The sequence below is a fragment of the Phaenicophaeus curvirostris genome, chromosome W, assembly GCF_032191515.1.
Source record: "Phaenicophaeus curvirostris isolate KB17595 chromosome W, BPBGC_Pcur_1.0, whole genome shotgun sequence".
Taxonomy (NCBI): domain Eukaryota; kingdom Metazoa; phylum Chordata; class Aves; order Cuculiformes; family Cuculidae; genus Phaenicophaeus; species Phaenicophaeus curvirostris.
The window spans coordinates 3,667,460-3,955,817 of NC_091430.1; the positions used below are offsets into that span (position 1 = coordinate 3,667,460).

The following is a 288,358-nucleotide window of genomic DNA, read 5'->3' on the forward strand; positions in this document are numbered from 1 at the left end:
GAAATGCCTGGCAATGCCAAAACTGTGGAGCCTGTGAAGGCAAAATTGAAGCCAGGGGCCACCCCTGTGGGGTCAGGCAATACCCTCTGTGATTAGAAGATCGTAAGGGGATAAAAGAGATTATTGACAAATTTTTGCAATACAGGTTATTAAAAGAATGTGAATCAGAATATAATACTCCAATATTGCCTGTAAAGAAACCAGGTGGGAAAAGCTATCGATTAGTGCAAGATTTAAGGGCCATCAATAAAACTGTAGATGATGTACCCGTAGTGGCAGATCCCTATACCTCGCTGACCAAATTGAAAAATGATCAAATGTGGTTCACTGTGCTGGATTTAAAGGATGCCTTCTTTGGCTTGATATTGGCTGAAGAATGCCAAAAATTATTTACCTTTGAATGGGGAAACCCTGAAACTGGTTGAAAACCACTATTAACCCGGACCAACTATTTTTGGGAACCAGCTGGCTCAAGACCTGGAAACCTGGGACCCTCCATCTCAAACCGGAACCCTGCTGCAATATGCGAATGACCTTCTGATAGCTATGCAAACTAAGGAGGACTGTGTCCAATGGACCGTAAGCCTATTGAACTTTCTGGGACTGAGTGGGTCTCTCAGCGGAAGGCCCAACTTATACAACAAGTTATTTACCTCTGATTCGAGATCTCAATAGGACAGAAGGAGCTCAGAACCTTTCTGGGAATAACAGATTGGTGTCATTTATGGAGATATAACTATGAACCCTCAGTAAAACCATTGTATGAACTATTGAAAGAATAACCAATGGGATCATTAAAATTGGCATGGATCAGGGAGGCAAGAAGGGCAATTGAACAATTAAAGAAGGAATTGATGAAGGCCCTAGCTTTAGGTCTCCCTGATGTTTCAAAGCCATTCCAGTTATTTTCACCATGAACATTGTGAATCCAGCATCTTTCCTTAGTGGAGTCGCTTCGGAACCGGTGGTACATGGCTGCCTGAAGGTGATGGGGACAGTATATTCTAGCCGTCCAGATCTAAAAGAAGAACCGCTCATGGATGCAGAAGATTCCTGGTACACCAATGGAAGCAGCTTGGTGAATCAAGGACATTGCAAGAGCGGGTACACTGTGACCACCATCAGAGAAGTGATTGAGGCCAAACCATTACCCTCAGGAACATCAGCCCAGAAAGCTGAAATAATCGCCTTAACTCAAGCATTGGAATGGACGTCTTACCACCCAAAGAAAACACATTAAACATGCAGCAGAAATCTTAAAATTACTGGAAGCTGTAAATCTTCCAGAAGAAGTCATAGACTCATAGAATCACCAAGTTGGAAAAGACACATTGGATCATTGAGTCCAACCATTCCAATCTACCACTAAACCATGTTCCTGAGAACCTTGTCTATCCGTCTTTTAAATACCTCCAGGGAAGGTGACTCAACCACATCCCTGGGCAGCCTCTGCCAGTGCTCGATGACCCTTTCCGTGAAATGTTTTTTTCTGATGTCCAGCCTGAACCTCCCCTGGCGGAGCTGGATGTACACACACCCACCCCCCCACCCCCCCCAGAATGGAGCACATATAGATACAGAGAAACAGGGTGGTGTGCACACAGATGCAGAGGAAGAGAGACATGAGCACATGCACACAGATGCAGAGAGATGTGCACATGATCAGTTGCAGAGACAGACAGTGAGGCATGCACAGGTGTAGCAGAAGAGAGACAGACACCTGCATATTGAATAGTTAGGGTTGGAAGGGACCTTAAAGATGGGCAGGGGCATCCCACTGGAACAGGCTGCCCAATGCTCCGTCCAACCAGGCCTTGAACACCTCCAGGGATGGGGTATTCACAACTTCCCAGGGCAACCTGTTCCAGTGTCTCACCACTCTCATGGTGAAGAAATTCTTCCTAATGTCTAGTCTAAATCTGCCCTTCTCCAGTTTATACTCGTTCCCCCTCCCTATCACCACAAGCCTTTATGAATAGTCCATCCCCAGCTTTCTTGCAGGCTCCTTTCAGGTACTGGAAGGTCGCTATAAGATCTCCTCGGAGCCTTCTCTTCTCCAGGCTGAACAAGCCCAACTCTCTCAGCCTGTCCTCATAGGGAAGGTGCGCCAGCCCTCGCATCATCTTTGTAGCCCTCCTCTGGACCCGTTCCAACAGCTGCATATCCTTCTTATGGTGAGTATTCCAGAACTGGACACAGTACTCCAGGTGAGGTCTCACAAGAGAGGAATAGAGGGGCAGAATCCCCTCCCTTGAACCTGCTGGCCACGCTTCTTTTGATGCAGCCCAGGATGCGGTTGGCCTTCTTTGATGCGAGTGAATGCTGCCGCCTCATGTCGAGCTTCTCATTGACCAGCACCCCCAAGTCTTTCTCTGCAGGGCTGCTGTCAATCACGTCATCCCCCATCGTGTACTGATATTGGGGATTGCCCCGACCCAGGTGTAGGACCTTGTACTTGTCCTTGTTGAACCTCATGAGGTTCTCAGAGGCCCCCTTCTCCAACCTGTCCAGGTCCCTCTGGATGACATCCCGTCCTTCCGATGTGGCAACTGCATCACTCAGCTTGGTGTCATCTGCAGACTTGCTTGACTGAGACACAATCTTGCTGTCTGTATTATTGATGAAGATATTAAACAGCACCTGTCCCAGTACGGACCCCTGAGGGACACCACTTGTCACGGATCTCCATCTGAACTTTGAGCCATTGACCACTACTCTCTGAATACGACCCTCCAACCAGTTTCTTATGCACCGAATGGTCCACCCATCGAATCCATATCTCTTCAGTTTAGAGAGAAGGATGTTGTGGGGGACCGTGTCAAAGGCTTTACAGAAGCCCAGATAGATCACGTCCATCAGTTTACCCGTGTCCAGTGCTGTGGTTACCCCATCAAAGAAAGCTACTAAGTTGGTCAGACAGGATTTGCCCCTGGTGAGGCCATGCTGGCTGCCATTAATCACCTCCATGTCCTCCATGTGCTTTAGCAGAGCTTCTAGGAGGATCTGTTCCATGATCTCCACAGGCACAGAGGTGAGGCTGACAGGTCGGTCATTCTCAGGGTCATCTTGTATGCCCTTTTTAAAAATGGGAAATATGCTAACCTTCTTCCAGTCACAGAATCACAGAATAACCAGGTTGGAAGAGACCCACCGGATCATCGAGTCCAACCGTTCCCATCAAACACTAAACCATATCCCTCAGCACCTCGTCCACCCGTGCCTTAAACACCTCCAGGGAAGGTGACTCAACCACCTCCCTGGGCAGCCTGTTCCAGTGCCCAATGACCCTTTCTGTAAAGAATTTTTTCCTAACGTCCAGTCTAAACCTCCCCTGGTGGAGCTTGAGGCCATTCCCTCTTGTCCTGTCCCCTGTCACTTGGGAGAAGAGGCCAGCACCCTCCTCTCTACAACCTCCTTTCAGGTAGTTGTAGAGAGCAATGAGGTCTCCCCTCAGCCTCCTCTTCTCCAGGCTAAACAACCCCAGCTCTCTCAGCCGCTCCTCGTAAGACTTGTTCTCCAGCCCCTTCACCAGCTTTGTTGCTCTTCTCTGGACTCTCTCCAGAGCCTCAACATCCTTCTTGTGGTGATGGGCCCAGAAATGAACACAGTATTCGAGGAGCAGTCTCACCAGTGCCGAGTACAGAGGGAGAATAACCTCCCTGGACCTGCTGGTCACGCCGTTTCTGATACAAGCCAAGATGCCATTGGCCTTCTTGGCCACCTGGGCACACTGCTGGCTCATGTTCAGTCGCTGTCAACCAACACACTCAGGTCACTCTCCTCCAGGCATCTTTCTAGACAGACTTCTCCTAGTCTGTAGCACTGCATAGGGTTGTTGTGCCCCAAGTGCAGGACCCGGCATTTGGCCTTGTTAAACCTCATGCCGTTGGACTCAGCCCAGCGGTCCAGCCTGTCCAGATCCCTTTGCAGATCTTCTCTATCCTCCAGCAGATCGACACTTCCACCCAGCTTAGTGTCATCCGCAAACTTGCTAAGGGTGCACTTGATGCCTTCATCCAGGTCATTGATGAAGACATTGAACAGGGCTGGACCCAGCACTGAGCCCTGGGGAACTCCACTTGTCACTGGCCTCCAGCTGGATTTCACACCATTTACCACCACTCTCTGAGCCCGGCCATCCAACCAGTTTTCCACCCAGGAGAGTGTGCGCCTGTCCAGGCCAGAGGCTGACAGTTTCTCAAGCAGAATGCTGTGAGAAACTGTGTCAAAGGCTTTACTGAAGTCCAGGAAGACCACATCCACAGCCTTTCCCTCATCCAGCAGACGAGTCACTTTGTCATAGAAGGCGATCAGGTTAGTCTGGCAAGACCTGCCTTTTGTGAACCCCTGTTGACTGGGCCTGATCACCCGGTTCTCTTGCATGTGCTAAGTCACCAGGGACTTCTCCTGATTGTCATGACTTTTCAGATATCATGGAGAGTGGCTTGGGAACCACATCTGCCAATTCCCTGAGGACTCTGGGATGCATCTCATCAGGTCCCATAAACTTATATATGTTCAGGTTCCTCAGGTGGTCGCAAACCTGATCCCCCTCTACTATGGGAGGTGGTTTACCCCCCGGTCCCCATGTTGCTGTCCCATGACCCAGGAAGGGTGAGGAGAGCGGTTATCAGTGAAGACTGAGGCAAGAAAGTTTTTGAGTACCTCAGCCTTCTCCTCGTCTGTTGATACGAGGTCACCATTCCCAACCATGAGTGGGGTTACGTTCTCTTTGACCTTCCTCTTTTGATTGACATACCGGTAGAAGCGCTTCTTGTTAGTCTTTACTTCCCTTGCCAGGGGAATCAGCTCCAGCTGCGCTTTGGCCTTCCTGACTCCCTCCCTACACAACCAGGCAGCGTCCCTATACATGTCCCAGGTTACCCGTTCCTGCCTGCACTGCCTGTGTAGTTCCTTCTTCTTCTTTAGTTTAACCAGCAGGTCTCGACTCAGCTCTCTCAGCTGCTCCTCGTAAGACTTGTTCTCCAGCCCCTTCACCAGCTTTGTTGCTCTTCTCTGGACTCGTTCCAGAGCCTCAACATCCTTCTTGTGGTGAGGGGCCCAGAAATGAACACAGTATTCGAGGAGCAGTCTCACCAGTGCTGAGTATAGAGGGAGAATCACAGAATCACAGAATAACCAGGTTGGAAGAGACCCACCGGATCACCGAGTCCAACCGTTCCTACTAAACACTAAACCATATCCCTCAGCACCTCGTCCACCCGTGCCTTAAACACCTCCAGGGAAGGTGACTCAACCACCTCCCTGGGCAGCCTGTTCCAGTGCCCAATGACCCTTTCTGTAAAGAATTTTTTCCTAACGTCTAGCCTAAACCTCCCCTGGCGGAGCTTGAGGCCATTCCCTCTTGTCCTGTCCCCTGTCACTTGGGAGAAGAGGCCAGCACCCTCCTCTCTACAACGTCCTTTCAGGTAGTTGTAGAGAGCAATGAGGTCTCCCCTCAGCCTCCTCTTCTCCAGGCTAAACAACTCCAGCTCTCTCAGCCGCTCCTCATAAGGCCTGTTCTCCAGCCCTTTCACCAGCTTTGTTGCTCTTCTCTGGACTCTCTCCAGAGCCTCAACATCCTTCTTGTGGTGAGGGGCCCAGAACTGAACACAGTACTCGAGGAGCGGTCTCACCAGTGCCGAGTACAGAGGGAGGATAACCTCCCTGGACCTGCTGGTCACGCCGTTTCTGATACAAGCCAAGATGCCATTGGCCTTCTTGGCCACCTGGGCACACTGCTGGCTCATATTCAGTCAGCTGTCAACCAACACCCCCAGGTCCCTCTCCTCCAGGCATCTTTCTAGACAGACTTCTCCCAGTCTGTAGCACTGCATAGGGTTGTTGTGCCCCAAGTGCAGGACCCGGCATTTGGCCTTGTTAAACCTCATGCCGTTGGACTCAGCCAATCGGTCCAGCCTGTTCAGATCCCTTTGGAGAGCCTCCCTACCCTCCAGCAGATCCAGAAGCTCCTTGAATCTAATTATAATAGGAAGCTTGAAGGTCATGAATATTTAGTAGGCATTTATGAATATGCATGTCTTTACACTTTAAGTAGCTGTTGTTAAACAAAATGGTGTGCGAGTTAGGTGGGTTAACCCCCTTGAACCCGCCAGCAAATAAACACATACCTACTTTATAACCCTTAATTAAGTTATAGAGTTTGATTCCGCAAAACAGAATTGTTTTCATATTCATATTTTTCCTCAAAATGATAAGCACACTTCATTCCTGGAATGTCATTGCATATCCAGGGAGGGGGTGAAATCAATCCCACCTAGAGCCCTTAAGGTGTAGCCGTATCTTAGTGGTCAATCTCAACGACTCTGAGTGACAAGAAGATAAGGGTCATTATCGCTATCTTAGTCGTTAATCTTGTTTTTTAACAAATTGCAGTTGACGTTCCATCTCACCATTTACAAATCACCATTTCAATCTCCCCTTTTTCAAGGCCTTTGAAAATTCTTTTGCAAAAAGGGTCACAACAGGTCCTCTTGTTTAATGTTTTCTTAAAATATTTTTCTGATTCTACTGCATGTCTGATCTGATTTCTTTTCCATGTCTCATAATCTCCTATTGTTCACTGACACCACCAAAATGCACATTGTAATACTCTACAGGTTAACAAAATTAATAGTCCCAACAACACAAAGAAATTTTTTTTTTTTTAACCAGGATATGTTTAGGAGCCAAGAAGTTAACCAAGAAAAATGTTTATCTTGTCTTGTATGGAGCTAAGAAGGCCATACAAAATTTTATAGAGGTTCCTGCAGTCTGGGATTGATCCATCAAATTGAAACAATCCATGCCCTCAAAATCAGGGCATCCTTTATGGTGTCTTGATAACAGATAATCAATTGCAGTTTTATTTTCTAAAACTGCTGCATGAATTTGTCTAGTATCAAGATTTAAGTCCTCCAAGGCTCGAGAGGTATGATTGAGGCTCCTTGGATAGCTACAAATAAATCTCTTTAAAGTATTATAGCTAGTCATGGTGTTCAAAGGAAGCCAGCATAATTTCAGCTTTATATAACAAAGTTTTGACAACCACGTATAGTTACACAAGGTTTGAGTGCTTGCGGGGATTCCCAAAGTACATGGAGTAAATACATCTTGTACTGAAGAACCAGCATTTAAACAGAAGGCCGTACTATTGTACATTGTATGAGCCAGTTCTTCCCAAATGTTTGTAGAGGCAGCTCACTTATGGGAAAACAAAGTTTCTCCTAATGGATACATTAACAATAATATTAACAGTTTTCCATCTTTACAGTTTACTTTACTTGAGTTAGCCTTAATTTTTTTAAAGGTGTTAAGCATTCTGTTGTCCACTGGCTGGTAGGTGATTTCTTCACTCAGTTCAAGTTCTTTAATCTTGATTGCTGTGAAGGCTGTTAACAATAATTGATACAGTCCATTCCACTTTTCTCCCAGTGGTTTTCCTGTAAAATCTTTAACATAAACCTCATCCCCAGGTGTAAAAGGATATACAGGTTGATCTAAACCTATAGCCCATGCAGCTAATACAGGGTGGGGTTTTTTAGTTTTATTTTTTTGTTTTTTTTTTTTATTTTGTTTCTCAAGCAAGTTCAGCTGTTTTTGCTAGCCGATTAAACACTGCTGTAAATAATTCTCACCTAGTTCTGTGATATCTTGCCCTGTACACTGCAATTGACACACATGGCTTATGCCTTCCTTGGACCTTGGGTTGGTTCGAATCCTAAGCAAGGCCAAAGGAAGTGCTTGATACCAATAGAAATTGGCTTCTTGAGAAATTTTAGCTAATTGCTGTTTTATCAGCTACGATCTGATGATTCATTTTCTCCACCTGGCCACTAGCCTGTGGTCAGTACAGAGTATGTAACTACCAATGCATTCCTAAAATTTCACTAACCTTTTTACCACCTTAACATAAATGTGTACCTCTACCTGACGATATTACTGCAGGCACTCCAAAACAAGGTATAATTTCAATGAACAATGCTCTTGTGACTTCTCCTGCTTTATTTGTCCTGCAAAGAAAAGCTTCTGGCCAACTTGAGAAAGTATCTGTTAATACCCCTCCTTTTCTAGGGAGTTCAGAGAAATCTATTTGCATTCCTATTCACCAATTTCTTATTCAATTGTTTATACATAACATCTGTGCCCCAATGGGTTTGTTTTGTTTGTTTTAGGGATTTTTTGTAACTCATCTAAGACAAATTTCCACAGCACTCCTGATGGCATTATTATTTGTCCATCTGGAACGTAAAACCACTCATTATCTACTTCCCTTCCTGCCATATTGTTAATCAGGTTTCTATCTTCCTTTGAATATTTTTCCAATTTTGAATCAGAATCAGGGATTTGTAGCTGGAATCAAGGCAGATATTACTTCTGCCTTTTTCTGCGGCCTTTCTGGCCTCAAAATTTCCTGCCAATTCGTTACCAATTTCCTGATCAGTATTACCTCTCTGGTGCCCTTTACAGTGTATGATAGCCACTTCTTCTGGAAGATTTACAGCTTCCAGCAATCTTAAGATTTCTGCTGCATGTCCACCCTGACATCTGCTGGAAAAGTAGCACGGAGAGCTGTAGGCAATTGAGGATAACTTCTTAAGCCAGGTAACAGACACCCCTACCAGAGTAGACACTACACAGGACTGATAATGAGAAATCAGATTCAGTAGAAATTTACTAACAGACTGCCCTGTATATCTAGCTTGCAACAATTAACCACAACCCTGACATGTATTATGGAAGTCTTTGTATATAGGAACTGAAGCAGGAAGGAGTGCTGGTTTCGATGATTGTTCAGGTTCAAGAAACAGATGAAACCAAATAGACTGAGGAACATTTCCCCATTTGTGAGCCAAGATGAAGTGAGCATGCGCAAGTAGGAAGAGGTCAACTAGTGGACACCATGAGGAAGATGAGGGACAACTGCTGGAAGACCACCAGAGTGACAGCAGCACTAATTTTAAGATGCTAGATGTTGACAGAGACAGAGACAGAGACATCATGGAATGATACGTAGGCAGAACTATTATAATGACTGGGACTGGAAGGGGTTGAACGTTTCGGGAAATCAAATTAATATGTATAATTTTATAGCATAAAAGCTTGTAATTTTTGGACAACAGTTACAAACCATTATGGTGGGAAATCCCCAGGGTGACCCTAGCACTGAATAAAGGATACTTGCTTAACAGTAATGATTGTCGTGGTGCTGAGTTAACCTCCATTTCAGGACCTGATGGTCACCAATGCAAGTGAGCTAATGATAAACATCAAGATTGGAGGCAGCCTGGGCTGCAGTGATCAGGCCCTGGTGCAGTTCAAGGTCCTGAGGGATATGGGACAGGCAAAGAGTAAAATCAGGATCCTGAATTTCAGGAAAGCAATCTTCCAGCTCTTCCAGGAGTCAGTCAGTAGGACCCCCTGGGATACAGTCCTCAGGGATGAGGGAACAGAATAGAGCTGGCAGATAGTTAAGGATGCTTTCCATAGAGTGCAAGAGCTCTTGATCCTCATGATTCAAAGAACGGAGTTTCCAAGCCCCCTTGCTTTCTGACACTCCTCACTGAAGTGGGAGGCTAGGTGTGGCTGGGCAAGGATTCTGAGATAATAACTAACAACTGGATAGTCGTTATTAAACAGGTATTCCTTTATTAGCAGCACTGGGTGCGTGAGGGATTGCTTCTCCAAAAACATGCACACCAAGCAAGAAAACCGCACGTCTTTTATATTACAGATCTATGCATATTCATTACATCTCCTGAAAATTAAGATTACATATTCATTTTTTCCAAGACATCATTAACACATCTCCACGCCTCGTTCACATGCGCAGTTGATCCTTTGAGTGGTCATGAGGACTCCTCCTGGGGTCCAAAGATGAAGGCTCAAAGTCTTCCTCATTGAAAAAAATTCAACCTTAAGGGGGGTGCAGCCCAAACTTTGAAAAAAACGGTGCTTTTCTACTGGTGCAACAATGCGGATTCCATGCTTCCTTATCTTATCTTGTGGGATGCCTGTTCCTTGAACAATGGTTCCCCCTTTAGAAAAACATTTCTCAAGGTACACTATAAGATACACAAGCTTAGACAATCGCTATAGATCAATCCACAAGCTTCAACGTTTGCCATTTATCGCTCAGATGTAAGAAATCAGAAAAGAGAGGCAAGAGACTGGCATGGATGAGTCAAGACTTGGTGGTCAAACTAAAGCAGGGTCAGGTATACTGGGAAGAGGATAGGGATGCTGCCCGATTGTGTAAGAGTGAGGGTCAGGAAGACCAATGCACGGCTGGAGTTGAACTTGGCAAGGGATGCAAAGAACAACAAGAAGGGCTTCTATAGGTATGTCAGTAAGAAAGGGAAGGTCAAAGAAAGTGTATCCCAACTGATGAGCATGACTGGCAAACTGGCAACAATGGACGAGGAGAAGGCTGAGAGACTCAACAAATTTTTGCCTCAGTCTTCTCTGACAGTCTCTCTTCCTACACCTCTTGAGTGAATGGACATCAAGGCAGGAACTAGGGCCACCCACTGTAAGAGAAGATCAGGTTCGTGACCATCTGAAGAACTTGAACATGCATAAGTCTATGGGACCTGACAAGATGCATCCCAGAGTCCTGAGGGAAATGGCTGATGTGGTGGCCAAGCCATTCTCCATGATGTTTGAAAGGTCATAGCAGTCAGGGAGAGGTCCCTGATTACTGGAAGAAGGGCAACATTGTCCCCATTTTTAAAAAGGGTGGAAAGGAGGACCCTGGGAACTACCGACCTGTCAGCCTCACCTCTGTGCCTGGGAAGATCATGGAACAGATCCTCCTAGAAGCTATGCTAAAGCACCTGGAGGACAGGAAGGTGATTAGTGGCAGCCAACATGGCTTCACCAAGGGCAAGTCCAGCCTGACCAACCTAGTGGTCTTCTATGATGGGGTGACCACATCAGTGGAAGCAGCAAAAACAATGGATGTGATCTATCTGGACTTCTGTAAAGACTTAGTCCCCCACAATATATTTGTCTCTAAATTGGAGAGAGATGTATTTGATGTGTGGACTGTTTGGTGCATAAGGAATTGGTTGGATGGTTGCATTCAGAGAGTAATGGCCCATGGCAGGGGGATTGGAACTGAATGATCTTTTAGGTCCCTTCCAAACCATTCTATGATGATTTTATGAAGGGTCTGGAGCACACGTCTTATGAGATGTGGTTGAGGGAACTGGGGTTGTTCAGTCTGGAGAAAAGGAGACTGTGGGGAGACCTCTTTTGCTCTCTAGAACTACCTGAAAGGAGGTTGTAGGGAGGTGTGTGTTGATCTCTTCTCTCAGGTAATAAGTGATAGACAAGAGGAAATGGCCTCCATTTGCACCAGGGGAGGTTCAGATTGTACATTAGGAAATATTACTTCACTGAAAGGCCTCTCAAGCACTGGAAGAGGCTACCCAGCGAAAGCGATTGAGTCCCCATCCCTAGAGGTATTTAAAGGACGTGTAGATGTGGCATTTAGGGACTTGATTTAGCGGTGGACATGGCAGTGTTAGGTTAATGGTTGGACTCAATGATCTTACAGGTCTTTCCCAACCTAAATTATCCTGTGAAGCATCACAGTTTACAATGACAAAAACAGCAATTATTTTCACACCAACCTAATACCATGGGGGTGGTCAAACATTGCAACAGATTGTCCAGAGCGATGGAGATTTTCAAAACCCAACTGGACACAGTCCTAAGCAACCTGCTCTAGCTGCTCCCGCTTGAGTTGGGGTGCTGGACAAGATGATCTCAAGCCCAACCTCTTCCAACCTCTGTGATTCTGTGTTAGTGGTTGGAATAACACCGAGTGGTTGCTCATCCATGTGGGTATCAATGAAACACCTATGGGAGACCTTGAGCATACCAACTGTGACTACAGGGCTCAGGAAAAGTGGATGAAAGGCAATGCAGTTCAGGTAGAAGTCTCCTCAAATATGCCAGCTCAGGTAGAAGCAAACTCACCCTGCACTTGAGCCTCACTTTGGTCCCTGGAAAATCATGGATAAAGTCCTCTTGGAGTACATTTCCAGGCACATGAAAGAAAAGGTGACTGGAAAGCGTCAGCATGAATTTACAAAGCATAAATCATTCTTAACCTACCTCATTGCCTTGTATGATGAAATTACTAGATTTGTGGATGAGGGAAGAGCATTTCATGTCATTTATCTTGACTTTAGCAAAACTTGGGCTTGATCTCCCACAACATTCCTGTATCCATGTTGGAGCACTAGTCTGACTTCTTGGACTTATAGATGTTTAAAATAAAACAGGTCAGCTGGTCATGCTCAAAGGATAGCTGTCAATAGGTCATATTCTACCTGGGAGTCAGTAACAAGTGGAATTGTTGCCATCATGGAAACGTGGTGGGATGACTCGTACAACTGGAGCGCAGCTATGGTGGGGTATAAACTCTTCAGGCGGGTTCTATAAACAACTGGGGATAGTCTCTAGATCGATGCCTCTTATTCTCGTGGGAGACTTCAATCTTCCAGATATCTGCTGGAAGTACAATACAGCAGAAAGGAAGCAGTCCAGGAGGTTCCTGGAGTGCGTGGAAGACAACTTCCTCACACAACTGGTGAGCGAACTGACAAGGGAAGGTGCCCTCCTGAACCTGCTCTTCATCAACAGAGAAGGCCTTGTGGGGGATGTGGTGGTAGGTGGACGCCTGGGACAAAGTGATCACAAGACGATAGGGTTTTCAGTTCTAGGTGAGGAGAAGAGGGTGGTTAGCAGGACAGTAGCACTAAACTTCCAGAGGGCAGACTTTGGACTGTTCAGAAGGCTGGTTGGCAAAGTCCCTTGGGAGACAGTCCTTAAGGGCAAGGGAGCCCACGAGGGCTGGGTGCTCTTCAAAAAGTAAATCCTACCAGCTCAGGAGAAAGCCATCCCCATGTTCCGGATAAAGAGCCAGCAGGGGAAAAAACCAGCTTGGTTGAATAGGGAGATCTTGAGAGATATAAAAAAGAAGAGAAATGTCTATGAGCTTTGGAAGAAGGGACAGGCGTCTTGGGTGGACTACAGGAGGGAAGTGAGATCGTGCAGGGAAAAAATCAGGAGGGCTAAGGCCCAACTAGAAATCAGATTGGCTAAGTCTGTGAAAGATAATAAAAAAATTTTCTATAAACATATTAGCAATAAAAGAAGGACTAGGGAAAATATACAGTCCCTATTGGATGCAGAAGGAACAACAGTGACAGGGGGTGAGGACAAGGCTGAGGTACTCAATGCCTTCTTTGCCTCAGTCTTTAATTGTAAAGAAAGTTGTTCTCTATGTGTACACACACAGGAGTTAGAGGAGCAGAATGAGGCTCCCATGATCCAAGAGGAGGTGGTTAGAGACTTGTTTGCCCAGCTAGACACCCACAAGTCCATGGGGCCAGATGGGATCCACCCAAGGGTATTAAAGGAGCTGGCGGATGTACTTGCCAAACCCCTTTCCATCATCTTCTAGCAGTCCTGGCTGCCTGGGGAAGTTCCACTGGACTGGAGGCTGGCTGATGTTGTGCCCATCTACAAGAAGGGTCGCAGGGAGGATCCAGGGAACTCCAGGCCTGTCAGTCTGACCTCAGTGCCAGGGAAAGTCATGGAACAGGTGATCTTGAGTGCTATCATGAAGCACATGCAAGAGAACCAGCTGATCAGGCCCAGTCAACAGGGGTTCACAAGAGGCAGGTCTCGCCAAACAAATCTGATCGCCTTCTATGACCAAGTGACTCGCCTACTGGATGAGGGAAAGGCTGTGGATGTGGTCTTCCTGGACTTCAGTAAAGCCTATGACACAGTTTCTCACAGCATTCTGCTTGGGAAACTGTCAGCCTCTGGCCTGGACAGGCGCACACTCTCCTGGGTGGAAAACTGGTTGGATGGTCGGGCCCAGAGAGTGGTGGGAAATGGCATTAACTCCACCTGGAGGCCAGTGACAAGTGGGGTTCCCCAGGGCCCAGTGCTGGGTCCAGCCCTGTTCAATGTCTTTATCAATGACCTGGATGAAGGCATTGAGTGCACCCTTGGCAAGTTTGCAGATGATACTAAGCTGGGTGGAAGCGTGGATCTGCTGGAGGGCAGGCAGGCTCTGCAAAGGTATCTGAACAGGTTGGACCACTGGGCAGAGTCCAATGGCATGAGGTTTAACAAAGCCAAATGCCAGGTTCTGCACTTGGGGCACAACAACCCTGTGCAGTGCTACAGACTAGAAGTCTGGCTGGAAAGCTGCCTGGAGGAGAAAGACCTGGGGATGTTGGTTGACAGCAGACTGAACATGAGCCAGCAGTGTGCCCAGGTGGCCAAGAAGGCCAATGGCATCTTGGCTTGTATCAGAAACTACGTGACCAGCAGGTCCAGGGAGGTTATTGTCTCTCTGTACTCGACACAGGTGAGATCTCTCCTTGAATCCTGTGTTGAGTTCTGGGCCCCTCACCACAAGAAGAATGTTGAGGCTCTGGAGTGTGTCCAGAGAAGAGCAACGAAGCTGGTGAAGGTGCTTAACAAACCAAGCAAATAGCAAAGTGATGTAACAATGTACCAAAGGAAAGGACCCCCTCCCTCAAATCAACATAGCTCATTTATAGGAGTCCAAATATAATTCAGTTAAAATGTTTTTTCAAAAGTAAACCAAAAAAGGTTTACTTTGCACTGTAAGAGTTTTTGAAAGAAAATGATAAAATGAGACCTTGGAGATGTCTGTAAGCCTTTAAGCCTCTCTCTCTCAGGTCACTTATGTTGAGAGCTCTTGCTAAAAGAGAAAAACCCCATACCACTAAAATAACCCAAACCCTCAACAGGTGTGCCAATATGATAAGCCATTACCACCTCCCCCGCTTGTGTTGAGTAAGTATGGCAGGAAGGCAATGAACATTTATTTAAGTGTATTCCTGGATTCTGGTACCATCAGGCACCACAAGAAACTGTGAAATTAGACACAAATGTGTACTTGGCAGAGGGGCATGGTTTAGTGATTGATAGGAATGGTTGGACTCGATGATCCAGTGGGTCTTTTCCAACCTGGTTATTCTATGATTCTATGAAATGTGCACAGCACGTGGCAGTTAATAGCTGAGCATAAATCCCCTTCCTCTTTTCTTTGATAACCACAATAGAGAAGACTTTGTTGTAGCTGGTCTGATCTGATTGAGAACACATGCAAATATGCTGTTTATACACACTAACCACAGGAAGCAAGTCTGCACACATGTTCAAGAGTCCCATGCAAACAGAAGTAACATTCTAGAAGAGATCAGTCACAGGAGTGCAACAATAATTCTGTATTTTACTAAATTAGATATTCCATCTCCTAAGTCTTCAGCTGCTTCACAGTGTTTTACTAGCAAAACCCAGGACATTATACACCAATTACACATTTACTAACCTGATTGCCGTCTATGATAAAGTGACCCGCCTACTGGATGAGGGAAAGACTGTGGATGTGGTCTTCTTGGACTTCAGTAAAGCCTTTGACACAGTTTCTCACAGCATTCTGCTTAGGAAACTGTCAGCCTCTGGCCTGGACAGGCGCACACTCTCCTGGGTGGAAAACTGGTTGGATGGTCAGGCCCAGAGAGTGGTGTTAAATGGAGTTAACTCCAGCTGGAGGCCAGTTACAAGCGGTGTCCCCCAGGGCTCAGTGCTGGGTCCAGCCCTGTTCAATGTCTTTTATCAATGACCTGGATGAAGGCATTGAGTGCACCCTTAGCAAGTTTGCAGACGACAATAAGCTGGGTGGAAGCGTGTATCTGCTGGAGGGTAGGGAGGCTCCAAAGGGATCCGAACAGGCTGGACCCCTGGGCTGAGTCCAATGCCATGAGGTTTAACAAGGCCAAATGCCGGGTCCTGCACTTGGGGCACAACAACCCTATGCAGTGCTACAGACTAGGAGAAGTCTGGCTGGAAAGCTGCCTGGAGGAGAGGGACCTGGGGGTGTTGGTTGACAGCGACTGAACATGAGCCAGCAGTGTGCCCAGGTGGCCAAGAAGGCCAATGGCATCTTGGCTTGTATCAGAAACGGCGTGACCAGCAGGTCCAGGGAGGTTATTCTGCCCCTGTACTTAGAATCATAGAATCACCAGGTTGGAAGAGACCCACCGGATCATCGAGTCCAACCATTCCTATCAAACACTAAACCATGCCCCTTAGCACCTCGTCCACCCGTGCCTTAAACACCTCCGGGGAAGGTGAATCAACCACCTCCCTGGGCAGCCTGTTCCAGTGCCCAATGACCCTTTCTGTGAAAATTTTTTTCCTAATGTACAGCCTAAACTCGCACCTCGAATACTGTGTTCAGTTCTGGGCCCCTCACCACAAGAAGGATGTTGAGGCTCTGGAGCGTATCCAGAGAAGAGCAACAAGGCTGCTGAGGGGGCTGGAGAACAAGTCTTATGAGGAGCGGCTGAGGGCCCTGGGGTTGTTTAGCCTGGAGAAGAGGAGCCTGAGGGGAGACCTTATTGCTCTCTACAACTCCCTGAAAGGAGGTTGTGGAGAGGAGGGTGCTGGCCTCTTCTCCCAAGTGACAGGGGACAGGACAAGAGGGATTGGCCTCAAGCTCCACCAGGGGAGGTTCAAGCTGAACACCAGAAAAATTTTTTCACAGAAAGTGTCATTGAGTCACCATCCCTGGAGGTATTTGAAAGACAGGTGGATGAGGTGCTGAGGGGCATGGTTTAGTGGTTGATAGGAATGGTTGGACTTGATGATCCTGTGGATCTTTTCCAACCTAGTGTTTCTGTGATTCTGTAAGATTTCTCCATTTACAGAATGAAGAATACTTTTCCATTGGCTAGCTTAGAACAAGTATCTTCTTTCCACACTTCAAATAAAGTGAATACTGAGTGTAGTAGCGTTTGTTATGGTTAAATCTGTACACCTAGAGTTGGATTTTTTCCTGATATATTAGAGACTTTAGGTATTATAAGACATGTAGAGCACATGCTTTTTAAAATAACCACATGATTTCATTTGCTAAAAAATTTAAGTTTGCTGTAAATGATTTAACTTTTTCGATGTTATTGTGAAGAGTCCATTCTTTAGGGCCTGGGGGTGAGGAGAATTTTTAATTTTTTGTAGCTGATATAATTATATTTTTATTTAGCATTCTTAATGAATGACAAGTATGGACAGACTAAAGTTTTGAATACTATTTGTGTAGCTAAAAGACAAGGACATCTGAAACATGTAAAAAATAGATGTAACTTTTTTGTAGGTTTGTAGAACCTTCAAAGAAGGGCCAGCACCATAAAGAACGTAACATTGTCTGAAAATATAACTGATACTCAAGCATAGCAGCATACAAAAATATTAGAAATGACAAAGAGCAAACAAAGCTCAGACTGGCATCAAGTAATAACATTATTGTTAGTTGTATCACTTGTACTATTATAACCAAGGTATTGACACTAAATTTAGGAGAAAACATTTTGATGCCAAAACTACACAATTAAAAATATTATTTGAAATAAAAATATTATTTGAAAGGCAGTCAAATGAAAGTTGCCTCCCATTTCACAGCACTATTTGTTCTGTATAGTGTGGAACATTCTGGAGACCTGATAGAAAAAGAAATAGCATATTTTTTTTCAGCCTGTCAGAAAATACAGAAGGCTAAGAAGCAGCACCTTAGTAAGACCATATTCTAGCAGTGAATGACCAACAACAACCATTTTTTGAAGCACAAAAATTGAAAGTTCTACTTCTCTGAAAAAACGTTAAAAATTTTATTTTGTTCACTTAGTCATGGGAATAAAATCATATCCTCTTGCAAGCTATTTTAATTGTATGCAAACTCTCTTGTAAACAAAGAACATAAGTGATTAAAGTCAATGTTTATATACAAAAGGAGTGCATACTTAGCAAGTATAATGGTCAAAGAGAAGAAACTTTGCACAAGACTTGGCACCTTTTCAGCTTCTTTTCGGAGGTGGAACACAAAGTACAGTATCTCAAAACCTCAAGTCTAATCTGAAATCAACTGAACATAAATGAAACCCGGATAAAAGAACTGTGAAGGAGAACAGAAAAGCTTCAACATTCAATTCACCAATTGGAAGTGTTAATATTGTTAACTGAATAACACAGTATTGCAACTTTATATTGATAAAATAAGCAGTAAACCTGTCGTACTGAAATTTGGATTTCCTATCATCTGTAAAAACCCAAGGTTGCTCACATACTGAGTAATGAACACACATTTTAGAGGTACACTTAAAAGACTCCAATAAAGGGGAAGCATAGCATCTGTTTAAATAGCAAGTAAAAAAAGTCTTTTTATACCATTAAGTATATTGGGGAGGAAATAGATATCTGTCGTTGCAGCAGCCTCTGCATTCAGTGTGTGACTCCAAACACAAGGAAAGAAACCAGTATACAGTACTAGTACTGTTTAAATAACATGAGATTATACATTGCAGCATAATTAATACTACATACATACATTTTTATTACATGCTGGTATACAAGGTCTGACACACACAAAAAAAATGAGACCAACCCTATAGCTCGGGAACCAAGAGTGGGAGGGGAGAGACAAAGAACTGGTTCTAGAAGGTGTTCTAACCTGTCACAGTGAGACAAGGCTCAACTCAATCACTTCAATCGGTACAAACAGATGAGTGTTCAAGTAGAAACGTTTTCTTACCCTTGGTTGGAAAATGTTGGTGTGCAAGAGTGGACATCAAGTTTATTGAGAAACTGAAGAATTCTGTGATGGAAATTTTTCAGTTATTGACTGAAGCTTATGGTGAAGAGATCCCAAAGATCAAGTTGGTGCTCAAAGGAACCCATTTGTTTATCAGTAGAAGATGTGAAAGCAAAAACAACGGAGCTCCTCAACAACCTTTCAGAAAATGATCTGTGGAATTGCTTTGGGTGTTGGCAGCATCATATGCTGTGTGGGTCAACTCAAGGAACTATTTTGAAGGTGACAGTAGTTGATTTTCTTAATTTGTTGAATAAAAAGAATTACAGGCACAGTCTTGGGTTTTTTTTATGTTGGACCTCATATATGTTCTTAAACAAATGTACACACCCAGTCACAAGTGCACTTCACATACTTTCAACCCTTCCCCCATTCATGTCCACTGACAGTATCTGAAGGCAGATTGCTATGTTGTTTGGAGCTACTACTTTTTATAAAAGCACATGCTAAAAGATCATGTCCAGTGTAATCTCGCAGCAACGCTCGGAATGATCACACAAAACCCAGGAAAAGTTAGTACACACACAAAATTAAGCTAAAAAACATCGTTGGAATTCCAATCACACAGTTTGTATAGCAATCCCACAATTGTGAAGACTAATTATAAGCTTTATAATTGATTAAGTCGCATAGTGCAAAGAAATGTCCATTGACCCTTTTTTTTAAAGGTAATGCTGGAAGCCATGTGGGTAAGTTCAACGGATAGTTCATATATACATGTGACCAGGACAACCCAAACCAGATTTGTGCTCTTATATTAGTCATTCTGAATCACGATGCACTTCTGAAGCATCAGCTCTGCAAATCGGGCAGGTACGATTTGCCTGTAAAACCAGAAATAAAAGAAATTTTAATGCACAGACAAATACAGTCATTAAGGTAACAGTGTCTGCAACTCAGAAACAAAGTGAAATTACCACTTATAGTATTCAAGAGAACCCAAAAGGAACAAGAGAAAAAAAAGATAAATCCAGCTTGCACCCATTTTCTGCTACTTTAGAATATGCAAAAAAGACAAAAAGTTTTGTAAACTCAAAAAAACCCAAACACAACGGGCAGAGAAACCCACCATCACTAGAGAAGTGACAGAGGTCATAGAATCACGAAATCATTTAAGTTGGAAAAGACCTTTAAGACCATCAAGTCCAACTGTAAACCTAACACTGCCAAGTCTGCCACTAAACTATGTCCCTAAGCACCACATCTACCCATCTTTGAAATACCTCCAGGGATGGTGACTCAATCACTTCCCTGGGCAGCCTCTTCCAATGCTTGAAAAGCCTTTTGGTGAAGTAATTTTTTTCTAATATACAATCTAAACCTCCCCATGCGCAACTTGAGGCCATTTCCTTTCGTCCTATCACTTGTTACTTGGGAGAAGAGACTGACATCTGCCTCACTACGACCTCCTTTCAGGTAGTTGAAAAGAGCAATAGGGTCTTCCCTGAACCTCCTTTTCTCCAGGCTAAACCATCACAGTTCCCTCAGCTACTCCTCATAACACTTGTTCTCCAGCCCCTTCACCAGCTTCATTGGTTGACAGCCGACTGAACATGAGCCAGCAGTGTGCCCAGGTGGCCAAGAAGGCCAATGGCGTCTTGGCTTGTATCAGAAACGGTGTGACCAGCAGGTCCAGGGAGGTTATTCACCCTCTATACTCGGCACTGGTGAGACCGCTCCTCGAATCCTGTGTTCATTTCTGGGCCCCTCACCACAAGAAGGATGTTGAGGCTCTGGAACGAGTCCAGAGAAGAGCAACAAAGCCTGTGAAGGGGCTGGAGAACAAGTCTTACGAGGAGCGGCTGAGAGAGCTGGGGTTGTTTAGCCTGGAGAAGAGGAGGCTGAGGGGAGACCTCATTGCTCTCTACAACTCCCTGAAAGGAGGTTGTGTAGAGGAGGGTGCTGGCCTCTTCTCCCAAGTGACAGGGGACAGGACAAGAGGGAATGGCCTCAAGCTCTGCCAGGGGAGGTTTAGGCTGGACGTTAGGAAAAAATTCTTCACAGAAAGGGTCATTGGGCACTAGAACAGTCTGCCCAGGTTGGTGGTTGAGTCACCTTCCCTGGAGGTGTTTAAGGCACGGGTAGACGAGGTGCTAAGGGACATGGTTTAGTGTTTGATAGGAATGGTTGGTCTCGATGATCCAATGGGTCTCTTCCAGCCTGGTTAGTCTATGATTCTATGATTCTATGACTGTCCTTCTCTGTACACGCTCCAGCCCCTAAACGTCTTTCTTGTAGTGAGGGGCCCAAAACTGAACATAGGATTCAAGGTGTGGCCTCATAAGCACTGAGTACAGGTGGAAAATAGTGTCCTATATTAGTCTTACTAGCTCTTTGTCATGAATTAAAGCTTTTTAAGCTCTTACTACCCCATTATCCCAACAGAAGTCTATCGTGGCCAAAGCTTGAAAGATGAGTAGGAGCAGGACAGGGGGAAGAGAAGGTGTTTTAGTAACAGACACAACACACTCTGACTAAAAAACTCTAAAGCTGTACATGCATAAAATTTTTAACTTTAGCCTTGCAATGGAAAACTTGTTGAGAATACGCTGATTCACAAAATAATTCATGTTAGAATGATCCTCAGGAGGTCTCTAGGCCATCTTCCTGCATGGTCAGCTGTAAGGTCAGACCAGGCTCCTCAGAGCTTTCTCCCATTAGGTCCTGAAAATATCCAGGACAAAGGCTGCAAATCATCTCTGAACCCCTGTTCGACTATTTGTTCTTATGTATTTCATGAAATTAATTCCCCTTTGCATCTTCACATAACTGCTGTAAACATGAACTAGGTGCCCATAATGCATCATAGGTTGCAATGTGTATCCTCTCCTAACTTGGTATTCCTTCAGACAAGTTAACTTTCTGTAATGTAAGAGCTGCACAATGAACTGAGATTACCATAAGGAACATTACTTTGATTTTTTTCTATCTGAAGTGAACCGTATTTAGAAGAAAAGGATCGTGGAATGATAGAATAGTTTGGGTTGCAAGGGACCTTAAAGTTCATCCAGTTCCAACCCCCCTGCCATGGGCAGGGACACCTCCCACTAGATCAAGTTCCTCAAAGCCCCATCCAACCTAGTCTTTAACACCATCAGGTATGGAGCATCCATGACTTCTCTGGGTAACCTGGGCCAGTGCCTCACCACCCTCACAGGAAAACATATCCTCCTAAAATCTAATCTCAATCTCCTCCCTTTCAGCTTAAAACCATTACCCCTTGTCCTATCCCTGTACTCCCTGATCAAGAGCCCCTCCCCAGCTTTCCTGGAGCCCCCTTTAAGTATTGGAAGGCTGCTCTAAGGTCTCCCCAGAACCTTCTCTTCTCCAGGCTGAACAACCCCAACTATCTCAGCCTGTCCTCATATGGGAGGTGCTCCAGCCCTTGAATCATTTCCATGGCCTCCTCTGGACTCACTCTAACAGAGTCCTTCCTGTGCTGAGGACTCCAGAACTGGACACAGGGCTCCAGTTGAGGCCTCATGAGAGCAGAGTAGAGGGACAGAATCACCTCCATCACCCTGCTGCTCACACTTCTGATGCAGCCCAGGATACGGTTGCCTTTCTGGGTTGCAAGCACACATTGCTGGTTCATGTTGAGCTTCTCATCCACCAGCACCCCTAAGTCCTTCTCTTCAGCGCTACTCTCAATCCATTCTCCACCCAGCCTGTAGTTGTGCTTGGGATTGCCCTGACCTGGGTGCAGGACCTTGCACTTGGCCTTGTTGAACTTCCTGAGGTTCACACAGGCTCATCTCTCAAGCCTGTCCAGGTCCCTCTGGGTGGCATCCCTTCCCTCCAGCGTGTTGATCATGCCACACAGTATGTTTTAGCTGGCAAAATTGCTGAGGATGCCATCAATCCCACTGTCCATGTCTCCAACAATGATGTTAAACAAGACCAGTCCCAATACTGGCCCCCTTGTCACCAGTCTACCCTTGGACGTTGAGCCGTTGACCACAAATCTTTGAGTGCGACCACCCAGCCAACTCCTTATCCATCAAGTGGTCCATCCATCAAATCCACGTCTCTCCAATTTAGAGACCAGAATGTTGTGCAGGACAGTGTCGAATGCTTTGCACAAGTCCAGGTAGATGATGTCAGTTACTCTTTCCTTACCAACCAACACTGTAGCCCCATCACAGAACGCCACCAAATTTGTTCAGGCAAGATTTGCCCTTAGTGAAGCCATGTTGGCTGACCCAAATCACCTCCTTGTTTTCCATGAGCCTCAGCAGAGTTTCCAGAGGATCTTCTCCATGATCTTGCTGGGCACAGAGGTGAGACTGACCAACCTGGAGTTCCCGGGGTCTTATTTTTTTTCCCATTTTAAAAACGGGTGTTTCCCTTTTTCCAGTCAGAGGGGACTTCACCAGACTGCCATGTCTTCTCAAATACGATGGATAGGGGATTAGAAACGTCATCCACCATTTACCTCAGGACCCATAGATGCATTTCATCAGGTCCCATGGACTTGTGCACCTTCAGGTTTGTTAGATGGTCTCGCACCTGATCTTAGAATAATAGAATCATAGAATAGTTTGGGTTGCAAGGGACCTTAAAGTTCATCTAGTTCCAATTCCCCTGCCATGGGCAAGGACACCTCCCACTAGAACAGGCTGCCCAAGGTCCCATCCAACCTGGCCTTGAAAACCTCCAGGGATGGGACATCCACAACTCCCCTGGGCAACCTGTTCCAGTGCCTCAGCACTCTCATAGTGAAGAAATTGCTCCTTACGTCTAGTCTAAATCTGCCCTTCTCCAGCTTATACTCATTGCCTTTGTGAACAGTCCCTCCCCAGCTTTCTGGAAAGTTGCTATAAGGTCTCCTTGGAGCTTCCTCTTCTCCAGGCTGAACAAGCCCAACTCTCTCAGCCTGTCCTCATAGGGAAGGTGCTCCAGTCCTCGCATCATCTTTGTAGCCCTCCTCTGGACCCGTTCCAACACTTCCATATCCTTCTTACATTGAGGATTCCAGAACTGGACACAGTACTCCAGGTGAGGTCTCACAAGAGAGGAATAGAGGGGCAGAATCCCCTCCCTTGACCTGCTGGCCACGCTTCTTTTGATGCAGCCCAGGATGCGGTTGGCCTTCTGGGCGGTGAGCACACATTGCCAGCTCATGTCGAGCTTCTGACTGACCAGCACCCCAAAGTATTCTCTGCAGGGCAGCTCTCAATCACGTCATCCCCCATCGTGTACTGATATTGGGGATTGCCCCGACCCAGGTGTAGGACCTTGTACTTGTCCTTGTTGAACCTCATGAGGTTCTCAGAGGCCCCCTTCTCCAACCTGTCCAGGTCCCTCTGGATGACATCCCGTCCTTCCGATGTGGCAACTGCACCACTCAGCTTGGTGTCATCTGCAGACTTGCTTGACTGAGACTCAATCTTGCTGTCTGTATTATTGATGAAGATATTAAACAGCACCTGTCCCAGTACGGACCCCTGAGGGACACCACTTGTCACGGATCTCCATCTGAACTTTGAGCCATTGACCACTACTCTCTGAATACGACCCTCCAACCAGTTTCTTAGGCACTGAATGGTCCACCCATCGAATCCATATCTCTTCAGTTTAGAGAGAAGGATGTTGTGGGGGACCGTGTCAAAGGCTTTACAGAAGTCTAGGTAGATCATGTCCATCAGTTTACCCGTGTCCAGTGCTGTGGTTACCCCATCAAAGAAAGCTACTAAGTCGGTCAGACAGGATTTGCCCCTGGTGAGGCCATGCTGGCTGCCATTAATCACCTCCATGTCCTCCATGTGCTTTAGCATAGCTTCTAGGAGGATCTGTTCCATGATCTCCACAGGCACAGAGGTGAGGCTGACAGGTCGGTCGTTCTCAGGGTCATCTTGTATGCCCTTTTTAAAAATGGGAAATATGTTAACCTTCTTCCAGTCACCAGGGACTTCTCCTGATTGTCATGACTTTTCAGATATCATGGAGAGTGGCTTGGGAACCACATCTGCCAATTCCCTGAGGACTCTGGGATGCATCTCATCAGGTCCCATAAACTTATATATGTTCAGGTTCCTCAGGTGGTCGCAAACCTGATCCCCCTCTACTATGGGAGGTGGTTTACCCCCCGGTCCCCATGTTGCTGTCCCATGACCCAGGAAGGGTGAGGAGAGCGGTTATCAGTGAAGACTGAGGCAAGAAAGTTTTTGAGTACCTCAGCCTTCTCCTCGTCTGTTGATACGAGGTCACCATTCCCAACCATGAGTGGGGGTACGTTCTCTTTGACCTTCCTCTTTTGATTGACATACCGGTAGAAGCGCTTCTTGTTAGTCTTTACTTCCCTTGCCAGGGGAATCAGCTCCAGCTGCGCTTTGGCCTTCCTGACTTCTTCCCTACACAACTGGGCAGCGTCCCTATACATGCCCCAGGTTACCCGTTCCTGCCTGCACTGCCTGTGTAGTTCCCTTTTCTTCCTTAGTTTAACCAGCAGGTCTCAACTCAACCACACTGGTCTCCTCCCTTTCCTGCCTGATTTTCTACATCCGGAGACTAAGTGCTCTTACGCTTTACAGAAAGCATCCTTAAATATTTGCCAACTCTGTTATGCTCCCTTGTCCCAGAGGACCATGTCCCAGGGGTCCTACTGAGTAACTCCTGGAAGAGCTGGAAGTCTGCTTTCCTGAAATTTAGGGTCCTGATTATACTCCTCACCTGTCCCATATCCCTCTGGATCTTGAACTCCACCAGTGCATGATTACTGCAGCCCAGGCTGCTTCCAATCCTGATGTCACTGTTGAGTTTACTTGTATTGGTGACCATAACGTCCAGTATTGCATCTCCTTGGGTGTGGGTCTCTATCAGCTGGACTAAGAAGTTATCCTCAATGCACTCCAGGAGTCTCCTGGATTGCCTACAGCTCTCCGTGCTACTTTTCCAGCCTATGTCTGGGTGGTTGAAGTCCCTGCATAGGATGAGAGCTTGCGAGCGTGAAGGCTCCTGTAGCCGGAGGAAGAAGACTTCATTGGTTGGCTCTCCTTGATCGGGTGGCCTGTAGTAGACACCAACCACAAGGTTCCCATTGGTTCTTTTGTCTTTAATTTTGACCCACAAGCTTTCAGCCTGTTAATCTTCTGTTAATCACTAAAAAAGGATATTTCTACAGTGTAAGGAGACAACAAGAAAAAGATAAAGGTAGCTTGTGGCCTTTTTTGTTACCTCAGAGCCTAAATATTAAAAATTAGAATCAAGAGATGAAATGCAGTAGAAAACTAAAGAAAAAAATAAAACTTCAAACTAGGACATTAGAAATTGCATCCAACACAGATATTATTTACCTTAAGCCATTTATCAACACACTTGGCATGAAACTTGTGGTTACAGGGTAAGACTCTAAGTAGCTGTCTTGCCTCAAAGTCACACATACACACTACACACCTAAAAAAAAGATAGTAAATATCTATAAATATTCCCATTTAATAACAAGAATTTATATTCTATAGACAAGTTATAAGGTGTGTCTGCAAAAGGGGTTTTGGTTTTTTCTTTTGAACCACTGCAGACCAGTGTAAGATGAGAATTGCTTTTGTTTTGTTCACCATGATTTCAAATACCAAAGCAGACAAGGGCTCAAACTCATACCCATGGGAGTTCACTGGCCCAAGCAGTAAATTGATTGTATTAACATAATTCAAAATACTGGAGTTCATGCCTGCTGGTATAAACAGGTAGTGCAAAACCTATAGTATATTTCTTTCAGTTTTAATTTCAATTTTAGCTATATTAAAATAAAACTCAGAAAACTTGCTTTGAGTATTTCTCAGAGCCATAACTGATTAAAGATCACACACATTTTTATTATGAAAAATTTAATCTTAAATTACATCTATATTCTGTTGCATGTTTTATAAACTCATTTTTTCCCTAGGGTCATCATAAACTTAGGTTCTCTGGTACTTTTTTCTTTCTTATTCCCTACTACATTAAAAATAACACTGATGATTACTCTTAGTGGTAGATCAGAGAAAAATACTCTTCTGATCAATTTCAAACATTTGACAGCACTGTATATCACTTTCAGTGTCTCCCACCTATAGCTCATTTCTCTAAGTGAATCTTGCAAACAGAATTAGTCTTAAAAATAAGAACATATAACTTTAAACCTCAAAGACTGTCAAAAGCTCTTCCAGGAGCACTTGAAATTTGAGTAACTGGAAAATTTTTCAATATAGGCTGAAATCCAAGTTGATGATGGTCATTTAATATCTAGTACGACAAACAAAAATTTGGAAAACTTTTTAAAAATACTAAATAACTACATTTGAACGTCTAATTGAAGTGAGGCTATGCAGCAATTTAAAGCCAAGATGAATGGTATCTGATTTGAAAAAAGGTTTAAGAAAATTTATCTTTTTCATTTGAGTGCTTTTAGAGCACTTGTGTTACAGTGTTTGCCTAGCTGAGGCTGCAGCCTGAAGGAATGGAAATGCAGTCATGTAAAGCATGTAAATTTGAAACAGATGTACTTACGATGTCTGTTCTGACTGATGATTGCTTGGATTGAACTTGTAAGATGGAAGCTGTTCAATGTCTGCCTTTGTCAGTCCTCGAGGTTTCGCTTCTCCTAGACGTTCTGCCAAATTCAGCAGTGCCTACAAAACAGGGAATTTGGACTTTTTAAAATTCATTGCTCAAACAAGCTCCAGTTCTACCAGAAGTGATGTCTTTTGCCATGTCACTATCCCACCAGGTAGCACAACCCATATCTCCATCAAAACATGTTTAGTTTTGCTTCTTTCTCTCTACAACTGCAGGTGCTATGGAAAGATGTCTTTCAAAGTCTGATCATTGATGAATCCTTCAGAACTGCATAAGAGAGTATTTTGGGGATTTCCAAATATCCATGACCTAACTGTTAATCACTCCTGCAGCTGTATTCACAGCTTGATATATATTTTGCTTTGGAAGTGAACCCCCTTCCCCCATCCCCCACACAGTAGTGTGAGTAACCAAAAGAAAATGTTGACGAACTTACTTTCTAGGAATATGCAATGAGCCTAGCTCTATGTATCCAAGAGTATAAAGGGACAACTTTTGACTCCCATTCCACTTCTTGGGCTAGCTGAATTGAGACATGGAGATTTTATGCTGAACCTTTGGAAACAAAGGCATGATATCAAACTGAAGAGACACACTTTCTGATTAAAATTTGTACTCATTCATACAGGTAGAACACTGTACCTAAGTGATCTTCATGTAAATAATTTCTGCTCCCTCATGAGAGCCTTCAGAAAAGCATCAATATCAACTTGGCAGAGAACTGAAGCACAGAAGTTAAGAGATTTGATGAAATATGCAGAAACTTATTAGTCAAACAGCCCAAAACCTGGAGCCCAACGTCAGCTACAATATGTTTCTTTTAAGTAGCACAAGAAGCATTGTAGGAGAGCTTATCATTACACTGTAAATGCTATGCAACTGCATAAATACACAGCTCTGAGCAGAAGCAAGGAGAAATAAATACATGACGGGGGTTAGGCGGCAGCTGAGGTTTTCTGAACAGTATCTGATGGGAATCCAACAGCCTGAGAAGCAGCAAGGACAAGAGTTGGGATCAGCCCTCAGATATCTAAGACACCACTGACATTTTATTTCAAAATATGAGACTTGCTGCACTCTTCTTATTGTCAAGAGAAAATATACATTAAGAGATTCTTGCCAACATCACATTTACCTGAATTCATCCTATAATGTAAACACTATAAAGTTGGCAAGGCACATAAAAAACACTAAGTTATCGCATATTCAATAGAATAGGATATTTATGCTTGATATTTACAAATCAAGTAAAATGCAAAAAGAAGAGTCACATCTAGAATGGAAAGTTGAAGAATTTAACCATCGCTAAATTGAAAGGATAGATTCTGGAGAAAGGCAATAGAAACAAAATAAGAATGTTTCTGACATCCAGTGTTAGAAACTAGTATGAAAAAAATGTTTCTAGATTCTGTCTTCATAAACATTGCAATTATTTAATCCTGGTTTTGTCTTTGAAAAGCAAAACAATTTAAGCTCATGTATTGAGTTAACCTCTTCTCATGAATTTGTACTTCAAACACCAACCTCATAGTTTTCCACCTCTCCATCTTCCACGTCCAACTCAAAGCTGAAAGCTGGTCCAACTGCAGGTGGCACTGGAAGCACTGATCTGACAGAAGAACAAAAAACAGTAAGACTCAACATCTTCCTGTAGGAAAGCATGCAAGCATATGACAGAAGTAGAGTTGTTATTGATCCTTCTCAAATCAACAAGAACCAGTAAAAAGATTAAATTTGAAATTAAAAATTAAAATACAAACTAAAAGAGTTAATGGAAAGCCAATTGTGCCACTTCTTAATACTCGCTGTATCACATTTTTAAATTTCATGTATATTGCTATGACAACTCATTCTTACATTAAGGCTTAGTGTTATTGCAGAAATTATTGTCTTGATAGCCTGCATCAATTATACTGGTGCTATTTTAGAATCTCAGAATCGCCAGGTTGGAAAAGACCTTTGAGATCATCAAGTCCAACCGTACCCATCCACTACTAAATCATGTCCCCAAGCACTTCATCTACCTGTTTTTTAAATATTTCCAGGGATGGGGACTCAACCACCTCCCTGGGTAGTCTCTGCCAGTGCTTGATAACCCTTTTGGTGAAGAAATTTTTCCTAATATGTAGTTCAAACCTCCTCTGGTGCAACTTGAAGCCATTCCCTCTCATCCTATAACTTGTTACTTGGGAGAAGAGGCCAGCACTCATCAATCTACAAACTCCTTTCAGGCAGTTATAGACAGTGATAAGGTCTCCCCTCAGCCTCCTCCTCTGTAGTCTAAATAAACCCAGTTCCCTCAGCCACTCCTCATAAGACTTTTGTTCCAGACCCTTCACACCTTCATTGCTCTTCTCTGGGGACGCTCCAGGACCTCAATGCCCTTCTTGTAGTGAGGGGCCCAAAAGTGAACACAGGATTCGAGGTGCGGCCTCACCAATGATGAGTATAGGGGCACAATCACTTCCCTGGTCCTGCTGGCCATGCTGTTTCTGATACAAGCCAAGAGGCCATTTCCCTTCTTGGCCACCTGGGCCACTGCTGGCTCATATTCAGCTGCTGACAATCAACACCCCCAGGTCTTTCTCTGCCAGGCAGCTTTCCAACCACTCTTCCCCAAGCCTGTAGCGCTGCACGGGATTGTTGTGTCCCAAGTGCAGGACTCCGCACTTGGCCTTGGTGAACCTCATCCCGTTGACCCTCAGCCCACTGATCAAGACTGTCCAGATCTCTCTGTAGAGCCTCCCTACTCTCCAGCAGATTGAGACTTCCTCCCAGCTTAGTGTCATCTGCAAACTTACTGAGGGTTCATTCAATCCCCTCATCCAGGTCATTAATAAAGATATTGAACATGACTGGACCCAGCACTGAGCCCTGGGGGACAAATTTTGATGCAAGTCAAACTGCGGAGTCAAAAACTATAGATATTGTAGCAAAACCACAAATGAAAAAGTTTATCTCGCTGCCAATAACGCCTTTAAAACACAGCCTCATTTTCTAAGTTTTTTGTATTCATTTAAAAAACAGAACCTACAATGAACAATAAATTCCATGTCACACATCTAAACTATAGCAGATGGAATCTACTTTAAATGGTTATTGATAATCCCTTAAAGTTACTTCTCCAATCCATTCTCTTCCAGAAATGGTTAATCACGTGCAGAGCTGTAACAGATTATCAGTTCAGAAGAAAGAACCCCCCCTCACCAAAAAAACACACCCATGCTCAGAAGGCTCCCCTCATTATGTTTCAGTCAATAATTAAGAGTAAATTTATTTGCCTGGGTTTGGTGTTATTTTGTAAGGACTGTTAGATCTTTATCCTACATAAGTAGACTTTAGGATGTCACCGTGGGTATAACTCATAACTATTATCCAAGAATCAAGTGTAACCCTTCTTCATTGAGCATCATTAAAGAGATTTCAAAAGAAAGAAGAGATACAGCAGATACCAAAACAACATTCTCATCAAATTCTTCACTTGTATTTGTTTTCTCCTTGCTCAGGTATGTATGCAGTTCAAATAGACTGGAAACTTTAAATATAACTACAAGTTTTCTTCTTCCTTGGGATTGTCTGAACTGTCTTTACCCTGCAGTAAAGCCCAAACAACAACAAAAAACAAAACAAAACAAAAAAACACTGAGGGCATCAACTAGTTTACGGAGTGATTTAGAAGTCTATGACTACGATGTGCTTTGGACTTACAGCACATATGGCAATAGGCTGGAATGGTACGAGTGTGGTGGCATTGGTTGCTGTGATCTGTATCTACTGCGCCCTGTGAGTCTTCGAGGCATAAAAGGTGGGTAAGGCTGAAAAAAGGAAGAAAAACTTTAATATTTTCTTGTCTTATTTAAGAATGAAAATAAATGAAAAGTGAATGTTGAAATATGTTTTAAATAAGGCATTATCCAAAAACAACTAGCCCTGTCCAAGCCAAAAAATACCACCCTTTCCAAACAATTGTTATGATCAACAAATCTCATCAGTAATATATAAATATACTATGCTGAAAGATAGTATACTAGCCTTGCAGGCTAGCTAATAAGCATTTTGAAAGGCTTAGCCTATATATGGTCTAGTTTGCACAGGCAGGACTTGAACTGGTGAACATGCTGCAAACCAAAAGCACTGCCAGGTTGATCCACGGGTTTAAATAAAGAGCAAGATTTAAAATTAATAAATAAAGAAGTCACATTCAGAGTTGGGCTCAATTCCATACACTTTTGGGAGGAGGGGCTGTAGCCTTTCAACTGCATACGGGTATAGTGCCTAAAGAGACATTCAGGTTTACAGCTTCAACACATTCTTTCCATAGACTGTTTTCCTGTCTTGATCTGCATGCAAAGCTCTTTAGTTTACTTACATAGTCCTCAGTATGACTGTTTATATTGTCTTGCTCTGTCTACTAAAATGGGAGCAGGTAAAGAATTGTAACTTAGACATAAATTGTAGTTTTCTAAAAGTACTCAATAGCGAAAGAAATATTAGCAGATTTTTAGAACCAAAATTCACACGCTACTACTGAAATGATATTCAGAGACCTTGAGACATTTACTTTTATGGAAAACGATTGCTCAAAGATTTTGTTAGCATGCATTCATTCTTCCAAGTTTGAACCTCCAGACCATATGAAGTAAGTCTAACTGTAAAAGCAACCACCCTGACTTTCCACAGCTGCAGCCAGTAATGAAATTCAGTGGCAAAATTGCCATTTTTCAATAAAATGGTTGTAGCTTAAAGTAAGATCAAGAACTTGAACTCAGCATGCATGAGGATGTAGTACAAACATCAATACTTACAACTCCAAATGAAACCTCTTGATGTAAAGGATCATGGGTTAAGAACTGGATAGGAGCTGAGGAAGTCAATGTTGGTGGATGAGTTGATGGAGAGTAGGTAAAACTTCCTATAGGAAGATGTTCTCCGAGCAGTTCTACTTCATTCTCTATCCTTTGAAGTGGCTAAAAGAAATACAGGGTTTGTTGTATTAATAGAAAACATTTTTTTTTAAATTTTTTTTAATACCAAACCACACAGCTCCAATTATATGTTCTGAGGAGTTGTGGAAATTTTATGGAGTTGTACGGAGTATCTGTGGCAAGGTTTTGAGGAGGAGGGGCCTGCAAGGGTGGCCTATGTAGGAAGAGGTAAGGGCCTGCTTTGTGCCAGACACAGCTGGTTCCAGCTGGCTCGGCAATGGACCCACTGCTGGCCACAGCTGAGCCAATCAGCAGTGTTGGTGGTGTCTCTGTGATAACATATTTAAGAAAGGGAAAAAAAAAAGCTGGGCAGCAAGAGGAGGAGGGAACAAAAAGAGTGAGAAACAGCAGAGAGAACACCAAGGTCAGAGGAAGGAGGAGGAGGAGCTCCATGGCACCAGAGTACATATTCCCTGCAGCCCATGGAGGACCCACTCTGGAACAGCTTGATATTTCCCAAAGGAACTGTGGCCCATTGAGAACCCATGCCAGAGCTGATTTTCCTCATAGGACCACAGCCCACGGAGAACCCATGCTGGAGCAGAAGAAAGGTGTGAAAAGGAAGGTACAGCAGAGAATGACTGCTATATACTGACCATAACCCTTCCACTCCTCCCCCCTCTAGTGCCACTTGGGCAGGAAGAGAAATCTGGAGGAGAAGAACTACAAGCAGTGGATGAGGACTGTGTCAGGGATTTGATTACTTGAGAGAACTTGACCCAATCAAGTCCGTGGGACCAGATGAACTACATCCAAGGGTTCTGAGGGAACTGGCTGATGTCCTTGCAAGGCTGCTCTCTGTCATCTTTAAAAGGTTGTAGAGATCAGGGGGAGATCCCTGACAACTGGAGAAAGACAAGCATTGCATTCGTCAAGAAAAAAAAAGACCAAAAGGACAATGTGGGAAACAACAGGCCAGTCAACCTTACTTTGGTCCCTGAGAAAATCATGAAGCGAGTCCTCTTGGAACGTATTTCTGGGCACATCGAAGAAGGAACAGCCAACATGTCTATACCAAGGGAAAATCATACCAGATCAACCAGCTTGTCTAGTATGATAAAGTGACTGGATTTGTGGATGAGGGGAGAGCAGTGGATGTCATTTACCTCAACTTTAGCAAGGCTTTTGACACTATCATCTCCCACAGTATTCTTATAACCAAGTTTGGATGTTACAGTCTGGGTGGATGGACAACCAGATGGATAAAAAAAAATGTTTGGATGATCAGGCTTAGATCATAATGGTTAATGGGTCATACTCTACCGAGATGCTGGTAACAAGTGGTATGCCACAGGGACCTATCCTATTTAACAACATTATCAATCACCTGGAAGAGACAGTCTTCGTCCTTGGAAGTTTTCAAGTCCCAACTGGAAAAAGCCTTGAGCACCCTCACCTGACCTTATAGCTGATCGTGTTTTCAACAGAAGGTTAAACTAGAGACCTCCTGAGGCATCTTTCAACCTGAATTATTCTCTGATCCTGTGATCCTATGATCCCTTTCATCAGACTGTATATATGAGGCAGCAACTGACTTCCTTAATAGAGACATGTTCTCAAACTGAAGAAAATAGTTATATTTCACTACCATAAAGACTAATTGAAGGCACACTGATGTATGAAGAATTAAGAAATTTCTTACAAAAACAACTCAGCATTTCCCTGTGAAGCAAAAATTTTCATTATGAACACCATGATTTTTACTTGTATATAACCAACTGCCATTTTATAGGCTAGATGCATTATCTTGAAGTTATACTTTTGCTATTAGGAAAGATCAATTAAAATCTCAGCTCATTTTGGTCTAACTTTTGAGGAAAACCTTAACTCTACTATTTCACTAATTGACCCTTCTTTTCCCAGTACTGAATCCCACATGTTTCAAAACAGTCAGATATGAAAGTCATCTTGTGGAATAAAAGGAAAAGGAAAATTGTTTACCCATTCTGCTGAACAAACTTTAAATTGCCAGCATTTTTAAAGCAATAATTCTTCCAGTAAGACTTGACAGCAAAAAATCAAGCTATCAAACAGAGCTAAAAGTTAACAAGGGAGCCTATTCCTGAGGCTTAATTAGCAATCTAAGTTAAGAAAGAAGCCCCGACATTTTCTTATGGAAGACATCCTGATTACCGGAGAAAACTGTGCAGAACTGTTCCCCCATGACTATAATGAAATTAATGCAATAGTGCCAATATCTGACATTTAGCACAGCAGTATTTCATAGAATCATAGAACCATAGAATCGTTTGGTTGGAAAAGACCTTTGAGATCATCGAGTTCAACCATGCCTGTCTACTACTACCCCACGTCCCTGAGCACCACATCTACCTGTCTTTTAAATACCTCCAGGGATGGGGACTCATCCACCTCCCTGGGCAGTGGTTCCAGTGCCTGAGAACCCTTTTGGTGAGGAATTTTTTCCTAATATCTAATCTGAACCTCCCCTGGTGCAACTTGAGGCCATCTGTTACTGCTCAAAACAGTCTGAGCAGTATTTGTTAGTAATAAATTCTATTTCTGTATTAATGAAATATTGGTAGAGCCCCAAAGAAACAGGCACAAAGGTGCCTGGCAGGAGACTAGTAACTGGAAATTACAAAACGTGATTTTTTCCTTCTTTTCCAAAAAAGCATCTTCTCTCATGTTTGCATAAGCCCTATTATGAAGGCATTAACTTTTCAGAAAAGTTTGTTTAAGTGAAAAGAGTCAATGATTTCCATAAGCAGGGGAGAAAAGAGGTTCCACTAGTCTGCAAAAGGTTTAAGTAATACTTTTCGCACTACTATTTAAGGGGGATACAGTGGTCACTTTAAATAAACTGTGAATTAATGTGGTAGAAACATGCAATAGGAATAATGCTTTGTGCTTTCTGATCTCTCTACAAAGTCTGTTCTCTGATACCACTGCTGCACTGCGCTTAGATCTTTATACTCCCTTTTACTTTCTGGAAGAACATCACCTACAGAAACAGTACATCAAGCAAACTTATGTCAGACTGACAGCAGTACAGGCCTCCAGGGAAACAGTGGGCAACAGCTGAGGAAATCTTAAGAGAATCAAAATGAATTTCAAAACAATACTTTTTTTTTTTAAATTTTTTTTTTCTTCAGACTAAGTCTTGCTCAGGTAGCACTACTATAAAAACCCTATTGCTTACTCTAAGTCAGATGCATTTGCTCTCTCAATCAGAAAGTTATTAGAAAGACAAGAGCATTATTTGCTGATAAACCCCCAAATGTTTTGGGAGAGGAGATAAGAAGCATTACTTACTGAACGTGACTGCTGTGCTTGGAAGGGAACAAATTGCCCTGGAGGTGGCAGGTGAGACGGGTGATGTGGAGGGAGGTGAGGAGGATGCAAAAGGAATGAGTCGTTAGAAACCAGCGGTGGGAATGCTGCATATGGTACTGGTAGATGTTGGACTGAGCACGCCCGAAGCATCTGAAAGAAAAATGAACATTTTTTACATCTAGAGTGAAAGGAGAATATTAAAAGGAAGCAGTCCACTTACCCTTAGCTTACAAACACAACCCACAAAATAATTCATTCAGAAACTCAATGAACAGTGATTCTAGTACAGAACAAGGTCTAAAAGTGTGAGGCTGCCAGCTACACTTACAAGGTACAAAGGGCGTTTTATTTCAGATGAAGTCAATAGGAGTCAGGAGTGTTCATTCCGAATTATGAGACACGTATTCCCAAGGGGAGGGAGCAGGTGTACTTACCGTAATAGCTTCTATCCTTCCCATATATTACATTTACAGACACATGCCAAGAAAACAAGCACTAGTCAGAGCTGAGGGACACCTAAATGTCAGATTGTGCCCTGAACAACTTTGCTGCCTGAAGTTGGGCCCCTTCTCTTCCTTCTCCTCTTGCTGGTACCTGTTGTCCCTTTTTCCTCTGTCCTGGGACTTTGAGGTGATCTACTGAAAGAAAATGGCATCCATCTGCTGCAACTGCAAGACTGTGGTTGTAACCCAAACAAACACTACAGCCTACCTATGCTGACTTCTCCACCCAAACAGAACTCCCAAGGATCGATATAGCTGTCTAGACCTCAGGCTTCATGGAGTTCCAGTATCTGGAAGTCCATCTAACACCTAAAGGCAGCAGTGGATGTCATAGCTGCACAAGTGTGCCCAGCTGGAAGAGCTCTTCAGACAAGTAGCTATGTGACAAGAGGAGCTCAATAAGCAGTGCAGTATCTGGGAATGCGAGTAGGAGATTGATGCATGGTATTGGGCACTGTCCCAGGCTGAGCGACAGCCCTACCTTAAGGCTGTGCAAGGGGAAGGTAAGTGGAATGACTACAACAGTGGACAAAGGAAGAGCTATGGATGTCATCTATATCTGGACTTCTGTAAGGCCTCTGACACGGTCCCCCACAATGTCCTTCTCTCTAAAGTGGAGATATGGATTTGATGGATGAACTGTTCGGTGGATCAGGAGTTGGTTGGATGGCCACATCCAGAGGGGAGGGTAGTGGTCAAAGGCTCAATGTCCAAATGGAGACAAGTGGTGTCCCTCAGGGGTCCATATTGAGACCAGTGCTGTTTAATATCTTCATTAATGAAATAGACAGCAGGATTGAGTGTACCTTCAGCAAGTTTGCAGATGACACCAAGCAGAGTGGTGCAGTTGATTCACTTTAGGAAAGGGATGCCATCTAGGGAACCCGGACAAGGACAAGAAGTAGGACCTCATGAAGTGTAACAAGGCCAAGTGCAAGGTCCTGCACCTGGGTCAGGGCAATCCCCAATATCAGTACAGACTGGGGAGTGAATGTATTGAGAGCAGCCTTGTGGAGAAGAACTTGGACATACTGGTGGATGAAAAACAGGACGTGAGCCAGCAATGTGTCCTTGCAGCCCAGAAAGCCAATCATATCCTGGACTGCATAAAAAGAAATGTGACCAGCAGGTCGAGGGTGGTGATTCTTCCCCTATACCCCTCCCTAATGGGACCCCACCTGGAGTCCTGCATCCAGCTCTGGGTCTCCCAATACAAGACAGACATGGATCTGTTGGAAGGGGTCCAGAGGAGGGCCATGAAAATGATCAGAGGGCTGGAACACCTCCCCTATGAAGAAAGGCTGATGGAGTTGGGGTTGTTCAGCCTGGAGAAGGGAAGGCTCCAGGGAGACCTTATTGCAGCCTTTCAATATATGAAGGGGGCTTATAAGAAAGACAGAGAAAGACTTTTTACCAGGGCCTATAGTGACAAGACAAGAGGCAAGGGTTTTAAACTGAAAGAAGGGAGATTTCAATTGTATAAAAGGAAGAAATTATTTATGATGAGGGTGGTGAGACACTGGAACAGATTGTCCAAAGAATTTGTGGATGCCCCATCACTGGGAAGTGCTTTGAGCAACCTATCCAGTGAAAGATGTCCCTGCCCATGGCAGGGAGGTTGGACTAGATGATCTTTGAATGCCCTTTCCAATTGAAACCATTCTGTGACTCACGACAACGTTCAAAAATCAAGCTCTGATCCATTAGTGCTTATCAGATGTGGTTTAGCATTAGTGTTATAAAACTTAATCGGATTTAAACCAAAGAGTGGAGAATTTAAATGGCCCCTTAGGAGTGCAGCAACTGGAGCGCTGCAAACAGGAGCAGGGAAACAGAGGCAGGCCTCAGCAGAAGGACAGGCTCAGGACAAGAGCAGGCTTGTCAGTTTACGAGTTGTGCATGCCCCATCATTGGGAAGCGTTCAAGGTCAGGTTGGACAGAGGTTTGAGCAACATGATCTAGTGAATGATGTCCCTGCCCATGGTAGGTAGGTTGGACCTTTGAAGGTCCTTTCCAACCCAAACCATTCTATGAGTCTATGATTCTAAGTTATAAGTAGCCTTAAAAGTTCTGCTCATTTCCATGTTTTGAGTGGAGCCTTATGCTCTGGAGTGAAAACTCTTCCTCTGATCTATGAAGGCATCACCCAGAGACAGTTTCTAATAAAAGCAGACCTCTCCTCTATTTAAAAAAAAAATAGAGCAATAACAGAAAATGTATTTTTTAAGCTCAAATTCTGTGCCTCATTTCTACACATTTTAATACTGCAAATTGAGTAGATGAGTACGTAGAATGCAGATTCAGCCTTAGCTAGAACATCCAAACAGAGTATCTTACAGTTGTGGGTTTTTTTTTCTTTTTATTTTTAAAAAAGAACAACTTAGAAATGTCCCTGCAAAATGCCGTAGCTCCTACTAACTATGTAGGATATTTATTTTCCTTGCTACTGTATCTAAACTGATTTTTCATGGAACTGCATGGATGAGAATGTGGTGATTGAGGAATAGCATTTACCAATGTTTAAAGAACCTTGAGGGAAGAAGACATGACTAGCTTGAAAGAAATATGGAAGATTTGTAGGCTCTGTCTGTAATAGTGAAGACATAAGGTGCCACGAGTTAAAAAACAATGTAATTGACACATGGATATAAGATCTTTAAGCTTTCCTCTGTGGAGCAAAAGCAACTTAATAGTTGCAAGCTTGCAAATGTTCTTGAAGCTACTCTGTGTTGTATCCATGTAAACGTCGCACCTCTAATTTGTAAAGTCTTGGATTCATGTCCAAGTATTTGAAGCCTAATGTCACATTCTACAAAAGGTTAATTTGATAGTTATGAGCATCTGATTGGCTTTTTCTTTAGTTCTAGTATGTCTTATCTTGCAGTATCTGCTTTAGCAAGAGGTAAGAACCCCAAGTATTTTAGATATTCCTAGTGCGCAAATCATAGAATCATAGAAACATTAAGGTTAGAAAAGACCTCTAGGATCATCAAGTCCAACCATCAGCACACCACCACCATGCCCAAAAAACCATGTCCCAAAGTGCCACATCTACACGTTTTTTGAACACCTCCAGGGATGGAGACTCTGGGCAACCTGTTCCAATGCTTCACCACTCTTTCAGAAAAGAAAATTTTCCTAATATCCAGTCTAAACCTCTCCTGGCGCAGCTTGAGGCCATTCCCTCTCGTCCCATCACCTATCACTTGGACAAAGAGACCAACCCCCACCTCTCTACAGCCTTCTTTCAGGTAGTTGTAGAGAGCAATGTGGTCTCCCCTCAGCCTCCTCTTCTCCAGACTAAACAATTCCAGTTCCCTCAGCCACTCCTTGGAAGACTTGTGCTCCAAACCCTTCACCAGTTTCGTTGCCCTTCTCTGAGTACACTCCAGCAGCTCAATGTCTTTCTTGTACTGAGAAGTCCAAAATTGAACACAGAATTCAAGGCGCAGCCTCAACAGCATTGAATATAGCACGATCACTTCCCTACTCCTGCTGGCCACACAATTTTTAGAATCATAGAATCATAGAATCACCAGGTTGGAAGAGACCCACCGGATCATCGAGTCCAACCATTCCGATCAAACACTAAACCACGACCCTTAGCACCTCGTCCACCCGTGCCTTAAACACCTCCAGGGAAGGTGACTCAACCACCTCCCTGGGCAGCCTGTTCCAGTGCCCAATGACCCTTTCTGTGAAGAATTTTTTCCTGATGTCCAGCCTAAATCTCTCCTGGCGGAGCTTGAGGCCATTCCCTCTTGTCCTGTCCCCCGTCACTTGGGAGAAGAGGCCAGCACCCTCCTCTCTACAACCTCCTTTCAGATAGTTATAGAGAGCAATGAGGTCTCCCCTCAGCCTCCTCTTCTCCAGGCTAAACAACACCAGCTCTCTCAGCCGCTCCTCGTAAGACCTGTTCTCCAGCCCCCTCACCAGCTTTGTTGCTCTTCTCTGGACTCGCTCCAGAGCCTCAACATCCTTCTTGTGGTGAGGGGCCCAGAAATGAACACAGTACTCGAGGAGCGGTCTCACCAGTGACGAGTACAGAGGGAGAATAACCTCCCTGGACCTGCTGGTCACACCGTTTCTGATACAAGCCAAGATGCCATTGGCCTTCTTGGCCACCTGGGCACACTGCTGGCTCATGTTGAGTCGGCTGTCAACCAACACCCCCAGGTCCCTCTCCTCCAGGCAGCTTTCTAGACAGACTTCTAGTCTGTAGCACTGCACAGGGTTGTTGTGCCCGAAGTGCAGGACCCGGCATTTGGCCTTGTTAAACCTCATGGCATTGGACTCTGCCCAGCGGTCCAGCCTGTTCAGATCCCTTTGGAGCCTCCCTACCCTCCAGCAGATCAACACTTCCACCCAGCTTAGTGTCGCCCGCAAACTTGCTAAGGGTGCACTTGATGCCTTCATCCAGGTCATTGATAAAGACATTGAACAGGGCTGGACCCAGCACTGAGCCCTGGGGAACCCCACTTGTCACTGGCCTCCAGGTGGAGTTAATGCCATTTCCCACCACTCTCTGAGCCCGGCCATCCAACCAGTTTTCCACCCAGGAGAGTGTGCGCCTGTCCAGGCCAGAGGCTGACAGTTTCTCAAGCAGAATGCTGTGAGAAACTGTGTCATAGGCTTTACTGAAGTCCAGGAAGACCACATCCACAGCCTTTCCCTCATCCAGCAGCCATGTCACTTTGTCATAGAAGGTGATCAAGTTAGTTTGGCAAGACCTGCCTTTTGTGAACCCCTGTTGACTGGGCCTGATCACCCGGTTCTCTTGCATGTGCTTCATGACAGCACTCAAGATCACCTGTTCCATGACTTTCCCTGGCACTGAGGTCAGACTGACAGGCCTGTAGTTTCCTGGGTCCTCCCTGCGACCCTTCTTGTAGATGGGCACAACATCAGCCTCCAGTCCAGTGGGACTTCCCCAGTCTTCCAGGACTGTTGGAAGATGATGAAAAGGGGTTTGGCAATTATATCCGCCAGCTCCTTCAATACCCTTGGATGAATCCCATCCGGGGCTAGCAAGGCTCTGACCACCTCCTCTTGGATCATGGGAGCCTCATTTTGCTCCTCTAACTCCTGGGTTTGTACACAGAGGGAACAACTTTCTTTACAATTAAAGACTGAGGCAAAGAAGGCATTAAGTACCTCAGCCTTTTCCTCATCCCCTGTCACTGTTGTTCCTTCTGCGTCCAATAGGGACTGTATGGTCTCCCTAGTCCTCCTTTTATTATTTATATATTTATAGAAGGATTTTTTTGTTATCTTTCACAGACTTGGCCAATCTGATTTCTAGCTGAGCCTTAGCCCTTCTGATTTTTTCTCTACGCAATCTCACTTCCCTCCTGTAGTCCACCCAAGAGGCCTGTCCCGTCTTCCAGAGCCCATAAACATTGCTCTTCTTCTTGATATCACTCAAGATCTCTCTGTTCAACCAAGCTGGTTTTCTCCCCTGCCGGCTTTTTTTCCCGGAACATGGGGATGGCTTTCTCCTGAGCTGCTAGGATTTCCTTTTTGAAGAGCTCCCAGCCCTCGTGGGCTCCCTTGCCCTTAAGTACTGTCTCCCATGAGACTTTGCCAACCAGCCTTCTGAAGAGTTCAAAGTCTGCCCTCTGGAAATTCAATGCTACTGTCCTACTAACCACCCTCTTCACTTCACCTAGGACAGAAAACCCTATCATCTCATGATCACTTTGTCCTAGGCGTCCACCTACTGCCACATCCCCCACAAGGCCTTCTCTGTTCACGAACAGCAGGTCCAGGACGGCACCCTCCCTTGTAGGTTCATTCACCAGCTGTGCAAGGAAGTTGTCTTCCACGCACTCCAGGAACCTCCTAGACTGCTTCCTTTCTGCTCTATTGTACATCCAACAGATATCAGGAAGATTGAAGTCTCCCACAAGAACAAGAGGCATTCATCTAGAGATTAACCCCAGCTGTTTATAGAAGAGCTCATCAGCTGCTTCTCCTTGGCTGGGTGGTCTGTAACAGACTCCCATCACAAAATCTACCTTCTGGTGGGCTCCTCTGATTTTAACCCACAGGCACTCAATCTCCTCATCGCCACAATCCATCTCAACAGTGTCCAGGTCCTCCTTTACAAAGAGGGCTACCCCACCTCCTCTCCTGCCCTTCCTATCCCGCCTGAAGAGTTTGTACCCCACCATAGCTGCACTCCAGTTATATGAGTCGTCCCACCACGTTTCCGTGATGGCAACGACATCATACGCTCCTTGCCCTACGACAGCTTCCAGCTCTTCCTTCTTATTCCCCATGCTGCGTGCATTGGTGTAAATGCACTTCAGCTGAGCTGCCGAGCCTTCAGCCCTCTTAGAGGGAACAGAGTTCGTTCCCAATTGCCTGGTCACTGGAGTAGCTAGCTCCAGAGTGCCTGTATCTCCCTTAGCACCCCGAGGTGTGTTCTCCCCCACTTTCTGTGTGGTGAGGTACTGGTGGTCCACACCAGCACACCCTCTCCGAATCACTATTGCCCCACGTCCAGGCTCGTTCCTGTCTAGCCTGGGCTCAACCCCCTCCCCCTTCACATCTAGTTTGAAGCTTGATTTATGAGCTTAGCTTGGTACAAGCCAGGATGCCATTGGGCATCAGGGACATCACTAAGAGAGTGCCAAGCCCGGTGCAGCCAAGGGCAGGGACACCTTCCACTGGATCAGGTTGCTCATAGCCTCATCCAACCTGGTCTTGAACACCTCCGGGGATGGGGCAGCCATGACTTCTCTGGGCAACCTGTGCCAGTGCCTTACCACCCTCACAGTAAAAAATTACTTCCTAATAACTGTTGAGGGGATTGAGACACGGACTTCAATCTGATGGATCGAAGACCCTTTATTCTGTTAGTTTTCTCTTTATATACCTTTTTGGGTTACACATCTGGTTATGCATAAGCTGTTCATGCGCTTATCTACAGTTTATTATTGGTTAAAAGTGCTTGTTCACGCGCCTATTACTAACATATTATTGGCTAAACAACCGTGCATGCTTTTAAACAATTTACACTAAAATTAGCCATGTTGACATTTTCCTTCTTTCTTTTTCTCTCAGTTACTTCTTCTTTCCACCGAGCTAGCTCCTTGTTTTAAGGTTGTGTTAAGGTTGCTCACCGTCGACAAGGTTTATAGCATCAAGTCCTTCTTCTTTATAAAATGTCTCTACAAATAACTAATCTAAATCTCCCCTCTTTCAGATTAAAATCGTTACCCCTTGTCCTATCCCTGCACTCCCTGATCAAGAGCCCCTCCCCATCTTTCCTGTAACTCCCTTTAAGTACTGGAAGGCTGCTCAAAGGTCTCCCTGCAGCCTTCTCTTCTCTAGGCTAAACAACCCTAACTCTCTCAGCCTGTCCTCATATGGGAGGTGCTCCAGCCCTCTGATCATCTTCATGGCCTCCTCTGGACTCACTCTAACAGATCCATGCCCAAATCACTATTGCCCCACATCCAGGCTCATTCCTGTCTAGCCTGGGCTCAACCCCCTCCCCCTTCACATCTAGTTTAAAGCTCGTTTTATGAGCTTAGCTAGATTTTTAGCAAGGGCTTTATCCCCCCTAGGAGACACACGTGTCCCATCCTTAGCAAGAAAGCCTGGGGGTGCGTGAGCCACCCCATGATCAAAGAAGCCAAAGCCCCTCTCCTCGCACCAGGCTCGGAGCCAGGTATTAATCGAATTCTTCTTCCTGACTTCCTGCTCCTCTGTATTTAGCCTTGGGATGGAGCAGAATACTACTTGTGCCCCAGAGCCCTCCATCATTTTCCCAATGGCCCTGAAGTCTTTCTTGATGGTTTTGGTCTTTTTGTTTACTAGATCATCGTTACCAGTTTGGACTACTATCAGAGGATAGTAGTCTGTCTCGTAGACCAGGGAAGGAAGTTTTCTAGCTACCTCCTTCACTGATGCCCCCGGTAAGCAGCAGACCTCTCTGTGGAGCGGGTCCGGTCTGCAGATGTGTCCCTCCATTCCTTTTAGGAGGGAGTCCCCTACAACAATCACCCTCCTCTTCTTCTTAATGGAGGATGTTTTTATCTTTTTCTGAGGATGGTGCAGCCTAGGGAAGGATTCTAGGCTGTGGGAGCCATCATCCTCATCCTCAGGATTGGATTCCACCTGCAGCACATGGTCACATCTAAATCTGGATCCCGACCCTGTATCTATTTTAACACAGCCCTGAGTTGTTCCTCAGCATACTTCTTGTTTCTTTAAACTTGATTTTAAGATATCAAGTGTACTCCGCTCCTCCACGGAAAGCGAAGACCTGATTAGTCCCGAGTCACCGGTTGCTCACCTTATTTAAGGCGTTACTTGTCCAGACTGCTTCAGTGCTCAATACTGTCCAAAATTCGTGCAACCGTGCATCTCTATGGTCTATATCAGGGTTTGCCCCGAGAGGTGTGGGGCCCTCTCAAGTTGGGCGCCATTTGTAGCGATTAAGGCACAGATCCCGTCCATGAGGTGGCAAACGAGATCGCTTTATTGAGTGGACACAAAACCTTATATAGTGTTTCTGTACCCAGTTAGCAGCTACCCCAGTGAATTCCCACCTATAAGAATCCTGCAGTTACAGTGACTGTGCAACAGACCACCTACCACAGATGTGCCCCCCATCCTCATGCCGTCTGTCCAATGCATTCTTCTCCCACTAACTCACAGGCCCCGCCAAAGACCCCAAGGTCTCAACAAGCCGGCAAGTATGAGAACACTGGCCACCCGCTCCATGCCTGCTGCTAACATCATGGGCACGCTGAGGCACCGGCCACCTTCTCAGGGGCCCTTTGTGCCACGGCACATACAGGTGAAAAAGCGTGCGATGTATGTCATCATCTTTTGCATGCTTTTGAAACTTTGGGAGTACCACAAAAAAATTAAATGGACAATGGTCCCAGGTATAGTGCACAATGCACTAGTGCCTTTCTACAACTATGGGGAGTCTGGCATGTTACCGGCATTCCTCACTCTCCCATGGGCCAAGCTATTGTTGTGTGCACTCATCATACCTTAAAGACTATGTTACTAAAACAAAAAAGGGGGGGCAGGAATAGATAGCATGAATCCCCATGACCAACTAACTAAGGCATTATACATGCTTAATTTTTTACATTAATGGAACGATTCAGGACCTCCTTTTGTCAAGCACTTTGTGCCTATAGGAGGGAGCCAAAGGAAGGTAGAGGGCAAAGAAAGAATCTAGAAATATGACACTGGGAAGGTCCATTTCCTTTAATAACTTGGGGAAGAGGGTATGCTTGTGTTTCCACAGATAACGGACCACGATGGATACTGGCAAGATGTGTGTGACCATTTATGTCATCATCGGAGGGATCCAGGTAGCCATGGGCAGTACTGTCTGTACCCCATCACAACCAAAAACCAACGTCTGGATCACACTGGCAAACAAGATAGGCCTGGATTCCTTTTGTCTCGCAACTGCATCACCGAAGAACCCATTTTCAACCTGCCTGGTCAGCCTCCCGTTGGAAGATTATGCATCTGTTTATAATATTGTCAGCAAAACACGAGTGTCCAGACTCCACAAAATAAATGGCTCACAGACAATGGTCCCTTGGGTCAATGCATTGCCAGAGATGAAGCTGGAACCTCAAGAGTTGGACTTATTGCGATCAGTATCTATGGACTGTTGTATATATTTTGTAAACGCAAACCCAAAATGTAGTTGGATTAGAGTACAGACATTAAACACAAGCTTAGATGCATATAGAACTGGCACAGCATGGTGTAATGAATCTAGAGAAGCACCAATAGGAGTTGTAAATAATAAAGGTGTTAGATGATGAAAATTGCCTTGTGGCATCTTTTAAATATGTAGAGACAGGGCTTGACCAGGGTTCCCCTCTAATGCGATAGGCGGTCCCTGCAGTTTGGGTCGATTAACCCTACTGACTCCAAACACATCTATGATTTTAGAACTGCAACATTCACGGTGAAGGACACAAAGCATGCAGACATACGCACCACAGTGTGATGATAAGGTAGAGTTTTGGAACAGAGGTCAAATATTTGCCGCCACTTTCTTTTTACCTGGTGCATGTGTGGCCAAAGACCTGGCAGTGCTAAATAGGTTAGGATGTTGGTTAGCAAAACAAAGCAATGCTACTTCACTGGCTTTAAGTGGATTATTATTAGATGTTAATACTATTAGACAAGAAATGCTTCAAAAAAGAGCAGCAATAGATTTTTTTGTTATTAGCCCAAGGCCACGGATGTGAGGACTTCAAAGGAATGTGTTGTATAAATTTGTCAGATCACTCAGAATCGATTCACAAGAGTATTCAGGATTTGAAAGCTGGGGTGAAAAAATTAAAAGATGATGGATGGGACTGCTTTGAAGAATTGTTAAATACTTGGGGGTTTACCGGATAGATCAAATCATTAGATAAGACAGGATTGGCCTGTATTGGGACATTTTTGTGTGAGACAGATATGTGTGTGCTCACAGATGCAGAGAGATGTGCCTGCACACAGACAAGGAGGAAGAAAGATTGTGGGGCCAGGTGGTGATTTGTTAACCAAAACCAATAAAGATATTATTGCCTTGGTAGGCAGGAGACTGTGGAATACAGAAGGGAGGAGACCGCAGGCCCCTGGTTGTTGCTAAGAGCTGTAGATAATTGTGCTAAAACCAAACTTTGCAAGGTTGGAAAACAAGAAAGAATAACTGAGCTATTTGGGCAAGTGGAAAAGCACTGCCTCAACGAGGCAGGGGTAGAAAAGGGACTGCTTGTGCTTAATAAAGGTCTTTGATCAACACTCAGAGTCCATGCCTCAATATGCCACAAAAGATATGCACAGAAACAAACGCGTGCACAGAGGCAAAAGAGGAGAGACAGAGAAGCCCATGCACTGAGACACACGGGGTGGTGAGGAGGGGAGAGAGAGATGCACGTGCGCGCAGATGCAGAGGAAATCAACAGATGCTTGCACAGGCAAGCGCAGAAGACAGATAAAGAAAGACAGAGAAGCCCATGCACAGACACAGAGGAAGAGACAGAGAAATCCATGTGCACACTGATTCAGAGAGACAGAGAAACAGGGACAGATAGAATTATGTATGCACAGATGCAGAGGAAGAGTGACTGAGAGATGCTCACACAGACAAATGTGGAGGAAGATAGATGCAGGCATGCACACAGAGAGAGATGGAGACAGGCAGAGAAACAGGCGTGCACGTGCACAGATGTAAAGGAAGAAAGAGAGGCATGAGCAAAGATGCAGGGGAAGAAAGACGGAAAAAGAGACAGAGGCACATATGCACACAGAGAGGGGTGTGCACATAGATGCAGAGAATGAGAGAGAGATGGAAAGGGCCAACTCTCTGTGGCCAACTCTCTACGGTGGATAACCCTCTGTAGGACAGCTCTCTGTGGGACAACTCTACACGGCCAACTCTGCGAGGACAACTCTACACAAGGAGGGTAAGGGTTAGGGTTAGGGTTAGGGTTAGGGTTAGGGTTAGGGTTAGGGTTAGGGTTAGGGTTAGGGCCTCCCCACATGGAGTTGTTCCTGTGGAGAGTTGTCCTAGACTCAAGACAAAGAGAAATAGGGAGGCGCACTTGCAGAGGAATAGAGACAGACAGATGCACATGCACACAAATGTGAAGAGACATGCACTCATTCAAATGCAAAGAGAGAGAGACACACACATAGGTGCTGAGGAAGAGATGTGGGCATGCACAGACACAGAGAAGCAGAGAGAGACAGGCATGCATAGACATAGGCACGCACAGATGCAGAAACTAAGACAAGCAGATACAGGGGAAAATAGACAGGTGTGCATGCACAAAGATGTGGAGAGATGTGTGCACATTCAGACGTAAAGAGAGATACTCGTGCACACACAGATGCTGAGGAAGAGATGTGTGTGCACAGAGGTGCGTACACAAATGCAAAGGAGGAGAGACAAATACACACACGCACACCCCCACACCCCCCCCCACACCCCTTCCCCACACACACCCCTGCCACTGGAGCACACATAGACACAGAGAAACAGGGTGGTGTGCACACAGAGGCAGAGGAAGAGAGACACGAGCACATACACACAGATGCAGAGAGACGTGCACATGTTCAGATGCAGAGACAGACAGTGAGAGAAATAGAGAGGTGTGCACAGGTGTAGCAGAAGAGAGACAGACACCTGCATATAGAACACTCGGAGTCCGTGCCTCAATACGCCACAGTTACCTATAGATAAAGATCTTGTTCCTGTAATAGGATCTACTGGCCAAATCCAAAAAGCATTCTTTATGCAGCCCATTAAATATGAATTGGGAAAACAAGTGGGTACACATGAATTTTATATATGCCGGGAGCCCCTAGATTGTTATTGGAAAGAGATTTACTAGAGCAGTCAGAGACAGGAATAATATTTGGATCAGAAGGAATAAAATTTAAAGTGAAAGACCACTAAAGTATCGAGCTTGTCTTCAATACACGTGGGAAACGAAACATTGGTACCAGCAGAGATTTTGCAACAGGTTTATCCAGACGTGGGGGCTTCTGAAATGCCTGGCAATGCCAAAACTGTGGAGCCTGTGAAGGCAAAATTGAAGCCAGGGGCCACCCCTGTGGGGTCAGGCAATACCCTCTGTGATTAGAAGATCGTAAGGGGATAAAAGAGATTATTGACAAATTTTTGCAATACAGGTTATTAAAAGAATGTGAATCAGAATATAATACTCCAATATTGCCTGTAAAGAAACCAGGTGGGAAAAGCTATCGATTAGTGCAAGATTTAAGGGCCATCAATAAAACTGTAGATGATGTACCCGTAGTGGCAGATCCCTATACCTCGCTGACCAAATTGAAAAATGATCAAATGTGGTTCACTGTGCTGGATTTAAAGGATGCCTTCTTCGGCTTGATATTGGCTGAAGAATGCCAAAAATTATTTACCTTTGAATGGGGAAACCCTGAAACTGGTTGAAAACCACTATTAACCCGGACCAACTATTTTTGGGAACCAGCTGGCTCAAGACCTGGAAACCTGGGACCCTCCATCTCAAACCGGAACCCTGCTGCAATATGCGAATGACCTTCTGATAGCTATGCAAACTAAGGAGGACTGTGTCCAATGGACCGTAAGCCTATTGAACTTTCTGGGACTGAGTGGGTCTCTCAGCGGAAGGCCCAACTTATACAACAAGTTATTTACCTCTGATTCGAGATCTCAATAGGACAGAAGGAGCTCAGAACCTTTCTGGGAATAACAGATTGGTGTCATTTATGGAGATATAACTATGAACCCTCAGTAAAACCATTGTATGAACTATTGAAAGAATAACCAATGGGATCATTAAAATTGGCATGGATCAGGGAGGCAAGAAGGGCAATTGAACAATTAAAGAAGGAATTGATGAAGGCCCTAGCTTTAGGTCTCCCTGATGTTTCAAAGCCATTCCAGTTATTTTCACCATGAACATTGTGAATCCAGCATCTTTCCTTAGTGGAGTCGCTTCGGAACCGGTGGTACATGGCTGCCTGAAGGTGATGGGGACAGTATATTCTAGCCGTCCAGATCTAAAAGAAGAACCGCTCATGGATGCAGAAGATTCCTGGTACACCAATGGAAGCAGCTTGGTGAATCAAGGACATTGCAAGAGCGGGTACACTGTGACCACCATCAGAGAAGTGATTGAGGCCAAACCATTACCCTCAGGAACATCAGCCCAGAAAGCTGAAATAATCGCCTTAACTCAAGCATTGGAATGGACGTCTTACCACCCAAAGAAAACACATTAAACATGCAGCAGAAATCTTAAAATTACTGGAAGCTGTAAATCTTCCAGAAGAAGTCATAGACTCATAGAATCACCAAGTTGGAAAAGACACATTGGATCATTGAGTCCAACCATTCCAATCTACCACTAAACCATGTTCCTGAGAACCTTGTCTATCCGTCTTTTAAATACCTCCAGGGAAGGTGACTCAACCACATCCCTGGGCAGCCTCTGCCAGTGCTCGATGACCCTTTCCGTGAAATGTTTTTTTCTGATGTCCAGCCTGAACCTCCCCTGGCGGAGCTGGATGTACACACACCCACCCCCCCACCCCCCCCAGAATGGAGCACATATAGATACAGAGAAACAGGGTGGTGTGCACACAGATGCAGAGGAAGAGAGACATGAGCACATGCACACAGATGCAGAGAGATGTGCACATGATCAGTTGCAGAGACAGACAGTGAGGCATGCACAGGTGTAGCAGAAGAGAGACAGACACCTGCATATTGAATAGTTAGGGTTGGAAGGGACCTTAAAGATGGGCAGGGGCATCCCACTGGAACAGGCTGCCCAATGCTCCGTCCAACCAGGCCTTGAACACCTCCAGGGATGGGGTATTCACAACTTCCCAGGGCAACCTGTTCCAGTGTCTCACCACTCTCATGGTGAAGAAATTCTTCCTAATGTCTAGTCTAAATCTGCCCTTCTCCAGTTTATACTCGTTCCCCCTCCCTATCACCACAAGCCTTTATGAATAGTCCATCCCCAGCTTTCTTGCAGGCTCCTTTCAGGTACTGGAAGGTCGCTATAAGATCTCCTCGGAGCCTTCTCTTCTCCAGGCTGAACAAGCCCAACTCTCTCAGCCTGTCCTCATAGGGAAGGTGCGCCAGCCCTCGCATCATCTTTGTAGCCCTCCTCTGGACCCGTTCCAACAGCTGCATATCCTTCTTATGGTGAGTATTCCAGAACTGGACACAGTACTCCAGGTGAGGTCTCACAAGAGAGGAATAGAGGGGCAGAATCCCCTCCCTTGAACCTGCTGGCCACGCTTCTTTTGATGCAGCCCAGGATGCGGTTGGCCTTCTTTGATGCGAGTGAATGCTGCCGCCTCATGTCGAGCTTCTCATTGACCAGCACCCCCAAGTCTTTCTCTGCAGGGCTGCTGTCAATCACGTCATCCCCCATCGTGTACTGATATTGGGGATTGCCCCGACCCAGGTGTAGGACCTTGTACTTGTCCTTGTTGAACCTCATGAGGTTCTCAGAGGCCCCCTTCTCCAACCTGTCCAGGTCCCTCTGGATGACATCCCGTCCTTCCGATGTGGCAACTGCATCACTCAGCTTGGTGTCATCTGCAGACTTGCTTGACTGAGACACAATCTTGCTGTCTGTATTATTGATGAAGATATTAAACAGCACCTGTCCCAGTACGGACCCCTGAGGGACACCACTTGTCACGGATCTCCATCTGAACTTTGAGCCATTGACCACTACTCTCTGAATACGACCCTCCAACCAGTTTCTTATGCACCGAATGGTCCACCCATCGAATCCATATCTCTTCAGTTTAGAGAGAAGGATGTTGTGGGGGACCGTGTCAAAGGCTTTACAGAAGTCTAGGTAGATCACGTCCATCAGTTTACCCGTGTCCAGTGCTGTGGTTACCCCATCAAAGAAAGCTACTAAGTTGGTCAGACAGGATTTGCCCCTGGTGAGGCCATGCTGGCTGCCATTAATCACCTCCATGTCCTCCATGTGCTTTAGCAGAGCTTCTAGGAGGATCTGTTCCATGATCTCCACAGGCACAGAGGTGAGGCTGACAGGTCGGTCATTCTCAGGGTCATCTTGTATGCCCTTTTTAAAAATGGGAAATATGCTAACCTTCTTCCAGTCACAGAATCACAGAATAACCAGGTTGGAAGAGACCCACCGGATCATCGAGTCCAACCGTTCCCATCAAACACTAAACCATATCCCTCAGCACCTCGTCCACCCGTGCCTTAAACACCTCCAGGGAAGGTGACTCAACCACCTCCCTGGGCAGCCTGTTCCAGTGCCCAATGACCCTTTCTGTAAAGAATTTTTTCCTAACGTCCAGTCTAAACCTCCCCTGGTGGAGCTTGAGGCCATTCCCTCTTGTCCTGTCCCCTGTCACTTGGGAGAAGAGGCCAGCACCCTCCTCTCTACAACCTCCTTTCAGGTAGTTGTAGAGAGCAATGAGGTCTCCCCTCAGCCTCCTCTTCTCCAGGCTAAACAACCCCAGCTCTCTCAGCCGCTCCTCGTAAGACTTGTTCTCCAGCCCCTTCACCAGCTTTGTTGCTCTTCTCTGGACTCTCTCCAGAGCCTCAACATCCTTCTTGTGGTGATGGGCCCAGAAATGAACACAGTATTCGAGGAGCAGTCTCACCAGTGCCGAGTACAGAGGGAGAATAACCTCCCTGGACCTGCTGGTCACGCCGTTTCTGATACAAGCCAAGATGCCATTGGCCTTCTTGGCCACCTGGGCACACTGCTGGCTCATGTTCAGTCGCTGTCAACCAACACACTCAGGTCACTCTCCTCCAGGCATCTTTCTAGACAGACTTCTCCTAGTCTGTAGCACTGCATAGGGTTGTTGTGCCCCAAGTGCAGGACCCGGCATTTGGCCTTGTTAAACCTCATGCCGTTGGACTCAGCCCAGCGGTCCAGCCTGTCCAGATCCCTTTGCAGATCTTCTCTATCCTCCAGCAGATCGACACTTCCACCCAGCTTAGTGTCATCCGCAAACTTGCTAAGGGTGCACTTGATGCCTTCATCCAGGTCATTGATGAAGACATTGAACAGGGCTGGACCCAGCACTGAGCCCTGGGGAACTCCACTTGTCACTGGCCTCCAGCTGGATTTCACACCATTTACCACCACTCTCTGAGCCCGGCCATCCAACCAGTTTTCCACCCAGGAGAGTGTGCGCCTGTCCAGGCCAGAGGCTGACAGTTTCTCAAGCAGAATGCTGTGAGAAACTGTGTCAAAGGCTTTACTGAAGTCCAGGAAGACCACATCCACAGCCTTTCCCTCATCCAGCAGATGAGTCACTTTGTCATAGAAGGCGATCAGGTTAGTCTGGCAAGACCTGCCTTTTGTGAACCCCTGTTGACTGGGCCTGATCACCCGGTTCTCTTGCATGTGCTAAGTCACCAGGGACTTCTCCTGATTGTCATGACTTTTCAGATATCATGGAGAGTGGCTTGGGAACCACATCTGCCAATTCCCTGAGGACTCTGGGATGCATCTCATCAGGTCCCATAAACTTATATATGTTCAGGTTCCTCAGGTGGTCGCAAACCTGATCCCCCTCTACTATGGGAGGTGGTTTACCCCCCGGTCCCCATGTTGCTGTCCCATGACCCAGGAAGGGTGAGGAGAGCGGTTATCAGTGAAGACTGAGGCAAGAAAGTTTTTGAGTACCTCAGCCTTCTCCTCGTCTGTTGATACGAGGTCACCATTCCCAACCATGAGTGGGGTTACGTTCTCTTTGACCTTCCTCTTTTGATTGACATACCGGTAGAAGCGCTTCTTGTTAGTCTTTACTTCCCTTGCCAGGGGAATCAGCTCCAGCTGCGCTTTGGCCTTCCTGACTCCCTCCCTACACAACCAGGCAGCGTCCCTATACATGTCCCAGGTTACCCGTTCCTGCCTGCACTGCCTGTGTAGTTCCTTCTTCTTCTTTAGTTTAACCAGCAGGTCTCGACTCAGCTCTCTCAGCTGCTCCTCGTAAGACTTGTTCTCCAGCCCCTTCACCAGCTTTGTTGCTCTTCTCTGGACTCGTTCCAGAGCCTCAACATCCTTCTTGTGGTGAGGGGCCCAGAAATGAACACAGTATTCGAGGAGCAGTCTCACCAGTGCTGAGTATAGAGGGAGAATCACAGAATCACAGAATAACCAGGTTGGAAGAGACCCACCGGATCACCGAGTCCAACCATTCCTACTAAACACTAAACCATATCCCTCAGCACCTCGTCCACCCGTGCCTTAAACACCTCCAGGGAAGGTGACTCAACCACCTCCCTGGGCAGCCTGTTCCAGTGCCCAATGACCCTTTCTGTAAAGAATTTTTTCCTAACGTCTAGCCTAAACCTCCCCTGGCGGAGCTTGAGGCCATTCCCTCTTGTCCTGTCCCCTGTCACTTGGGAGAAGAGGCCAGCACCCTCCTCTCTACAACGTCCTTTCAGGTAGTTGTAGAGAGCAATGAGGTCACCCCTCAGCCTCCTCTTCTCCAGGCTAAACAACTCCAGCTCTCTCAGCCGCTCCTCATAAGGCCTGTTCTCCAGCCCTTTCACCAGCTTTGTTGCTCTTCTCTGGACTCTCTCCAGAGCCTCAACATCCTTCTTGTGGTGAGGGGCCCAGAACTGAACACAGTACTCGAGGAGCGGTCTCACCAGTGCCGAGTACAGAGGGAGGATAACCTCCCTGGACCTGCTGATCACGCCGTTTCTGATACAAGCCAAGATGCCATTGGCCTTCTTGGCCACCTGGGCACACTGCTGGCTCATATTCAGTCGGCTGTCAACCAACACCCCCAGGTCCCTCTCCTCCAGGCAGCTTTCTAGACAGACTTCTCCTAGTCTGTAGTACTGCATAGGGTTGTTGTGCCCCAAGTGCAGGACCCGGCATTTGGCCTTATTAAACCTCATGGCATTGGTCTCAGCCCAGCAGTCCAGCCTGTTCAGATCCCTTTGGAGCCTACCTACCCTCCAGCAGATCCACGCTTCCACCCAGATTAGTATCATCTGCTAACTTGCTAATGGTGCACTCAATGCCTTCATCCAGATCTGTGGGAACATTTTACAGAGAAGAAGGCCTGGATGCTGTGGGACGGATTGATACTGAGCAATTCTAACAAGGCCTTGAAACAGAGAACTGAAAGATAAACAAAGGCCAACTGAAAGGAATACAAGAGCTACTTCAGTGGGAACAAGTACCAACTGAAAGAAAAACAATTAGAGAGAACTATCAACATAGTTATTTTTAGTGTAACTTGGTTTCTTAGCATGCGTGGTAGTTTAGCCAATAATATGTTAGTAATAGCTTTATGGACATTTACCTTTAGCCAATAATACACTATAGATACCCTCGTGGGCACCCAGTTACGTAACTAAAAAGGGTTTATAAAGAAACAGCTAAGCTCAATAAAATGTCTTCGATCCATCTGATTGAAGTCCATGTGATCAATCCCCTCAAATGGTGACCCCGGAGATACTGAAGACGACGGAGATACTGCAGTACACTGGGCGCTAGAGCACAACCCATCGTGGTGTGTCCGGGGGGGAACACTCGGCTGACCAGTCGCCCAAGTAGGCGCAGAATTTGAGAAGAAGAAGAAGAAGGAGAAGAAGAAGAGGAAGAGGAAGAAGAGGAAGAAGAAGAAGAAGAGGAAGAAGAAGAAGAAGAGGAAGAAGAAGAAAAAAAAGTCCCGAGACAGGTAGGCAGCCGAGATAGTACCCATAGAGAAATGGGCGTGAATATGTGAGCAGAAGAAAAGTCAGTGTTGCAGATGTTTAAGCATATTTTAAAGAAACAGTGAGCAGAAGTAAAGTTAGTGTTTAAGATGTTTAAGCATATTTTAAAGAAAGGGGGAGTGCGCATAGAAAGAAAGGCCTTAAAACTTTTATTGACATGGTTAAAAAGTAAAAAAAATGTCCCCAGAAAGCTCTCAAACATTTGATTTTAAAAAACATGGAAGGACGCAGGAGAACAGTGATATTCCATATTCGGAGTCGAGTGCAGGGCCATCAGCAACTGCCGATAATCCCTTTGATCCGGGGCCAGCAGCCCCTGAGAGAACTTTGATTTATATTTGTCCGCGGAGGTGTGGTGACCTTAAACAGCTACAAACTTTTCCTGGGATTTGTTCGTGGGAGGCCAGAGACTTGAAAACCTATAGAGAAAGTACTAACTGCTCCGCTATTGCCGCGGGGGGGGCCGCTGCCCTGGGCTGAGGGGGGGCCGCTTGCCACCGCTGCCACCACAAAACCCAGACAGTTTTGGCATTACAGAAGGGACTGTTAACAGATATGATAAGAAATTACTCAATTAAACGACGTTGGTAGCAGTTCAAGAATCAAGACAGCTTAAATAATGCGATCTTACAACAGGTGCGGCTTTTTGGTTTATCAAACACTTTTGAAGATACTGGATGTTGAAAGTTGAAACAGGCATGACCCATATATGGTGTTTATAGATAGATCGAAGGATGTGCTCGACAAGCAGGTAGACAACTGAGCAGTTAAAGAAGCCTTAATTTTGCAATCAGTGACAAAAAATCCTAATGACGAATATGGAAAGATATGGTGTGGTCTGAAAACTCCTACAACAAAAGCTGGGATCATTTACCTATCAAGCACAGCTGATGGCTGCTGCCCTGACTGTACACGGGACAGAAAGACTTTTTGTTATAAATGCAGGCTTTACTGGAATAATTATATACGGGGAGATGGAGGTTTGAGTTCAAGTGACCAGTCCGTGATTCTATGAATGCAGAAACTATAAAAATCATGAACCTGCAAAGTATGGCACTCACAGAGAAAAGAAGAACAATATATTACCATAAGTGAAATATTTGTTAGACAATCCATATAAGCCTTATTAGATAATGCATGTACATATTTTAAGTGTTGTATGTTCCAGGTACCATTTGTAGTTTAAATATCCATAGCATCGAAAAATTGTGGATCCAATAGTGATAACCAACATTGTTTGAATGTATTCAGCTAGCTGAGAAATGAGTGGTCGTGTGTGTGTGTGTTTGAAGCGCTTCAAACGTTTGTAAGACTTACAACTTGGTTTTGATTAATCTTGAAAATATATCTCTGGGACCTTTCAGTCTCAAATGTCCACTAAGCCGGCAAACAGGTAGATTTACCTGGGGATCTTTGGAATGAAAGGCTTCAGAAGGAAAAATTTTAAAATACCTAGCAAAACATAAAAAAAGGAAAGAGAGAGAGAGAAAAAAAATGGATAAAGCCTAGCCTTGCAGATGTATGTGTGTGAGTGCCCCCCCCCTTCTCCTTCCTTTCTAAGTTTTTTTCTTTCAGCTTTGCAGAAGTCCAGAGGAGTTAACTGTGTTATCTCTCTAGGGGAATGCCAATTTGCGAGAACACTCTGCATTCCAGTGTCCCTGTCAGCAACTGCTGGACCCTAGCGCAGACAACCTTTAGGGATAATTAAGCCAATGATTCATTACGAATTATTGACTGGATATTTTGCCACACCAACCCCCAAAAAAACATAGTCACTAGATTTGAAATGATTACAATGATAATCACCGAGGGAAGAAAAAGAAGTGTTCAGTTATTAGGCCAAGACTCGACAATCATTTATATCCCAATGACAAAAGAATATACTAAGTGGTGCATGGCAAATATTTTGAATTTACAAGTAGCTCTAACAGATTATCCAGGAAGTATTGATCTCCATTTACCAAGTCATGCCATTATTGAACGTACCCATCAAGTAGTAAAAACATTGTTAGCAAAACAATCTGCAAAACAGATTGATGAAGGTGCAATATGTAATGAATTTTTTGCAATTAACAGGAGATGATCAAATTGTGCTGATGTTGAAGCATATGCAAACCATGTTGTCAAAATTAGAGCAAGTACAAGACAATGTGAAAGTGCTATTGAAAAACAGTTACTATGGGCAATGGACAGGTCTGTATAAGCTACTAACATGGGGACGAGGTTATGCTTGTGTTTTAACAGATACAGGACCACTTTGGGCACCTGCGAGGTGGATCAAGCTCACGTTGCTGTATGACAACTGTTAAGCCCCAACCACGAAAGCAGTTGACAAGAATGAGGAGGACGTTAACATTATGGATGCTCTTAATCCTATGAGTGGTAGTTAAAGGAGGTCCCTGGGTGATCGATTCTCGAAAGAATGTGTGGATAACAGGATGGGTATGAGAACTGTTGGTCAAAGGAGGAATGTTATTTTTAATGGTGTTAATTGCTTTAACAATTATCCTGTGTGTTACAGTGCATACAACATCAAGTCAATCATATGTTTCACCTGAACGATTTAGTAAAAAATAAAAAAGGGGGAATTGTGGGAACATTTTACAGAGAAGAAGGCCTGGATGCTGTGGGACAGATTGATACTGAGCAATTCTAAGAAGGCCTTGAAATAGAGAACTGAAAGATAAACAAAGGCCAACTGAAAGGAATACAAGAGCTACTTCAGTGGGAACAAGTACCAACTGAAAGAAAAACAATTAAAGGGAACTATCAACATAGGTAATTTTAGTGTAGCTTGGTTTCTTAGCATGCGTGGTAGTTTAGCCAATAATATGTTAGTAATAGCTTTATGGACAGTTACCTTTAGCCAATAATACACTATAGATACCCTCGTGGGAACCCAGTTATGTAACTAAAAAGGGTTTATAAAGAAACAGCTAAGCTCAATAAAATGTCTTCGATCCATCTGATTGAAGTCCGTGTGATTAATCCCCTCACAGGTCATTGATAAAGACATTGAACAGGGCTGGACCCAGCACTGAGACCTGGGGAACCCCACTTGTCACTGGCCTCCAGCTGGATTTAACACCATTTCCCACCACTCTCTGGGCCCGGCCATCCAACCAGCTTTCCACCCAGGAGAGTGTGCGCCTGTCCAGGCCAGAGGCTGACAGTTTCTCAAGCAGAATGCTGTGAGAAAATGTGTCAAAGGCTTGACTGAAGTCCAGGAAGACCACATCCACAGCCTTTCCCTCATCCAGCAGCCGAGTCACTTTGTCATAGAAGGCGATCAGGTTAGTTTGGCAAGACCTGCCTTTTGTGAACCCCTGTTGACTGGGCCTGATCACCCGGTTCTCTTGCATGTGCTTCATGATAGCACTCAAGATCACCTGTTCCATGACTTTCCCTGGCACTGAGGTCAGACTGACAGGCCTGGAGTTCCCTGGATCCTCCCTGTGACCCTTCATGTAGATGGGCACAACATCAGCCTCCAGTCCAGTGGGACTTCCCCAGTCTTCCAGGACTGTTGGAAGATGATGGAAAGGGGTTTGGCAAGCACATCCGCCAGATCATGGGAGCCTCATTCTGCTCCTCTAACTCCTGGGTGTGTACACACAGGGAACGACTTTCTTTACAATTAAAGACTGAGGCAAAGAAGGCATTAAGTACCTCAGCCTTTTCCTCATCCCCTGTCACTGTTGTTCCTTCTGCATCCAATAGGGACTGTATATTCTCCCTAGTCCTCCTTTTATTGCTAATATATTTATAGAAAGATATTTATTATCTTTCACAGACTTAGCCAATCTGATTTCTAGTTGGGCCTTAGCCCTTCTGATTTTTCCCCTGCATAATCTCACTTCCCTCCTGTAGTCCACCCAAGACACCTGTCCCTTCTTCCAAAGCTCATAGACATTCCTCTTCTTTTTTATGTCTCTCAAGATCTCCCTACTCAGCCAAGCTCTTTTTTTCCCCGCCGGCTCTATTTCCGGAACATGGGGATGGCTTTCTCCTGAGCTGCTAGGATTTCCTTTTTGAAGAGCTCCCAGCCCTCATGGGCTCCCTTGCCCTTAAGGACTGTCTCCCAAGGGACTTTGCCAACCAGCCTTCTGAACAGTCCGAAGTCTACCCTCTGGAAGTTTAATGTCACTGTTCTGCTAATTCCCCTCTTCACCTCACCTAGAACTGAGAAACCTATCATCTCATGATTGCTTTGCCCCTGGTGTCCTCCGACTGCCACATCCCCCACAAGGCCTTCTCTGTTGACGAACAGCAGGTCCAGGAGAGCGCCTTCCCTTGTCAGCTCACTCACCAGTTGTGCGAGGAAGTTGTCTTCCACGCACTCCAGGAACCTCCTGGACTGCTTCCTTTCTGCTGTATTGTACTTCCAGCAGATATCCGGAAGATTCAACTCTCCCACGAGGACAAGAGGTAGCGATCTTGAGACTATCCCCAGTTGTTTATAGAAGAGCTCATCAGCTTCTTCTTCTTGGCTGGGTGGTCTGTAACAGACTCCCATCACAAAATCTGCCTTCTTTTGGGCTTCTCCCATTTTAACCCACAGGCACTCGATCTCCTCATCACTATAATCAAGCTCAACGGTATCCAAGTCCTCTCTTACATAGAGGGCTACCCCGCCTCCTCTCCTACCCTTCCTGTCCCACCTGAAGAGTTTATACCCCACCATAGCTGCACTCCAGTTATACGAGTCATCCCACCACGTTTCCGTGATGGCAACAACATCATAGCCTCCTTGCCCTACAACAGCTTCCAACTCATCCTTCTTATTCCCCATGCTGTGTGCATTGGTGTAAATGCACTTCAGCTGGGCTGGCAAATATTCATTCCTCATAGAGGGAATAGAGTTTATTTCCAATTGCCTGGTCGTTGGAGTAGCTAATGCCAGAGTGCCCGTATCTTCCTTAACATCATCAGGTGTAATCGCCCCCACTTGCTCTGTGGTGATGTACTGGTGGTCCTCACCAGCACACCATCTCCGAGTCACTGGTGTCCCACTTCCAGGCTCTCTCCCATCTAGCCTGGTCTCAACCCCCTCCCCCTTCACATCTAGTTTAAAGCTTGGTTAATGAGCCTAGCTAGATTTTTAGCAAGGGCTTTAGCCCTCGTGGGAGACACGCATGTCCCATCCCTAGTAAGAAAAGCCTTATATATACCATTACAGTTTATACCAGGAAATAATATTTTTTATTTTACATCAGGGAAAGCTGTATGGGCAGTAAAACTCCAGGATTTCCACCTCCTAAGTCTAAGTCCAGAATCAATTTAACTGAAGAACCATACTTACTGGAGGAGGCACACTACAGATGGGAAGGTGCTGTCCACTGAATACCACAGAACAACCTGGGACTTGCTGTGTGCTGCAGGGTGGTATGTGCTGGGCTGTACAAAGTGGAATTCCGTGTGGTGCCACTGTTGTCACTGTGTATGAGACGGGGACTGTGCCCTGATGGATCTGCAGTAAAAAACAATTGTATGAATTAAGTCATTACAAGGGCTTTGGACAGTTACGGCATGGCATAGAAAACAAGCTTTCACCTAACATAACAAAAAAGTGTTTTTTACTCTGAAGGTGTTAAAGGCAAATGCCTGTAATCCCCGTCCTTTAAAAAAAAAAAAAAAGTTGTTCTCATTGGAGTATCACTCTTCAGTCAGTGCTTTTAGGACAAGGCCAGGAGGGAGCTCTCAACATGTTAAGCCCTCCAAGGCACTGTTAGAGGCACTCAAAAGCATCTAAAATTCAGCAAAGCTGTCCCTCCCACACACTAAGCTTAGTTCTTAAAGAAATAGGCAGCAGTAACTCCCATGTAAAAGCAGGTTAAAAAAAGTGGGGGGAACCCCTACAAGTAGCTAAAGAATCTTTTCAACTCGTCCTTGCAGAGTGATTAAATGTTAACCCAGAGACAGATCTTTAAAGAGAAAAAAAAGTCAGATAGATTTTCTTTCCTGTAAAGAAGTCAATCTCTGAATGCCTACTCAGGGCAACACGCCAGGGATGCTTCTTGACATGACTAACAGCAGTAGTTGAAACTAAATATTAATTTAAAAGCTGAAAAAGACAAGGTTACGTATTCATAAACATGCCTCTGAGACAACATCAACTAAATATCCACAAACATTGTAGAGAACATGAAGGCTTACAGGATTTTTTAGTTAGCAATATTCACTTACAACTCAATCATCAGTCTAAGGGTATAAGGTACTCTGGACCCAGACACTGCTCAATTCCTTGTATTACATCAGGAATCTAGCAAAAACTGCAAAGAATCGTAGGCAGAGAACACAGATCCACAGAAAGCAATTATTTTGAAGAACCATCCTTCACAATCTAGTAAAATGGAATCCACCCTTGGGAAATGAACAAGCAAGAACACCTTGTTACAAAGGTGAGAATAAGTATTATAGACTGAAAAGAGTGAACTGTGGGCATAAAGATTCCAGTATTGCATGTATGCTGGGGGAAGTGACCAATGCCTTGGTGTACCCGCAATATTAGCAGCAAGCACAGAACAAATGGCCGATGTTCTCATGCTTGCTAGCTTGTTGAGACCTTGGAATCTTTATTAAGACCCCTGGGTTAATAGGAAAGGAATGCACTAGGCGGAAAACATGAAGATAAGGGGCACATCTGCAGAAAACAGGGGGTTGCACTCTGTTGCTGCACTGCGGGATTCTCACGGGTGGAAATCCCCTGGGATAGCTGTTACTGGACACAGAGGCACTATATAAGGTTTGCATCCTCTCAATAAAGTTGATCTCGATTGTCGCCCCCATCGACGAGGTCCGTGCCTTAATCGCTACAAACAGCTAACCTACTGAACAGGCCATGACATGCAGTGGCCAAAACAGGAACACTGACTTTGGACCTAGTTCAGGTATATTTTGTATGCAAGCTATCATAGTCAGAGAGTTTTTAACGCCATAAGTGTTGGATGTTTGAGGACAGTGCCAGATGTGATTCAGGAGATGTTACCATTGTTCTCAGTGCAGAAAGAAAGAAAGTGGTCCCCTCTCTAGAGTAGTCTGTGCAAAGTGCCATCATGGAAGATTCATAGTAACTCTGAAAACACTTGCACCTGGTTGTGGATGGTGCTTGGAAGGTAGTGACAACATCATAGAACAATTGTTTCTCAAGATGACACTGTAAGTCTGATCACCCAAAGACAAACACAAATTGTATTTTTATTCTTAAACACTTCAGTAACTCAACTGTTCAGATACAAGTGAAGGGTGTGACATGGCCAGAAAGATTATTAGTTTTAACCCATGTGCTCTACACCAGGTGCAGATATTTCCTTATTGAGCACAGAAAATATTGCTCTGCATGGAAAATACATCAGTGGTCTGCTGCTGTACTGAATGCAAGTCAGATTATAAGCTGTACAGTGAGAACTGCATTTTAAGCCTGGCAGTTTGTGGCCTGGATATAGAATCATAGAGTCATTTAGGTTGGAAAATACCTTTAAGACCATCGAGTCCAACTGTAAACCTAACACTGCCAAGTTCACCACTGAACCATGTTCTTAAGCACCACATCTACACATCTTTGAAATACCTCCAGGGATGGTGACTCAATGACTTCCCTGGGAAGTCTGATCTGATGCTTGATGACTCCTTCAGTGAAAAAGTTTTTACTAATATGCAATCTAAACCTTCCCTGGTGCAACTTGAGGCCGTTTTCTCTTGTCCTATCAATTTTTACTTGGGAAAAGACAACTACACACATCTCACCACAACATTCTTCCAGGTATTTGTAGAGTGCAATAAAGTCTCCCCTCAGCCTCCTTTTTTTTCAGACTAAACAACCCCAGGTCCCTCAGCCGCTCCGCATAAGATTTGTGCTCCAGACCCTTCACCACCTTTGTTGGTCTTCTCTGGATACGCTCCAGGACCTCAATGTCTTTCTTGTAGTGAGGAGCCCAAAACTGAACACAGGATTCGAGGTGTGGCATCAGAAACACTGATTACAGGGGAACAATCACTCCCCTAGTCCTGCTTGACATGCTGTTTCTGATACAAGCCAGGATACTATTTCATAGAATCATAGAATAGTTAAGGTTGGAAGGTGCAGGCATAAAAGATTCCACTGTCGCGCATATGTTGGTGCGGGTGGCCGGTGCCTCAGCGTGCCCATGATGTTAGCAGCAGGCATGGAGCGGGTGGCCAGTGTTCTCATACTTGCCGGCTTGTTGAGACCTTGGGGTCTTTGGCGGGGCCTGTGAGTTAGTGGGAGAAGAATGCATTGGACAGACGGCATGAGGATGGGGGGCACATCTGTGGTAGGTGGTCTGTTGCACAGTCACTGTAACTGCAGGATTCTTATAGGTGGGAATTCACTGGGGTAGCTGCTAACTGGGTACAGAAACACTATATAAGGTTTTGTGTCCACTCAATAAAGCGATCTCGTTTGCCACCTCATGGACGGGATCTGTGCCTTAATCGCTACAAATGGCGCCCAACTTGAGAGGGCCCCACACCTCTCGGGGCAAACCCTGATATAGACCATAGAGATGCACGGTTGCACGAATTTTGGACAGTATTGAGCACTGAAGCAGTCTGGACAAGTAACGCCTTAAATAAGGTGAGCAACCGGTGACTCGGGACTAATCAGGTCTTCGCTTTCCGTGGAGGAGCGGAGTACACTTGATATCTTAAAATCAAGTTTAAAGAAACAAGAAGTATGCTGAGGAACAACTCAGGGCTGTGTTAAAATAGATACAGGGTCGGGATCCAGATTTAGATGTGACCATGTGCTGCAGGTGGAATCCAATCCTGAGGATGAGGATGATGGCTCCCACAGCCTAGAATCCTTCCCTAGGCTGCACCATCCTCAGAAAAAGATAAAAACATCCTCCATTAAGAAGAAGAGGAGGGTGATTGTTGTAGGGGACTCCCTCCTAAAAGGAATGGAGGGACACATCTGCAGACCGGACCCGCTCCACAGAGAGGTCTGCTGCTTGCCGGGGGCATCAGTGAAGGAGGTAGCTAGAAAACTTCCTTCCCTGGTCTACGAGACAGACTACTATCCTCTGATAGTAGTCCAAACTGGTAACGATGATCTAGTAAACAAAAAGACCAAAACCATCAAGAAAGACTTCAGGGCCATTGGGAAAATGATGGAGGGCTCTGGGGCACAAGTAGTATTCTGCTCCATCCCAAGGCTAAATACAGAGGAGCAGGAAGTCAGGAAGAAGAATTCGATTAATGCCTGGCTCCGAGCCTGGTGCGAGGAGAGGGGCTTTGGCTTCTTTGATCATGGGGTGGCTCACGCACCCCCAGGCTTTCTTGCTAAGGATGGGACACGTGTGTCTCCTAGGGGGGATAAAGCCCTTGCTAAAAATCTAGCTAAGCTCATAAAACGAGCTTTAAACTAGATGTGAAGGGGGAGGGGGTTGAGCCCAGGCTAGACAGGAATGAGCCTGGATGTGGGGCAATAGTGATTTGGGCATGGATCTGTTAGAGTGAGTCCAGAGGAGGCCATGAAGATGATCAGAGGGCTGGAGCACCTCCCATATGAGGACAGGCTGAGAGAGTTAGGGTTGTTTAGCCTAGAGAAGAGAAGGCTGCAGGGAGACCTTTGAGCAGCCTTCCAGTACTTAAAGGGAGTTACAGGAAAGATGGGGAGGGGCTCTTGATCAGGGAGTGCAGGGATAGGACAAGGGGTAACGATTTTAATCTGAAAGAGGGGAGATTTAGATTAGTTATTTGTAGAGACATTTTATAAAGAAGAAGGACTTGATGCTATAAACCTTGTCGACGGTGAGCAACCTTAACACAACCTTAAAACAAGGAGCTAGCTCGGTGGAAAGAAGAAGTAACTGAGAGAAAAAGAAAGAAGGAAAATGTCAACATGGCTAATTTTAGTGTAAATTGTTTAAAAGCATGCACGGTTGTTTAGCCAATAATATGTTAGTAATAGGCGCGTGAACAAGCACTTTTAACCAATAATAAACTGTAGATAAGCGCATGAACAGCTTATGCATAACCAGATGTGTAACCCAAAAAGGTATATAAAGAGAAAACTAACAGAATAAAGGGTCTTCGATCCATCAGATTGAAGTCCGTGTCTCAATCCCCTCAACAGTTATTAGGAAGTAATTTTTTACTGTGAGGGTGGTAAGGCACTGGCACAGGTTGCCCAGAGAAGTCATGGCTGCCCCATCCCCGGAGGTGTTCAAGACCAGGTTGGATGAGGCTATGAGCAACCTGATCCAGTGGAAGGTGTCCCTGCCCTTGGCTGCATCGGGCTTGGCACTCTCTTAGTGATGTCCCTGATGCCCAATGGCATCCTGGCTTGTACCAAGCTAAGCTCATAAATCAAGCTTCAAACTAGATGTGAAGGGGGAGGGGGTTGAGCCCAGGCTAGACAGGAACGAGCCTGGACGTGGGGCAATAGTGATTTGGAGAGGGTGTGCTGGTGTGGACCACCAGTACCTCACCACACAGAAAGTGGGGGAGAACACACCTCGGGGTGCTAAGGGAGATACAGGCACTCTGGAGCTAGCTACTCCAGTTACCAGGCAATTGGGAACGAACTCTGTTCCCTCTAAGAGGGCTGAAGGCTCGGCAGCTCAGCTGAAGTGCATTTACACCAATGCACGCAGCATGGGGAATAAGAAGGAAGAGCTGGAAGCTGTCATAGGGTAAGGAGCGTATGATGTCGTTGCCATCACGGAAACGTGGTGGGACGACTCATATAACTGGAGTGCAGCTATGGTGGGGTATAAACTCTTCAGGCGGGATAGGAAGGGCAGGAGAGGAGGCGGGGTAGCCCTCTATGTAAGGGAGGACTTGGACTCGGTTGAAATGTATTGTGGCGATGAGGAGATTGAGTGCCTGTGGGTTAAAATCAGAGGAGCCCAAAAGAAGGTAGATTTTGTGATGGGAGTCTGTTACAGACCACACAGCCAAGGAGAAGCAGCTGATTGTAAGGGACTGTTACTATCGAACTGCTTTGGTTCAACATTGCTGCCAACCCCCCCACGATCTCATAAGGGATCTTTATTGCAATGAAGAGCTGATCTCGTAAGCGCTGCCAAACTGTCCCCAACGGAAAAAACATGACATCCACCTGAAGCGTGCTTATCAAGTTGCACCTGGGCATGACAATGCCTTCCTGAAAATGGGTGGACTATTCGGGGAAATCATGGACTGGGGCGATAAATGGGGGAGCCTCTGGCTTCTTTGTTGCTCGGTGGGCTCGGGGTGCTCGACTTCTTCATTGCTCAGTGGGCTCAGAGCCTCTTGATTCTTCGTTGCTCGATGGACTCGGGGTGCTCAGCTTCTTCGTTGCTTGTGGACTCGACCTTGTGTGTGTTGCTGCGTGTGCCATCCCCGGTCTTCCTGGAGCTTGGAACATCATCGTCACTCCGTGGCTGTGTCTTCATCATCACCTGCACCGAGACCGATCCAATGGGACATCGCTGGATTCGTGGTGGTGGTAATTAGCTGCATCTCTACCGTCTTCTCGCTTAGGGATTCTAACTTTTCTTTTCCTCTCTGTCCTGTCGCTGTTGTCAGTTGCTAAAATAAAGCTCACAAGATTGTACGGCATCTGACCTCGTTTGTGTCTTAATCTTGGTCTCTTGGGATCGTTTAAGAACCCTCCCCGATATTGGATCGGGACATCTTTTGGCGTAGTCGGCAGGATCCCTTGAGACAAGAGTGCTGTACAATCTTGCTGTGTTGAATGCAACCCTCTCAGAAATGAACTAACCCCCTTTGTGTTACATTAATGTGTGGCCTTTCTGAGAGTGAATGGGGGAAAAGTGGACAGTGATATTGCATGCGTGTAAGGTGTGACTTTCTGGGAGAGAAAATAAACGGGGAAAATTGATTTTTAAGGTGTGACCCTCCCAGGAATAAACCCCCTTTTTCCTTGAGTAAAGCCTACTGATCTCCTGAGGGTGAATAGGGGAAACTTGCATACCAAGGTGCGGCCCCCTCAGGACGGAAAACCCCTTTTGCATTTGTTCTGTGTTGGATTTCAGTTTTGATCTCCTGAGGGTGAATAGGGGAAAGCTGTATACCAAGGTGTGGCCCCTTCAGGACGGAAACCCCCCCTTTGCATTGCTTTTGTGTTGAATTTTAGATCGAGTCTCCTGAGAGGGAGATAAGGGGAAACTTGACATTAAGGTGTGACCCTCTCTTAGGATAAGAAACCCCTTTTGGCATTATAATGGCTGCCCAGAAGGCAGCCGATGTTTGTGACAATGTTTGTGATGGTGAAGTTTGTGACCTTGTGTCCTCACGGGCTGAAGGAATAGACAAGTTATATGAACTGTTGGAAACATATCATTCTCGTCCTTCAGTCCAGGGACAAGATTGGGCGAAAACCCACTGGTTCCAACCACATTGTGTCATGGATAGAATTAAGTTATTGCAGCAAAAAGCTAAGGTTCGGAGGGGGAAGGGAAAGCTATAATTTGTGCCGTGTTAGGAGCTAGTCTGGTAGCTGCGGTGGAAGATAAAAAGCAGAAGTCTTATCAAGCTGATATGGTAATAAATTCCTTGCAGATGGCCATAAGCACCCTGCGGGAACAGTTGGAGAACACCAAAGGATTGCTAGAGGAGGAAAGGAGACGAAATGTGATATTAAAAGACGAGCTGAGGGAGCAACTTTTGCGGGAGACGGATACACTGGCGGAGGTAGAAGTGAAACCTTTGAAGAAGGGGATACAGCAAATTTATCCCCAAAGGGAGTTGCAGAAGACAAAGGAAACCATAGAAAGCCTCCCCCACATGTATCCGCTGGTTGAAACAGAATTTGTGTACCAGGACGATACTGATAACAGTCCTCAAGTTATCACTAAAGAAGTCCCATTTACAGCAACTGAATTGGCAAAGCTGAAAAAGGACTTTGCAAGGACTGCAAAAGAATCGGAAACAGAATATGTATGGAGAGTGTCTCTGTCAGGAGGTGATGGAATTTTGTTGTCAGAAAAGGAGGTAGAAGGGTATTGGGGGCCGGGTGTGTTTCTAACCACCGGTGACCGCTGAGCCCCATGGTCTCTGACTCAGAGAGCTGCGTACTGTGCTGGAGGGCTGAACCCCTTTGAGAGGGGAGATCCCCTTGCCATAACAGGTACGGTGGATCAGTTAGTGGAAAGTGTGCAGAAGGCAGCCTGTCTGCAGATGATGTATGATCGGGAGCTCAAGCCTAACCAGAGCTCCCCGATGATGATGCCTGTGGATCCAGAGAGGATGACTCCCCTGATAAGAGGACTTCCTGATTCCCTGAAACCCGTTGCCATTCAATTGCAAGGGAAAATTCAAAACGCCCCCAGTGCAGAAAGAATAACGGCTGCTCTGGAGGGGATAGTGACCCCTGACCATCGGCAGCCAGGAAGGAAAGTGTGGACATGGGGAGAGGTAGCTCAGGAGTTGATTAGTTTTGGGAGAAAATATGGCCCTGTTGGTGGATCATCCCAGAGAACAGAAACCAGGGTCATACGGGCTGCAGAGCAAATTTGTAGGCAACAATTGTTCATGAGGGGGAGCCAAAGTTTGGAGTCGCCCCGATGTCACAATCCTGGGAGGGAGAGACCCCTAACTCGGCAGGGACTGTGGCAACTAGGGCTTCAGAAAGGCATTCCTTGGGACTTGATGGATGGACTCCCGACTCAAAAATTAGAACAACTTGTGCAGAGATGGTCTGGACAAAATGTCACTTTCAGATCAACCCCTAGTGCTCCACCCTTGATAGACCCGGGGGAGGAGCCGGCTGGAGAAAAGAAGGAGGCGGGAAACTAGACACTCCGTCCCCCGGTGGTGAGGGGGTGGGGGGGCGGAGGATGGGTATTTGTAAGACAACTCACCTGCAATACAAAAGGGGACTTACTGATTACTGTTGCTGTAGGACCAAGGAAGAGACTGGTAACATTTTTGATTGATACTGGGGCACAAATCACCGCCCTAATGCGAACTGAAGCAGAACAATGTGGGATCCCAATCCCATCCAGAAGCCTAACTGTTTTAAATGCTTTGGGAAAAACACAGTCAGTGCCCATGACTCCGGTGACACTGTGGTTACCAGGAGAAGAAAACCCTGTCAACACCATGGTGGCCATAGTATCTTTCCAGATGAATCTTTTAGGTATAGATGTTTTGAGGAGTAGGCAGTGGCGGGACACCCAGGGGAACTCATGGTCTTTTGGTGTTTCCCAGATCAGGCGATTGGCTGAAACATCAGGCACAGAGGTGTGTTTATTGCAAGCAGCACCTACTCTGCCTCTCTCCAAATTGACGAACATTAAACCCTACCCATTGCCTCTAGGAGCAAGGGAGGGAATTACACCAGTTCTGGAAGATCTGAAAAAACAAGGGATTGTAGTTCCCACTCACTCCCCCTTCAATTCTCCAGCATGGCCGGTCCGAAAACCAAATGGCAAGTGGAGATTGACAATAGATTACAGGAGGCTCAATGCCAATACAGGTCCACTAACAGCTGCTGTACCAAACATTGCTGAATTGATAGCAACCATTCAGAAACAATCACACCCTGTCATGGCAACAATTGATGTCAAAGATATGTTTTTTATGGTACCTTTACAGTCTGAGGACCAGGATCGTTTTGCCTTCACCTGGGAAGGACAGCAGTACACCTTTACACGACTTCCTCAAGGCTACAAGCACTCCCCCACGCTAGCTCACCATGCTCTAGCGCAAGAGCTGGAAGCAATCCCCAGAAAAGCAGAGGTGAAGATTTATCAATATATAGATGATGTACTCATAGGAGGGAATCAAATAGAAGAAGTTGGAGAAACTCAAAATCACATTATCACTCATCTAGAAACTATAGGGTTGACAATTCTGCCTGAGAAAATACAAACTCCTTCAAGTGAGGTAAATTTTTTAGGAATCTGGTGGAAGGGAGGCATGACGTGTATCCCACCAGATACTCTCTCCTCTCTCGATCAAATCAAGATGCCAGAATCAAAGAAAGACTTACAGCATACACTAGGGTTGCTTGTTTTTTGGAGAAAACACATTCCTGACTTTTCAATTATTGCCAGGCCCTTGTATGACTTATTGAGAAAGAGAGCTCAGTGGGAATGGACTCAGTCCCATGATGAGGCCTTGCAGCTGTTGGTGTTTGAAGCGACTGCCTATCAAGCCCTGGGTCCAATTCACCCAACAGATCCGGTTCAAATTGAATGGGGTTTTGCCAAGACTGGGCTGTCAATCCATTTGTGGCAAAAGGGTCCAGAGGGTCCTGTTAGGCCTATTGGTTTTTATTCTCGTAGTTTTAAAGATGCTGAAAAGAGATATACAACTTGGGAAAAGGGCCTATTTGTTGTTAGTCTAGCTCTGAGAGAAGCTGAACTCACCATCCGGCAACAACGTATAGTTCTGAGAGGTCCATTTAAAGTGATCAAAGCAGTTTTAGCAGGAACTCCACCCCCTGACGGGGTGGCCCAGAGGGCCTTGGTGCGAAAATGGTATGCACAAATAGAACACTATTGTGAAATTTTTTCTGTAGCTGAAGGAGCCACAAAAGTGTTAAATATACAAGATGAGGTAGACCCAGATAGGGAAATACCTGAGCTTTTGTCTGTAATACAAGTAGCTCCTCCATTTTCTGGACAATTGCAAAATGTCTGGTTTACCGATGCCTTGTCAAAGCGAGAGGGAAAGATTTGGAAATACCGAGCTGTGACACTTCAGGTAGACACCAGGGAGCAAATCATTACCGAAGGAGAAGGTAGTGCACAAGTAGGAGAACTAATTGCTGTGTGGAGCGTTTTCCAACATGAGGCTCAATCTGTTTCTTCTGTCTATATCTATACTGACTCTTATGCTGTGTTCAAAGGTTGCACTGAATGGCTTCCATTCTGGGAACACAATGGATGGGAGGTCAACAGAATACCTGTATGGCAAAAGTAAAAATGGCAAGACATCCTTACCATTGCCAGACATGGGAAATTTGCAGTAGCATGGGTAGCACCTCATCAGCAGGATGATACCCCGGTGAGCTGATGAAATACCGAGGTGGATGAATTAGCCCGGCTGGCTCCCCTACAAATCACCCAGACAGCAGAAAATTGGGAGAATTTATTAGAATGGCTACATGTAAAACAGAAGCATTCAGGGGTTAAGGACCTCTATTGTGAGGCACAAGCCCAAGGGTGGCCAGTTACCAGGGAGGAATGCAAAACCTGTATATCTTCCTGTGAACAATGCCGCATTCGTCTAGACAGACACCCTTTGGAGGGTGACCCCCTGCACTTACAAGAGGGAAAACGCCTATGGGAGGCCTGGCAGATTGATTACATTGGTCCCTTTAGAAAATCGGAAGGTAAGTGCTATATACTGGTAGGTGCAGAGATAGTATCTGGGCTAGTGCAAGCTAAAGCATGTGCTAAAGCAACAGGAGAAAATAGAATAAAAGCTCTGAAAGAATGGTTTGGAATTTTCCCTAAACCACAGTCAATCCAATCAGACAATGGCTCGCACTTCACAGCCAAAGTGGTCCAAGAGTGGGCAGCCCAGGAGGGAATTTCGTGGGTGTTTCATACTCCGTATTACCCACAAGCAAATGGAATTGTGGAACGAACAAATGGTCTACTAAAACGCTTCCTCAAACCACATAAGCCAGGGTGGACTGAGCGAGTGTGGGATGCAGTGACCATCGTCAACAATCGCTGGGGAACAAATGGATGCCCAAAAATCACTGCATTCTGTCCAAAACCTCCAACAATTATGCCAGCCCCGCATGGTCCTGATCACCCCAGCAATCCATCTCATTTCCCAGGACAACCTGTCTTGGTTGAACTTCCCACAGTAGGCAAAGTGCCACTGGTGTTGGACACACCTCTTAATAAGTACACCTGGAAGGCAAAAGATGCCTGTGGAAAAACTCATAGGATTCACACTAGATGCATTGTTCCCTCTTTTTAACCCAAGAGGTGAATTTGTTTTTTGTTTCATTTTCAGGAGGAAGCGAGCGACGTCAACGCACCCACAGAAGACGCAGATCTTAGTGCAATTTGTTTAGGATGTGTATGCTAATTTTTGTTATATTTTTTTGGGAACTTACCTATAATGGTGAAGGGAAGCCAGTTCCCCCATCTCCCCTCAATCCATATGACCCCTTTAAGGATAATGAGTTTGTTTTGTTAGCAAAAGCTGTAAGCCAAACCTTTAATCTGAGTCACTGTTGGGTTTGTGGAGGACCTCTAGGATTATCAAGCTGGCCATGGGTCTCTGCACCCCTTACTACAGCACAAATTGTAAGCAACTATAGCAAAACTGGTGACTCCACCTGGGATGACAGTGAAACGTGGCCCATTCAATTTCCTACTATGGTCACATATTGTTTAAATCATACCCAGAAGGGAGGGGTTGATGTGGGGGAAAGCAAGCGTCAATGGACACTCACACATAAATTAGTTAAACCTTATTCCCCCAATGGCCTAGACACCACATTTAACAAAGATAGTAATGTTCGCATATGGATGTGGCTTGATGAGAACGGACGCAACAAAGGGTTTAAAGGTTTTTGGTCAAGTAAGAATGAAACCTTATCTTACGACCATCTTTACCGTCAAATTTGCAAGTGGAAGAACTCCACTGGTGCCTGGTATTGTACCGGCTGGGTAAACAATAAACAAACCATTTTCATTAGCCCTTTGGGGAATGAGAATACCACTTATTTCCAATTCCCAAAGACTGCAGCTGGACCATTTGCTAATGGTGCCAAAGCAAAAAAGGGTCATTATTGGATTTGTGGATATACTGCCTACAAACAACTACCAGCAAAGTGGTCAGGGATTTGTTATATAGGGATCATCCGACCTCTGTTTTTCCTTCTTCCGGAAGCGTGTGGTCCTCAGTTGGGAATAAGACTATATGATAAGCTAGGGAACGAAAGGATTGCCCGCAACAAGCGATCTGTTGAGCTTAAAATAGGAGGGACACAAAAGTGGGGGGAAGACGAGTGGCCTCCCGAAAGAATAATTGAGCATTACGGCCCTGCCACTTGGAACCCCTACGAGCCCATAGCAGGGGCAAGAGAACCAACTTATAATTTGAACCGCATAATTCGACTGCAAGCAGTTTTAGAAATTATTACCAATAAAACTACTAATGCTATAGACCTTTTAACTCGACAATCTCAACAGATGTGCACGGCAATCCTTCAACACCGAATGGTTTTGAATTATTTACTAGCTGAAGAAGGAGGAGTATGTGGAAAACTAAACATTTCTAATTGTTGCTTGGAAATAGATGACTTAGGTGAAGTAGTCCTTCAACTGACAACAGACATTAGAAAGCTAGCCCATGTTCCCGTTCAAACATGGAATGGCATGAATGGTGAATTATGGTCTTGGTTACCCAGAGCACCATGGGTAAAACAACTCTTATTTTATCTGCTATGTGCATTTGCTGCCTTGATGTTTTTACCATGTATTATTCCTTGCTTTATCCAGTTAATCCAACATGTTGTATCTAACATGCAACTCATATCCACTGTTTCACCTGACGGCGTGAAGGAGATTCGTGTCGTTCGCCGATCAAAGCCTGCAAATACCTTTTAAGTGTTTTTACTTGGGTTTTTTCCTAAGTTTAGGATAGAACCACCTAGAAGTTTCTAGACCCAAACAGCACATGCGCGTTACGCCTTAAAATCGCTTTATAAGGAGGTAAGGAAAGGGATTTTCCCACTGCGCATGCGACCTCCAAATCGGGCAAAACAGTGACCGTGTGGACTGCCAGGGCCTCAGACGCTTCTTAGTATTTTGAAAATGTTGGTATTAATCCCAATCTTTTATACCCTTAGCATTATAGCATTGATTCTTGTGTTTTACCTTTGTATAAGTGTATTTTTTTCCTCACGAATGTCCGCAATGTAAACTATCGTGTTGTCGTGCTGACTCATCGGAGCCGTCAGAGGCAGGCCTGAAGGCATCGATGGGCAACGAGTCGGAGCTTTAGAACTCTTTTACAAGATGTTGAAGTTTTGTAGAGTTGGTTAGTTTTAGGGTAAGATGTTATGTTTTTGTAGGGTTAAGTAGTTTTAAGATAAGACTTCTGGGTTTGTAAGATGTTTATATTTGTTAAGGTTGCAATATTTGTTAAGGATATTGTTAAGAAGATGCTTGTAATTGCAAAATTTGCCGGACATTTTGTTTGTTGTTGTATTGCGCATTATTCTGGCCTTTTTCTCTCTCTGACCTTCTGTCTTTCACACTGCCATGAAGCCAGCAATGTTGAGCCACAGGGTGGTGTAAGGGATTGTTACCATTGAACTGCTTTGGCTCAACATCGCTGCCAACCCCCCCACGATCTCATAAGGGATCTTTATTGCAATGAAGAGCTGATCTCGTAAGCGCTGCCAAACTGTCCCCAACGGAAATACCATGACATCCACCCGAAGCGTGCTTATCAAGTTGAACACCAGAGCATGACAATGCCTTCCTGGACCACGACATCCACCCGAAGTGTGCTTATCAAGTTGCACCTGGGCATGACAATGTCTTCCTGAAAATGGGTGGACTATTCGGGGAAATCATGGACTGGGGCGATAAATGGGGGAGCCTCTGGCTTCTTTGTTGCTCGGTGGGCTCGGGGTGCTCGACTTCTTCATTGCTCAGTGGGCTCAGAGCCTCTTGATTCTTCGTTGCTCGATGGACTCGGGGTGCTCAGCTTCTTCGTTGCTCGTGGACTCGACCTTGTGTGTGTTGCTGCGTGTGCCATCCCCGGTCTTCCTGGAGCTTGGAACATCATCGTCACTCCGTGGCTGTGTCTTCATCATCACCTGCACCGAGACCGATCCAATGGGACATCGCTGGATTCGTGGTGGTGGTAATTAGCTGCATCTCTACCGTCTTCTCGCTTAGGGATTCTAACTTTTCTTTTCCTCTCTGTCCTGTCGCTGTTGTCAGTTGCTAAAATAAAGCTCACAAGATTGTACGGCATCTGACCTCGTTTGTGTCTTAATCTTGGTCTCTTGGGATCGTTTAAGAACCCTCCCCGATATTGGATCGGGACACTGATGAGCTCTTCTATAAACAGCTGGGGTTAATCCCTAGATCAATGCCTCTTGTTCTTGTGGGAGACTTCAGTCTTCCAGATATCTGCTGGAAGTACAATACAGCAGAAAGGAAGCAGTCTAGGAGGTTCCTGGAGTGCGTGGAAGACAACTTCCTTGCACAGCTGGTGAATGAACCAACAAGGGAAGATGCCCTCCTGGACCTGCTGTTTGTTAACAGAGAAGGCCTTGTGGGGGATGTGGCAGTAGGTGGACGCCTAGGACAAAGTGATCATGAGATGATAGGGTTTTCTGTTCTAGGAGAAGTGAAGAGGCTGGTTAGCAGGTCATTAGCACTAAATTTCCAGAGGGCAGACTTTGGACTCTTCAGAAGGCTGGTTGGCAATGTCTCATGGGAGACAGCACTTAAGGGCAAGGGAGCCCATGAGGGCTGGGAGCTCTTCAAAAAGGAAATCCTAGCAGCTCAGGAGAAAGCCATCCCCATGTTCCGGGAAAAAAAGCCGGCAGGGGAGAAAACCAGCTTGGTTGAACAGAGAGATCTTGAGTGATATCAAGAAGAAGAGCAATGTTTATGGGCTCTGGAAGAGGGGACAGGCCTCTTGGGTGGACTACAGGAGGGAAGTGAGATTGCGTAGAGAAAAAATCAGAAGGGCTAAGGCTCAGCTAGAAATCAGATTGGCCAAGTCTGTGAAAGATAACAAAAAAAACCTTCTATAAATATATAAATAATAAAAGGAGGACTAGGGAGACCATACAGTCCCTATTGGATGCAGAAGGAACAACAGTGACAGGGGATGAGGAAATGGCTGAGGTACTTAATGCCTTCTTTGCCTCAGTCTTTAATTGTAAAGAAAGTTGTTCCCTCTGTGTACAAACCCAGGAGTTAGAGGAGCAGAATTAGGCTGCCATGATCCAAGAGGAGGTGGTCAGAGCCTTGCTAGCCCGACTAGACACCCACAAATCTATGGGGCCGGATGGGATGCATCCAAGGGTATTGAAGGAGCTGGCGGATGTGCTGGCCAAACCCCTTTCCATCATCTTCCAACAGTCCTGGCTGACTGGGGAAGTCCCACTGGACTGGAGGCTGGCTGATGTTGTGCCCATCTACAAGAAGGGTCGCAGGGAGGACCCAGGAAACTACAGGCCTGTCAGTCTGACCTCAGTGCCAGGGAAAGTCATGGCACAGGTGATCTTGAGTGCTATCATGAAGCACATGCAAGAGAACTGGGTGATCAGGCCCAGTCAACAGGGGTTCACAAAAGGCAGGTCTTGCCAAACTAACCTGATCGCCTTCTATGACAAAGTGACTCGGCTGCTGGATGAGGGAAAGGCTGTGGATGTGGTCTTCCTGGACTTCAGTAAAGCCTTTGACACAGTTTCTCACAGCATTCTGCTTGAGAAACTGTCAGCCTCTGGCCTGGACAGGCGCACACTCTCCTGGGTGGAAAACTGGTTGGATGGCTGGGCCCAGAGAGTGGTGCTAAATGGAGTTAAATCCAGCTGGAGGCCAGTGACAAGTGGGGTTCCCCAGGGCTCAGTGCTGGGTCCAGCCCTGTTCAGTGTCTTTATCAATGACCTGGATGAAGGCATCGAGTGCACCCTGAGCAAGTTTGCGGACGACACTAAGCTGGGTGGAAGTGTTGATCTGCTGGAGGGTAGGGAGGCTCTTCAAAGGGATCTGAACAGGCTGGACTGCTGGGCTGAGTCCAATGGCATGAGCTTTAACAAGGCCAAATGCCAGTGTCCTGCACTTGGGGCACAACAACCCTATGCAGTGCTACAGACTAGGAGAAGTCTGGCTGGAAAGCTGCCTGGAGGAGAGTGACCTGGGGGTGTTGGTTGACAGCCGACTGAACATGAGCCAGCAGTGTGCCCAGGTGGCCAAGAAGGCCAATGGCATCTTGGCTTGTATCAGAAACGGCGTGACCAGCAGGTCCAGGGAGGTTATCCTCCCTCTGTACTCGGCACTGGTGAGACCGCTCCTTGAATCCTGTGTTGAGTTCTGGGCCCCTCACCCCAAGAAGGATGTTGAGGCTCTGGAGCGAGTCCAGAGAAGAGCAACAAAGCTGGTGAAGGGCCTGGAGAACAGGCCTTATGAGGAATGGCTGAGAGAGCTGGGGTTGTTTAGCCTGGAGAAGAGGAGGCTGAGGGGAGACCTCATTGCTCTCTATAACTACCTGAAAGGAGGTTGTAGAAAGGAGGGCCTTGCTGGCCTCTTCTCCCAAGTGATGGGGGACAGGACAAGAGGGAATGGCCTCAAGCTCCGCCAGGGGAGATTTAGGCTAGACATTAGGAAAAAATTTTTCACAGAAAGGGTCATTGGGCACTGGAACAGGCTACCCAGGGGGGTGGTTGAGTCACCTTCCCTGGAGGTGTTTAAGGCACGGGTGGACGAGGTGCTAAGGGTCGTGGTTTAGTGTTTGATAGGAATGGTTGGACTCGATGACCCGGTGGGTCTCTTCCAACCTGCTTATTCTATGATTCTATGAATAAAGAAGCTATACAGGCATCTGAACTACTGAAAAAGGCCCTGATGTCAGCTCCGGCCTTGGGACTCCCAGATGTGAGTAAGCCTTTTTTTTTTTCTCCTCTAATATTGGCACAGGATCCAGGCCCGTATCACCGAGCAGTTGCCTACTTCTCCAAGCAATCGGCCGCAACTGCAAAAGGTTGGCCTGGATGCCTGCGAGCAGTCGCAGCCATAATACTAGATATCCAGGAAGCCTGAAAATTCACCCTGGGCCAGAGAATGATTATGTTGGTGCCCCATACAATATCTGCTGTATTGGAAGTGAAAGGTGGACACTGGCTTTCCCTACAAAGGTTCTTGAAATACCAGACTGCAATGGTAGAAAATTGTAGTTACTAACATTGTCTATTCAGCCTCTTTTCTTAGCGGAAACACAGGGGAACCAGTACATCGTGACTGACTGGAAACTATTGAGGTGACATACTCGAGCCATCCAGACTTAAAGGACAGTCCTATGGGAAGTGCTGAAGTTTATGGATGGAAGCAGTTATGTCCTAAGCGGTAAAAGACATGCTGGATATGCCATTATCACTAGTCGAGACATAACAGAGTCAGGACCTTTACCCATGAATACCTCTGCACAAAAAGCAGAGATAATTGCTCTGACCCGTGCCTTGGAGTTGGCTAAAGGCAAAGCTGCAAATGTCTATACAGATTCGAGGTGTGCATTCGGAGTTGTACATGTGCACGGAGCAATCTGGAAGGAAAAAGGGTTATTGAACTCACAGGTTAAACACATCAAACATGGAGATCCTGAAACTATTGGAAGCAGTCCAACTCCCTGAGAAGGTAACAACCAAGCAAATCAAAGCACATCAGAAAGTGAATTCAAAACTGGAGAGAGGAAATGAGCTGGTGGACAGAGAGGCAAAACAGGCAGCCAAAGGAGAGGTAAAAACAGAAGGGGCTTTGACCCCTGATGGGCGAATCTCCCTGGAAGGAGAGCCCCAATATACCAAAGAAGATCAAAAGCTCATTACAGATTTGAAAGGGTCATATAATGAGGAGGGATGAGTTCTCACCCCACAAGGTAAATTAATCATATGGGTTTTAGCAAAAGAGAAGCATAGAAAAAGGCATTGGGGAGCAGAGGCCCTGTAGAAATGCCTAATTAGAGAAATGTATACATCACTATGAGACAAGTGACTCAGCAGTGTGATATTTGCCTTCAGACTAATCCCAAAAATACCCCCACACTGGAAATGGGCCAAATCGGGAAAGGTAATGGGCCTGGATGACAATGGCAAATTGATTATTTTAGAACTTCCAAGAAAAGGGGGGTATTGATATTTTTGAGTACTAACCGATACCTTTTCAGGTTGGCCAGAGACATTCCCTACCAGAACAGCCAAGGCTCAAGAGGTAACCAGAACATTAATACAAGAGATGATACACCATTTGGGGGTTCCAGTGACTCATCTGTCACTTTGAGATCCATCCGGACACTAATCAGAAGACCGTACTCGTATATATTGGCCTAGGTTGTATATGTTTAAGAACAGCTTGTATTTCTATAGTAATAGACGAGACAATTATAGATAGCAAGAATCATTCTAATTTTTGCATTTGTAATTTTGTTAAGATTGTCGGGTGTGACTTTTCCTACTTAGCACCAGTCGTATCTTACCAGTCGATAAAGTCTAATTACACTATGTACCACAAATTATCGCCTGTACCTATTGGAATGAATCTTATATTGGTAAAACAATTAATGAAACATCAGGATCTGATCAAGATCTTGGATGAAGTCCAAGAAAGTGGGAGAAAGACCCTGAAAACAGTCCATCATGACATGGAGGAAATGAACAGGGTCCTGAAAGAGAAGATGCAAACCATCGTTGGAGGGACATGCTATTTGGATGGTCCCCCACTGCGACTGGCATTCTAAATAAGTTTTGTCACCCCATTATTGTCCTGTTGATGTTAGTTTTAGTTAGCTTTGTTTTGTCTACTGTGTTGTTTGTTTGGAATTGGAGAATGCTACAACGACTAACAATTTTGACCTCTATGTCTAGTGCTCATGAGAATGCGTTGAAAGGTACTTTTCAAGCAAAATACTATCCAGTTCCCCTTCATAAAGTAGATCATGTGTGAGGCAAATGATTTTGCCTGAGTTTAAAAGACAGGGGGGAATTGATGTGTGGGCATATGATATAGGGAAAAGTTAGAAAAACTTAGAAGGATTAGCTCACTGAAATGCGCACTGTCTGCTAGTAAAGGCCTTGAAGACCCTGGATGTTGATAAGGGAGGAGCTCATTCGCAGACATTCACTGATAAGGGAAAGCTGAAATGTGCACAATGGTAGAAAGCCGGCTGCAGCTGACTGCAGCTCAACCAGGATGAGAATGCGCCTGTGCAAAAGATTGGGTTCAGGGACAATTCATGAGGAAGATGAAGACTACTTCAGCCCTGAGCCCCAGACCGCAACACCGTGCCTGTGCAAGTATAGAAGAAGCTTCTTGAATCTAATTATAATAAGAAGCGGGGAAAGGTCATGAATATGTAATAGGCGTTTACGAATAGGCATGTCTTTACACTATAACTATCTGCTTGTTAGACCGTTCGGTGTGCGAGTTAGGAGGATTACCCCCTCACACCTGCCGGTGAATAAACGCATACCTGCTTTATAACCCTTAATTGAGTTATAGAGTTTGATTCCGCAAAACATAGGGACAGCTCTGTTTAGAGACTGTGTCAGCCAGGCCCCTAAACAGGCCAAAGTGTCTCCTCCAGAAGTCCAAGTTGGCCATTCTGCTGACTCCCCTCCTTACTTCTCCGAGAATCAAAAACTGTCATTTCATGATCGCTGTGCCCAAGACAGCCTCCAACCATCACATCACCCACAAGTCCTTCTCTATTTGCAAACAACAGGTCCAGTGGGGCCCTTCCATAGTCAGTTCACTCACCAGTTGTGTCAGGAAGTTGTCTTCCACGCACTCCAGGAACCTCCTAGACTCTCCTCTCTGCTGTATCGTATTTCCAGCAGACATCTGGCAAGTTGAAGGGCACCTGGGAAGGTGGGGTAGTCATGGAGGAGACTGCGCCAGGCAGGAATTTGTCGCCATTGCCCCCTATCCCTTATGCCATCATGTTCAGTCAGGTGGAGAGAGGACAGGGAATCCTCCATAGCATGTGTCCTGTCTGCCTGACAGGCCTTCCAAGCGAAGGTAGAGTGTGATTCCAGTGATCTGTCTCTCTCTCAGACTCCATGGTACTCCTCAACCTACTCACCCCCTCCCAGAGCTCTGTCACTAAGCTGAGGAGTTCCTCCACCTGGGTGCACCTCTCACAGGTGTGCTCACTACTGCCATCTGATACTGGCATAACAGTAGGGCACACCCTGCTGCCTGACACCTGGGTGGCAGCGTGTTCCCACCGGAGCTCTGTCTGGGAAGCTGCGGCAGTCTTGGTGGATGCAGAGTTTAGAGAGGCCATGGCCTTCTGTTGGGTAGAAACCATTTCTCCCTCATAAAGCTGGCAGAGATACAGCATCCTTCTTGCTCACCCTTCCACATGAACTGTCACACAAACTGCCACACCATGCCCTTACTGATGTACCATGCCCTGTTTCCCCATCCTAGTCTCTAGCACTCCCTAGGGGCTTCTTTGGTGGGGGAGGGGTTGGCCGTGGTTGTTTCTGGCCCCATCCAGGTCTTGTCAGCCGCTGTCTCGTGAGCTGCTGGCTCCTGGTGGGTGTCTCCACTCCCCTGAGGATTCCCTGGTTCAGGAAACCTCCCTGTACCCCTCACTAGAATGGCTAGTTCTGTCCCCAATCAATGAATGTAACTGCACAGCAACAAACACACTTTGGCTGCAGTCCACTGATTTGAACAAGAAAAGGCTATATCAAGAGGATAATTTCCTTTGCAGGGCCTCTATTATGGAATCCTACTTCTCTTCCTGTCTCAGTTAAGACAACTTATTTTCCTTGACTAACTGCAAATCTCATTTTCTCATGCCATTTAAGGAGCTGATTAAGGCTAGAACAAGTAATTTAGTGATGAGATTATATTATCATGAGTTTTCCTGTTATGTAGGCAATTACATCCATTGTGAAATCTATTTTTAAAGATTATATTTGTACTATGTAAAGCACTTTGAGCTAAAGATAGGTACTTCATATGCAATGAAGTAAAAAACATTATTACCATAGCATATCTTAAACTAAATTCACTTCAGAAGCAGAGGAGTCACATTTCAAAGGTGGAATGCAGAGATCTTCAGAACTGCGTTAAGACACACTGACAGACTGTTGACTTTTACTCTTCTCTGATAGAGTCCAGATTTTCATTTTTGCCTGAAGTAATAAATGTATTGATGTTTTCACTGAAGTCTGCAGCTCTCTATACACTGATGCTACTCAGAAGAAAAAGGGGAAAAAAAGACTCTACAAGAGGACTAATAGGAATTAGTGTTATGTGACCTCCATTGCCAACTAATTTGTCAAGGAGAGTTCACTCATTTGCTCTCCTCAGAGAGGAAGACACAGAGTTTAAGACATTTGCATCTATGTTCTCAACACACTCTTACCTGATCATGAATGTCAACCATCACTGTGTTCTGCTGTGGCGGGTGAGCAGCTGGGTGCAACATGCGATGGGATATATTTGGAGGGTTAAAGGCTTGGGGCTCTTCAATTGCTTGCTGCTGTCCATAGGAGAGATGGTGATAGTTTTCATCTTGGCTAACAGAATTGTGTCGAGACAGACGATCCCTTCTTGCTCTCTGACGGCAAACAAGAGGACTAAAAATGCATAACGGGAAAGATGTAAGATCACATTAAAATAATTTTGTGGCACTTATAACTAGAAGCACAAAGAACTCAATAGTAAGGATGTTTTTACACTGGAAATTTTTTCTAGGTCAGGTATGTTAGCTTGTCATGTAATCTTTCATTGAGAAAATTTCTGAAAGCCCTGGTATAGATGCTTATTTCAGCATGAGTGCTTGAGCATAGCTTAATACAAGGGGAAACCAGAACAAGCATTTTTATAGAAATATTACCTTCACAAAACTTGTTAAAAAGACATTTGAGCACTTGATTCACAGAATGGTTGAGGTTGAAAGGGTCCTCTGGAGTTCATCTAGTCAAACTCCCCTGCTCAAGTAGGGCCACCTGGAACCAGCTGCCCAGGACCATGTCCAGATGGCTTTTGAATAGCCCCAAGGAGGGAAACTCCACAGCCTCTCTGGGCAACCTGTCCAGTCACCCTCTGCTCAGTCACCCTCACAGTAAAAAAAGGGTTTCCCAATGTTCAGACAGAAACTTCTGGTTTTCACTTTGTGCCCACTGCCTTGTCTTCTCACTGGGCACCACTGAAAAGAGTCTGACTCTGTCCTCGTTGCGGCCTCCCTTCAGATATTTATATACATTGATAAGATACCTGCCAAGCCTTCTCTTCTCCAGGCTGAACAATTCCAGCTCTCTCAGCCGTTCCTCATAGGAGAGATGCTCTACTTCCTTAAAACCATCCTTGTGGCCCTTCTTTGAACTTTCTCCAGCATATCCATGTCTCTCTTGTACTGAGAAGCCCAGAACTGGACAGAGGACTCCAAGTGTGGCCTCCCAGTGTTGAGTAGAAGGGTAAGATACCTCTGTCAACCTGTGACACTCTTCCACTCGACCATTATCGTAGGCCTAGACAGACTTCTGACATCCTGCCCTTTGACACCCTGCCCCTTGACCTTGGAAGCATAGGCAGGGTCTCACCCACATTCCGTATAAAGCCTGAATTTCTCAAATCACTCTGCCATTGGTGGAGCCAAGCGGTATCGCAACTCTCACCCGCATTCAAAAGGCATTTGCATGATTGGCTGTTGCTCCCAGATGACCCAGGCACCAAATGCTCCTGGCAGTCCTCCAGAGCTATGGCATCACTTACAATCATGTGTTTGCTATCTGTGATCTGGTGAGTCAGCGTATGGGTGTATCATTGTATTGGGTCAGACTGGGATTGAGTTAACTTTCCCCGTAGCAGCTCTCATTTGTAGCCAGAAAGGTGTTGATAACACACTAATGTTTTGGCTACTGCCAAGCAGTGCTCACACAGCATCAAGGCTGTCTCCCTAACTCCAACCCTGCCAAATACCAGTAGGCTGCTGTTGGGCAGGAAAGTTGACCAAAACTGACCAATGAGATATTCCATACCATGAGACGCTGTGCTCAACATTAAAAACTAAGAGAAGGGAGGAGGAGGAGGGACATTTGCTACTAAGGCATTTGTCTTCCAAAGCAACTGCTATGCATACTGAAATCCTACTTCCCAGGAAGTGGCTGGACATTGCCTGCTGATGGGAAGTAGAGAATAATTTGCTTGTTTGTTTCCTTAGCTGCCATGCATGGCCTTTGCATTTCTTTATTAAATTGTCTTTATCTCGACTCATGAGTTTTTAATCTGATTGTCCCTGACTCACTGAGGAGGTGATAGAGTGGCTTGGTGGACATCTGACAGCCATTCAAGGTTAACTCACCATAGCTGTTGCAGTAATATTTGTAATATTGTATTTTACAGGACGTAACTGACATTTAAACCAACTGAAGCTACCACATCTGCTTATTTTGAGTAAGCAATTTAGAGACTTGGGATTTCACAATGTATTCATGAGGCACACAATTAATAACTTGCCCATTAAAAAAAGTTTGGATTAAGTGACTTAAATGGCATTTCTCATAAATTTTGCAGCGGAATAAGTAAAGATCATGGTGCTCTGTTTGATTCCACAACATGCCTTCCAATCTCCACAAATAAATAAATTATCCATTGCATGTTGAATCGCTCAAGTTATATGAGTTATATGCCCTGCGTGCAGGCTCAATGAGCCAAACTGCAGGAAAGAAACAGAAAGGGCCTGCAAACACTAGAGCACATACTTTCCAACTCAGCTTGGAACAGAATACAAGATTCTCAGCTTTAATTGTTCTTCTTGCCATCATCAAATAACCCTTAAACCCATTGGCAACTCACTACATAACCCTGACATTTCTCAAGCCGCACCCAGTTTTTCTGTTGAAGGGTGGGTGGGGAGAAGGATATGACCACAGTTGTTAATATGTTATTGTTATTGTATTAGGTTAATGAAAAATAATTGCTGTTTTTAACCATCAGCTTTAAAGCAGTCTATCTCAGCCTAGAATAAAATTTATTATTCAAAATAAGAACCATTAAAATCTACACATAGTTGCCAACCAGAAATAAGTCTATTTATTACAATAGCATAGAATTCAGGAGTACTGGAACAGATGAAGTCTTCAAAGACATTTTGAGCTGCTGCTTGCTTGTGGAAAACCTCTTGCAGGAAGTTGTCGAGCAACGAAGCTGTTGAAGGGGCCGGAGAACAAGTCTTATGAGGAGCGGCTGAGAGAGCTGGGGTTGTTTAGCCTGGAGAAGAGGAGGCTGAGGGGAGACCTCATTGCTCTCTATAACAACCTGAAAGGAGGTTGTGGAGAGGAGGATGCTGGCCTCTTCTTCCAAGTGACAGGGGACAGGACAAGAGGGAATGGCCTCAAGCTCTGCCAGGGGAGGTTTAGACTGGACATTAGGAAAAAATTTTCACAGAAAGGGTCATTGGGCACTGGAACAGGCTGCCCAGGGAGGTGGTTGAGTCACCTTCCCTGGAGGTGTTTAAGGCACGGGTGGACGAGGCGCTGAGGGGCATGGTTTAGTGATTGATAGGAATGGTTGGACTCGATGATCCGGTGGGTCTTTTCCAACCTGGTGATTCTATGATTCTATGCTTGAAAATGCGATAATTGGTGGGAGAGATGAACAGGTATGATCTACCTGTTCAGTGTTTTGCATTATGAATTTTTTTCCTCTGTGTGATTCTAAACCTAGAGCAGATAATACTTAAGGGGGTAGACATTCTTTTTCCTTGGAATATTCTAATTATAGCTTTAAAGCTACTATTTCCTAATTAAAAAAATAATTGTAGGAGGGAAGGAGAGTTACCAATAAAAGTCCTAATTTCTTGGAAGAGCCATTAAGCAAATTCCATAATTATGATCCTCACCGATCCTCAGACAGAGCAGCTTCTTTTAAGACTGCTTCTAGAAAGAGAGAGGTAGATGTAGAAGGGTGTAGTCTTGGGCTTTTTGCATTGCTTCTGGGGTGGGTTTTTTCCTCCACCGGGGCAGAACAAATTTCTCTGAAAGCAGCAAAATTGGAAACAAAATATTCTTTTACTACGTAGAGTTATTAAAAAAAATAATTAGCAAAACTCATAGTATCTAGATACACAGCTCTAAAAGCTTTCTAAATTTCTAATTTATTGTGAATGACTCAGGAAAAGTAGGCAGAACTACATCTAAATTATTAAATACCTGTATATTGAAGTTGTACTTCAACTTTTTTCCTCCAAACAATGTGCTACATGTTGTACAAAACCAGTAAGCCACAGTGCCTGGCACTCAAAATCATTTACAGTCTAAAACAGGTGATGTGTCCAGTTGAGTTAAAGTGGGTCAGATGGAAGTAGACAGAAGAACACATAGTGATAATGATATTTAGACAAAAACATCCATCATAAGCTATCCATAACTGAAGAGCCTCGATGTCAGACTTCTTTAAGGTAATTTCTTTGAAGCAGCAACTTCTAAAATGCCCTTACTCTTTTGAACTAAAATTGCTATTATGGCAAAGAAGAAAGGAAGAACAAGAGGAAAATGCAGCATAGCATAGCAAAGGGACAGAAGTTTCCCCCTTTCCAATAACTGGTATTATAGAAAGAAAATGGAGTTGTACTTTTTGGTTCCACACATGCACCTGTTGTACTTACAATACAAAAAAAATCTGAAGGAAAAGACAATCAAATTGGGACAGCATCTTCTATAGATTCAATTTTAAAAGTAGAACAAAAAAAAAATGTCTTCAAATATTGGTTTATAGTGTTTAGTATAAGATTTGCCAACTGTCCAAAGCAAAAGAGCTTCAGAAGAGTTGCCAGTCAGAGCAAACAAAGAATTTATCCTATGGCAGGGAATAGAAGTGGTGATGGAGAACCAACTTGCATATTGGAATGTACAACTGACTTGGAATGTATTTTCTTAAGAATAAAGGCAACTTGACCTCAATTATAAGCAGTATTATGTAAAAATCTATTAAGGCTATGTTCTTAATGCAGTATATATTTGCTTCTCATGAATCTGAAAATTCCGGCTGAAAATAGGCCTTCATTTTACTAAGCATGGTACAGAAATCTCTGATCAAAAGAGCTTGTAGTATAAAAAGTAATCCAAATAATAAAAAAGCAAAAATCCAGATAATAAAGACCCTATAGAAAGCCACTGCAAAACATAGCAAAGATGGAGGCTATGTCTACATTATCAAGAAATGTGTATCAATAGTAGAGAATCTATAGGGCAAACCAGTTGGCAGTGAGTACCCAGTATCCACCCTATACACATTTCAGGAAACTAGAGCAAGCCCAAACAGTGAATGCTCATTTACAGCTGGAGTACATCTTCCAGTTCAGCTTTAACTGAAAAGAATCCAGTTCATGAGGTGCCAGATCAACTCCTGATAAGCAGCAACAATAAGGAAATTTACTTTGAATGATCCCAAATAAAACATTAATAAGATCGGTGGCATTCTGGGCTGCAGTGATCATGCACTGGTAGAATTCACAGTCTTGAGGGATATGGGCCAGGCAAAGAGTATTTAAAATGAATTTTACTAGAGTAGACTTTCAGTTGTTCAAGGAATTAATGGATAGGACCTCCCGGGAAACTGCCCTCGGAGACAAAAGAGCTGAACAAAGCTGGCAGCTCTTTAAGGACATCTTTCTTAAAGCACAAGAGCTCTCAATTGCCATGTATAAGAAATCAGGAAAGGAAGGAAAGAGATCAGCATGGCTGAGTAAGGATTGCCTGATCAAAATAAAGTGTAAGAAGGAAATGCATGGGCAGTGGAACAATGGACATGTACCCTGGAAGAATATGAGGATGGTGCCCAGATTTGTAGAGGTTGAATCAGGAGAGCTAAGGCACAGATGAATCTGAATTTGTCAAGGGTTGCAAAGGGCTTTGGCAGTTAGAAGAAATGTAACCCCATGAGAAACAATAAAGAAGAACCAGTGACAATCAATGTGGAGAAGGTTAAGATACTCAGCATTATTTTTTCCTCAGATTTCAATGGTAATCTCTCTTCCCACATCACTCAAGTCTCTGTAACTCAAGGTAGGAACTGGGGAAATGCAGTGTCTCCCTTCAGAAGAGAAAATCAGGTTTGAGGAACCTGAACACACACAAATCCATCGGACCTGACAAGATGCATCCCAGGGTCCTGAGGAAATAGCTGAGTCTCTCTCCATCATGTTTCAAAAGTTGTCCCCCACAACATTATGGACTATAAATTGGAGAGAGGGGTGAAGTGATAGGGCCTGATTAACAGGCCTGAAATGATATCCTGGAAGAAGGGTAACATTGTGCCCATTTTTAAAAAGGGCAGAAAAGACGACCCTGGGAACTACTGACCTGTCAGCCTCACCTCTGTGCCTGGGGAGATCATGGAACAGATCCTCCTAGAAGCTATGCTAAAGCACATGGAGGAGATGGAGGTGATTAATGGCAGCCAGTATGGCCTCACCAGGGACTGATCCTGTATGACCAACTTAGTGGCTTTCTACGGTGGGGTAACCACAGCAGTGGACATGGGTAAACTGATGGACGTGATCAATCTAGACTTCCCTAAACCCTTTAACACGGTCCCCCACAAAACCCTTATCTATAAATTGGAGAGATATGGATTTGATAGGTGGACCATTTGGTGCATAAGAAACTGGTTGGAGGGTCGTATTCAGAGAGTAGTGGTCAATGGCTCCAAGTCCAGATGGAGATTCGTGACAAGTGGACCCCCTCAGGGGTCCATACTGGGACCAGTGCTGTTTAATATCTTCATCAATGATATAGACAGCAAGACTGAGTCTCAATCAAGTAAGTTTGCAGATGAACATCCAACCATTTTTCCACCCAGGAAAGTGTGCGCCTCTCCAGTCCAGAGGCTGACAGTTTCCAGAGCAGAATGCTGTGAGAAAAGGTGTCAAAGGCTTTACTGAAGTCCAGGAAGACCACATCCACAGCCTTTCCCTCATCCAGCAGCCGAGTCACTTTGTCATAGAAGGTGATCAGGTTAGTTTGGCAAGACCTGCCTTTTGTGAACCCATGTTGACTGGGCCTGATCACCCAGTTCTCTTGCATGTGCTTCATGATAGCACTCAAGATCACCTGTTCCATGACTTTCCCTGGCACTGAGGTCAGACTGACAGGCCTGGAGTTCCCTGGATCCTCCCTGCGACCCTTCTTGTAGATGGGCACAACATCAGCCAGCCTCCAGTCCAGTGGAACTTCCCCAGTCTTCCAGGACCACTGGAAGATGATGGAAATGGGTTTGGCAAGCACATCCGCCAGATCCTTCAATACTCTTGGGTGGATCCCATCCGGCCCCATAGACTTGTGGGTGTCTAGCTGGGCAAGCAAGTCTCTAACCACCTCCTCTTGTTTTCTTTCTTGCTGTAATAACTTGAGTAAAAATTTCACTGAACCTGGGCCTTTATGATAATTTTTTGCTAAAGGCTCCTGAGAATCTGGGCTTTTATGACAATTTTTTTCTAAAAGCCCCCCTTTATGGTAAAATTATGGGTTTTACAGATGGACTGTTAGATGGATAAAGAACTGGTTGGATGGCTGCATCCAAAGACTTCTAGTCAGTGGCTCAATGTCCAAGTGTAAACCAGTAACAAGTGGTGTCCCACAAGAGTCTATAGTGGGACCAGTACAATTTGATATATTCATCACTGACATAGACAGCAGGATTGAGTGTACCTTCAGCAAGTTTGCAGATGACACCAAGCAGAGTGGTGCAGTTGATTCACTTTAGGAAAGGGATGCCATCTAGGGAACCCGGACAAGGACAAGAAGTAGGACCTCATGAAGTGTAACAAGGCCAAGTGCAAGGTCCTGCACCTGGGTCAGGGCAATCCCCAATATCAGTACAGACTGGGGAGTGAATGTATTGAGAGCAGCCTTGTGGAGAAGAACTTGGACATACTGGTGGATGAAAAACAGGACGTGAGCCAGCAATGTGTCCTTGCAGCCCAGAAAGCCAATCATATCCTGGACTGCATAAAAAGAAATGTGACCAGCAGGTCGAGGGTGGTGATTCTTCCCCTATACCCCTCCCTAATGGGACCCCACCTGGAGTCCTGCATCCAGCTCTGGGTCTCCCAATACAAGACAGACATGGATCTGTTGGAAGGGGTCCAGAGGAGGGCCATGAAAATGATCAGAGGGCTGGAACACCTCCCCTATGAAGAAAGGCTGATGGAGTTGGGGTTGTTCAGCCTGGAGAAGGGAAGGCTCCAGGGAGACCTTATTGCAGCCTTTCAATATATGAAGGGGGCTTATAAGAAAGACAGAGAAAGACTTTTTACCAGGGCCTATAGTGACAAGACAAGAGGCAAGGGTTTTAAACTGAAAGAAGGGAGATTTCAATTGTATAAAAGGAAGAAATTATTTATGATGAGGGTGGTGAGACACTGGAACAGATTGTCCAAAGAATTTGTGGATGCCCCATCACTGGGAAGTGCTTTGAGCAACCTATCCAGTGAAAGATGTCCCTGCCCATGGCAGGGAGGTTGGACTAGATGATCTTTGAATGCCCTTTCCAATTGAAACCATTCTGTGACTCACGACAACGTTCAAAAATCAAGCTCTGATCCATTAGTGCTTATCAGATGTGGTTTAGCATTAGTGTTATAAAACTTAATCGGATTTAAACCAAAGAGTGGAGAATTTAAATGGCCCCTTAGGAGTGCAGCAACTGGAGCGCTGCAAACAGGAGCAGGGAAACAGAGGCAGGCCTCAGCAGAAGGACAGGCTCAGGACAAGAGCAGGCTTGTCAGTTTACGAGGGCACTTCTCGAAGCCATGGCGTGCAGGGAGGGTGCAGCCTCTGTGCTCAGGAGGTGTGTTCATTCGGTGAGAGGGAGCCCAGCCATGGTGTCCATCCGGCGGGTGGCTGCATCCTCTGCACCTGCCAGAAGGGATGTGTCAGTGCAGACTGAGCTCCCAGGAAAACACACAGCTGTCCAGGTCTCAGGCCACAGGGAGTGCCCCCAGCTTGCAGTGGAAACGAGGCAGCAGGGGTACAACAGTATAAGGAGTGACCAGGTGGACGATTTCCTCGGCCTGGTGGCAGATCTGCGAGAGGAAGTAGAGAGGCTAAGGAGCATCAGTGAGTCTGAGCAAGAGATGGACTGGTGGAACCACACCCTGAGCTCCCTGAAAGAGGAACAGAGACAGCCACCAGAAAAAGCCCCTGATCAAAGGTATCAGGTATCCTCTCCCCACCGGGATGGAGGCAGGGACTTAAAGAGAAGTAGCGAGTGGAAACAAGTCCACCAACCGGGCAGCAAGCAAACTCCCTCCTTGCCCATGCCTCTCCAGGTGCCTCTGCACAACAGATATGAGGCTCTAGGTGTGGAGGACCAATCAGTGGACAGTGTGGGTGATGATTCATCTACAGCCGAGGAAGGACCAAGACAAGAACAAAACACACACACCACCACCCTGCTCCATATTACTACAACCGCCACGAGGAGGAAAAGGCGAGTCATCATTATAGAAGACTGCTGAGGGGAACAGAAGGTCCAATACTTCAGGCAGCTCCTACTCACAGGGAAGTCTGCTGCGTCCCAGGAGCCCGGGTTAGGGATATCGCTAGGGAACTCCCCAGTCTGGTACAGTCCTCAGACTACTACCCATTACTGCTCTTGCACGTGGGAGGTGAAGAAGCTGCAGTACGGAGCCCAAGGGTGATAAAAAGAACCTTCAGGACCTTTGGACAGCTACTGAGGGCATCTGAGGCCCAGGTGATGTTTTCCTCCCTCCTTCCAGTTGCGGGTGGTGACATTGGAAGGAACAGCAGGGCCCAGACTATTAATACATGGCTCTGTGACCACTGTAACAACTTGGGGGTTTCGACAATGGGATGGCCACATGGCACCAGGCTTAGATGTATCAGATGGGAGCAACCTTTCCCAAAGGGGGAGGAGGGTCTTTGCTCAGGAGCTTGCGGGGCTTTAAACAGGGCTTTAAACTGGATGTGAATCGGGAGGGGGATAATATCAGACTTCCCTGTGACAAGCTGAGGGAGGACACACAATGGGTAGAGGGATGGGGTGCTGGCATAGGCCCTCTACCTGCTACCCCTGGATGTGCTGGTGATGCAGCAGAACAGTTAAAGTCCTGTGGAGATGAGCTGGGGACTCCTGAGGTAGTAGGTGCCAGGAAGGAAACTCCTACAGAACACCTCAAAGGAAATAAAGCGTCTTCCACTAAGAAGGCGACACGGCCAACAGCCCAGCTGAAGCGCCTCTACACAAATGCACAAAGCTTGAATAACAAACAGGAGGAGCTGGAAGCTACGATGCTGCTAGAAAGCTATGATCTGGTTGCCGTCGCTGAAACTTAGGACGATTCCCATGACTAGAGTGTGGCTATCAAAGGCTACAGGCTGTTCAGAAGGGCCAGACCAGGTAGGAGAGGTGGAGATGTTGCCTTCTATCTCAGGAAAGGGACAGAGTGTGAAGAGCTGCCCCTGGAGAACAGCCACGACCAGGTCGAAAACTAGTGGGTGAGAATCAGAGACTGAGGCAACAAAAGGAACCTTGTGGTTAGTCTCTACTAGTGGCCACCTGATCAAGGGATGCCTACTGATGAAGCCTTCTTCCTCCAGCTACAGGAGGCTTCACTCTTGCAAGTACTCATCCTATTGGGGGACTTCAACCACCCTGACATCTGCAGGAAAAGTATCACGGTGAGCTGTAGACAATCCAGGAGAATCCTAGAGTGCATTGAAGATAATTTCTTAACCCAGGTAACAGACACCCCAACCCAAGGGGATGCAATACTGGACATGATGGTCACCAACGCAAGTGGTGACGTCAAAATGAGAAGCAGCCTGGGCTGCAGTGATCAGGCCCCGGTGGAATTCAAGGTCCTGAGGGATATGGGATAGGCAAGGAGTATAGTCAGGACCCTAAATTTCAGGAAAGCAGACTTCCAACTCTTCCAGGAGTCAGTCAGTAGGACCCCCTGGGATCTGGTCCTCAGGAACAAGGAGCAGAACAGAACTGGCAGATCTTTCCATGGATGCTTCCCATAAAGCGCAAGAGCGCTCACTCCCCAGATGTAGGAAATCAGGCAGGGAAGGGCAGAGACCAGTGTGGCTGAATGAGGACCTGCTGGTCAAACTGAAGAGCAAGAGGGAACTGCACAGGCAGTGCAAGCAAGGACAGGGAACCTGGGACGTGTATAGGAACACTGCCCGGTTGTGTAGGGGTGGAGTCAGGAAGGCCAAGGCGCAGATGGAGCTGAATTTCGCAAGGGAACAGAAGACTAACGAGAAGGGCTTCTACAGGTACATCAACCAGAAGAGGAAGGTCATAGAAAGCGTACCCCAACTGATGAATGAAAATGGGGACCTCAAATCAACAGACGAGGAGAAGGCTGAGGGACTCAACAACTTCTATCCCTCAGCCTTCACAGACAGCCTCTATCCTCACCCCTCCTGGGTCAATGGACAGCAAGAAGGGGACCCCCTTCCCACCATAGGGGAGGATCAGGTTCGTGACCACCTGAGGAACCTGAACATGCATAAGTCTATGGGATCTGATGAGATGCATCCCAGAGTCCTGAGGGAATCTGCCGAGGTAGTTGCCAAGCCACTCTCCATGTTTGAAAAGTCATGGCAACCAGGAGAAGTCCTTGGTGACTGGAAGAAGGGTAACATTGTCCCCATTTTTAAAAAACGGTGGAAAGGAGGACCCTGGGAAGTACCGACCTGTCAGCCTCACCTCTGTGACTGGGGAGATCATGGAACAGATCCTCCTGGAAGCTCTGCTAAAGCACATGGAGGACACAAAGGTATTTAATGGCAGCCAGCAGTGCTTCACCAGGGACTGATCCTGTATGACCAGTTTAGTGGCTTTCTATGATGGGGTAACCACAGCAGTGGACACGGGTAAACTGACGGATGAGATCCATCTGGACTTCTGTAAAGCCTTTGACATGATCCCCCACAACATCCTTCTCTCTAAATCGGAGAGAGATGTACGTGATGGGTGGACCATTTGGTGGATAAGAAATTGGTTGAATCACAGAATCACAGAATCATAGAATCACTAGATTGGAAAAGACCCACAGGATCATCGATTCCAACCATTCCCATCAATCACTAAACCATGCCCCTCAGCACCTCGTCCACCCGTCTTTAAAACACCTCCAGGGAAGGTGAATCAACCACCTCCCTGGGCAGCCTGTTCCAGTGCCCAATGACCCTTTCTGTGAAGAATTTTTTTCCCAATGTCAGGCCTGAACCTCCCCTGGCGGAGCTTGAGGCCATTCCCTCTTGTCCTGTCCCCTGTCACTTGGGAGAAGAGGTCAGCACCCTCCTCTCTACAACCTCCTTTCAGGTAGTTATAGAGAGCAATAAGGTCTCCACTCAGCCTCCTCTTCTCCAGGCTAAACAACCCCAGCTCTCTCAGCCACTCCTCATAAGACTTATTCTCCAGCCCCTTCACCAGCTTCGTTGCTCTTCTCTGGACTCGCTCCAGAGCCTCAACATCCTTCTTGTGGCGAGAGGCCCAGAAATGAACACAGGATTTGAGGAGTGGTCTCACCAGTGCCAAGTACAGAGGGAGAATAACCTCCCTGGACCTGCTGGCCACGCTGTTTCTGATACAAGCCAAGATGCCATTGGCCTTCTTGGCCACCTGGGCCCACTGCTGGCTCATATTCAGTCGCTGTCAACCAACATTCCCAGGTCTTTCTCCTCCAGGCAGCTTTCTAGACAGACTTCTAGTCTGTAGCACTGCACAGGGTTGTTGTGCCCCAATTGCAGCACCCGGCATTTGGCCTTGTTAAAGCTCATGCCATTGGACTCAGCCCAGAGGTCCAGCCTGTTCAGATCCTTTTGAAGAGCCTCCCTACCCTCCAGCAGATCGACACTTCCACCCAGCTTAGTGTCATCCGCAAACTTGGTAAGGGTGCACTACTCTTGTAGATGGGCACAACATCAGCCAGTCTCCAGTCCAGTGGAACTTCCCCAGTCTTCCAGGACCACTGGAAGATGATGGAAAGGGGTTTGGCAAGCACATCTGCCAGCTCCTTCAATACTCTTGGGTGGATTCCATCTGGCCACTTAGACTTGTGGGTGTCTAGCTGGGCAAACAAGTCTCTAACCACCTCCTCTCAGATCATGGGTCATATTCATAGAGTAGTGGACAATGACTCGATATCCAGATGTAGATCTGTAACAAGTGGTGTCCCTCAGGGATCCGTACTGGGGACAGTGCTGTTTAATGTCTTCATCAATGATATAGACAGCAAGATCGAGTGCACCCTCAGCAAGTTTGCAGATGACAAGCTGGAGAAGTGGGCCTGTGTGACCCTCATGAGGTTCAACACGGCCAAGTGCAAGGTCCTACACCTGGGTTGGGGCAATCCCCAATTTCAGTACATGATGGGGGATGATGTGATTGACAGCAGCCCTGCAGAGAAGGATTTGAGGACGGTCATTGATGAGAAGCTCAACATGAGCTGGCAACGTGCGCTCACAACCCATAAGTCCAACCGTATCCTGGGCTGTTTCAAAAGAAGCGTGGCCACCAGACTGAGGGAGGGGATTCTACTGCTCTACTCCTCTCTGTTGAGACCTCATCTGGAGTATTGTGTCCAGTTCTGGAATCCTCAACATAAGAAGGATATGGAGCTGTTGTAACGGGTCCAGAGGAGGCTACAAAGATGATCAGAGGGCTGGAGCACCTCCCATACGAGGACAGGCTGAGAGAGTTGGGCTTGTTCAGCCTGGAGAAGAGGAGGCTCCGAGGAGATCTTATAGCGGCCTTCCAGTGCCTGAATGGAATTACAAGAAAGCTGGGAAGGAACTTTTTACAAAGGCGTGGAGTGATAGGATTGAGGGGGAATGTCTTTAAAGTGGAGCAGGCGAGATTTAGACTAGATATAAGGAGGAATTTCTTCACGATGAGGGTAGTGAGGCACTGGAAAAGGTTGCCCAGGGAAGTCGTGGATGCCCAGTCCCTGGAGGTGTTCAAGGCTTGGTTGAATGGGCCTCGGGCAGCCTGATTCAGTGGGACGTGTCCCTGCCCACGGCAGCGGGGTTGGAACTAGATTATCTTTACGGTCCCTTCCAACTCAAACCGTTCTATGATTCTATGATTCTATTCCTGCAAAACACGTACACCGATCTATATCAATTGTCATCCCTCGATGATCCTGTTCTGGGAAGGTACACACCAGCAATTAATGATAATAGAAGGATGGGAGGAAATGTGTGCATAGTGGTCAGATGACAAGCAGAAATGCCGAATGCATCATATTCTGAACAGTCCATTTCCAAGTATTTATTATTTATAAATATATAAGATATATATAAGATATCTTGTAGACTAGATTTATGAGTCACCAATGCACAGAACTGTGTGAAGTACATACAGTAGTTATTCTGAAGAGAAGCTTGAGCCAACAAACCATTTTTTTCCTAAGATATCACAGCTGTATGAACACCCATATCATGTTCATGTTTTGGACTGCAAGCTTCCAGTTTTGTGGACTTGAGAAAGAAACAAATCACAGCATGTTTAAATGTATTCCTTCTAAAAGCATGTTAATATAGTTGAAAAAATTCATCTATGGTGTCAGAAGAGAAGCAATCATGTTTTTTCAACCTCACCTAACATTTTACAGTCATAATACACAGATACTTCCATTTTAGTAGAAATCAAGCTATGCAGTTTCTTTGATGTAAACAGAGGTCAGTGAGCTTTAAACCTTTATTAGGTGACTTGGGCACATTTTGAGATATTGCAGAGTGGGAAGAGGGAGGGGAATTGAAAGCTTTTGCTCTGAATAACTAAACAGAAGAGTAAAGGTCATCTTTATTTTTATGTTTTCCTATAAACACTTATCCAGACATCAGATCAACATAGCCATCTAAAACTCTACTCTTCCATGACTAATGAAGCTTATTCCAAAAGCTCTGCCTCAGAGTCTTATGAGCTACAGACTAAAAAGCAGAGTAAAATTGTAATCTCTGTAATATGGAAACCAACCACCTCAGCAACCACATGATGCTATGGTATCCTACTGTCAGGTCTTCCTCACCTTTGCTGTTTGCAATACTAGAACTGAGTCATGAGTGCAGTAAACATATATGACAATGCATATGGAACTTATTGCTTTTAACAGCACCCTGACCATAAATAGAGTTTTATTCCAGTACTGTGTTTACATGGTAAGGTTTTGGTAGCGGGGGGGGGGGGTGCAGGGGTGGCTTCTGTGACGACACCAGAAGCTTCCCCGTATCGGACAGAGCCAATTCTAGCCAGTTCCAAGATAAACCAAAGCTGAGCCAATCAGCAACACTGGTAGCGCTTCTGTGATAAGTGCCTCTGACTCTGTCAGATGTTTTCCTGGGAAAATAACTACTATTGTTACTTGTTTTATATACATGCTAATTATTAACCATTTATAAGTGTTTAAGCACTAACGCAGCAGTGAATTTATCAACAGCAATTCAAATTTGTTTTGATCTGTCACTTGAATTAAATTATTTACTGCTTCCAGCCTGTGAAATTGTCTCTGGATGGGCTTTGCTGCCAGCTGCCTATTCTGGCCAAGTTGCAAGTATTAACCCTGTGGGTACCAGTCTCTAAGTAGATTCTCACAGGTGACCAAATTCTGACTTGTGGCAAAACATGTATAAGCACCCACACATAACCTTTTAGTCATAAACCATTGACCAAGTCTGCAACTAGAAACAGATGCAGCTGCACCTAGGTTCCTCTCTGAGGGAATGCTGAGAAAGCAAGGAGGTCCGTCTTGAACCTCATGACCTGATGGGATGGCTCCCTCAGCCAACTGTAAGAATCTTACCTATTTAACATGACAGTGGGCACCTGACATCTAGCTAAAGTCAACCCACCACAATTCCCCCCTTATTAATTTTTTAAAAGCTTATTTCTCCACTACAGAATGATAGAAAGAAGCCAGCTTGTTACAAAAAATATTTTCTCTCTACTCTTACAAATTATTAGAAGATGCAAGAACTTAAATTACTTTCAACACAGAGTTTTCTGATACGCTTATTATAATTTAGGCAAAAAAATCAGGAGAAGCATTGGAATATTTATCATCTAATAAATACTGTTTACTTGTTGCCTGAATTAGGCTTCCCCTGACAATAGGGAGAATAAGAAACTGACCCCTAACATATATAGCTTACTTACCTCCACCTACTTCGTGCAGGGGTGACGTAGCGTTCCCTGGAGAAATGATGTTGGTTGGACTGAGCCAAAGGAGGCTGTCTATTTGATGCCATCTCCCATGGTCGCATTGGCGGTGATGCAGTTGGTGACGCCGCTGTATAGTCAAAGACTGAATGAGAAAGGCGTTGTCTCTTGGGACTTGAACTGTCTTCACTCTGCCAATGTAGACAAAAAAAACCCAAAACAACTCAACTGAGTGATTTGTTTCCCATATTGGAACTCCAGTATGCTTCAGCTAGCATCAGAGAGAGAGACTTAACAAACTATATCAAAACACCATCAAGTTAAGTAACTACAAGTAGTTGTAGAACCTACTGCCTTTATAATGCAAACACTTAATTGCCCATTTTACAAAAGCGCATTTTAGCAACATCAAGATATTTTAAATAATAATGCTAAGGTAACCACAGAAGCTATATCAGAAAAAGGAGTAAACATTTTCTTCAGGAGAACCTGATCACCTTCTATGACAAGGTGACCCGCTTACTGGATGAGGGAAAGGCTGTGGATGTAGTCTTCTTGGACTTCAGTAAAGCCTTTGACACAGTTTCTCACAGCATTATGAGCTGGTTGAGTCACAACCCCTGGAGGAATTTAAAAGACCTGTGGACGAGGTGCTCAGGGACATGGTTTAAGTGGCAGATAGGAATGGTTGGACTTGATGATCCAAGAGGTTTCTTCCAACCTGGTCATTCTATGATTCTATTCCTACCAGGTACATGCTTACATAGCTGAAAAAACATTGTTAAATGTTTGGAGTACAAATCAGCTCTGGTATGCTTACACAGAGGTGCTTCATCTTTTAACTTATTAGTGCAGTAATAGTAACAGGTAAACACAATGTGATCAAAAAAAACCACCACGAAAAACTTGCTTTGAGCTGGTGTATTTTACCGAAGTTCTACTGAGACTAAGTAGCTCCATAGATTCATTGTTAGCGATATGAAAATCATTCACCTCCAAATTTATATTTGGTCCTGAACAGAAATAGTTACCTCTCCTTTTCACTACTTGTCCCTGCTTAAAATGGTTAGCTGGACCTCCTTTTCTTCTTCACCATAAAGAGATATGATGTGATGAGTTTAAGAAGCCAAATATTTGCAGTCATTTGCAGATGACAAATACAGAGAAAACTGAAGCTTCTCTACAATAACTGTCTTCCTGAACTGCACCCTCTAACCCTGTTAGAAGCCTTTTGCTTCATGCACTTCTAAAGACAATCATGTTTTAAAACCTCTCTACACTTATTCATCCCTCACAATTTTCCCCACTGGATCATCGAGTCCAACCATTCCCATTAATCACTAAACCATGTCCCTGAGTACCTCATCCACCCATCTTTTAAACACCTCCAGGGAACCATGGTGTCCAGTCATCAGAAAATTAAGGCTGCTCCAATCTCTGTACCAGCTGTGACTGATGCAGCCTCACAGACAGTGCCCCAGTGGGTGCACGCTGCCAGCCCGATGCCGGGATGCAGGGTATGCCCCGATCTTGCACTGGTATATCCACCAGTGGGGAACTCACCTGCAGGAGGTGTGGTCGGGTGGAGGAACTCCTCTGCTTTGTGACAGAACTCAGGGAGGAGGTGAGCAGGTTGAGGACCATCGGGGAGTGTGAGAGGGAGATCAACCACTGGAATAACACCCTATGCTCTCTGGTAGGCATGCCTTCTATGACACCCCATCCTCTCTCCAATCAGCTGAGGAGAGAAATTTAGGAGATGGAGGGGAATGGCAGTAGGTTCCTGCCGGGCACAACAGGTGTGTCAGCCTCCCAGGTTTCCTTGCACAATAGATACAAAGCTCTGCAAGTGGAACCCAACCTCAATGTGGCTGATGGGTCTCACAGTCTAGAAAAGTTCCCTAGGTTAAGACACCCTAAGCCCTCCATCAAAAAATGCCTCTGTTAAGAAGATAAGACGGGTTATTGTCATAGGGGACTCCCTTCTGAAGGGAACAGAAGGACTGATCTGCAGACCAGACCCAATTCATAGGGAAGTCTGCTGCCCACATGGGGCCTCAGTTAGAGGTGCGGAAAGAAAACTTCCAACCCTGGTCAAGCCCACAGATTATTATCCACTGTTGACTTTCCAAGTAAGTAGTAACAAATTCCATACAAGAAATCTGAGGGCAATTAAAAGGGAATTCAGGGCCTTGGGACGAATGGTGAAGGGACCGGGTGTGCAGGTAGTGTTCTCCCCTGTCATTCCAACTACAGGGAGTGACGAGGGGAGGAATAGGAAGAGCCAAGAAATAAATACCAAAAGAACTTTGGGTTTTTGACCATGGATTGGCCTGCAAAATACCAGGCTTGCTGTCCAAGGATGGGGCGTGCCTGTCTCCAAGGGCCAAAAGGATGCTTACCAAGAAGCTAGCAGGGCTCATCCATAGAGCTTTAAACTAGAGGGGAAGGGGGACAAAACTAGGTTTGATAGAAAAACGCCTGGGAATGGCACTCCAGTGATGGTGTGCTGGCAAGGCCCTTTGGTCTGCCACTTCACAGGAAGTGGGTGAGAGCACTCCAAGCGGCACCACAGATGTAAAGATTACTGATGGGTTAGAAAATTCAGTGAGGAGTCACTTAGGAACTGAGACTATTCCCCTCAGGAGTGTAGCGGGATCGACAGCCTAACTGAAGTGCATCTACACCAGTGCACGCAGCACGGGCAACAAAAAGGAGGAGCTGGAAGCCGTTGTACGGCAAGAAAATGATGATTAATTGCCATCATGGAAACATGGTGGGATGACTCGCATAACTGGAGTGCTGCCATGGGTGGCTATAAACCCTTCGGGTTTATATAGAATCATAGAATCATAGAATCACTAGGTTGGAAAAGACCCATCGGATCATCGAGTCCAGCCATTCCTATCAAACACTAAACCATGCCCCTCAGCGCCTAGTCCACCCATCCCTTAAACACCTCCAGGGAAGGTGACTCAACCACCTCCCTGGGCAGCCTGTTCCAGTGCCCAATGACCCTTTCCGTGAAAAATTTTTTCCTCATGTTCAGCCTAAACCAGACAGAGCTGGTTCCAGCCAGCTACAAAACAGAACCACCGAACCTGAGCCAATAAGCAAAGCTGGTGGCATCTTTGTGAAAACATATTTAAGAAAGGGCAAAAAAGAGTAGACCGGCAGCAAGGGAAAAAAGTGTGAGAAATAATAGTGCAAACACCAAGGTCCCCTGCAGCCCATGGAAGAGACCACAGTGGAGCAGGTATTTCGGTAGAGCCTGTGGAGAGGACCACATTAGAGCAGATATCCACAATTGCAGCCTTTAGAGGATCCCGTGGCAGAGCAGGTAGATATTACCTGAAGGAACAGCAGTCCATGGAGAGACTATGCTGCTGCAGGAAAACTTTGAGAAGGAAGGAGTTGCAGAGAGGAACTGTTATGTACTGACCATAAACACACACACACACTTTTCCCATGCACCTCTGTGCTGTTTGGGGGCAGGGGGGGAAGCAGAAGGGAGGTAAAAGAATCAGAAGTGAAGTTGAGCCTTGAAAAAACAAGGGAGGGGGACATTGTTTTAATTTTTGGTCTTTATTTCTCACCATTCAAATCTCCTTATCGGCAATAAATTAAATTAATTTTCCCCGAGTCATGTTCGTAACTGGTCAGTGATCTCCCTGTCTTTATCTTGACCTATGAGCTTTTTTATCCTGTTCTCTCCCCCTGTCTTGATGAGAGGGAAAAGTGAGAGTAGCTAGGTGGGCATCTGACCAAGGTCAACTCGCCACAATTATGAACATGCTTTAGTAGTCACTTTTACATAGTTTACATAAATGCTGTTCTTCTTTGCATAGATAAAGTGAGAGTTATAGCATGATAATTTAGACCGCTTATATTTTCACCAAGTCAATGTACCTTAAGATATGCCTGTTTTCCAGTTAAATTATAAGGATTACACACACAAACTAATATTTTTTTAATAAAAAAACAAAACTCAACCACAAAAAACACCCACAAATCAAACATAGAATTGAGTTATTACTAGAAACAATTAAGACTGATATCTAAAATACAACTACACTCAACTCCACAGGGACATAAGCTTCAAGAATAAAACTCAATTTGGAGGATGCAAAGTAGCCAAGACTTGTGAAGATAACCTGGAGGAAAAGTACATCACGATGTGGACAAATCTCACAAAGTGTAATACTAACACGCTGATACTAAATATTACATGTGTTAAACATTTACTTTTATGAAAATTAAAACTTCTCATTAGACAAAATTTTCCGACTTTCAGAATTGGAGTCCACAACAAAATGTGATATCAAGATCAAAACAGAAATGCTTATGACAAAAATGTAACTATTAAGCATTATTTGTAAGCAGACTTTTCAGCATCAGGAAAGATGAACAGTGGTGTGATTTTCACAGAGACCCTGCAGAGATGAGAGCCTAAACCCTCAGCTGCACAGAAGAGCAACCAGTGACTGTAGTCAGTTGTGAGGCATATGAAGACTCCCATGATGGCGAAGGCTGCAGGCTTGTGACTTCTGGCAACAGGAAGGCCACTACTTCTGTACCTGCACATTTGCAATAGTGGAATAAATTCAGTGCCCTGATAGAAGACAAGGGAGAGAAAGCCATGTCTGAGGAGGCATCGGATCCAGCCAAGCCTGAACCACAAATCAGCACCAAGAGGAATCAACAGGTGACAGTGGTGTGACACTCCCTCCTTCAAGTGATGGAGGCTCCCATATGCCAAACTGAATTATTGTCTACAAAGGTTTATTGCTTGCCAGGAGCTCATTGGAATGGAAGACATGGTGGGACAGCTTGCACAACCGGAATGCCACCATGATGGATATAAACTCTTCAAAAAAAGCCCCCAAAAATAACAGAACAAAAAACATACCACAGGCTGGGCAGACAAGTGAGCGTGCACATGTGTGTGCGTTTGGAGGCAAGGGAGGGGTGTCCTGTATCTGAATGAACAGCTTGAATGTAAGGAGCTCTTCTATAGGACTGATGACAGTCCCTGTGAGAGATTATGAGTCAGGATCAGAGGACACACCAGTAAGTGTGACACTATGGTGGAAGTCTGGGAACTTGATAATATGAAAATGAAGTAGATGATGAATGAAGTGATTCACCATCAAGGAAGAACTGCTTGGTGACATGAAAATCAATGGTAGCCTTGGCTGCAGCGGCCATGAAATAGCAGAGTTAAAGATCCTGAGCGGGGTGAGGAAGTCAAGCCACAAAGTACAGATCCTGGCCTGGTAGGATCCCATAGAAGGCAGCTCTGAAGGGCAAAGGAACTCTAGAGAACTGTCAGGTTGTTAAAAGCAACAGCACTGATAATCAGAATTACACCCTACCTTCTCTCCCAGACTCAAGCCTTGATTTCAGATTTGACAGATAAGTCTTGGAAATTTGGCTGTCTGGACACAGAAACAGAATTTCTCAATGAAGGAACATGTCAGTTTGAACTAAGGCTACTGAAAATTTGACACAGAAAAAAATAACCTCTCCAACTCTGAAAGCTGCCTTAAACTCTGGATACCTGTGAGAAAGGCCAAAACAAGACAGTCATTAGTGTAGATAAAAAAGGATTGTGAGATAGCACAAAGGAAGCTTGTAATTAAGTGTTCTCTGCATGTAAAGTAAGACGTTTATAGGAACATTTTCCTGTGAAAGAACTTAAAAGTTTGTAGCAGAGAGCAACTTGGAGTAATTTTTGTGTAGAATTCTAGCAGTTACTCTTAAGATGGTGTGTGCCTCCCTGAGCAGTTGTTTCTCCCTAACAAATGTCAGGTATGTCTTAGAAGACACAGTGTAGAAGAACAGATACCACTCCTGAAACTGCCAGGTATTACTGAAAAAATATATACCTTCCAACTAGGATGTATATTTCAGGGGGACAGACAAATAAATCCTAGAATGGCACTGCCCATTTCTACTTCTTTAGTGAAAATACTATTTCAGAGGAAAACCTAATGTGGTGGGTTAACCTTGGTTAGCTGCCAGACACCCACCCAGAAGCTCTCTCACTCCCCTCCTCAACAGGACATGGGAAGAAATTAAGACCAAAAGCCTCTTGAGTCATGATAAAGATAGGGAAATCACTTACCAATTACTGTCACATGCAAAACAGACTTGACTTGGGGAAGATTTATTTAATTTATTGCCAATTAAAATAGAATTGGACAAAGACAAAATTAAAACAACATCTTCCCCCTGCCCCCTTCCCAGGCTCAACTTCATTCCTTCATTCCAGACTGCTCTATGTCCTTCTCTGCTTCCTGAATAGCACAGGGCAAGGATGGGGAATGGGGGCTTGCAGTCAGTTCATTACAGTTTCTCTCTGCCGCTCCTTGTTGGGAAATGGTTAAGTGAACAAGGACATGTTCCCTTGAAGGAGCTGTATAAACAATCTCCCTGTTAAACGATGAGCTAAGAGCAGCTGGCTGTACAAGCAATTCTTTTTGATAACATTAAGCCTAACTCTAAGATAAGTCAGCACATAGCCTAGAACACTGTAACCAAAACAAGACGTTGTGTCCTTGAACATAGAAACTATAGCAAGATGTTAGAAGCAAAATAGCACGTAGTAGTTAATGAATATTAACATAGGGGGCAATATGAATATAGCCAATGAACATGTATTTGTATGCTGTTACTAACCAATGGAATTATAATACGATGATGTAATCAAGTAGAAAGAAAGTATATAACCTGACTCTTTTTGAATAAAGATGACCTTGCTTTATCAATCATATTGATTTGACCGCATGGTTCCTCCCGCTGCGGCAGCTCCTTCCTCCTCAAATCCCTGCTCCACTGTGGGTCCCTCCCACAGGACACAGTCCTTCACAAACAGCTCCAACATAGGCTCTCAACAGGCTACATCTGTGGGGACATCTGCTTCACCATGGTCTCTTCAATGGGCTGCAGGGGAACGTCTGCTGCAGCACCTGGAGCACCTCTTCCCCCTCCTTCTTCACTGACCTTGGCTGCAACTATCACATTTTTTTCTCACTCCTCTCTCACAGCTGCTGTGCAAGCATTTTTTTCCCTTAATTAAATATGTTTTCACTGAGACACCACCAGCTTCACTGACTGGCTCAGCTTTGGCCAGTAGAAGGTCCATTTCTGAGGCAACTGAAACTAGTTCTGTCTGACATTGGGGGCAACCCTGTCCTCCTCTCATAGAAGCCATCCTTGCAGCAACCCCCCAACTTTGCTACATAAACCAAATACTCTTGGCCTCTCTTCTTTGTGTAAATAAACCAAACAAACAAACAAATCAAAACAAAAAAATCAAACACCGAAACGCACAAACCAAATCACAAACCCACACAGCCCACAGTATGAACATTTCATTTCTATCCTATGACAGGCAGAACAGGCAAGTCTGTTAGAATGCTTCCAAAACAATAGTTTGGGAAAAATGGGAAAAATGGGAGGGAGAGATGACGCTAACTAAAAAAATGGTAACTAACCCACAACAACTTCATTTTAACAATATTCAGTTGTTTGACATTCCATAGCCAATTTACATGCGACATATTGTGTTGGGTTACTTATTTATTTCTATGAATTAAGTAAACAAAAATGAACACTTGAATACTTATTAAAAGAAACACAACCTGTCTGGTAAAATAAGATGGACCCTATGAAGTGTGATATATATTTGTGCCCACTGCCTCTTGTCCTGTCACTGGGTGCCACTGAGAAGATTCTGGCTTTTTTACTCCCTCTCATCAGATATTTATACATATTGCTAAGATCCTACCTGAGTCCCCTCTTTTCTAAACTAAACAGTCCCAACTCTCTCAGTCTTTCCTCATATGAAAGATGTTCCAGTCTCCTAATCATCTTTGTGGTCCTTTGCTGCATCCTCTCCAGTATGTCCATATTTTTCTTGTACTAGGAAACCCAGAACTGGACACAGCACTCCAGGTGTCGCATCACCAGTGCTGAGTAGAGGGGAAGGAACATCTCTCCTCAGACTACTGACAATGCTCTTACTAATGTAGCCAAGGATGCTGCTCGTTGTCTTTGCTACAAGGGCCATTGCTGGCTCATGTTCGACTTGCTGTCCACCAGGACCCCTAGGTCATTTGCTTCAAAGTCACTTTCCAGCCAATCAGTCACCAGCCTCTATTACTGCACAGGCATCTCCCTTCACTGAATTTCATTAAGTTCCTGTCTGCCCATCTAGCGCATCAACCACTCCTCCCAAATGGTTTTCTTTTTTTAAGAGATTAAAAAATATTGCCCTCTGTATCAACTTTGGGTTATACAACTAGTGACTGGCTTCCAACTGGATTTTGTACCACTGACCATAACCCTTTGAACTTGACTAACCATATATCTAGCTTGTAATTAATCATTTTCATAGAATCATAGAATCACTAGGTTGGAAAGGACCCAATGGATCATTGACTCAACCCATTCCTACCAATCACTAAACCATGTCCCTTAGCACCTCATCAACCCGTATTTTAAACACCTACAGGGAAGGTGAATCAACCACCTCCCTGGGCAGCCTGTTTCAGTGCCCAATGACCCTTTCTGTGAAAAATATTTTCCTGATGTCAAGCCTGAACCTCCCCTGGTGGAGCTTGAGGCCATTATCTCTTGTCATGTCTCCTGTCACTTGAGAGAAGAGGCCAGCACCCTCCTCTCTACAACTTCCTTTTAGGTGGTTGTAGAGAGCAATGAGGTCTCCCCTCAGCCTCCTCCAGGCCGAACGACTCCAGCTCTCTCAGCCGCTCCTCATAAGGCCTGTTCTCCAGCCCCTTCACCAGCTTTGTTGCTCTTCTCTGGACTCGCTCCAGAGCCTCAACATCCTTCTTGGGGTGAGGGGCCCAGAACTCAACACAGGATTCAAGGAGCGGTCTCACCAGTGCCGAGTACAGAGGGAGAATAACCTCCCTGGACCTGCTGGTCACACCGTTTCTGATACAAGCCAAGATGCCATTGGCCTTCTTGGCCACCTGGGCACACTGTTGGCTCATGTTGAGTCGGCTGTCAACCAACACACCCAGGTCTTTCTCTGCCAGGCAGCTTTCCAGCCAGACTTCTCCTAGTCTGTAGCACTGCATAGGGTTGTTGTGCCCCAAGTGCAGGACACTGGCATTTGGCCTTGTTAAACCTCCTGCCATTGGTCTCAGCCCAGCGGCCCAGCCTGTTCAGATCCCTTTGCAGAGCCTCCCTACCCTCCAGCAGATCAACACTTCCACCCAGCTTAGTGTCACCCGCAAACTTGCTAAGGGTGCACTCGATGCCTTCATCCAGGTCATTGATAAAGACATTGAACAGGGCTGGACCCAGCACTGAGCCCTGGGGAACCCCACTTGTCACTGGCCTCCAGCTGGATTTAACACCATTTAGCACCACTCTCTGGGCCCGGCCATCCAACCAGTTTTCCACCCAGGAGAGTGTGCGCTTGTCCAGGCCAGAGGCTGACAGTTTCCCAAGCAGAATGCTGTGAGAAACTGTGTCAAAGGCTTTACTGAAGTCCAGGAAGACCACATCCACAGCCTTTCCCTCATCCAGCAGCCGAGTCACTTTTTCATAGAAGGCGATCAGGTTAGTTTGGCAAGACCTGCCTTTCATGAACCCCTGTTGACTGGGCCTGATCACCCGGTTCTCTTGCATGTGCTTCATGATAGCACTCAAGATCACCTGCTCCATGACTTTCCCTGGCACTGAGGTCAGACTGACAGGCCTGTAGTTCCCTGGATCCTCCCTGCGACCCTTCTTGTAGATGGGCACAACATCAGCCAGCCTCCAGTCCAGTGGAACTTCCCCACCACCAGGACCACTGGAAGATGATGGAAATAGGTTTGGCAAGCACATCAGCCACCTCCTATAATACTCTTGGGTGGATCCCATCTGGCCCCATAGACTTGTGGGTGTCTAGCTGGGCAAGCAAGTCTCTAACCACCTCCTCATGGATCATGGGAGCCTCATTCTGCTCCTCTAACTCCTTGGTTTGCACACAGAGCGAACAACCTTCCTTACAATTAAAGACTGTGGCAAAGAAGGCAGTAAGTACCTCAGCCTTGTCATCATCCCCTGTCACTGTTGTTCCTTCTGCATCCAATAGGGACTGAATATTACTCCTTTTATTGTCAATGTATTTATCGAAAGATTTTTTATTATTTTCATGGACTTAGCCAATTTGATTTCTAGTTGGGCCTTAGCCCTTTTGATTTTTTCTCTACACAATCTCACTTCCTCCCTGTAGTCCACCCAAGATGCCTGTCCCTTCTTCCAAAGCTCATAGACATTCCTCTTCTTTTTGATGTCTCTCAAAATCTCCCTACTTAGCCAAGCTGGTTTTTCCCCCGCTGGCTCCTTTTCCAGAACATGGGGACAGCTTGCTCCTGAGCTGCAAGGATTTCCTTTTTGAAGAGCGCCCATCCCTCATGGGCTCCCTTGCCCTTAAGGACTGTCTCCCAAGGGACTTTGCCAAGCAGCCTTCTAAACAGTCCAAAGTCTGTCCTCTGGAAGTTTAATGTCACTGTTCTGCTAATACCCCTCTTCACCTCACCTAGAACTGAGAAACCTATCATCTCATGATCGCTTTGTCCCTGGCATCCTCTGACCATCACATCCCCCACAAGGCCTTCTCTGTTGACGAACAGCAGGTCCAGGAGAGCGCCTTCCCTTGTCAGCTCACTCACCAGCTGTGCGAGGAAGTTGTCTTCCACGCACTCCAGGAACCTCCTGGACTGCTTCCTTTCTGCTGTATTGTACTTCCAGCAGATATCTGGAAGATTCAACTCTCCCACGAGGACAAGAGGTAGCGATCTTGAGACTATCCCCAGTTGTTTATAGAAGAGCTCATCATCTTCTTCTTCTTGGCTGGGTGGTCTATAACAGACTCCCATCACAATATCTACCTTCTGGTGGGCTCCTCTGATTTTAACCCACAGGCACTCAGTCCCATTCTCACCGTAATCGAGCTCAAGGGTATCAAAGCACTCTCTAACATAGAGGGCTACCCCGCCTCCTCTCCTACCCTTCCTGTCCCGCCTGAAGAGTTTATACCCCACCATAGCTGCACTCCAGTTATATGAGTCATCCCACCACGTTTCTGTGATGGCAATGACATCATAGCCTCCTTGCCCTACAACAGCTTCCAACTCCTCCTGCTTATTGCCCATGCTGTGTGCATTGGTGTTAATACACTTCAGCTGGGCTGGAAAACCTTCAGACCTCATAAAGGGAATAGAGTTCATTCCCAATTGACTGGTCCTTGGAATAACTGACACCTCAGTGCCAGTTTCATCCTTACCGTCAGGAGATGTACTTGCCCCCACTTGCTCTATGGTGACATACTGGCAGTCCTTGCCAGCACACCATCTCTCAGGCACTGGAGTTCCACTTCCAGGCTCACTCCTGACTAGTCTGGCCTCTTCCCCCTCCCCCTTCACATATAGTTTAAAGCTCTATTTATGAGCCTAGCTAGGTTTTTAGTAAGGACTTTAGTCCCCCTAGGAGACAAGCATGCCACATCCCTAATAAGAAAACCTGGGGGTTCATGGGCCACCCCATGATCAAAGAATCCAAAGCCTCTCTCCTCACACCAGGTTCAGAGCCAGGTATTAATCAAGTGCTTCTTTTTGACTTCTTACTCCTCATTCCTTAGCACTGGCATGGAGCTAAACACTACTTGTGCCCCAGAGCCCTCCAGCATTCTCCCCAGAGCCCTGAAGTCTCTCTTGTTAGCTTTCAACTTTCTGTGCTGTGTGTCATCACTGCCTATTTGAAATACAGCCAGTGGGTAATAATCTGTCTCCTTGACCAGGGAAGGAAGTTTTCTAGTTACATCCTTCACTGATGCCCCTGTTAAGCAGCAGATCTCCCTATGGAGCGGGTCCAGTCTGCAGATGGGTCCCTCTGTTCCTTTTAGAAGGGAATCCCCTAAGACAATCACCCTCCTCTCTTTTTTTACGGAGGATGTTTTTCTGGTTGTTTGAGGATGGTGCAGCCTAGGGAATGTTTCTAGGCTGTGGGAGCAGTCTTCTTCATCTTTGGGGATTTTGTCTATGAATAATATGTTATCAAAGTCAAAAGCCTTGCTAGAGTCAATAAACAACATCCACTGCTCAATACACACACACTCCTCCCCGCATAACCAATTAAATTGCACAAGATACTCAGAGATTTGTGCTTTGTATAGTGCCAAGACTGGTCTAACCTAGTTAGACTAACCTTCTGAAGATCCTAGGAAAAAATGTTGTTTACATTAACTATAGCTGCTACAGTTCAAATTTTTCTATTTTAACCACACACAGAACCATTAGTTATTGAAAACAGAGATAAAGAACAACCTCCATACTTGAATTTTGTGTTTGGGTCTCAAGAAGAACATTTTTCGGTAGTTCTCAGATTCAATAGGGATACTGAGGATAAAGGAGGAGAAGCTTTCTAGGTAAGCTCCACCCCTGGCTTGGTAGACTGTTGAGAATGATACGGCCCCTTCCTCCTTCCCCAACCACACTCCACAGAACAAGCATATACCAGTCTTGCTAGGTTCTCCATGTCCACATGTACAGATTTCTCTCATATCCACATACTCAAACACTTGAAACTTTGCCACTTGTCTTGGTAAGTTCCTTCCACAGTACCATTTAAATCAAACAGCTGCTTTTGATCTTTTACCACTCCAACTGCTCTACTTCCTAGACATATGGAACATCCCACAAAAAGACATCTCATACTCTAAAACATATCCTTATTTTACACAAAGGATATCTATCAAACATATTTTACATTTTCATTTCAGAGTGCAGTGCATTATACTATGCACACTAGTTGAAAACAATCATATACTAAAGCTTCACATCCAATTTTTTTAACCAACAAGTTTCTACACATGCAGCATGGCAAACTAAAAACCTACTAGAGTATCTGATGTCCAAATAGCTGACAATTTGTCCTTGCAACGGATTGACCATTTTTTGAAGGAATAAGTAGCACTGAAATGGAACCATACATATGAGGAATTTGAAGAAGATAGTATAATTGAGAAGTTATTATTCTTGAAAAAGCCTTGTCTGCTCTATTGGGCTTTGTACTTAGAGCTTGGGAAGCTCATATGTTGGCATGAGTAGCTGCTGTAAAGGAATTTCCTGGTATGTCCTACAATAAATAACCAGCGAGGAAGAAAAAAAATTGATATTTTTCTTTATTTTCTTAGAGAAACAGCCACCTCAAAGCTTTACTGAAGTCTCTTAGGTATTCTTTCTTTTCAACAGCACTACAAATTGGGTTATTTGTGCTTTCATTCCCTCTTGTATAATATTTTATTCGTACTGCAGCATGAAAGAACATAGAGAGGGTTCCATCAAAAACTCAAGCTGACCAAGTCAGACATTGTGTTAAGATTAAAGGCTCTGGAGAGAGGATGGGGCTGAAAGCCAGTTATTAAGTTGGCCTACTACTAATGGAAAACAGGATTACAGGAATGGAGACAGAATTGCAAGATTGAAAGCAAATGATTCAATTACAACTGTGAAGATTAGAGAACTCCCTAAGGAACAAAACTAAAGAATGCATGTGTAGTGGTATTCAGGCAAAAAAAGCACAGCAATTTTTGACAAGAGCTGAGATGGTGGGTAGGAATAGAAGCAACAAAGTTACTGCAAGTGAACTATGAGGTGGAACTACTAGGAAACAAAGTTTGAAAAGCACTAAATGAAAACAAAAAAAAACTGTAGGGACATCAGAGAAACGAGAGAGAGAAAGCTCCCTCTTCAAGAAAAGCTCTGTAATGGGTAAAAGGAATCAAGATTAAAGACATAGCCAGGGTGTCAGCAGCTAAAACTGTCAAGTCTACGTGAGAGTCCAGGTAAGGCAGCTGCAGGTTAACTGCTCTTCTGCCAAGTGATAGGCAGTTCCATTTCAATCCAGACAACATGATCCTGCAATAATTGATATCAAACTGGAGATAAACAGGTGTTGCCTCCCCCCTCTTTCCAATCTACTGTCTTCAGTCAATAATGAATGTTTTTAAGGACATGCTGCTGTTAGCATTTCACTGCTAAAAAATAAGAAAAGAAATCCTAGTTTTAGACATTCTAGTGAGCAGCTAGCAGCTGAGAGCACCAGATAAGTTTACTTCCCTTTACTTTTATTTTTCAAGAAACTTAGGAACCTACAGACTTTAAGTGAAGCAAAATGCAGAAAGTAAAACAGTCATCCTGTTGAACAGAGAGCTGGGTAGGCCATCATAGTAACTTATGGACCAAGCTCATCCCTTAGCTGAGTAGTCTTTAAATACTCACTATTAGATTAGTTAACTCATTATCTCCTAGTCTATATAAGGTTTCAGATTGTTTTGCTTCAGCATGTATTTCTGATCAGGCCCACTTAGCATGGGTTTAGAAAAGGCAGGTTCGGCCAAACTAACCTGATCGCCTTCTATGACAAAGTGACCTGCTTGATGGATGAGGGACAGCCTGTGGATGTAGTGGACCTGGACTTCAGTAAAGCCTTTGACACAGTTTCTCACAACGTCCTACTTGATTAACTGTCTGCCACTGCCCTGGACAGGCAGACCCGCTGCTGGGTTAAAAACTGGCTCAATAGCCAGGCCCAAAGAGTGGTGGTGGTGAACGGTGTTCAGTCCAGCTGGAGGCCAGTTACAAGTGGGGTTCCCCAGGGCTCAGTGCTGGGTCCAGCCCTCTTCCATGTCTTTATCAATGACCTGGATGAAGGCATTGAGTGCACCCTTAGCAAGTTTGCGGACGACACTAAGCTGGGTGGAAGTGTCGATCTGCTGGAGGGTAGGGAGGCTCTACAGAGGGATTTGGACAGTCTGGATAGATGGGTTGAGACCAAGAGAATGAGGTTTAATAAGGCCAAGTGCTAAGTCCTGCACTTGTGACACAACCCTGTGCACACTACAGGCTTGGGGAAAAGTGGCTGGAAAGCTGCCTGGCAGAGAAAGACCTGGGGGTGTTGGTTGACAGCCAACTGAACATGAGCCAGCAGTGTGTTCAGGCAGCCAAGAAGGCCAATAGTGTTCTGGCTTGTGTAAGAAAGAGCATGGCCAGAAAGACCAGGGAAGTCAGGGAAGTGATTCTGCCCCTGTACTCAGTGCTGGTGAGGCTGCACCTCGAATCCTGTGTTCACTTTTGGGCCTCTCACTATAAGAAAGACATTGAGATCCTGGAACGTGTCCAGAGAAGAGCAATAAAGCTGGTGAAGGGGCTGGAAAACAAGTCTTACGAGGAGCGGCTGAGGGAACTGGGGTTGTTTAGCCTGGAGAAGAGGAGGCTGAGGTGAGACCTCATTGCTCTCTACAACTACCTGAAAGGAGGTTGTGGAGAGGAGGGTGATGGCCTCTTCACCCAAGTGATAGGTGATGGGACGAGAGGGAATGGCCTCAAGGTGTACAAGGGGAGGTTCAGATTGGACATTAGGAAAAATTTCTTCACCAAAAGGGTTATTGGGCACTGGCAGAGGCTGCCCAGGAAGGTGGTTGAGTCACCATCCCTGAGGGTATTTAAAAGACGGGTAGATGATGCGCTTGGGAATATGATTTAGTAGTGGACAGGTATGGTTGGACTCAATGATGTCAAATGTCTTTTCCAACCTAGTGATTCTATGATTCTATTTTGTCAAGCCTACACCCTTCCCTTGGCTTCAAGTCCCATCCTTCTACTAGCACAAGGAAGGAGGAAAAGGGAAGGAGAAATATAATTGGAAAAGGAAAAAATCCTCTTTCAAACTGTGTTTCCACCCTTACTCCCACTTTTCAAATCCCTACATCTGGGAAGAGATAAGTGTTCTTTGCAGAATATGATTAAATGACAAATCCTTTGGGTAAGTACCATACACTGTCATGCACACTCTTTCCATAAGCAAACATATAACAGTTTTGAAATATAACTGTCTATATTATTTCATGTTCAAATTCAGGTGGGTTTTTTTAAGGATTATAAGTGAAAAGCACTTGTCTTCCTAATAATACAACTTTCACATTATTGTCATACTCTTTTGTGTAGAATACATTTAATTCTTGAATGGCTCTTGTTAGGTCATGCAGGGAGAAAATTAGAAAGGCAAAAGCCCAGCTCGAACTCAATTTGGCCACGAAAAATGGTTTCTATAAATACATCAGCAACAAAAAGAGAACCAAAAAGAATCTCCATTCTTTACTAGATAAGGAGGGGAACATTGCTATTGAGGATGAGGAAAAGGTTGAGGTGCTTGATGCCTTCTTTGCCTCAGTCTTTAATAGTCAGGCCAGTTATCCCCAGGGTATTCAGCCCCCTGAGCTGGAAGACAGGGATGGAGAGCAGACTAACACCCCCATAATCCAGGAGGAAGCAGTCAATGACCTACTATGCCACCTGGACACTCACAAGTCTATGGGCCCAGATGGGATCCACTCAGGGGTACTGAGGGAGCTGGTGGAGGAGCTTGCCAAGCCACTCATCATCATTTCCCAGCAGTCCTGGTCAATAGGGGAGGTCCCAGATAACTGGAGGCTTGCCAACGTTATGCTCATCTACAAGAAGGGCCAGAAAGAAGATCCAAGGAACTAAAGGCCTGTCAAGACCTTGATACCAGGAAAGATTATGGAACAGTTCATCTTGAGTGTGCTCGCCAGGCAAGTACAGGTCAATGAGAGGATCAGAACAAGCCAGCATGAGTTCATGAAGGGCAGATCCTCTTTGACCAACTTGATCTCCTTCTATGACCAAGGTAACCCACCAAGTGGATGAGGGAAAGGCTGTGGATGTTGTCTACCTCAAGTTCAGTAAAGCCTTTGACACTGTTTCCCACAGCATTCTCCTAGAGAAGCTAGTGGCTCATGACTTAGACAGGTGGACTCTTCACTGGATAAAAAAGTAGCTGGATGGCCAAGCCCAAAGAGTTGTGGTGATTGGAGCTAAATCCAGCTGGTGGCTGGTCACAAGTATTGTTCCCCAAGGCTCAGTGGGTCCAATTCTGTTTAATACTTTTATCAATGATCTGGATGAGGGGATTGTGTGCACCCTCAGGAACTTTGTAATTACATCAAGTTGGGAAGGAGTGTTGATTTCCTTGAGGGTAGGATGGTTCTCTTCCTCTGCATCTGTGTGCACATCACCCTGTTTCTCTGTCTATGTGTGCTCCAGTGGGGTGGGGGGTGTGTCTTTGTCTCTCCTCCTTTGCATTTGTGTACGCACCTCTGTGCACACACATCTCTTCCTCAGCATCTGTGTGTGCACGAGTATCTCTCTTTACGTCTGAATGTGCACACATCTCTCCACATCTTTGTGCATGCACACCTGTCTATTTTCCCCTGTATCTGCTTGTCTTAGTTTCTGCATCTGTGCGTGCCTATGTCTATGCATGCCTGTCTCTCTCTGCTTCTCTGTGTCTGTGCATGCCCACATCTCTTCCTCAGCACCTATGTGTGTGTCTCTCTCTCTTTGCATTTGAATGAGTGCATGTCTCTTCACATTTGTGTGCATGTGCATCTGTCTGTCTCTATTCCTCTGCAAGTGCGCCTCCCTATTTCTCTTTGTCTTGAGTCTAGGACAACTCTCCACAGGAACAACTCCATGTGGGGAGGCCCTAACCCTAACCCTAACCCTAACCCTTACCCTCCTTGTGTAGAGTTGTCCTCGCAGAGTTGGCCGTGTAGAGTTGTCCCACAGAGAGCTGTCCTACAGAGGGTTATCCACCGTAGAGAGTTGGCCACAGAGAGTTGGCCCTTTCCATCTCTCTCTCATTCTCTGCATCTATGTGCACACCCCTCTCTGTGTGCATATGTGCCTCTGTCTCTTTTTCCGTCTTTCTTCCCCTGCATCTTTGCTCATGCCTCTCTTTCTTCCTTTACATCTGTGCACGTGCACGCCTGTTTCTCTGCCTGTCTCCATCTCTCTCTGTGTGCATGCCTGCATCTATCTTCCTCCACATTTGTCTGTGTGAGCATCTCTCAGTCACTCTTCCTCTGCATCTGTGCATACATAATTCTATCTGTCCCTGTTTCTCTGTCTCTCTGAATCAGTGTGCACATGGATTTCTCTGTCTCTTCCTCTGTGTCTGTGCATGGGCTTCTCTGTCTTTCTTTATCTGTCTTCTGCGCTTGCCTGTGCAAGCATCTGTTGATTTCCTCTGCATCTGCGCGCACGTGCATCTCTCTCTCCCCTCCTCACCACCCCGTGTGTCTCAGTGCATGGGCTTCTCTGTCTCTCCTCTTTTGCCTCTGTGCACGCGTTTGTTTCTGTGCATATCTTTTGTGGCATATTGAGGCATGGACTCTGAGTGTTGATCAAAGACCTTTATTAAGCACAAGCAGTCCCTTTTCTACCCCTGCCTCGTTGAGGCAGTGCTTTTCCACTTGCCCAAATAGCTCAGTTATTCTTTCTTGTTTTCCAACCTTGCAAAGTTTGGTTTTAGCACAATTATCTACAGCTCTTAGCAACAACCAGGGGCCTGCGGTCTCCTCCCTTCTGTATTCCACAGTCTCCTGCCTACCAAGGCAATAATATCTTTATTGGTTTTGGTTAACAAATCACCACCTGGCCCCACAATCTTTCTTCCTCCTTGTCTGTGTGCAGGCACATCTCTCTGCATCTGTGAGCACACACAACGCCAAAGACACCAAACTGTGTGGCGTGATCGACACGCTGGAGGGAAGGGATGCCACCCAGAGGGACCTGGACAGGCTTGAGAGATGGGCCTGTGTGAACCTCAGGAAGTTCAACAAGGCCAAGTGCAAGGTCCTGCACCCAGGTTGGGGCAATCCCAAGCACAACTACAGGCTGTGTGGAGAATGGATTGAGAGCAGCGCTGAAGAGAAGGACTTAGGGGTGCTGGTGGATGAGAAGCTCAACATGAGCTTGCATGAGGTGCTTGCAGCCCAGAAAGGCAACCGTATCCTGGGCTGCATCAGAAGAAATGTGAGCAGCAGGGTGATGGAGGTGATTCTGCCCCCTCTACTCTGCTCTTGTCTGACCTCACCTGGAGTCCTGTTTTCAGTTCTGGAGTCCTCAACACAGGAAGGACATGGATCTGTTAGAGTGAGTCCAGAGGAGGCCATGAAGATGATCAGAGGGCTGGAGCACCTCCCATATGAGGACAGGCTGAGAGAGTTAGGGTTGTTTAGCCTAGAGAAGAGAAGGCTGCAGGGAGACCTTTGAGCAGCCTTCCAGTACTTAAAGGGAGTTACAGGAAAGATGGGGAGGGGCTCTTGATCAGGGAGTGCAGGGATAGGACAAGGGGTAACGATTTTAATCTGAAAGAGGGGAGATTTAGATTAGTTATTTGTAGAGACATTTTATAAAGAAGAAGGACTTGATGCTATAAACCTTGTCGACGGTGAGCAACCTTAACACAACCTTAAAACAAGGAGCTAGCTCGGTGGAAAGAAGAAGTAACTGAGAGAAAAAGAAAGAAGGAAAATGTCAACATGGCTAATTTTAGTGTAAATTGTTTAAAAGCATGCACGGTTGTTTAGCCAATAATATGTTAGTAATAGGCGCGTGAACAAGCACTTTTAACCAATAATAAACTGTAGATAAGCGCATGAACAGCTTATGCATAACCAGATGTGTAACCCAAAAAGGTATATAAAGAGAAAACTAACAGAATAAAGGGTCTTCGATCCATCAGATTGAAGTCCGTGTCTCAATCCCCTCAACAGTTATTAGGAAGTAATTTTTTACTGTGAGGGTGGTAAGGCACTGGCACAGGTTGCCCAGAGAAGTCATGGCTGCCCCATCCCCGGAGGTGTTCAAGACCAGGTTGGATGAGGCTATGAGCAACCTGATCCAGTGGAAGGTGTCCCTGCCCTTGGCTGCACCGGGCTTGGCACTCTCTTAGTGATGTCCCTGATGCCCAATGGCATCCTGGCTTGTACCAAGCTAAGCTCATAAATCAAGCTTCAAACTAGATGTGAAGGGGGAGGGGGTTGAGCCCAGGCTAGACAGGAACGAGCCTGGACGTGGGGCAATAGTGATTCGGAGAGGGTGTGCTGGTGTGGACCACCAGTACCTCACCACACAGAAAGTGGGGGAGAACACACCTCGGGGTGCTAAGGGAGATACAGGCACTCTGGAGCTAGCTACTCCAGTGACCAGGCAATTGGGAACGAACTCTGTTCCCTCTAAGAGGGCTGAAGGCTCGGCAGCTCAGCTGAAGTGCATTTACACCAATGCACGCAGCATGGGGAATAAGAAGGAAGAGCTGGAAGCTGTCGTAGGGCAAGGAGCGTATGATGTCGTTGCCATCACGGAAACGTGGTGGGACGACTCATATAACTGGAGTGCAGCTATGGTGGGGTACAAACTCTTCAGGCGGGATAGGAAGGGCAGGAGAGGAGGTGGGGTAGCCCTCTTTGTAAAGGAGGACCTGGACACTGTTGAGATGGATTGTGGCGATGAGGAGATTGAGTGCCTGTGGGTTAAAATCAGAGGAGCCCACCAGAAGGTAGATTTTGTGATGGGAGTCTGTTACAGACCACCCAGCCAAGGAGAAGCAGCTGATGAGCTCTTCTATAAACAGCTGGGGTTAATCTCTAGATGAATGCCTCTTGTTCTTGTGGGAGACTTCAATCTTCCTGATATCTGTTGGATGTACAATAGAGCAGAAAGGAAGCAGTCTAGGAGGTTCCTGGAGTGCGTGGAAGACAACTTCCTTGCACAGCTGGTGAATGAACCTACAAGGGAGGGTGCCGTCCTGGACCTGCTGTTCGTGAACAGAGAAGGCCTTGTGGGGGATGTGGCAGTAGGTGGACGCCTAGGACAAAGTGATCATGAGATGATAGGGTTTTCTGTCCTAGGTGAAGTGAAGAGGGTGGTTAGTAGGACAGTAGCATTGAATTTCCAGAGGGCAGACTTTGAACTCTTCAGAAGGCTGGTTGGCAAAGTCTCATGGGAGACAGTACTTAAGGGCAAGGGAGCCCACGAGGGCTGGGAGCTCTTCAAAAAGGAAATCCTAGCAGCTCAGGAGAAAGCCATCCCCATGTTCCGGGAAAAAAAGCCGGCAGGGGAGAAAACCAGCTTGGTTGAACAGAGAGATCTTGAGTGATATCAAGAAGAAGAGCAATGTTTATGGGCTCTGGAAGACGGGACAGGCCTCTTGGGTGGACTACAGGAGGGAAGTGAGATTGCGTAGAGAAAAAATCAGAAGGGCTAAGGCTCAGCTAGAAATCAGATTGGCCAAGTCTGTGAAAGATAACAAAAAAATCCTTCTATAAATATATAAATAATAAAAGGAGGACTAGGGAGACCATACAGTCCCTATTGGACGCAGAAGGAACAACAGTGACAGGGGATGAGGAAAAGGCTGAGGTACTTAATGCCTTCTTTGCCTCAGTCTTTAATTGTAAAGAAAGTTGTTCCCTCTGTGTACAAACCCAGGAGTTAGAGGAGCAAAATGAGGCTCCCATGATCCAAGAGGAGGTGGTCAGAGCCTTGCTAGCCCCGGATGGGATTCATCCAAGGGTATTGAAGGAGCTGGCGGATATAATTGCCAAACCCCTTTTCATCATCTTCCAACAGTCCTGGAAGACTGGGGAAGTCCCACTGGACTGGAGGCTGATGTTGTGCCCATCTACAAGAAGGGTCGCAGGGAGGACCCAGGAAACTACAGGCCTGTCAGTCTGACCTCAGTGCCAGGGAAAGTCATGGAACAGGTGATCTTGAGTGCTGTCATGAAGCACATGCAAGAGAACCGGGTGATCAGGCCCAGTCAACAGGGGTTCACAAAAGGCAGGTCTTGCCAAACTAACTTGATCACCTTCTATGACAAAGTGACATGGCTGCTGGATGAGGGAAAGGCTGTGGATGTGGTCTTCCTGGACTTCAGTAAAGCCTATGACACAGTTTCTCACAGCATTCTGCTTGAGAAACTGTCAGCCTCTGGCCTGGACAGGCGCACACTCTCCTGGGTGGAAAACTGGTTGGATGGCCGGGCCCAGAGAGTGGTGGGAAATGGCATTAACTCCACCTGGAGGCCAGTGACAAGTGGGGTTCCCCAGGGCTCAGTGCTGGGTCCAGCCCTGTTCAATGTCTTTATCAATGACCTGGATGAAGGCATCAAGTGCACCCTTAGCAAGTTTGCGGGCGACACTAAGCTGGGTGGAAGTGTTGATCTGCTGGAGGGTAGGGAGGCTCCAAAGGGATCTGAACAGGCTGGACCGCTGGGCAGAGTCCAATGCCATGAGGTTTAACAAGGCCAAATGCCGGGTCCTGCACTTCGGGCACAACAACCCTGTGCAGTGCTACAGACTAGAAGTCTGTCTAGAAAGCTGCCTGGAGGAGAGGGACCTGGGGGTGTTGGTTGACAGCCGACTCAACATGAGCCAGCAGTGTGCCCAGGTGGCCAAGAAGGCCAATGGCATCTTGGCTTGTATCAGAAACGGTGTGACCAGCAGGTCCAGGGAGGTTATTCTCCCTCTGTACTCGTCACTGGTGAGACCGCTCCTCGAGTACTGTGTTCATTTCTGGGCCCCTCACCACAAGAAGGATGTTGAGGCTCTGGAGCGAGTCCAGAGAAGAGCAACAAAGCTGGTGAGGGGGCTGGAGAACAGGTCTTACGAGGAGCGGCTGAGAGAGCTGGTGTTGTTTAGCCTGGAGAAGAGGAGGCTGAGGGGAGACCTCATTGCTCTCTATAACTATCTGAAAGGAGGTTGTAGAGAGGAGGGTGCTGGCCTCTTCTCCCAAGTGACGGGGGACAGGACAAGAGGGAATGGCCTCAAGCTCCGCCAGGAGAGATTTAGGCTGGACATCAGGAAAAAATTCTTCACAGAAAGGGTCATTGGGCACTGGAACAGGCTGCCCAGGGAGGTGGTTGAGTCACCTTCCCTGGAGGTGTTTAAGGCACGGGTGGACGAGGTGCTAAGGGTCGTGGTTTAGTGTTTGATCGGAATGGTTGGACTCGATGATCCGGTGGGTCTCTTCCAACCTGGTGATTCTATGATTCTATGATTCTAAAAATTGTGTGGCCAGCAGGAGTAGGGAAGTGATCGTGCTATATTCAATGCTGTTGAGGCTGCGCCTTGAATTCTGTGTTCAATTTTGGACTTCTCAGTACAAGAAAGACATTGAGCTGCTGGAGTGTACTCAGAGAAGGGCAACGAAACTGGTGAAGGGTTTGGAGCACAAGTCTTCCAAGGAGTGGCTGAGGGAACTGGAATTGTTTAGTCTGGAGAAGAGGAGGCTGAGGGGAGACCACATTGCTCTCTACAACTACCTGAAAGAAGGCTGTAGAGAGGTGGGGGTTGGTCTCTTTGTCCAAGTGATAGGTGATGGGACGAGAGGGAATGGCCTCAAGCTGCGCCAGGAGAGGTTTAGACTGGATATTAGGAAAATTTTCTTTTCTGAAAGAGTGGTGAAGCATTGGAACAGGTTGCCCAGAGTCTCCATCCCTGGAGGTGTTCAAAAAACGTGTAGATGTGGCACTTTGGGACATGGTTTTTTGGGCATGGTGGTGGTGTGCTGATGGTTGGACTTGATGATCCTAGAGGTCTTTTCTAACCTTAATGTTTCTATGATTCTATGATTTGCGCACTAGGAATATCTAAAATACTTGGGGTTCTTACCTCTTGCTAAAGCAGATACTGCAAGATAAGACATACTAGAACTAAAGAAAAAGCCAATCAGATGCTCATAACTATCAAATTAACCTTTTGTAGAATGTGACATTAGGCTTCAAATACTTGGACATGAATCCAAGACTTTACAAATTAGAGGTGCGACGTTTACATGGATACAACACAGAGTAGCTTCAAGAACATTTGCAAGCTTGCAACTATTAAGTTGCTTTTGCTCCACAGAGGAAAGCTTAAAGATCTTATATCCATGTGTCAATTACATTGTTTTTTAACTCGTGGCACCTTATGTCTTCACTATTACAGACAGAGCCTACAAATCTTCCATATTTCTTTCAAGCTAGTCATGTCTTCTTCCCTCAAGGTTCTTTAAACATTGGTAAATGCTATTCCTCAATCACCACATTCTCATCCATGCAGTTCCATGAAAAATCAGTTTAGATACAGTAGCAAGGAAAATAAATATCCTACATAGTTAGTAGGAGCTACGGCATTTTGCAGGGACATTTCTAAGTTGTTCTTTTTTAAAAATAAAAAGAAAAAAAAACCCACAACTGTAAGATACTCTGTTTGGATGTTCTAGCTAAGGCTGAATCTGCATTCTACGTACTCATCTACTCAATTTGCAGTATTAAAATGTGTAGAAATGAGGCACAGAATTTGAGCTTAAAAAATACATTTTCTGTTATTGCTCTATTTTTTTTTTTAAATAGAGGAGAGGTCTGCTTTTATTAGAAACTGTCTCTGGGTGATGCCTTCATAGATCAGAGGAAGAGTTTTCACTCCAGAGCATAAGGCTCCACTCAAAACATGGAAATGAGCAGAACTTTTAAGGCTACTTATAACTTAGAATCATAGACTCATAGAATGGTTTGGGTTGGAAAGGACCTTCAAAGGTCCAACCTACCTACCATGGGCAGGGACATCATTCACTAGATCATGTTGCTCAAACCTCTGTCCAACCTGACCTTGAACGCTTCCCAATGATGGGGCATGCACAACTCGTAAACTGACAAGCCTGCTCTTGTCCTGAGCCTGTCCTTCTGCTGAGGCCTGCCTCTGTTTCCCTGCTCCTGTTTGCAGCGCTCCAGTTGCTGCACTCCTAAGGGGCCATTTAAATTCTCCACTCTTTGGTTTAAATCCGATTAAGTTTTATAACACTAATGCTAAACCACATCTGATAAGCACTAATGGATCAGAGCTTGATTTTTGAACGTTGTCGTGAGTCACAGAATGGTTTCAATTGGAAAGGGCATTCAAAGATCATCTAGTCCAACCTCCCTGCCATGGGCAGGGACATCTTTCACTGGATAGGTTGCTCAAAGCACTTCCCAGTGATGGGGCATCCACAAATTCTTTGGACAATCTGTTCCAGTGTCTCACCACCCTCATCATAAATAATTTCTTCCTTTTATACAATTGAAATCTCCCTTCTTTCAGTTTAAAACCCTTGCCTCTTGTCTTGTCACTATAGGCCCTGGTAAAAAGTCTTTCTCTGTCTTTCTTATAAGCCCCCTTCATATATTGAAAGGCTGCAATAAGGTCTCCCTGGAGCCTTCCCTTCTCCAGGCTGAACAACCCCAACTCCATCAGCCTTTCTTCATAGGGGAGGTGTTCCAGCCCTCTGATCATTTTCATGGCCCTCCTCTGGACCCCTTCCAACAGATCCATGTCTGTCTTGTATTGGGAGACCCAGAGCTGGATGCAGGACTCCAGGTGGGGTCCCATTAGGGAGGGGTATAGGGGAAGAATCACCACCCTCGACCTGCTGGTCACATTTCTTTTTATGCAGTCCAGGATATGATTGGCTTTCTGGGCTGCAAGGACACATTGCTGGCTCACGTCCTGTTTTTCATCCACCAGTATGTCCAAGTTCTTCTCCACAAGGCTGCTCTCAATACATTCACTCCCCAGTCTGTACTGATATTGGGGATTGCCCTGACCCAGGTGCAGGACCTTGCACTTGGCCTTGTTACACTTCATGAGGTCCTACTTCTTGTCCTTGTCCGGGTTCCCTAGATGGCATCCCTTTCCTAAAGTGAATCAACTGCACCACTCTGCTTGGTGTCATCTGCAAACTTGCTGAAGGTACACTCAATCCTGCTGTCTATTTCATTAATGAAGATATTAAACAGCACTGGTCTCAATATGGACCCCTGAGGGACACCACTTGTCTCCATTTGGACATTGAGCCTTTGACCACTACCCTCCCCTCTGGATGTGGCCATCCAACCAACTCCTGATCCACCGAACAGTTCATCCATCAAATCCATATCTCCACTTTAGAGAGAAGGACATTGTGGGGGACCGTGTCAGAGGCCTTACAGAAGTCCAGATATAGATGACATCCATAGCTCTTCCTTTGTCCACTGTTGTAGTCATTCCACTTACCTTCCCCTTGCACAGCCTTAAGGTAGGGCTGTCGCTCAGCCTGGGACAGTGCCCAATACCATGCATCAATCTCCTACTCGCATTCCCAGATACTGCACTGCTTATTGAGCTCCTCTTGTCACATAGCTACTTGTCTGAAGAGCTCTTCCAGCTGGGCACACTTGTGCAGCTATGACATCCACTGCTGCCTTTAGGTGTTAGATGGACTTCCAGATACTGGAACTCCATGAAGCCTGAGGTCTAGACAGCTATATCGATCCTTGGGAGTTCTGTTTGGGTGGAGAAGTCAGCATAGGTAGGCTGTAGTGTTTGTTTGGGTTACAACCACAGTCTTGCAGTTGCAGCAGATGGATGCCATTTTCTTTCAGTAGATCACCTCAAAGTCCCAGGACAGAGGAAAAAGGGACAACAGGTACCAGCAAGAGGAGAAGGAAGAGAAGGGGCCCAACTTCAGGCAGCAAAGTTGTTCAGGGCACAATCTGACATTTAGGTGTCCCTCAGCTCTGACTAGTGCTTGTTTTCTTGGCATGTGTCTGTAAATGTAATATATGGGAAGGATAGAAGCTATTACGGTAAGTACACCTGCTCCCTCCCCTTGGGAATACGTGCCTCATAATTCGGAATGAACACTCCTGACTCCTATTGACTTCATCTGAAATAAAACGCCCTTTGTACCTTGTAAGTGTAGCTGGCAGCCTCACACTTTTAGACCTTGTTCTGTACTAGAATCACTGTTCATTGAGTTTCTGAATGAATTATTTTGTGGGTTGTGTTTGTAAGCTAAGGGTAAGTGGACTGCTTCCTTTTAATATTCTCCTTTCACTCTAGATGTAAAAAATGTTCATTTTTCTTTCAGATGCTTCGGGCGTGCTCAGTCCAACATCTACCAGTACCATATGCAGCATTCCCACCGCTGGTTTCTAACGACTCATTCCTTTTGCATCCTCCTCACCTCCCTCCACATCACCCGTCTCACCTGCCACCTCCAGGGCAATTTGTTCCCTTCCAAGCACAGCAGTCACGTTCAGTAAGTAATGCTTCTTATCTCCTCTCCCAAAACATTTGGGGGTTTATCAGCAAATAATGCTCTTGTCTTTCTAATAACTTTCTGATTGAGAGAGCAAATGCATCTGACTTAGAGTAAGCAATAGGGTTTTTATAGTAGTGCTACCTGAGCAAGACTTAGTCTGAAGAAAAAAAAAATTTAAAAAAAAAAAGTATTGTTTTGAAATTCATTTTGATTCTCTTAAGATTTCCTCAGCTGTTGCCCACTGTTTCCCTGGAGGCCTGTACTGCTGTCAGTCTGACATAAGTTTGCTTGATGTACTGTTTCTGTAGGTGATGTTCTTCCAGAAAGTAAAAGGGAGTATAAAGATCTAAGCGCAGTGCAGCAGTGGTATCAGAGAACAGACTTTGTAGAGAGATCAGAAAGCACAAAGCATTATTCCTATTGCATGTTTCTACCACATTAATTCACAGTTTATTTAAAGTGACCACTGTATCCCCCTTAAATAGTAGTGCGAAAAGTATTACTTAAACCTTTTGCAGACTAGTGGAACCTCTTTTCTCCCCTGCTTATGGAAATCATTGACTCTTTTCACTTAAACAAACTTTTCTGAAAAGTTAATGCCTTCATAATAGGGCTTATGCAAACATGAGAGAAGATGCTTTTTTGGAAAAGAAGGAAAAAATCACGTTTTGTAATTTCCAGTTACTAGTCTCCTGCCAGGCACCTTTGTGCCTGTTTCTTTGGGGCTCTACCAATATTTCATTAATACAGAAATAGAATTTATTACTAACAAATACTGCTCAGACTGTTTTGAGCAGTAACAGATGGCCTCAAGTTGCACCAGGGGAGGTTCAGATTAGATATTAGGAAAAAATTCCTCACCAAAAGGGTTCTCAGGCACTGGAACCACTGCCCAGGGAGGTGGATGAGTCCCCATCCCTGGAGGTATTTAAAAGACAGGTAGATGTGGTGCTCAGGGACGTGGGGTAGTAGTAGACAGGCATGGTTGAACTCGATGATCTCAAAGGTCTTTTCCAACCAAACGATTCTATGGTTCTATGATTCTATGAAATACTGCTGTGCTAAATGTCAGATATTGGCACTATTGCATTAATTTCATTATAGTCATGGGGGAACAGTTCTGCACAGTTTTCTCCGGTAATCAGGATGTCTTCCATAAGAAAATGTCGGGGCTTCTTTCTTAACTTAGATTGCTAATTAAGCCTCAGGAATAGGCTCCCTTGTTAACTTTTAGCTCTGTTTGATAGCTTGATTTTTTGCTGTCAAGTCTTACTGGAAGAATTATTGCTTTAAAAATGCTGGCAATTTAAAGTTTGTTCAGCAGAATGGGTAAACAATTTTCCTTTTCCTTTTATTCCACAAGATGACTTTCATATCTGACTGTTTTGAAACATGTGGGATTCAGTACTGGGAAAAGAAGGGTCAATTAGTGAAATAGTAGAGTTAAGGTTTTCCTCAAAAGTTAGACCAAAATGAGCTGAGATTTTAATTGATCTTTCCTAATAGCAAAAGTATAACTTCAAGATAATGCATCTAGCCTATAAAATGGCAGTTGGTTATATACAAGTAAAAATCATGGTGTTCATAATGAAAATTTTTGCTTCACAGGGAAATGCTGAGTTGTTTTTGTAAGAAATTTCTTAATTCTTCATACATCAGTGTGCCTTCAATTAGTCTTTATGGTAGTGAAATATAACTATTTTCTTCAGTTTGAGAACATGTCTCTATTAAGGAAGTCAGTTGCTGCCTCATATATACAGTCTGATGAAAGGGATCATAGGATCACAGGATCAGAGAATAATTCAGGTTGAAAGATGCCTCAGGAGGTCTCTAGTTTAACCTTCTGTTGAAAACACGATCAGCTATAAGGTCAGGTGAGGGTGCTCAAGGCTTTTTCCAGTTGGGACTTGAAAACTTCCAAGGACGAAGACTGTCTCTTCCAGGTGATTGATAATGTTGTTAAATAGGATAGGTCCCTGTGGCATACCACTTGTTACCAGCATCTCGGTAGAGTATGACCCATTAACCATTATGATCTAAGCCTGATCATCCAAACATTTTTTTTTATCCATCTGGTTGTCCATCCACCCAGACTGTAACATCCAAACTTGGTTATAAGAATACTGTGGGAGATGATAGTGTCAAAAGCCTTGCTAAAGTTGAGGTAAATGACATCCACTGCTCTCCCCTCATCCACAAATCCAGTCACTTTATCATACTAGACAAGCTGGTTGATCTGGTATGATTTTCCCTTGGTATAGACATGTTGGCTGTTCCTTCTTCGATGTGCCCAGAAATACGTTCCAAGAGGACTCGCTTCATGATTTTCTCAGGGACCAAAGTAAGGTTGACTGGCCTGTTGTTTCCCAGATTGTCCTTTTGGTCTTTTTTTTTCTTGACGAATGCAATGCTTGTCTTTCTCCAGTTGTCAGGGATCTCCCCCTGATCTCTACAACCTTTTAAAGATGACAGAGAGCAGCCTTGCAAGGACATCAGCCAGTTCCCTCAGAACCCTTGGATGTAGTTCATCTGGTCCCACGGACTTGATTGGGTCAAGTTCTCTCAAGTAATCAAATCCCTGACACAGTCCTCATCCACTGCTTGTAGTTCTTCTCCTCCAGATTTCTCTTCCTGCCCAAGTGGCACTAGAGGGGGGAGGAGTGGAAGGGTTATGGTCAGTATATAGCAGTCATTCTCTGCTGTACCTTCCTTTTCACACCTTTCTTCTGCTCCAGCATGGGTTCTCCGTGGGCTGTGGTCCTATGAGGAAAATCAGCTCTGGCATGGGTTCTCAATGGGCCACAGTTCCTTTGGGAAATATCAAGCTGTTCCAGAGTGGGTCCTCCATGGGCTGCAGGGAATATGTACTCTGGTGCCATGGAGCTCCTCCTCCTCCTTCCTCTGACCTTGGTGTTCTCTCTGCTGTTTCTCACTCTTTTTGTTCCCTCCTCCTCTTGCTGCCCAGCTTTTTTTTTTCCCTTTCTTAAATATGTTATCACAGAGACACCACCAACACTGCTGATTGGCTCAGCTGTGGCCAGCAGTGGGTCCATTGCCGAGCCAGCTGGAACCAGCTGTGTCTGGCACAAAGCAGGCCCTTACCTCTTCCTACATAGGCCACCCTTGCAGGCCCCTCCTCCTCAAAACCTTGCCACAGATACTCCGTACAACTCCATAAAATTTCCACAACTCCTCAGAACATATAATTGGAGCTGTGTGGTTTGGTATTAAAAAAAATTTAAAAAAAAATGTTTTCTATTAATACAACAAACCCTGTATTTCTTTTAGCCACTTCAAAGGATAGAGAATGAAGTAGAACTGCTCGGAGAACATCTTCCTATAGGAAGTTTTACCTACTCTCCATCAACTCATCCACCAACATTGACTTCCTCAGCTCCTATCCAGTTCTTAACCCATGATCCTTTACATCAAGAGGTTTCATTTGGAGTTGTAAGTATTGATGTTTGTACTACATCCTCATGCATGCTGAGTTCAAGTTCTTGATCTTACTTTAAGCTACAACCATTTTATTGAAAAATGGCAATTTTGCCACTGAATTTCATTACTGGCTGCAGCTGTGGAAAGTCAGGGTGGTTGCTTTTACAGTTAGACTTACTTCATATGGTCTGGAGGTTCAAACTTGGAAGAATGAATGCATGCTAACAAAATCTTTGAGCAATCGTTTTCCATAAAAGTAAATGTCTCAAGGTCTCTGAATATCATTTCAGTAGTAGCGTGTGAATTTTGGTTCTAAAAATCTGCTAATATTTCTTTCGCTATTGAGTACTTTTAGAAAACTACAATTTATGTCTAAGTTACAATTCTTTACCTGCTCCCATTTTAGTAGACAGAGCAAGACAATATAAACAGTCATACTGAGGACTATGTAAGTAAACTAAAGAGCTTTGCATGCAGATCAAGACAGGAAAACAGTCTATGGAAAGAATGTGTTGAAGCTGTAAACCTGAATGTCTCTTTAGGCACTATACCCGTATGCAGTTGAAAGGCTACAGCCCCTCCTCCCAAAAGTGTATGGAATTGAGCCCAACTCTGAATGTGACTTCTTTATTTATTAATTTTAAATCTTGCTCTTTATTTAAACCCGTGGATCAACCTGGCAGTGCCCCCTAATGGATATTGGGCTTATACCAGCAAAAGAACTCCTGCATATCTCAGAATTGTTTAGGTTGGAAAAGACCTTTAAGATCGAGTCCAACCATAAACCTAATACTGCCATGTCCACCACTAAACCATGGCCCTAAGCACCACATCTACCCATCTTTTAAACACCCCAAGGGATGGTGACTTGACCACTTCTCTCTGCAGCCTGTTCCAGTGCCCAATAATCCTTTCAGTGAAGTAATATTTTCTAATATGAAATCTAAACCTCCCCTGGTGCAACTTGAGGCCATTTCCTCTCATCCTATCCCTTGTTACTTGGGACAAGAAACTGACACCTGCCTCACTACAAACTCCTTTCAGGTAGTTGCAAAGAGCAATGAGGTCTCCCCTCAGCCTCCTTTTCTTCTGACTAAACAACCCCACTTCCTTCAGTTGCTCCTAATAAGACTTTTTCTCCAGAGCATTCACCAGCTTCATTGCCCTTCTCTGCACACACTCCAGCAACTCAATATCTTTCTTGTAGTGTATGGCTACAGCATATTATTTGGTCACATATCTGGTAAGCATTTTTCATTTCCAGCCAAGGTCAACCCACCACATCACCTTTTTTCAAGCATGTGCTTTTGCAGCTCCACCAGCTTTGCTCTCACACACCCCTCATGTGCACACATTTCTTTCTTCAGTGTTCAATCCCACCTTCACTTTCCTTCCACTCCTTTTTCCCAGTTCTCCATGTATTTCATAGGCCTATCATAGAGAGCAAACACTGAAGTTTGTATCTTCAGCCTCCCCATCGCGTGGCACATGCAGAAAAGTCACTGTCATATTGATGGCATGGGGTTGGGAAGTAGGCATTACAGTGACCATGGTACAAGTCACATGTGCGCGTTTCTCAGTCTGGCACCTTTAGAATCTTTTTTTTCTGGGCTTTATTTTCCCTCCTGAGACTGTGAAGCAGGGATGCTATGGGCATAATTTTTAGTAATTTGTAACCATATTGCCTGACAGGCAAATTATTTCCCTTCAAAGCAAGGGGCAAGCTCTAATCCTTGGAGAATCCCCTGGGACCTTCACAGTCTCTCAGGGTTACATGCAACCAATTCTGTCCCCTTGCATGAAGATTAATTAACATTTAAAAATTCCACATATTTGATTAGTGTAGTGATGCCCAGCTCTGCTGTCAAGATCAATCAGAAGAGGTGCCTGGAAAGTTTAACAGTTAATTTAATTAGGAAAAAGAAATGGACAGGTGTGGCAGAGTGATAGACTTTTCAGTTACTTCAATTTGCTTAAAAAACACTTCAGTCAGTATTTGAAGGGGTAATATTTTCTAGACCTGTAGCTTGCAATTTCTTGGTGCAAGCAATTATACTGACCTTACCATTTCATATAAGTAAAAAATTTGACACAATGGCTACAGCATATTAATTTGGTAACATATCTGGTAAGCATTTTTCATTTCAACCATTTTACAATTAAAAGATACATAAATGCAGCTAGGACATTTTCTCACAAGAATTAAAAATGTATGTGTATTAAAAAATGCCACAACTGCTGCTGCTGGTGTGTTTCCTGCAATTTATAAGATGCAATAAAATTAATAGTTAAAGTTTAAATAGGAATTAAAAAAAACAAACAAACAAAAATTAAGTACAGGTTTGGGAGACACTGTTTTAGTAAACTGCTGAACAAGCCCTACCATATTTGGGGGGGAGTTTAAGCCCTTTCTTAAGTGGAATGTTACTGAATGGATGTGGAACATGAATAATTTTGAACATGTCTGTGGGACTAGGGATCAAACTTGGGAAGCTAACCAAAAGGCCCACACAACCCCCACCCTATGCAAAGAAGAGACCAATCCTGTGAGTCCAACCAACAGGCCCCCTGTGGTGGATTGACCCCATTTAGTAGCTAAGCACCATGCAGCTGCTCACTCACTTTCCCCTGCAGCAGGATGGGGGGAGAGAACAGGAAAAGCAAAAGCAGGAAAACTCATGGGATGACATAAGGAGATTTAAATAAGCAAAAGAAAGAGGAAGAAGAAATGGAAACAAAAAAGTGATGTAAAGACAATCTCTCAACATCTCCCACAATTAGACAAATGACAAGCCAGTCTCTGAGCAATGACTATCGACCCCCCCCGCCCCTCCATTTTTATTGCTGAGCATAATGTTTTATGGCATGGAATATCCCTTTGGTCAATTTGGGTCAGCTGTCCCACAGCAATGGGGGAGCTTGCAGCTACCTGCAAGACCATTATTCCAGCTGTCCACTAGGGAGGAGTTTCACTTTCCCTTTTCTCTCTCCTTCCTCCTCTGCACCCAAAAGGTATTTTTACCACTGTAGTCAACGTATATCATCGGTTACAGACCCTGCAAACAATTCTTTGTGTATCTAAGTCTGTATCTCAATCCTTTGTGCAACAGGGGAAGCAGCTGATGAGCTGGAAGGCAAGGCTGCTATTTGGAGGGACCTTGACAGGCTAGAGAAGTGGCCTGACAGGAACTTCATGAAATCCAACAAAAGCAAATGCAAGGTGCTGCATCTGGCATGGAATAATCCCACTCACTCAACACAACAGGCTAGATGGTAACCGGCTACAAAAACACTTTGCATTAAAACATCTAAGGGTATTAGTAGAAAACAAGTTGAACATAAGTCAGCAGTATGCCCCTGCAGCAAGGGCAGCCAACCAAATACTGAGCTGTATTAGCAAGAATGTAGCCAGCAGGGTGAGGGAAGTGATTATTCTCTATTTGGTACTTTGGTACTTTTGAGTCTGCATCTGGAGTACTGTGTGCAATTTGGGGCTCCTCGTTACAAGAATGACATTGAAAATACTGAAAACAATCCAGTGGAAGAACACCAAGATGATCAAAGCCCATGGCATACAAGAAGAGACAGAATTATTTTTTTTCTTCTTAAAAACAGAAAGCAAAGGATATGGCTTATCTTATTACTGCCTACAACTATCTAATGGCAGAGTATAGAGAAGACCAAGCCAGACTCTTCTCAAAGGCGTACAGTGACAGGGCAAGAGGCAATGGGCACAAGTTGGAACATGAGAAATTCGTATTAGATATAAGTAAAAACTCTTTCCATCATGATGTTAGCTAAATATTGGAAGGCATTGCCCAGACAGGTGGTAGAATTTCCATTCTTGGAGATATTCAAAACTCAGCTGGGCAAGTCCCCAAGCAACCTTATCTAATTGGTACTGCTTTCGGCAGGGGGGTTGAGTAGATGACTTGCAGAAGTTCCTTCTAACCTAAATCATTCTATGATTCTGTGATCCTCCTTCTCTGAGCAGAGAGCTAGACTAGATGGCTTCCTGTTCTACCTTCCAACCTAAATTGTTTTGTGATTCTACAGTAATGTAGGACTCAAGGACTGATATCCTGTAACTATCGCTTCGACCTCAAAGGATTCATAAGTGCATACTCTACAGACAGTATCTCTGGGACTTGAACCCAGGTCACCACATCCAGCTTACAGATCCCTGTGCCTCTGATGAAAGGATTAGACCCTCCAGATACCTCACAAACAGGGAGATAAGGCCAGAGTTGACTAGTGCAACAATCACCCTTATTGATCAAGAAAGAATTCTCCAATATTTGGGAACCTGCTTCCTTACCAAGTCACAATTGGATTACAGCTCCTTTGTACCATCTCAGCATTACTGAGTACTCATGACTGAACTAGCAAATCTAGTCACAGAAATCAACTTCTCCAGGCAGCCTCCTACCTCCAGCTGCTGCCCAGTACAGCAGAGATGGTAGTAATATCTGGAACGGCCTGTTTTCCTAAAGGGTGCCTGGAGTTCCACCACTGGTGTTGTTGGGTCAAGGCCAAGAGATTCCTATCACCGTAAGGCAGGTACAACTTCTATCAAAATCAAGAAGTGACAGGTGTCATATCGGCCAATATCTGTAGAAGCCCTGCCTCTACTTACAGTCACATGTCCAACTTGCCCTAGTAAGTCCCTTCTCTGTTCCAGTCACAAGGTCAGTTTACCCAACCTCTATTTGCCCTGGAGGCTAGCATTTTTTAAAATGTCATAACCCATGTGTTCTCAGACTGCCCTGTGATCAGACAGCAGAGCAAGTGACCCCTTCCACTTTACCTCGTAAGCTGACAGGGGGAAAAGATTTTTAAACCAGCCTTTAAACAAATTGCTAAAGCAGCGTCGCAGTCATCACTTCGTTACTAATGATAAAGTAAAAGCTTCCATCGTACAGCATCATACAGCAACAGGACGTGTGATACAGAGGATTCCCTATCCTCTCCACCTGACTGAACATGATGGCATAAGGGATAGGGGGCAATGGCAACAAATTCCTGCCCGGCGCAGCAGGCACTTCTCCTCCGTGACTACCCCACCTTCCCAGGTGCCCTTGCATTAGGTACGAGGCTCTGCAAGTGGAACCAAACAGTGACGAGGATGATGGTTCATCTAGCTTGGAGGTGTCGCTGAGGTTAAGTCGGCCTATGCCCTGCATCAAAACCACTTCCACAGAGAAAAAAAGACAAATCATTGTCATAGGAGACTCTCTCCTGAGGGGGACAGAAGACCCAATTTACCGACCGGGCTCCCTTCTTAGGGAAGTCTGCTGCCTCCCTGGAGCCCGGGTTAAAGATATGAAAACTTCCTACCCTATGGCCGTACAGCCCTCGGATTATTATCCATTATTGCTTTTTTATGTAGGCAGCGATGATGTTGCAACAGGAAGTCCGAGGGCAACCAAGAGAGCCTTCAGGACCTTGGGACAACTGATTAAGGGATCAGGAGCACGACTAGTGTTCTCCTCGATCCTTCCAGTTGCAGGGAATGTTGTTGGAAGAAACAGGAAGAGCCAGCAGATCAGTACCTGGCTCCATGACTGGTGTCACCAGCAGCATTTGGGGGGTTTTGATCATGGGTCAGTTTACACGACACGGGGCCAGCTGGCGACAGATGGGGTACACCTGTCTCAAGGGGGGGAAACGATCCTTGCGCAGGAGTTAGCAGGGCTCATGGAAAGAGCTTTAAGCTAGATTTGAAGGGGGAAAGGATAAAACCAGTCTTGCAACATATAAGCCTAAGGGTGGCATGCCAAAGAATGAGGGACGGTGTGCTGGCGAGGTCCTTCAGACTGCCATCTTCAGTTCAACAAGGCCAAGTGCAAGGTCCTGCACCTGGGGCAGGGCAATCCCAAGCACAAATACAAGCTGAGTGGAGAATGGATTGAGTGCACCCCTGAGGAGAAGGACTTAGGGATGCTGGTGGATGCGAAGCTCAACATGAGCTGGCAATGTGCACTCGCAGCCCAGAAAGCCAACCGTATCCTAGGCTGCATCAGAAGTGTGAGCAGCAGGTCGAGGGAGGTGATTCTGCCCATCTACTCTGCTCTTGTGACAGCTCACCTGGAGTCCTATGTTCAGTTCTGGAGTCCTCAGCACAGGAAGGACATGGATCTGTTAGAGTGAGTCCAGAGGAGGCCACGAAGATGATCCAAGAGCTGGAGCACCTCCCATACAAGGACAGACTGAGAGAGTTGGGCTTGTTTAGCCTAGAGAAGAGAAGGTTCTGCAGAGACCTTAGAGCAGCCTTCCAGTACTTAAAGGGGACTACAGGAAAGCTGATCAGGGAATTCAGGGATAGGACAAGGGGTAATGGTTTTAAGCTGAAAGGGAGGAGATTTAGATTAGTTATTAGGAAGAAATTTTTTACTGTGAGGGTGGTGAGGCGTTGGCACAGGTTGCCCAGAGAAGCTGTGGCTGCCCCATCCCTGGAGGTGTTCAAGGCCAGCTTGGATGGGGCTTTGAGCAACCTGATCCAGTGAGAGGTGTCCCTGCCCATGGCAGGGGGGCTGGAACTGGATGAGCTTTAAGGTCCTTTCCAACCCGAACCATTCTATGATTCTATGATAAAGCCCATCCCCTTCCCAGGTAGTCCTGGCTTCACGTTGATAAGATAATCAATAGATTGACAGGAACTCTAGATTGCCTCTGTAAAGTAACTGCCCAATTGATGGATGCTATTTGTATGTTTAGATATTTTTATTATTGGATAGGAGAACAGTTAAGATAGTTTAACTACTCAACAGAAATTAATCATGCATATGCTAGAGTTGTATTGTAGGACCAGGAGCCAGCTGGATTACAAGACTTTACAGAACAACAGTTTAAGGCATCTCATCTGATCCAGCTGAAGATGCCATTACAAGGACCCTTGCAATTTAGACAACAACTGGCCAGCCTGTTTGAGTGACTCCCCAAATGAGCATTACCCTATGCAGAAGACTGCAATAAATCAATTTCTTTAAATAACATTCAGTGTGTGAATATGCAACAGCACACACCGACTGTACAACTGAATCCTGACCGCAGAATCTTCAACTCTAATGCTTTTCTCTCTTCACATTTCTTTTTATAGTTAGAAAGAAACTTTTCAGACCTTGGAAACACCATAAGGGAAAGTAACTGTCTTACTCTACCATAGTGTATGACTACCAGAGCCCAGAGTGCACCAACAGACTCTTCAACCTGTTCCCCCGCCCCACAAAGGGTTTGTCTGCCTGCACTCAAGGCCAGCTCTGATATAGCACAGTTGTGTAACCTGGGATCAGACTGCTGAGAAAGAGCTAGGAAAAGCCTCAGTGCAGGGACTACTCCTTTCACTCAGAAGCTGCATTTACGTTCAGCCCATTGGACCTTTGTCCTTGCCTGAGCTGCACTGTAGGCATGCTATGTACCTGGCCATGTACCTTGTTGATCCTGTCCTTGCCTTGCTGACTTTCAAAAACCACAACTGCTTAGATGAAACTTAACTGTACTTTAGCATAAATCAAAATATTCCAGTTTGAAATAGTCCACATTGTATCAAGGTGACCCCAAACTGACCAACAGAGTATTGCATCCTATAGACGTCATACTCAGTATAAACTTGAGAGATCACAAGGGGGAAGAGAACTGGGAGAGCAACTGCTCGGTTTTAGCTGCTAAAATTAGCTGGCCCGGGGCTAAACCGTGACAAACACGTTACATATTGGACTAACGTTGATCAAACTGTGTTATTAAGGAGAGGAACTGTTAAGGAAAAACACAAAGAAGAACAGAAACATGAAAGCAAGTCTTGACAGTAATTCAACCTGAACCTTCCGTTCTGTATTCCACACATTTATTGCTGACATATCATATATTACTGATATATATATCATATAGCCCACGTATACATTACTGATATATCACTGAACACAATTCCAATGCACATCTCTACAGACTGAAAGCAATCCAGTGTGCGAGCATGATCCCTGGCTAAAAGATTAGGAAAGCACTTGGTTGGTGCCAGATAGGATGATATTTTAAAACTACAGTAATGAACAATAGGTTCCTGTCTGTAAAACCTGGAGTTGCCATCTCCAAATATATAAAAGAAAGCCATTGCAAAAAAAAGCCTCTCAGCATTATAGACTAGCTCAAACCTCAGAAGACGCAACTGATAGGAGTAAGACATGTTACTGTGCCTGATGTATTAACAATGACATTCCCTGCTCACCACGGAGGGGGTGGACTAGATGACTTTTAAATGCCCCTTCCAGCCCAAACTATCTGATGATTCCATGACATGAGCATTCTTTATTATCTGTGAGGGTCGGTATGGTAAACCAAAAATATTTAGAATAGCAAGAAGACAAGACGAATATCTCTTTAATCAACTAAAAAGATTGTTTTGAGCCATGTAATTACATATACTTCTTTATAAGCTAGAGAGATTTCAAAGTGTAGCACTGAAAGGTAGCTACTGGGCCTGGAAAACAAACACTATTAGTACACTAAAATCAATGTGTTTCATAAAAAAATGCACCTTGTAATTGGAACACTTACGCAAACCTCACCTTGTCACTGTCATTGCTGCAAATGTGATCTTGATGGATAGACTGACATTGAAACGAAGTGCCAATGCTACCTACAAGAGAAGCGGGGAAGGAGAAGGAAAAAAAAAGTTAAAATCAAAGCCCAGTCCTATGAACACTAAAAATAGAGACAACTGTACCAGTCAGAAACTATTTTTTACATGGCAGAGATATTTACTTGCCAAACATCTGTATCAGACAACTCTTCTGTTCAAGACAATAAACAGCAGAGAGGCATTTTTTCAGTGTGCCAGCAATAACTTCACCCAGATTATTTTTTTTGAATGCTTAAGGACAACAAAATTAGCACTGGTTCATCAGTCCAAAACAAACATATGCAGTAAAATACATATGCACAAACTTAAGGACTAAGCTGCACTGAAGCAAAATAATTAGAAGTTGGGGACAGCTTTTGGCTAACATGCAAATGAATATATGTACAGAGCCTATATGCTGTGGAAAAAAAGAAAAAAAAAAGTTCTCCCTCTTCCCATTGAGCAAAAACACTTAAAAAAAAAAAGCAGAAAAAACAGTATCATTTGTAAAGCTGCGTTATTACATGGTTTCCTTGCAGAAGATGTACCTAAAGCTTTTCCCAAACAATTTTTCACTGTTTTTGAAGTTTTGAAGTATGGATAGTTTTATTTTGTAATTTCTCATACAGCATTTTTGTATACCTTTGTGGTCCACATTGCTTTGGACCGTAAGAGGACTGATCAAAGATCTTCTAAGAATGCCTGACAAAATACAGACCAGGCACAGGTAGAAATCATTGCCAATGCAAGGTCTCCTTAGACAGCTCTCCCAACAGTTATTTCGGAAAAAAAATTGTAACGTGTCATTGCTCATTGCCATCACTACTTTAGTTAAGCAAAAATTTATCAGACATTAAAATTGCTTTCAATATTTTTTTCTTGCTTTTAAAGTAGAAAGGCAAGAATCATGTGTGAGCTTCAGTTAATTGGTTAGTACATTCACTTTGCTGTAAACTTCTTTTGTTTAAAGACATAATCTTCAAATTTAACTTTTTAGAAAAAATTTAATCCCTACATTTTTCAAACAGAAAGAATGCTTAAGAGCGCGTCTTTTGGTTATGTACCACTTCCTCAAGTAATCCCATGACTGTATTTTAGGAAAGAAAAAAATAGTAAAAAAAAAATGGTAGAATCTGGTAGAATCCCCCTGTTAGTCTGAACACCTCTCATGCATGATTTCACTACATTGAAATTGTTAAATTGTTACAGACTACTTAAGTCATACATAAATGTAATAAATGGTCATTAAACCTAGACAGATTTTTGGCTTGAACCTAAAAAATTTATACCAGTTGCAAACTACGAAAATTGATCTAGCTGTCACAGCTTATTTAAAACTGTTCAAGCAGGATTTGAAGTGAATCTAGATTACTATGGTGGGTTAACATTGTCTGGCTGCCAGGTGCCCACCAAGCAGCTCTCTCACTCCCTCTCCCCAGCAAGACAGGGTAAGCTCATGGTTTTGAGATGAGAAGAGGGTGATCACTCACCAATTGGGGCACAACAACCCTATGCAGTGCTACAGACTAGGAGAAGTCTGTCTAGAAAGCTGCCTGGAGGAGAGGGACCTGGGGGTGTTGGTTGACAGCCGACTGAACATGAGCCAGCAGTGGGCCCAGGTGGCCAAGAAGGCCAATGGCATCTTGGCTTGTATCAGAAACGGCGTGACCAGCAGGTCCAGGGAGGTTATTAACCCTCTGTACTCGGCACTGGTGAGACCGCTCCTTGAATCCTGTGTTGAGTTCTGGGCCCCTCACCCCAAGAAGGATGTTGAGGCTCTAGAGCGAGTCCAGAGAAGAGCAACAAAGCTGGTGAAGGGGCTGGAGAATAAGTCTTATGAGGAGTGGCTGAGAGAGCTGGGGTTGTTTAGCCTGGAGAAGAGGAGGTGGCTGAGGGGAGACCTCATTGCTCTCTATAACTATCTGAAAGGAGGTTGTAGAGAGGAGGGTGCTGGCCTCTTCTCCCAAGTGACAGGGGACAGGACAAGAGGGAATGGCCTCAAGCTCCACCAGGGGAGATTTAGGCTGGGCATTAGGAAAAAATTTTTCACAGAAAGGGTCATTGGGCACTGGAACAGGCTGCCCAGGGAGGTGGTTGAGTCACCTTCCCTGGAGGTGTTTAAGGCACGGGTGGACGAGGTGCTAAGGGGCATGGTTTAGTGTTTGATAGGAATGGTTGGACTCGATGATCCAGTGGGTCTCTTCCAACCTGGTGATTCTATGATTCTATGATTCAATTACCATCATGGGCAAAACAGACTCAGTTCAGGGAAATTAATTTAATTTATTGCCAAAAAAAAATAGAGTAGGTTAATGAAAAAAAAACCCAAAAAAACACCAAACAAAACCTAAAAGTACCTTCCCCTCACCTCCCTTTTTCCCAGGCTCAGCTCCACTCCTGACTCTTCTAACTCCTCCCACTACCCTGAGTGGCCTAGGGGGACAGGGAATAGGGTTTGCAATCAGTTCATTGCGATTCATCTCTGCCATTCCTTCCTCCTCACACATTCCATGCTCCACAGTTCTTTGCAACTTTCTCTAATGTCGGTCCTTCCCACAGGCTGTAGTTCTTCAAGAACTGCTCCAGCGTGGGTCCCCCGCGGGGTCACAGGTCCTGCCAGAAAACCTGCTCTAGGGTGAGCTCTCCATGGGCTGCAGCTTCCTTCAGGACATACCCACCTGTTGCGGCATGGGGTCCTCCCCGGGCTGCGGGGTGGATCACTGCTCCACCGTAGGCCTCCACGGGCTGCAGGTGGACAGCCTGCCTCACCCTGTGTAGGAGACCAGGGACAGAACAGGGACCCTGGCAGCCTTATCAACCTTTAATCCCCTGAGACGATGGATTGATTAAAGGGGCAGGAGGTGCTCTGAGGGAGTACTTGGCAGCCAAAGATAAGGACAAAGGGGGAGGCTCTCTTGGCTTCATCTGTCTCAAACACTCCCGGGCATAAAAGCGCTGCTAAAGACACCCTTTTGAGCTATGGAACTCTTGCGGCTATAGAAGGGGAAGGATAGAGACCAGTAACGGGAAAAAACTTCAGGTGGAGCGCTGTTACCGACTGAAGCCCAGTACCGACATTAGAAGCGGGCTGGTGATCTTTCTTTTTCTTTTTTCTTCTCTTTTCCTCTTTTTTTTTTTTGATTAGCCACGACCTATATGTAGTATTGTGTTTGGTGCTGCATATTTTACATACAAATCGTAGCATTGTGTTTGAAGCTGCACCTGCGTGATTCAGTTGTGTGGGTACATATTAGCAATAAATTATTTTGTGTTTACAGACCTTCGGTGCTTTTTCACTGATTTCTCACCGGGGGGAATTAACGAACTTTAGCCTCCTCTCCCCTTTCAGGACGAGACACCATGGCCTTCACCAGGGCTGCGGGGGAATCTCTGCTCCGGCACCTGGAGCACCTCCTCCTCCTTCTTCCCTGATCTTGGTGTCGGCGGGGTCGTTTCTCTCACATTTTATCACTCCTCTCCCCCAGCTGCTGCTGTGCAACGTTTTACCCTTTCTTAAATATATTATCACAGAGTTGCCACCAGTGTAATTCATTGGTTCAGCTTTGGCCAGCGGCATCTTGGAGCTGTCTGGAAGTAGCTCTGTCCAACATGGGGGCAGCTCCTGATCTCTTCTCACAGAAGCCCCTCCTGCAGCGAGTCATTATTTATGCATTCGTGTGCATACAGGAGAAAAGCCTTACGCCTGTTTAAAGTGTGGCAAACAGTTCAGCCAGTCTAGCCATCTATATAAACATTCCAAAACAACCTGTCTGAGGTGGCAGAGCAGCAATCTACCTAGCACTTTGCTTTAATCTTCTCTACTCCCTAGCCCTACGGGAATGCTAATACAAACTTTTTAGACTGGAGTATTTCAGGAACACCTAATGTTATTTTGTACAATGCTGAAGGTTAAGAAGCTACCCTTGTAAGATTAGAGAATGCTTCATGTGATAGTGCTGCATTCACAGAAGTTGGTTCTGTAAATTGGTGATAATCCCTTATTTACCTCACAGGGGTATTGTGAAAATTAAAATACTGTTAACAAACTGCTTTGAGATCTTCAGAAGGAAGCACTGTAGACAGTTATTGTTAAAATCATGCAGGTCTTGGGTGCACAGGGATGTAATCCCTAAAACCAAGTAGTTCCATTGTAGGGCAAACAGGTGGGGGCTGAGTGAGAATGTCGCTAACTCAGTCTTTAATTTTAAAGAAAGTTGTTCCTTCTGTGTACAAACCCAGGAGTTAGAGGAGCAAATCCTGAGTCTTCTCCAGCGCTGAATAAAGTGTACCTGCCTTAATGGTTAAATTAAACTATTAAGCGCAAGTTTCTTTGTTTCAAACAAATCGCCATTCTCATCGAAAAAGACAAGCCCCATACCATCCTTTGGTGATTCACTATAGGCCATGTTTCCACAGATCCAACATAAACCTTCAGACACTTCCCACCCAATGTCTTTCGGAAGGCTCAGGGTCCAGTTCTGCTTCTCTATTCGCAATCTCTGAACCCCACTTAACCCAACCATTTAAGTTTCCTTTTAAGGCATTGCCGGCAGAACTTCGCAACGATAAATTCCACTGGCTACGTCTTTTCGGAGCCACTGATTTTTCCCAAAGAGGTCTGTTTCTTGAGATTCCCATGGCCATTGTTCCCCCATGTTTGTCTCTCCACAAACGCAGCAATTGGTAACACTTAATGCCTCTGCAATATTTTCCACGAAGTTAATAATTTCTGGGTGACCGCTGGGATTTCAAACTTGGCCCATTTTCAGTTTTCTGTAAAAAGAGTTCTACAAACAACTGGGAGAAGTCTCAAGATCGCTAGTTCTTATCTTGTGGGAGACTTCAGTCTTCTGGATGTCTGCTGGAAGTACAATACAGCAGAGAGGAACCAGTCTAGGAGGTTCCTGGAGTGTGTGGAAGACGACTTCCTCACACAACTGGTGAAAGAGCTGACAAGGGAAGGCGCCCTCCTGGGCCTGCTGTTTGTGAACAGAGAAGGCCTTGGCAGAGGATGTGAAGGTTGGAGGACGCCTGGGACAAAGCGATCATGAGTTGATAGGGTTTTCAGTTCTAGGTGAGGTGAGGAGAGGGGTTAGAAGAACAGTGACATTAAACTTCCAGAGGGCAGACTTTGGACAGTTCAGAAGGCTGGTTGGCAAAGTCTCATGGGAGACAGTCCTTAAGGGCAAGGGAGCCCATGAGGGCTGGGTGCTCTTCAAAAAGGAAATCCTTGCAGCTCAGGAGCAAGCCGTCCCCATGTTTCGGAAAAAAAGCCGGCAGGGGAAAAAAACTGCTTGGTTGAGTAGGGAGATATAGGTGGACATCAAAAAGAAGAAGAATGTCCATGAACTATGGAAGAAGGGACAGGCGTCTTTGAAGGACTGTCGGGAGGAAGTGAGATTGTGCAGAGGAAAAATCCGGAGGGCTAAAGCCCAACTAGAGCACAGATTGGCCAAGTCGGTGAAAGATAACAAAAAATCTTTCAATAAATGCATTAACAGTAAAAGGAGGACCAGGGAAAATCTTCAGTCCCTATTGGATGCAAATGGAACAACTGTGACAAAGGACGAGGACAAGGCTGAGGTACTTAATGACTTCTTTGCCTCAGTCTTTAATAGTAAGGAAAGTTGTTCCCTGTGTGTACACACCCAGGAGTCAGATGAGCAGAATGAGGCTCCCATGATCCAAGAGGAGGCGGTTAGAGACTTGCTTGTCCAGCTAGACACCCACAAGTCCATGAGGCCAGATGGGATCCACCCAAGGGTATTAAAGGAGCTGGCGGATGTGCTTGCCAAACCCCTTTCCATCATCTTCCAACAGTCCTGGCTGACTGGGGAAGTTCCACTGGACTGGAGGCTGGCTGATGTTGTGCCCATCTACAAGAAGGGTCGCAGGGAGGATCCAGGGAACTCCAGGCCTGTCACTCTGACCTCAGTGCCAGGGAAAGTCATGGAACAGGTGATCTTGAGTGCTATCATGAAGCACATGCAAGAGAACCAGGTGATCAGGCCCAGTCAACATGGGGGCAGCTCCTGATCTCTTCTCACAGAAGCCCCTCCTGCAGCGCCCCCCTCCCCACCGCTTTCCATTATCAAAACCTTGCTCCATATATCCAATACAATTTCACAGGGGAGTTTATTGCTCTTGTTTTGGTCTATGTGGTAAGGATGAAACAAGAATAGTTTTATTTAGGACAGCACATGTTTTCATGTAAATGTGGTTTTAAATCTTGAAAGTTTAGCTGTTAATTCAAACATCAGTCATTATTTAGCTTCATATTCTTTCTGGTATTATTTACATGGGAACATGTGTCCAGGGTACTAGAAACTGCAGAAGGTTTTTCAGCTTTGAGTACAGTAATTTCTGTCGAGATCAGGTTGACAGACATCTAAATAGCCTCCATCCACAAGTAACTAATGATAGGATGAGAGGAAACAGCCTCAAGTTGCGCCAGGGGAGGATTAGATTAGACATCGGGAAAATCTTTTTCACCGAAAGGGTTCTCGGGCAAACCAGGGAAAGGGGCAGGAAGTGATAAACAGGCGTATGATATAGGGGAGACAAATTGCTCAGGGATATGGCTTAGTAGTAGACAGGTATGGTTGGACTTGATGATCTCAAAGGTCTTTTCCAACCAAACCATTCTATGATTCTATGATTTAAGTCTTAGAGGAGATGAATGCACATTGCAAAATCCACTAAAACACTCCACTGCCAGCTGTGGTAAATTCTATAGAATTTAATTTATAATCCTTATATAAGGAGGAAATTATAATTGTGGTGTAGATGGTTATCAGGGCTGTACTTGTGTATATACCCAGTGGATCTAGTCATCCGTTCCATGAGTAGTCCAGGAGCTAGTCTCTGCTACATGAGACAATGGGCTGACTTGTGACAAGGTGATTGACAGTTCCTGGCCCCTTCACAGTAAAACGTTTGACTAATTGTCACAGGACCTCTCCAGTGCGAAGTTCAGACAGTCTAGGAGATTCCTACAGACAGTCCCAGCTGTGCATAAGCCAATTGATAGGCACTACTTGTATGCCTCAATAAGAGGTTTAAGATCCTCAGTGGGGAATCTGGTAGTCTGAGTGACTCCTCCAAGCAGTTCCGGCTGTAGAATTGACCTAACTGTACATAGGTAAGATACTTGTAAATAGTCAGTAGAAACTATTCCTGCAGATGCAGAAATAGTCAGGTAGGACAGTTACACAGGACACAGTTAAGAGGAGATAATCATAGAATTATAGAATGGTTTGGGTTGGAAGGGACCTCAAAGCCCATCCAGTTCCAACCCCCCTGCCATGGGCAGGGACACCTCCCACTGGATCGGGTCGCTCAAAGCCCCATTCAGCCTGGCCTTGAACACCTCCAGGGAGGGGGCAATGGCTCATGTGTGCATTGGAATGGTCACATAGGTGGAGCCATCTGGATTATAAGAATTCACTAGAAAAATAGTTCAGGGAGTTTCAACTGATCCAACTGAAGACATTGTTACAAGGGGCCTTACAGTGGAGGATCCTGTTGCCATTCAGCCAGCAACCAATCAGCCTGTTGGAGGGATTTGATTCATGTGGTGAGTTAACCTTGGCCAGCAGCCAGGTGCCCACCCAGCCACACTCTCCCCCTCCTCCTCCACAAGAGAGGAGGTGAAAAACCTCAAGAGTCTAGGTAAAGACAGGGAGACTGCTTAACAAATAACATCATGGGCAAAAAAAGACTCGACTTGGGGAAAATTTCATTTATTGCCAATTAAAAGAGATTTGGGCAAAAAAGTAAAATAACACCTCACTCCCCTTTTTCCCCAGGCTCAACTTCATTCCTTCATTTCAGGCTTTTCTAACCACCCCCAACTCCCAAGTGGCACTAGGGGGATGGGAGAATTACAGTCAGTACATAACAGTTCCTCTCTTCTGCCCCTTCCTCCTCACACTTCTCTCCTATCACACTGTGGGTCCTCTCCATGAGCTGCAGTCCTTCAGGGAAAAAAAATGCTCCAGTGCTAGTTCTCCACAGGCCACAGTTCCTATCAGAAGAATCTGTTCCAGTGTGGGGTTTTCCACAGGCTGCAGCTCCTTCAGGAAACATCCAGCTGCTCTAGTGTGGGATACTCCATGTGTTGCAGTGAACATCTGCTCCAGTATGGTCTCTTCCATGGTCTGTATCTGCTCTAGTGCCTGGAACACCTCCTCCTCCTTCTCTGATCTTGGTGTTTGCACTGCTGCTTCTCGCTCTTTTTTCTCTCCTCCTCTGCCTGTCTGGTGCTTTTGCCCTTTCTTAAATATGTTATCACAGAGATGCCACCAACTCTGCTGATTGGCTCATCTGTGGCCTGCGGTGGGTCCATTGTGGAGCTGCCTAGAACCGGCTGTGTCAGGCACAGGACAGCCTTTGACCTCTTCTCACAGAGTCCACCCCTGCAGCCCCACTGACAAAACCTTGCCGCATACACCTAATACAATTTGTCACATGAACATTTTCCTATGCAAAATATCCTCATAAATTAGCTGTTTTTTTAAAAACACTTTGTCTGTGAGTATTTGTGCAGTAAATCCTTATTGTCCAGTATGATTAGCGTGGATCACAGCAGAAAGAGGCAATCAACAGATGTAGCGGTTTGTGCAGCAAGTTCTGGGCTCTGCTTCTCTGAGGTATTCTTGAGATCTCATTGAAATTCTGGGCACTTTGTCTAGAGTCTGGAAACTCCAGGGAAACCTCAGAGAAACATGAGGGTGCCTGCTGCTGTCTAGTAAAGCTAAGGATAAGGTAAGGAAGGACAGCTCTATCAGCTTCTAAAAAAGTCAGCTGTCCTAATCAAAGGGTGCCTACAGGCTTTGTTCTAGCTAAACCCCTCATTAGGGAGGGTCAAGCACCCTTTTAGCTGCTATTAGGGAGAGGCCTATATAACAGCCAAAACCACATCCCAGAATGTAGTGAAGATGGCAACCAAGTGTGGCAATTTGCAAAGCAGGGCACCTAAAAACATGCAACAAGTTGAAAAATAAGTGGGATAATATCAGGCTTGTCTGTGACAATCTGCGGGAGGACACACAATGTGTAGAGGGATGGGGTGCTGGAATGGGCCCTCCACCTGCTGCCCTAGGGTAGGCAGGGGACACCGCGGCACAGTTGAAGTCCTGCGGAGATGAGCTGGGGGCTCCTGAGGCAGTAGGAGCCAGGAAGGAAACTTCCATGGAACACCTTAAGGGAAAGATGGGGTGTTCCACTAAGAAGGTGACACGGCCAACAGCCCAGCTGAAGCGCCTCTACACAAGCACACACAGCTTGGGCAACAAACAGGAGGAGCTGTAGGCTACCATGCTGCTAGAAAGCTATGATCTGGTTGCCGTCACTGAAACTTGGTGGGACAAGTCCCTGACTGGAGTGTGGCTATCAAAGGCTACAGGCTGTTCAGAAGGGACAGACCAAGAAGGAGGGGTGGAGGCGTTGCCATCTATCTCAGGAAAGGGATAGACTGTGCAGAGCTGTCCCTGAAGAACAGCCACGACCAGGTTGAAAGCTTGTGGGGGAGAATCGGAGACCGAGACAACAGAAGGAACCTTGTGGCTTGTGTCTACTACAGGCCACCTGATCAAGGAGAACCAACTGATGAAGCCATCTTCCTCCAGCTACAGAAGGCTTCACCCTCACAAGCTCTCATCCTATTGGGGGACTTCAATCACCCTGACATCTGCAGGAAATGTAGCACGGCGAGCTGTATGCAATCCAGGAGACTCCTAGAATACATAAGAAATCAAACTTCCAGCTCTTCCAGGAGTCAGTCAGCAGGACCCCTTGGGACACAGTCCTAAGGGACGAGGGAGCAGAACAGAACTGGCAGATCTTTCAATGGATGCTTTCCATAAAGGCAAGGTTTAACAAAGCCAAATGCCGGGTCCTGCACTTGGGGCACAACAACCCTGTGCAGTGCTACAGACAAGAAGTCTGGCTAGAGAGCTGCCTGGAGTAGAAGGACCTGGGGGTGTTGATTGACAGCCAACTGAACATGAGCCAGCAGTCTGCCCAGGTGGCCAAGAAGGCCAATGGCATCGTGGCTTGTATCAGAAATGGTGTGACCAGCAGGTCCAGGGAGGTTATTCTGCCCCTGTACTCTGCACTGGTGAGACCGCTCCTTGAAACCTGTGTTGAGTTCTGGGCCCCTCACCCCAAGAAGGATGTTGAGGCTCTGGAGCGAGTCCAGAGAAGAGCAACGAAGCTGGTGAAGGGCCTGGAGAACAGGCCTTATGAGGAACAGCTGAGAGAGCTGGGGTTGTTTAGCCTGGAGAAGAGGAGGCTGAGGGGAGACCTCATTGCTCTCTACAACTGCCTGAAAGGAGGTTGTAGAGAGGAGGGTGCTGGCCTCTTCTCCCAAGTGACAGGGGACAGGACAAGAGGGAGTGGCCTCAAGCTCCACCAGGGGAGATTTAGGCTGGGCATTAGGAAAAAATTTTTCACAGAAAGGGTCATTTAGGCACTGGCACAGGCTGCCCAGGGAGGTGGTTGAGTCACCTTCCCTGGAGGTGTTTAAGGCACGGGTGGACGAGGTGCTAAGGGGCATGGTTTAGTGTTTGATAGGAATGGTTGGACTCGATGATCCGGTGGGTCTTTTCCAACCTAGTGATTCTATGATTCGGTGATTGGAGGCAGCCTAGGCTGCAGTGACCAGGCCCTAGTGGAGTTCAAGGTCCTGAGGGACATGGGACAGGCGAGGAGTATAGTCGGGACTTCAGGAAAGCAGACTTCCAGCTCTTCCAGGAGTCAGTCAGTAGGACCCCCTGGGACACGGTCCTCAGGGACAAGGGAGCAGAACAGAACTGGCGGATCTTTCCACAGATGTTTTCCATAAATGCAAGAGCGCTCAGTCCCCAAATGTAGGAAACAAGGCAGAGAAGGGCAGAGACCCGCCTGGCTGAGTGGAGACCTACTTGTCAAACTGAAGAGCAAGAGGGAACTGCACAGGCAGTGCAGACAGGGACAGGGAAGCTGGGAAGAGGATAGGGATGCTGCCCGGTTGTGTAGGGGTAGGGTCAGGAAGGCCAAGGCGCAGCTGGAGCTGAACTTGGCAAGGGAACAGAAGACTAATGAGAAAGGCTTCTACAGGTACGTCAACCAGAAAAGGAACGTTAAAGAAAGCGTACTCCGACTGATGAAGGAAAAGAGAGACCTTGTATCAACAGACGAGGAGAAGACTGAGGGACTCAACAGATTTTTTTGTCTCAGCTTTCACGGACAACCACTCTCCTCACCCCTCCTGGGCCAATGGACAACAAGAAGGGGACCAGAGAGGTAAAGCCCTTCCCGCTGTATGGGAAGATCAAGTTCGTGACCACCTGAGGAACCTGAACATACATAAGTCTATGGGACCTGATGAGATGCATCCCAGAGTCCTGAGGGCATTGACCGATGTGTTGTGTAGGAGGAGGGGCTGCTTTCAAGGGCCCTTAAACCCACAGTACCTACCTGGGTGAGGAGAGCAGTGCAGGTCCGGTGACAGTAACCAGGGTCAGACAACAATCTAGATGGCCAGGCAAGTTCATAGTGGCTCATTTTTGAAGTCTGAAATATTGAGGTGCTTTACTGAAGGCTGATCATTAAAAAAAATTTCCCAACTATGAAGCCAAATCATATCATCTCTCTATGTACAGAGGAAAGATTCCCAACGAAACCTTACCAGGTTCTAGATAATGCTGCAATGAACACAGGCTATCTATATGGATGCAGAAGATTAGTCATTACAAGAGAAATTAGTAAAATATCTTGAAATGCTTTATCACCTATAGACTGATGACAAAGGTTCGCTTTTCACACAAACCATGATTAGCAAGGGCTTGAATTAAAGCCGAGGCAGAGGCTCAACCTAAATAAGATAACAGTGATTCTGGAAACAGCAATCTAGGTGATAACTGGTATATCAATCCCTTCAACTGAGAAAGGTCTGAGGAAGGTAGTGTTTTAAAAATGAACGTTTGGGACATGTATGTGCATTTGAGAAGATGAGAAAACAAGAACACTATACATACTCAAAACCCTTCTTAAAATAGAATCATAGAATACTTAGGGTTGGAAGGGACTTGAAAGATCATCTAGTTCCAACCCCCCTGCCATGGGCAGGGACATCCCACTAGATCAGGCTGCCCAAGGCCCCATCCAACCTGGCCTTAAAAACCTCCAGGGATGGGGCATCCACAACTTCCCTGGGCAACCTGTTCCAGTGTCTCACCACTCTCATGGTGAAGAAATTCTTCCTAATGTCTAGCCTAAATCTGCCCTTCTCCAGTTTATGCCCGTTCCCCCTCCCCTATCACTACAAGCCTTTATGAATAGTCCATCCCCAGCTTTCTTGTAGGCTCCTTTCAGGTCCTGGAAGGTCGCTATAAGATCTCCTCGGAGCCTTCTCTTCTCCAGGCTGAACAAGCCCAACACTCTCAGCCTGTCCTCATAGGGAAGGTGCGCCAGTCCTCGCATCATCTTTGTAGCCCTCCTCCGGACCTGTTCCAACAGCTGCATATCCTTTTTACGTTGAGGATTCCAGAACTGGACACAGTACTCGAGATGAGGTCTCACAAGAGAGGAGTAGAGGGGCAGAATCACTTCCCTCGACCTGCTGGCCATGCTTCTTTTGATGCAGCCCAGAATACGGTTGACCTTCTGGGCTGGGAGTGCACACTGCCAGGTCATTTTGAGCTTCTCATCGACCAGCACCCCCAAGTCCTTCTCTGCAGGGCAGCTCTTAATCACGTCATCCCCCATCCTGTACTGAAACTGGGGATTGCCCCGACCCAGGTGCAGGACCTTGCACTTGGCCTTGTTGAACCTCTAGAGGTTCACAAAGGCCCACTTCTCCAGCCTGTCCAGGTCCCTCTGGATGACATCCCATCCTTCTGCTGTGGCAACTGAACCACTCATCTTGGTGCCATCTGCAAACTTCCTGAGATGGGCACTCGATCTCCCCGTCTATATAATCGATGAAGATATTGAATAGCACCGGTCCCAGTACGGACCCCTGAGGAACACCACTTGTCACGAACCTCCATCTGGACTTGGCGCCATTGACCACTACTCTCCGAATACGACCCTCCAACCAGTTTCTTATCCACCATACTGTCCACCCATCAAATCCATATCTCTCCAATTTAGAGAGAAGGATGTTGTGGGGGACCGTGTCAAATGCTTTACAGAAGCCTAGACAGATCACGTCCGTCGGTTTTCCCATGTCCACTGCTGAGGTCACCCCATCATAGAAAGCCACTAAGTTGGTTATACAGGATTTGCCACTGGTGAAGCCATGGTGGCTGCCATTAATCACCTCCATGTCCTCCATGTGCTTTAGCATAGCTTCTAGGAGGATCTGTTCCATGATCTTCCCAGGCACAGAGGTGAGGCTGATAGGTCAGTAGTTCTCAACGTCATCTTTTCTGCCTTTTTTTAAAGTGGGCACAATGTTACCCTTCTTCCAGTCACCAGGGACTTCTGATTGCCATGACTTTTCAAATATCATGGAAAGTGGCCTGGCAACTACATCTGCTAATTCCTTCAGGACTCTGGGATGCATCTCATCAGATCCCATAGACTTATAAATGTTCACGTTCCTCAGGTGGTCGCGAACCTGATCTTCCCCTACAGTGGAAGGGGGTTTATCTGCCTGGTCACCATCTTGCTGTATCATGATCCAGGAGGGGTGAGGAGAGTAGTTCTCGGTGAAGAATGAGGCAAAAAAGTTGTTGAGTACCTCAGCCTTCTCCTCATCTGTTGATACAAGGTCACCAGTCCCAACCATCAGTGGGGGTACGTTCTCTTTGACCTTCCTCTTTTGATTGACATACCTCTAGAAGCCCTTCTTGTTAGTCTTGCCAAGTTCAGCTCCAGCTGCACCTTGACCTTCCTCACTTCCTCCCTACACAACCAGGCAGCATCCCTATACACGTCCCAGGTTACCCATCCCTGCTTGCACTGCCTGTGTAATTCCCTCTTCTTTAGTTTAACCAGCAGGTGTCAACTCAGCTATGCCCGTCTCTTCCCTTCCCTGCCTGATTTTTTACATATGGGGATTTATTGCTATTGCGCTTTATGGAAAGCATCCTTGAATATTTGCCAGCTCTGTTCTGCTCCCTTGTCTCAGAGGACCATGTCCCCAGGGATCCTACTGAGTAATTCCTGGAAGAGCTGGAAGTCTGCTTTCCTGAAATTTAGGGTCCTGACTATACTCCTCACCTGTCCCATATCCCTCTGGACCTTGAACTCCACCACTGCAGCCCAGGCTGCCTCCGATCCTAATATCACTGATGAGTTCACTTGTATTAGCGACCATAAGGTCCACTATTGCATCCCCTTGGGTGGGGGTCTCTATCAGCTGGACTAAGAAGTTATCCTCAGTGCACTCCAGGATTCTCCTGGATTGCCTACAGCTTGCTGTGCTAATTTTCCAGCAGATGTCAGGGTGGTTGAAGTCCCCGAGTAGGATGAGAGCTTGCGAGCGTGAAGCCTCCTGTACCTGAAGCAAGAAGACTTCATCAGTTGGTTCTCCTTGATCGGGTGGCCTGTAGTAGACACCAACCACAAGGTTCCCATTTGTTCCTCTGTCTTTAATTCTGACCCACAAGCTTTCAGTCTGTTTGTGGCTACTCTTCATTGACAGCTCTTCACAGTCTATCCCTTTCCTGAGATAGAGGGCAACCCCTCCACCCCTCCTTCCCGGTCTGTGCCTTCTGAACAGCCTGTAGCCGTTGATAGCCACATTCCAGTCATGGGATTCGTCCCACCACGTTTCTGTGATGGCAACTAGATCATAGCTTTCTAGTAGCGCAGTAGCCTCCAGTTCCTGTTTGTTACCTAAGCTTCGTGCATTTGTGTAAAGGCACTTCAGCTGGGCTGCCGGTTGAATCACCTTCCCAGTGGACCCTTTATTACCTACAAGGTGTTTTCATAGAATCATAGAATCACTAGGTTGGAAGAGACCCACCAGATCATCGAGAAGTTTTAGAGAAGTGTCCTCCCTAACAGCTGACCCCTGCCACCCGTCTTCCCACCGCTTGTTACAGGCTAGCTTGATGTTGTCCCCATTCCCCTTCACATCTAGTTTAAAGCCATATCTACAAGCCCTGCAAGCTCCTGGGCAAAGACCCTCCTCCCACCGTGAGAAAGGAGGCTCTCATCTGAAGCCTGTAGTCCTGGTGCCATGTAGGACATCCCATTATCAAAAAAAAACCCCAAAGTTATTGCGGTGATACCAGCCACAGAGCCATGTATTAATTGACTGGACCCGTCTGAGCTGTGCTATGTCACCACCTGTAACTGGAAGGAGGGAAGAAAAAAAATCACCTGGGCCCCAGATTCCCTAAGTATCTGTCTCAATGCCCTAAAATCTCTTTTAATCCCCCTTGGGCTTCTTACTGCTGCTTCATCCCCTCCCACATGAAGCAGTAGTAATGGGTAATAGTCTGCTATACCAAATTTGAAATACCAAATTTCAAAATTTAATTTCCCGCTTCTTTCCCTAAACAGAATCTTGGAATGGTTTGGGTTAGAAGGGACCTTTAAAGCTCATCCAGTTCCAAGTCTCCTGCCACGGGCAGGGACACCTCCCACTGGATCAGGTTGCTCCAAGCCTCGTCCTACCTGGCTTTGAACAACTCCAGGGATGGGGCAGCCACAACTTCTCTGGGCAACCTGGGCCAGAGCCTCCCCACCCTCACAGGAAAACATTTCGTCCTAAAATCTCATCTCAATCTCCCCTCTTTCAGCTTAAAACCTTTCCCCCTTGTCCTATCCCTGCACTCCCTGATCAAGAGCCCCTCCACAAAATGAGAACAAAGTACTCATTCTTCCATCTATATTAGAAGTCAAGTAAAGTAACTTCTAAAAAAAAGCTGCATCTTAGATTGCCAAAGCACAAGAACAACTGCCAATAATTTTCCCTTCAACAGTGAGAAAATGTTTTCCACATACAGGGAGCTCTAACAACCAAATAGATATTTACTGTAACTTACACACATAGAGACAAAAAACAAAACAGCCCACTACTGTAGAGAGTTCAACCAAAAGGCATCTAAAGAAAAAAAGAAAAAAGCAACAGGTAAACAAAAACAGGAGGAAAGAAACACATCAACATCAGCATGTTCACATTAAGAGAGATTCACTACAAAATTTTTAAGGCACTCCCTGACATTTTGCATTCTTGTTTGAAGAAAAGGGAGTGTAGTCAGAGTATCCCTCCATGGTTTTGCAGCATCATCCTTCTCTCCTCTCTTCCAAGTCAGACATTCCCAATCGTTTTAGAGTCACACTGAAAACATTCCTAGTCCATATACATACCATATACGTTGACATGATGAGTGATTTTCAAGTGCAAGAATTTTGAATTAAAAAAAAAAAACATTTAAAACCTTTTTCTCAGATAATATAGGTTAAAAAGATTGTGTGTGCATGCAGGTTTCATTTTGCCAAGGTAACACTGAGGGTGAAGAAGAGGGTATAACCAGCATGAAAAGAAGAGTAAAAATTTTTTTTTAAAAAAAACTAGTTCAGATTTTCCAAGGGTTTGTACATTCAGTCACGCTTATTAGTACCCTGACTGGAATGGATGGACAGACAGGCAAGGGAGATGAGGAGGGGGTGTTGTCCTATATGTCAATGACCAACTGGAGTGCAAGGAGCTCCACCTGGGAATGGATGAGGTGCTGACCAAGAGCCTATGGGTCAGAATTAAAGGGAAGGCAGGGACAGGAGGCATTAAAGTGGGGGACTTCTACTGGCCACTGGACCAGGAAGAGTGAACAGATGAGGCCCTCTATAGACAGATAGGCACAGCCTCACGTTTTCAAGCCCTGATCCTCACAGGGGACTTCAACCATCCTGATATCTGTTGGAGGGACAACACAGCAGACCACAAGGAATCCAGGAGGTTCCTGGAATACGTTGATGGCAACTTCCTTCTCCAAGTGATAGAAGAGCTGACAAGAAGAAGTGCTATGCTGGACCTTGTTCTCACCAACAAGGAAGGGCTGGTGGAGAATGTGAAGCTCAAGGGAAGCCTTGGCTGCAGTGACCGTGAAACGGTGGAGTTCAAGATCCTTAGGGCAGCGAGGAAGACACACAGCAAGCTCATTACCCTGGACTTCAGGAGAGCAGACTTTGGCCTCTTTGGGGATCTGCTTGGTAGGGTACCATGGGGTAAAGCCCTGGAGGGCAGGAGGGTCCAAGAAAGCTGGTTAATATTCCAGGATCACCCCCTCCAAGCTCAGGAGCAATGCATCCCAACAAGGAGGAAGTCAGGCTAAAACACCAGGAGGTGTTTAGCATGGATGAACAGGGAATGCCTAGACAAACTTAAACTCAAGAGGAAGCAGAAGGCAAAGGCAGGGACTGGGAGATTGAAGAACCGCTCACTGTAGAAGGTCAGGTGTGAGACATTCTAAAGAACCTGAAGGTGCACAAGTCCATGGGACCTGATGAGATGCATCTGTGGGTCCTAAGGGAACTGGCAGATGAAGTTGCTAAGGCACTACCATCTTATTTGAGAAGTTGTGGCAGTCCGGTGAAGTCCCCACTGACTGGAAAAGGGGAAACATAACCCCCATTTTTAAAAAAAGAAATAAGGAAGACCCGAGGAACTCCAGGCTGGTCAGTCTCACCTCTGCCCAGCAATGTCATGGAGCAGATCTTCCTGGAAACTCTGCTGAGGCACATGGAAAATAAGGAGGTCACATGTGTCTCCCTGTGTGAAGGCATGTTTCTCCCTTTGTATGTGCATGAGAGTTCTCTCCTACTGCACGTGCATTTGCTCAGCTGATATGGGGAGAACAGTGGATATCATCTACCTCAAATTTAGCAATGTGTTTGACATGGTCTCCTTGATGGCAAGTTGGTAAGATATGAACTGTATAGATGGACCACAAGATGGGTAGAAAACTAGCTAAACTGCTGAGCTGGAAATAGTCAAGACAGCTTGACAGGGTCACCCAGGGAGGTGGTTGATTCACCTTCCCTGGAGGTGTTTAAGGCACGGGTGGACGAGGTGCTAAGGGGCATGGTTTAATGTTTGATAGGAATGGTTGGACTCGATGATCCGGTGGGTCTCTTCCAACCTGGTTATTCTATGATTCTATGTGTAACGTAATCTAAGACCCTGCTTTAAATAGAAAGTTGCACCAGATGATCTCCGGAAGTTCCTTCCAACCTAGACTTTTTTATGAGAGACACATTTGCACATATGTGTGCAGAGAAACATTTATGCAAACATACTCACTTGCTACAAACATACCTATAGAAGCATTTCTTGATATTCTTGACATCTCTTGCCAGTTTGAGCTCCAGCTGAGCTTTTGTCTTCTGAAGGAAGAGATTAATTGTTATAAGTTACTAACCTACTATATGTTTGAATATTATGTATAGTTTTTGTGATTTTAGAACTGAAATATAGGATAAGCTTGAATAATAACTTTTAGCTAGCCTGTGCCTGGATATTTGCACTTATATAAGGAATTCTAACAAGGCTGCAGTTAGAAAGAATGGGAAAGAACATGACTGTATCTAATTAAGTCAGATAACAAGGACTAGTGCAATGATAAGAGAAAGAAGAACCAGCTAGGACCAGATGCAACCTTAACAAGATACCCAAGGAGTCTAAGAGCATGCACAAGGAGAATTGAGAAGTTCACCGTGAAAAAGACTGCGAGCCTTCCTCCAAAGCCTTCCTCCCCAAGACCCCCAGAGGGCAGAGCATGTGCACCAAGGGAAGGAAACTTATGTAAATAAATTCCGGGAACTGATTATAATAGACACACCTGTTCCAGGAAAAATGATGAATATGTGTGCATTGACTGTATATCGCCTTTGTGAATTCTGCTAGAAGCCACACGCACATTAGGTGGATCCATCCTCTGCATACCCGGCGTCGCATAAAAGGATACCTTACTTAACAGTCAAATTGGCATTGATTATTGAGTCTGGCCTTTCACGGCATCAATTTCTAACTGGAACTTTTCATACTTAAGCAATATTTTTATATTCTTTGGGAGTTTGTCCCTTTTTCCATCTCTCATATGCTTCCATTTTGCATCTGAGCACTCTCAGTAGCTCAGTATTGGGGACAGTTCTGTTTAATATCTTTATCAATGATTAGACAAGGGGATTGAGTGCACCCTCAGGAAGTTTGCAGATGACACCAAATTGGGTGGGAGTGTTGATCTGCTTCAGGGTAGGGAGGCTCTACAAAGGGACCTGAACAGGCTGGATCAGTGGGCTGAAGCCAACTATATTAGGTTCAACAAGGCCAAGTGCCAGGTTTTGCTCTTGGGACACAACAACCCTGTGCAGCACTACAGGCTTGGGGACAAATGGCTAGAAAGCTGTCCAGAGGAAAAGGACCCGTGGGTCCTTTTCAGCCAGCTGAACATAAGCCAGCAGTGGGCCACATGGCTAAGAATACCAACAGCATCCTAGCTTGTATCAGAAACAACGTGGCCAGCAGAACCAGGCAAGTGATTGTCCCTTTGTACTTGGCATTGGTGAGGCTACACCTTGAAGCCTGTGTTCAGTTTTGGGCCCCTCACTACAAGAAAGACATTGAGGTCCTTAAGTATGTCCAGAGAAGGATAACAAAAGTGGTGAAGAAGCTGGAGAACAGGTCTTATGAAGAGTGGCTGATAGAACTGGGGTTGTTTAGCCTAGAGAAGAGGAGGCTGAGGGGAGACCTTATTGCTCTCTACAACTGCCTGAAAGGAGTTTGTAGCGAGGTGGGCGTTAGTCTCTTCTCCCAAGTAGCAAGTGATAGGATGAGAGGAAATGGCCTCAAGTTGTGCCAGGGGAGGTTCACATTGGATACTAAGAATTACTAGGAAATATTAGGAAAGCTGGGGAGAGGCTCTTTATCAGGGAGTGTAGTGATAGTGTTATCCAAGGCAGGGCTAAAAGAATACTTTTGATCTTCTAGGCTGAAAGAATAACAAGAATATATTTTGTGCCTTGTTTATCTTCTAGGTTTCTATTACATCCTGACATCCGATCAGGGTACCCTGACATCTCTAGACACCTGTTAAGGGAGGTAGACACCTAGTTGCGAATAAGTAATAAACTCAGTAGTTAATTAACTCAAGGCTGAGAACTTGTGTGTCCTCAAGGAAAAGAGTATCAGATAGGATGAATTTGTGATGGTTTAGGGTTAATCTGAAGAACCTCATTATCCTAACTAATGATGCAAAAAAGCAGATTAAGCAGTTTTTTAGAACTGTGTAACTTAATGAACATGTATTAGATAGGTATAACAATTATATTAAATAGGTGGGATCTTAAGCATTCGGTGCTTAGTCCATTATACAATCCACACCATTAGCAAAGGCCTTGAAAGCACTGGGTGCTGATAAGAAGCTGGTATGCGAACATCTGCTGATAAGAAGGAACTGGAATGCCAACATCAGCAGCCTTAAGCAGAAATTTGGCTTTATCCTGCTTCGTGGCTTGGAGTATAACCAGAAAGGGACTGCACCTGGGCACAGATTAAGGTCAGAAAAAGTTCACCCAAAGGAAGAAGAGTTACTTCATCCCTGAGATCCCAGTCCACAACCACCGGGAGGCACTGTGCAGGCGCAAGCCTGAAGAGATCCTTCTAGAAATAATTATAATAGGAAGCAGGGAGAGATTACGAATATGTATTAGGTGTTTATGAATATGTATATCTTTACACTATAACCATCAGCTTGTTAGACAATATGGTGTGCAAGTTAGGTGGATTAACCCCCTCGCACCTGCCAGCGAATAAACACATACCTACTTTATAACCCTTAATTGAGTTATCGAGTTTGATTCCGTAAAACACCAGGACAGGCTGCCCAGAGAAGTTGTGGCTGCCCAATCCCTGGAATTGTTCAAGGCCAGGTTGGATGGGGCTTGGAGTCATCTGGTCCAGGGGGAGATGTCCCTACCCATGGCAGGGGGGTTGGAACTGGATGGGCTGTAAGGTCCCTTCCAACCCAAACCATTCTATGATTACTTCAAAAGGATTGTCAAGCACTGGAACATGCTGTCCAGGGAAGTGATCGAGTCAACATCCCTGGATGTGGTGCTTAGGGACATGGTTTAGTGGTGGCTTGACAGTGCTAGATCAAGGCTTGGACTCAATGATATTAAAGGTCTTTTCCAACCTAAATGATTCTATGGATGGTTTCTCTTTATGTCTACTCCTGTTCCCTCTTACGAGGATGAACTGCTCTTGTGCTTTGAGGAAGCTGTCTCTGAAAATCTCCCAGGACTCCTCAGTTCCTTTGCCCTCCAAAGCAGACTACCATGGGATCCCTCATAACAGTTCCCTACAAAAGTTGAAACCAGCTCTTCTGAAGTCCAAGGTCTTTATTCTGCTACTTGTCTTCCTCACGTCCTGTTGAAATATAACAGAAGATTGGCAAGGAGGAATTGTAAAACATGCTCAAGTGACCTTGCAGTCAGGATGTTGAAAAACGCATAAATCATGCTAATCATTGCCTAGTCTAATGTGCTTGACAGGTAGAACCTTTGTGTTTAGGTAACGTGGGCCTGTCATAAACTCCGGGCCATCCCAGAAAACGTGCTTGAGATTCCTGGCCTGCTGTGAGAAAAATCAAAGCACAGTGGAAAACTACTATGCCTGTATTTTATCAGGGAAAAGCACAGTGACAGGTTTGACACATGCTTTTTAGTAAGGACTGAACTCCACAGTGTGGGCCGAGGGGAAGCCCCCAGGATTGGCGAAAAATCAGGCCCCCATAGCAATCGCTTTAAAAAGTGAAGCGACTCCAATCAGAGTCCGTCAGTACCCAATCCTCTGGGATGCCAAGGAAGGGATCCGAAAAAATATAGACTACCTTCGGCAGCATGGGATCTTAGTGCCTTGCCAATCTCCATGGAATACCCCGCTGCTACCCATGAAGAAAGCAGAAACTGGGGAATATCGGCCAGTACAGGACCTGAGGGAAGTGAACAAGCGGGTGGAGGACATCCACCCTACCTTCCCGAATCCATCCATCTACAAAGAACGAGGACTGTTGACAGCAGAAAGGAAAGGAATTAAAAACAAAGACGAAATTTTATCCCTGCTCCAAGCCATCTGGAAGCCAAAACAGGTAGCAGTGATGCATTGCCCGGGGCACCAAAAAGAGACAGATAAAGTAACCAGGGGAAACAGCCTCCCTGACAAGACTGCAAAACAGGCGGCACAAGAGATAAACAGAACACAGATGCTAACCCTGATACCTGAACCTACACTGCCTGAACACCCACAGTATTCAGAAGAGGACCTGAGATACGTAAGCAAATGGGAAAATAAGAAGTATGAAGGGACTTGGGCCAAGACAGAAACAGGAAAAATCATTCTCCCACACAGATTAGGGAAAAAGCTAGTAAGTCAGATACATCAAAGCATGCATTTAGGAGCACGAAAACTAAGAGAATTAATAGGAAGTAGGTTTCAGGTACACAAGCTTAAACGAATAGTAACAGATGTGATAAGTAGATGCCTACAATGTCAGTTGGTCAATTCCAAAACCAGACCTAGGAAAGACATAGGAAAAGGGGAACAGAACCAGGAGTGTATTGGGAGGTAGACTTTACCGAAATGAAACCAGGAAAATCTGGCTACAAATATTTGCTGGTTTTTGTAGACACCTTTTCAGGATGGTTGGAAGCGTTCCCCAGCCGGCATGAAACGGCTAACACAGTGGCAAAAAAAATTATTAGAGGAAATCATACCACGATTTGGGCTACCCAAAGCAATTGGTTCTGATAATGGGCCTGCCTTCGTGAGCACCGTATCTCAAGCAATAGCAAAGGCTGTTGGCACGGATTGGCACCTACACTGCGCATACAGGCCACAGAGCTCAGGGCAGGTAGAAAGAATGAATCGGACCTTAAAAGAGACCCTAACTAAATTAATTCTGAAAACTGGCGGTGGATGGGTAGGCCTCCTGCCCTTTGCCTTGTTGCGCGCGCGTTGTACTCCGTATGTTAAGCATGTAACCCCCTTTGAAATACTGTTTGGACGCCCACCTCCCGCATGCCCCTGGCTACAGGAAGCTGCAATAGCTGAATTGTCTGACCAACATGTACTCCAGTCTTTACAGGTTTTACAAGGAACTCTAAAAGCAATACACGAAAAGGTGCGAGCTGCCTCCGCCCCAGGAGCGACAGGTCCACAGCCACATCCTTACCAGCCCGGGGATCTGGTGTGGGTACGGCGCCACCAAGTGGGGAATCTAGAACCTCGCTGGAAGGGACCGTACACCGTCATCTTGGCAGCACCTACAGCAGTGAAGGTGGAAGGACTGAAACCCTGGATCCACGAGACTCACGTCAAGAAAGCAACTGAAGAAAAGGCGCAAACACCTCCCTTGTGGGAACCAGTTGGGCCTCCCTCTACAAATCATGGACTGAAATTGAAACTATGAAGGGTAAACAATTGAAAATGCTTTTTGTAATTATCATAATTTGTACTGTGATCTCTAGCATAAGCGGGAGTGTATACCAGCCAGCAGAGGTAAAATGGACAATCATAGATACTCAAACTGGTTTAGTGACAGCAGAAAATAGCACAAATGAACAGCTGATTTTTAAAATCGATTTGTGCACCTTGTTGCAGGGGGGCGGCAGGAAATGGATTCATGGGTTCACCCGCAGCTCTATTGGCTGTGGGGACCTAATGTCGGAAAGCTTGCTCCAACAAACCCAGTTCTATCTTTGCCTGGCCAATGGGGGGCCAAGTTGTCAGGGAGGAGGACATTACCATTGTGCAAGTTGGGGTTGTGAGACTCTTGCGCCATGGACAGATCATGACCCATATATCTCTTTTAAGTGAGTTGGAAGTCCCAAACAAAAGATAATTTAGGAACCTGTAACCCTGTAGAAATTAAGATAAAACTTTGGCAACCAGCCCTTGAAACAGGATGGGATTTAGGACGGACCTGGGGAATCAGAGCATGTATTAGTGGAAAGGATCTGGGAACAGAATTCACTATACAGAGAAAACCACTACCATACAACCAACCAGGAACAGGGCCGAGTGTCAAGCATAATGTTCACATCACACCTCCATTTGAAACAGGATCAACCAATATCCCCAGCACAACTAAAAGCCCGCCAAATCCTGTTGAGGACGACCTGGCCAGTAAACCGCATGATCTTATAAAAATAGTAGAGGCCACCTTTAATTATCTGAACATAACCCAGCCAAATATGACTGAAAAATGTTGGCTATGTCTGGATGCCAGGCCTCCTTACTATTTTGGAATTGGCATCACGACCAAACACCTAGCTAACATCACAAGTGAAGAATGCCCATGGATAGAAGGAAAGATTACCCTCCAAAAAATATATGGGAAAGGAACTTGCCTAGCTTCTGATAAATATCCTGTTGGAACATTTTACAGAGAACAAGGCCTGGATGCTGTGAGATTGCTTAATACTGAACAACTCTAACAAGGCCTTGAAACAGAGAGCTGAAAGATAAACAGGGGCCAGTTGGGAGGAATGTAGTGGCTACTTCTGTGGGAACAAGCACCAGCTGAAAGAAAAACAATTGAAGAGAACTGTCAACATAGTTAAGTTTAGTATAACTTGGTTTCTTAGCATGTGCAGTAGTTTAGCCAATAATATGTTAGTAATAGCCTTATGGACAACTACCTTTAACCAATAATACACTGTAGATACCCTTGTGGGCACCCAGTTATGTAATCAAAAAGGGTTTATAAAGAAACAGCTAAGCTCAATAAAGTGAACACTCGCTGATCACATTGATCTCTGCATTTTGATTCCATGCTCCCGTCAACAATATCCCCTACAAAAATCACCACATAGAGAATACTGTAACCAGACCATCATTATACCTACAAGCAACCTTAGTGATGTATCAAATCTCTTACATAAAGGTCCCACAACAGCACCTGGTTAGCGTGCACAAAAGGCCTAACTCCCTGCATCCACAGAGCACATTTCCAACTCAATTCTGAATTCTGTTTAGTAATCCAGCTATTGCCACAAGTGTACTATTTTAGCAAACAGGCTGGATAGGAACATTGGGAACATATGTCGCGATCCAGGCGAGCAGTACCCATCCTGATACCAGCCCTTGTTTCTGCAGGAATAGCTGGGTCAGCAGGGCTGAGAATAGCATCACTAGTAAATAGTGATGTCCAACTTAGAAGACTCTCCAAACAAATAGACCTAGACATCCAACGACTCCATTTTTCAATTGGAAAGCTCCAAGAGCAAGTGGGGTCTTTAGCAGAAGTAGCTTTACAGAATCAGAGAGGATTAGACCTGCTTTTCTTAAAAGAAGGAGGGTTGTGTGCAGCCCTAGGGGAACAGTGCTGTTTTTATGTAAATCACTCAGGAGTCATCAAAGAGACTCTATCTAAAGTTAAAGAGAGCCTCTTGAGACAGGGAAAAAGAAAGACAGGAATCAAGGTCATGGTATGGGAGGATGTACAACTGGTCTCCTTGGCTGACCTCGTTAATAACTGCCCTCGCTGGACCACTGATCCTATTACTGCTTGCCTTGGGCCCCAGCAGAAGTTAATTAGCCAGCTCAAAGAACGTAGCATTGTGCAAGTAAGGAAGAAGTTGCTCAGAGATAAAGAGGAAGGGAGGAAAAGGGGGGATTTAGAAACTGCTTGGCAAAGAACAGGACCACAACCTTGAAGATTGCTGAACTGAGACAACTATGTAAACTTAGCTGATTTATTATCTGGCTTGCAAAAGTCTGTATGGAAATTGCATGTGTCTGTGTGAGTATAAATACATCCCTTAGTGCACCGATTCGGGGTCGTCCTCCATTGTCTGGGGCGACCCTGGCCAGCCGGTTACCTGATTTCCTATGCGCATTTAATAAACATTTACGTTGCTAGCAACTCCGACTTGTCTCTTAGCATCCTGAACCCTTACACACAGTGCCTGTATTCCCGCTTGCACTTGCCTTTCCTCTGCCCAGGTGCTGTTTTGGAGTTGCCTCAGTTAACGAGGTAATAGAAATAAATTTACTCTTTGCATTTTATCCATGGCTTTGTAGTTGTTCCTGCATCCTGCCTGTGTTTGGCTCACACATGCCCCTTAGGATCTCAAACTGTGATCACTGCAGCCAAGATTGCTATTGACAGTCACATCTCCAAACAAATATTCCTTATTTGTAAGCAGTAGGTCCAGAAGAGCACCACTCCTAGTTGGCACATCCAGCAATTCCATTAGGAAGTTGTCCTCAATGCATTCAAGAAATCTCTTAGAATGCTTGTTCACTGCTGTGTTGCTTTCCCAACAAATACCAGGGTAGTTGAAGTCCCCCATAATAACGAGGGCCTGCAGATCTGAGGCTTCTTTAAGTTGTCTGAAGTTGTTATAGTGTTTGCATGTATCTTCCTGTGTTCACCGTGTGAATGTGCAACTCTCCCTGTGTGAGCAGTGAGGATTTCTCTCCCTGTGTACATGTGTTTAAGTGTGCTCCTCTATGTGTGTGCATCTCCATCTGTCTGTGTCTGTAAACATCTCTGTAAAGATCAACTTCTTTATTTGTATTTTGTCTGTCTTGAAGACCATCTGGGTGCAAGGCTGAGCGTGCTTGGGGGCTTTCTGCAGCTTGGCAGCAGCAAAGGAGAGAGAAGGAGGTGCGGGAGCAGACGCTGCTCCCTACCACCTGCAATGTTGGCTCCTGGTGCTGAAGAGGCAGGAGCATTTGTGACTGCACATGCGTGCCCAAAGGGTTCACACAGTGGTTATTCTGGTAAGGGTCCATTGAGCTGCCAGTGACCCCTGGAGCCCCCAGCCCCAATTCAAGAACTTTCCTGAAGGCAGTGAAGAGGGGCATTATAACATGTTTAGCTATGCTTTGCTAGTTTAAGTTTTAAAGTAGCTATTTCACTTGCATTATAACAATGCTTTGATTGCTTAAGTTTTAAGGTAGCTATTTCGATTACAGAAGCATATTATGTTCTTGATAATGAACTTCTGTTGCCTGTGCCTGGCCAATTAAGCCAGAAAATAAGGACTAGTGCAATGATAAGAGAAAGAAGAACTCGTTAAGACCAGGATAAGAGGAAGAAGAACCAGCTAGGACCAGATGCAACCTTGAAGAGGTGCCCAAGCTGTCTAAGAGCATGCACAAGGAGAGTTGAGAAGCTCACCGTGAAGAAGACTGCGAGCCTTCCTCCAGAAGCCCCCTGCCCAAGACCACCAGAGGACAGAGCGTGTATGCCAAAGGGAAGGAACGGAAATGATTATAATAGACACACCTGTTCCAGGAAATTTAATGAATATGCATGCATTAGTGTAACAAATAAGTGACCGTTTTGTTTCTCAGTGTGCAAGCTAGGTAGAGCTATCCCCCTTGCACCTGACACGTCAACTAAACAATCCTCCATAAATAATCACTGCCAAGAAGCACATGTGTGCACCCTCTGCCCTGTGGACCGTGGTTCCTGAGGAAACCTCCCTTGGAGCAGTGATTGTTTGGTTTTTTTTCCCCCTGCTACTTCTCTTCTCTCTCTCTCCCTCTCTGCCTTATTCTCTCCCCTTATTCTACCAGACCTTTTTTTTTTTTTTTTCCCCTTGGCACTTTCCAGTGGATTTGATCATATCTGAGTTCTTGTTGTGGACTGTGCATGACTTTGACCATGTTCAAAGTGCAGATTGAGATGCGTTTGTTACTTTGGCTATGTTCAAAGTAAATATTGGATTAGAGCATACCCTGGGAGTGATTTGTCTGTGCATGTAACTGTGTGTCTGTGTCTATCTCTGTGGATACTGCTTAAAATGCACTAAATAGATTTTCACAAATCCAAAACGGTCTTTTCCCAGGGTAAGGGGTAGGACAGGAATAATTTCTTCTCCCCTATCTACACACAACCTGAATTGATCTGCAAAATATCTACATTTTCTTAACACTAGATTAATTGCAGATCATAATACACATTAACTTTACAAGTTTGAAATTATAACTAACAATGAACATTCATCTGCTATGAGGATCCAAACAAATTGTAAAATGTAATCATTTAATTTTGGTACGCAAAGGAGCTAAACTCTTTGAACAAACTGGCCCCAACTGTTCCAAGAGCCATAGTTGCAAAGAAGCTTTTCTGACTGCAACATCATCTCTAACAGAGATTGCTAAAAACCTGAATGTTTAGCACAGGATCTGCGTTAACGAAGACCAAAACTTTTGAACAACCCTCCATTCCTTTTCAGACAAAAGACAAGAAAGTAAATGAACTCCCCCTAATCCAGTGGCAAGATCTTGGTACACAGTTACCAGGACTATTATGAACTAAATAAGCAATAAAGATTCCATTTCTTTACTGTATCTAAGAGTTTCAAAGACACAGACAATGTAAAATCTTTTCTTTCACAGTACTACACTAAGTTGATTTTATTATGAGATTATCAGAAATGTGTGAGAGCTAGGAGAGGATTTGGGATCAGACTTTGACCTGAACTGTTCAACTACACCAAGAATATCCAATTTCTATACAGAAGTTCATTTCAGTTCTGCTGTTAAGTAAAACTTCCCTTCTTGAGATCACTTATCTTGAGAAGATTTTTTTCTATTAAATATAATCTTTTATGAAAGACACACATAACTAGGGAGGAGATAGCTACATAAGAAGTGATATTCAATACACATACACAGATATTTATGCAATATATAAACCAATTAAAATTTAAAAATTAAAATTCTTTCTAAATTTTTAACATGGCATTCCTTTAAAACATTTCCAGCCACAAATTCCAAAGGAAAGTGGTAAACCCTGTTGTGTATAAAATATATCTAATTTTAGAGTAAGATTTTTAACATTGCAAACATCCGTGCTACAGATTTGCATAAGTCATTTAAGTAACTCCCCAAGATATAAGCACAGGTACAAATATATTGTAGGAAAGGACTAATTAGTCTATTTTTCCAAACTCTAATCTCAAAAAATGATTTCGCATTGTTTGCTGTGCTTCCTGTACCAATGCATAGTTATTGACTTCATATATATAAAACCTATGTTATAGATATGGTTATTATATGTAGTTATAAATATAAGATTTCAATATATTATATAATAGTTCTTATTGCTATATGCAAACAATGGTGAAAAACATCTAAGATGCAGAACAATCCCAATGCTGAAAGCACAGTTGTGTTCAAAATTTAATCATGTGGGAAATCCCAATGCAGTCTAGAAGAGAACTTCCACGTTTAAAAATAAACACAAACTTAAGCGTTAGGGCCTCGGTCTTGAAAACATCATAGCTCCAAAATAAGAGTGAATTTGATGCTCAAAAGCTGTTCCTCAGAGGGATATCTTCATGTAACAATTTTTACTAGGAAATGGACCTGGCACTTAAAAAGTCAGGTGTCAAATGGCCAATGCACAGAAATTATTAGGAAGAAAGATAAGGTTTCCATAAGATGATGTTTTCCCAGCCTTCTGGAATTGCCAACACATACAAGAATTTAAGAAGCCATATCAGTCTTAATAATAACTTTAAAATACACTGACAATAAAGGAAAAAAAGTAGTCAACCAGCTAGGGGCTGATTTGGATTTATATATGCATGTAATTTTGGAACTGAATGCTACTCCTGAAGGTCTTCAGTTTCCCAACAAAATAAATATTCTAAAAATCAAACACTTGATGCTTACAAAAGTGTCAGTTCACTTTCCAGTACCAATAAAGCCAAAGGACAGTGAGAAGGCAAGCAGCCACCTACTCATTAAGGAAATTAAGTAAGAGTACACACAATCTACTACATTTAATAACAGATTAGCTGTATGAGGAGGGTGTTTCTTTACCAAACAGATTAAAGCTAACCATAGACAATCACTGAATCTCACATAATAGTTTGGAAGATAAGCTAAACAGAGTAACTACAAAGTTACACAGCTCTGGTATTCAGAATACCACAAAAGTTAATGATAGTACAGACATATTTAAAGGCACAGTAAAAAAAACAGTAATCTCAAATTTGAAAAAAACTAACATTATACCAACAGGCTAGGAAATACAAAGACAGCACAGATACTATATTAACAATGATTATAATAAGAACAAATGGGCCTACTCAAATATTTGGGCCTACTCAGTATTTATTCTCCCACAGCATAATTTATAATGCCACATCTGATACTAAGAAAAAAAAATATCTGAAAGGTCACAAAGAATGGAATAACTTTAAATGCTTCTATCCTAACACCCAACTCAGGCTCTGTGGCAAGACCCATGCACCCCTTTAAGCCACACGGAGCAAGAGAGTTCAGAAACTTTTTCAGAGCCCCAACAGTTTTATTTTTTTTTTTATAACATTATGTTGTGGTTTAACCCCAACCAGCAACTAGGACCATACAGCCACTCTCTAACACTAACACACACACACACACACACACTCTCACTCCCTGGTAGGATGGGGAGGAGAATCAGGAAGTAAAGCAAAACTCATCGGTTGAGGAAAAGACAGTTTAACAGGTAAAGCAAAGGCCAGGTGTTCAACCATCTCCAGGAAAGCAGGGCTCCATCACATGTAATGGTTACTTGGGAAGACAAACGGCTTAATTTTGAACATCCTCCCCTTCCCTCTTCTCCCAGCTTTTATTGCTGGCGTCATATGGTATGGAACACCCCTTTAGTCGGTTGGGGTCAGCTCTCCCAGCTGTGTCCCCTCCCAACTTCTTGTGCACCCCCAGCCTGCTCGCTGGTGGGGGCGGGCTGAGAAGCAGAGAAGGCCTTGACTCTGAGCAAGCACTGTTTTCAGCACAAATCCAAAACACAGCCCCTTACCAGCTACCGTGAAGAAAATTAACTCTATCCCAGCCTAAACCAACACACCCTAGCAGAGTTTTTCCTCGGTGGCTTTTCTGAGACCCCGATGTCTCTCATGTGCGTGCTGCTGTTCTCTTGTCAGCCCCGGGAACCCAGCGCCCTCCATGCCGTGAGGCGACCACTCAAGAAGGTCATAAGCTCTGAGGGTACAGACACCTCAAAGAAGATGGAGGACGATACCACGACTCTGGTTTCTCCCCCCATCCTCGCGTGTTTTACCACCTGGAGTCCAGACACCCGTCGTGTCTCCCATGGGGACACATACCCAGCAGGGCGGGCATAACTCCACTGAAGTGTTGCGGAGAGTGGTCAACTTCTGGGACCTTTGAGGGAGAAGATGAACAAAGGGGTAGTCCGGGGGGAGGGGGGGGAATAGCCTTCCCCGCCCCAAAAATACTTTCCCGCCTCACACGCGCCGCTTACCTGACACAGGGGCTCTGGTGCCTGAGGCGACGATGTGTCTGCCTCTGCCCTGGCTCCGAGATCCTTGCTCCTGGAGGCTCGGCCTGTGTAGGGGTAGCGACGGCTGCTGGAAATGAGCGGCACCCCCGTTCATGGCGAAGCTGAGGAAGCTGGAGAGGATTCAGGGGAGCTCCAGGAGAAGAAAGGGGGGGGGGGGGGTGGTGACGGCTGCAGCAGCGATGGGGGAGGGGGAGAAGAAGGCGGGGAAAGACAGCGCAGGAAGGGGAGAGCCGATGGAAGGAGCCACCAATCAGATGGTTAGTCCAACTTCCCTGCCCGCTTCTCCCACCTGGCGAAGGGGATCCGATCGATCTTTAACGCCGTCCTCCCCGGACTTTGTGGATTTCCGGTCGTAGTTCCGCAGGCAGGCGGAAGGAAAGAGGTGGGAGTTGGGTTGCACGGCGTAAGGTTGCGAGTTGGCGGCGATTGGCATTACTTCCCCCCGCCCGCCCCTAAGCAGTTAGCAGCAGACAGAATCCCAGCTGCCCGGACAACGCACGAGGGGTGGTGGGCACGGCAGCAAAATTCCTTTCGGTCTCCCCTTCCCCTGCGAAGTAGCAGCGGTGGGGCAAGGGGGCTGACACCGCTCGTTGTCCCCGATACGGGCTATGGGGCGCTGGGTGGGGGCTGAGCCTGCTAGCTCGGCAGAGGAGGCGATTAGCTGTGCCTCATGACTCAGAGGGCTAGGGCTCAGTGTAAGAGAGAAAACAAAGGCAGCATAGAAGGCTATTATAGCTCTCCCTCCCTCACCTCTGCCCTGGAAACAATAACAGCACTACGCCAGGGGAGCGAAAGAAAATCAGTGAAGTCAGTCGTCTCCCCCCGCTCTTCCGTTTCGGGGACTTCCTCTGCTTTCTTGGCCCCCCCTCCTACAAGACAGCAAGGTCCTCTTCTCAATCTCGTCCCTGACCGGAAGAGGGGGGTGATTCCCCGCGGGTGCTTGTTCATGTATTAGATCCGTCTTTGTGTGTATGCGCGCTTTCCCCTCTCCCTATGTAAAGAAGGGGCAAGTCCTCTATCCCCTAACGCTGATCTGGCTGCTCTCAGGGAAAAAGTTACATCATTCATCCTCTGCCATCGGCCTAAATTATACACTTTGAGAAAGAAGAGTGCTCAGCTCGCAGCCAGCCCTGCACGTTCCTCCTGCTTTTATACCAACTCTGTCCACTCAGATCCCAAGGCAGTAGAGGGGAACAGTGCCTGTCTGGAACACCAGCCCCCGAACAGGACAGAAAGTGACAACCAAGGGAGGGCCTCACCCCACCAGACACAAACTTTTCTCCCCTTGTTTTGTTCTGTATTCTACTTCCTTTCTCCACTTCTTTTCCTTCCATTCCACTCCCATTGCCAGCATTCAGCTGCACCAGCAGATCTCAGCCCAATCACCTTGGGTATCCCTTGGCCATGCTTGTAGGGGAAAGCTATCCTGCATCATACAGTACTTGAGATGCTAGGGCATATCCCTCTCTCAGGCCTTGCTCCCTTCTTTCCCCAGATTCTACTTGCCCCCACTCCCAGCGGTGGCAGTGACAGATGTCTCAGCAGTCAAGAGCCTAACACTAAGCTCAGGCAGAGTTCCACTCATCTTTATCTTTTTTTTCCCTTCTCCTTTCAAAATATTATGACCAAAGCATACAAGCAGTGGAGGGAGGGCAGCCTCACATGGATTGCCACATGCGCACAGAAAACAGAAAGCCACTGGCTAGTAGTACAGCCTGTACTGCTTGGCATATACTGGAGCATCTCAATATGATGAAAGGCTGAGAGAGCTGGGGCTGTTCAGCCAAAAGAGAAAGCTTGGAGGGGTCTCATCAACTGATATAAATACCTGAAGGGAGGGTGCAAAGAAGACAGAGCCAGGGTCTTTCCAGTGGTGCTCAGTGACAGGACAAGAGGCAATGGACACAAAGATAAACACAGGAGGTTCCACTTGAACATCAGGAAACACTTCTTTACTGTGAGGGTTACTGAGCACTGGGAAGGGTTGACAGAGAGGTTGTGGAATCTCTGACTTTGGAGATGATGTAAAAGCCATCTGGATATAGTCCTGGGCAACTGGCTCTTGGTGACCCTGCTTGAGGCAGGGGGGGTGGACAAGATGAGTTCCTGAGGTCCCTTCCAATCTCAACCATTCTGTAATTCTGTGCATGTGTGTGTACGCACAAGGCTTAAGCTCAACGGGGAAGGTTTGAAAGGGTTTGGTAGACTTTTCCAGCCCTGGCTCCTTGTCATCCATGTATTTTCAATTAAATGAGCCTTTGTCTTACCAGGGTGGCCCTGGTTCCTGGGAGATCTGCAAAAAGCCAGGAAATCTCTGCCTGCAATAAATAATGCATCTAACCGCTGGTTTCTAACGACTCATTCCTTTTGCATCCTCCTCACCTCCCTCCACATCACCCGTCTCACCTGCCACCTCCAGGGCAATTTGTTCCCTTCCAAGCACAGCAGTCACGTTCAGTAAGTAATGCTTCTTATCTCCTCTCCCAAAACATTTGGGGGTTTATCAGCAAATAATGCTCTTGTCTTTCTAATAACTTTCTGATTGAGAGAGCAAATGCATCTGACTTAGAGTAAGCAATAGGGTTTTTATAGTAGTGCTACCTGAGCAAGACTTAGTCTGAAGAAAAAAAAAATTTAAAAAAAAAAAGTATTGTTTTGAAATTCATTTTGATTCTCTTAAGATTTCCTCAGCTGTTGCCCACTGTTTCCCTGGAGGCCTGTACTGCTGTCAGTCTGACATAAGTTTGCTTGATGTACTGTTTCTGTAGGTGATGTTCTTCCAGAAAGTAAAAGGGAGTATAAAGATCTAAGCGCAGTGCAGCAGTGGTATCAGAGAACAGACTTTGTAGAGAGATCAGAAAGCACAAAGCATTATTCCTATTGCATGTTTCTACCACATTAATTCACAGTTTATTTAAAGTGACCACTGTATCCCCCTTAAATAGTAGTGCGAAAAGTATTACTTAAACCTTTTGCAGACTAGTGGAACCTCTTTTCTCCCCTGCTTATGGAAATCATTGACTCTTTTCACTTAAACAAACTTTTCTGAAAAGTTAATGCCTTCATAATAGGGCTTATGCAAACATGAGAGAAGATGCTTTTTTGGAAAAGAAGGAAAAAATCACGTTTTGTAATTTCCAGTTACTAGTCTCCTGCCAGGCACCTTTGTGCCTGTTTCTTTGGGGCTCTACCAATATTTCATTAATACAGAAATAGAATTTATTACTAACAAATACTGCTCAGACTGTTTTGAGCAGTAACAGATGGCCTCAAGTTGCACCAGGGGAGGTTCAGATTAGATATTAGGAAAAAATTCCTCACCAAAAGGGTTCTCAGGCACTGGAACCACTGCCCAGGGAGGTGGATGAGTCCCCATCCCTGGAGGTATTTAAAAGACAGGTAGATGTGGTGCTCAGGGACGTGGGGTAGTAGTAGACAGGCATGGTTGAACTCGATGATCTCAAAGGTCTTTTCCAACCAAACGATTCTATGGTTCTATGATTCTATGAAATACTGCTGTGCTAAATGTCAGATATTGGCACTATTGCATTAATTTCATTATAGTCATGGGGGAACAGTTCTGCACAGTTTTCTCCGGTAATCAGGATGTCTTCCATAAGAAAATGTCGGGGCTTCTTTCTTAACTTAGATTGCTAATTAAGCCTCAGGAATAGGCTCCCTTGTTAACTTTTAGCTCTGTTTGATAGCTTGATTTTTTGCTGTCAAGTCTTACTGGAAGAATTATTGCTTTAAAAATGCTGGCAATTTAAAGTTTGTTCAGCAGAATGGGTAAACAATTTTCCTTTTCCTTTTATTCCACAAGATGACTTTCATATCTGACTGTTTTGAAACATGTGGGATTCAGTACTGGGAAAAGAAGGGTCAATTAGTGAAATAGTAGAGTTAAGGTTTTCCTCAAAAGTTAGACCAAAATGAGCTGAGATTTTAATTGATCTTTCCTAATAGCAAAAGTATAACTTCAAGATAATGCATCTAGCCTATAAAATGGCAGTTGGTTATATACAAGTAAAAATCATGGTGTTCATAATGAAAATTTTTGCTTCACAGGGAAATGCTGAGTTGTTTTTGTAAGAAATTTCTTAATTCTTCATACATCAGTGTGCCTTCAATTAGTCTTTATGGTAGTGAAATATAACTATTTTCTTCAGTTTGAGAACATGTCTCTATTAAGGAAGTCAGTTGCTGCCTCATATATACAGTCTGATGAAAGGGATCATAGGATCACAGGATCAGAGAATAATTCAGGTTGAAAGATGCCTCAGGAGGTCTCTAGTTTAACCTTCTGTTGAAAACACGATCAGCTATAAGGTCAGGTGAGGGTGCTCAAGGCTTTTTCCAGTTGGGACTTGAAAACTTCCAAGGACGAAGACTGTCTCTTCCAGGTGATTGATAATGTTGTTAAATAGGATAGGTCCCTGTGGCATACCACTTGTTACCAGCATCTCGGTAGAGTATGACCCATTAACCATTATGATCTAAGCCTGATCATCCAAACATTTTTTTTTATCCATCTGGTTGTCCATCCACCCAGACTGTAACATCCAAACTTGGTTATAAGAATACTGTGGGAGATGATAGTGTCAAAAGCCTTGCTAAAGTTGAGGTAAATGACATCCACTGCTCTCCCCTCATCCACAAATCCAGTCACTTTATCATACTAGACAAGCTGGTTGATCTGGTATGATTTTCCCTTGGTATAGACATGTTGGCTGTTCCTTCTTCGATGTGCCCAGAAATACGTTCCAAGAGGACTCGCTTCATGATTTTCTCAGGGACCAAAGTAAGGTTGACTGGCCTGTTGTTTCCCAGATTGTCCTTTTGGTCTTTTTTTTTCTTGACGAATGCAATGCTTGTCTTTCTCCAGTTGTCAGGGATCTCCCCCTGATCTCTACAACCTTTTAAAGATGACAGAGAGCAGCCTTGCAAGGACATCAGCCAGTTCCCTCAGAACCCTTGGATGTAGTTCATCTGGTCCCACGGACTTGATTGGGTCAAGTTCTCTCAAGTAATCAAATCCCTGACACAGTCCTCATCCACTGCTTGTAGTTCTTCTCCTCCAGATTTCTCTTCCTGCCCAAGTGGCACTAGAGGGGGGAGGAGTGGAAGGGTTATGGTCAGTATATAGCAGTCATTCTCTGCTGTACCTTCCTTTTCACACCTTTCTTCTGCTCCAGCATGGGTTCTCCGTGGGCTGTGGTCCTATGAGGAAAATCAGCTCTGGCATGGGTTCTCAATGGGCCACAGTTCCTTTGGGAAATATCAAGCTGTTCCAGAGTGGGTCCTCCATGGGCTGCAGGGAATATGTACTCTGGTGCCATGGAGCTCCTCCTCCTCCTTCCTCTGACCTTGGTGTTCTCTCTGCTGTTTCTCACTCTTTTTGTTCCCTCCTCCTCTTGCTGCCCAGCTTTTTTTTTTCCCTTTCTTAAATATGTTATCACAGAGACACCACCAACACTGCTGATTGGCTCAGCTGTGGCCAGCAGTGGGTCCATTGCCGAGCCAGCTGGAACCAGCTGTGTCTGGCACAAAGCAGGCCCTTACCTCTTCCTACATAGGCCACCCTTGCAGGCCCCTCCTCCTCAAAACCTTGCCACAGATACTCCGTACAACTCCATAAAATTTCCACAACTCCTCAGAACATATAATTGGAGCTGTGTGGTTTGGTATTAAAAAAAATTTAAAAAAAAATGTTTTCTATTAATACAACAAACCCTGTATTTCTTTTAGCCACTTCAAAGGATAGAGAATGAAGTAGAACTGCTCGGAGAACATCTTCCTATAGGAAGTTTTACCTACTCTCCATCAACTCATCCACCAACATTGACTTCCTCAGCTCCTATCCAGTTCTTAACCCATGATCCTTTACATCAAGAGGTTTCATTTGGAGTTGTAAGTATTGATGTTTGTACTACATCCTCATGCATGCTGAGTTCAAGTTCTTGATCTTACTTTAAGCTACAACCATTTTATTGAAAAATGGCAATTTTGCCACTGAATTTCATTACTGGCTGCAGCTGTGGAAAGTCAGGGTGGTTGCTTTTACAGTTAGACTTACTTCATATGGTCTGGAGGTTCAAACTTGGAAGAATGAATGCATGCTAACAAAATCTTTGAGCAATCGTTTTCCATAAAAGTAAATGTCTCAAGGTCTCTGAATATCATTTCAGTAGTAGCGTGTGAATTTTGGTTCTAAAAATCTGCTAATATTTCTTTCGCTATTGAGTACTTTTAGAAAACTACAATTTATGTCTAAGTTACAATTCTTTACCTGCTCCCATTTTAGTAGACAGAGCAAGACAATATAAACAGTCATACTGAGGACTATGTAAGTAAACTAAAGAGCTTTGCATGCAGATCAAGACAGGAAAACAGTCTATGGAAAGAATGTGTTGAAGCTGTAAACCTGAATGTCTCTTTAGGCACTATACCCGTATGCAGTTGAAAGGCTACAGCCCCTCCTCCCAAAAGTGTATGGAATTGAGCCCAACTCTGAATGTGACTTCTTTATTTATTAATTTTAAATCTTGCTCTTTATTTAAACCCGTGGATCAACCTGGCAGTGCCCCCTAATGGATATTGGGCTTATACCAGCAAAAGAACTCCTGCATATCTCAGAATTGTTTAGGTTGGAAAAGACCTTTAAGATCGAGTCCAACCATAAACCTAATACTGCCATGTCCACCACTAAACCATGGCCCTAAGCACCACATCTACCCATCTTTTAAACACCCCAAGGGATGGTGACTTGACCACTTCTCTCTGCAGCCTGTTCCAGTGCCCAATAATCCTTTCAGTGAAGTAATATTTTCTAATATGAAATCTAAACCTCCCCTGGTGCAACTTGAGGCCATTTCCTCTCATCCTATCCCTTGTTACTTGGGACAAGAAACTGACACCTGCCTCACTACAAACTCCTTTCAGGTAGTTGCAAAGAGCAATGAGGTCTCCCCTCAGCCTCCTTTTCTTCTGACTAAACAACCCCACTTCCTTCAGTTGCTCCTAATAAGACTTTTTCTCCAGAGCATTCACCAGCTTCATTGCCCTTCTCTGCACACACTCCAGCAACTCAATATCTTTCTTGTAGTGTATGGCTACAGCATATTATTTGGTCACATATCTGGTAAGCATTTTTCATTTCCAGCCAAGGTCAACCCACCACATCACCTTTTTTCAAGCATGTGCTTTTGCAGCTCCACCAGCTTTGCTCTCACACACCCCTCATGTGCACACATTTCTTTCTTCAGTGTTCAATCCCACCTTCACTTTCCTTCCACTCCTTTTTCCCAGTTCTCCATGTATTTCATAGGCCTATCATAGAGAGCAAACACTGAAGTTTGTATCTTCAGCCTCCCCATCGCGTGGCACATGCAGAAAAGTCACTGTCATATTGATGGCATGGGGTTGGGAAGTAGGCATTACAGTGACCATGGTACAAGTCACATGTGCGCGTTTCTCAGTCTGGCACCTTTAGAATCTTTTTTTTCTGGGCTTTATTTTCCCTCCTGAGACTGTGAAGCAGGGATGCTATGGGCATAATTTTTAGTAATTTGTAACCATATTGCCTGACAGGCAAATTATTTCCCTTCAAAGCAAGGGGCAAGCTCTAATCCTTGGAGAATCCCCTGGGACCTTCACAGTCTCTCAGGGTTACATGCAACCAATTCTGTCCCCTTGCATGAAGATTAATTAACATTTAAAAATTCCACATATTTGATTAGTGTAGTGATGCCCAGCTCTGCTGTCAAGATCAATCAGAAGAGGTGCCTGGAAAGTTTAACAGTTAATTTAATTAGGAAAAAGAAATGGACAGGTGTGGCAGAGTGATAGACTTTTCAGTTACTTCAATTTGCTTAAAAAACACTTCAGTCAGTATTTGAAGGGGTAATATTTTCTAGACCTGTAGCTTGCAATTTCTTGGTGCAAGCAATTATACTGACCTTACCATTTCATATAAGTAAAAAATTTGACACAATGGCTACAGCATATTAATTTGGTAACATATCTGGTAAGCATTTTTCATTTCAACCATTTTACAATTAAAAGATACATAAATGCAGCTAGGACATTTTCTCACAAGAATTAAAAATGTATGTGTATTAAAAAATGCCACAACTGCTGCTGCTGGTGTGTTTCCTGCAATTTATAAGATGCAATAAAATTAATAGTTAAAGTTTAAATAGGAATTAAAAAAAACAAACAAACAAAAATTAAGTACAGGTTTGGGAGACACTGTTTTAGTAAACTGCTGAACAAGCCCTACCATATTTGGGGGGGAGTTTAAGCCCTTTCTTAAGTGGAATGTTACTGAATGGATGTGGAACATGAATAATTTTGAACATGTCTGTGGGACTAGGGATCAAACTTGGGAAGCTAACCAAAAGGCCCACACAACCCCCACCCTATGCAAAGAAGAGACCAATCCTGTGAGTCCAACCAACAGGCCCCCTGTGGTGGATTGACCCCATTTAGTAGCTAAGCACCATGCAGCTGCTCACTCACTTTCCCCTGCAGCAGGATGGGGGGAGAGAACAGGAAAAGCAAAAGCAGGAAAACTCATGGGATGACATAAGGAGATTTAAATAAGCAAAAGAAAGAGGAAGAAGAAATGGAAACAAAAAAGTGATGTAAAGACAATCTCTCAACATCTCCCACAATTAGACAAATGACAAGCCAGTCTCTGAGCAATGACTATCGACCCCCCCCGCCCCTCCATTTTTATTGCTGAGCATAATGTTTTATGGCATGGAATATCCCTTTGGTCAATTTGGGTCAGCTGTCCCACAGCAATGGGGGAGCTTGCAGCTACCTGCAAGACCATTATTCCAGCTGTCCACTAGGGAGGAGTTTCACTTTCCCTTTTCTCTCTCCTTCCTCCTCTGCACCCAAAAGGTATTTTTACCACTGTAGTCAACGTATATCATCGGTTACAGACCCTGCAAACAATTCTTTGTGTATCTAAGTCTGTATCTCAATCCTTTGTGCAACAGGGGAAGCAGCTGATGAGCTGGAAGGCAAGGCTGCTATTTGGAGGGACCTTGACAGGCTAGAGAAGTGGCCTGACAGGAACTTCATGAAATCCAACAAAAGCAAATGCAAGGTGCTGCATCTGGCATGGAATAATCCCACTCACTCAACACAACAGGCTAGATGGTAACCGGCTACAAAAACACTTTGCATTAAAACATCTAAGGGTATTAGTAGAAAACAAGTTGAACATAAGTCAGCAGTATGCCCCTGCAGCAAGGGCAGCCAACCAAATACTGAGCTGTATTAGCAAGAATGTAGCCAGCAGGGTGAGGGAAGTGATTATTCTCTATTTGGTACTTTGGTACTTTTGAGTCTGCATCTGGAGTACTGTGTGCAATTTGGGGCTCCTCGTTACAAGAATGACATTGAAAATACTGAAAACAATCCAGTGGAAGAACACCAAGATGATCAAAGCCCATGGCATACAAGAAGAGACAGAATTATTTTTTTTCTTCTTAAAAACAGAAAGCAAAGGATATGGCTTATCTTATTACTGCCTACAACTATCTAATGGCAGAGTATAGAGAAGACCAAGCCAGACTCTTCTCAAAGGCGTACAGTGACAGGGCAAGAGGCAATGGGCACAAGTTGGAACATGAGAAATTCGTATTAGATATAAGTAAAAACTCTTTCCATCATGATGTTAGCTAAATATTGGAAGGCATTGCCCAGACAGGTGGTAGAATTTCCATTCTTGGAGATATTCAAAACTCAGCTGGGCAAGTCCCCAAGCAACCTTATCTAATTGGTACTGCTTTTGGCAGGGGGGTTGAGTAGATGACTTGCAGAAGTTCCTTCTAACCTAAATCATTCTATGATTCTGTGATCCTCCTTCTCTGAGCAGAGAGCTAGACTAGATGGCTTCCTGTTCTACCTTCCAACCTAAATTGTTTTGTGATTCTACAGTAATGTAGGACTCAAGGACTGATATCCTGTAACTATCGCTTCGACCTCAAAGGATTCATAAGTGCATACTCTACAGACAGTATCTCTGGGACTTGAACCCAGGTCACCACATCCAGCTTACAGATCCCTGTGCCTCTGATGAAAGGATTAGACCCTCCAGATACCTCACAAACAGGGAGATAAGGCCAGAGTTGACTAGTGCAACAATCACCCTTATTGATCAAGAAAGAATTCTCCAATATTTGGGAACCTGCTTCCTTACCAAGTCACAATTGGATTACAGCTCCTTTGTACCATCTCAGCATTACTGAGTACTCATGACTGAACTAGCAAATCTAGTCACAGAAATCAACTTCTCCAGGCAGCCTCCTACCTCCAGCTGCTGCCCAGTACAGCAGAGATGGTAGTAATATCTGGAACGGCCTGTTTTCCTAAAGGGTGCCTGGAGTTCCACCACTGGTGTTGTTGGGTCAAGGCCAAGAGATTCCTATCACCGTAAGGCAGGTACAACTTCTATCAAAATCAAGAAGTGACAGGTGTCATATCGGCCAATATCTGTAGAAGCCCTGCCTCTACTTACAGTCACATGTCCAACTTGCCCTAGTAAGTCCCTTCTCTGTTCCAGTCACAAGGTCAGTTTACCCAACCTCTATTTGCCCTGGAGGCTAGCATTTTTTAAAATGTCATAACCCATGTGTTCTCAGACTGCCCTGTGATCAGACAGCAGAGCAAGTGACCCCTTCCACTTTACCTCGTAAGCTGACAGGGGGAAAAGATTTTTAAACCAGCCTTTAAACAAATTGCTAAAGCAGCGTCGCAGTCATCACTTCGTTACTAATGATAAAGTAAAAGCTTCCATCGTACAGCATCATACAGCAACAGGACGTGTGATACAGAGGATTCCCTATCCTCTCCACCTGACTGAACATGATGGCATAAGGGATAGGGGGCAATGGCAACAAATTCCTGCCCGGCGCAGCAGGCACTTCTCCTCCGTGACTACCCCACCTTCCCAGGTGCCCTTGCATTAGGTACGAGGCTCTGCAAGTGGAACCAAACAGTGACGAGGATGATGGTTCATCTAGCTTGGAGGTGTCGCTGAGGTTAAGTCGGCCTATGCCCTGCATCAAAACCACTTCCACAGAGAAAAAAAGACAAATCATTGTCATAGGAGACTCTCTCCTGAGGGGGACAGAAGACCCAATTTACCGACCGGGCTCCCTTCTTAGGGAAGTCTGCTGCCTCCCTGGAGCCCGGGTTAAAGATATGAAAACTTCCTACCCTATGGCCGTACAGCCCTCGGATTATTATCCATTATTGCTTTTTTATGTAGGCAGCGATGATGTTGCAACAGGAAGTCCGAGGGCAACCAAGAGAGCCTTCAGGACCTTGGGACAACTGATTAAGGGATCAGGAGCACGACTAGTGTTCTCCTCGATCCTTCCAGTTGCAGGGAATGTTGTTGGAAGAAACAGGAAGAGCCAGCAGATCAGTACCTGGCTCCATGACTGGTGTCACCAGCAGCATTTGGGGGGTTTTGATCATGGGTCAGTTTACACGACACGGGGCCAGCTGGCGACAGATGGGGTACACCTGTCTCAAGGGGGGGAAACGATCCTTGCGCAGGAGTTAGCAGGGCTCATGGAAAGAGCTTTAAGCTAGATTTGAAGGGGGAAAGGATAAAACCAGTCTTGCAACATATAAGCCTAAGGGTGGCATGCCAAAGAATGAGGGACGGTGTGCTGGCGAGGTCCTTCAGACTGCCATCTTCAGTTCAACAAGGCCAAGTGCAAGGTCCTGCACCTGGGGCAGGGCAATCCCAAGCACAAATACAAGCTGAGTGGAGAATGGATTGAGTGCACCCCTGAGGAGAAGGACTTAGGGATGCTGGTGGATGCGAAGCTCAACATGAGCTGGCAATGTGCACTCGCAGCCCAGAAAGCCAACCGTATCCTAGGCTGCATCAGAAGTGTGAGCAGCAGGTCGAGGGAGGTGATTCTGCCCATCTACTCTGCTCTTGTGACAGCTCACCTGGAGTCCTATGTTCAGTTCTGGAGTCCTCAGCACAGGAAGGACATGGATCTGTTAGAGTGAGTCCAGAGGAGGCCACGAAGATGATCCAAGAGCTGGAGCACCTCCCATACAAGGACAGACTGAGAGAGTTGGGCTTGTTTAGCCTAGAGAAGAGAAGGTTCTGCAGAGACCTTAGAGCAGCCTTCCAGTACTTAAAGGGGACTACAGGAAAGCTGATCAGGGAATTCAGGGATAGGACAAGGGGTAATGGTTTTAAGCTGAAAGGGAGGAGATTTAGATTAGTTATTAGGAAGAAATTTTTTACTGTGAGGGTGGTGAGGCGTTGGCACAGGTTGCCCAGAGAAGCTGTGGCTGCCCCATCCCTGGAGGTGTTCAAGGCCAGCTTGGATGGGGCTTTGAGCAACCTGATCCAGTGAGAGGTGTCCCTGCCCATGGCAGGGGGGCTGGAACTGGATGAGCTTTAAGGTCCTTTCCAACCCGAACCATTCTATGATTCTATGATAAAGCCCATCCCCTTCCCAGGTAGTCCTGGCTTCACGTTGATAAGATAATCAATAGATTGACAGGAACTCTAGATTGCCTCTGTAAAGTAACTGCCCAATTGATGGATGCTATTTGTATGTTTAGATATTTTTATTATTGGATAGGAGAACAGTTAAGATAGTTTAACTACTCAACAGAAATTAATCATGCATATGCTAGAGTTGTATTGTAGGACCAGGAGCCAGCTGGATTACAAGACTTTACAGAACAACAGTTTAAGGCATCTCATCTGATCCAGCTGAAGATGCCATTACAAGGACCCTTGCAATTTAGACAACAACTGGCCAGCCTGTTTGAGTGACTCCCCAAATGAGCATTACCCTATGCAGAAGACTGCAATAAATCAATTTCTTTAAATAACATTCAGTGTGTGAATATGCAACAGCACACACCGACTGTACAACTGAATCCTGACCGCAGAATCTTCAACTCTAATGCTTTTCTCTCTTCACATTTCTTTTTATAGTTAGAAAGAAACTTTTCAGACCTTGGAAACACCATAAGGGAAAGTAACTGTCTTACTCTACCATAGTGTATGACTACCAGAGCCCAGAGTGCACCAACAGACTCTTCAACCTGTTCCCCCGCCCCACAAAGGGTTTGTCTGCCTGCACTCAAGGCCAGCTCTGATATAGCACAGTTGTGTAACCTGGGATCAGACTGCTGAGAAAGAGCTAGGAAAAGCCTCAGTGCAGGGACTACTCCTTTCACTCAGAAGCTGCATTTACGTTCAGCCCATTGGACCTTTGTCCTTGCCTGAGCTGCACTGTAGGCATGCTATGTACCTGGCCATGTACCTTGTTGATCCTGTCCTTGCCTTGCTGACTTTCAAAAACCACAACTGCTTAGATGAAACTTAACTGTACTTTAGCATAAATCAAAATATTCCAGTTTGAAATAGTCCACATTGTATCAAGGTGACCCCAAACTGACCAACAGAGTATTGCATCCTATAGACGTCATACTCAGTATAAACTTGAGAGATCACAAGGGGGAAGAGAACTGGGAGAGCAACTGCTCGGTTTTAGCTGCTAAAATTAGCCGGCCCGGGGCTAAACCGTGACAAACACGTTACATATTGGACTAACGTTGATCAAACTGTGTTATTAAGGAGAGGAACTGTTAAGGAAAAACACAAAGAAGAACAGAAACATGAAAGCAAGTCTTGACAGTAATTCAACCTGAACCTTCCGTTCTGTATTCCACACATTTATTGCTGACATATCATATATTACTGATATATATATCATATAGCCCACGTATACATTACTGATATATCACTGAACACAATTCCAATGCACATCTCTACAGACTGAAAGCAATCCAGTGTGCGAGCATGATCCCTGGCTAAAAGATTAGGAAAGCACTTGGTTGGTGCCAGATAGGATGATATTTTAAAACTACAGTAATGAACAATAGGTTCCTGTCTGTAAAACCTGGAGTTGCCATCTCCAAATATATAAAAGAAAGCCATTGCAAAAAAAAGCCTCTCAGCATTATAGACTAGCTCAAACCTCAGAAGACGCAACTGATAGGAGTAAGACATGTTACTGTGCCTGATGTATTAACAATGACATTCCCTGCTCACCACGGAGGGGGTGGACTAGATGACTTTTAAATGCCCCTTCCAGCCCAAACTATCTGATGATTCCATGACATGAGCATTCTTTATTATCTGTGAGGGTCGGTATGGTAAACCAAAAATATTTAGAATAGCAAGAAGACAAGACGAATATCTCTTTAATCAACTAAAAAGATTGTTTTGAGCCATGTAATTACATATACTTCTTTATAAGCTAGAGAGATTTCAAAGTGTAGCACTGAAAGGTAGCTACTGGGCCTGGAAAACAAACACTATTAGTACACTAAAATCAATGTGTTTCATAAAAAAATGCACCTTGTAATTGGAACACTTACGCAAACCTCACCTTGTCACTGTCATTGCTGCAAATGTGATCTTGATGGATAGACTGACATTGAAACGAAGTGCCAATGCTACCTACAAGAGAAGCGGGGAAGGAGAAGGAAAAAAAAAGTTAAAATCAAAGCCCAGTCCTATGAACACTAAAAATAGAGACAACTGTACCAGTCAGAAACTATTTTTTACATGGCAGAGATATTTACTTGCCAAACATCTGTATCAGACAACTCTTCTGTTCAAGACAATAAACAGCAGAGAGGCATTTTTTCAGTGTGCCAGCAATAACTTCACCCAGATTATTTTTTTTGAATGCTTAAGGACAACAAAATTAGCACTGGTTCATCAGTCCAAAACAAACATCTGCAGTAAAATACATATGCACAAACTTAAGGACTAAGCTGCACTGAAGCAAAATAATTAGAAGTTGGGGACAGCTTTTGGCTAACATGCAAATGAATATATGTACAGAGCCTATATGCTGTGGAAAAAAAGAAAAAAAAAAGTTCTCCCTCTTCCCATTGAGCAAAAACACTTAAAAAAAAAAAGCAGAAAAAACAGTATCATTTGTAAAGCTGCGTTATTACATGGTTTCCTTGCAGAAGATGTACCTAAAGCTTTTCCCAAACAATTTTTCACTGTTTTTGAAGTTTTGAAGTATGGATAGTTTTATTTTGTAATTTCTCATACAGCATTTTTGTATACCTTTGTGGTCCACATTGCTTTGGACCGTAAGAGGACTGATCAAAGATCTTCTAAGAATGCCTGACAAAATACAGACCAGGCACAGGTAGAAATCATTGCCAATGCAAGGTCTCCTTAGACAGCTCTCCCAACAGTTATTTCGGAAAAAAAATTGTAACGTGTCATTGCTCATTGCCATCACTACTTTAGTTAAGCAAAAATTTATCAGACATTAAAATTGCTTTCAATATTTTTTTCTTGCTTTTAAAGTAGAAAGGCAAGAATCATGTGTGAGCTTCAGTTAATTGGTTAGTACATTCACTTTGCTGTAAACTTCTTTTGTTTAAAGACATAATCTTCAAATTTAACTTTTTAGAAAAAATTTAATCCCTACATTTTTCAAACAGAAAGAATGCTTAAGAGCGCGTCTTTTGGTTATGTACCACTTCCTCAAGTAATCCCATGACTGTATTTTAGGAAAGAAAAAAATAGTAAAAAAAAAATGGTAGAATCTGGTAGAATCCCCCTGTTAGTCTGAACACCTCTCATGCATGATTTCACTACATTGAAATTGTTAAATTGTTACAGACTACTTAAGTCATACATAAATGTAATAAATGGTCATTAAACCTAGACAGATTTTTGGCTTGAACCTAAAAAATTTATACCAGTTGCAAACTACGAAAATTGATCTAGCTGTCACAGCTTATTTAAAACTGTTCAAGCAGGATTTGAAGTGAATCTAGATTACTATGGTGGGTTAACATTGTCTGGCTGCCAGGTGCCCACCAAGCAGCTCTCTCACTCCCTCTCCCCAGCAAGACAGGGTAAGCTCATGGTTTTGAGATGAGAAGAGGGTGATCACTCACCAATTGGGGCACAACAACCCTATGCAGTGCTACAGACTAGGAGAAGTCTGTCTAGAAAGCTGCCTGGAGGAGAGGGACCTGGGGGTGTTGGTTGACAGCCGACTGAACATGAGCCAGCAGTGGGCCCAGGTGGCCAAGAAGGCCAATGGCATCTTGGCTTGTATCAGAAACGGCGTGACCAGCAGGTCCAGGGAGGTTATTAACCCTCTGTACTCGGCACTGGTGAGACCGCTCCTTGAATCCTGTGTTGAGTTCTGGGCCCCTCACCCCAAGAAGGATGTTGAGGCTCTAGAGCGAGTCCAGAGAAGAGCAACAAAGCTGGTGAAGGGGCTGGAGAATAAGTCTTATGAGGAGTGGCTGAGAGAGCTGGGGTTGTTTAGCCTGGAGAAGAGGAGGTGGCTGAGGGGAGACCTCATTGCTCTCTATAACTATCTGAAAGGAGGTTGTAGAGAGGAGGGTGCTGGCCTCTTCTCCCAAGTGACAGGGGACAGGACAAGAGGGAATGGCCTCAAGCTCCACCAGGGGAGATTTAGGCTGGGCATTAGGAAAAAATTTTTCACAGAAAGGGTCATTGGGCACTGGAACAGGCTGCCCAGGGAGGTGGTTGAGTCACCTTCCCTGGAGGTGTTTAAGGCACGGGTGGACGAGGTGCTAAGGGGCATGGTTTAGTGTTTGATAGGAATGGTTGGACTCGATGATCCAGTGGGTCTCTTCCAACCTGGTGATTCTATGATTCTATGATTCAATTACCATCATGGGCAAAACAGACTCAGTTCAGGGAAATTAATTTAATTTATTGCCAAAAAAAAATAGAGTAGGTTAATGAAAAAAAAACCCAAAAAAACACCAAACAAAACCTAAAAGTACCTTCCCCTCACCTCCCTTTTTCCCAGGCTCAGCTCCACTCCTGACTCTTCTAACTCCTCCCACTACCCTGAGTGGCCTAGGGGGACAGGGAATAGGGTTTGCAATCAGTTCATTGCGATTCATCTCTGCCATTCCTTCCTCCTCACACATTCCATGCTCCACAGTTCTTTGCAACTTTCTCTAATGTCGGTCCTTCCCACAGGCTGTAGTTCTTCAAGAACTGCTCCAGCGTGGGTCCCCCGCGGGGTCACAGGTCCTGCCAGAAAACCTGCTCTAGGGTGAGCTCTCCATGGGCTGCAGCTTCCTTCAGGACATACCCACCTGTTGCGGCATGGGGTCCTCCCCGGGCTGCGGGGTGGATCACTGCTCCACCGTAGGCCTCCACGGGCTGCAGGTGGACAGCCTGCCTCACCCTGTGTAGGAGACCAGGGACAGAACAGGGACCCTGGCAGCCTTATCAACCTTTAATCCCCTGAGACGATGGATTGATTAAAGGGGCAGGAGGTGCTCTGAGGGAGTACTTGGCAGCCAAAGATAAGGACAAAGGGGGAGGCTCTCTTGGCTTCATCTGTCTCAAACACTCCCGGGCATAAAAGCGCTGCTAAAGACACCCTTTTGAGCTATGGAACTCTTGCGGCTATAGAAGGGGAAGGATAGAGACCAGTAACGGGAAAAAACTTCAGGTGGAGCGCTGTTACCGACTGAAGCCCAGTACCGACATTAGAAGCGGGCTGGTGATCTTTCTTTTTCTTTTTTCTTCTCTTTTCCTCTTTTTTTTTTTTGATTAGCCACGACCTATATGTAGTATTGTGTTTGGTGCTGCATATTTTACATACAAATCGTAGCATTGTGTTTGAAGCTGCACCTGCGTGATTCAGTTGTGTGGGTACATATTAGCAATAAATTATTTTGTGTTTACAGACCTTCGGTGCTTTTTCACTGATTTCTCACCGGGGGGAATTAACGAACTTTAGCCTCCTCTCCCCTTTCAGGACGAGACACCATGGCCTTCACCAGGGCTGCGGGGGAATCTCTGCTCCGGCACCTGGAGCACCTCCTCCTCCTTCTTCCCTGATCTTGGTGTCGGCGGGGTCGTTTCTCTCACATTTTATCACTCCTCTCCCCCAGCTGCTGCTGTGCAACGTTTTACCCTTTCTTAAATATATTATCACAGAGTTGCCACCAGTGTAATTCATTGGTTCAGCTTTGGCCAGCGGCATCTTGGAGCTGTCTGGAAGTAGCTCTGTCCAACATGGGGGCAGCTCCTGATCTCTTCTCACAGAAGCCCCTCCTGCAGCGAGTCATTATTTATGCATTCGTGTGCATACAGGAGAAAAGCCTTACGCCTGTTTAAAGTGTGGCAAACAGTTCAGCCAGTCTAGCCATCTATATAAACATTCCAAAACAACCTGTCTGAGGTGGCAGAGCAGCAATCTACCTAGCACTTTGCTTTAATCTTCTCTACTCCCTAGCCCTACGGGAATGCTAATACAAACTTTTTAGACTGGAGTATTTCAGGAACACCTAATGTTATTTTGTACAATGCTGAAGGTTAAGAAGCTACCCTTGTAAGATTAGAGAATGCTTCATGTGATAGTGCTGCATTCACAGAAGTTGGTTCTGTAAATTGGTGATAATCCCTTATTTACCTCACAGGGGTATTGTGAAAATTAAAATACTGTTAACAAACTGCTTTGAGATCTTCAGAAGGAAGCACTGTAGACAGTTATTGTTAAAATCATGCAGGTCTTGGGTGCACAGGGATGTAATCCCTAAAACCAAGTAGTTCCATTGTAGGGCAAACAGGTGGGGGCTGAGTGAGAATGTCGCTAACTCAGTCTTTAATTTTAAAGAAAGTTGTTCCTTCTGTGTACAAACCCAGGAGTTAGAGGAGCAAATCCTGAGTCTTCTCCAGCGCTGAATAAAGTGTACCTGCCTTAATGGTTAAATTAAACTATTAAGCGCAAGTTTCTTTGTTTCAAACAAATCGCCATTCTCATCGAAAAAGACAAGCCCCATACCATCCTTTGGTGATTCACTATAGGCCATGTTTCCACAGATCCAACATAAACCTTCAGACACTTCCCACCCAATGTCTTTCGGAAGGCTCAGGGTCCAGTTCTGCTTCTCTATTCGCAATCTCTGAACCCCACTTAACCCAACCATTTAAGTTTCCTTTTAAGGCATTGCCGGCAGAACTTCGCAACGATAAATTCCACTGGCTACGTCTTTTCGGAGCCACTGATTTTTCCCAAAGAGGTCTGTTTCTTGAGATTCCCATGGCCATTGTTCCCCCATGTTTGTCTCTCCACAAACGCAGCAATTGGTAACACTTAATGCCTCTGCAATATTTTCCACGAAGTTAATAATTTCTGGGTGACCGCTGGGATTTCAAACTTGGCCCATTTTCAGTTTTCTGTAAAAAGAGTTCTACAAACAACTGGGAGAAGTCTCAAGATCGCTAGTTCTTATCTTGTGGGAGACTTCAGTCTTCTGGATGTCTGCTGGAAGTACAATACAGCAGAGAGGAACCAGTCTAGGAGGTTCCTGGAGTGTGTGGAAGACGACTTCCTCACACAACTGGTGAAAGAGCTGACAAGGGAAGGCGCCCTCCTGGGCCTGCTGTTTGTGAACAGAGAAGGCCTTGGCAGAGGATGTGAAGGTTGGAGGACGCCTGGGACAAAGCGATCATGAGTTGATAGGGTTTTCAGTTCTAGGTGAGGTGAGGAGAGGGGTTAGAAGAACAGTGACATTAAACTTCCAGAGGGCAGACTTTGGACAGTTCAGAAGGCTGGTTGGCAAAGTCTCATGGGAGACAGTCCTTAAGGGCAAGGGAGCCCATGAGGGCTGGGTGCTCTTCAAAAAGGAAATCCTTGCAGCTCAGGAGCAAGCCGTCCCCATGTTTCGGAAAAAAAGCCGGCAGGGGAAAAAAACTGCTTGGTTGAGTAGGGAGATATAGGTGGACATCAAAAAGAAGAAGAATGTCCATGAACTATGGAAGAAGGGACAGGCGTCTTTGAAGGACTGTCGGGAGGAAGTGAGATTGTGCAGAGGAAAAATCCGGAGGGCTAAAGCCCAACTAGAGCACAGATTGGCCAAGTCGGTGAAAGATAACAAAAAATCTTTCAATAAATGCATTAACAGTAAAAGGAGGACCAGGGAAAATCTTCAGTCCCTATTGGATGCAAATGGAACAACTGTGACAAAGGACGAGGACAAGGCTGAGGTACTTAATGACTTCTTTGCCTCAGTCTTTAATAGTAAGGAAAGTTGTTCCCTGTGTGTACACACCCAGGAGTCAGATGAGCAGAATGAGGCTCCCATGATCCAAGAGGAGGCGGTTAGAGACTTGCTTGTCCAGCTAGACACCCACAAGTCCATGAGGCCAGATGGGATCCACCCAAGGGTATTAAAGGAGCTGGCGGATGTGCTTGCCAAACCCCTTTCCATCATCTTCCAACAGTCCTGGCTGACTGGGGAAGTTCCACTGGACTGGAGGCTGGCTGATGTTGTGCCCATCTACAAGAAGGGTCGCAGGGAGGATCCAGGGAACTCCAGGCCTGTCACTCTGACCTCAGTGCCAGGGAAAGTCATGGAACAGGTGATCTTGAGTGCTATCATGAAGCACATGCAAGAGAACCAGGTGATCAGGCCCAGTCAACATGGGGGCAGCTCCTGATCTCTTCTCACAGAAGCCCCTCCTGCAGCGCCCCCCTCCCCACCGCTTTCCATTATCAAAACCTTGCTCCATATATCCAATACAATTTCACAGGGGAGTTTATTGCTCTTGTTTTGGTCTATGTGGTAAGGATGAAACAAGAATAGTTTTATTTAGGACAGCACATGTTTTCATGTAAATGTGGTTTTAAATCTTGAAAGTTTAGCTGTTAATTCAAACATCAGTCATTATTTAGCTTCATATTCTTTCTGGTATTATTTACATGGGAACATGTGTCCAGGGTACTAGAAACTGCAGAAGGTTTTTCAGCTTTGAGTACAGTAATTTCTGTCGAGATCAGGTTGACAGACATCTAAATAGCCTCCATCCACAAGTAACTAATGATAGGATGAGAGGAAACAGCCTCAAGTTGCGCCAGGGGAGGATTAGATTAGACATCGGGAAAATCTTTTTCACCGAAAGGGTTCTCGGGCAAACCAGGGAAAGGGGCAGGAAGTGATAAACAGGCGTATGATATAGGGGAGACAAATTGCTCAGGGATATGGCTTAGTAGTAGACAGGTATGGTTGGACTTGATGATCTCAAAGGTCTTTTCCAACCAAACCATTCTATGATTCTATGATTTAAGTCTTAGAGGAGATGAATGCACATTGCAAAATCCACTAAAACACTCCACTGCCAGCTGTGGTAAATTCTATAGAATTTAATTTATAATCCTTATATAAGGAGGAAATTATAATTGTGGTGTAGATGGTTATCAGGGCTGTACTTGTGTATATACCCAGTGGATCTAGTCATCCGTTCCATGAGTAGTCCAGGAGCTAGTCTCTGCTACATGAGACAATGGGCTGACTTGTGACAAGGTGATTGACAGTTCCTGGCCCCTTCACAGTAAAACGTTTGACTAATTGTCACAGGACCTCTCCAGTGCGAAGTTCAGACAGTCTAGGAGATTCCTACAGACAGTCCCAGCTGTGCATAAGCCAATTGATAGGCACTACTTGTATGCCTCAATAAGAGGTTTAAGATCCTCAGTGGGGAATCTGGTAGTCTGAGTGACTCCTCCAAGCAGTTCCGGCTGTAGAATTGACCTAACTGTACATAGGTAAGATACTTGTAAATAGTCAGTAGAAACTATTCCTGCAGATGCAGAAATAGTCAGGTAGGACAGTTACACAGGACACAGTTAAGAGGAGATAATCATAGAATTATAGAATGGTTTGGGTTGGAAGGGACCTCAAAGCCCATCCAGTTCCAACCCCCCTGCCATGGGCAGGGACACCTCCCACTGGATCGGGTCGCTCAAAGCCCCATTCAGCCTGGCCTTGAACACCTCCAGGGAGGGGGCAATGGCTCATGTGTGCATTGGAATGGTCACATAGGTGGAGCCATCTGGATTATAAGAATTCACTAGAAAAATAGTTCAGGGAGTTTCAACTGATCCAACTGAAGACATTGTTACAAGGGGCCTTACAGTGGAGGATCCTGTTGCCATTCAGCCAGCAACCAATCAGCCTGTTGGAGGGATTTGATTCATGTGGTGAGTTAACCTTGGCCAGCAGCCAGGTGCCCACCCAGCCACACTCTCCCCCTCCTCCTCCACAAGAGAGGAGGTGAAAAACCTCAAGAGTCTAGGTAAAGACAGGGAGACTGCTTAACAAATAACATCATGGGCAAAAAAAGACTCGACTTGGGGAAAATTTCATTTATTGCCAATTAAAAGAGATTTGGGCAAAAAAGTAAAATAACACCTCACTCCCCTTTTTCCCCAGGCTCAACTTCATTCCTTCATTTCAGGCTTTTCTAACCACCCCCAACTCCCAAGTGGCACTAGGGGGATGGGAGAATTACAGTCAGTACATAACAGTTCCTCTCTTCTGCCCCTTCCTCCTCACACTTCTCTCCTATCACACTGTGGGTCCTCTCCATGAGCTGCAGTCCTTCAGGGAAAAAAAATGCTCCAGTGCTAGTTCTCCACAGGCCACAGTTCCTATCAGAAGAATCTGTTCCAGTGTGGGGTTTTCCACAGGCTGCAGCTCCTTCAGGAAACATCCAGCTGCTCTAGTGTGGGATACTCCATGTGTTGCAGTGAACATCTGCTCCAGTATGGTCTCTTCCGTGGTCTGTATCTGCTCTAGTGCCTGGAACACCTCCTCCTCCTTCTCTGATCTTGGTGTTTGCACTGCTGCTTCTCGCTCTTTTTTCTCTCCTCCTCTGCCTGTCTGGTGCTTTTGCCCTTTCTTAAATATGTTATCACAGAGATGCCACCAACTCTGCTGATTGGCTCATCTGTGGCCTGCGGTGGGTCCATTGTGGAGCTGCCTAGAACCGGCTGTGTCAGGCACAGGACAGCCTTTGACCTCTTCTCACAGAGTCCACCCCTGCAGCCCCACTGACAAAACCTTGCCGCATACACCTAATACAATTTGTCACATGAACATTTTCCTATGCAAAATATCCTCATAAATTAGCTGTTTTTTTAAAAACACTTTGTCTGTGAGTATTTGTGCAGTAAATCCTTATTGTCCAGTATGATTAGCGTGGATCACAGCAGAAAGAGGCAATCAACAGATGTAGCGGTTTGTGCAGCAAGTTCTGGGCTCTGCTTCTCTGAGGTATTCTTGAGATCTCATTGAAATTCTGGGCACTTTGTCTAGAGTCTGGAAACTCCAGGGAAACCTCAGAGAAACATGAGGGTGCCTGCTGCTGTCTAGTAAAGCTAAGGATAAGGTAAGGAAGGACAGCTCTATCAGCTTCTAAAAAAGTCAGCTGTCCTAATCAAAGGGTGCCTACAGGCTTTGTTCTAGCTAAACCCCTCATTAGGGAGGGTCAAGCACCCTTTTAGCTGCTATTAGGGAGAGGCCTATATAACAGCCAAAACCACATCCCAGAATGTAGTGAAGATGGCAACCAAGTGTGGCAATTTGCAAAGCAGGGCACCTAAAAACATGCAACAAGTTGAAAAATAAGTGGGATAATATCAGGCTTGTCTGTGACAATCTGCGGGAGGACACACAATGTGTAGAGGGATGGGGTGCTGGAATGGGCCCTCCACCTGCTGCCCTAGGGTAGGCAGGGGACACCGCGGCACAGTTGAAGTCCTGCGGAGATGAGCTGGGGGCTCCTGAGGCAGTAGGAGCCAGGAAGGAAACTTCCATGGAACACCTTAAGGGAAAGATGGGGTCTTCCACTAAGAAGGTGACACGGCCAACAGCCCAGCTGAAGCGCCTCTACACAAGCACACACAGCTTGGGCAACAAACAGGAGGAGCTGTAGGCTACCATGCTGCTAGAAAGCTATGATCTGGTTGCCGTCACTGAAACTTGGTGGGACAAGTCCCTGACTGGAGTGTGGCTATCAAAGGCTACAGGCTGTTCAGAAGGGACAGACCAAGAAGGAGGGGTGGAGGCGTTGCCATCTATCTCAGGAAAGGGATAGACTGTGCAGAGCTGTCCCTGAAGAACAGCCACGACCAGGTTGAAAGCTTGTGGGGGAGAATCGGAGACCGAGGCAACAGAAGGAACCTTGTGGCTTGTGTCTACTACAGGCCACCTGATCAAGGAGAACCAACTGATGAAGCCATCTTCCTCCAGCTACAGAAGGCTTCACCCTCACAAGCTCTCATCCTATTGGGGGACTTCAATCACCCTGACATCTGCAGGAAATGTAGCACGGCGAGCTGTATGCAATCCAGGAGACTCCTAGAATACATAAGAAATCAAACTTCCAGCTCTTCCAGGAGTCAGTCAGCAGGACCCCTTGGGACACAGTCCTAAGGGACGAGGGAGCAGAACAGAACTGGCAGATCTTTCAATGGATGCTTTCCATAAAGGCAAGGTTTAACAAAGCCAAATGCCGGGTCCTGCACTTGGGGCACAACAACCCTGTGCAGTGCTACAGACAAGAAGTCTGGCTAGAGAGCTGCCTGGAGTAGAAGGACCTGGGGGTGTTGATTGACAGCCAACTGAACATGAGCCAGCAGTCTGCCCAGGTGGCCAAGAAGGCCAATGGCATCGTGGCTTGTATCAGAAATGGTGTGACCAGCAGGTCCAGGGAGGTTATTCTGCCCCTGTACTCTGCACTGGTGAGACCGCTCCTTGAAACCTGTGTTGAGTTCTGGGCCCCTCACCCCAAGAAGGATGTTGAGGCTCTGGAGCGAGTCCAGAGAAGAGCAACGAAGCTGGTGAAGGGCCTGGAGAACAGGCCTTATGAGGAACAGCTGAGAGAGCTGGGGTTGTTTAGCCTGGAGAAGAGGAGGCTGAGGGGAGACCTCATTGCTCTCTACAACTGCCTGAAAGGAGGTTGTAGAGAGGAGGGTGCTGGCCTCTTCTCCCAAGTGACAGGGGACAGGACAAGAGGGAGTGGCCTCAAGCTCCACCAGGGGAGATTTAGGCTGGGCATTAGGAAAAAATTTTTCACAGAAAGGGTCATTTAGGCACTGGCACAGGCTGCCCAGGGAGGTGGTTGAGTCACCTTCCCTGGAGGTGTTTAAGGCACGGGTGGACGAGGTGCTAAGGGGCATGGTTTAGTGTTTGATAGGAATGGTTGGACTCGATGATCCGGTGGGTCTTTTCCAACCTAGTGATTCTATGATTCGGTGATTGGAGGCAGCCTAGGCTGCAGTGACCAGGCCCTAGTGGAGTTCAAGGTCCTGAGGGACATGGGACAGGCGAGGAGTATAGTCGGGACTTCAGGAAAGCAGACTTCCAGCTCTTCCAGGAGTCAGTCAGTAGGACCCCCTGGGACACGGTCCTCAGGGACAAGGGAGCAGAACAGAACTGGCGGATCTTTCCACAGATGTTTTCCATAAATGCAAGAGCGCTCAGTCCCCAAATGTAGGAAACAAGGCAGAGAAGGGCAGAGACCCGCCTGGCTGAGTGGAGACCTACTTGTCAAACTGAAGAGCAAGAGGGAACTGCACAGGCAGTGCAGACAGGGACAGGGAAGCTGGGAAGAGGATAGGGATGCTGCCCGGTTGTGTAGGGGTAGGGTCAGGAAGGCCAAGGCGCAGCTGGAGCTGAACTTGGCAAGGGAACAGAAGACTAATGAGAAAGGCTTCTACAGGTACGTCAACCAGAAAAGGAACGTTAAAGAAAGCGTACTCCGACTGATGAAGGAAAAGAGAGACCTTGTATCAACAGACGAGGAGAAGACTGAGGGACTCAACAGATTTTTTTGTCTCAGCTTTCACGGACAACCACTCTCCTCACCCCTCCTGGGCCAATGGACAACAAGAAGGGGACCAGAGAGGTAAAGCCCTTCCCGCTGTATGGGAAGATCAAGTTCGTGACCACCTGAGGAACCTGAACATACATAAGTCTATGGGACCTGATGAGATGCATCCCAGAGTCCTGAGGGCATTGGCCAATGTGTTGGCCAAGCCACTCTCCACAGTATTTGAAAAGGCATGGCAATCAGGAGAAGTCCCTGGTGACTGGAAGAAGGTTAACATTGTCCTCATTTTTAAAAAGGGTAGAAAGGATGTCCCTGGGAACTACCAACCTGTCAGCCTCACCTCTGTGGCTGGGGATATCATGGAACAGATCCTCCCAGAAGCTATTCTAAAGCACATGGAGGACGGGGAGGTGATTAATGGCAGCCAGCATGGCTTCACCAAGGGCAAGGCCTGCCTGACCAACCTAGTGGCTTTCTATGATGGGGTAAAGACAGCAGTAGACACGGGAAAACCGACAGATGTGATATATCTGGGCTTCTGTAAAGCCTTTGACACGATCTCCCCCCCAACATCCTTCTCTCTAAATTGGAGAGATATGGATTTGATGGGTGGACTGTTCGGTGCATAAGGAATTGGTGTGATGGTCTCATTCAGAGAGTAGTGGTCAATGTCTTGATATCCAGATGGAGATCCGTGACAAGTGGTGTTCCTCAGGGGTCCGTACTGGGACTGGTGCTGTTTAATATCTTCATCGATGATATAGACGGCGAGATCGAGTGCACCCTCAGCAAGTTTGCAGATGACACAAAGATGAGTGATTCAGTTGCCACAGTAGAAGGACGGGATGTTATCCAGAGGGACTCATCTCTGCACCCATCTCTTGGCCTGTTAGGTTGCAGCTAACAGCCGAGGCAACGATCTTCTTGGCGGCAGAGAATTTTTGCCTGCAGGACTGACTGCTCCTTTAGGACAGTCAGAGGTTATAGTTCCAATGGGTTAATTCTCCTTCTAGTGGTCCAGCTCTTTAAGCCTGTTTTCCCTTTTAATGGATTTCCACTTCAAGTGCTTTTTGCATCTTTCAGTGGTCTTTTCCCAATCCTTCTCCCAAACATCCCAAATTTCTGGGATTAATTTATTCCTCCCACACTCAAATTGAATGATATTGGCTCTCCTTTGTTCAGTTTTCCAATTATGACACTTAAAGCTGGGTGCCAAGTTTGAGTCCCTTCGCCTCCTTGAGGTTCTAAATTCCCACAAATAAAACAAGGGATATTCATTCTCCCAATCAAAGGTTACCACCCAATTTGAAGGAGTCAGGTAAATCCCCTCAAGTCCCCTTTTCCCTTACCGCATTAAGGAACTCCCAGTTATTCAGTCCAAACCACCATAATAAGTTTGTTTCCAACAGCTCCATCAGCCTTCTCCTTTACTTCTTCTGTAGCGTGAATCTCAGTGGATCCTGAGAAGCTCTGATTGTCCACTCAGGTTGTGGCTCATCCACTGGTCCCTTAACCCACGAGGCATGAGTCCACCCTCGTTCCCTGGTCCGTACAGTGGATTCTGTAGTCAGGAGAACCTGAAAGGGAACTTCTCATTCTGGCGTTAGAGATTTTCTGAGTTCCGGTTGGCTTTTTGGTGAGTCCAAGCAGCATCTCATAGGGTGATACCCCTACATCCACACAGGGACACGTGCGGATCCTCAAGAGAGCTGCTAGAGGGAGACACTGTACCCATGACAAATGAGTCTCTATGTTCATTTGTTCTACCCTGCCAGAACTCTGGGGGTGTCATGGGGTACATCCCACCTTATTCCTAAGGATTGCATCGTCTGTTGTAACACCTTTGCCGTGAAATGGATGCCCCTGTCTGAATTTGTTTAGCCAACCCATACATCCCTAAGCATCCGTGTTTTCTCAAAAAAAGTCACAAAGAGCCTGCGTTCCCCAATGGGTCTTTTCATGAATCTGACTTAACGCTTCTCGGGCTATGGGCTTGTTTAACATCTGTCTCCCATCCGGTAAATCCCATAACCCTTCCAAGCTCTCGCTTGCCCCCAGTTTTAGCAGTACTCTTTCTTCCTCTTCACTAAATATAGGGGGTTCTGAAGGTTCAGGGTGCTGTTCCAATACTAGCAACAGCTTTTCATTTTCCCTTTACTGCCGCCTCTCTGGCCTCTTGATCTGCCAGGTTATCGGCCCTTATTTCCTACGCTGTTCCCTTTTGATGTCCTCTTATGTGTAACACAGACTTGTCATGCAAAAGTTTAACAGACTGGATATATCCTTCGATCCACAGACCCCAGTGTTTTCCTGCCTAGATTTCCCATTCGCTCCTGCCTCTCACTGAAGTATAAGAGGCAGGTGCTACCTAAAACAGTGACTCTTTATTCTTATGGCAACTGAGTCACAGTAACTAAATACCTGCTTTCATGGACCCACGGCCACGCAGGGCTAACGAACTTTGCACTAATGCCCTTTACCTCCCACCTGCCAACAGCCCAGTAACACACTGTGCTTTGGCAGTGCATGTGTGTGTAAGCTGTAACTCAAGGTGCAGAGACTTTTCCTTTTTCTGATGTCTCCAAACCTTCCATGAACTCGAACGCTTTCTTCCCTTAACCACACTTGCTGTTTTCAATGATGACACCTGGCACGAATGGACAACCCACAGTCACATACTGAATATTAGTGACTTGACTTTGCTGTTTACCTCGGAAAAATGCAATGTTGCAACAGTCCCTCCAGAGCCCAAATAAGTTGGGAGACTCGGCAAACCCCCGAGGCAACCCAGTCCATCTCAACTGCCGCTCCCGCCCCGTGTCTTGGTCCCCCCATTCAAAGGAGATCCCTACTACTCAAAAGAGTATAGGGGTTAGGGACTACAGGGTATCGGGTCTGTGCCCCCCCCCCCCCACCAACCGCCCAGAGGTCCTGCACCACGAACCAAAACCCTCCCCACAGGGAGGACGGGAATGCTGTGAGGTGACACACACACGGCTCCAGGGTCCCGCCTTGCAAGAAGTCCTCAATAACTAGTTTTACAAAACCTACTCTGCCAGTGCAATCTAACCCCAAAATCCCGAGAACTTCACAGAACAAAGACTTCACAGCCCCTCTTGGTCTGCTCCCATGTTGGACTGTCCCATGGAGCAAGCTTTAACCTCTCGTTCTTGCTCCATGCTCCTCATTCAAGATTATGAAATCATCTCCTCAGCAGCCTCCTTACAATCCACCGTGTCCCTTTGTCAAAGGGGCTGCAGGCATTTTCTTTTCTCGGGTTGGGGGGCAGCTTTTGTTGGGGACCTGCCGCTTTTTGCCAACTGATGCAGGTCAGATAGGGGCAGGCCAGGCATTAAGTATTGGGGAAACTCCTTTCCTATTTCAGGAGTATGGATTGCAATCACACCATCCTGCTCCCAAAATCCATTTCCTCCACCCCAGCAAAGTACTGTTTGAATCACAAAGCATAGTGCTCCCTCAAGCTCCTGCAATCCAGCCGGCTCCATTAGGGCACGTGCATTTGCTTTCCCTACAGGAAAGGTTTCAGACTTCTCCCCCTTATCAATAATAATGTGAGAATTAATTGATAAGTTTTGCTGCAGCTGATTTGGATGTTTAATTATCTTGTCATATAACAAGAGATATTATCTTAATCTTAATTATTATCTTAATTATCTTGTCTTGTAACAAGAGATAATATGCAGACAATCTCCAAACATGGATAAATAACGTGAAATAATAAACACTCTCTTGGAGTTGCAAGAATTTATTGATATGCTTAGTTGTCTAGCAAGATGTAGTTGTCTTAGGTCAAGAGATAACCTGAAGGATGTCTCCAGACATGGTTGGATAATACAAAAAATAATGAGTATTCTTTGAAGATTTATATGGTTCTTTGTCTAAAACTAGTATATATGCCCACTGCTTTTGTAAGATGTTGCGCCTTTTTTAGAAGGGCATCCAGTTCAGCGCTGAATTGTAAAATAAAAATATTATTGCCTTTGCTTCAAGGACTTTGTCCTTTTTAATATTTTACCAGTTAATGAGTGTTTCTCACAATAATTAGGGGCTGGAGTTTGAAATCAGGATCTGCATCAAGAGCAAAATAAGGTTCTGCCACCCCTTCATTAATAATAATCAGGGGCTGGAGTTTGGGATCGGAATCGGGAATGGGACCCAATTTCACCACCCTCTCCTCCCAAAAAGAATGAACCTCATGCTCCAAACTGGAAAAAACAGTTTCACAACACCCCCCATCGCCATCCAGCAGTGGCAATCCTATCCCTTCTGTCTCACCCATAGTGCCCTGTTGCCGAGCCACGCGCTCAGCCTCTGGGTCTAGATCCAGCGGTAAAATAATTCCTGGTCTGTAGAGTCCCTCAACTTCTTGCTCAGAAAGTCTAATCCTATCCTTTTCCTCGTAAGTAACCCTGTTTTAATCAGGGGTCGGAGCTTGGGGGCAGGATGAGGCAGAGAATCACGTTTCACCACCCTCTCATCCCAATAACAGGTGGCCGCTTCCCCTGCCAGATCAGGAGCCTCGTCTGTAAAACTTGAAAAAACAATTTCCCCATTTCACACCCCTGAGATATAGCAATGTGAGAAACACTCATTCACTGGTAAAATACTGAAAAGGACAAAGTCTTCGAAGCAAAGGCAATAATATTTTTATTTTACAATTCAGCGCTGAATCGGATGCCCTTCTAAAAAAGGCATAACATCTTACAAAAGCAGTGGGTATATATACTAGTTTTAGACAAAGAACCATATAAATCTTCAAAGAATGCTCATTATGTTTTTGGATTATCCAACCATGTCTGGAGACTCCCTTCAGGTTATCTCCTACAACAGCTGCATCTTACAAGGCAACTAAGCACATTGATACATTCTCACAGCCCTAAGACAGGTTATCTCTTAGCCTAAAATAGCTACATCTTACAAGACAGAGTTATATGACGAGATAATTAAACATGTAAATCAGCTGCAGCAAAACTTATCAATTAATTCTCACAGCAATTACACAAGTCCTTTCTATTCCTGTATCTCCACAATAATCTCACATTGGGGGCAGCTCCCCCATCCTCCACACCATGAGTTCCCTTTACCCCCCTATAACGGCTCCCCCCCTTTTTGGAGTACCCCTAGAGGCTGCTCCCCGTCCTTGTCCTCCCCGAGGGAGCCTCAGGGGAGGGGGCCCCAGGGGTGGAGTCCTCCCTTTTCTGTTGCTGCCTGTACTGTCTTCTCTCAGTACCTCGTTAAGTCCCCCCTTGTGCCAGTCTTCTAGTGACTTGCGGAATAATGACTCCACAACTTGAAAGTATGCTCTTATTCAGCACTGAGGCAGCACGGGGAATCTTTCCACCAAAAACATGCGCACCCCCCCTTGGCAACTTGTCTTGACTTTATACAGCAAAGTGTTACATGTTCATGATAATTCAAAAAAACACCTATACATATTCATAACCTTTCCCGTTCTTTATTATAATGAGATTCAAGAAGCTTCTCCCATATTGGCGCAGGAGCAGTGCCTCCTGGTGGTCGCGAGCTGGGGTCTCAGAGTTACTTCAGGCAGCAAGTTTTGCTCCTTATCAGGGGCTGGTGCTTTTTTATCAGGAGCTTCTCTGCTAACAGGCCAGGCCTTGTCCTTGAGCTAAATAGTTGCTAAAAACTTAAAGCTAAATAATTGTTATTCTATTCAACCTTAAATGTTAAAGCTTAAATATCATCCATTGTTAGTTCCCCTATCCCTGCATCACCAGCTTCTCTAGAAAGAAGACATTACACCCCATGACTTAATTATTTGTCCTAATCTCAGGTACAGTGATCAGGACCAATACATTTGGATCTCCACCCCCCTTGACCCTCCCCCACGTTCCTTTATTCAAGCCAAACGCCAAATAGCCTTTTTTTACAAATTCAAAAGGTAAAATTTATTCTGGCCACAGTCAAAATAAACACATAAAAAACCTCGGGTGCACAGCTGAAAGACAACTCCCCAAAGTTGCGGAAAACAGATGTCAATCTGCTCAGATTACAATCTGATCCCTGGAACACAGCTGTGGTCACTCGGATTTGATCCGACACACGCCAAGAAAGAAAACACAGTAAGGAAGTGAGAGAGTGAGCAGTGTGGGGGTAGCCAGCAGTTCCTCGGGAACATGCAGTTGCTCCAGCAGCAGCTCCAGCAGCAGCTTCTTCCAGGCTGTGTGGTCCAGGGATCTGATTGGAGTGATGGGTGTGCGCCCTGTGGCTCCTTCCATGAGGCCAGTACGTGCCTCACCAGCACGTGTGGGGTGTCTTGCCATGCGTGTGCAGAAGCTCGTTCAGGAGGGTCCAGCCAGGGCAGTCAGGTGGGCAGGGGCCAGCACCCACCACTGCACCTTCTCCCTCCATAGCAGCCAGCTCAGGACTGTGAGCTCGGCCAGGCGAAAAGGGGGGGAACAGTGCTTACTCCTACACCTCCCCTCCTGTTGAACCCGGCACCACAGATGAGGCCCTCAGGCACAGCCAGCCAGCCCTCAGACAATGTTTATGACATGGCCTTTACGGCATGGAATATCCCTTTGGTCAGTCTGGTTCAGCTGTACTGGTTGTTTCCCTTCCCAACCTCTTGCCCATCCCTGGTCTACTCGCTGCGTGGGGCAGAGTGGGAAAAAGCCTTGATGCACACTGGTGTATTATAGAATCATAGAATCACAGAATGGTTTGAGTTGGAAGGGACCTTAAAGGCCATCCAGTTCCAACCCTCCTGCCATGGGCAGGAACACCTCCCACTAGATCAGGCTGCCCAAGGCCCCATCCAACCTGGCCTTGAACACCTCCAGGGATGGGGCAGCCACAGCTTCTCTGGGCAACCTGGGCCAGGGCTTCACCACCCTCACAGCAAAACCTTTCTTCCTAAGATCTTGTCTCAATCTCCCCTCTTTCAGCTGAAAACCATTACCCCTTGCCTATCCCTGCACTCCCTGATCAAGAGCCCCTCCACAGCTTTCCTGGAGCCCCCTTTAAGTACTGGAAGGCTGCTCTAAGGTCTCTGTGGAGCCTTCTCTTCCTAGGCTAAACAAACCCAACTCTCTCAGCCTGTCCTCATATGGGAGGTGTTCCAGCCCTCTGATCATCTTCATGGCCTCTTCTAGACTCACTCTAACAGATCCATGTCCTTCCTGTGCTGAGGACTCCAGAACGGAAAACAGGACTCCAGGTGAGGTCTCATGAGAGCAGAGTAGAGGGGCAAAATCCACTCCCTCGAACCTGCAGGCTACACTTCTGATGCAGCCCAGGATATGGTTGGCTTTCTGGACTGCAAGCACACATTGCTGGCTCATGTTGAGCTTCTCATCTACCAGCACCCCCAAATCCTTCTTTTCAGGACTGCTCTCAATCCATTCTCTGCCCAGCATGTATTTATGTTTGGGATTGCCCCGATCCACATGCAGGACCTTGCACTTGGTCTTGTTGAACTTCATGAGGATCGCATAGACCAAACTCTCCAGCCTGTTCGGGTCACTCTGGATGGCAGCCCTTCCCTCCAGCGTGTCAACTGAACCACACAGTTCGGTGTCATTGGCAAACTTGATGAGGGTGCCCTCAATCCCACTGTCCATGTCTGTGATAAAGATGTTAAACAACACTAGTCCCAGTACAAGCCCCTGCAGAACACCACTCATCACCGGTCTCCATGTGGACATTGAACTGTTGACCACAACTCTTTGAGTGCAATCATCCAGCCAATTCCTTATCCGCCAGGTGGTCCATCTGTCAAATCCATGTCTCTCCAATTTAGAGACAAGGATGTCGTGCAGGACGGTGTCAAATGCTTTGCGCAGGTCCAGGCAGATGATGTCAGTTACATCACCTTTATCTACCAATGCTGTATCCCCTTTCTGGAAGGCCACCAAATTTGTTCAGGCATGATTTGCCCTTAGTGAAGCCATGTTGGCTGTCACCGATCACCTCCTTATTTTCCATGTGCTTCAGCAGAGTTTCCAGGAGGATCTGCTCCATGATGTTGCCGGGCACAGAGGTGAGGCTGACTGGCCTGGAGTTCTCCGGGTTTTCCTTTTTTTCCCATTTTAAAAACAGGTGCTTCCCCTTTTCCACTCAGTGGGGACTTCACCAGACTGCCATGACTTCTCAAATATGATAGATAGGGGCTTAGCAACTTCATCCACCAGTTCCTTCAGGACCTGTGGATGCATCTCATCAGGTCCCATGGACTTGCACACCTTCAGGTTCCTTAGATGGTCTCATACCTCATCTTCTCCTACAGTGGGTGGTTCTTTGATCTCCCAGTCCTTGCCTTTGCCTTCTGTGACTTGGGTGATGTGGCTTGAGCCCTTGCTGGTGAGGAATGAAGCAAAAAAAGTCATTGAGTACCTCGGCCCTCTCCATATCCTGGGCAACCATGTCTCCCATTTCCTTCCGGAGAGGGTCCATGTTCTCCCTAATCTTCCTTTTATCACTGATGCACCTATAGAAGCGTTTCTTGTTGCCTTTGACATCCCTGGGCATATTTCATTCTGTCAGGGCTTTAGCTTTCCTAACCTGATCCCTGGCTGCTCAGACAATCTCTCTGTATTCCTCCCAGGCTACCTGCCCTTGCTTCCACCCTCTGCAGGCTTCCTCTTGAGTTTAAGTTTGTCTAGGCATTCCCTGTTCATCCATGCAGAGCTCCTGGTGTTTTAGCCTGACTTCCTCCTTGTTGGGATGCATCGCTCCTGAGCTTGGAGGGAGTGATCCTGGAATATTGACCAGCTTTCTTGGGCCCCTCTCCCCTCCAGGGCTTTACCCCATGGTACCCTACCAAGTAGATCCCCAAAGAGGCCAAAGTCTGCTCTCCTGAAGTGCAGGGCATCAAGCTTGCTGCGCATCCTCCTTGCTGCCCTAAGGATCTTGAACTCCACCATTTCATGGTCACTGCAGCCAAGGCTTCCCTTGAGTTTCACATTCTCCACCAGCCCTTCCTTGTTGGTGAGAACAAGGTCCAGCATAGCACTTCTCCTTGTTGGCCCTTCTATCACTTGGAGAAGGAAGTCATCATCAATGCATTCCAGGAACCTCTGGGATTCCTTGTGGTCTGCTGTGTTGTCCCTCCAACAGATATCAGGGTGGTTGAAGTCCCTCATGAGGACCAGGGCCCACAAACATGAGGCTGTGCCTATCTGTCTACAACAACTGAACTGTCGATGAAACAATAGAAGCTGTGTATTAGAGCAGACCAGATCTGAAGGAAGAACCTCTGGAGGATGCACAATGCCTTTACACTATAAGTAGCTGCTTGTTAGACAATACAGTGTGCAAGCTAGGAGGAGATTCCCCCCTTGCACCCCTAATATCTTTCTGATTTTCTAAATTTTCATCTTTATTATCTAGGATTAGAGCTAAAGTTTGCTCTTCTTGCATTCTTTCTGCCGCCCGTTTAGACTCATAATCAGCCAATCTATTATCTGTTTCCTGGTCAGTGTTACCTCTCAGGTGTCCTTGACAGTGCATGATGGCTACTTTGTTTGGTAATTGTACTGCTTCCAATAGGCGAAGTATTTCTTCAGCATGTTCAATTTGTTTTCACAGAATACACAGCTTCTATTGTTTCATCAACAGTTTGGTTGTCATTCCACTGAGAAGAGAAGCTGGGTTCACAGTGTTAGTTACTTCAATACCGATATCATCTGATTCAACTAGGATGGCTTGGTATTTCAAAAACCTAGATAGGGAAAGCCAGTGATCTCCCTTTTGTTCAAACAAAGCAGATACTGTATGTGAGACTAACACTGTTATCTTCTGGCCCAAAGTGAATTTTTGGGCTTCTTTAATGTTGCCGCTACCACTCATAAGCATAGACCCAAAGCTGGACTCTCATAAGTTCCTTTTAAGCATCTCAAACACATTTTTAGCCTCCTTAGACCATGCCAGTTGGAGAGGGTTGGGTTTAAAAAGTTCATATAATGGCTTTACCGTCACCCCATAATTGTAAATCCATAAACTGCACCAACTTGTCATTCCCACCATTTGTGGGAGTGTAGTCTGACAGATGGCTTCCTTTCATTCAGTTCCCAGTTCTCGTTGTTCCCTGGATAATCCATATCCCAAGTTTGTCATTCATTCTTGCATCATTTGGGCTTTCTGTTGAGACACTCAAGAGCCATTTAATTCAAGAAAATTCAACAAACTTTCAGTCCACTGAATGCACTTAGGTCTCGTTTCAGTTGCTAGTAACAAATTATCCATATATTATAGAAGGATTTTATCTCTAGAGGGAGAATCCCATGCTTCAATTTCTTGTGCTAATTGATTTCCAAAAATTATTGGGCTATTTTAAAAACCTTCGGGTAACACCACCCAAGTAAGTTGGGTTTTCCTACCAGAGGATAGAGCATTCAAATGCTTTTGAATTTTTTTGGCTAGTGGCAGACAGAAAAATGCATCTTTTAAATTTAACACTGTAAACAATATCTGGTTATTCAAATCTTTGACAAACTTTTTATTTTCCTCAGGTTCTGCACTACTTGGTAAATTCCCTTCAGCTTTTTCACTAGTCAGATTTGCATTCCACTATTAGTTCTGTTCTGTAAAAAAAATTATTAATTGGGCTTTCTATTCCTTTGCAGTCTTTTAATCTCAGAGGGTATTGTCTCTGGCATACTCCTTTGGGCCCTTAAACTATACTTTCATTAGTATGTGCTAAAATCCCATTCACTATTGTCTGTGCCAGAGCCCAGCAGTTGCTGATCTGATAAGGGACACTGGAATACAGAGTGTTACTAAACCAATTTGCTGTGAAAGGGAAAAAAACCTCCAAATTCTTTTCTTGTAAGTTCACACATCTACTTTAAAACAACTTTCTCAAAAATATTCAGATATTTTTTCCAGGTTAAGGTTGACCAAAAAGTCCACCCCCTCAAACACACGTAAACTGTTAAACAATGAACAATCTTCCTTAAATCTCTTGAAAAATAAACAAGGTGTTCATTTTATAGTTCTCATAGCAATGCTTGGATGACTCAAGCTGGAAAGTAAACAGTCAAAGCAATTAAATTGCCAGAGGAACAGCTAGCAAATTTATTGCGGCTGGATACTAGTCTGTTGCGTCTCGGCAATGTTCCAAGATGATTGGAGTTTTAAAAGTTTATAAATCAGAGGCACTCGCTTTTGTTGCTTAACCTTTTATACACATCCAATGACCACTGCTACTTAAACCTTTCTTCTCTCTCTTTCTCTTCACGTACATTTTAAATCTTTCTTCTCTCTCCTTCTCTTCACATACCTTTTTCACTACTGATCACACTTTCTATTAAATTACATTAAGTTTTGTCTCTGTCGGTTAGGCGGGTTTTCAACATTTCTGACACTATTGATATACATAATATACACACACACTAAACCTGTGCGTATTGTTCCCTGTGCCTATCTGTCTATAGAGGGCCTCATCTGCTCACTCTTCCTGGTCCAGTGGCCTGTAGCAGACCCCTACCATAATGTCTCCTGTCCCTGCCTTCCCTTTAATCCTAACCCATAGGCTCTTGGTCAGCTCCTCATCCATCCCCAGGTGGAGCTCCATGTGCTCAATGGTCATTGACATAGAGGGCAACACCTCCTCTGTGTTTCTTATTACAAATCAAATTAAGTCAATTAATTACCAACTAATATGTATATATTTAATTACTGATTCAGGTATTGGGAAGGAAAAAGAGAAACATTCAAATACAAAGGGAAAATGCCTTTCCTCCTCCCTTTCCCAGGCTCAACTTCACTCCTTCACTCCAGATTCTTCTCTTCCCCACCTTGTTACCAGCTGGAGTTAACTCCATTTACCACCACTCTCTGGCCCCGGCCATCCAACCAGTTTTCCACCCAGGAAAACGTGAGCCTGTCCAGTCATGAGGATGACAGTTTCCGAAGCAGAATGCTGTGAGAAACTGTGTCAAAGGCTTTACTGAAGTCCAGGAAGACCACATACACAGCCTTTCCCTCAACCAGTAGGCGAGTCACTTTGTCATAGAAGGCAATCAGGTGAGTTTGGCAAGACCTGCCTTTCAGGAACCCATGCCAGGACTGTTGCTGAGAACTACTGACCTGTCAGCCTCACCTCTGTGCCTGGGAAGATCATGGAACAGATCCTCCTAGAAGCTATGCTAAAGCACATGGAGGACATGGAAGTGATTAATGGCAGCCAGCATGGCTTCACCAGTGGCAAATCCTGTATAACCAACTTAGTGGCTTTCTATGATGGGGTGACCTCAGCAGTGGACATGGGAAAACCGACGGACGTGATCTGTCTAGGCTTCTGTAAAGCATTTGACACGGTCCCCCACAACATCCTTCTCTCTAAATTGGAGAGATATGGATTTGATGGGTGGACAGTATGGTGGATAAGAAACTGGTTGGAGGGTCGTATTCGGAGAGTAGTGGTCAATGGCGCCAAGTCCAGATGGAGGTTCGTGACAAGTGGTGTTCCTCAGGGGTCCGTACTGGGACCGGTGCTATTCAATATCTTCATCGATTATATAGACGGGGAGATCGAGTGCCCATCTCAGGAAGTTTGCAGATGGCACCAAGATGAGTGGTTCAGTTGCCACAGCAGAAGGATGGGATGTCATCCAGAGGGACCTGGACAGGCTGGAGAAGTGGGCCTTTGTGAACCTCTAGAGGTTCAACAAGGCCAAGTGCAAGGTCCTGCACCTGGGTCGGGGCAATCCCCAGTTTCAGTACAGGATGGGGGATGACGTGATTAAGAGCTGCCCTGCAGAGAAGGACTTGGGGGTGCTGGTCGATGAGAAGCTCAAAATGACCTGGCAGTGTGCACTCCCAGCCCAGAAGGTCAACCGTATTCTGGGCTGCATCAAAAGAAGCATGGCCAGCAGGTCGAGGGAAGTGATTCTGCCCCTCTACTCCTCTCTTGTGAGACCTCATCTCGAGTACTGTGTCCAGTTCTGGAATCCTCAACGTAAAAAGGATATGCAGCTGTTGGAACAGGTCCGGAGGAGGGCTACAAAGATGATGCGAGGACTGGCGCACCTTCCCTATGAGGACAGGCTGAGAGTGTTGGGCTTGTTCAGCCTGGAGAAGAGAAGGCTCCGAGGAGATCTTATAGCGACCTTCCAGGACCTGAAAGGAGCCTACAAGAAAGCTGGGGATGGACTATTCATAAAGGCTTGTAGTGATAGGGGAGGGGGAACGGGCATAAACTGGAGAAGGGCAGATTTAGGCTAGACATTAGGAAGAATTTCTTCACCATGAGAGTGGTGAGACACTGGAACAGGTTGCCCAGGGAAGTTGTGGATGCCCCATCCCTGGAGGTTTTTAAGGCCAGGTTGGATGGGGCCTTGGGCAGCCTGATCTAGTGGGATGTCCCTGCCCATGGCAGGGGGGTTGGAACTAGATGATCTTTCAAGTCCCTTCCAACCCTAAGTATTCTATGATTCTATTTTAAGAAGGGTTTTGAGTATGTATAGTGTTCTTGTTTTCTCATCTTCTCAAATGCACATACATGTCCCAAACGTTCATTTTTAAAACACTACCTTCCTCAGACCTTTCTCAGTTGAAGGGATTGATATACCAGTTATCACCTAGATTGCTGTTTCCAGAATCACTGTTATCTTATTTAGGTTGAGCCTCTGCCTCGGCTTTAATTCAAGCCCTTGCTAATCATGGTTTGTGTGAAAAGCGAACCTTTGTCATCAGTCTATAGGTGATAAAGCATTTCAAGATATTTTACTAATTTCTCTTGTAATGACTAATCTTCTGCATCCATATAGATAGCCTGTGTTCATTGCAGCATTATCTAGAACCTGGTAAGGTTTCGTTGGGAATCTTTCCTCTGTACATAGAGAGATGATATGATTTGGCTTCATAGTTGGGAAATTTTTTTTAATGATCAGCCTTCAGTAAAGCACCTCAATATTTCAGACTTCAAAAATGAGCCACTATGAACTTGCCTGGCCATCTAGATTGTTGTCTGACCCTGGTTACTGTCACCGGACCTGCACTGCTCTCCTCACCCAGGTAGGTACTGTGGGTTTAAGGGCCCTTGAAAGCAGCCCCTCCTCCTACACAACACATCGGTCAATGCCCTCAGGACTCTGGGATGCATCTCATCAGGTCCCATAGACTTATGTATGTTCAGGTTCCTCAGGTGGTCACGAACTTGATCTTCCCATACAGCGGGAAGGGCTTTACCTCTCTGGTCCCCTTCTTGTTGTCCATTGGCCCAGGAGGGGTGAGGAGAGTGGTTGTCCGTGAAAGCTGAGACAAAAAAATCTGTTGAGTCCCTCAGTCTTCTCCTCGTCTGTTGATACAAGGTCTCTCTTTTCCTTCATCAGTCGGAGTACGCTTTCTTTAACGTTCCTTTTCTGGTTGACGTACCTGTAGAAGCCTTTCTCATTAGTCTTCTGTTCCCTTGCCAAGTTCAGCTCCAGCTGCGCCTTGGCCTTCCTGACCCTACCCCTACACAACCGGGCAGCATCCCTATCCTCTTCCCAGCTTCCCTGTCCCTGTCTGCACTGCCTGTGCAGTTCCCTCTTGCTCTTCAGTTTGACAAGTAGGTCTCCACTCAGCCAGGCGGGTCTCTGCCCTTCTCTGCCTTGTTTCCTACATTTGGGGACTGAGCGCTCTTGCATTTATGGAAAACATCTGTGGAAAGATCCGCCAGTTCTGTTCTGCTCCCTTGTCCCTGAGGACCGTGTCCCAGGGGGTCCTACTGACTGACTCCTGGAAGAGCTGGAAGTCTGCTTTCCTGAAGTCCCGACTATACTCCTCGCCTGTCCCATGTCCCTCAGGACCTTGAACTCCACTAGGGCCTGGTCACTGCAGCCTAGGCTGCCTCCAATCACCGAATCATAGAATCACTAGGTTGGAAAAGACCCACCGGATCATCGAGTCCAACCATTCCTATCAAACACTAAACCATGCCCCTTAGCACCTCGTCCACCCGTGCCTTAAACACCTCCAGGGAAGGTGACTCAACCACCTCCCTGGGCAGCCTGTGCCAGTGCCTAAATGACCCTTTCTGTGAAAAATTTTTTCCTAATGCCCAGCCTAAATCTCCCCTGGTGGAGCTTGAGGCCACTCCCTCTTGTCCTGTCCCCTGTCACTTGGGAGAAGAGGCCAGCACCCTCCTCTCTACAACCTCCTTTCAGGCAGTTGTAGAGAGCAATGAGGTCTCCCCTCAGCCTCCTCTTCTCCAGGCTAAACAACCCCAGCTCTCTCAGCTGTTCCTCATAAGGCCTGTTCTCCAGGCCCTTCACCAGCTTCGTTGCTCTTCTCTGGACTCGCTCCAGAGCCTCAACATCCTTCTTGGGGTGAGGGGCCCAGAACTCAACACAGGTTTCAAGGAGCGGTCTCACCAGTGCAGAGTACAGGGGCAGAATAACCTCCCTGGACCTGCTGGTCACACCATTTCTGATACAAGCCACGATGCCATTGGCCTTCTTGGCCACCTGGGCAGACTGCTGGCTCATGTTCAGTTGGCTGTCAATCAACACCCCCAGGTCCTTCTACTCCAGGCAGCTCTCTAGCCAGACTTCTTGTCTGTAGCACTGCACAGGGTTGTTGTGCCCCAAGTGCAGGACCCGGCATTTGGCTTTGTTAAACCTTGCCTTTATGGAAAGCATCCATTGAAAGATCTGCCAGTTCTGTTCTGCTCCCTCGTCCCTTAGGACTGTGTCCCAAGGGGTCCTGCTGACTGACTCCTGGAAGAGCTGGAAGTTTGATTTCTTATGTATTCTAGGAGTCTCCTGGATTGCATACAGCTCGCCGTGCTACATTTCCTGCAGATGTCAGGGTGATTGAAGTCCCCCAATAGGATGAGAGCTTGTGAGGGTGAAGCCTTCTGTAGCTGGAGGAAGATGGCTTCATCAGTTGGTTCTCCTTGATCAGGTGGCCTGTAGTAGACACAAGCCACAAGGTTCCTTCTGTTGCCTCGGTCTCCGATTCTCCCCCACAAGCTTTCAACCTGGTCGTGGCTGTTCTTCAGGGACAGCTCTGCACAGTCTATCCCTTTCCTGAGATAGATGGCAACGCCTCCACCCCTCCTTCTTGGTCTGTCCCTTCTGAACAGCCTGTAGCCTTTGATAGCCACACTCCAGTCAGGGACTTGTCCCACCAAGTTTCAGTGACGGCAACCAGATCATAGCTTTCTAGCAGCATGGTAGCCTACAGCTCCTCCTGTTTGTTGCCCAAGCTGTGTGTGCTTGTGTAGAGGCGCTTCAGCTGGGCTGTTGGCCGTGTCACCTTCTTAGTGGAAGACCCCATCTTTCCCTTAAGGTGTTCCATGGAAGTTTCCTTCCTGGCTCCTACTGCCTCAGGAGCCCCCAGCTCATCTCCGCAGGACTTCAACTGTGCCGCGGTGTCCCCTGCCTACCCTAGGGCAGCAGGTGGAGGGCCCATTCCAGCACCCCATCCCTCTACACATTGTGTGTCCTCCCGCAGATTGTCACAGACAAGCCTGATATTATCCCACTTATTTTTCAACTTGTTGCATGTTTTTAGGTGCCCTGCTTTGCAAATTGCCACACTTGGTTGCCATCTTCACTACATTCTGGGATGTGGTTTTGGCTGTTATATAGGCCTCTCCCTAATAGCAGCTAAAAGGGTGCTTGACCCTCCCTAATGAGGGGTTTAGCTAGAACAAAGCCTGTAGGCACCCTTTGATTAGGACAGCTGACTTTTTTAGAAGCTGATAGAGCTGTCCTTCCTTACCTTATCCTTAGCTTTACTAGACAGCAGCAGGCACCCTCATGTTTCTCTGAGGTTTCCCTGGAGTTTCCAGACTCTAGACAAAGTGCCCAGAATTTCAATGAGATCTCAAGAATACCTCAGAGAAGCAGAGCCCAGAACTTGCTGCACAAACCGCTACATCTGTTGATTGCCTCTTTCTGCTGTGATCCACGCTAATCATACTGGACAATAAGGATTTACTGCACAAATACTCACAGACAAAGTGTTTTTAAAAAAACAGCTAATTTATGAGGATATTTTGCATAGGAAAATGTTCATGTGACAAATTGTATTAGGTGTATGCGGCAAGGTTTTGTCAGTGGGGCTGCAGGGGTGGACTCTGTGAGAAGAGGTCAAAGGCTGTCCTGTGCCTGACACAGCCGGTTCTAGGCAGCTCCACAATGGACCCACCGCAGGCCACAGATGAGCCAATCAGCAGAGTTGGTGGCATCTCTGTGATAACATATTTAAGAAAGGGCAAAAGCACCAGACAGGCAGAGGAGGAGAGAAAAAAGAGCGAGAAGCAGCAGTGCAAACACCAAGATCAGAGAAGGAGGAGGAGGTGTTCCAGGCACTAGAGCAGATACAGACCACGGAAGAGACCATACTGGAGCAGATGTTCACTGCAACACATGGAGTATCCCACACTAGAGCAGCTGGATGTTTCCTGAAGGAGCTGCAGCCTGTGGAAAACCCCACACTGGAACAGATTCTTCTGATAGGAACTGTGGCCTGTGGAGAACTAGCACTGGAGCATTTTTTTTCCCTGAAGGACTGCAGCTCATGGAGAGGACCCACAGTGTGATAGGAGAGAAGTGTGAGGAGGAAGGGGCAGAAGAGAGGAACTGTTATGTACTGACTGTAATTCTCCCATCCCCCTAGTGCCACTTGGGAGTTGGGGGTGGTTAGAAAAGCCTGAAATGAAGGAATGAAGTTGAGCCTGGGGAAAAAGGGGAGTGAGGTGTTATTTTACTTTTTTGCCCAAATCTCTTTTAATTGGCAATAAATGAAATTTTCCCCAAGTCGAGTCTTTTTTTGCCCATGATGTTATTTGTTAAGCAGTCTCCCTGTCTTTACCTAGACTCTTGAGGTTTTTCACCTCCTCTCTTGTGGAGGAGGAGGGGGAGAGTGTGGCTGGGTGGGCACCTGGCTGCTGGCCAAGGTTAACTCACCACATGAATCAAATCCCTCCAACAGGCTGATTGGTTGCTGGCTGAATGGCAACAGGATCCTCCACTGTAAGGCCCCTTGTAACAATGTCTTCAGTTGGATCAGTTGAAACTCCCTGAACTATTTTTCTAGTGAATTCTTATAATCCAGATGGCTCCACCTATGTGACCATTCCAATGCACACATGAGCCATTGCCCCCTCCCTGGAGGTGTTCAAGGCCAGGCTGAATGGGGCTTTGAGCGACCCGATCCAGTGGGAGGTGTCCCTGCCCATGGCAGGGGGGTTGGAACTGGATGGGCTTTGAGGTCCCTTCCAACCCAAACCATTCTATAATTCTATGATTATCTCCTCTTAACTGTGTCCTGTGTAACTGTCCTACCTGACTATTTCTGCATCTGCAGGAATAGTTTCTACTGACTATTTACAAGTATCTTACCTATGTACAGTTAGGTCAATTCTACAGCCGGAACTGCTTGGAGGAGTCACTCAGACTACCAGATTCCCCACTGAGGATCTTAAACCTCTTATTGAGGCATACAAGTAGTGCCTATCAATTGGCTTATGCACAGCTGGGACTGTCTGTAGGAATCTCCTAGACTGTCTGAACTTCGCACTGGAGAGGTCCTGTGACAATTAGTCAAACGTTTTACTGTGAAGGGGCCAGGAACTGTCAATCACCTTGTCACAAGTCAGCCCATTGTCTCATGTAGCAGAGACTAGCTCCTGGACTACTCATGGAACGGATGACTAGATCCACTGGGTATATACACAAGTACAGCCCTGATAACCATCTACACCACAATTATAATTTCCTCCTTATATAAGGATTATAAATTAAATTCTATAGAATTTACCACAGCTGGCAGTGGAGTGTTTTAGTGGATTTTGCAATGTGCATTCATCTCCTCTAAGACTTAAATCATAGAATCATAGAATGGTTTGGTTGGAAAAGACCTTTGAGATCATCAAGTCCAACCATACCTGTCTACTACTAAGCCATATCCCTGAGCAATTTGTCTCCCCTATATCATACGCCTGTTTATCACTTCCTGCCCCTTTCCCTGGTTTGCCCGAGAACCCTTTCGGTGAAAAAGATTTTCCCGATGTCTAATCTAATCCTCCCCTGGCGCAACTTGAGGCTGTTTCCTCTCATCCTATCATTAGTTACTTGTGGATGGAGGCTATTTAGATGTCTGTCAACCTGATCTCGACAGAAATTACTGTACTCAAAGCTGAAAAACCTTCTGCAGTTTCTAGTACCCTGGACACATGTTCCCATGTAAATAATACCAGAAAGAATATGAAGCTAAATAATGACTGATGTTTGAATTAACAGCTAAACTTTCAAGATTTAAAACCACATTTACATGAAAACATGTGCTGTCCTAAATAAAACTATTCTTGTTTCATCCTTACCACATAGACCAAAACAAGAGCAATAAACTCCCCTGTGAAATTGTATTGGATATATGGAGCAAGGTTTTGATAATGGAAAGCGGTGGGGAGGGGGGCGCTGCAGGAGGGGCTTCTGTGAGAAGAGATCAGGAGCTGCCCCCATGTTGACTGGGCCTGATCACCTGGTTCTCTTGCATGTGCTTCATGATAGCACTCAAGATCACCTGTTCCATGACTTTCCCTGGCACTGAGGTCAGAGTGACAGGCCTGGAGTTCCCTGGATCCTCCCTGCGACCCTTCTTGTAGATGGGCACAACATCAGCCAGCCTCCAGTCCAGTGGAACTTCCCCAGTCAGCCAGGACTGTTGGAAGATGATGGAAAGGGGTTTGGCAAGCACATCCGCCAGCTCCTTTAATACCCTTGGGTGGATCCCATCTGGCCTCATGGACTTGTGGGTGTCTAGCTGGACAAGCAAGTCTCTAACCGCCTCCTCTTGGATCATGGGAGCCTCATTCTGCTCATCTGACTCCTGGGTGTGTACACACAGGGAACAACTTTCCTTACTATTAAAGACTGAGGCAAAGAAGTCATTAAGTACCTCAGCCTTGTCCTCGTCCTTTGTCACAGTTGTTCCATTTGCATCCAATAGGGACTGAAGATTTTCCCTGGTCCTCCTTTTACTGTTAATGCATTTATTGAAAGATTTTTTGTTATCTTTCACCGACTTGGCCAATCTGTGCTCTAGTTGGGCTTTAGCCCTCCGGATTTTTCCTCTGCACAATCTCACTTCCTCCCGACAGTCCTTCAAAGACGCCTGTCCCTTCTTCCATAGTTCATGGACATTCTTCTTCTTTTTGATGTCCACCTATATCTCCCTACTCAACCAAGCAGTTTTTTTCCCCTGCCGGCTTTTTTTCCGAAACATGGGGACGGCTTGCTCCTGAGCTGCAAGGATTTCCTTTTTGAAGAGCACCCAGCCCTCATGGGCTCCCTTGCCCTTAAGGACTGTCTCCCATGAGACTTTGCCAACCAGCCTTCTGAACTGTCCAAAGTCTGCCCTCTGGAAGTTTAATGTCACTGTTCTTCTAACCCCTCTCCTCACCTCACCTAGAACTGAAAACCCTATCAACTCATGATCGCTTTGTCCCAGGCGTCCTCCAACCTTCACATCCTCTGCCAAGGCCTTCTCTGTTCACAAACAGCAGGCCCAGGAGGGCGCCTTCCCTTGTCAGCTCTTTCACCAGTTGTGTGAGGAAGTCGTCTTCCACACACTCCAGGAACCTCCTAGACTGGTTCCTCTCTGCTGTATTGTACTTCCAGCAGACATCCAGAAGACTGAAGTCTCCCACAAGATAAGAACTAGCGATCTTGAGACTTCTCCCAGTTGTTTGTAGAACTCTTTTTACAGAAAACTGAAAATGGGCCAAGTTTGAAATCCCAGCGGTCACCCAGAAATTATTAACTTCGTGGAAAATATTGCAGAGGCATTAAGTGTTACCAATTGCTGCGTTTGTGGAGAGACAAACATGGGGGAACAATGGCCATGGGAATCTCAAGAAACAGACCTCTTTGGGAAAAATCAGTGGCTCCGAAAAGACGTAGCCAGTGGAATTTATCGTTGCGAAGTTCTGCCGGCAATGCCTTAAAAGGAAACTTAAATGGTTGGGTTAAGTGGGGTTCAGAGATTGCGAATAGAGAAGCAGAACTGGACCCTGAGCCTTCCGAAAGACATTGGGTGGGAAGTGTCTGAAGGTTTATGTTGGATCTGTGGAAACATGGCCTATAGTGAATCACCAAAGGATGGTATGGGGCTTGTCTTTTTCGATGAGAATGGCGATTTGTTTGAAACAAAGAAACTTGCGCTTAATAGTTTAATTTAACCATTAAGGCAGGTACACTTTATTCAGCGCTGGAGAAGACTCAGGATTTGCTCCTCTAACTCCTGGGTTTGTACACAGAAGGAACAACTTTCTTTAAAATTAAAGACTGAGTTAGCGACATTCTCACTCAGCCCCCACCTGTTTGCCCTACAATGGAACTACTTGGTTTTAGGGATTACATCCCTGTGCACCCAAGACCTGCATGATTTTAACAATAACTGTCTACAGTGCTTCCTTCTGAAGATCTCAAAGCAGTTTGTTAACAGTATTTTAATTTTCACAATACCCCTGTGAGGTAAATAAGGGATTATCACCAATTTACAGAACCAACTTCTGTGAATGCAGCACTATCACATGAAGCATTCTCTAATCTTACAAGGGTAGCTTCTTAACCTTCAGCATTGTACAAAATAACATTAGGTGTTCCTGAAATACTCCAGTCTAAAAAGTTTGTATTAGCATTCCCGTAGGGCTAGGGAGTAGAGAAGATTAAAGCAAAGTGCTAGGTAGATTGCTGCTCTGCCACCTCAGACAGGTTGTTTTGGAATGTTTATATAGATGGCTAGACTGGCTGAACTGTTTGCCACACTTTAAACAGGCGTAAGGCTTTTCTCCTGTATGCACACGAATGTGCTTCTTACAGTCTGTTAGGGTCAAAAAAGTCTTGCAGCATATCTTACAGGCATATTTACGAGCACCTTCAACAATCAAGACATTATGTTCAGATAGGGCCTTCTTACATTTTGAAAGAACATCTGCAGATGCCCTTGTCAACTGTGGTGGACCAGGTTGTGAAGGATGTCCATTTTCAAAAGTGGTCCCATTGATTAACAACTGGGAACTGGAAGTGTTATTTTGTAGGTGGGAGCTCCTGACAGAGGTCACAATAGGCATTTTGGGGGCTATGCGACGATAACCAGGAAAGCTACTAGCTACAACTCTTACAGATCCCATCACTGTCCTTGATGAAGAGTGCAGGCCCAAGCCTGACCTTGGAAAATCCATACCGAATTGTTCTGCAGCCCTGTATCCAGAAGTCTGTACACATGGACGAGCTGTTGCATCCTGCATTGGTCTAACAAAATGAGAGTTTGCAGACTCACTGAATGGATTCTCTACATGACAAACTGCAACAGAGGAATGACTACTAGCAGGCCCAGACTCTGGACTCAATAGGTACGAAACATCACCATCCATTCTGAAATCCCTTGTTGTATTTGGAATGTTATCATTGCTATTTTGATTTGCACCAAAGTTACTACCTCTGCTTTTATTCAGAAAATTTGAGATACTGAAAGTGGACTTGTGTTCCAGGTTATTTGACACTTCCATAATATGGATGTCTCCCACCCTATCAGTACTAGACTGTGGGTCAGAAAAGCTACGATCACTGCTTTCAGGACTCAGTTCTGTCTTCCCTGTGCTCACCACTCCTCCTTCCACTTCAATAGACTCACTGCCTTCTGCTTGAGAAGTGACATCACTCACTTCATCTTGAAGCTCTGGGGAACTCAAAGACTCAGATTTAACCACCACTCTCGTGTGTTCTTTTTCATTGAGACTGACCTCTGGATTTTTGCATGGGAAGTTGTTTTTTTCAGAAGTATCTTCCTGATCAAAACTGGTTTCTACTTGTATTACCTGAGATGAGATGGATATCTGTGAAATGTTTCCTCCACTGTTGTCTGACTGGCTGGATACTTGAGCATCTTCTTGAGCACCAAAAGACTTATTCAACATAATAGTATTATCATCTTGTTTATCAATAACAGTATCAGCCTTAGAATTGTCCAAATTCTTCAGTGAATCTGGTGGAAAAAAAAAATCTTCTCGTGAATGAACTATTGACTGCCCGCTCTCTGGAGTAACATCTGAAATGGACTCATCTATGGTAGGTCTGATTTGCTGTCTGGCTCGATCATCAGAAGACTGTTTACGCTTGTGGAGACGCCGGATAGGAAAGGTAGTATGTTGTTTTATGTTACTTCTCATCGATGAGCTCATGGTATTTAGTTGTTCCTCTGTGCTCTGAGTGGAATTTAATGCAGAGCTCACAATGCTCAACCCAAGCTGCTGAAGCATGAAAGATCTTCGGATGTGTGCATTTTGCTCCTGAACTCTATCACTAGGTGGAGACATTAGTAGTGTTCTGGTAGTAAGGTAGTGTTTACAAGCTTTAACAACAGAGTTCAAATGTAGGTGAGAAGCAGCCAGCAAGACATCCATTACATTGCTCTCCCCAAGCATTAGTGTGGAAGTGTACATCGTATCAATCAGGGCAGTAAAAGCTTCTGCTGTCACCACTTCACTGTCTAGCTGAATCATGTTCATAGTTTGATCCCCCTCTGTTACAGTAAAGAGAGCTTGGAAGTGTGTGCTACAAGCTGCCAGAACAGAGCGATGGGCTTTGAAATGCCTGTTTCCCACCACAATGACACAGTCACAAAGTTGGCCATGAAGTCTCTGGTAGTTTAGCTGCTGAAAGACTTGCTCGAAGTGTCCTGGAAAATCCATGATTCTATAAAATAAAGTAGAAAAAGCTATAATGCTAAGAATGGATGAAGTTTGACTTAGATCACAGTGAGAACACTGTAAAAAAAAAAACAACGACTAAGAGAGAGAAGACCAAAATCTTACCTTAATTTCCCACTACCATATTAATATTATGCTGGTAACCCTATGAAGGAGCACAAAAACCAAAGAAAAGAACCCCCAAACCAGAATCTGTTATGGAGTTAACATAGTATTATACCTAACACCACATTGAACATGTCACAGCATGCTCTATTGTGAGCTGAATAATGCAACGTTTCCTGTTAATTCCTGTTCAAACTAAAATACCTCTTCAGTAAATCATCACAGAGAGCCAACAATCTTTTATAAATTGTTCCTCATACCGAAAAATTTGAGCTTTAACTCTAGTCTGAACTGGTCTAGCTTAATCTTGAGGAGTATACAAGGAGCCAATTGCTATCTGTTGCAACACAAAAAACTTCATTCACATGCCTTCTGCAAAGGAACTTTTAAAATACAGTGATTATTTTCATGTGTGTGCAACCATGAACTACAAACATAATTTGCATAAAGAACTCCAGATACACATATAACCTTGTATTTGGTTTATATGGAGGGGTATGGTGGTGCTGGGCTTCACAGGTGGCTTCTGTGAGAAGGTGCCAGAAGTTGTCCCCTAATGAGCTTAAAATATCACTTGGGAGAAGAGACCAACACCCACCTCTCTGCAACCTCCTTTTAGGTAGTTGTAGAGAGCAATGTGGTCTCCCCTCAGCCTCCTCTTCTCCAGGCTAAACAGCCCCAGCTCCCTCAGCCGCTCCTCGTAAGACTTGTTCTCCAGCCCCTTCACCAGCTTCGTCGCTCTTCTCTGGATATGCTCCAGGACCTCAATGTCTTTCTTGTAGTGAGGGGCCCAACACAGGATTCGAGGTGTGGCCTCACCAGCACTGAATACAGGGACACAATCACCTCCCTGGTCCTGCTGGCCACACCCTTTCTGATACAAGCCAAGATGCCATTACCCTTCTTGGCCACCTGGGCCGCTGCTGGCTCACGTACCAATATTGACACATGATGTTTGTGAGGAGAAACAAAAGGCCAATCAGGTTAAAAAGAAAAGGAAAGCAGCAAGAAGCTTTAGCAAGGAATTACAAATGAAAGGGAAGGGGTGCAGAAGACAAAGTCCAAGCCCAGGTTTTGGGCCAAGACTAGGGAAAAGAGGAAGATAGGAGTGGATGAAGGAAGAAAATGTTACTATTGTGGGAATCTGGGACACACAAAATGGAACTGCCCCCTCTGACTACAAGGCTGGACTAGAGAAGGGAACTATCAACTTGAAGAACTAGCCTGAGAAAATAGTCACTCACCATGACCGGAAATGGAGAACCCTGAAGACCCTGGGAAGTTAGAAGGATTGACAATTTCTGGAATGTGGAATTCAGTTAGACCAAAAGGGGCATCTAGTGGGCAAAGTGGAAGGTCAAAAAGTTGAATTTTTAGTAGATATGGGAGTTATGCTGTACCTTATAATTTTTACCCAAAAGGAATCTAAGCCTAAAGTTCTGATACACAGAATCACAGGGGAGGGAGAAAAATATTTAAGTAAAACTCTATTGGTAACAACTGGAAACAAAAGTGTATGGCGAAGATTTGTATTAGTTGAAGACTTCTCAGTGCGTTTATTAGAGATTTCTTGTGGGTTCTAGATGTAGAATTATGCTTATCACCTGAAAGAATGGATGGACAAAATAATCATAGGGATCAGTGTGATCACTGAAAGCCCAACTAATGAGCTTAAAATATCAGAAGTATTGAAATCCGTACTTGAAAAACTGTGGAGTAGAACTAGCACTGATGTAGGATTGTTGGTTTCAGCTCAATCTGTAAGCATAAAAACAAAGGAAGGAATCCCACAGCCACAAAACAGTATCCTATTCCCCCAGAAGCTGAAAAAAGCATCCAAAAGAAAACAGACCATTATTTAGCCCAACAAATTTTAAAAGTATAAGTGTCACCATATAATACCCCATACTGTCTGTAAAAAAAGAACAAATTGGATGAAGATGGGGACCCAGAATACCACTCTGTACAAGATTTGCAAGTGATTAATCAATATGTGGTGGCTCTTCATCTGGCAGCGCTTGATACTTCCACTATACTTTTCCAAATACCACACTGGGCTAAATATTTTACTGTGATTGATTTAATTGCTGCTTTTTTAGTGTCCCGCTAGAAGAAGGTAGCCAGCCCTTATTTGCCTTCACGTGGAAAGAGCAACAACTGACCTGGATGTGACTCCCACAGGGGTTTACAACGTCTTCTACAATTTTCTCTTGAATACTGAGATATTATTTGAAAGAGATTATATTACCTGGAGGTACTATACTTGTACAATATGTAATGATTTGCTATTTGCCAGCAAGACAAAGATTGCTTAAAATACACTATTTGTCTATGTACCACTTCAGCAGAAAAAAAGTCACCATGCATCTTCCTAAACTTCAGCTGTGTCACCAGGAAGTAAAATATTTAGGATTCTTATTAAAAGAAGGGCCCAGAACGGGTCTAGGCTTTTATAGAAATACCTTGACCGGTAACAAGGAAACAATTGTGAGGATTCTTAGGCACAATAGGATACTGCAGACCCTGGATACTGGGGCTAGGGGAGTTAAGTAAGCCATTGACAGAAGCTACGAAGGCAGAGGAAGTGGAACCTATACATTTGGGTTCAGAGAGAGAAAAGGAGCTTTAAATTTTGCTTTGGCACTGGGATTATCAGATTACTTCAACTCCTTTGAACTATTTGTATATAAGAACAAAGGAGAAGCCAGGTGAGTCCTTACTTAAAAGTTAGATCCATACCAGTGCCCTATGGCTTATTACTCAACTCAACTGGATCCTGTAGCTGCAGGGAGTAACTCCTGTGTTAAAGCAAAAGCAGCAACAGTGTCTATCCTAAAAAGGAGCAGACCATTAGTTCTGAGTCACCCAACAACCATCTATGTCCTATACGAAGAAGAACTGATTCTTAAGCAATGCAAGCATTGTCCTCACAAAAAGCACATTGCTATGAATTAACAATATTAAATGTAGATAATATTACTTTTAAAAGATGTAATGTTTTGAATCCAGCAACTTTACTGCCTGTTCTCTCTGATGGTGAGCCACATCATGATTGTGCTGAGGTAGTGTTTCACTCCAGCCGCCTGGAGATCAACCTCTAGAGAACTCGGATCTAACCCTTTTCACTGATGGATCTTCATACTGTGTGAAGGGAAAATGACAAATGGACTATGCAGTGGTGAGAAACTTTGAGGTAATTAAAGCAGAAGCTCTACAACCCTCACTGAGTGTCCAAGGGGCTGAACTAACTGCATTAATAAAAGCAGCCTGGTGGAGACATAATCAGTGAGTAACTACTTATATTGATTCTAAATGTGCTTTTGGAGTGTGTCATACAATGGCTATGCTACGGAAAGAATGAGAGTTCTTTACATTGACAGAAAAGAATATTTCTACTGGAACTGAAAACCAAATGCTGTTGGAAGCTCTTAAGCTTCCTATGGAAATTGTTGTAATACACTCTCCAGATCATAACAAAAGCTCCAACAAAACTAAACGAAATAATAAAATTACTCAGACTTATAGTCAGGTAGGTTTGAAATGGCCTGAAGTTTTAAGAATAGTATTATAGAATATTGGGACATAGGAAATACCCCTTACCAACCTCTAAGGTTGTCATCAATAGGAATAGCAAACACTTAGCTATACCTGGGACCTTTGTCCCTGCTAGGACCAGCCTCTTATGGCCATTGCCTCTTATTAGGAGATGAATGGCTGTCCCATTATGTTCTATGCATGCACAAAAAGGTTTGAAAATCTTAAACAATGTGCTCAGTGGTACCAATCCACACCACCTGAAATACAAGTGCATGATATACAACCTAGAGATAAAGTTTTAATTCAATTATTTTCACAAAAGTAAAAATTAGAGACTAAATGGGAAGGGCTATATATTGTCTTACTATGCTTGTTCTTATTTTGCCGTTAAAGTTTTAGGAAAAGAAAATTGGATACACCATTCTCATGTCAAATGAGTGCCCTTGGTTCTAGCAGTTGAAGAGTGAATGTGATTCTCAGTGTGATGTGTATGCTCTAGCGAGATTTTTCCTTTAACATCCACCAAGGGAAAGTCATGCTTGACCAATTTCATAAACTTCTACAATGAAACAACTGGCTTGGTAGACAAAGGGAGAGGAGTGGACATTGCCTACTTTGACTTCACTGAGGTTTCTGACACCATCTCCCATAAGATTCTCATAGGGAAGCTGTTGAAGTATGGGCTGAATGAGCAGACAGTAAGGTGGATTGAAAACTGTCCAGGCCCAGAGGGTGGTGATCACTGACACAAAGTCTAGTTAGAGGCCAGTAACTACTGGTGTATCGCAGGATGCAGTACCGGGTCTGATCTCTTTCAATATCTTCATTAATGATCTGGATGACTGGGTAATGTGCACCATGAGCAAGTTTGAAGATGACCCAAAAGTGGGAGGAGTGGCTGATACACCATCATGCTGCCATCCAGAGGGACCTCAACTAGCTGGAGAAACAGGCTGACATCAGGGTACATCAGGGAACCAAAAGGGTGCCAGTGGGCTTTTGACGTAGCTGCCTTGAGTACAAGGAAGATTAAACAGCTATCTAGCTTGCCTGGTCTCTCAGAGGATCTCTGGTCTCTTCTGTGGTGGGATTGCTGTAGGTTAAAGAACAGCAGGTGCCAGTTACTACCATGACAGTGCATGAGCGACCATATCGCACCAATTGAGACTCCCTGGTTCACATCCATAAGCTGATTTGATGACTGGAGAGCCAAGGACAGCCAAGAACAGGTGCTGGAAGTTAATCTTTATGACAACTACAAGAATACTGCTCAATTGTCCCATGTACAGCCCCAGTCCAACTGAATCAACAGATTGTGTAAGAAATGTCAGACTTAGAACATAGGGATTAGATTTTTATGACTGGAGGAGGAACATGACCTGTTGAAGCATCACTTCTGAGGGAGAACCGAAACGAGACAGCGGAGATGAATTATCAAGTTATTTTGAGTTAATGAAGAATAAAGAACTAGGAGCACATGGAAAAACAAGAACTTTTCAAAGAAAATACCTGCTGTATAATGCTATATAAATATCCGATGATTTTGTGTGGGCCTTTGCCACTCACTGAGGTGATGGCCCAACTCTGAATTGTGAATAAAACAGCCTAGAGTTACCCACTGTCTGGTGACAATCCTTAAAGACAGGGTAAGGAGGAAGACATAGTATCAAGACAAGAAAATGAGTTATATTTAATTAATTATTTTCAGCATAAAGGCAAAAGAAGGGAAAACCCAGCATGTATGCTCTGAGCACAGATTGTGCAGTTTTCCTCAGGAATCATTTTAATCCTCTCTGCAAACCCTTAATTGTAAACCATATGAGACCATTCTTCTGTGAACAAACTAATTCTGAAAGGAAATACATCAGTTGAAGAAATTTCTTGGTAGGTAATATTTTGATTTCCATAACTCAAATAAGAATTGCTGATATAGATTTCAGCTAAATGAGGTGCTTAATGCCTTCTTTGCCTCAGTCTTTAATAGTAAGGTGAGATGTTCCCTGGGTACTCAGCCTCACGAGCCAGTAGACAGGGAGGAAGAGCAGAACAAAGCTCCCTTGATCCAAGAGGAACCGGTTAGAGACCGGCTAGGCAAAAAAGATATCCATAAGTCTATGGGGCTGGATGGGATCCACACGAGGGCATTGAGGGAGCTGGAGGAGGTCTTTGCCAAACCTCTTTTCATCATCTCCCAACAGTCCTGGCTCACTGGGGAGGTTTCACATAACTGGAGGCTGGCAGATGTTACACCCATTTACAAGAAGGGCCGGAGAGAGGATCCAGGAAACTCCAGGCCTGTCAGTCTGACCTCAGTGCTGGGGAAGGTCATGGAGCAGGTCATCTTAGGTGCCATCTCACAGCACACGCAGGACAACTGGGTGACCAGGCCCAGTCAACATGGGTTCACAAAAGGCAGGTCCTGCCAAACTAACCTGATCGCCTTCTCTAACAAGGTGACCCGCTTGATGGATGAGGGACAGCCTGAGGATGTACTGGACCTGGACTTTAGTAAAGCCTTTGCCACCATATCCCACAGGGTTCTGATTGAGTTCTAGGTGAGATGAAGAGGGTGGTTAGCAAGACAGTCTCATTAAATCTCCAGAGGGCAGACTTTGGACTTTTCAGAAGGCTGGTTGGCAAAGTCCCTTGGGAGACAGTCCTTAAGGGCAAGGGAGCCCATGAGGGCTGGGCGCTCTTCAAAAAGGAAATCCTAGCAGCTCAGGAGAAAGCCATCCCCATGTTCTGGAAAAAAAGCCGGCAGGGGAAAAAACCAGATTGGTTGAGCAGGGAGATCTTGAGGGGCATCAAAAAGAAGAGGAATGTCTATGAGCTTTGGAAGAAGGAACCAGCATCTTGGGTGGACTACAGGAGGGAAGTGATATTGTGCAGGGAAAAAATCAGGAGGGCTAAGGCCCAACTAGAAATCAGATTGGCCGAGTCTGTGAAAGATAATAAAAAAATCTTTCTACAAATACATTAACAATAAAAGGAGGACTAGGGAGAATATTCAGTCCCTATTGGATGCAGAAGGAACAACAGTGAAAGGGGATGAGGACAAAGCTGAGGTACTTAATGACTTCTTTGCCTCAGTAGGAAAGTAAGGAAAGTTGTTCCCTGTGTGTACACACCCAGGAGTCAGAGGAGCAGAACAAAGCTCCCATGATCCAAGAGGAGGTGGTTAGAGACTTGCTTGCCCAGCTAGACACCCACAAGTCTATGGGGCCGGATGGGATCCACCCAAGAGTATTAAAGGAGCTGGCGGATGTGCTTGCCAAACCCCTTTCCATCATCTTCCAACAGTCCTGGCTGACTGGGGAAGTCCCACTGGACTGGAGGCTGGCTGATGTTGTGCCCATCTACAAGAAGGGTCACAGGGAGGATCCAGGGAACTCCAGGCCTGTCACTCTGACCTCAGTGCCAGGGAAAGTCATGGAACCAGTGATCTTAAGTGCTATCATGAAGCACATGCAAGAGTGATCAGGTCTTGCCAAACTAACCTGATTGCCTTCTATAATGAAGTGATTCGACTAGTGGATGAGGGAAAGGCTGTGGATGTGGTCTTCCTGGACTTCAGTAAAGCCTTTGACACAGTTTCTCACTGCATTCTGCTTGGGAAACTGTCAGCCTCTGGCCTGGACAGGTGCACATTCTCCTGGGTGGAAAACCGGTTGTATGGTTGGGCCCAGAGAGTGGTGGTAAATGGCGTTAATTCCAGCTGGAGGCCAGTGACAAGTGGGGTCCCCAGGGCTCAGTGCTGGGTCCAGCCCTGTTCAGTGTCTTTATGAACGACCTGGGTGAAGGCATTGAGTGCACCCTTAGCATGTTTGCGGACGATACTATCTGGGTTGAAGCATGGATCTGCTGGAGGGTAGGGAGGCTCCAAAGGGATCTGAACAGGCTGGACCGCTGGGCTGAGGCCAATGGCATGAGGTTTAACAAGGCCAAATGCCGGGTCCTGCACTTGGGGCACAACAACCCTATGCAGTGCTACAGACTAGGAGAAGTCTGGCTGGAAAGCTGCCTGGAGGAGAGGGACCTGGGGGTGTTGGTTGACAGCGACTGAACATGAGCCAGCAGTGGGCCCAGGTGGCCAAGAAGGCCAATGGCATCTTGGCTTGTATCAGGAACAGTGTGACCAGCAGATCCAGGGAGGTTATTCTCCCTCTGTACTTGGCACTGGTGAGACCGCTCCTCGAATCCTGTGTTGAGTTCTGGGCCCCTCACCCCAAGAAGGATGTTGAGGCTCTGGAGCGTGTCCAGAGAAGAGCGACAATACTGTTGAGGGGGCTGGAGAACAAGTCTTATGAGGAGCGGCTGAGAGAGCTGGGGTTGTTTAGCCTGGAGAAGAGGAGGCTGAGGGGAGACCTCTTTGCTCTCTACAACTACCTGAAAGGAGGTTGTGGAGAGGAGGGTGCTGGCCTCTTCTCCCAAGTGACAGGGGACAGGACAAGTGGGAATGGCCTCAAGCTCTGGCAAGGGGCTGGACATTGGGAAAAAAATTCTTCACAGAAAGGGTCATTGGGCACTGGCAGAAGCTGCCCAGGGAGGTGGTTGAGTCACCTTCCCTGGAGGTGTTTAAGGCACGGGTGGACGAGGTGCTGAGGGACATGGTTTAGTGATGGACTGGAATGGTTGGGCTCGATGATGCGGTGGGTCTTTTCCAACCTGGTGATTCTATGATTGAGAAACTGGTAGCCACTGGCATGGGCAGGCACATCTTGTGCTGGGTAAAACACTGGCTTGATGGCCGGGCCCAAGGAGTGGTGGGGAATGGAGTTCTGTCCAGCTGGAGGCCGGTCACAAGTGGTGCCCCCGGGGCTCAGTGTTGGGTCCAGTCTTGTTCAATACCTTTATCAATGACCTGGATGAGGGGATCGATTGAATCCTTAGCAAGTTTACGGATGCCACTAAGCTGGGTGGAAGTGTCGATCTGCTGGAGGGTAGGGAAGCTCCACAGAGGGATCTGGACAGGATGGATCGATGGGCTGAAGTCAATGGGGTGAGGTTCAACAAGGCCAAGTGCCTGGTCCCGCACTTGGGCTAAAACAACCTGGTGCAGCGCTACAGGCTTGCAGAAGGGTGGCTTGAAAGCTGCCTGGCTGAGAAAGACCTAGGGCTGTTGGTCGACAGCTGGCCAAGAACATGAGCCAGCAGAGGGCTCAGGTGGCCAAGAAGGCCAACAGTATCTTGTCTTCTATCAGAAACGGTGTGGCCAGCAGGACCAGGGAGGTGCTTGTGCCCCTGTACTCAGTGCTGGTGAGGCCTCACCTTGAATCCTGTGCTCAGTTTTCGGCCCCTCGATACAAGAAAGACATTGAGGTCCTGAAGCGCGTCCAGAGAAGAGCAACGAAGGTGGCGAGGGGGCTGGAGAACAAGTCTTGCAAGGAGTGGCTGAGGGAACTGGGGTTGTTTAGCCTCGAGAAGAGGAGGCTGAGGGGAGCTGAACCAGAGAACCAACCCCTGCTGGTATCAGTCGCCCCTACACACAAGAAGAAAACTTGAAACCAAAAGTCAGCTCGTTTAGTAAGGGATTTGGGGGATGAAGAACCAGGGCCATCACGAGAAGAGGAGGAGGAAGAACTCATAAATGAGATGGTAACCGTCCGATCCCTCTCCCTGAGTGAGATGTGAGATATGCAAAAAGATTTCAGCCTCCATCCAGGTGACCACATTGTCACCGTTCTGCTCTGATGCTGGGATAACAGGGTCAGTGGCCTGGAATTAGAGGGCAGGGAAGCCAAGCAGCTGGTTTCCCTGTCTAGGGAAGGGGGTATTGACAAGGCGATTGGAAAAGGGGCACAAACCTTCAACCTCTGGAGGCAACTCCTTTCAGGCATGAAGGAAAGGTATCCCTTCAAGGAAAATGTTACATGTCACCCAGGCAAGTGGACAGCCATGGAGAGAAGTATCCAGTACCTGGTGGAATTAGCCATGCCGGAGGTGATTTAGAATGATCCGAATAAGAAACAGCTACCCACTGATCCAGATGAAGACCGACACACACAACCCGTGTGGCAGAAGTTTGTATGGAGCGCACCAGTGTCGTATGCCAACTCATTGACAGTAATGTCCTGGAAAAAAGGCGAGGAACAAATAGTGGATGAATTGGCTGGCCAACTCCAGTAATATGAAGGAAGTCTCTCTTCCTCCCTTGTCTCGGCTATGGAGAAAATGTCTCGGGAGGTCCGTCGACTCAGAGGATAGATCCTACTCACCACCTGTACCAATATCTCAGATATTAGGAGTGAGCGTCCCTCTGCTCAAGAGAGAGGATACAGAGGATACACACCATGAGGCACCCTGTGGTTTTACCTGTGTGACCACGGAGGACAAGGAAGTGGGATGGAAAACCCAGCTTGACCCTAGAGGCTCGAGTATGTGAGTTGCAAGGAAAACCAATAACAAATAGGGGTTCTTCCAGGAAAATTGCTGCTCCAGTTTCCAGTGGGTAGTTCTCCGGACAGAATAGAAGGACTGATCGTACTTCTGATCTTAATGAAGGGACTTCTGACTCCTATTTACGAGCACTGAGTAACAAATACTATGACCAGGACTAGAGGGGCTCTGCCTCCAGCCAGGAGGAGGAGAAGGACAACCAGGTTTACTAGACTGTGTGGATTCGATAGCCTGGCACAGGAGTATAGTGGATACTGGTGCACAGTGTACCCTGATGCCATTAAGCTATAAAGGGGCAGAACCCATCTGTATTTCTGGAGTGACAGGGGGATCTCAACAGCTAACTGTATTGGAGACCAAAGTAAGTCTGACTGGGAATGAGTAGCAAAAGCACCCCGTTGTGACTGTCCCAGAGTCTCCATGCATCCCTGGCATAGACTGCCTCAGGAGAGGGTGTTTCAACGACCCAAAAAGGTACTGGTGAGCTTTTGGCATAGCGGCTTTGGAGATGGAAGAAATTAAACAGCTGTCTACCTTGTCTGTGCTCTTTGAGGACCCTTCTGTTGTGGAGTTAGTGAGGGCTGAAGAACAACAGGTACTGATCACTACCACAATGGTACACTGGTAGCAAGACCACACCAACCGAGACTCTGTTTCCGACCCATAAGCTGATTTGTCAACTGGAGAGCCAAGGAGTGATCAGCAAGCCTTGCTCACCCTTTAATAGTCCCATATGGCCAGTGCGAAAATCTAACAGGGAGTGGAGGCTAACAGTGGACTATCGTGGCCTGACTGAAGGCACACCACCACTGAGTGCTGCCATACTGGACATGCTAGAGCTCCAGTATGAGCTGGAGTCAAAGGCTACCAAGTGGTATGCAACAACTGATATTGCTAACGCATTTTCCTCAATCCCAGGGCAGGGCATACTGCTTTCACGTGGAGGGATGTCCAATACACCTGGAATCAACTGCCCCAGGAGTGGAAACACAGTGCCAACATTTGCCATGGACTGATCCAGACTGCATTGGAACAAGCTGAAGCCCCTAAACACCTGCAATACATCGATGACATCATTGTGTGGGGCAACAGAGAGGCAGAAGTGTTTGAGAAAGGGAAAACAATAATCCAGATTCTTCTGAAAGCTGGCTTTGCCATAAAAGAAAGTAAGGTCAAAGGACCTGCACAGCAGATCCAGTTTTTAGGAATAAAATGGCAAGATGGGTGTCATCAGATCCCTATGGATATGACCAATAAAATAGCAGCTATGCCTCCACCAACTAGCAAAAAAGAAGCACGAGCTTACTTAGGTGTTGTGGGGTTTTGGAGAATGCATATTCCAGGTTACAGTCTGATTGCAAGCCCTCTCTAGCAAGTGACCTGGAAGAGGCACAGTTTCGAATAGGGCCCTGAGCAACGACAAGCCTTTGAAAAGATTAAATGGGAGACAGTTTGCACAGCAGCCCTTGGGCCAGTCTTGGGAGGACAAGATGTGAAAAACATGCTTTACCGTGCAGCCAGAGACCATGGCCCACCTGGAGCCTCTGGCAGAAAGCACCAGAGGTCGACCTCTAGGGTTTTGGAGTCGGGGATATACAGGATATGAGGCCCACTATACTCCAACTGAAAAAGAGATACTGGCAGCATATGAAGGAGTTTGAGCTGCTTTCAAAGTGACTGGTACTGAAGCGCAGCTCCTCTTAGCACTCTGACTGCCAGTGCTGGGCTGGATGTTCAAAGGGAGAGCCCCCTCCACACATCATGCAGGTGATGCTATGTGGAATAAGTGGGTCGCACTTATCATACAACAGTCTTGAATGGAAAATCCCAGTCACCCAGGAATTTTGCAAGTCATCATGGACTGGCCAGAAAGCAAAGATTTCAGAATGCCACCAGAGGAGGAGGTGATGTCTGCTAAAGAGGTCCCACTGGATAATAAACTGCCAGAAAATGAGAAGCAATATGCCCTGTTCACCGATGGGTCCCGTCGCATTGTGGGAAGGCGGAAGGCTGCTGTGTGGAGTCCTACATGACAAGTCGCAGAAACTGCTGAAGGGCAAGGTGAATCGAGCCAGTTTGCAGAGACGAAAGCCATCTAGCTTTCTTCAGACATTGCTGAACAAGAAAAATGGCCAGTACTCTATCTCTACTCTGACTCATGGATGGTGGCAAAAGCCCTGTGGGGGTGGCTACAGCAAGGGAAGCAGAGAAACTGGTAGAGCAGAGGGAAACCCATCTGGGCTGCCCCATCGTGGCAAGATATCGCTGCCCAGGTAGAGAACCTGGTTATTAAAGTCACTTAGTTGCCCACGTACCCAAGAGTTGGGCCACTGAGGAACATCAAAACAACCAGCAGGTGGATCAGGCTGCTAAGACTGAAGCAGCTCAGGTGGAACTGGACTGGCAACGTTAAGTGTGATTTGTTTATAGCTCGGTGGGCCCATGACACCTCAGACCATCAAGGAAGAGATGCAACATATAGATGGGTGGACTTGACCATGGACACCATCCATGAATTATCCATGAATGTGAAATATGCACTGCAAACAAGCAAGCCAGGCAGGTAAAGTCTCTGTGGTATGGAAGACGGTGGCTGGAATATAAATATGGGAAGCCTGGCAGATTGATTATATCACACTCCCACAAACCCACCAAGGCAAGCGCCTTGTGCTTACAGTGGTGGAAGCAACTACCAGATGGCTGGAAACATACCCTGTGCCCCATGCCACCGCCCGTAACACTATCCTGGGCCTTGAGAAGCAAGTTTTATGGCAATACGGCACCCCAGAAAGAACTGAATCAGACAACAGGGCTCCTTTCTGAAACAACCCCATAGACACCTGGGCCAAGGAGCATGGCATTGGCTGGGCGTATCACATCCCCTATCATGCACCAGCCTCCGGGAAAACTGAACGATACAATGGACTGTTAAAAACTTCTCTTATTATAATAGATTCCATACAATCATCTTGCTAAAGAGGGGAGGGGAGGGGAGGGGAGGGGAGGGGAGGGGAGGGGAGGGGAGGGGAGGGGAGGGGAGGGGAGGGGAGGGGAGGGGAGGGGAGGCAGCTCCCCCAAGCACCTTTCATACTGTCATAATGTATTACGTAACCCTAGGGATGCAGGAGGAGAACCTTTTGGGATTGCACAAGACTTATGGGCTGTGTAAGGGAGGAACCAAAGGTGGGGAACAAAAGGGTTCTAGGAGACTTGGGAAGGAACAAGTGTGGGGAAAATCAAGGGAAAAGTGCCCTTTGCCTTACCAATGCTGCCTGTCCTGTCTTGTTGTTAAATTCCATTTCTAACTAATTTCCTGGGGGAGGGGCTCTCAATTCTGTGTGCATGTGTGTGTATACAAAGATCTAAGTGCCACCAACTGCAGTGGAGATCACAGGCCATGTGTCTATGGTGTCAACAACTGGAGCAAGTGAGTGAGGGCACGTAAGTCAATGCACAATCGCTAGTGACTATCAAATCAGTATAACCAGCAAGTAGGTGAAGTGGCTTGGGAGCCAGGTATGCTGTGTGTCTCTAAGACTGAAGCACCTGGAAGAATTGGCTACTGGAGGGACCAGGGGGTCCAAGTCAACTGCCTAAGAGACTGTGGGGCCTGGGGGTGGAATAAGAGACTCATTTATGTGTGTGTGTGTGTTTCTGTGGGAGGCGAGTGGGAGACTGGGGGGATCCAGGGCACAGCTACTGGGTAGCTACTGGAGAAAGGAGAAGAAAGGTGTTTTCCCAAAGTGTTTGTTTAATTGTTTGTTGTCTTTGTTTCTCAATGCATGAATCAATAATTAAATTTAATTTATTGCCATTTTTTTAAAGTGAAATTCTCTGAGTCAACACTGTCTTGCCCATCACAATATCCCAACCATTCCCCTTGCCAAATAACTAGAAGGCATGCATTTCAACTATGCAGTGGCCGCATGCCTAGTCATGAGGGATGCCCATTTTTGGCTGCACAACATATGCTTCCAATTGTGTGATAAGTTGTTAAGGTAGTCAGTCTCTGCAGTCTTTACAAGGTCTCAACCCATTTTCCAATGCGGATCTTGGGGATCCAGAAAATGCTAGATTAATTCTTCTGGAGAGTCGGATATAGTCAGTGGGTGACAAATTAGCCATCGCTGGTATAAACAGCAGACATTCAGTTCATTTGTCTTTCGGTAAGCCTCAGGAAAGGGAACAGCCTAGTACTGTAACTGCACAAATCACTAAAAGTAAAAACAAAATACACAAATTCCTTGGCTACAAATATTTTATAACTATAGAAATTTACAGTGTCAGGGAAATGTTAAGGGCAAGATATGAAGAAAAACTATAAAATCCTGAATGGAGAAAACTGTTCTCTCTCCCTTAAGAATAGGGGCTACGGAATGAAACTAGCAGGTTCAGAACAAAAGGAAGTACTTCTTCACAATGTGTAGTTAAGCTGGGAAACTCCTTACCAGCCAAGTTCCTGTGGATTCAAATGCAACTATATATATTCATGGAAGAAAAATTTACTAAGGATTATTAACTACTCAGACACTACCTCTGCCTTGGAAGTCACTAACACTGAAATTACTGGAGGATTCATTCCACATATTTGTTGTTATGGCGTTTAGTTTTACAGTTCACTTTGATATCTTCTGAAAGAGCTTTAGGACACTTTTTCAAATGCCAGAATGATTTATTCTCAAGAATAAGAGGATCAGCATTTTTTGTCTTAATCTTTTGACTATAAACTTGAAAGAACCATTAATAGATGGTGTGCTTAGTAAAAGTTTAAATTATTAACTTATGTCACCGTTTACTACTGATGAGCAAGCATCCCTACTATACAGGAAGAAATAAAGTATGACTTTCTGAATATAATAATTTTTATTTATATAGATTATAAACAAAAGCTGCAAAAAGTGAATGGAAGTGGTTTGATTTCCTATGAGAACAAGATGGATTTCAGCACCTGTTCATCCATCTCCCTTCAGTTAATAACTTCTGAGGCTCTTGGCCAATTCCAACCAAATTTAACAGAGGGTTAAGTAGATACTGAATTCCTTGAAGGTTTGTTGAAGTTGGTAGCTGGGTACAGAAGGAGCCAAATTTCTAACTACCTTCTCAGAGTCTTAACTCAAACCCTTATCCTCTTACAAAGGGTGGGGGGGATATAGTCAGTTTGCATACATGTAGCTAAGAAGTAGCCACTCTACATGTTTCCACCTGCCCAACAAGACATTGTCCCACTTAAAAAAGCACACATGTAAGTCCACTTGCAGTAAAAACACAGCAGGCTTAAAACATTTTGTTACTTGTTAAACAAAATCATCACTATTAAGTTATGTGAAATATACTAGTTCTGAATTGTGATTCAACATTTTATTATTGCGCCCAGTAAGTGTTACAAATAGTTCACATGACTGTGTAATTTCAAAAAACCCCACCAAACACCTAAATAAACTTCCATATTCCTCCCTCTCCCAAAAGCTTGCTTAAAGTTCACTGTAACTTATATCTTTCATTGCTTTTATAATGCAAAATCAATCTAGTTTGTTTCAAATATTCCATGAAGCAGCATAAAAGAAAAAATAGCATACTAATATACTTAATCTAAAAATAATCAGACTTATTTTTCTCCTTACCAGATAAATTTAACACAATTTACTGTCTGCACTTTAACATCCCCTCCCCAAGAGTAAAAGTTTATATTTAGGTGTATTTGACATTGTATTGGGTTTACATGGAGGGGGGGGAGGCGCACAGAAGTAGCTTCTGTGAGATGATACCAGAACAGAAGCTGCCCCCATGCCTGACAGCTGACAGAGCCAGTTTCAGTCAGCTCCAAGATGGACCCGCCGATTGCCAAAGCGGAGTCAATCAGCAATTTGGTAGCACCTCTGGGATAACATATCTAAGAAAGGGTAAAAAAACTGCTGTGCAACAGCAGCCAGGAGAGAGGAGTGAGAAAATGTGAGAGAAACAACCCTGCAGACACCAAGGTCAGAGAACAAGGAGGAGGAGGAGGTGCTCCAGGTGCAAGAGCAGAGATTCCCCTGCAGCCCATGGTGAAGACCATGCTGAGGTTGTCTTCCTGCAGCCCATGGAGGTTAATAGTGGAGCAGAGATGCACCCTGCAGCCTGGGGAGGACCCTGCACCGGAACAGGTGGATGTGCCCTGAAGGAAACTATGACCCCGTGGACAGCCCATGCAGGAACAGGCTCCTGGCATGAACTATAGCCCTGTGGAGTAGAACCCACACAGGAGCAGGATTTCTGGGTAAGACCTGTGATGCCATGGGGGATCCATGCTGGAGCAGTCTGTTCCCGAAGGACTGCACCCTATGGAAAGGCCCCATGCTGGAGCAGTTTGTGAAGGACTGCAGCCCGTGCGTGGGAAGGACCCACATTGGAGAAGTTTTCAGCTTGGAAGCCAGGTACATATGTGAGGAACCTGAAGGAATTGGCTACTGGTGGGACCAGGGGTTCCAAGCCAACTGCCGGAGGGACCTTTGGGTCTGGGAATGGAAGAAGAGACTCATTTATGTGTGTGTGCATGTGTGTGTGTGTGTTTCTGTGGGAGGCAACTGGAGGGGAACCAGGGGCCAGCTACAGGGTAGATAGAGTGTCTAAGCCCAGCTACTGGGAGATCACAGTGTGTGTATGTGAGAGGAGGTCTGTACTGGTGACTGGAGTGGGGCTATGGGCCTAGGGGACTCGTATGCCCAGGTGCCAGCAACTGGGGAGACCAAGGGATCCAGAGGCCGGATACTGGATAGACTAAGTGTCTAAATCCAGTTACTAGATGGATCCACATTGTATATATGTATATATTTGCCACTAATGGGCCTTCATCCTGATCAACCAGAGAGGGGAAAAGGATGAGGCCATTGTTGCTGTTTGTCTGAGTGCTGAGTGTTTCTGCCTGTGTTGTTCTGTGCTGCTGGCCATGTGTATATGTGTATTATATATACATTTGTATACCTACTGGGAATACATTCTCAGCCTTGCTACTGGTTGGATCTGGGGATATGGAGCTGTGGCAGACTTGCCTCTATGGTGCTGCCAGATTCAACAATTCCCTAACAAAAGACTAGGATGTTTCCCATCTTGATTGAACTACTGAGCACTGTAGAGTGTATACCACTTAAAAAAGCCTGATGGCTTCCAGGTCACAGGTTATTCAATTAGTTAACTAGAATAGTACTGCAAACTGATACTCCTGTACCACCAACTATGGGGAACACTGGCCCTATCTATTTAGTTTTTATCCCCATCCTAATGCCAAGCACAAGCATGACAGTTAAGGTAGAAGGTTTTATGGGTTTTGTTTATTTTTCAGGTTTCATAACTTATCGCTAAGATAGTGTCTAATTACTACCTGCTGGCTCTTGAGTTGGTAATTCTTAATCAATATCAACAAAATTAAATCAGGAACAATACAATGTTTTCCAAAACTTGACTACAGATGATTCCTAGCTATCTGCATTAACCTCTAAGTCTAACACTTTTCAAGACATAGCTATGCATGTACGTAAGAAATTCTTCAGTCTTGGTAGCTCATTATAATAGAGGAATCCTTAATACTTCTTACAGATACTGGTGAAGGCCTGTCAAGTAAGACCTATTAGTTGCACTATAGTATTTTCATAGAATCATAGAATAACCAGGTTGAAAGAGACCCACCGGATCATCGAGTCCAACCATTCCTATCAAACACTAAACCATGCCCCTCAGCACCTCGTCCACCCGTGCCTTAAACACCTCCAGGGAAGGTGACTCAACCACCTCCCTGGGCAGCCTCTGCCAGTGCCCAATGACCCTTTCTGTGAAGAATTTTTTCCTAATGTCCAGCCTAAACCTCCCCTGGCGGAGCTTGAGGCCATTCCCTCTGTCCCATGTCACTTGGGAGAAGAGGCCAGCACCCTCCTCTCTACAACCTCCTTTCTGGTAGTTGTAGAGAGCAATGAGGTCTCCCCTCAGCCTCCTCTTCTCCAGGCTAAACAACCCCAGCTCTCTCAGCCGTTCCTCATAAGGCCTGTTCTCCAGCCCCTTCACCAGCTTTGTTGCCCTTCTCTGGACTCGTTCCAGAGCCTCAACATCCTTCTTGTGGTGAGGGGCCCAGAACTGAACACAGGATTCAAGGAGCGGTCTCACCAGTGCCGAGTACAGAGGGAGAATAACCTCCCTGGACCTGCTGGTCACACTGTTTCTGATACAAGCCAAGATGCCATTGGCCTTCTTGGCCACCTGGGCAGACTGCTGGCTCATGTTCAGTTGGCTGTCAACCAACACCCCCAGGTCCCTCTCCTCCAGGCAGCTTTCTAGACAGACTTCTCCTAGTCTGTAGCACTGCATAGGGTTGTTGTGCCCCAAGTGCAGGACCCGGCATTTGGCCTTGTTAAACCTCATTCCATTGGACTCTGCCCAGCGGTCCAGCCTGTTCAGATCCCTTTGCAGAGCCTCCCTACCCTCCAGCAGATCGACACTTCCACCCAGCTTAGTGTCGTCCGCAAACTTGCAAAGGGTGCACTCAATGCCTTCATCCCGGTCATTGATAAAGACATTGAACAGGGCTGCACCCAGCACTGAGCCCTGGGGAACCCCACTTGTCACTGGCCTCCAGCTGGATTTCACACCATTTTGCACAAGTAGTCAACACACTGAAGAATCATTATAACTATTTTGGTGTTAAAACAAAAAGTTGGGCCAAGTGAAAGCAGAAGTGGATGAGTGACTTGCTAGTCCCAAAATGGTTGTTTAGTTACTGTTAGTTACAACAACCAAAAAAGCTATTTGAGCTAAACAAAAGACACTAACATTTGAAGTGAACTTCCCCCTCCCCCAGTAACTCTGCATATCCATGTAGGGGAAAATAAATAGCAGTATTATGTAATATACCTTATTGTGTTTCTCCACGGATAGCTTCCCATACAACTAATAGTTACCATAAGTTGACACGTTTATGATATTTGACTGCCTTCTTCATTATATGATTTAATCAGAAGTTAAATACCATAAAGGAAATTAATTTGATTATCCAGTTTGTTTCTATTTTCCACGAAGTGATTCCATCCCAGCTAGAGCTATGTCTTTGCTTACATTAGTCTCAATTTCCGAAGATTAAGATTACCCTTACAACTCACAGGAACCGAACAAGATCAAAGCAGAGGCCAGTAAGTGTGATATTGTGGCAGGAGTCTATTGCAGACAGGGTGAGGAAGCAGACAAAGCCTTCTTTAAGCAACTTGAGGAACTCGATCACAAATTAAGGGCAACAAGAGCTTCTACTACCACTTTAATAGTAAAAGACTGAACAAGGAGAAGGTGGGCCTATTGCTGAATGGGATGGGTGATCTAGTGATAGTGGGCATAGATCAAGCTGAGATACTCAATGCCTTCTTGGCCTCAATCTGGACCGACAAAGTCTCCCAGGCCTCTGCGCTTAAAGATAGAGTTCAAGGAAAACTACCAACAGCGCATGAGGATTGAATCAGGGATTATTTCAGAGAACTTAATCTGTACAAATCCATGGGACCAGATGGGCTGCATCCAAGGGTGCTGAGAGAACTGGCTGGTTTCATAGTGAGGCTGTTCTCTTATCAGCTTTGAAAAGTCTTAAAGATCAGGGGAATTCCCTGATGACTAGAGGAGGACAAATGTTGCATTCATCTTAAAAAAAAAAAAAAACCAACAAAACCCCAAAGCCAAAAGTTCAACCCAGAGAACTCCAGCTCCTGGGAAAATCATAGAGAAAGTCCTCTTGGAACATGGTTCTGGGCACATGAAGGAGAAGGTAATTGGGAACAGTCAGCATGCATTTACCAAGGGGCTATCATGCCTGACCAACTCAATTGTCTTCTGTGATAAATTGGCAGGAGAGCACTGGACGTCATTTACCTCGACTTTAGCAGGGCTTTTCAATACCATGTCCCACAATATTCAATATTCTTGTATCCAAGTTGGGATATAGTCTGGATGGGTTTAAAAACCTAGTTGGGCGACTGAGCTCAGAGAGCAGTGGTTTATGGGTTGTACTCTACTGGGATGCCTGTGACAAGTAGGGTACTACTGCAGGGGTCTGTCCTGGGACCTGTCCTGTTTAAAATCTTTATTAAACACCTGGAGGAGGCAATGCATTTTGCTCTTGCCAAGCTTGCAGGAGTTTGCAGACAGACCTAGACAGGCTGGAGGAACGGGCTGACAGGAACGTAATTTAATTCAACGAGGACAAATGCCAAGTCCTGCACCTAGGGAAGAAGAACCCCTGGCATCAGGACCATCTAAGGGCTGGCTCTGATGAAAAGGACACGAGGATCTTGGAAAACAGCAAGTTGATTATGAGCCAGAACTGTGCCCTGACAGCAAAGGTGGATAGCAGTATCCTGGGCTATATTACCAGGAGCATAGCCAGTAGATTGACGGAAGCGATTATCCTCCTTTACTTCATAGAATCATAAGGTTGGAAAAGACCTTTGAGATCATCAACTCTAACCGTACCTGTCTACTACTAAATCATGTCCCCAAGCACCTCATCTCCCTGCCTTTTAAACACCTCCAGGGATGGGGACTCAACCACCTCCCTGGGCAGCCTCTGCCAGTGCTTGATAACCCTTTCTGTGAAGAAATTTTTCCTAATGTCCAATCTAAACTTCCCCTGACATAGCTTAAGGCCATTACTTGGTGCTCATTAGATCACATCTAGAATGCTGCGTCAAATTTTGGGCACCTCAATGCAAGAAGGTGATTGATAAAGTGGATCAAATTCAGCAGAGGGCCACCAAGATGTCAGGGAGGCTGGAGTTCTTGCACTGTGAGGAGAGGCTGAGGGATCTGTGGTTGTTCAGCCCAGAGGAAGGAAGGCTGCACCTAATAGCAGCTATCAAGAAGACAGGGCCAGGCTCTTCACAGTGTTGCACAAATTGAAACAAGCAAGGTTCACACTGGCTATAAAGAAACTGTTTTTCACCGTGAGGACAGTCAGGCAGTGGAACAGGGGCCTGAGAAGTTGTACAGTCTCCAGTCTTGGAGGTTTTCAAGCCCTGACTAGAGGAAACCCTGAGCAAGCTGGTCTGAATTCAGTGTTGACCCTGCTTTAAGCAGGAGGTGGGACTACAGACCTCCAGAAGTCCCTTCCAACTTGAATGGTTCTCTTATTTCCTTTTCTTCTAGCCTGAGAAGAGATCCTCTGTAAAGAAGGAGAACTACCAAAAGAAGACACCTAAACACAATGTTGAGTTTGGAAAGCAGCTATTGCATTTTCTTGTTTAGCCTTTTCTTGGTGCCTGCATCAGGAACAACGCAGGGATTTAGAGAAGCAACCCGAATGTGTTTGTCTCCTGAGCAGCATCAGGCTTTCAAGCTCTGCTGTGTAGACTGCCACCAGCTCCCCGGCAGCAGGTACTGCAGAGGTCACTGCCTGCGTGGATGAAAGAAAGTGACCGAGGGATCAGCAGCTGGGATTCCAGGCGGCTTGCAGAAGACTGCCGAGATCTGTTGTTATTCTCCCTACTCCTGACCAGTCGTCGCCTACTCCGCAGCATGGTGGAACGTCTCTCCTACGGTTCCCACTGAGGAGCGTGTCCCAAGACGCCACTCACAGTCTGGAGCGCGGGGACGAATCAGCGCAGCCCGGCTACCGTACACACAACCATCACCACCCCCCAATGCTTCCGGGTGCTCCCCGCCCCCCTCCGTGCTGCCGCAACAGTCTAGGACGCTCGTGCTCCAGAGGCAGCAGCAGTCCAGCCCGGCGCGACCTTCACCACCGGCGGGAATCCTTATGAGAAAGGAATTAGGGATGAGAGAGGGTGGCCGCACAGGGTGGCCCTGCCACAGTGGAGAGAGATGTGAGCAGCAGCACACCCTCTCCCCAGTGACTCACCTATTGCGTCTTCCATGCCACCTAAAAACGCAATTTGGAGATAAAAGTTACCACTACCGCCAACCAAACTGGACGCTGCATCCACCACCTCACATTCTCGATGACGTAGGAAGTGCAGCGCAGAAACCCAACTGTCGTCAACTACACGTGACCGAGAGAAAGAGCAGCTGGAAGGAGTAAGCCCCACCCCGTCTTCTCTTTCCTCAGCTAATCACAGAGCTGCCTGGGTACGGCCTCGCTACGGAAGGGCTTTGTGAGTGTCACGATACTCCTCGTGCCTAGTGAGCTGTGCTTGTGAAAGGATATATATCATGGTAAAATACGCTGCACAACAGCAGCTGGGAGAGAGGAGTGAGAATATGTGAGAGAAACAACCCTGCAGACACCAAGGTCAGAGAACAAGGAGGGGGAGGAGGTGCTCCAGGCGCTGCTGCAGACCCTGCTGCAGCCCCTGGGAAGACCATGTCTGTCCCCCTGCAGCCCATGGAGGTCCACGGTGGAGCAGAGATCCACCCCACAGCCCGAGCAGACCTCATGCAGGAGTAGGCTTCTGGCAGGAACTGCAACCCGTGGAGAAGAGTCCACACTGCAGCAAGTTTTCTGGCAGGACTTGTGACCCCATGGGGGGCCCATGCTGGAGCAGTCTATTCCTGAAGGTCTGCACCCCATAGAAAGGGCCCATGCAGGAGCAGTTTGTGAAGAACTGGAGCCCGTGGGAAGGACACACATTGGAGAAGTTTGGGAAGGACTGTACGCCATGGGAGGGACCCCACACTAGAGCAGGAGAAGAGCACGAGGAGGAAGGAGCCACAGAAACAAAGCATAATGAACTGACTGCAACCCCCATTCCTCATCACCCTGGCCCGCTTGGGGAGCGGGAAGGGGCGGGGAGGGTGGTATAGGAGTGAATGGAGCCTGGGAAGAAGGGAGGAGTAGGGGGAAGGTGTTCTCATTATCCTTTCAAAGATGATAGACAGCGGCCTCTGAATGACATTGGCCAGCTCCTTCAGCACGCTTGGATCCATCCCATCTGGGCTCATGGACTCACATATGTCCAATTGGCTTAAGTGCTCCCTAACTTTCTTCCTGTACTGTGCTACTGCTACTGGTGAGACCGCTCCTTGAATCCTGTGTTCAGTTCTGGGCCCTCACAACAAGAACGATGTTGAGGCTCTGGAGCGAGTCCAGAGAAGAGCAACAAAGCTGGTGAAGGGGCTGGAGAACAGGCCTTATGAGGAACGGCTGAGAGAGCTGGGGTTGTTTAGCCTGGAGAAGAGGAGGCTGAGGGGAGACCTCATTGCTCTCTACAACTACCAGAAAGGAGGTTGTGGAGAGGAGGGTGCTGGCCTCTTCTCCCAAGTGACAGGGGATAGGACAAGAGGGAATGGCCTCAAGCTCCGCCAGGGGAGGTTTAGGCTGGACATGAGGAAAAAATTTTTCACAGAAAGGGTCATTGGGCACTGGCAGAGGCTGCCCAGGGAGGTGGTTGAGTCACCTTCCCTGGAGGTGTTTAAGGCACTGGTGGATGAGGTGCTGAGGGGCATGGTTTAGTGTTTGATAGGAATGGTTGGACTCGATGATCCGGTGGGTCTCTTCCAACCTGGTTATTCTATGATTCTATGATTCACTCCCCCAAACTGTGCTAGCTGGTTCAGGGACCTGAGAGCAGATCTTACCAGTAAAAACTGAAGCAAAAAAAGCATTGAGTACCTTGACTTTTATGATGTTCTTGATCACTAGGTCCCCTGCCCCGCTGAGCAATGGGCCCACTGTGAAGAAAAGTACAAATTTAATAAGATGAATTTTACCCTCACTTCAGTGAGTTTTCCAAGAACTCAAGGAGAAGATAGAGGGACATAAAAGAAGAAATTCAGTTGGGTAGTAACGCTGATTTTAGAAGGAGAAAAAGCAGAGCATTGTCTATTGATTGCCACACTGAACTGGCCATAAAGCCAAAGAAAGGCATAAAAGCATAAGCTGCTACTAATGAGTGTTAATCTGAATTCACAGTTACCACATTACCAGCCCAGGAAACTATCTTTTGGGGTTTGTGGTAGTCTTTGGTATTATCTTCCCCACAGGAGGGGAACCAGTTTTTAAAAACAAAACTCAATCGCCAGCTTTTTGTCGCAGAACAATCCTCTGTTCATGAATGAAATCACAAATGATGTGTGAAGCTAAAGGTCTGCATATAAGCATCCAAAGGGAAAGAGCAACCATAGACATCTCAGCATGATGCTTGCCTCAATACAGCATTAATTTCTAAATGTAACAGTTCAACTTATTTGTTTACTAGAAGTTCAAGAATCTTAACAACTCCTCTCTCAGCCCTCCTTGATTCTGAAGATGCCTTTTCCTACACTTTTAAAACACCACTTGGATGAAACTAGAGACATCTAGTTTAACTCCATGTGGGGAGGGAGGGGTGTCTTCTCCCAGAAAAGTTTAGATTATGATAATGAATGCCAGTTGTGCCACCTGCACAGAGACTACTTCAGTTTTCAACATGGGTTTTAAGATTCAAACTAGATCCTCATAATGGACTGACACCCTGTCCCATTACCAATATCGGCAGGGGAAACAGGCTGCCAACACCCTGCCCCCGACCGACATCGAGGGCAGCAGCACAGGCAGGTTGCTGCCCACATAATCCATGTAAGGTATGATTTTCTCAAATCACTCTGCCATTGGTAGAGCCAAGGGATAGCGTGACTCTTATTCGCATTCAAAAGACATTTGCATGGTTGGCTGTTGCTGCCAGATGACCTGGACACCGAGAGTCCTCGGCAGACCACCAGAACCATGACACTGCTTATGATCCCGTGTTTGCTATCAGTGAGTCACTGTGTTTGCTATCAGTGAGTCACCATATGGGCACGTTGTTGCTCATTTTTCCTACTGCCTCAATAAAGCTTTGCTTTAGAATATGTTGTCAGACTCCATTAGTGTTTGGACCACAGTATTGGCATAATGAACAGGATAAGAGTCTTTCGGACAACTACTGGAGGCCTTAGGAAAGGAGCAAGTTTGGAACTCCCATCACTGAGAGGAGGATTGAGTCCAAGGTAACTGAACATATCCTCAGGCTTTGAGGGATGAATTTGAACTGTAGCATAAGTCCAGTCATTGCAAACAAGGAAAGGGCAAGGGAGCTTTAATCAGCCTCCTGAGTTGTGCCCTCAACATTGCCCAGACTGAAGTTACCGGGCCTCATGGTGCCCTCAAACAGGCAGGAGAAGCTAAGCAAGGGGCTAAGAGGCATGAACATAAGTTAGCCTCCTTGGCTCAGCAGGCCCTTGAGGGCCCAGTACAATGGCACAAGTTAGGGCCACTATCTGCCAGGATGATGATAAGGATGATAATTGGGACAGGGGCATTTTTGGCCATGGACCAGACCCTGACCCCCTTCCCAACCCTACAGTGGAAGGCTGGCTGGAGTGGCTCGGGAATCTCTAGTGTACTGGGGCAGCTCTAACTTACCTCAGTGAAAGGGGCCATGGGCATGGGAGCTCTGCACACCCTGGCTGCAAGGGTGAGTGCCGTGTCAATGGCTTCTGTGCCCAGCGGTCAGATACAGAGGAAGCCTCACCTGGACAGAGGACAGGGCACCTCCACCAGCCAAAGAGACTGCTTCAGGCAGCTCCTGCTGGAAACTGGGTTTACCCCTCCCAACAAATTAATAAATTGCTCAATAATGTTTTGCTACAGTTTTTGAATGGCCATCAGCAGGTGCCCCCCGCCCAGCCTGAGTCTTGCAGTGATTCCGGCACACCAGTGTTAACCCCTTAGCACTCCCCCAAGGCGCTGCCAAGCAACTGGTGGGCAGGTGTCTACTGCCAGTTGGAGATCTGCCTCCTAGCCCTGTTTTCTTGCATACTCTTTTTGCTTACCCGATGTCCTAGCACCAAATAGAAGTTACCATGAATGACTGATACTCAGTCGCCGTTGTTGTGGGCACTGGGGCTCAAATCTCAATGTTGGATACACAGACCACCCCTTCAGGCTGTCCTAGAAGCGATTTTGTATTTCAGGGAGTGATAATGTCTATGACGAGCCCAGAGCTGCTGACTCAGCCAGTCTACTGGACCCATCTGTGTACTGGTTTTGGCTAGGATAGAGTTAATTTTCTTCTTAGTAGCTTTTCTGGTGCTGCTTTGGATTTGCAGTGAAAGCAGTGTTGATAACACACTGATGTTTTAGCTATTGTTGAACAGTGCTTGCACAGCATCAAGGCATCTCACTCTGCTTAGCACACTGCACTGCCAGCAAGTAGACTGGGGGTGGGAGGCTGACCTTCAGAGTTATGACATTTGTCTTCCCAAGTAACCGCTGCGTGTGATGAAGCCCTGCTTTCCTGGAGATGGTTGAACACCTGCTTGCCAATGGAAAGTAGCAAATGGATTCCTTGTTTTGCTTTGCTTACGCATGCAGCTTCTGCTTTTCCTATTAAGCTGTCTTTCTCTCAAACCATGAGATTTCTCACCCTCTACCCTTCGGATTCTCTCCCCCATCCCACTGGGTGGGAGAGTGAGCGAGCAGCTGTGCAGTGCTTTGCTGCCTACAGAGGTTAAAACACAACAACCTGGAAAAATCCTCCTGCTACACTGCATTTGTTTTACTTGTACTACTGCTGGTTATTCTGTGCAAGAACCAATTTTGAATATGTTGTGGATATTGTTCTTAGGGACAGTCCACCAGGGCCTTGCTGGTTGAGATCCTCATTTTTAATTCGCACATCTCAGGTGCTGGCAAATGTTAGAAAGGGAGCGTATTGTGGGATTTGTACACAACATCCTGCATCTGGCCAACAAGGAGTTCCTGTGGGAATGCTGACATTGTTGTGTTTTACCACAAGGCTTTCAGCACAAAGTGCAATCAGCATAAAAGCCCAAACTGTCAAATACTCTGTGAAATCAAGTTTTACTCAAGTCATTACAGCAAGAAAGGTAACAAATGGTGAGTAGTGATCAACAACAAGTTACCAGCAGCGGCTTGTAAAGGCAATGGGTCTAATCATTACTACAAGGGAATAAGTATAGTGATTAAGAAAGATACATCACCAATTGCTTCATCATCATCATCCAGATCCGCAGTCACCGGGGAGCCCCTTTTTTTTTCACAGCGAGGATTTGGAAAGGCTGTCCCAGCAATTGGGGTCCCCACACAGTGCGTCCACTCGTGGGTGAGGTCTCCGATCATCGCTGCGAAGGGTCCAGCTTTTATATTGTTGAATAAACATCTTACATCACCCCCAAAATGTGGAGTCTGGCCCCAGCTGCTCAATGTGTCTCTTTCTCACACTCTCTGCACCAAGAATAGCACAGCACAATCCCACTGATAATAGCAATGTGAGAAGTTACAGACTGAACAGTGCACATAGCAATGCAGTACGAATCATCCATGGGTCACCCACATTGCTCCAGGCCTGTCGATCAGGCCCCGTCACTTCATGGTGGAATTGTGGGTCCATGCACCTAAAACTTTTGTCAGATGTTACTCCATTTGGACTAATCTCTCAACCACCAACTGCCCACTGCCACCTCGGTGAAGAAGAGTTCAGAATTCTACATCCTCCAGAACTTTATGGGCTATGATCATCCTGTGATTAGCTACATACCATGTGGTGGGGTCCAATCTACACCATGTAAACTTACCATACTAATATTGACAGTCGCCTGATAGACACCACACGCTGCAGTGACCTGCCTCTGGCCTATACTGGCTGTGCAGCAATTGTGCCATGAAAAACCTCCCATGGAGTGAGAGGGGACCTGCACGTCTGAACTAATAGCGCCTGGGATGCACGTTGAAGAAAACCTTGACATGACCCACGCCCACAATTGCCCTGATGCCCTGCAACATCAGCTCTTTGGTAGACCAAAGACCTGGATTTCACCAGTTTTCCCAGATCCTCCTTTCTCAGCTAGGGGTCTCTGAGCTGGAGAAAGCAATTGTCAGTCTCTCTGCTACCCTGGAAAAATCACAGAATCACTAGGTTGGAAAAGACCCACAGGATCATCGTGTTTTGCGGAATCAAACTCTATAACTCAATTAAGGGTTATAAAGTAGGTATGTGTTTATTTGTTGGTGGGTGCGAGGGGGTAATCCTCCTAACTCACACACCGTATGGTCTAACAAGCAGATGGTTACAGTGTAAAGACAAGCCTATTCATAAATGCCTATTACATATTCATGACCTTTCCCTGTTTCCTATTATAATTAGATTCGAGAAGCTTCTCCCATACTGGTGCCGGCGCAGTGTCTCCTGGTGGTTGTGGTCAAGGGTCTCAGAGGGTCTCAGCATCCCTGAACTCAATCTGTGCACAGGCACAGTCTCAACCTGGTCGAGCTCCAGAACCGCAGAGCAGGATGCAGTCAGCTTTCTGCTGTTGCTCACATTCCAGCTTTCCCATATCAGTGAATGTCTGCGAACGAGCTCCTTCCTTATCAACACCCAGGGTCTTCAAGGCCTTTACTAGCAAACAGTGTACATTTCAGTGAGCTAAGCCCTTCTCTAAGTTCTTTCTAACTTCTCCCCTATATCACATGCCCGTTTATCAATTCCCCCCTGTCTTTTAAACTTAGGCAAATTCGTTTGCCTCATACATGATCCATCTTTTGAAGGGGAACTGGATAGTATTTTGCTTGAAAATTACTTTTCAACGCATTCTCATGGGCACTAGACATAGAAGTCAACATTGTTAGTTGTAGCATTCTGCAATTTCAAACAAAGAATACAGTAGAGAAAACTAACATCAAAAGGATAATAATGGGGTGACAAAACTTTTTTAGAATGCCAGTCGCAGTAGGGGACCATCCAAGTAGCATGTCCCACCAATGATAGTTCACATCTTCTCTTACCCTTTTCAGGACCCTGTTTATTTCCTCTGTATCATGGTGGACTGTTATCAGGGTCTTTCTCCCGCTTTCTTGGACCTTGTCCAAGGTTTTGATCAAATCCTTATTTATTCCAATAGGTACAGGTGATAACTTGTGAATTAGATTTTATCAATTAGTAGGATACGACTGGTGCTAAGTAGGAAAAGTCATACCCGACAATCTTAACAAAATTACAAATGCAAAAATTAGAATGATTCTTGCTAGCTATAATTGTCTCATCTATTACTATAGAAATACAAGCAGTTCTTAAACATACACAACCTTGGCCAATATATACAAGTGCGGTCTTCTGATCAGTGTCTGGATGAATCCCAAAGTGACAGATGCTTTGTTCAGGGTCAAGGCAGATGTCCTGAGCACTGATTGTGTTACTTTCACAGACAAATCCTTGTTGTTTTCGTGAAATGCAAGACTCTAAGTTGACAGTTTGCCGTTTTTTGTTTACCCTTCGTGCCCATGCTCTATGTTCGAAAGGATAGAGCACAGTTTTGTCATGGTTTAATCTCTTCAAGAGACTTTATATACATAATCCTCAGGTTGTATGTTGTGCACAGGTCCATCCAAACCCCTACTTTGGGTCCCATCCACATATTTCTCAATTTTGCTGAGTTGTTTGCCTAATGCCACCATGTAGGAAGTCATGATTTCATCCCCAGCTTGTGTGGACATCCCTTTCTATAATCCATAGGGTCGTCCATACAAGATTTCAAAAGGGCTCAGTCCTTCCTTGGCCCTTGCCCTAGTTCGTATACGTAGGAGGGCCAAAGGAAGAGACTGTGGCCAGGCCAAGTTAGCCTCCTGTCCTGATTTCACAATCTGTTGTTTGATCAAATGGTTCATTTTCTCTACTTGGCCACTCGACTGAGGGTGATATGGGGTATGAAGTTGCCAATCTATTTCCAAATGGTGGCTGATTTACTGTATTATTTTTGAGATAAAATGTGGTCCTCTATCAGAGGATACAGTCGCTGGAACCCCAAACCGGGATATTATCTCTTGTATTAACATTCTGGTTACCTCTCGAGCCTTGGCTGTTTTGGTAGGGAATGCCTCTGGCCAACCTGAAAAGGTATCGGTTAGTACTCACAAATATCAGTAATCCCCTTTTCTTGGAAGTTCTAAAAAAATCAATTTGCCATTGTCATCCAGGCCTGTTGCCTTTCCCAATTTGACCCATTTCCGGTGTGGGGGTATTTTTGGGATTAGTCTGGAGGCAAATATCACACTGCTGAGTCACTTGTCTCACAGTAATGTATACATTTCTAGCTACAATTTCTCTAATTAGGCATTTCTACAGGGCCTCTGCTCCCCAATGCCTTTTTCTGTGCTTCTCTTTTACTAAAAAACATATGATTAATTTACCTTGTAGGGTGAGAGCTCATCCCTGCTCATTATATGACCCTTCCAAATCTGCAGTGAGCTTTTGATCTTCTTTGGTATATTGGGGCTCTCCTTCCAGGGAGATTTGCCCATCAGGGGTCAAAGCCCTTTCTGTTTTTACCTCTCCTTTGGCTGCCTGTTTTGCCTCTCTGTCCACCAGCTCATTTCCTCTCTCCAGTTTTGAATTCACTTTCTGGTGTGCTTTGATTTGCTTGGTTGTTACCTTCTCAGGGAGTTGGACTGCTTCCAATAGTTTCAGGATCTCCATGTTTGATGTGTTTACCCTGTGAGTTCAATAACTCTTTTTCCTTCCAGATTGCTCCGTGCACATGTACAACTCCGAATGCACACCTCGAATCTGTATAGACATTTGCAGCTTTGCCTTGGGCCAATTCCAAGACACGGGTCAGAGCAATTATCTCTGCCTTTTGTGCAGAGGTATTCATGGGTAAAGGTCCTGACTCTGTTATGTCTCAACTAGTGATAATGGCATATCCAGCATGTCTTTTACCGCTTAGGCCATAACTGCTTCCATCCATGAACCATCTTCAGCACTTCCCATAGGACTATCCTTCAAGTCCAGATGGCTCAAGCATGTTGTCGCAGTCGGGGTAAGCCACAACACATAGAAGTTGTGGGCCAAAAGAACATCTTTTTTGATTTTACAAGACTTTTTATACCCCTTCCCGAGCTGTGCATTCATGCACAATTGGTTTAGCTAGAGACCAACAGTTCATAATTGGATGACTCCTTCTCAGTTGTAACTTCATAATTGGGTGATTCCACCTGCAGCCTGGCAGCTTCCTAATTTTGTTTACTTGACTCTTCTTGGCGCCTTCCAGCTTCTCCAAGGATACACGGGTATCTATTCAAGGCCAGTGTTAAACTCACACGCTCTGACTACCTGAACTAGCCGAGGTTTCCCACAATTCCCCCTTTTTGTATTTGTGCTACAAAAATTGCCCGTGCCCTCTGCTGCAGGGCCCTTTGCAACAGAGACACAAGACATGGCAATGTTAATAACACAACTACAATAACAAACGAAATCAACAATCTAGATTTTACCAAGAATAACTGCCTTGACAGTCCCCATCCTTTGAGGAAGCCATTCAATCAATTCCACCCATAGTCTCCTTATCCGATACAACACATTGCCTCAAAGCCTTCAGATCCATGTCCTTGGGCTAATAATGAGATACAGCATACCTAACGCTATCAACATCAGTTAACAAGTCACTCAGTGAAATCAATGTAGCATTGGTTTGCTTACCCAACCAACATCCCAGGTTCATTAGCTTTTTCAAGGCGACCACAGCAGCAACCCCAGGTGCCAATGCTGAGGATGCTGTAATTTCTCCAGGTCCTAATTAGCTTCAAATGGATGTATCTTTTAATTTGTTTTTCTGTTGTAAATCATAATAAGGTTGGATGTTAGTAACGTAAGCTGCACAAAGCTTCACGGCCCATCATTAAGTTTCAAAGGAATTCCACCCCGACACTCTATCCCCACAAATTAGAAAAATCCTTGCAGGCAAAGCAACTGAAACAGAAAAAGAGCATGATGTATTAGAAGAGGTGTATCTGCTTCCATTGTGGGACTATGCATTCTTCACTTGTGTGGACCATCCACAACAGGCCAAACACAGCAAGCAGGAACCCATCGGGGACCACCGTCTGTGGAAACACAAGCATATCCTTGACCCCATGTTATTAAATTATATGGTCGCTCCCATCGGCCTGATTCCAAAGATTTTAATAATACCTTGACTCCTTCCCTCTTGAGCTGCTGATCCTCTGTTTGTAAAGACAAAAAAGTGCCTTACTACAGGTGATTGCTCTATTCCCTGATTTTCTCGCACATTTAAGTAACTCAATACATACAGTGCTTTCTGTAATCTGTTCTGTGGTATTTTACCCCTTTTTGTATTTGACAACATATTCTTCAGTGTCTGATAGGCTTGCTCTACTATCGCTTGTGACATATGGTAGTCCCCAGGTTTGAAAAAACTTCTTAAGTTGGTCACTTGTACATCTTGGCCCATTGTCCATTTTTACCTGTGTGAGAAAGGTTTTTAGCACAGCATATAATTCCACTCTTAGTTTTGTGCTGTAAAAAGTTATTAATTGGGCTTTCTATTCCTTTGCTAAAACCCCATTCACTCTTGTCTGCACCACGGCCCAGCAGTTGCTGATGTGATAAGGGACACTGGAATGCAGAGTGTTCTCACAAATTGGCATTCCCCTAGAGAGATAACAGGGTTAACTCCTCTGGACTGCTTGGTGAAAGAGCTGAAAAGAAAAAATAACTTCACATCCAGGGAGAAAGGAAGTAGAGGGGGGGTGGGGGGTGGCACACACACTCACACATACAGCTGCAAGGCTTTTTTTTTTTCATTTTTTCTTTTTTGTTGTTTTTGTTTTGCTAGGTATTTTAAAACTCCACCCTCTGGAGCCTTTAATTCCAAAAAATGGCCTCAGGTAAATCTACCTGTTTGCCGGCTTAGTGGATATTTTAGATTGAAAGGCCCCAGAGATGTATTTCTAAGATTAATCAAAATCAATTTGCAAGTCTTACAAACATTTGAAGCGCTTCAAACACACACACACACACGCACTCACACACACTCACACTCACACACACACTCTCTCTCTCTCACTCGTTTCTCAGCTAGCTGAATACATTCATACAGTGTTGGTTATCACTATTGGATCCACAATTTTTCGATGCTATGGATATTTAAACTACACACGGTACCGGGCACATACAACACTTAAAATATGCACATGCATTATCTAATAAGGCTTGTATCGATTGTCTACCAAGTATTTCAATTCTGGTAAATTTTTTTTTTCATTGCTCTGTGAGTACTGTACATTGCAGGTTCATTTCTTATTTTGATCTCTTGTAGTCCCTTCAGTCCCAAAGGACCATCCTGTGGGCGCTGTAAATTACCCGGGGCTGCTCCAGCCGCTCCAGTTGGGGCTGTGGGAGCTGGGGGTGGGGGAAACAGTTTCCCCCACTTGGCCCGGGGCAGTGGCCCCTTCTCGGCCTGGCAGCTTGGCTGCAGAGCAGTTAGTAGTTTCTCTTTTGCAGCTTTTGGAATCTCCGCCATAACTTTGCAACCAACTGGCTCCCAGCGCAGAGATCACAGGCAAAGCTTGCAACACTTCAACTTCCCCCGCCACTGCGCCTCACCCCTGGATGCGACCATTGGTCTGAGGGACAGGGTGGAGATGGATCAGGCTCCTTCTCGGGGTCTATCGAACCCGGATCGAAGGGATTGTCGGCCCTCCCGTCAGGGGGTGCAGAGCCCAGCGCAGCCAGTTCAGGTGGGTGGGGGGTTAGTGCAGTTGTTGACGATCCTGCACTCGGCTCTGAATTATCACTGTGCTCTTTAGAGCCAACATGCCCCTTTAGTGCTTAAGAAACATTCCTCCAGGGACTGAGCAACTTAATAGCCGTGTTATCCGATCAAGTTGCTTGATCCCATACTCAAACTCCAATTTTATCCCAAGTTTCTTGCTCGAATGCTGAGCAAACATCAAAAGGCAACTCATGAATTTTAGGGCGTACTCTGGAATCTACTTTCTTTTCACCTTCTAACTTTACTTTCCCAGTTAGAATCGTAGAATCATAGAATCACCAGGTTGGAAGAGACCCACCAGATCATCGAGTCCAACCATTCCTATCAAACACTAAACCATGCCCCTCAGCACCTTGTTCACCTGTGCCTTAAACACCTCCAGGGAAGGAGGGAATGCAAGGGGGGGATACCAGAGAGCAAGATACTACCCCACTCCCTACCTGATCCACCTCTGTGTTACTCACCTTCCAGATCATGTGCAGAAGACATGCACCCCACTCCACCTACCATCAGCTAAATGACCAAATAAACCACCCACCAACATCCCCATACCCTTCACATTTACCAACTTGTGCCCAGGCACACGTCTGTGCATGCACACTACCTCCCACTCCCCTGCACAACACAACCAACTACCTCTCAGAGCTACCGCTAGCTGCCATTGTCTACCTTACCTACAGTCCCCCAACCCACTTTTCTTTATAACCAGGTGGAAGAATTTCCAGACCATGAAAAGGGCCAAAAATATTTATTATTTTAAACCCAAGCAACTCTGTCTCCAGCTCGTTCTAATCCCTTCTCCCCCACCCCTGCCCCGCAGACATCTCACCAGCATCTGGAAATAGCGCCATTGTACCATGACCCGTTCAGTGCAGGAGAGCACAGATGAATAAAAGAAAGTATCAAAATCCGTGGGGATATGTGTAAGGGTCAGTCAAAGGATTGATTTTCTGCCACAACATTTTCTTATCAGGTGCTAACCCTCAGAACTTGACTGTAATCACAAATGTGGGAATGTTTTGTAAATGACCAAAGTTTGTACAAACTAGCAAGGAATGTTTTGCACCTATCTACCCATCAAAAATGTTTTGTACCTGTCTCCAAGCCTCCCTGCTCCCTACCACTGTGAAAGATCCATGAAGCAAGGAGAAAAAGACAGGAAAATTAATTACAGGACTTACTACAGACCCATACCCCAACAGAGCATGCGTGAAGAACAGTTCAACCAGAGTTCAAGGTGATGCCTTCATCGGGAGACCCCAGGTGACCACTGCCACCAGGAGGAGCGCGTGCGCAAGGGGAGGAGACCTACAGACACTCCTCTCTTGGCTTGTGTGGCCTGCTAGGTGGAGACTGGCACATCTCCACAGACAAAGTCGGGTCACAGGTGTATTGACTAGCATAAAAGACAGCTCTGGAGCAGCTGAATTCTGAAGATCTTCCCCACCGTGAGATCATCTCGATTGAAGACAGAGGCAGTGGAACACCTTCTGCACCGGGACCCCCAGAGACACTGGACGTCTGTGGACCCGTGGTGATAGCTATAAACCCCCTTTCTTCCCTTTCCTCCCATCTTTCTTCTTATTCTCTCTCTCTTTCTATCGCAAGCCACTTTATGGGCATAATTAATAAAGTTGCAGTTTGGATTGAAATTTAACTCCCTTGACTTGTTGAATTATTGCTTTTTCCTTTGCACTCTAAGATCATAAATGAAACAAACCATCACGCATCCGCTTATGAGTGGACCGTGACAATATGAAACCACCAGCCAATCACAGAACCTCATTCACTGCCCTATAGTACCCTAACACACATGATCAGCCAATCAGTAACAGTACCAGTCATTGCTGGCACACCCTGGAGGGCTGATGGAGATTTATCAATTAGCTGCACATTCTTCCCTTTCTCTTTTGTTGCAGGAAGAAAGTTTGTGAATATCTCTTTTCCGATCAGTTATTAGCTGCACCCTATTACATTGGAGGTCCTTGGGCAAGGTGTCAACTTTTTATGTAAGTGCAGGGAACTTGGAGTGGGCTGGGTCTCCAGAGCTGAACGGAGCACATCAACAGCCAGAGCAGGTCAGTCCTGCACAAAACATGGGACCATGCTCAGTATCAGCAGTGCTGCTTAAACCTGCCCTTCCTATGGTGACAACTGGGCTGCAAGCATCTGTGCGTAACAGTTACTGCATGCAACACCCCTCTGGGTTTGTGTCACCACATGTTCCTGGGGTCTAGGCTGTACCTTAAGGTCAGCCTGAAATTACTCACCCCACAAGCTGCCACCAAAAGGCAATGCAGTGTTTCCTCGCCCTCCCCTTGGCTACTGGAGATGTTCACCACTTCCCCTGTGCATGGTTGCTGCTGCATCTCAGGGGGATCAGTTGAAAACGAACTTGCAAAGAACAGAGGGAACAGAATCATCAAGACTACTTCTACAAAACTTCTCCCCTCAACATCTTCCTGCTTATCTGAGGAATAAACCTTACTCTTGTCTGGTTGGCCAGAGACAGTCCAGAGTCCTACTGACAGTCCATCTAAATGAAGGAAGCAGCTGTGTTTGAGGAGACCCTAGCCCAGGAGAATGCTGATTGCAGGATCATTCTGATTGTGCATAGAATCATAGAATCACTAGGTTGGAAAAGATCTCTTGGATCATCGAGTCCAACTATTCATATCTGCCACTAAACCACATCCCTGAGTGCCTCGTCTACCCGTCTTTTAAATACCTCCAGGGATGGTGGCTCAACCACCTCCCTGGGCAGCCTGTTCCAGTGCCCAACAACCCTTTCCGTGAAAATTTTTTCCTAATATCCAGCCTAAACCTCCCCTGGCGGAGCTTGAGGCCATTCCCTCTTGTCCTGTCCCATGTCACTTGGGAGAAGAGGCCAGCACCCTCCTCTCTACAACCTCCTTTTAGGTAGTTGTAGAGAGCAAAAAGATGTCCCCTCAGCCCCTTCTCAAGGCTTAACAACCCTAGTTCCCTCAGCTGCTCCTCATAAGACTTGTTCTCCAGCCCATTTACCAGCTTTGTTGCTCTTCTCTGGACACGCTCCAGAGCCTCAACATCCTTCTTGTATCAAGGGGCCCAGAACTGAACACAGTATTTGAGGTGTATGAAGGAACTGAGAAGGCTGTCAACCATCAGTTGCTCTCAGCCCCTTGGCATTCCTTCCTAAGGAAGCCAAACACGTTTTGGACTGGAAAACACAGCCAACAAGGAAAAGAAAGACTTCAAAGTGGCTGTGGCAGGACTGGATTTTTTTTCCTCTGATGCATGAGACACCTATTTCTGGCTTGGTTTTAGTGCTCTGGATCATGCTTTTGCACTCCAGTGGTTTAACACTCTAGTAGTTTCAATTCTGGAGCTGGTAGAAGGCAAGTATAAAAAAAACCCCTCACCCAATAAAGGAAATATTGACCCTAGTGCAAGAGTTCTATTGCTTCTGGAGGCAGGTCCTCTTTCCTGCCTGGTGTGATTGACCATTCCCTACATGGAAGGGTCCTTTCCTTAGCTTGACTCTGCCTGCAAGGGCCTGATCCTTCCCATCATGGCTATTTCTAGGAATGCCAGGCTGTGCATACTCCAGTCTTGGTGACCTCATGTACATCTAGCCACAAGCAACCAGTAGGAGAAGCAGAGAAGCTTCCACTCCTTCCCCTGCATGCTCTGAGCTGCTGAGACGTGGCAGTCACCTGGTGCTACCATGGGAACCCCTACTTGTCTGCTTGTGAATTGCTCAAAAGAAGAAAATGATGCTTTGAGACCTGACATGGAGTACAATGATGTCTTGTGGCTCTTCAGACAAACTATAGATTGTGTTTGCGGAGAACTCCACATATCATAACTTAGACAGTTCTTCATAGTAACAAACTAAGGTGACTTAGTTTGTGAGGTGACTCAACCACCTCCCTGGGCAGCCTGTTCCAGTGCCCAATGACCCTTTCTGCGAAAAATTTTTTCCTAATGTCCAGCCTAAACCTCCCCTGGCGGAGCTTGAGGACATTTCCTCTTGTCCTGTCCCCTGTCACTTGGGAGAAGAGGCCAGCACCCTCCTCCCCACAACCTCCTTTCAGGTAGTTGTAGAGAGCAATGAGGTCTCCCCTCAGCCTCCTCTTCTCCAGGCTAAACAACCCCAGCTCTCTCAGCCGCTCCTCATAAGGCCTGTTCTCCAGCCCTTTCACCAGCTTCGTTGCTCTTCTCTGGCATCTCAAAGACACAGCCATTCGTTTCAGGGCCAGCCCAACACACACCGTGTTAGTTACGACCAGTCAAATTGGATCCACAATTTCCGATGTCATTGATATCCAAACCACACACAGTATTGGGCACATACAACACTTGAAATATGCACAGGCAACAGTTATTACTCCAATCCCATTTATCGTCCCCTTAAAGTCCCATGGGCTTGTGTTAAGTCCTGTCATTAGTTTTCCTGTCTTTTCCTCCTTGCTTCATGGGTCTTTCACAATGGTAGTGTTTTGCGGAATCAAACTCTATAACTCCGTTAAGGGTTATAAAGTAGGTATGTGTTTATTCGCCGGCGGGTGCGAGGGGGTAATCCTCCTAACTCGCATACAATATGGTCTAACAAGCAGATAATTATAGTGTAAAGACATGCTTATTCATAAACGCCTATTACATATACATGACCTTTCCCTGTTTCCTATTATAATTAGACACGAGAAGCTTCTCCCATACTCGCGCAGGCGCGGTATTGTGGTCTGGGGCTCAGGGCTGAAGTAGCCTTCATCTTCCTCATGAATCGTCCCTGAATCCGATCTGTGCGCAGGCGCAGACTGCAGAGACGGTCAGCTTTCTGCTGTTGTCCACATTTCAGCTTTCCCTTATCAGTGAATGTCTGTGAATGAGCTCCTCTCTTATCAACATCCAGGGTCTTCAAGGCCTTTACTAGCAGACAGTGCACATTTCAGCGAGCTAAGCCTTCTAAGTTTTTCTAACTTTTCCTCTATATCATATGCCCGCACATCAGTAGGGAGCAGGGAGGCTTGGGGACAGGCACAAAACATTTTTGAGATAAGGAGGCAGGTATGGGTAGATAGGTACAAAGCATTCGTTTTGTACCAGCTTTGACAGGTACAACACATTCGTTCCATACCAGCTTTGGCCGTTTTTGTAAGGCCTGCATATGTGATTTATACAGTCAAGTTCTGAGGCTTGGCACCTGATGAGAAAATGTCAAGGCAGAAATCGATCCTTTGATCGACCCTTACAGGACCCGCAGATGCATCTCATCAGGTCCCATGGACTTGTACACCTTTAGTTTCTTTATGTTATAAACACACTCTGGAAACTAATATCTCTTTTACTGTGGAATAAAGTCAGCAAAGCAAGGTATACAGCGCTGGGATACAGCGCTGGGTGCGTGGCTGAGGCCAGACTGCACCTAGCCAGAGGCTCACCTGATCCAGGCTCCCCTCCCCTTTTATACATTTCTTTTTGGCGCGAAAACAGTTGCTCCTCCGACCCCCATCAGCACACATTGGGGTGGTCTTGCCACGTAGGTCAGCCTAGGCAGTCCAGTGGGTGGAGGAAGGAAGGGGGGGGGGGATGAGCAGCACCTGTTGCTGCAGAACTCGGCACCACAGACAAGCTGGCACCACTAAAAAAAGAAGACCTTCTACTCCATGACTTTAGCATTTGCCTTAAACTCAGGTACAGTGATCTGGATCAATACATTTGGATCTCCACCCTGCTTGACCCTCCCCCACGTTCCTTTATTCAAGCCAAAATGCTGAATAGCCTGTTTATTACAATTTCCCCCTCTAATATTTGATCTAATTTTTGGCTTGAAAATATAACAATCCACTAAAGTTAACCCATCTCATGTCTGAATTTTTAATTCCACTTCTCTTTCCACCATTTTTCTAACCCATCCAATGTCTGAACTACAACGTGAACAATCCACTAAACTTTAAACAGCAATTAGTGTCCACATACTCCACCTTCGGTTGCCAACTGTCACAACCCAGACCCATGAGCCACACGCTCGTTTCCGGCCCTGACTGGGGGAGGGGAATTGGATTCGTTTGTCTGTGTGTCAATCTGAATGCCAATAAGGTCACTCCCAGGGTGAATATAAAAAGCAGTATTTATTTCTGGCTCCGGCAAACATAAACACATCAAGATACTGGGGCACACAGCCGAAACACGGGGGTGCAACCACCTAAAGTTACAGAAATGAATCCCTGAATACAGCCCAGGTCCCTCGGATCCCATTCGACACACACACCATAAGGTAACGGGAGGGAGACAGAGAGAAAGAGAGAGAAGGGGAAGGAAAGAAATCACCACATCGACGACAGCAGCAGATCTTGGGAACACGTGGTGACAACAGCAGCTTCTTCCAGGTTGCATGGTCCAGGCTGGTCCAATCGAAGCGTAGGAGTGAGTGCGAGCATGGGAGTGAGAGAGAGACCAACTGACCTGCCTGGTTCCTTGAGAGTCCTTTGATAAGGCCCATCCAACCCCCATCTGCACGTGTCTTTTGGGAGGGTCCGGCCCGGCTGTCTGACGGGTCGAAGAAGGGAGGGGGGCGGGGGCAGCAACCGCTGCTGCATCCCCTCCCCCCACCACAGCCAGCTCTCGGTCCCGAGCTCAGCCAAGCAAGGGAGAGCGGTGCCCGCCCCTGCACTGCCCTTCTGCTGAACCTGGCACCACAGACAAGCTGGCACCACAAACCACACAAATGAGCAGTCCTCAGACAAAATGTTTAAGGCAAAGAGAGAAACACAGTCTGACATTACACCAACATATAATCCAGGGCTAATCGATTCAACAAATCGCCATTCTCATAGAAAAAGACAAGCCCCATACCATTCTTTGGCAATTCACTATAGGCCATATTTCCACAGATCCAATATAACCCTTCAGAGACTTCCCATCCAATCCCTTTGGGAAGGCTCAGGGTACAGTTCTGCTTCTCTATACGCAATCTCTGAACCCCACTTTTCCCAACCATTTAAGTTTCCTTTTAAGGCATTGCCAGTAGAACCTCCCAATGATAAATTCCACTGGCTACGTCTTTTTGGAGGCACTGATCTTTCCCAAAGAGGTCTGTTTCTTGAGATTCCCATGGCCATTGTTCCCCCACGTTTGTTCCTCCACAAACACAGCAATTGGTAACACTAAGTGCCTTTGCAATACTTTCTGCGAAGTTAATAATTTCTGGGTGACCGCTGGGATTTCAAACTTGGCCTGTTTTCAGGTTTTCGTAAAAAGAGTGGAACAGTAGTTCCATTTCTTTGTACCGGGGTCTGATCCCCTTCCGTCAATTTGTTAACCAAATATCCAGTTGTTGCCCCAGTTTATTCTTTCCCACTTCTTATTCCTTTACATTCGTAATGAGTGCGGTATATCAGGGATTCGGTGACCTTCTCACCTGAATTTGTTTCGACTCTCAAACCACTGATCACTGTAAGGAGGAACGTAAACGTCCAGCAACTCATCTCTCCACCCATCTCTTGGTCTGTTAGGTTGCAGCTAACAGCCGAGCCAACGATCTTCTTGGTGGCAGAGAATTTTTCCCTGCAGGACTGACTGCTCCTTGATGACAGTCAGAGGTTATAGTTCCGATGGGTTTGTAGTGATTAAGGCATGGACCTCTTCGATGGGGGTGACAATCAAGATCAAATTTATTTAGAGAATGCAAACCTTATATAGTGCCTCTGTATCCAGTAACATCTATTCGAGTGAATTTCCACCCGTGAGAATCCCACACCGTTAACTCCAAGGGACTTGAGCAAAGTTAAAAGAAAAAGAACTTAGAAAGGAAGGAGAAGGGGGGGCACTCACACACATACAGCTGCAAGGCTGGGCTTTTTCCATTTTTTTTTTCCTCTCTCTCTTTCCTTTTTTAATGTTTTGCTAGGTATTTTAATTTTTTCCTTCTGAAGCCTTTCATTCCAAAGATCACAGGTAAATCTACCTGTTTGCCGGCTTAGTGGACATTTGAGATTGAAAGGTCCCAGAGATGTATTTCCAAGATTAATCAAAACCAGTTTTCAAGTCTTACAAACGTTTGAAGTGCTTCAAACACACACACATGCGACCACTCATTTCAAAGCTAGCTGTATACATCCATATAATGTTGATTATGACTAGTTGATAATAACAGAACAAGTATTTCAATTCTGGTAGGTATTGTTCTTTGTTGCTCTGAGAGTGTCATACTTTGCAGGCTCATGATTTTGTAGTTTCTGTGTTCATAGAATCACAGACTGGTTGGTCAAGCCAAAGCCTCTGTCTCCCTGTACGCGGTTTCCTGCATGGGGTACAATTGCTGGAAAACAAATCAGCTGAGTAATTCTAGTGCCCTTTGGTATAAAACCAGGAGGCACAGGCATCCAAGCCATTACTTGCATTGCTCTCGTAAAGGCGGCATCAGTCAGTTCCAGTAAAACAAGCAGTCTTTGTAACAGGTGATCATGCAATTAACAGTGCACTAAGTCCATTTTTTGCATTCTCTGAGGCTAATTGTTTAAGCAAAACTTCTCTAGCGGCGATATTGCCTGCCTGCTTATTTAAGGTCTCTTGTAGTTTGTCTAGAAAAGTCATGTAATAAACGCCATTTTCCAGATTTCCTTTTTATCACAAATACAGGTGTGTTCCAAGGACTATTAATTGGGACTATATGCCTTTGATCTATTTGCTCTTCCACTAACTTTTGCAATGCACCCAATTTTTCACTCATTCATAGTTCCAATGCCTTTTCCCATTGTACTTAACATATCTCTCCCCCTAAGATTAGTGGAACGTGCACAACAAAGGCTTGCACTACAGCCATTTTAAGATGTTCTGGCTTTCCCCCTTTTTTTTTTAAAAAAAAAATCTTAATGCGCACTTCAACATAAGAGGCCGAGTTTGTAGGGACTAAACCAAATGTATTTCAGGGATTCTTGTGGACCCAAAACCTTGTGAGCCACACTCTATAGAGTCAGCTTGGGATACAGCTGCTTTGAATGAAATTAATTTCACTATCCAGCTATCCTTTGTTATTAATACTAGTGGAGATGGTGTCCGTAACACTAGTGGAGATGGTGTCCATACCCTTGCTTGAATTATTCCAGTACAGCCTGCACCTATGACCCCAGGTAAAACAAAGATTCCCAACCGAATTATTGATAATCACTCTAATTACAAGGTAGTAAAGGCACTCCCCAATGGTCCTTTTATGTTCCGTGGTATTGTGTGAAGTGCAGACAATTGCAGCACTACTGCGATGGTGGTGATCACGTCTATCTTGGTGTTGCCTCTGGTTCTTGCTCTGAGGTGAGAGCTGCTGTTTGCCATGGAGGCATCTGTGTTGGTACGCACCTCCGAACCATGCTTTGCTCCTGGTTTTCCAACAATACTGTCCCTTTCTTATCCCATTTTAATCTACACCAACTGGCAAAATGTTTACCCTTTCCACACTGAGGGCAGATTTTAGGTCCTCTATCCTGGCATTGCGTGTGGCAGTCTCTTTTAAAATGTCTCTCCTTGCCGTGTCTATAACAGAACATCTTTCTGTCCTGGTTTACAGTCAGGGCAGCAGCCATCAGCTGTGCTTGATAGGTTAATGGTCTCAGCTGTTGTTGTAGGATTTTTTAGACCGCGCCATATCTTTCTACATTTGTCATTAGGATTTTTTATCGCTGATTGCAAAATTAAGGCTTCTGTAACTGCTCAGTTGTCTATCTGCTTGTTGAGCGCATCCTTCAGTCTGTCTATAAATGCCATATACAGTTCATGCCTGTTTCAACTTCCTGATATCCAATATCTTTATAAGTGTTTAATAAGCCAAAAAGTCGTGCCTGTTGTAAACTTGCATTATTTAACTGTCTTGATTCTTGAACTACTACCACCATCGTTTCCAAAAACTGCCTGTGTTATAGAAAGCAGCGGCGAGCGGCCCCCCCTTGGCCCATGGTACAGTTACTACTTTCTTTACAGGTTTTCGAGTCTCTGGCCTCCCACAAACAAATTTCAGGGAAAATTTGTAGCTGGTTAAGGTCACCGCACCTCCACAGACAAAAATAAATCAAAGTTCTGTCACGGTCTGCTGGCCCCGGATCAAAGGGATTATCGGCCGTTGCTGATGGCTCTGCACCAGTCTCCGAATATGGAATATTACTGTCCTCCTGCTTTTTTCGTGGTTCCACTAAATCTTTGTGCGATCTCAAGTGTTTTGATGATTTGATAATTAATTTCCAGGTAGATAACAGGCTTACCTCCCCAGGGTAGCCGCGTCCCACAATTTAAATCCTGCAGCTTCCCAGACTTTTATATCATATGCAGGAGTCAAATCTAAACCTGGATCCTGACCCTGTATCCATTTTAATAATGTCCTGAGTCGTCACTCATCATAGTTAACATCCGGTTTCTTTACTCTTGATTTTAAGATATCTAGTGTAGTCTGTTCTTCTGCAGACATCAAAGACCCCATTATTCCCGAGTTACCAGTTGCTCACCTTTTTTCAAGGATCTTACTCGTCTGGACTGCTTCAGTGCTCCACACTGGCCAAAATTCATCCAACCGGGCGTCGCTACGGCCGCTTCTATCTAGCGGTTCTGACCCTGAATATCAGGATTTGCCCTGAGAGGTGTGGGTCCTTCTCAAGTTGGGGACCATTTGTAGCAATTAAGGCATGGACCTTGTCAATGGGGGCGACAATCGAGATCAACTTTATTTAGAGAATGCAAACCTTATATAGTGCCTCTGTATCCAGTAACAGCTATCCCAGGGAATTTCCACCCGTGAGAATCCCGCAGTGCAGCAACAGAGTGCAACCCCCTGTTTTCCACAGATGTGCCCCTTATCTTCATGTTTTCTGCCTAGTGCATTCCTTTCGTTTTAACCCATGGGCCTTAATAAAGATTCCAAGGTCTCAACAAGCTAGCAAGCATGAGAACATCGGCCATTTGTTCTGTGCTTACTGCTAATATCGCAGGTACACCAAGGCATCAGCCATTTGCCCCAGCATACATACAGTACTGGAATCTTTATGCCCACATGGGTTAATTCTCCTTCTAGTGGTCCGGCTCTTTAAGCCTGTTTTCCCTTTTAATGGATTTCCACTTCAAGTGCTTTTTGCATCTTTCAGTGGTCTTTTCCCAATCCTTCTCCCAAACATCCCAAATTTCTGGGATTAATTTATTCCTCCCACACTCAAATTGAATGATATTGGCTCTCCTTTGTTCAGTTTTCCAATTATGACACTTAAAGCTGGGTGCCAAGTTTGAGTCCCTTCGCCTCCTTGAGGTTCTAAATTCCCACAAATAAAACAAGGGATATTCATTCTCCCAATCAAAGGTTACCACCCAATTTGAAGGAGTCAGGTAAATCCCCTCAGGTCCCCTTTTCCCTTACCGCATTAAGGAACTCCCAGTTATTCAGTCCAAACCACCGTAATAAGTTTGTTTCCAACAGCTCCATCAGCCTTCTCCTTTACTTCTTCTGTAGCGTGAATCTCAGTGGATCCTGAGAAGCTCTGATTGTCCACTCAGGTTGTGGCTCATCCACTGGTCCCTTAACCCACGAGGCATGAGTCTACCCTCGTTCCCTGGTCCGTACAGTGGATTCTGTAGTCAGGAGAACCTGAAAGGGAACTTCTCATTCTGGCGTTAGAGATTTTCTGAGTTCCGGTTGGCTTTTTGGTGAGTCCAAGCAGCATCTCATAGGGTGATACCCCTACATCCACACAGGGACACGTGCGGATCCTCAAGAGAGCTGCTAGAGGGAGACACTGTACCCATGACAAATGAGTCTCTATGTTCATTTGTTCTACCCTGCCAGAACTCTGGGGGTGTCATGGGGTACATCCCACCTTATTCCTAAGGATTGCATCGTCTGTTGTAACACCTTTGCCGTGAAATGGATGCCCCTGTCTGAATTTGTTTAGCCAACCCATACATCCCTAAGCATCCGTGTTTTCTCAAAAAAAGTCACAAAGAGCCTGCGTTCCCCAATGGGTCTTTTCATGAATCTGACTTAACGCTTCTCGGGCTATGGGCTTGTTTAACATCTGTCTCCCATCCGGTAAATCCCATAACCCTTCCAAGCTCTCGCTTGCCCCCAGTTTTAGCAGTACTCTTTCTTCCTCTTCACTAAATATAGGGGGTTCTGAAGGTTCAGGGTGCTGTTCCAATACTAGCAACAGCTTTTCATTTTCCCTTTACTGCCGCCTCTCTGGCCTCTTGATCTGCCAGGTTATCGGCCCTTATTTCCTACGCTGTTCCCTTTTGATGTCCTCTTATGTGTAACACAGACTTGTCATGCAAAAGTTTAACAGACTGGATATATCCTTCGATCCACAGACCCCAGTGTTTTCCTGCCTAGATTTCCCATTCGCTCCTGCCTCTCACTGAAGTATAAGAGGCAGGTGCTACCTAAAACAGTGACTCTTTATTCTTATGGCAACTGAGTCACAGTAACTAAATACCTGCTTTCATGGACCCACGGCCACGCAGGGCTAACGAACTTTGCACTAATGCCCTTTACCTCCCACCTGCCAACAGCCCAGTAACACACTGTGCTTTGGCAGTGCATTTATAACACAGGGCCTACAATCAAAGCAAGCAGTAATAGGATCGGCGGTCCAGCGAGGGCAGTTATTAACGAGGTCAGCCAAGGAGACCAGTTGTACATCCTCCCATACCATGAACTTGATTCCTGTCTTTCTTTTTCCCGTCTCAAGAGGCTCTCTTTAACTTTAGATAGAGTCTCTTTGATGACTCCTGAGTGATTTACATAAAAACAGCACTGTTCTCCTAGGGCTGCCCACAACCCTCCTTCTTTTAAGAAAAGCAGGTCTAATCCTCTCTGATTCTGTAAAGCTACTTCTGCTAAAGAGCCCACTTGCTCTTGGAGCTTTCCAATTGAAAAATGGAGCCGTTGGATGTCTAGGTCTATTTGTTCGGAGAGTCTTCTAAGTTGGACATCACTATTTACTAGTGATGCTATTCCCAGCCCTGCTGACCCCCTGCAACAAGGTGCACAAATCGATTCTAAAAATCGGCTGTTCACTTGTGCTATTTTCTGCTGTCACTAAACCAGTTTGAGTATCTATGATTGTCCATTTTACCTCTGCTGGCTGGTATACACTCCCGCTTATGCTAGAGATCACAGTACAAATTATGATAATTACAAAAAGCATTTTCAATTGTTTACCCTTCATAGTTTCAATTTCAGTCCATGATTTGTAGAGGGAGGCCCAACTGGTTCCCACAAGGGAGGTGTTTGCGCCTTTTCTTCAGTTGCTTTCTTGACGTGAGTCTCGTGGATCCAGGGTTTCAGTCCTTCCACCTTCACTGCTGTAGGTGCTGCCAAGATGACGGTGTACGGTCCCTTCCAGCGAGGTTCTAGATTCCCCACTTGGTGGCGCCGTACCCACACCAGATCCCCGGGCTGGTAAGGATGTGGCTGTGGACCTGTCGCTCCTGGGGCGGAGGCAGCTCGCACCTTTTCGTGTATTGCTTTTAGAGTTCCTTGTAAAACCTGTAAAGACTGGAGTACATGTTGGTCAGACAATTCAGCTATTGCAGCTTCCTGTAGCCAGGGGCATGCGGGAGGTGGGCGTCCAAACAGTATTTCAAAGGGGGTTACATGCTTAACATACGGAGTACAACGCGCGCGCAACAAGGCAAAGGGCAGGAGGCCTACCCATCCACCGCCAGTTTTCAGAATTAATTTAGTTAGGGTCTCTTTTAAGGTCCGATTCATTCTTTCTACCTGCCCTGAGCTCTGTGGCCTGTATGCGCAGTGTAGGTGCCAATCCGTGCCAACAGCCTTTGCTATTGCTTGAGATACGGTGCTCACGAAGGCAGGCCCATTATCAGAACCAATTGCTTTGGGTAGCCCAAATCGTGGTATGATTTCCTCTAATAATTTTTTTTGCCACTGTGTTAGCCGTTTCATGCCGGCTGGGGAACGCTTCCAACCATCCTGAAAAGGTGTCTACAAAAACCAGCAAATATTTGTAGCCAAATTTTCCTGGTTTCATTTCGGTAAAGTCTACCTCCCAATACACTCCTGGTTCTGTTCCCCTTTTCCTATGTCTTTCCTAGGTCTGGTTTTGGAATTGACCAACTGACATTGTAGGCATCTACTTATCACATCTGTTACTATTCGTTTAAGCTTGTGTACCTGAAACCTACTTCCTATTAATTCTCTTAGTTTTCGTGCTCCTAAATGCATGCTTTGATGTATCTGACTTACTAGCTTTTTCCCTAATCTGTGTGGGAGAATGATTTTTCCTGTTTCTGTCTTGGCCCAAGTCCCTTCATACTTCTTATTTTCCCATTTGCTTACGTATCTCAGGTCCTCTTCTGAATACTGTGGGTGTTCAGGCAGTGTAGGTTCAGGTATCAGGGTTAGCATCTGTGTTCTGTTTATCTCTTGTGCCGCCTGTTTTGCAGTCTTGTCAGCGAGGCCGTTTCCCCTGGTTACTTTATCTGTCTCTTTTTGGTGCCCCGGGCAATGCATCACTGCTACCTGTTTTGGCTTCCAGATAGCTTGGAGCAGGGATAAAATTTCGTCTTTGTTTTTAATTCTTTTCCCTTCTGCTGTCAACAGTCCTTGTTCTTTGTAGATGGCACCGTGCACATGGACCGTCGCAAATGCATACCGACTGTCAGTATAAATGTTAACTCGTTTCCCTTCAGCTATCTGTAAGGCTTTAGTTAGTGCAATGAATTCTGCTTTCTGAGCAGAGGTACCCTGTGGTAGAGCTTCTTTCCATATTACTTGTTCAGTAGTTATCACTGCTGCCCCTGCATATCTTTTTCCATCTTTTATGTAGCTACTACCATCTGTAAATATCGTTAAATCTGCATCTGGAATTGGGCTATCTTTAAGATCTGGCCGTACCCCAGTGATTTGGGCTAATACTTCCCCACAGTCATGTGGCTGGTCATCCAGTTCTTCTGGTAGGAGTGTAGCTGGATTCAGCACGGCTGGTGGTTTAAATACAACTCTGGGTTCATTTAAAAGGAGTGCTTGGTACCCAGTAAGTCGGGCATTTGATATCCACTTATCAGGTGGGGTACGGAGTAATCCCTCTATAGCATGTGATGTTGTTATTTCTAGGTTCTGGCCCAGGGTTAGTTTTCCTGCATCTTTTACCAGTTGGGCGGTAGCTGCTATGATCCGGAGACAAGGGGGAAATCCTGATGCTACAGCATCCAGCTTCTTGCTCAAATATGCTACGGGCCTTTGCCAAGGCCCTAATTTCTGAGTGAGAACCCCCTTAGCTATCCCAGCACGTTCGTCTACATAAAGGTGAAAGGATTTGGTTATGTCGGGGATAGCTAATGCCGGGGCACTCAGCAATGCACTTTGTAATTCTCTGAAGGATTTTTCGGCTTCTGGGGACCAGTCTATTGTAGTTGAATTGCCCCTGGTGAGCTCATATAACGGTTGAGCTATCTCTGCGTACCGAGGTATCCATAGCCTACAATATCCCACTGTCCCAAGGAATTCTCTTACTTGTTTAGACGTTCTCGGCTGTGGATATCGTGAGATCATCTCCTTTCTTGATTCCGACAAGGAGCGGACTCCTTCATGCAGGTCAAATCCTAGGTATGTGGCATGTCTCTGGCAGAGCTGCGCCTTTTTTGCAGAGACTCTGTAGCCTTTTTCTTGTAGTACCTGTAACAGATTTCTGGTACCTTGCAGACAGGCTTCGTGAGTCTCAGCTGCTATAAGCAAGTCGTCCACGTACTGCAGTAGAGTGATGTCTCGGTTTTGAGCTCGGTAGTCTTTCAGGTCTTCATGGAGCACTTTGTCAAACATGGTGGGTGAATTTTTAAATCCTTGGGGAAGCCTGGTCCATGTCAGCTGTCCTTGGAATCCGTTCTGTGGGTCAGTCCACTCAAAGGCGAAGTATAGCTGGGACTGCTTTGCCAGTGGAATACAAGAGAAAGCATCTTTCAAGTCAAGAACAGTATAAACAGTCCTTTTGGGTCCCAGGAGGGTGAGCAAGGTGTACGGATTCGGGACGGTAGGGTGGATGTCTTCCACCCGTCTGTTCACCTCCCTCAGGTCCTGTACCGGCCAATATTCCCCGGTTTCTGCTTTCTTCACGGGTAGCAGTGGGGTATTCCATGGAAATCAACAAGCCACTAAGATCCCATGCTGCCAAAGGTGGTCTATGTGTTTTCAGATCCCTTCCTTGGCATCCCAGGGGATTGGGTACTGACGGACTCTTATTGGAGTTGCTTCACTTTTTAAAGCAATTACTACGGGGGCCTGATCCTTTGCCAATCCTGGGGGCTTCCCCTCGGCCCACACTTCGGGAAAGTCAGCCAGTAAGGTCTCTATCAAATCTGCGGATGCACCATTCTCTCATGGCTGTTCGTAAATCATGTGTTCGTCTACAGCGGCAACCAACATATTTATTTTCGGTGACCCCAAAGTGACAGCCAATTCATTCTCTGAAAATTGAATTCCTGCTTTAAGTTTATGGAGCAGGTCTCTCCCCAATAGGTTATAGGGAGCATTGGGTAATAGTAAAAGCCGATGTTTTACTATTCCTGTTGCCAAGTTTAAAGTCCTTTCTGTAGTCCAAGGATGTTCCTCAGTTCCATTGGCTCCCTGGACCCATATTGTTTCTGTGGAAAGTTTTCCCATGGGCTCTTTCAGAGATGAAAATTGAGCCCCAGTATCAGCAATAAACTCTATCGGCTTCCCCTTCACTGTAATCGTGACCCTGGGCTCCGGGAGGGGGCTGGAGCCCCAGCCCCGTCACTTTCTAGTGACGGCGACTCGGGTCCTCTTATTGGGACAGTCCTTTATCCAGTGTCCTTTTTCTTTGCAAGATGCACATTGGTCAGTGTCCACAGGGACAGCCCTTATCGGTGGTTCCCCCGGATGGGCTCCTGAGTGTTCAGGTTTTCTTGGGCGATTGTTTGGTCGGTTATTCCAACTGCCTCGTGGGTTCCCTCGTCTCCCCGCATCATGCACAGCCAGTATTTTTGCAATTCTCTTAGTCTGTCTATCCTCTTCTTGTAAATCCCTATTGTTAAAAACTTTCTCTGCTATGCCCACCAGCTCTGTTAAGTTCTTTCCTTCAAAACCCTCTATTTTCTGTATTTTCCGCCTAATATCTGGTGCTGCCTGACTCACAAATGCCATGTTAATTGCTCTCTAGTTTTCTGGGGCCTCAGGGTCAATTGGACTATACATCTTATATGCTTGCATTAATCTTTCTAAAAATGCACCCGGGGATTCAGTTTTTCCTTGGATCACGGCACTTATTTTGGACAAATTAATAGGTTTCTGTGCCGCTGCCCTCAGACCCCCCAGTAAAATCTGGCGGTAGAAACGTAGACTCTCCCTACCTTCATCTGTACTGGGGTTCCAGTTCGGGGGTTCTTTAGGGCAAACTTCTTCCAACTGGTGGGCATCCAACTGCTGGCCTGCTCTTTCGGTCGCCTCTTTATGTGTTTCTCTGAGGATCCGATCCCTTTCCTCAGCAGTAAAGAGAGCCATTAATAATTGTTGAATGTCTACCCAGGTTGGCTGGTGTGTTAAAAATACAGTTTCTAAGAGCCGGATCAAATCCTGGGGATTTTCAGAAAATGGTTTATGTTGCTGCTTCCAATTATAAATATCGGACGACGAGAAGGGGGAATATACTACTACAGGTGGCCCTCTCCTGTCAGATGGAAGCACTTCTTTCAGGGGCAAAACCGGAGCCGATGGCTCGGGGGTGGCTTCCAATCCTATACCATGCCTGGTAGATTTACATGACACACATTCGGACAGATTTGGATACAATTTTTGGGGGGTAGGCGGTCTGGGCATCTCCTTTTTCTCTTCCCCCGCATTATACACTGACCCAGATCACGTTTTTGGTGGACTTAGAAGTCCCTCATTTATATTTTCAGGCTCTGGGTGATCTCTCCGGTTCGTATAAGGGTGAGGGGGAGGAGAGTCATCCTCCTCCTCTGGAGGAGGCAAGACCAGCTTCAGGTCCCTCCGGTCCCTATCCGAAGTTTTCGGAGCTTGCCGTAATGGCAAAGTTACAGTCTTATTTTCAGGTGGCACTCGTGGTTTGAGCCAAGAAGGTGGCTCCTCTACTAAATAACGCCATGCCACAATATACAGAATCTGATCTGGGTGGTTGTCCATTACAATTGCTTGAACCGAATAAATTGCCTGAAGGGCAAACGTTCCTTCGGGTGGCCAGCCCACTTGGAATGTTGGCCATTCAAGTTGGCAAAACATTTTTAATTTCCCCACGTGAACTGTATCTCCTGAGGAGGCAGCTCTATTTTGATAATCTTTGAAATGCTGAATTACCAATTCAAGTGGACTGACGTCCTTTTTACTTTTGCCTTGTCCCATTTCGTATTTCAAGAAAACACAAAACACAACAATAAACACAATTACTATTATAATACCATAAATCCAGCGTGCCCAACGCGAATAACAAAAACAAGCGTCTAAATTCGATACCCATAAAAACCAGGACGGACTCAGAGCGAGGGGAGGTTGGGGACTAGCCCCTACCAACCTTCTCAGAGAGCGGTGGGGCGTCCCCGCACCAGCTCTGGCTCGGGGAAGCGATACTGCGTCCAGTTTCTTCCCTAGTGAGCCTACAAATTGGAGCTCCACAAAATCAGAAACAGATTTACTCACCTTCCTTGAGGAAGCTTGCCTTTCAGAATCTGGAATCAGGATTCTTGTCTTGCTGTTAGCCTCCCAGACAAGCCCCCAAATGCAAGGGTTCAGGATGCTAAGAGACTAGTCGGAGTTGCTAGACCGGTAAATGTTTATTAAATGCGCATAGGAAATCAGGTAACTGACCGGCCAGGGTCGCCCCAGACAATGGAGGACGACCCCGAATCGGTGCACTAAGGGATGTATTTATACTCACACAGACATGCAATTTCCATACAGGCTTTTGCAAGCCATATAATAAATCAGCTAAGTTTACAGAGTTGTCTTAGTTCGGCAATCTTCAAGGTTGCAGTCCTGTTCTGTGCCAAACAGTTTCTAAATCCCCCCTTTTCCTCCCTTCCGTCTTATCTCTGGTCAACTTGTCCCTTACTTGCACAGTGCTGCATTCTTTGAGCTGGCTAATTAACTCCTGCAGGGGCCCAAGGTGATTTGTGATCCTAACACCTACTACTCAAAAGAGTATAGGGGTTAGGGACTACAGGGTATCGGGTCTGTGCCCCCCCCCCCCCCACCAACCGCCCAGAGGTCCTGCACCACGAACCAAAACCCTCCCCACAGGGAGGACGGGAATGCTGTGAGGTGACACACACACGGCTCCAGGGTCCCGCCTTGCAAGAAGTCCTCAATAACTAGTTTTACAAAACCTACTCTGCCAGTGCAATCTAACCCCAAAATCCCGAGAACTTCACAGAACAAAGACTTCACAGCCCCTCTTGGTCTGCTCCCATGTTGGACTGTCCCATGGAGCAAGCTTTAACCTCTCGTTCTTGCTCCATGCTCCTCATTCAAGATTATGAAATCATCTCCTCAGCAGCCTCCTTACAATCCACCGTGTCCCTTTGTCAAAGGGGCTGCAGGCATTTTCTTTTCTCGGGTTGGGGGGCAGCTTTTGTTGGGGACCTGCCGCTTTTTGCCAACTGATGCAGGTCAGATAGGGGCAGGCCAGGCATTAAGTATTGGGGAAACTCCTTTCCTATTTCAGGAGTATGGATTGCAATCACACCATCCTGCTCCCAAAATCCATTTCCTCCACCCCAGCAAAGTACTGTTTGAATCACAAAGCATAGTGCTCCCTCAAGCTCCTGCAATCCAGCCGGCTCCATTAGGGCACGTGCATTTGCTTTCCCTACAGGAAAGGTTTCAGACTTCTCCCCCTTATCAATAATAATGTGAGAATTAATTGATAAGTTTTGCTGCAGCTGATTTGGATGTTTAATTATCTTGTCATATAACAAGAGATATTATCTTAATCTTAATTATTATCTTAATTATCTTGTCTTGTAACAAGAGATAATATGCAGACAATCTCCAAACATGGATAAATAACGTGAAATAATAAACACTCTCTTGGAGTTGCAAGAATTTATTGATATGCTTAGTTGTCTAGTGTAAAGTCAGACTATGTTTATCTATTCGCCTTAAACATTTTGTCTGAGGGCTACCCACTTGTGGCACCAGCTTGTCTGTGGTGCCACGGTTCAGCAGGGGGCAGTGCAGGAGCAGGCACCGCTCTCCCTCGCTCAGGTGAAGTCGGGCCCCAGAGGTGGCTTTGGTGGGGGGAGGGGATGCAGCCGTTGCTGCTGCCCCCGTTATCCCCCCCACCTGCTGGCTTCCGGAGCCCGCCAAAAAGACGCAGGCTGATGGGGGTCGGGCTGCCCATATAAGAGGACTCTCAAGGAAGCAGGGGGCTGTCTCGATCTCACCTCCATGCTCGCCCTCACTCACACACTTCGATAGGACCAGCCGGGACCACGTGTTCCCGAGATCATCTGCTGCCTTCGATGTGGTGATTTCTTCCCTTCTCTTTCTCTCTCTCTCCCCCCCATTCCTTCATGGCGTGCGTGTTTGATCGGATCTGAGGGACCTGGGTTGGTTTCAGGGATTCATTTCTGTGACTTTGGGTGGTTGCACCCTCCCGTGTCTTTGTTGTGCGCCCCGGTATCTTGGTGTGTTTATGTTTGCTGGAGCCAGAAATAAATAATGTTTTGATATTCATCCTGGGAGTGACCTTATTGGCCTCCGGATCGCCACACAGACAAACGAATCCAGTTCCCCCCAGTCAGGGCCGGACACGAGCACGTGGCTCATGGGTCCGGGTTGTGACATTTTTGGCGTAGTCGGCAGGATCTGCCTGTTTGTAATGGCGACAGGGTGAAAGAAAATGGTGATTTCTGGTGTAATGAGTAACAGGAAGTAATTTGCTGATCAAGCCAACTAAAGGAGCAGCGATCTTTCTGTTTCAAAGCACAGGAACATCTTGTTTGGTAAGAAAGACGAAGCCACAATGCTATCTTAACTAAATGCTAAAAGTTAAGCATCTACTGAATTTACAACCAAGCCTTCTGAAACCTCCTGAAGCAAGAGTTAAGAGCAACAGATCACCTCGGGCCCCAGCAGACATTGATTAGCCAGCTCAAAGAATGCGGCCTTGTGCAATTAAGGAACAAATGGCCCAGAGACAAGGAGGAAGAGGAGTTAGGAACTGTTTGATGAGAAACAGGACTACAACCTTGAAGACTGCTGAACTGAGACAACTCTGGCTCAGCTTACCTAACTTTGCGAGCCTTGGTGGAGCTGCGACTCCCCGGCCGCCCAGCGCTGCTTTTGCTTTCCTATCTAAATAAATAGTAAATTGATCCACGTTTGGACTTTGTTTTGTCAACTCAATTATAACAACATGGCTCCATAGTTGATTATGCAGCTTTTTGTTGTTTCCTTGGTTTTTCCCTAATAAAAACAAAGGAAAAGAAAACTCTATCCAAGACAGCTCTATCCAAGACAGGACTGATTTTAAAAGGAAGGCACAATCCACCTAGTATTTATTTTGTAGTCCTTTCCATGGGCATCGGTGGCTACCCATGCATATAGATTAAGTGGGTTTTTTTTAAAGTAATGGATGCCTCTCTAAATTTGGGAGGCTCCCCAGGACAGGCTGTCCTGGGCAGTATCTTGATTCGCTGAGGGAGAAAGCAGCCAATAAATCCCCTTGTTTGGTTTTTGTGAGCAGTGCAAAATAAGCCCACTGGCTGCTTTTTGGTTCAGCTAACGATAGCTCCACTAGTTTTTCTCAGCTCGGGGGGGCTGGTCCTCTTTCTAACAGGAGCTATAGTAGCTGCTATTATTCCCTTTGTCAAAGCGGCTGCAGGCATTTTCTTTTCTTTTCTCGAGTGGGGGGCAGCTTTTGTCTGGGGGCTGCCGCTTTTTTGCCGACCAAGACCAACGTAGGTCAGATAAGGGCAGGCCAGGCATTAAGTGTCGGGGAAACCCTTCTCCTATTCCACGAATATGGATTTCGGTCGCATCATTCTGCTCCCAAAATCCATTTCCTCCACCCCAGCAGAATCCTGCTTGAATCACAAAGCATAGTGCTCCCTCAAGCTCCTGCAATCCAGCCGGCTCCGTTAGGGCACATGCATTTGCTTTACCTACAGCAGAGGTTTCAGACTTCTCCCCCTTATCAATAACAATTGGGGGTTGGAGTTTGAAAGCAGGATCTGTATCAAGAGCAAGATCGGGTTCTGCCACCTTGTCACTAATAATGATCAGGGGTTGGAGTTCGGGATCAGAATCGGGAATAGGATCCGATTTCACCACCCCCTCCTCCCAAAAACAATGAGCCTCATGCTCCAAACTACAAAAAACAGTCTCACAACATCCCCCACTGCCGTTTAAAAGCGGTGATGTGATGCCTTCGGTTTCACCAACAGGACCCTGCTGCCGAGCCACCCGCTCGGACTCTGGGGCTGCATCCAACGGCAAAAGAATTCTTGGTCTGTAAGGTCCCTCAAGTTCTTGCTGAGAAACTCTAATCCTATCCTCTCCCTCATAAGCAACCTCTGTTTTAAACAGGGGTCGGAGCTCGGGGGCACGATGAGTCCACACCCTCTCATCCCAACAATAGGTGGCCACTTCCCCCGCCCGATCAGCAGTCTCCTCGGTAAAACTCGAAAAACCGGTTCCACCACCGGCCCCATTAACTGCGAGCAACAGTAATCTCAGCATCTTTTCTCCTGCAAAAGCGTCCTCTATAGTACCTCGCAAAATCTCCCTTAACCTCCTTATTATTAGCCAGTGCCTTTTGTGCTCTCCGCAGAGCTACCCGCTCTGCCTCCAGGTCTGTCTCCAACGACTCATTCACTGTTTTCAACCCTTCATGTTCTCTCATAACTCTGAGTCTCTCCAACTTCTCCTTCTGAACAGCGACCCACACGGCAGCTACCAGGACTGCAAGCACCCCAACAACACCAGAGACGACTGGGAAAAAATAGAAACAGGGCACATCCCAGGCAGCAATCATAACCGTGCCAGTGTTATAATTGAGTTGACAAAACAAAGTCCAAACGTGGATCAATTTACTATTTATTTAGATAGGAAAGCAAAAGCAGCGCTGGGCGGCCGGGGAGTCGCAGCTCCACCAAGGCTCGCAAAGTTAGGTAAGCTGAGCCACCCCTTTTATCACCCCCCAAGTTCGTTTGGCATCTTTGAAGATGCCCCCCTCCTCCTCTAGGGTACATGCAATCTCCATATGGCCAGATAATGAATCAGCTAAGTTTACAGAGTTGTCTCAGTTCAGCAGTCTTCAAGGTTGTAGTCCTGTTTCTCATCAAACAGTTCCTAACTCCTCTTCCTCCTTGTCTCTGGGCCATTTGTTCCTTAATTGCACAAGGCCGCATTCTTTGAGCTGGCTAATCAATGTCTGCTGGGGCCCGAGGGGATCTGTTGCTCTTAACTCTTGCTTCAGGAGGTTTCAGAAGGCTTGGTTGTAAATTCAGTAGATGCTTAACTTTTAGCATTTAGTTAAGATAGCATTGTGGCTTCGTCTTTCTTACCAAACAAGATGTTCCTGTGCGTTGAAACAGAAAGATCGCTGCTCCTTTAGTTGGCTTGATCAGCAAATTACTTCCTGTTACTCATTACAATGTGGACTGAGGACATGCCCTGACATGCCCTAACACGCCATGCCATAACCTCTGATGATGAAGATGAGCTAAGACCTTTCCCACAACTGTTGATTTTGTCTTTGCGTTTAATATGATCGATGTTGCTATACCTATATTGAGATTTATTTATCTTTTTTTTTTTGGGAAACTGTTGATTTTGTGTTTATTTGGTATAGTTAATGTGGCTGCTTTCACTATAGTATACTACTTCACCATACACTATTACAGAATTTTGGGTTTTCCCGAAGTTGATGATTTTGTTTCATAAGAAAGGTACATCTTTCTCTGTTAATATTCTCGGTTAATGTTATTATTGCTCCTCAGGAAGAGAGTTCTAGACCCATCGATATCAACTGGAAGCAAGAAAGTGGTGGTGACAGATACTCCTGAGGATGTCATCATCACACAGTTTTGAGTTCTGTCCCTGGCACCCAGAATTCTGTCCTTTGGAGAAACCAGATTACTATGAAGCTTTATACATGCCTCAAGTTTCTTAATACTCTGGTTTTAAGCCACCTAAATTTTTTTTTTGTTTTTTTTTTTTTTTAGAAAACAAGTGGCACCCCTTTGAGTCCTCCGAAATTATTATTGGTTGTGAGTTAATGCATAAGATTGGAGTTGTTTATTTACTGTTGCTAGCATTCTAAGGGATAGAAAACCAAGGATAAGAACTGTAGTTTCGACTGTATTTGCTTGAAATGTTATACTTGCACTGGTTCACTCAGCTATTGTTATATTAACCCTGGTCCTTGCAAAATTATGCATGACATCCTCATTGTCTTCCCCCCCACCCCATATTTCTTCCTCTATGAGATGTATTCCAATCCCAGTCTCTCCGTGTCTTTCTACTGAAGAAGTCATTAGGGGCCTTGGTGCAAACTAGCAATTCGTGGTTCGAGGAAACCCCCCCAACCCCCTGTCTTTCCACTGAGGAAGTTGATAGTGCATGGATCTGGGACGTGACTACCCTTTCCTTCTTTCTCCCTTGGTCTTATTCTCCTTATCCCCTCCCCTTCTGTAAGTGTCACCACTATAGACGATATGGACCTGAGTTTTTGACTTGAGTTCTGTGGCAAATGTTTAAGTCACGGGGTGGAATGTAAAGTCAGACTGTGTTTATCTATTTGCCTTAAACATTTTGTCTGAGGACTACCCACTTGTGGCACCAGCTTGTCTGTAGTGCCAAGGTTCAGCGGGGGGCAGTGCAGGAGCAGGCACAGCTCTCCCTTGTTGTGGTTGGGGCAATCCACGACACATAGAAGTTGTGGGCCAAAAGACCATCTTTTTTGATTTTACAAGACTTTTTCTACCCCTTCCCGAGCTGCGCATCCATGCATGATTGGCTTAGCTAAAGACCGACAGTTCATAATTGGACGACTCCTTCTCAGTTGTAACTTTGTAATTGGGTGATTCCACCTGCAGCCTGGCAGCTTCCTAATCTTGTTTACTTGGCTCTTCTTGGCACCTTCCAGCTTCTCCAAGGATACACGGGTATCTATTCAAGGCCAATGTTTAAGTTCACACACTCTAACTCCTCGGACCAGCTGAGGTTTCCCACAATTCCCCCTTTTTGTATTTGTGCTACAAAAATTGCCCGTGCCTTCTGCTGCAGGGCCCTTGCAACAGAGACACAAGACATGGCAACATTAATAACACAACCACAACAACGAACAAAATCAACAATCTAGATCTTACCAAAGATAACAACTACCTTGACAGTTCCCATCCTTTAAGCAAGCCATTCAACTAATTCCACCCATCGACTCCTTATCCGATACAACACATTCCCTCAAAGCCTTCAAATTCATGTCCTTAAACTAATAATGAGAATCTATTACAGTTCTATTTTGTGATATAGCATACTTAACCCTATCAACATCAGTTAACAAACCACTCAGTGAAATCAATGTAGCATTGGTTTGCTTACCTAGCCAACAGTCCAAGTTCATTAGCTTTTTAAGGTGGCTGCTGTAGCAACCCCAGGTGCCAATACTGAGGCTGCTATAATTTTTGTAATAAGGTTGGATGTTGGTGACATAAGCTCCCCAAAGCTACATGGCCCATCCTTAAGTTTCAAAAGAATTCCACCCCCCACGCTCTATCCCCACAAACTAGAAAGATCCCTACAGGCAAAGCCAACTAGAACAGAAAAGGAGCGTGACATATTAGAGGAGGTGTATCTGCTTCGGTTGCGGGACCATCCATTCTTCACTTGCGTAGACCATCCACAACAGGCTGAACGCAGCGAGCAGGAACCCACCGAGGGCCACTCTCTGTGGAAACACAAGCATACCCTCTTCCCCAGGTTAATAAATCACACAGAGGTGACCACTGTCCACTTTGCAGGTCTTTCACCTTAACGCCTTTTTTGAATCGTCAGCCATAATGATTGTAGCATGTCAAATAACAAGGCATTACTCATGTTTCCCAAAAGTGCTTTATCCAGTCACTGGACAAGTCCCGCTACGTAAGCTGAGTCTGTCACAATATTCATTGCACAAGTAAATTGCTGGAATGCCAACGTAACAGCACGAAGTTCCACAATTTGAGGGGAACCTTCTTGCTGCTCGACTATGTGTTGCCACTGGTGACCATCATGCCAGACAACAGCTGCTTGTCCAGTGCATCCTGATCCATCTGTAAATACTGTAGGACCTGTCACAGGTTCTTTCTGGCTTAATTGTTTCTGTCCAATACGAATTTGACTTCCTAACTTGCATAACGGATGAGAAGGAAAATGATACTCAATTTGTCCTGTATAATTCATTAGTGCAGCCTGCAATGCTGAACTGTTAGCTAGACACCATTAGAAATAGTCCACCTGTACAGGCAAGACGATTTTTCCTGGGTCTCTTGCCAACAATTCTGAGCACCTCATTCGGGTCTTAATGATTATTTGTGCCAATAATTCAAACAGGCTGGGAGCAGTCTTTTTGTTGCGACAAGACAAGAAGGCCCATTCCAATACATGAAGTGGGTCTTCCCAATCTGGGTTCCATTGTACGATCATTGCAAATGGTATCATGTCATCAATTAAAACAAATACCTGGACCGCAACAGTGAGCTCAATTTGCCACACATGCTTTTCCTGTATTGCCCTTTCCACCATCCCAACTGTTTGCCTTGCTTCAGAGGTCAATGGCCACAGTGCTGTAATATCGGTGTCTCCTTTTAATAGTTCTAAAAGGGGCCTCAATTGAGATGAAGTTAGGCCTAAATAAGGCTGTAACCAATTAATGATTCCTGCCAATTTCTGTACATCATTCAAGGTTTTCACTTCCATCATTAGCTGGATCGCTTGTGGCTGCACAGTACAGTCAAGCACCCTCATGCCTAAATAAAGCCATGGCTGAGTGTGTTGTACCTTCTCTGCAGCCACCACTAGGCCGAATTGGTTCAATGAAATTTGTGTGTCAGATTCCATTGCTGACAACAGTTGAGATGTTGGAGCAGCCAAAAGGATATCATCCATGTAATGATAACAGTACCCCGTTGCATATTTTTCTCTGATTGGGCTCAAGGCTTGAGCTACAAACCATTGACAGATGGTGGGTGAATTCATCATCCCTTGTGGGAGCACCTTCCAATGGTACCTCTGCAATGGTTCAGCATGGTTGATTGATGGAACTGTAAAAGCAAACTTTTCCATATCATTTACATCCAATGGAATGGTAAAGAAACAATCTTTTAAGTCTATCACAAAAATTTCCCACTGCATGGGGATCATTGCAGGTGAGGGCAATCCCGGTTGCAGAGCTCCCATTGTTGCCATCACCGCATTGATCCGACGTAAATCATGTAATAATTGCCATTTTCCTGATTTTTTCTTAATCACAAACACTGGGATATTCCACGGGCTATGGGATGGTTCAATATGACCTGCAGCTAGTTGTTCTGCTACCAAAGTCCGCAGGGCTACAAGTTTTTCACAACTGAGGGGCCACTGATCCACCCAAACCGGCTTCTCTGCTAACCATTTCAAAGCCAGCATGGGTCTCTTCACGCCCTGCAACACAGTGACCCCTAATGAAAATCCATGGTTATCTGAGCCCCCCATGTGACAAACAGTCTCTTCCCCATAAGTTCAAAGGGGCCACAGTCACATAAGGTCGAACAGTAGCCTTTTGTCCTTCTGGGTTGGTGATGAGTACTGGTTTCGCTGACATGAAACCGTTGGTGACTCCCCCCAGGCCCACGACGCCTTGAGTGGTAGAGATCACAGGCCAAGAGGGAGGCCAATCTTGCTGAGAAATAATAGTGACATCTGCACCTGTATCCAATAGTCCATTTACCTTCAATGATATTGGCAATGCCTGATCCATGGATAATGTACACCCCATTTGTGGTCGACTGTCAGACAGTGTCTGCATCCAAAGCACTTGTGGTTGTCCGGTGGATCCAAACGCTCCAGTGCCTCAGGTGACCTGTTCAGTCCTAGGGACACAACTCATAAAGGGTACAAGTTGAGCAATGCGAGTGCCTTTTTCCACTGTAACAGGTGGAGTGGATGTGGAAACCATAGCATAAATTTGTCCCTCATAGTCAACATCAATGACTCCCGCATGTACCATAAGTCCTTGTATAGTAGCACTTGATCGTCCAATTAATAATGCACTTAGTCCATTTCCGATGGGTCCCCAAGCATCCAAGGGAACCTTATGCACCCCCTGTGTTCTTAGAGTTACTGTGTCGGCGGTGGATACATCCATGCCAGCTGATCCCTTGGTTTTCCCTGACAGCCAGTCACAAAGGCCTGTGTTTGAGGATGGCTGCGGGATGGATTGTTTGCTGATGCGGCAGCATTTTTGTCTGCGCGCGCCTCCTCACGCTCTTCTTGCCGTTTCCCTGCAGCGAGGGCTGGTTATTTAGATAACCTCTGAACCAACACTGTGCTGCAAAGTGGCTGATTTTCCTACACATAAGACGTGATCCCTGCTGCCCCCGCTGCTTCAGCTGCGTTATCTCTCTTGTTCTTTTTGGCGCACACTCGTTTAAAATGCCCTACCTGGCCACAATCAAAACACCTTAAATCCCTTGTTTTCGCAGCAGCCAAGGCCGCAGCTAGGGCTGTTACTGTATGCCCTATGGATCCCACCTTGGCACAAGCCTGTATCATGGCGTCCAGGGTGGGGACCCTGGCAACGCTTCAATTATCTTCTGGCAATCATCATTCGCATTGTCCTTTGCAAGCTGAGTTACTAGCATAGTTCTTAGATTCACATCAAACACTTGTCTTTCCACTGCAGCTTGCAATTTTTCAACAAACTGTACAGTTCTGTAGTCCCCTGCCGAATCGTGGTGTATTTTGCTTTAGGTTCAGCTAATTCGGCCGTACGTATTAGTGCTTCCAGACCCACAGCCTTGACCTGCTCTAAAACCAGCGGATGCCACTGTGCCTGATGCTGCGGGTTAGAAAACTGTCCTGTCCCTGTTAGTACGTCCACGCCATTACCAAAACGCACATCGTCTTGTGGAAGCTGTAAATTCCGAAGTGCCCAGGCCTCAGCCTTCTGTGCCCATATTGATCTAAAAACAGCGCACTGTACTTGTTGAAACAATATCTGCACTAGCATAGCAAAATCAAAAGGTGTCATTTCTTCCATAGACAAGCCTGAGTAACTGCATAGTTGCCGGAGAATTTGGACCATATTGTGCCACAATTTTCTGCAAATCTTGAACCACTTTCCATGAGTACGGTATGTGCTCATCCATTGCCCCCTTCGCTGGATCCCCCCCCCACAATGGGAAATGCCAATGCTGCAGAAGAATCAGCAGCAGGCTCTACTAACGGGATATCTATCATCTCAGACAGCTTCCAATCCCCCTCTCGTAAAGCCTGTGCTTTTAGCTTCTGCCAAAGAGATAGAGGATTGCATGCACGGATAGTAACACGTGCGGGAGGCAAATTCCCTAATTGAGATATTCCTCTGCAAGAGGGACCCCCAAGAGGTTTTTCTGACTGCCATTCTACTCTGCGTCTTTGCTCATTCTCTTTCTCCCCACCCCCAAACATCTCATCATCCCATTCACCAGGCCTTTCTTCTGGGAGTGGGGGGTACCTTGACAAATTTACGCAGTGCTGATGTCCTCCTTCGTCTAACAGAGAAAGTGGTGGGGCCGATGCCTCTACCAGAACTATACTATCGGTATCAGATGGCAACGATCCCAGATTGTCTGGCAGCTCTACAGGTATTCTAATAGTTTTACCGCCAGCTGTGAAAGGGTGTCTTGTGCACATCCCATCGTCAGAATCATCCCAAAGCTCCCATCTCCTCCATGGGTCATGAATTCTAGGGCATGTTCTGGAATCTAGCCTATATCCTGGAATCGGTTCCTCTGCAAGGAGCGACATGGGAGGTGCAAAATGCTGTACGGTATCAGGAGCAGGAGCGATGCCCTCTGCCTGGTCCCGCTGCAGCTTAAAATCATTCAGGGTCTCATAAAGAAGACGCCATGTTGGTAAAAGTGCTGCTGTGTCTTTATCCCCCTGCATAGCAGAGTCAACCAGTTTATCGCCCACCTCCTTCCAGACAGTAACATTAAAAGAAGTTACAGTAGTTGCTTCATATCCCTGTTCTTCATTCCATAGGAGCATTTTTCGCAAGTCTGACTCTTCTAACTTAGCTGCCCATTTTTGCAAGATCGTTTTCCACATAGAAATGATCGTTGTCTCCTCCTTAGTTAAGGAAGTACCCATATTTCCCAGCAGCTCACCTCAATCCAGGTGCTTTCTTCTATGAACAGCTCTGGAGACTCTCTCCCACACTGGTCAGCTGGCAGCGTTGGAAACTGTCTTCCTTCGTCGCTCAGCTTGCAGCTCCAGAGCCCCACTCCTCCACAGCTCAGCTTCTCTGGGTACTCTTTATGGCTCTGTGGATCTGTTGTCCAAGTCCTCACAGGTCTCCGGTCCACCGTCTATGGTCCAAGTGCCGCGATCATGTCGAGGGTCGCCAGATGTTGCTGTCAGGGCAATCCATGACACATAGAAGTTGTGGGCCAAAAGACCATCTTTATTGATTTTACAAGACTTTTTATACCCCTTCCCGAGCTGCGCATCCATGCATGATTGGCTTAGCTAAAGACCGACAGTTGATAATTGGACGACTCCTTCTCAGTTGTAACTTCGTAATTGGGTGATTCCACCTGCGGCCTGGCAGCTTCCTAATCTCATTTACTCGGCTCTTCTTGGCTCCTTCCAGCTTCTCCAGGGATACACGGGCATCTATTCAAGGCCAATGTTTAAGTTCACACACTCTAACTCCTCGGACCAGCTGAGGTTTCCCACACTCCCTTGCTTGGGTGAAGTCGGGCCCAGAGCTGGCTTCAGTAGGGGGAGGGGATGCAGCCGTTGCTGCTACCCCCGCTACCCCCGCCCCCCACCACTTGCTGGTTTCCGGAGCCCGCCAAAAAGACGCAGGCTGATGGGGGTCGGGCTGCCCATATAAGAGGACTCTCAAGGAAGCAGGGGGCTGTCTCGATCTCACCTCCATGCTCGCCCTCACTCACACACTTCGATAGGACCAGCCTGGACCACGTGTTCCCGAGATCATCTGCTGCCTTCGATGTGGTGATTTCTTCCCTTCTCTTTCTCTCCCTCTCTCCCCCATTACCTTATGGTGTGCGTGTTGGATCGGATCTGAGGGACCTGGGTTGGTTTCAGGGATTCATTTCTGTGACTTTGGGTGGTTGCACCCCCCTGTGTCTTTGTTGTGCGCCCCGGTATCTTGGTGTGTTTATGTTTGCTGGAGCCAGAAATAAATACTGTTTTGATATTCACCCTGGGAGTGACCTTATTGGCCTCCAGATCGCCACACAGACAAACAAATCCAATTCCACCCCCCAGTCAGGGCTGGACACGAGCGCGTGGCTCATGGGTCCAGGTTGTGACATCTAGCAAGATGTAGTTTTCTTAGGTCAAGAGATAACCTGAAGGTAGTCTCCAGACATGGTTGGATAATACAAAAAATAATGAGTATTCTTAGAAGATTTATAAGGTCCTTTGTCTAAAACGAGTATATATGCCCACTTCTTTTGTAAGATGTTACGCTTTTTTTAGAAGGGCATCCAGTTCAGCGCTGAATTGTAAAATAAAAATATTATTGCCTTTACTTCGAAGACTTTGTCCTTTTTAATATTTTACCAGTTAATGAGTGTTTCTCACAATAATTAGGGGTTGGAGTTTGAAATCAGGATCTGCATCAAGAGCAAGATCAGGTTCTGCCACCCCCTCATTAATAATAATCAGGGGTTGGAGTTTGGGATCAGAATCGGGAATGGGACCCGATTTCACTACCCTCTCCTCCCATAAAGAATGAACCTCATGCTCCAAACTGGAAACATCCCCCACCGCCATCCAGCAGTGGCAATCCCATCCCTTCTGTTTCACCCACAGCGCCCTGTTGCCGAGCCACGCACTCGGCCTCTGGGTCTGGATCCAGCGGTAAAATAATTCCTGGTCTGTAGAGTCCCTCAGTTCTGGGCCCCTCACCACAAGAAGGATGTTGAGGCTCTGGAGAGAGTCCAGAGAAGAGCAATGAAGCTGGTGAAGGGGCTGGAGAATAGGCCTTATGAGGAGCGGCTGAGAGAGCTGGGGTTGTTTAGCCTGGAGAAGCGGAGGCTGAGGGGAGACCTCATTGCTCTCTATAACTACCTAAAAGGAGGTTGTGGAGAGGAGGGTGCTGGTTTAGGCTGGACGTTAGGAAAAAATTTTTCACAGAAAGGGTCATTGGGCACTGGCAGAGGCTGCCCAGGGAGGTAGTTGAGTCACCTTCCCTGGAGGTGTTTAAGGCACCGGTGGACGAGGTGCTAAGGGGCATGGTTTAGTGTTTGATAGGAATGGTTGGACTCCATGATCCGGTGGGTCTCTTCCAACCTGGTTATTCTATGATTCTATGATTCTATGATTCTTGCTCAGAAAGTCTAATCCTATCCTTTTCCTTGTAAGTAACCCTGTTTTAATCAGGGGTCGGAGCTTGGGGGCAGGATGAGGCAGAGAATCGCGTTTCACCACCCTCTCATCCCAACAACAGGTGGCCGCTTCCCCTGCCAGATCAGGAGCCTCGTCTGTAAAACTTGAAAAATTAATTTCCCCATTTAACACCCCTGAGATATAGCAATTACACAAGTCCTTGCTGCCCCCATATCTCCACAATAATCTCACATTGGGGGCAGATCTCCCATCCTCCACTCCATGTGTTCCCTTTACCCCCTTATAACGGCTCCCCGCTTTTTGGAGTACCCCCAGGGGCTGCTCCCTGTCCCTGTCCTCCCTGAGGGAGCCTTGTGGGAGGGGGCCCCAGGGGTGGAATCCTTGGAATCCTTCTCTTTTCTGTTGCTGCCTGTACGATCTTCTCTCAGTACCTTCTTGTGCCAGTCTTCTAGCTTCTCTAGTTTCTTCCTGATATCTGGCCACAACAGAGTCACAGAAGTGACTTTAAGTAGTTCTTGCCCTGCCTCCAACTCTGGGCATGTTCTATTTCTCCCTCTCCAACCATTCTGCTGGAGTCTCCTCCTTATACTGTCAAATACCCTACTAGCATTCTGTGCCCTAGGTACGGCTTCTAAATTGCCGGCTTCTAAATTGCCGCACCTCTGTCCCTGTTAAAGGGGCAACCACAAATCCTGTGACCCCTTCCACCCTACCTGGTGGCCCGAGCGCACAAATTCCCTTAACATCCTCCCTAATGGACTGTCTGGAGGGATGTATGCCAGCTTTTTTCCCAGGACTAGGCTTACCCACCCCCTGTCCCATTTCCCTCCAGATCTCCACACACCAACCAATTCGCTTCATCCCTTCAGTGGCCAGGTCCCTCGTGGGAGGCTGGAAACACGCCACTCAGGACTCCGCACTCACTTCTCGGATCTGTTTCAGTCCAAGTCTCATTCAATCCACACTCACCACCCAAAACCCACCCAACTGAATAATCCTCACCAATCCGTGCTTTCTTACTCGGATCTTTGTGCACTAGAATTACAGGCAACCGCAGTACCTTTCCCTGACAAATGTTGCTTTGCAAATTCCACCCGCGGGAGATTGAGCAGCCACCCCAGACCACCCGCTAGACCCAGTAAGCCACAGAAACTGCCGTGGGGTGCACCACTCACCGAGACCCAGTGGAACGGTTTGAGCGCAGGTTGAGAGAGCCCAGACGAGCCCCTCAAATTGTTATAAACACACTCTGGAAACTAAAATTCCGAGAGTTTAAAGTATCTCTTTTATTCTGGAATAAAGTCAGTAAAGCAAGGTATACAGCGCTGGGCACATGGATGAGGCTGATCTGTGTCTAGTCAGAGGTGCGCCCAGTCCAGGCTCCACTCCCCTTTTATACATTTCTTTTTGGGGCGAAAACAGTTGCTCGTCCGACCCCCATCAGCATGTATTGGGGTGGTCTTGCCACGTGGATTGGCCCAGGCAGTCCGACCCTCCCCCACATTCCTTTATTCAAGCCAAAATGCTGAATAGCCTGTTTTTTTTCTCTCCTACAGTGGGTGATTCTAGTCCCTGTCTTTGCCTTCTGCAACTTGGGTGGTGTGGCTTGAGCCCTTGCTGGTGAAGACAGGCAAAAAAAGTCATTGAGTACCTCAGCCTCCTCTATATCCTGGGCAGCCAGGTCTCCCATTTCCTTCCAGAGAGGGCCCACATTCTCCCTAGTCTTCCTTTTATCACTGACATACCTATAGAAGCATTTCTTGCTGTCCTTGACGTCCTTGGCCAGATTTCATTCTATCAGGGCTTTAGCTTTCCTAACCTGATCCCTGGCTGCTCAGACAATTCCTCTGTATTCCTCCCAGGACACCTGCCCTTGCTTCCACCCTCTGCAAGCTTCCTTTTTGAGTTTAAGTTTGTCTAGGTGTTTGTTGTTCATCCTTGCAGGTCTCCTGGCATTTTTGCCTGCCTTCCTCCTTGTTGGGATGCATCGCTCCTAAGCTTGGAGGAGGTGATCCTTGAATATTAACCAGCTTTCTTGGACCCGCCTGCCCTCCAGGGCTTTATCCCATGGTACCCTACCAAGAAGATCTTTGAAGAGGTCAAAGTCTGCTGTCCTGAAATCCAGGGAAGTGAGCTTAATACTCACCTAAGGATCTTGAACTCCACCATTTCATGGTCACTGCAGCCAAGGCTTCCCTTGAGCTTCACATTCCCCACCAGCCCTTCCTTGTTGGTGAGAACAAGGTCCAACATAGCACCTCTCCTCATTGGCTCTTCTATCTCTTGGAGAAAGAAGTTGTCATCAACACATTCCGGGAACCTCCTGGATTGCTTGTGTCCTGCTGTGTTGTCCTTCCAACAGATACTGTGGTCGTTTATATCCCCAATGAGGACCAGGGCTTGCATACGCGAGGCTGCGCCTATCTGTCTATAGAGGGTCTCATCTACTCGCTCTACCTAGTAAGATAAGAATATCCCAAAGCAGCCAGACCAAAAGCCCATCTAGTTGAGAAGTACCCTTCTGACAGTGACCAGGAATGGCACTGACAGGAAAAAACAAGAGAGCAGTGATATTTCCATCAACTTTCAGCCTTACAGTTTTTCTCAATGAAAGGCTGTGAAGAAAGAACCAGTTTGGAAGTCCCTTTCCCAGGATTCAGAGAAGTGTAAGGATTTTTTTCCCCTCATTACCTCCTCAGTAAGTAAAATAAGCTGTAAGAGGAAAAAAATAAAGCTGCAATAGAGTACATATGGCACACAGAGGGGAAATAATGAAAAATGTTCTGAGAGTTCTGAAGATATGTGGGCATATCGTCTCAATGTGTTCACTCTCCTCACATAATTCACTATTTTCTCAGGCTTTTTCTTTTTATATACTAGCAGATGCCTTAATTTCATAAAGCACAAACATGATTGTACTTATGCTGAAATATAACAGAATCATAGAATCACTAGGTAGGAAAAGACCTTTGAGATCATCAACTTCAACCGTACCTGTCCACTACTAAACCATATCCCTGAGCATCTCATCTACCCAACTATTAAATACCTCCAGGGATGGGGACTCAATCACCTCCCTGGCAGCTTCTGCCAGTGCCTGAGAATGCTTTTGGTGAGGAAATTTTTCTTGATATCTAATCTGAAACTGCCCTGGCACAACTTGAGGCCATTCCCTCTGGTCGTATAACCTATCACTTGGGAGAAGAGACCAGCACCCATGTAAAGCCCAACTTTACTTCTTTCTTTGCCTTAAACATTTTGTCTGAAGGTTGGCCATTTGTGCCCTTGTTTCCTGGCACCAGCAATGAATAGTGGAGGGGTGCAGCAGCAGGCCTTAGTTTTTTTGCCTTAACTTTTCCCATGGCGGCAACAGCCTTCCATAGATTAGAATAGAATGTACGATTATTTTTTGTCCATATTCCAGAAACTAAATTTATTGGCCGCAATTGTTTATTAATTATATTCCAGTCACATAGAGATGTATTTGAACATGTTGTTTCATTAGCGTGACACACTCTCCAAGATGGTGCAAAATCCATCTGTGGAGGAGATAAATTTCGACATGGGGGAATATGCGGCGGGGGTACTCCAGAACCTTTACTTCCATTCGTAAGATTTGGATAATAAAAATCTAAAGCCCAATGAATCCCTGTCGACACATTAGTATCCCAATCATGCTGAACAATCACTTCTTCACACAATAATTCAGTATGATTAGTTTGAAAACACATTGGATTTCCATCTATTTTTCCAGAAAAGTTAAAGTTTGCTGAAAAGGCCATAATATGTTTATCAGAATATTGTCCCATAAATATAGTCTGATTATTGTATACAGGTATGTCCACTGGTTCTTCCCATGTGACTGGATGGATAACAGGAGGATTGGGGACAAAAGCCCAATAGGTTTCTGCCTTACATCCGTGTTGTATCAGCCATAGGGTGCTCAGCAGCATTGCTACCAACCGGATCCTCGTCTCCCAGTCTCTGCTCAACGACAGTCTTTGCATTCGTCTCCACAGCTTTCCCATTTTTGTTTTTGGCATGTCAGACGCACCGTTCTGGAATCCACCGGGGTGAGGTTTCATCTGTTGGAAATACACAAACATACCCTCTGCCCCAGATTAGTACCGGATCAGGACCACGTATTTTTCCATCCATTGGATCTTTCCAATATATCTCAGGCTTATTGTTATTTTTATAATCCCAATGTCTGTCAGCAGCAGACTGACCATCTTCGTCCAATGTAAAAAAATTCAGAACAAATAAGGCATGTGATAATAAGGAAAATGGGGTATCCTTTATTCCCCATGTCCCCCTTTTTAGTTTATTAATTTGAGTTTTTAGAAGGTGATTGTATTTCTCAACTATACCTTGTCCTTGCGG

The 288,358-nt window shown here is 45.6% G+C and overlaps 3 protein-coding genes and 1 long non-coding RNA gene across 7 annotated transcripts; 2 read left to right on the top strand and 2 right to left on the bottom strand.

Annotated features, from left to right (window-relative positions):
- Positions 1-12,521: 12,521 nt before the first annotated feature.
- On the top strand, positions 12,522-224,605 carry LOC138732952 (uncharacterized). Its single transcript, XR_011339347.1, has 3 exons — positions 12,522-12,601; positions 12,808-13,120; positions 224,469-224,605. It is a non-coding gene; the product is annotated as an uncharacterized lncRNA (long non-coding RNA).
- Positions 17,580-168,655, bottom strand: LOC138732941 (E3 ubiquitin-protein ligase RNF38-like). Of its 3 annotated transcripts, XM_069879739.1 has the most exons (13): positions 168,425-168,655; positions 137,137-137,207; positions 98,142-98,335; positions 85,849-85,983; positions 82,369-82,582; positions 60,602-60,769; positions 35,524-35,694; positions 32,071-32,232; positions 30,974-31,080; positions 28,790-28,874; positions 27,197-27,318; positions 26,005-26,104; positions 17,580-19,533 (listed from the first exon to the last, which is right to left on the bottom strand). In XM_069879739.1, the coding sequence occupies exons 1-13, from the start codon at positions 168,555-168,557 to the stop codon at positions 19,471-19,473; spliced, it is 1,725 nt and encodes a 574-aa protein (XP_069735840.1). In that variant the 5' UTR covers positions 168,558-168,655; the 3' UTR covers positions 17,580-19,470. The 3 variants fall into 3 exon arrangements, with proteins under 3 accessions (XP_069735840.1, XP_069735841.1, XP_069735843.1); XM_069879740.1 differs by lacking the exon at positions 168,425-168,655 and having other exon boundaries at positions 137,126-137,201; XM_069879742.1 differs by lacking the exons at positions 137,137-137,207; positions 168,425-168,655 and adding an exon at positions 99,708-99,715.
- Positions 65,851-69,066, top strand: LOC138732920 (uncharacterized; the record flags this gene model as incomplete). Its single annotated transcript, XM_069879700.1, is given in 3 exon segments — positions 65,851-65,875; positions 67,581-67,730; positions 67,733-69,066. Coding segments are annotated over 3 exon segments (1,509 nt in total), but the record flags the coding sequence as incomplete, so codon positions are not given.
- On the bottom strand, positions 215,390-239,917 carry LOC138732939 (zinc finger and BTB domain-containing protein 5-like). Of its 2 annotated transcripts, none has more exons than XM_069879733.1 (2): positions 239,777-239,917; positions 215,390-217,864 (listed from the first exon to the last, which is right to left on the bottom strand). In XM_069879733.1, the coding sequence occupies exon 2, from the start codon at positions 217,858-217,860 to the stop codon at positions 215,836-215,838; it is 2,025 nt and encodes a 674-aa protein (XP_069735834.1). In that variant the 5' UTR covers positions 217,861-217,864; positions 239,777-239,917; the 3' UTR covers positions 215,390-215,835. The 2 variants fall into 2 exon arrangements, 1 of the variants encoding a protein (XP_069735834.1); XR_011339342.1 differs by lacking the exon at positions 215,390-217,864 and adding an exon at positions 239,126-239,671.
- Positions 239,918-288,358: the final 48,441 nt, after the last annotated feature.

Bases quoted from the DNA above. Each gene is read 5' to 3' on its own strand.
- LOC138732941 (XM_069879739.1), bottom strand. From the start codon at position 168,557: ATGAACGGGGGTGCCGCTCATTTCCAGCAGCCGTCGCTACCCCTACAC. The intron at 98,336-137,136 runs GTGAGGTTTGCG...CTACATTGGCAG, and splicing joins GCAGCAATGACAGTGACAAG to AGTGAAGACAGTTCAAGTCC. The intron at 35,695-60,601 runs GTAAGTATGGTT...TTTTTCTTTCAG, and splicing joins TCTGTAGTGTGCCTCCTCCA to ATGCTTCGGGCGTGCTCAGT.
- LOC138732939 (XM_069879733.1), bottom strand. From the start codon at position 217,860: ATGGATTTTCCAGGACACTTCGAGCAAGTCTTTCAGCAGCTAAACTAC.